At 59.0% G+C, this 260,266-nt stretch overlaps 95 protein-coding genes and 6 non-coding genes across 101 annotated transcripts; 58 read left to right on the forward strand and 43 right to left on the reverse strand.

Annotated features, from left to right (window-relative positions):
• Positions 1-406: 406 nt before the first annotated feature.
• On the reverse strand, positions 407-1,951 carry CYP6 (Peptidyl-prolyl cis-trans isomerase cyp6; the record flags this gene model as incomplete). The annotated part of the gene is made up of 1 exon (XM_028618352.1): positions 407-1,951. The coding sequence occupies one exon, from the start codon at positions 1,949-1,951 to the stop codon at positions 407-409; it is 1,545 nt and encodes a 514-aa protein (XP_028473308.1).
• Positions 1,952-2,215: 264 nt separating this feature from the next.
• Positions 2,216-3,847, forward strand: EHS24_002621 (uncharacterized protein; the record flags this gene model as incomplete). Its single annotated transcript, XM_028618353.1, has 4 exons — positions 2,216-2,224; positions 2,273-2,389; positions 2,551-2,819; positions 2,884-3,847. 4 exons carry the CDS (start codon positions 2,216-2,218, stop codon positions 3,845-3,847), a joined length of 1,359 nt encoding a protein of 452 aa, XP_028473309.1.
• A 408-nt stretch (positions 3,848-4,255) lies between these two features.
• EHS24_002622 (uncharacterized protein) lies at positions 4,256-5,941 on the reverse strand (the record flags this gene model as incomplete). The annotated part of the gene is made up of 1 exon (XM_028618354.1): positions 4,256-5,941. One exon carries the CDS (start codon positions 5,939-5,941, stop codon positions 4,256-4,258), a length of 1,686 nt encoding a protein of 561 aa, XP_028473310.1.
• Positions 5,942-6,184: 243 nt separating this feature from the next.
• Positions 6,185-8,048, forward strand: EHS24_002623 (uncharacterized protein; the record flags this gene model as incomplete). Its single annotated transcript, XM_028618355.1, has 5 exons — positions 6,185-6,327; positions 6,424-6,743; positions 6,804-6,877; positions 6,917-7,639; positions 7,803-8,048. The coding sequence occupies 5 exons, from the start codon at positions 6,185-6,187 to the stop codon at positions 8,046-8,048; spliced, it is 1,506 nt and encodes a 501-aa protein (XP_028473311.1).
• Positions 8,049-8,593: 545 nt separating this feature from the next.
• Positions 8,594-9,027, reverse strand: EHS24_002624 (uncharacterized protein; the record flags this gene model as incomplete). The annotated part of the gene is made up of 2 exons (XM_028618356.1): positions 8,594-8,732; positions 8,942-9,027. 2 exons carry the CDS (start codon positions 9,025-9,027, stop codon positions 8,594-8,596), a joined length of 225 nt encoding a protein of 74 aa, XP_028473312.1.
• Positions 9,028-9,480: 453 nt separating this feature from the next.
• EHS24_002625 (uncharacterized protein) lies at positions 9,481-10,451 on the forward strand (the record flags this gene model as incomplete). Its single annotated transcript, XM_028618357.1, has 3 exons — positions 9,481-9,729; positions 9,849-10,116; positions 10,180-10,451. The coding sequence occupies 3 exons, from the start codon at positions 9,481-9,483 to the stop codon at positions 10,449-10,451; spliced, it is 789 nt and encodes a 262-aa protein (XP_028473313.1).
• Positions 10,452-10,668: 217 nt separating this feature from the next.
• On the reverse strand, positions 10,669-11,251 carry EHS24_002626 (uncharacterized protein; the record flags this gene model as incomplete). The annotated part of the gene is made up of 3 exons (XM_028618358.1): positions 10,669-10,736; positions 10,789-10,867; positions 10,916-11,251. The coding sequence occupies 3 exons, from the start codon at positions 11,249-11,251 to the stop codon at positions 10,669-10,671; spliced, it is 483 nt and encodes a 160-aa protein (XP_028473314.1).
• Positions 11,252-11,410: 159 nt separating this feature from the next.
• On the forward strand, positions 11,411-12,137 carry EHS24_002627 (uncharacterized protein; the record flags this gene model as incomplete). The annotated part of the gene is made up of 3 exons (XM_028618359.1): positions 11,411-11,656; positions 11,717-11,792; positions 11,962-12,137. The coding sequence occupies 3 exons, from the start codon at positions 11,411-11,413 to the stop codon at positions 12,135-12,137; spliced, it is 498 nt and encodes a 165-aa protein (XP_028473315.1).
• Positions 12,138-12,614: 477 nt separating this feature from the next.
• Positions 12,615-14,233, forward strand: ERG24 (erg24, C-14 sterol reductase; the record flags this gene model as incomplete). Its single annotated transcript, XM_028618360.1, has 4 exons — positions 12,615-13,026; positions 13,125-13,342; positions 13,409-14,143; positions 14,195-14,233. 4 exons carry the CDS (start codon positions 12,615-12,617, stop codon positions 14,231-14,233), a joined length of 1,404 nt encoding a protein of 467 aa, XP_028473316.1.
• Positions 14,234-14,397: 164 nt separating this feature from the next.
• Positions 14,398-16,392, reverse strand: DOM34 (Translation factor pelota; the record flags this gene model as incomplete). Its single annotated transcript, XM_028618361.1, has 7 exons — positions 14,398-14,821; positions 14,917-15,107; positions 15,147-15,254; positions 15,303-15,526; positions 15,635-15,836; positions 15,895-16,068; positions 16,354-16,392. The coding sequence occupies 7 exons, from the start codon at positions 16,390-16,392 to the stop codon at positions 14,398-14,400; spliced, it is 1,362 nt and encodes a 453-aa protein (XP_028473317.1).
• Positions 16,393-16,797: 405 nt separating this feature from the next.
• On the reverse strand, positions 16,798-17,900 carry EHS24_002630 (uncharacterized protein; the record flags this gene model as incomplete). The annotated part of the gene is made up of 5 exons (XM_028618362.1): positions 16,798-17,088; positions 17,141-17,446; positions 17,499-17,633; positions 17,684-17,709; positions 17,825-17,900. 5 exons carry the CDS (start codon positions 17,898-17,900, stop codon positions 16,798-16,800), a joined length of 834 nt encoding a protein of 277 aa, XP_028473318.1.
• Positions 17,901-19,020: 1,120 nt separating this feature from the next.
• Positions 19,021-20,170, forward strand: RPS3 (40S ribosomal protein S3; the record flags this gene model as incomplete). Its single annotated transcript, XM_028618363.1, has 3 exons — positions 19,021-19,100; positions 19,267-19,641; positions 19,870-20,170. 3 exons carry the CDS (start codon positions 19,021-19,023, stop codon positions 20,168-20,170), a joined length of 756 nt encoding a protein of 251 aa, XP_028473319.1.
• Positions 20,171-21,154: 984 nt separating this feature from the next.
• On the forward strand, positions 21,155-23,899 carry EHS24_002632 (uncharacterized protein; the record flags this gene model as incomplete). Its single annotated transcript, XM_028618364.1, has 3 exons — positions 21,155-21,258; positions 21,317-21,436; positions 22,003-23,899. The coding sequence occupies 3 exons, from the start codon at positions 21,155-21,157 to the stop codon at positions 23,897-23,899; spliced, it is 2,121 nt and encodes a 706-aa protein (XP_028473320.1).
• A 29-nt stretch (positions 23,900-23,928) lies between these two features.
• EHS24_002633 (uncharacterized protein) lies at positions 23,929-24,986 on the forward strand (the record flags this gene model as incomplete). The annotated part of the gene is made up of 4 exons (XM_028618365.1): positions 23,929-23,965; positions 24,019-24,387; positions 24,441-24,588; positions 24,644-24,986. The coding sequence occupies 4 exons, from the start codon at positions 23,929-23,931 to the stop codon at positions 24,984-24,986; spliced, it is 897 nt and encodes a 298-aa protein (XP_028473321.1).
• Positions 24,987-27,111: 2,125 nt separating this feature from the next.
• EHS24_002634 (uncharacterized protein) lies at positions 27,112-28,037 on the forward strand (the record flags this gene model as incomplete). Its single annotated transcript, XM_028618366.1, has 6 exons — positions 27,112-27,220; positions 27,266-27,344; positions 27,388-27,402; positions 27,441-27,517; positions 27,556-27,608; positions 27,663-28,037. 6 exons carry the CDS (start codon positions 27,112-27,114, stop codon positions 28,035-28,037), a joined length of 708 nt encoding a protein of 235 aa, XP_028473322.1.
• Positions 28,038-28,236: 199 nt separating this feature from the next.
• On the reverse strand, positions 28,237-29,713 carry EHS24_002635 (uncharacterized protein; the record flags this gene model as incomplete). The annotated part of the gene is made up of 6 exons (XM_028618367.1): positions 28,237-28,435; positions 28,560-28,822; positions 28,882-29,020; positions 29,100-29,306; positions 29,389-29,584; positions 29,647-29,713. The coding sequence occupies 6 exons, from the start codon at positions 29,711-29,713 to the stop codon at positions 28,237-28,239; spliced, it is 1,071 nt and encodes a 356-aa protein (XP_028473323.1).
• A 747-nt stretch (positions 29,714-30,460) lies between these two features.
• On the reverse strand, positions 30,461-32,561 carry EHS24_002636 (uncharacterized protein; the record flags this gene model as incomplete). Its single annotated transcript, XM_028618368.1, has 3 exons — positions 30,461-31,360; positions 31,402-31,828; positions 32,167-32,561. 3 exons carry the CDS (start codon positions 32,559-32,561, stop codon positions 30,461-30,463), a joined length of 1,722 nt encoding a protein of 573 aa, XP_028473324.1.
• Positions 32,562-36,273: 3,712 nt separating this feature from the next.
• EHS24_002637 (uncharacterized protein) lies at positions 36,274-37,980 on the reverse strand (the record flags this gene model as incomplete). Its single annotated transcript, XM_028618369.1, has 4 exons — positions 36,274-36,303; positions 36,358-36,723; positions 36,836-36,944; positions 36,995-37,980. The coding sequence occupies 4 exons, from the start codon at positions 37,978-37,980 to the stop codon at positions 36,274-36,276; spliced, it is 1,491 nt and encodes a 496-aa protein (XP_028473325.1).
• Positions 37,981-39,072: 1,092 nt separating this feature from the next.
• On the forward strand, positions 39,073-40,763 carry SEC14 (S14 cytosolic factor; the record flags this gene model as incomplete). The annotated part of the gene is made up of 6 exons (XM_028618370.1): positions 39,073-39,081; positions 39,204-39,247; positions 39,306-39,398; positions 39,463-39,693; positions 40,099-40,391; positions 40,435-40,763. The coding sequence occupies 6 exons, from the start codon at positions 39,073-39,075 to the stop codon at positions 40,761-40,763; spliced, it is 999 nt and encodes a 332-aa protein (XP_028473326.1).
• Positions 40,764-42,060: 1,297 nt separating this feature from the next.
• On the reverse strand, positions 42,061-44,029 carry EHS24_002639 (uncharacterized protein; the record flags this gene model as incomplete). Its single annotated transcript, XM_028618371.1, has 5 exons — positions 42,061-42,438; positions 42,493-42,573; positions 42,754-43,594; positions 43,648-43,686; positions 43,734-44,029. The coding sequence occupies 5 exons, from the start codon at positions 44,027-44,029 to the stop codon at positions 42,061-42,063; spliced, it is 1,635 nt and encodes a 544-aa protein (XP_028473327.1).
• Positions 44,030-47,581: 3,552 nt separating this feature from the next.
• ZPR1 (nucleolar zinc-finger protein) lies at positions 47,582-50,988 on the forward strand (the record flags this gene model as incomplete). Its single annotated transcript, XM_028618372.1, has 4 exons — positions 47,582-47,722; positions 48,132-48,562; positions 49,169-49,239; positions 49,445-50,988. 4 exons carry the CDS (start codon positions 47,582-47,584, stop codon positions 50,986-50,988), a joined length of 2,187 nt encoding a protein of 728 aa, XP_028473328.1.
• A 2,046-nt stretch (positions 50,989-53,034) lies between these two features.
• EHS24_002641 (uncharacterized protein) lies at positions 53,035-54,792 on the forward strand (the record flags this gene model as incomplete). Its single annotated transcript, XM_028618373.1, has 3 exons — positions 53,035-53,131; positions 53,181-53,262; positions 53,319-54,792. The coding sequence occupies 3 exons, from the start codon at positions 53,035-53,037 to the stop codon at positions 54,790-54,792; spliced, it is 1,653 nt and encodes a 550-aa protein (XP_028473329.1).
• Positions 54,793-55,125: 333 nt separating this feature from the next.
• On the forward strand, positions 55,126-55,224 carry EHS24_002642. The gene has a single exon. It is a non-coding gene; the product is annotated as a tRNA-Gly (tRNA).
• A 1,620-nt stretch (positions 55,225-56,844) lies between these two features.
• Positions 56,845-57,583, forward strand: EHS24_002643 (uncharacterized protein; the record flags this gene model as incomplete). Its single annotated transcript, XM_028618374.1, has 2 exons — positions 56,845-56,914; positions 56,952-57,583. The coding sequence occupies 2 exons, from the start codon at positions 56,845-56,847 to the stop codon at positions 57,581-57,583; spliced, it is 702 nt and encodes a 233-aa protein (XP_028473330.1).
• A 1,989-nt stretch (positions 57,584-59,572) lies between these two features.
• EHS24_002644 (uncharacterized protein) lies at positions 59,573-60,332 on the forward strand (the record flags this gene model as incomplete). The annotated part of the gene is made up of 2 exons (XM_028618375.1): positions 59,573-59,593; positions 59,634-60,332. 2 exons carry the CDS (start codon positions 59,573-59,575, stop codon positions 60,330-60,332), a joined length of 720 nt encoding a protein of 239 aa, XP_028473331.1.
• Positions 60,333-61,069: 737 nt separating this feature from the next.
• EHS24_002645 (uncharacterized protein) lies at positions 61,070-62,707 on the forward strand (the record flags this gene model as incomplete). Its single annotated transcript, XM_028618376.1, has 6 exons — positions 61,070-61,277; positions 61,316-61,388; positions 61,427-61,563; positions 61,605-61,805; positions 61,847-62,425; positions 62,469-62,707. 6 exons carry the CDS (start codon positions 61,070-61,072, stop codon positions 62,705-62,707), a joined length of 1,437 nt encoding a protein of 478 aa, XP_028473332.1.
• Positions 62,708-63,208: 501 nt separating this feature from the next.
• On the forward strand, positions 63,209-64,393 carry EHS24_002646 (uncharacterized protein; the record flags this gene model as incomplete). Its single annotated transcript, XM_028618377.1, has 6 exons — positions 63,209-63,236; positions 63,277-63,459; positions 63,512-63,757; positions 63,802-64,134; positions 64,193-64,305; positions 64,349-64,393. The coding sequence occupies 6 exons, from the start codon at positions 63,209-63,211 to the stop codon at positions 64,391-64,393; spliced, it is 948 nt and encodes a 315-aa protein (XP_028473333.1).
• A 321-nt stretch (positions 64,394-64,714) lies between these two features.
• EHS24_002647 (uncharacterized protein) lies at positions 64,715-66,245 on the reverse strand (the record flags this gene model as incomplete). Its single annotated transcript, XM_028618378.1, has 3 exons — positions 64,715-65,789; positions 65,840-66,031; positions 66,115-66,245. The coding sequence occupies 3 exons, from the start codon at positions 66,243-66,245 to the stop codon at positions 64,715-64,717; spliced, it is 1,398 nt and encodes a 465-aa protein (XP_028473334.1).
• Positions 66,246-67,174: 929 nt separating this feature from the next.
• EHS24_002648 (uncharacterized protein) lies at positions 67,175-69,952 on the reverse strand (the record flags this gene model as incomplete). The annotated part of the gene is made up of 5 exons (XM_028618379.1): positions 67,175-68,399; positions 68,591-68,729; positions 68,779-69,161; positions 69,198-69,796; positions 69,854-69,952. 5 exons carry the CDS (start codon positions 69,950-69,952, stop codon positions 67,175-67,177), a joined length of 2,445 nt encoding a protein of 814 aa, XP_028473335.1.
• A 616-nt stretch (positions 69,953-70,568) lies between these two features.
• EHS24_002649 (uncharacterized protein) lies at positions 70,569-72,719 on the forward strand (the record flags this gene model as incomplete). The annotated part of the gene is made up of 8 exons (XM_028618380.1): positions 70,569-70,674; positions 70,710-70,752; positions 70,786-70,841; positions 70,932-71,432; positions 71,579-71,725; positions 71,761-71,876; positions 71,941-72,110; positions 72,182-72,719. 8 exons carry the CDS (start codon positions 70,569-70,571, stop codon positions 72,717-72,719), a joined length of 1,677 nt encoding a protein of 558 aa, XP_028473336.1.
• A 604-nt stretch (positions 72,720-73,323) lies between these two features.
• On the reverse strand, positions 73,324-73,800 carry EHS24_002650 (uncharacterized protein; the record flags this gene model as incomplete). Its single annotated transcript, XM_028618381.1, has 1 exon — positions 73,324-73,800. The coding sequence occupies one exon, from the start codon at positions 73,798-73,800 to the stop codon at positions 73,324-73,326; it is 477 nt and encodes a 158-aa protein (XP_028473337.1).
• A 708-nt stretch (positions 73,801-74,508) lies between these two features.
• On the reverse strand, positions 74,509-76,143 carry EHS24_002651 (uncharacterized protein; the record flags this gene model as incomplete). Its single annotated transcript, XM_028618382.1, has 7 exons — positions 74,509-74,740; positions 74,789-74,973; positions 75,011-75,239; positions 75,292-75,646; positions 75,687-75,787; positions 75,813-75,949; positions 75,985-76,143. 7 exons carry the CDS (start codon positions 76,141-76,143, stop codon positions 74,509-74,511), a joined length of 1,398 nt encoding a protein of 465 aa, XP_028473338.1.
• A 450-nt stretch (positions 76,144-76,593) lies between these two features.
• On the forward strand, positions 76,594-78,425 carry EHS24_002652 (uncharacterized protein; the record flags this gene model as incomplete). The annotated part of the gene is made up of 5 exons (XM_028618383.1): positions 76,594-76,629; positions 76,687-77,116; positions 77,159-77,514; positions 77,553-78,066; positions 78,229-78,425. The coding sequence occupies 5 exons, from the start codon at positions 76,594-76,596 to the stop codon at positions 78,423-78,425; spliced, it is 1,533 nt and encodes a 510-aa protein (XP_028473339.1).
• Positions 78,426-79,351: 926 nt separating this feature from the next.
• EHS24_002653 (uncharacterized protein) lies at positions 79,352-80,332 on the forward strand (the record flags this gene model as incomplete). The annotated part of the gene is made up of 1 exon (XM_028618384.1): positions 79,352-80,332. The coding sequence occupies one exon, from the start codon at positions 79,352-79,354 to the stop codon at positions 80,330-80,332; it is 981 nt and encodes a 326-aa protein (XP_028473340.1).
• Positions 80,333-80,758: 426 nt separating this feature from the next.
• Positions 80,759-80,855, forward strand: EHS24_002654. The gene has a single exon. It is a non-coding gene; the product is annotated as a tRNA-Glu (tRNA).
• A 280-nt stretch (positions 80,856-81,135) lies between these two features.
• On the reverse strand, positions 81,136-82,097 carry EHS24_002655 (uncharacterized protein; the record flags this gene model as incomplete). Its single annotated transcript, XM_028618385.1, has 5 exons — positions 81,136-81,497; positions 81,541-81,585; positions 81,624-81,810; positions 81,867-81,937; positions 81,989-82,097. 5 exons carry the CDS (start codon positions 82,095-82,097, stop codon positions 81,136-81,138), a joined length of 774 nt encoding a protein of 257 aa, XP_028473341.1.
• A 431-nt stretch (positions 82,098-82,528) lies between these two features.
• EHS24_002656 (uncharacterized protein) lies at positions 82,529-84,310 on the forward strand (the record flags this gene model as incomplete). The annotated part of the gene is made up of 3 exons (XM_028618386.1): positions 82,529-82,804; positions 82,851-83,637; positions 83,676-84,310. The coding sequence occupies 3 exons, from the start codon at positions 82,529-82,531 to the stop codon at positions 84,308-84,310; spliced, it is 1,698 nt and encodes a 565-aa protein (XP_028473342.1).
• Positions 84,311-84,840: 530 nt separating this feature from the next.
• Positions 84,841-87,404, forward strand: EHS24_002657 (uncharacterized protein; the record flags this gene model as incomplete). Its single annotated transcript, XM_028618387.1, has 4 exons — positions 84,841-85,658; positions 85,712-86,021; positions 86,068-86,331; positions 86,370-87,404. 4 exons carry the CDS (start codon positions 84,841-84,843, stop codon positions 87,402-87,404), a joined length of 2,427 nt encoding a protein of 808 aa, XP_028473343.1.
• Positions 87,405-87,773: 369 nt separating this feature from the next.
• Positions 87,774-89,018, reverse strand: EHS24_002658 (uncharacterized protein; the record flags this gene model as incomplete). The annotated part of the gene is made up of 1 exon (XM_028618388.1): positions 87,774-89,018. The coding sequence occupies one exon, from the start codon at positions 89,016-89,018 to the stop codon at positions 87,774-87,776; it is 1,245 nt and encodes a 414-aa protein (XP_028473344.1).
• Positions 89,019-89,359: 341 nt separating this feature from the next.
• On the forward strand, positions 89,360-90,046 carry EHS24_002659 (uncharacterized protein; the record flags this gene model as incomplete). Its single annotated transcript, XM_028618389.1, has 1 exon — positions 89,360-90,046. The coding sequence occupies one exon, from the start codon at positions 89,360-89,362 to the stop codon at positions 90,044-90,046; it is 687 nt and encodes a 228-aa protein (XP_028473345.1).
• Positions 90,047-90,533: 487 nt separating this feature from the next.
• EHS24_002660 (uncharacterized protein) lies at positions 90,534-92,111 on the reverse strand (the record flags this gene model as incomplete). Its single annotated transcript, XM_028618390.1, has 4 exons — positions 90,534-90,829; positions 90,882-91,708; positions 91,746-91,785; positions 91,838-92,111. The coding sequence occupies 4 exons, from the start codon at positions 92,109-92,111 to the stop codon at positions 90,534-90,536; spliced, it is 1,437 nt and encodes a 478-aa protein (XP_028473346.1).
• Positions 92,112-93,316: 1,205 nt separating this feature from the next.
• EHS24_002661 (uncharacterized protein) lies at positions 93,317-94,853 on the forward strand (the record flags this gene model as incomplete). Its single annotated transcript, XM_028618391.1, has 9 exons — positions 93,317-93,435; positions 93,549-93,601; positions 93,673-93,784; positions 93,830-93,929; positions 93,982-94,002; positions 94,049-94,071; positions 94,118-94,472; positions 94,511-94,600; positions 94,707-94,853. 9 exons carry the CDS (start codon positions 93,317-93,319, stop codon positions 94,851-94,853), a joined length of 1,020 nt encoding a protein of 339 aa, XP_028473347.1.
• Positions 94,854-95,526: 673 nt separating this feature from the next.
• EHS24_002662 (uncharacterized protein) lies at positions 95,527-97,677 on the forward strand (the record flags this gene model as incomplete). Its single annotated transcript, XM_028618392.1, has 6 exons — positions 95,527-95,595; positions 95,799-95,924; positions 96,076-96,394; positions 96,479-96,774; positions 96,826-97,081; positions 97,130-97,677. The coding sequence occupies 6 exons, from the start codon at positions 95,527-95,529 to the stop codon at positions 97,675-97,677; spliced, it is 1,614 nt and encodes a 537-aa protein (XP_028473348.1).
• An 88-nt stretch (positions 97,678-97,765) lies between these two features.
• On the reverse strand, positions 97,766-99,182 carry EHS24_002663 (uncharacterized protein; the record flags this gene model as incomplete). Its single annotated transcript, XM_028618393.1, has 6 exons — positions 97,766-97,914; positions 97,965-98,142; positions 98,202-98,302; positions 98,369-98,615; positions 98,819-98,993; positions 99,133-99,182. The coding sequence occupies 6 exons, from the start codon at positions 99,180-99,182 to the stop codon at positions 97,766-97,768; spliced, it is 900 nt and encodes a 299-aa protein (XP_028473349.1).
• Positions 99,183-99,836: 654 nt separating this feature from the next.
• On the reverse strand, positions 99,837-100,877 carry EHS24_002664 (uncharacterized protein; the record flags this gene model as incomplete). Its single annotated transcript, XM_028618394.1, has 1 exon — positions 99,837-100,877. One exon carries the CDS (start codon positions 100,875-100,877, stop codon positions 99,837-99,839), a length of 1,041 nt encoding a protein of 346 aa, XP_028473350.1.
• A 280-nt stretch (positions 100,878-101,157) lies between these two features.
• Positions 101,158-102,336, forward strand: EHS24_002665 (uncharacterized protein; the record flags this gene model as incomplete). The annotated part of the gene is made up of 7 exons (XM_028618395.1): positions 101,158-101,176; positions 101,214-101,251; positions 101,293-101,356; positions 101,416-101,490; positions 101,564-101,615; positions 102,027-102,176; positions 102,261-102,336. 7 exons carry the CDS (start codon positions 101,158-101,160, stop codon positions 102,334-102,336), a joined length of 474 nt encoding a protein of 157 aa, XP_028473351.1.
• Positions 102,337-102,395: 59 nt separating this feature from the next.
• Positions 102,396-103,821, reverse strand: EHS24_002666 (uncharacterized protein; the record flags this gene model as incomplete). The annotated part of the gene is made up of 3 exons (XM_028618396.1): positions 102,396-102,589; positions 102,631-103,562; positions 103,628-103,821. 3 exons carry the CDS (start codon positions 103,819-103,821, stop codon positions 102,396-102,398), a joined length of 1,320 nt encoding a protein of 439 aa, XP_028473352.1.
• A 310-nt stretch (positions 103,822-104,131) lies between these two features.
• CCT6 (T-complex protein 1 subunit zeta) lies at positions 104,132-106,071 on the forward strand (the record flags this gene model as incomplete). Its single annotated transcript, XM_028618397.1, has 6 exons — positions 104,132-104,203; positions 104,263-104,305; positions 104,352-104,410; positions 104,448-104,483; positions 104,535-105,510; positions 105,590-106,071. 6 exons carry the CDS (start codon positions 104,132-104,134, stop codon positions 106,069-106,071), a joined length of 1,668 nt encoding a protein of 555 aa, XP_028473353.1.
• Positions 106,072-106,378: 307 nt separating this feature from the next.
• On the reverse strand, positions 106,379-107,443 carry EHS24_002668 (uncharacterized protein; the record flags this gene model as incomplete). Its single annotated transcript, XM_028618398.1, has 3 exons — positions 106,379-106,498; positions 106,542-107,041; positions 107,101-107,443. The coding sequence occupies 3 exons, from the start codon at positions 107,441-107,443 to the stop codon at positions 106,379-106,381; spliced, it is 963 nt and encodes a 320-aa protein (XP_028473354.1).
• A 932-nt stretch (positions 107,444-108,375) lies between these two features.
• On the reverse strand, positions 108,376-110,309 carry PCK1 (Protein kinase C-like 1; the record flags this gene model as incomplete). The annotated part of the gene is made up of 2 exons (XM_028618399.1): positions 108,376-109,926; positions 110,208-110,309. 2 exons carry the CDS (start codon positions 110,307-110,309, stop codon positions 108,376-108,378), a joined length of 1,653 nt encoding a protein of 550 aa, XP_028473355.1.
• Positions 110,310-112,884: 2,575 nt separating this feature from the next.
• Positions 112,885-115,191, reverse strand: EHS24_002670 (uncharacterized protein; the record flags this gene model as incomplete). Its single annotated transcript, XM_028618400.1, has 4 exons — positions 112,885-113,201; positions 113,242-113,875; positions 113,925-115,111; positions 115,152-115,191. 4 exons carry the CDS (start codon positions 115,189-115,191, stop codon positions 112,885-112,887), a joined length of 2,178 nt encoding a protein of 725 aa, XP_028473356.1.
• Positions 115,192-115,746: 555 nt separating this feature from the next.
• On the forward strand, positions 115,747-116,776 carry EHS24_002671 (uncharacterized protein; the record flags this gene model as incomplete). The annotated part of the gene is made up of 6 exons (XM_028618401.1): positions 115,747-115,763; positions 115,840-115,963; positions 116,006-116,140; positions 116,198-116,577; positions 116,617-116,710; positions 116,762-116,776. The coding sequence occupies 6 exons, from the start codon at positions 115,747-115,749 to the stop codon at positions 116,774-116,776; spliced, it is 765 nt and encodes a 254-aa protein (XP_028473357.1).
• A 304-nt stretch (positions 116,777-117,080) lies between these two features.
• On the forward strand, positions 117,081-118,525 carry LAP1 (Leucine aminopeptidase 1; the record flags this gene model as incomplete). Its single annotated transcript, XM_028618402.1, has 4 exons — positions 117,081-117,295; positions 117,348-117,407; positions 117,465-117,526; positions 117,660-118,525. 4 exons carry the CDS (start codon positions 117,081-117,083, stop codon positions 118,523-118,525), a joined length of 1,203 nt encoding a protein of 400 aa, XP_028473358.1.
• Positions 118,526-119,433: 908 nt separating this feature from the next.
• EHS24_002673 (uncharacterized protein) lies at positions 119,434-121,259 on the forward strand (the record flags this gene model as incomplete). The annotated part of the gene is made up of 8 exons (XM_028618403.1): positions 119,434-119,596; positions 119,682-119,776; positions 119,916-120,021; positions 120,074-120,175; positions 120,219-120,469; positions 120,542-120,784; positions 120,834-120,961; positions 121,010-121,259. 8 exons carry the CDS (start codon positions 119,434-119,436, stop codon positions 121,257-121,259), a joined length of 1,338 nt encoding a protein of 445 aa, XP_028473359.1.
• A 9,651-nt stretch (positions 121,260-130,910) lies between these two features.
• Positions 130,911-132,573, forward strand: EHS24_002674 (uncharacterized protein; the record flags this gene model as incomplete). Its single annotated transcript, XM_028618404.1, has 2 exons — positions 130,911-131,360; positions 131,413-132,573. 2 exons carry the CDS (start codon positions 130,911-130,913, stop codon positions 132,571-132,573), a joined length of 1,611 nt encoding a protein of 536 aa, XP_028473360.1.
• Positions 132,574-136,231: 3,658 nt separating this feature from the next.
• Positions 136,232-138,165, reverse strand: EHS24_002675 (uncharacterized protein; the record flags this gene model as incomplete). The annotated part of the gene is made up of 16 exons (XM_028618405.1): positions 136,232-136,276; positions 136,332-136,471; positions 136,526-136,833; positions 136,890-136,954; positions 136,992-137,009; positions 137,050-137,103; positions 137,143-137,213; positions 137,271-137,344; positions 137,395-137,465; positions 137,505-137,600; positions 137,649-137,663; positions 137,707-137,754; positions 137,870-137,900; positions 137,947-137,955; positions 138,003-138,028; positions 138,133-138,165. The coding sequence occupies 16 exons, from the start codon at positions 138,163-138,165 to the stop codon at positions 136,232-136,234; spliced, it is 1,104 nt and encodes a 367-aa protein (XP_028473361.1).
• Positions 138,166-138,676: 511 nt separating this feature from the next.
• Positions 138,677-139,426, forward strand: EHS24_002676 (uncharacterized protein; the record flags this gene model as incomplete). The annotated part of the gene is made up of 4 exons (XM_028618406.1): positions 138,677-138,935; positions 138,974-139,174; positions 139,218-139,318; positions 139,355-139,426. 4 exons carry the CDS (start codon positions 138,677-138,679, stop codon positions 139,424-139,426), a joined length of 633 nt encoding a protein of 210 aa, XP_028473362.1.
• Positions 139,427-140,242: 816 nt separating this feature from the next.
• Positions 140,243-140,575, reverse strand: EHS24_002677 (uncharacterized protein; the record flags this gene model as incomplete). Its single annotated transcript, XM_028618407.1, has 3 exons — positions 140,243-140,356; positions 140,407-140,458; positions 140,532-140,575. The coding sequence occupies 3 exons, from the start codon at positions 140,573-140,575 to the stop codon at positions 140,243-140,245; spliced, it is 210 nt and encodes a 69-aa protein (XP_028473363.1).
• Positions 140,576-140,851: 276 nt separating this feature from the next.
• On the forward strand, positions 140,852-141,148 carry EHS24_002678 (uncharacterized protein; the record flags this gene model as incomplete). Its single annotated transcript, XM_028618408.1, has 1 exon — positions 140,852-141,148. One exon carries the CDS (start codon positions 140,852-140,854, stop codon positions 141,146-141,148), a length of 297 nt encoding a protein of 98 aa, XP_028473364.1.
• Positions 141,149-141,383: 235 nt separating this feature from the next.
• EHS24_002679 (uncharacterized protein) lies at positions 141,384-141,947 on the forward strand (the record flags this gene model as incomplete). The annotated part of the gene is made up of 1 exon (XM_028618409.1): positions 141,384-141,947. One exon carries the CDS (start codon positions 141,384-141,386, stop codon positions 141,945-141,947), a length of 564 nt encoding a protein of 187 aa, XP_028473365.1.
• Positions 141,948-143,513: 1,566 nt separating this feature from the next.
• EHS24_002680 (uncharacterized protein) lies at positions 143,514-144,423 on the reverse strand (the record flags this gene model as incomplete). Its single annotated transcript, XM_028618410.1, has 4 exons — positions 143,514-143,581; positions 143,622-143,816; positions 143,856-144,025; positions 144,074-144,423. 4 exons carry the CDS (start codon positions 144,421-144,423, stop codon positions 143,514-143,516), a joined length of 783 nt encoding a protein of 260 aa, XP_028473366.1.
• Positions 144,424-144,753: 330 nt separating this feature from the next.
• Positions 144,754-147,628, forward strand: EHS24_002681 (uncharacterized protein; the record flags this gene model as incomplete). The annotated part of the gene is made up of 3 exons (XM_028618411.1): positions 144,754-144,816; positions 144,869-145,152; positions 145,216-147,628. 3 exons carry the CDS (start codon positions 144,754-144,756, stop codon positions 147,626-147,628), a joined length of 2,760 nt encoding a protein of 919 aa, XP_028473367.1.
• A 2,452-nt stretch (positions 147,629-150,080) lies between these two features.
• Positions 150,081-152,014, forward strand: EHS24_002682 (uncharacterized protein; the record flags this gene model as incomplete). The annotated part of the gene is made up of 6 exons (XM_028618412.1): positions 150,081-150,087; positions 150,194-150,220; positions 150,356-150,377; positions 150,500-150,582; positions 150,646-150,708; positions 150,771-152,014. 6 exons carry the CDS (start codon positions 150,081-150,083, stop codon positions 152,012-152,014), a joined length of 1,446 nt encoding a protein of 481 aa, XP_028473368.1.
• A 281-nt stretch (positions 152,015-152,295) lies between these two features.
• Positions 152,296-152,920, reverse strand: EHS24_002683 (uncharacterized protein; the record flags this gene model as incomplete). The annotated part of the gene is made up of 2 exons (XM_028618413.1): positions 152,296-152,634; positions 152,726-152,920. The coding sequence occupies 2 exons, from the start codon at positions 152,918-152,920 to the stop codon at positions 152,296-152,298; spliced, it is 534 nt and encodes a 177-aa protein (XP_028473369.1).
• Positions 152,921-153,096: 176 nt separating this feature from the next.
• On the forward strand, positions 153,097-156,439 carry TEL2 (telomere binding protein; the record flags this gene model as incomplete). The annotated part of the gene is made up of 4 exons (XM_028618414.1): positions 153,097-154,270; positions 154,308-154,391; positions 154,432-155,413; positions 155,452-156,439. 4 exons carry the CDS (start codon positions 153,097-153,099, stop codon positions 156,437-156,439), a joined length of 3,228 nt encoding a protein of 1,075 aa, XP_028473370.1.
• A 473-nt stretch (positions 156,440-156,912) lies between these two features.
• Positions 156,913-156,996, reverse strand: EHS24_002685. Its single transcript has one exon. It is a non-coding gene; the product is annotated as a tRNA-Asn (tRNA).
• Positions 156,997-157,033: 37 nt separating this feature from the next.
• Positions 157,034-157,137, reverse strand: EHS24_002686. The gene has a single exon. It is a non-coding gene; the product is annotated as a tRNA-Phe (tRNA).
• A 15,216-nt stretch (positions 157,138-172,353) lies between these two features.
• EHS24_002687 (uncharacterized protein) lies at positions 172,354-175,504 on the reverse strand (the record flags this gene model as incomplete). The annotated part of the gene is made up of 3 exons (XM_028618415.1): positions 172,354-172,392; positions 172,444-174,100; positions 174,144-175,504. 3 exons carry the CDS (start codon positions 175,502-175,504, stop codon positions 172,354-172,356), a joined length of 3,057 nt encoding a protein of 1,018 aa, XP_028473371.1.
• Positions 175,505-177,102: 1,598 nt separating this feature from the next.
• Positions 177,103-177,181, forward strand: EHS24_002688. The gene has a single exon. It is a non-coding gene; the product is annotated as a tRNA-Asp (tRNA).
• Positions 177,182-177,612: 431 nt separating this feature from the next.
• Positions 177,613-185,470, forward strand: GCN1 (translational activator of GCN4; the record flags this gene model as incomplete). The annotated part of the gene is made up of 3 exons (XM_028618416.1): positions 177,613-177,922; positions 177,970-178,217; positions 178,280-185,470. 3 exons carry the CDS (start codon positions 177,613-177,615, stop codon positions 185,468-185,470), a joined length of 7,749 nt encoding a protein of 2,582 aa, XP_028473372.1.
• Positions 185,471-185,884: 414 nt separating this feature from the next.
• On the forward strand, positions 185,885-187,170 carry EHS24_002690 (uncharacterized protein; the record flags this gene model as incomplete). The annotated part of the gene is made up of 5 exons (XM_028618417.1): positions 185,885-185,925; positions 185,974-186,221; positions 186,263-186,364; positions 186,407-186,761; positions 186,864-187,170. The coding sequence occupies 5 exons, from the start codon at positions 185,885-185,887 to the stop codon at positions 187,168-187,170; spliced, it is 1,053 nt and encodes a 350-aa protein (XP_028473373.1).
• Positions 187,171-188,203: 1,033 nt separating this feature from the next.
• On the reverse strand, positions 188,204-189,141 carry EHS24_002691 (uncharacterized protein; the record flags this gene model as incomplete). Its single annotated transcript, XM_028618418.1, has 2 exons — positions 188,204-188,882; positions 189,011-189,141. 2 exons carry the CDS (start codon positions 189,139-189,141, stop codon positions 188,204-188,206), a joined length of 810 nt encoding a protein of 269 aa, XP_028473374.1.
• Positions 189,142-191,365: 2,224 nt separating this feature from the next.
• Positions 191,366-191,931, forward strand: RPB11 (DNA-directed RNA polymerase II core subunit; the record flags this gene model as incomplete). The annotated part of the gene is made up of 2 exons (XM_028618419.1): positions 191,366-191,520; positions 191,586-191,931. 2 exons carry the CDS (start codon positions 191,366-191,368, stop codon positions 191,929-191,931), a joined length of 501 nt encoding a protein of 166 aa, XP_028473375.1.
• Positions 191,932-192,232: 301 nt separating this feature from the next.
• Positions 192,233-194,314, reverse strand: EHS24_002693 (uncharacterized protein; the record flags this gene model as incomplete). Its single annotated transcript, XM_028618420.1, has 4 exons — positions 192,233-192,423; positions 192,486-193,087; positions 193,144-193,535; positions 193,586-194,314. The coding sequence occupies 4 exons, from the start codon at positions 194,312-194,314 to the stop codon at positions 192,233-192,235; spliced, it is 1,914 nt and encodes a 637-aa protein (XP_028473376.1).
• A 1,142-nt stretch (positions 194,315-195,456) lies between these two features.
• EHS24_002694 (uncharacterized protein) lies at positions 195,457-196,566 on the forward strand (the record flags this gene model as incomplete). The annotated part of the gene is made up of 2 exons (XM_028618421.1): positions 195,457-196,091; positions 196,467-196,566. The coding sequence occupies 2 exons, from the start codon at positions 195,457-195,459 to the stop codon at positions 196,564-196,566; spliced, it is 735 nt and encodes a 244-aa protein (XP_028473377.1).
• A 123-nt stretch (positions 196,567-196,689) lies between these two features.
• Positions 196,690-197,872, forward strand: EHS24_002695 (uncharacterized protein; the record flags this gene model as incomplete). Its single annotated transcript, XM_028618422.1, has 5 exons — positions 196,690-196,847; positions 196,898-196,971; positions 197,017-197,174; positions 197,223-197,523; positions 197,577-197,872. 5 exons carry the CDS (start codon positions 196,690-196,692, stop codon positions 197,870-197,872), a joined length of 987 nt encoding a protein of 328 aa, XP_028473378.1.
• A 102-nt stretch (positions 197,873-197,974) lies between these two features.
• EHS24_002696 (uncharacterized protein) lies at positions 197,975-199,819 on the reverse strand (the record flags this gene model as incomplete). Its single annotated transcript, XM_028618423.1, has 4 exons — positions 197,975-199,069; positions 199,122-199,295; positions 199,334-199,446; positions 199,486-199,819. 4 exons carry the CDS (start codon positions 199,817-199,819, stop codon positions 197,975-197,977), a joined length of 1,716 nt encoding a protein of 571 aa, XP_028473379.1.
• A 504-nt stretch (positions 199,820-200,323) lies between these two features.
• YPT52 (GTP-binding protein of the rab/ypt) lies at positions 200,324-201,240 on the forward strand (the record flags this gene model as incomplete). The annotated part of the gene is made up of 7 exons (XM_028618424.1): positions 200,324-200,360; positions 200,406-200,446; positions 200,490-200,515; positions 200,561-200,574; positions 200,691-200,771; positions 200,807-201,103; positions 201,146-201,240. The coding sequence occupies 7 exons, from the start codon at positions 200,324-200,326 to the stop codon at positions 201,238-201,240; spliced, it is 591 nt and encodes a 196-aa protein (XP_028473380.1).
• A 264-nt stretch (positions 201,241-201,504) lies between these two features.
• EHS24_002698 (uncharacterized protein) lies at positions 201,505-202,399 on the forward strand (the record flags this gene model as incomplete). Its single annotated transcript, XM_028618425.1, has 3 exons — positions 201,505-201,768; positions 201,831-201,974; positions 202,022-202,399. 3 exons carry the CDS (start codon positions 201,505-201,507, stop codon positions 202,397-202,399), a joined length of 786 nt encoding a protein of 261 aa, XP_028473381.1.
• A 141-nt stretch (positions 202,400-202,540) lies between these two features.
• Positions 202,541-203,170, reverse strand: EHS24_002699 (uncharacterized protein; the record flags this gene model as incomplete). Its single annotated transcript, XM_028618426.1, has 1 exon — positions 202,541-203,170. The coding sequence occupies one exon, from the start codon at positions 203,168-203,170 to the stop codon at positions 202,541-202,543; it is 630 nt and encodes a 209-aa protein (XP_028473382.1).
• Positions 203,171-203,246: 76 nt separating this feature from the next.
• Positions 203,247-205,345, reverse strand: EHS24_002700 (uncharacterized protein; the record flags this gene model as incomplete). Its single annotated transcript, XM_028618427.1, has 3 exons — positions 203,247-204,427; positions 204,492-204,710; positions 204,826-205,345. The coding sequence occupies 3 exons, from the start codon at positions 205,343-205,345 to the stop codon at positions 203,247-203,249; spliced, it is 1,920 nt and encodes a 639-aa protein (XP_028473383.1).
• Positions 205,346-206,086: 741 nt separating this feature from the next.
• On the forward strand, positions 206,087-207,279 carry EHS24_002701 (uncharacterized protein; the record flags this gene model as incomplete). Its single annotated transcript, XM_028618428.1, has 4 exons — positions 206,087-206,448; positions 206,497-206,530; positions 206,625-206,936; positions 207,067-207,279. 4 exons carry the CDS (start codon positions 206,087-206,089, stop codon positions 207,277-207,279), a joined length of 921 nt encoding a protein of 306 aa, XP_028473384.1.
• A 421-nt stretch (positions 207,280-207,700) lies between these two features.
• EHS24_002702 (uncharacterized protein) lies at positions 207,701-210,189 on the forward strand (the record flags this gene model as incomplete). Its single annotated transcript, XM_028618429.1, has 3 exons — positions 207,701-207,825; positions 207,889-208,022; positions 208,079-210,189. 3 exons carry the CDS (start codon positions 207,701-207,703, stop codon positions 210,187-210,189), a joined length of 2,370 nt encoding a protein of 789 aa, XP_028473385.1.
• Positions 210,190-210,690: 501 nt separating this feature from the next.
• EHS24_002703 (uncharacterized protein) lies at positions 210,691-212,117 on the reverse strand (the record flags this gene model as incomplete). Its single annotated transcript, XM_028618430.1, has 5 exons — positions 210,691-211,458; positions 211,621-211,721; positions 211,816-211,861; positions 211,912-211,961; positions 212,081-212,117. 5 exons carry the CDS (start codon positions 212,115-212,117, stop codon positions 210,691-210,693), a joined length of 1,002 nt encoding a protein of 333 aa, XP_028473386.1.
• Positions 212,118-212,666: 549 nt separating this feature from the next.
• EHS24_002704 (uncharacterized protein) lies at positions 212,667-215,303 on the reverse strand (the record flags this gene model as incomplete). The annotated part of the gene is made up of 5 exons (XM_028618431.1): positions 212,667-214,685; positions 214,725-214,777; positions 214,833-214,942; positions 214,997-215,121; positions 215,169-215,303. The coding sequence occupies 5 exons, from the start codon at positions 215,301-215,303 to the stop codon at positions 212,667-212,669; spliced, it is 2,442 nt and encodes an 813-aa protein (XP_028473387.1).
• Positions 215,304-219,306: 4,003 nt separating this feature from the next.
• RPL20 (60S ribosomal protein L20) lies at positions 219,307-219,881 on the reverse strand (the record flags this gene model as incomplete). Its single annotated transcript, XM_028618432.1, has 2 exons — positions 219,307-219,636; positions 219,693-219,881. The coding sequence occupies 2 exons, from the start codon at positions 219,879-219,881 to the stop codon at positions 219,307-219,309; spliced, it is 519 nt and encodes a 172-aa protein (XP_028473388.1).
• A 2,113-nt stretch (positions 219,882-221,994) lies between these two features.
• On the forward strand, positions 221,995-224,896 carry EHS24_002706 (uncharacterized protein; the record flags this gene model as incomplete). The annotated part of the gene is made up of 6 exons (XM_028618433.1): positions 221,995-222,184; positions 222,246-222,375; positions 222,450-223,251; positions 223,316-224,107; positions 224,158-224,662; positions 224,715-224,896. 6 exons carry the CDS (start codon positions 221,995-221,997, stop codon positions 224,894-224,896), a joined length of 2,601 nt encoding a protein of 866 aa, XP_028473389.1.
• Positions 224,897-225,169: 273 nt separating this feature from the next.
• Positions 225,170-226,809, forward strand: EHS24_002707 (uncharacterized protein; the record flags this gene model as incomplete). Its single annotated transcript, XM_028618434.1, has 4 exons — positions 225,170-225,291; positions 225,342-226,215; positions 226,267-226,715; positions 226,764-226,809. The coding sequence occupies 4 exons, from the start codon at positions 225,170-225,172 to the stop codon at positions 226,807-226,809; spliced, it is 1,491 nt and encodes a 496-aa protein (XP_028473390.1).
• A 139-nt stretch (positions 226,810-226,948) lies between these two features.
• EHS24_002708 (uncharacterized protein) lies at positions 226,949-230,179 on the reverse strand (the record flags this gene model as incomplete). The annotated part of the gene is made up of 5 exons (XM_028618435.1): positions 226,949-227,078; positions 227,145-228,610; positions 228,649-228,764; positions 228,806-229,929; positions 229,986-230,179. The coding sequence occupies 5 exons, from the start codon at positions 230,177-230,179 to the stop codon at positions 226,949-226,951; spliced, it is 3,030 nt and encodes a 1,009-aa protein (XP_028473391.1).
• Positions 230,180-231,342: 1,163 nt separating this feature from the next.
• On the forward strand, positions 231,343-233,457 carry EHS24_002709 (uncharacterized protein; the record flags this gene model as incomplete). Its single annotated transcript, XM_028618436.1, has 5 exons — positions 231,343-231,443; positions 231,490-232,087; positions 232,136-232,597; positions 232,635-232,934; positions 232,972-233,457. 5 exons carry the CDS (start codon positions 231,343-231,345, stop codon positions 233,455-233,457), a joined length of 1,947 nt encoding a protein of 648 aa, XP_028473392.1.
• A 5,095-nt stretch (positions 233,458-238,552) lies between these two features.
• On the forward strand, positions 238,553-242,350 carry EHS24_002710 (uncharacterized protein; the record flags this gene model as incomplete). The annotated part of the gene is made up of 3 exons (XM_028618437.1): positions 238,553-238,977; positions 239,028-239,257; positions 239,307-242,350. 3 exons carry the CDS (start codon positions 238,553-238,555, stop codon positions 242,348-242,350), a joined length of 3,699 nt encoding a protein of 1,232 aa, XP_028473393.1.
• A 1,036-nt stretch (positions 242,351-243,386) lies between these two features.
• Positions 243,387-245,055, forward strand: EHS24_002711 (uncharacterized protein; the record flags this gene model as incomplete). Its single annotated transcript, XM_028618438.1, has 5 exons — positions 243,387-243,612; positions 243,796-244,002; positions 244,180-244,305; positions 244,617-244,711; positions 244,762-245,055. The coding sequence occupies 5 exons, from the start codon at positions 243,387-243,389 to the stop codon at positions 245,053-245,055; spliced, it is 948 nt and encodes a 315-aa protein (XP_028473394.1).
• Positions 245,056-245,919: 864 nt separating this feature from the next.
• On the reverse strand, positions 245,920-247,339 carry EHS24_002712 (uncharacterized protein; the record flags this gene model as incomplete). The annotated part of the gene is made up of 6 exons (XM_028618439.1): positions 245,920-246,172; positions 246,276-246,736; positions 246,783-246,803; positions 246,851-246,986; positions 247,077-247,160; positions 247,275-247,339. 6 exons carry the CDS (start codon positions 247,337-247,339, stop codon positions 245,920-245,922), a joined length of 1,020 nt encoding a protein of 339 aa, XP_028473395.1.
• Positions 247,340-247,891: 552 nt separating this feature from the next.
• Positions 247,892-249,526, forward strand: YOS9 (Protein OS-9; the record flags this gene model as incomplete). The annotated part of the gene is made up of 2 exons (XM_028618440.1): positions 247,892-248,400; positions 248,461-249,526. 2 exons carry the CDS (start codon positions 247,892-247,894, stop codon positions 249,524-249,526), a joined length of 1,575 nt encoding a protein of 524 aa, XP_028473396.1.
• Positions 249,527-249,848: 322 nt separating this feature from the next.
• EMG1 (18S rRNA pseudouridine methyltransferase) lies at positions 249,849-251,160 on the reverse strand (the record flags this gene model as incomplete). Its single annotated transcript, XM_028618441.1, has 3 exons — positions 249,849-250,183; positions 250,271-250,571; positions 250,753-251,160. The coding sequence occupies 3 exons, from the start codon at positions 251,158-251,160 to the stop codon at positions 249,849-249,851; spliced, it is 1,044 nt and encodes a 347-aa protein (XP_028473397.1).
• A 1,340-nt stretch (positions 251,161-252,500) lies between these two features.
• EHS24_002715 (uncharacterized protein) lies at positions 252,501-253,806 on the reverse strand (the record flags this gene model as incomplete). The annotated part of the gene is made up of 2 exons (XM_028618442.1): positions 252,501-253,477; positions 253,689-253,806. The coding sequence occupies 2 exons, from the start codon at positions 253,804-253,806 to the stop codon at positions 252,501-252,503; spliced, it is 1,095 nt and encodes a 364-aa protein (XP_028473398.1).
• A 346-nt stretch (positions 253,807-254,152) lies between these two features.
• MRPL33 (39S ribosomal protein L33, mitochondrial) lies at positions 254,153-254,412 on the forward strand (the record flags this gene model as incomplete). Its single annotated transcript, XM_028618443.1, has 3 exons — positions 254,153-254,175; positions 254,214-254,320; positions 254,372-254,412. 3 exons carry the CDS (start codon positions 254,153-254,155, stop codon positions 254,410-254,412), a joined length of 171 nt encoding a protein of 56 aa, XP_028473399.1.
• A 71-nt stretch (positions 254,413-254,483) lies between these two features.
• Positions 254,484-255,175, reverse strand: EHS24_002717 (uncharacterized protein; the record flags this gene model as incomplete). The annotated part of the gene is made up of 2 exons (XM_028618444.1): positions 254,484-254,672; positions 254,711-255,175. 2 exons carry the CDS (start codon positions 255,173-255,175, stop codon positions 254,484-254,486), a joined length of 654 nt encoding a protein of 217 aa, XP_028473400.1.
• A 105-nt stretch (positions 255,176-255,280) lies between these two features.
• On the forward strand, positions 255,281-255,775 carry EHS24_002718 (uncharacterized protein; the record flags this gene model as incomplete). Its single annotated transcript, XM_028618445.1, has 1 exon — positions 255,281-255,775. The coding sequence occupies one exon, from the start codon at positions 255,281-255,283 to the stop codon at positions 255,773-255,775; it is 495 nt and encodes a 164-aa protein (XP_028473401.1).
• A 104-nt stretch (positions 255,776-255,879) lies between these two features.
• EHS24_002719 (uncharacterized protein) lies at positions 255,880-257,266 on the forward strand (the record flags this gene model as incomplete). Its single annotated transcript, XM_028618446.1, has 3 exons — positions 255,880-256,932; positions 256,980-257,068; positions 257,125-257,266. 3 exons carry the CDS (start codon positions 255,880-255,882, stop codon positions 257,264-257,266), a joined length of 1,284 nt encoding a protein of 427 aa, XP_028473402.1.
• An 807-nt stretch (positions 257,267-258,073) lies between these two features.
• Positions 258,074-258,145, forward strand: EHS24_002720. The gene has a single exon. It is a non-coding gene; the product is annotated as a tRNA-Gly (tRNA).
• Positions 258,146-260,266: the final 2,121 nt, after the last annotated feature.

Consider the following 260,266-nt stretch of genomic DNA (forward strand, 5'->3'; position numbering starts at 1 on the left):
GGCCAGAGGTACACCGTGACGAACCTCTTCTGTCACAACACAACGAGTCCGGCACTCCACCGCCTGAACTCCGGCAGTGACACCGGCTGCGACCCCGGTACCTCTGCTGCAACCGTCGGGAGCCGCGTGCACGCGTTGTGGCGGCCGATGTAGTGGCCGAAGGTGTCAGCAAAGGGTCAACATGAGCCAAGACCGCCATCGGCCGCCATGTACTACAACACACTGTGCCGTATCCTGGTGGACAGGGCAGTCGGACATCGGCCAATCCTCTGCGCGCCGGGAATCCCGTCACTCAGTTCCGGACCAGCACACACCGAGATGTTAACGCCGGCTGTTGACGGTCAGTCAGGTCAAAGGTCCAGGCCATTGCATTGCTACAGATTTTGTAATGTATGTAAGTACTTCTCTATCGGTCCCTACGGTAGTCCCTGTCGCGATCACGCCTGTCATCGCGACGGTCGTCTCGGCGCCTGTCGTCCCTCTCGCGGTCTCGTCTGTCATCCCTCCTGTCGTCCCTCCTGTCATCACGACGAGGCTCGCGGTCCCTGTCCCTGTCCCTCCTGTCGCGGTCATCGCGTCCACCTGACCGGCGACGGTCCTCGTCCCGGTCGTCCCTCTCACGTCGTTCGCTGCGGCGGTCCCTGTCGTCGCGCTTGTATCGGTCGTCGTCACGGCGTCCACTGTCGCGTTCTGGTCTCCTCTCCTCGCGGTCTCGGGGGCTTCGGCTGCGCCTGCGCGGCTCGCCATAGCCCTCGGGCAGGTCACGGCCCGCACGCGCACCATAGCCCGAGTCGCGCGTCGGTGGTGGCCCGCGATCGCTGAACCCGCCGCGTCCACCGCCACCGCGTCCTCCTCGCGCACCACCCCTTCCCCCTCTCCCGCCGCCGCCGCCAAAGCCCGCACGCGCTGCCGAGCCCATCTTGGCGACCGACTGGGAAAAATCAACCCAGATACGCCGGTCGTCCACGAGGACGTTTTGCATTTTAAAGTATGCCTGCTCTGCCGATTCCTGCAGGTCAAACTCGATGAACGCGTACTGCAGCGAGTCGCCCGTCTTCTTGTCGCGCACAATCTCGCAGCTGAGGATCTTGCCAAAGCGCGAAAAGATCAGTTCGAGGTCGTCGTCCTGCGTGATGGGGTTGAGCTTGCACACGAACAGGATGTTCTCGGGCGGGCGCACAGCCGCAAAGGGCAGGTCACCAATCATCTCCAGCGTGAGCGCCGAGCTGTTGGCGGCCGTCAGGCGGCGCTGCTCCTCGGCCTCCTCCTCGGCCAGCTGGGCGAATGCGTCCTCGTCGTCGCCGATGCGGACCACATCGCCGCCAGCGTCAGGGGGGCGGATAGGCGAGGGGGGAGGCGACAGGACGATCCTGTTGTCCGGGTCTGGGAAGGGATCCTCCAGCACCTCGACGTGACGGATACGAATGTCCTGCAGTGGCCGGCCCTCCTTGTCGAGGTACGCCTCGTTGATCTTGTCGAGCGTGTCGAGTCCCTCAATCACGTGGCCAAAGACCGCATGCTTGCCGTCCAAATAGTCGATATTGTCTGCGAGCGTGATGAAGAATTGCGAACCGCAGCCCGCCGGGTCGGTCGGCGCGACCGCCATCGACACGGTGCCCTTGGCGACGTGCTTGAGCTTGTTGGTGATCTCTGGCGCAAAGTAGCGCGGAACAGGCGGTCCCACTGGGTCCTTGTTGTAGAGGTACGAGTCGAGAGACTCGCCACCCGTTCCAGTCGCCGTTGGGTCGCCTGTCTGCGCGATAAAGTCCTTGGACACTGGAGAGTTGGCTTTGTTGCACGAGGACAATCGTAACTCACCATTGAAGAATGCGTTCAAGCCGTAATACTTGATCTTGCAGAGCTTGAGAAAGTTTTCGCAGGTGCGCGGACACTTGTCAACCTCGAGGTCTATGACGAGGTCCCCGAGGGACGTCTCGAGCATGACGGACATGCTGGCGAGAGTGTTTGAGATGAATGGAGATGACGTTCGAACGAGGTGGAATGTCAATAACAAATGAGACGCTCTCGGCCTCGGCCATAGGCGCGGGAACAATAATAGGCGCGTCACCTCAACATTCTCTCTCGCCACCAAGCGTCGCATCAATGTGGGCCCATGGATGACACTTAAAGCCTGCACACCGTCGGCCAAGGTTGCAGTCTCTTCCTCCAACATCTAGTACAAACCACACCCCCGTTCTCTCCCACAACCCCCGCAATGTCCGAGGTACGTTGCAGCTTTGTATCTCGTACATGGCAAGCTGACAAGAACCAGTACCAGCGCCTCAAAGCGCGGGCACTCGAGCTGCAGCGGGAGAAGGAGTATGAGCTTAAGCGCGAGCTGGCAAGGAAGGCCGAGAAGGAGCAAAAGGCGGCCAAGGAGGAGGCAGAGGTGGGTTTACACTGCACGAGACCGATGGGGGTTGCGAGACGGTGTATGGGTGCGAGAACCAGAGCAACCACGGCGTAACCTCCGGGGTCCTCATCTACATCTCCCTTCATCAGTCTCCACTCCACAAAAGGGCTGTGTGTCGTGTGCTAACATTTGCACAGCGCAGGAAGCGTGTCGAGGAGTTGACCCGCGAGGCGCGGCGTAAAGAGCTCATGGCTGCGAACGCTGCTCTGGCGAACAACAAGAGCAGCCAGTCCAAGGCGGCCAACGATGGTTACGACCCCTTTGCAGAGGACGCAGTGGCGGGTCCATCCAAGGTGGGTAGGGTGGCGCTTTCGGGCCCTGCACCATTCCCCCAGGCCAAGTCTAGAAAGCTCACCAGTGACATAGCCTCCGCCTCGCTCGACACCCAAGACGTCTACCAAGCTGAGTAACGGCACGACCAACACGAGTAACGGTGCGCGCGCGTCGAGCTCGGGCTCGGGCTCGACCAGTCGAGCGGGCGGCAGGGACTCGTCGGCAGGTGGACGTGGACGCAAGCCCTCCCCACCGGTACTTGGGAGGAAGGAGAAGGCGGCGCTCAAGCTCCAGCGCGCGAGCAAGTCGTCCAAGGCTAGCGTAGAGGACTCGCTGTTCTCGGTCCGCGCCCTCGTGGACGGCTTCGACAGTCGTCCAGGCTCGGGAGCCGGGTCGGGCGCCTCATCTCCACGTCGCGCTCCAACGTCTCGCTCGTCGGCCCCGATCGCACCTCGTTCTGGAGCGGCAGCCAAGATGATTGCCGCTGGTGCCGGCTCGAAATCCAAGTCGCTGGCGCAGATGAAGAAGTCTGTCAACGTCGGCGAGTTGCGCGCGCTCTGCCCCGACCGCAACTCGCGCGACAGGCGTACCCTCGACGAGATCCAGCGTGATATCAAGCTGCGTAATGCCAAACCTGGTTCCACAGGCTCTGGCGCATCCACACCCCGTGACCGTGAGCGCGACCGCGATCGCGATCGTGATCGTATTCCTGCATCCAGGCCGGCCGGCCGCCCCTCCGACCGCGATGTCCGCGACCCCCGCGACCGCATCGCCGACCGCGAGCGCGAGCGCCGCCGCCGCCAGCCGTCGTCGTCCGACTCGGATTCCGACTCGGACGACTCGCGCCGCGGCCCACCACGCAAGCGGAACCGGGGCGGATCCTCTGGTGACTCGCAGTTTGGCGAGCCGTCGCGGTCGGCCGTGTCGGCCATGATCCAGGACATGTTCAACCGCGGCCGCGCGCACGCCCACCGCCCGGCGCCCAGGGACGACTATGACAGCGGAAGCGACATGGAGGCTGGCTTGAGTGATGTCGAGGCCGAGGAGAAGCGTGCGCTGGCCATTGCCCGCCGCGAAGACCTCGAGGCCGAGAAGGAGGAGAACATGCGCAAGGAGGCAAAGGAGAGGGCCAAGCGCGACAGGGAGCGCAAGGGGCGTTGAGACGGGGTGTGTTTTTTTCTTTTCTCAGAGATAAACGTTTCTGTTTGTTGTATACCTCCCACCATCCATGCATGTTTCCGTGTCATGTCAAGAACAGCGGGTCGTTGAGAGCGTTTGGTCGGTGTGGAGGTGGACCATCGTCGTCACTGACGTCACGGGCAAATGACTTTGCTCGCACGACCACTGGCTCAGAACACTGAGAGCGGTTGGCAGATACGTGCCGCGTTCTCGGCTGGCTCCGCAATGGTGCCGGCATGAATGCGTCGTCGGTGGTATCGCTGCACAGGCGACATTCTGTGCTGCATGCCATGGGCGCTCGTCTCCAATGTTCAGCATTGATCACATGCGCCCATTGGTAACGCATCCACATCCCAACATCATTTCCATATTATGTTTGCGATATGCGCTCTACAGCTCCATGACCATGCCAATATCCGCCACCACAAACGATCCTTTGCCACCGACCTCATCCCAGTCGGCACTGACGCCATGCTCCCTCCTCGCACGTCCAAACTCTACACGCGTCGCGCGTGCCTCGGCGGCATCGCAAAACGTTCCCCAGTGGATGCCGACGGACCGCTGCGCGCCGACGGTCGCGTGGATGGCCAGACTGTCCGCGGGGGAACAGTGCAAGCTGGACGTGAGGGTGTACTGGTCGAGCGAGAGGGAGAGGAGGGAGCGGAGGAACGGGAGACTGCTGCCTGTGGACAGGGGCAGGAACGCGAGTGAGAATGGCGAGTATTTCTGCGCGATTTCCTGGAACGCGGGGCACACGGCTGTAGCGTCGTTGTCGGGTGCAGTCGCGTACCGATATCCCGTGTCGCCGCCAAAGAACACTTTGAAGTCGGTCCAGCCCAGCATGCCCGGCCTGAGGGCGTCGGCCTCGCGACCGGGCCCAACGACACCGACACACCAGCTGCCCCACAGGGAGCACATGTGGTCAAAGATTCCACGGCCGGAGCGGTGCTGTGCTGGCGTGAATGCCACTTTGAGAGTGAGGGCAGCGGTCGGGTCGACGGTCGGGGTCGTCTCGGGGGGATAGGTCGACAGGGGCTCGTTGACGGGCGGGGTCCGGTTCACAGAGGGAAAAGTGACGAGGGCCTCGTGCCACCAGTCGAGCTCTGTGATGCGCGAGTCTGGGATCCCGCTTGTCCGGAACCAGTTTCCCAGCCCGATCGGGACGACAAAGTGCACAGTGGCAGCGTGGAAGGCCCACAGGTCCAAGATTGTGTTATAGTCGAGGTGGTCATAGTGGTCATGGCTGATCAAACACAGGTGGATGGGCGGGAGCTCGTCAACGGAACATGGTGGGTCGAGGTGGCGAGCTGGGCCGACCAGTTGGCTGGGGGAGCACCGGTAGCTGAAAATGGGATCGAACAGAACGCCACACAAGGGTGCAGTGGAACTGGTGCTCGCCGAGTCGTTCCATGGAATCTGCACGAGCGCACCGGCATGTCCGAGCCACGTCACGGCTCCCCTTTCGCCGCTGCGCGGCCACTGTGGACGCTGCACCTGGATCGGTGGTTCGCGCCAATCGTCCGTGTCGTCCTGGGTCATGATACGGCTGAACGCTGGCCGGACGTATCCCTTCACGTCGTTGAGGTACGGGTGTTGGAGAGGAAACTCGGGCTCGTCGTCCATCGCAGCTGTCTCGTCGTCGTATTCGTCTGCATCCTCGTCTGCATCCTCGTCGGCGGCATCGTCGGGGTCGTCGGGGGTGAGCCACGACTTCCTTCGCTGCGACAATGGGCGTTCCGGACGACCATTACCGATGCCGGTACCGGCTTCCGGATCTGGGTTGTCGCGGAAGCCGCCTGCTGCACGTCGTATTGATGGAGCATGGAGCGAGGCGGCGCGGGACCCGGGTCTAGACGGGGTCGGCGTCGGCAGCTGTGGAGTGGCAATCGCTGCTCCCTTTTGGTACGCGAGCCAGGCGTCTGACAGCGTTGCAAAGCGGTACGACGGCCATGGGTTGTGGAACTTTGTCGGAGTGGCATTGTCCGGTCCGAGTGTAATGTTTGCCGACGACACGCCATGGTGGGCGTTGACCAAGTCTGGCGATGGTGGGAGCGCGGACACGATGGGCGGAGGCATGGTCAGTGGAGACAAGTGGTGAGTAGTAGATAGAATGTATGTGGCCGAACGAGCTCATCACCACCATCAACGACGTCACTGTTGCTGTGGTGTTTACCATATCTTATTCCGTCCCCCCCTTCACCTGCACGCGGTTGCCCAGGGGGCCTTGTTGTGTGTGTGACGTCTGTTGAGCGCGCGCGTTCCACTTCGTCTCTCCGTCTCTCCATTCATCTCCACCATCCAACCACCCCTCCTCTCGCCATGTCGTCGCCGGCGCGTAGGGACGGCCGCCGTGTCGCTGCCACCCCGCGCCGTCAACCGGCAAGACGCGTCCGCACCCCGCAACCACCAAACTCGGACTTTGTCGAGTTTCTCCACTCGCTGCTCGACATTGCATTCACACCGTGAGTCCCTCGTCGCGCGCGGCCTCGTTCCTAGACGCGTCGTCCCACATATATACATATACATATCCCTCTTCCAAACGCTAAAACTTGCCTCAGAATCACATACCCTCTTCGCCTTATCCGCGACATTCTCACGTCCCCGCTTACCATCTCGGTCGTCCTCAAGGCCGTCCTCGTAGTGGTCCTTGTCGTCTCGTCTGCGGTATTCTCCTTCCTCGCCGTCGGCGCATTCTGGTGGTCATGGGGCACAGGCGGAAACGTCGAAGTGGAAGGATGGCTCGTGTACGGCTCGCGCACGCATCGTACACCGCATGCGCTGCTGGCTCTCCCGCTGGACCGGTTCCAGGAGGACTTGCCGTACGACGTGCAAGTGGAGCTCGAGCTGGTACGACCCAACCGGGATTCCGACGACATGGGTACGTCTGCATGTTTACAGCTGAGACCCGCTGTGTCTGGTTTAGCTGACTTGGGTGCAGGCAACTTTATGGTCACGCTCGAGCTCCGCAGCCACCGGTCCCCGGAGACGGTTATCATCCGCGCGTCTCAGCCGGTGGGTACTTTTGGTGATCCTTGCTTGCTAACTGTTCAGTCCCTGCCACCGCCACCTCTTCCGCCCAGCGTCGTGTACGTGCCATCGTTGCCAACGCGCCTTATTCCTCCATGCCTGTTGCCTTGGCCTTTCCGTGGGCTCTGCCCTTCGCGACTGCTGGGATACTCGGGGGTCCCCACGGCCAAGATCAAGGAGCGCCGGCGTAAGGGTACCCTTGCCTCCCCCGCGCGGGGTAACGAGGTGGTGCTTTTGACCAAAGAACTTGTCGAAGGCGCCACTGTTTTGCCAGGACGGGGCGACCACACTGTTGGAGCGGCGTTTGTCAGTATCGGCCGTGAAGACGAGGACATGGGCAGCAGGTTCTACCACGAGGTCAAGACGACTGGGTGGGTCGTGGTCCGCTTCATCCCGCACCCGACTGGGATCCGTTGGCTCCTCACCTCCAACCCTATCCCACCTCTGATCCTCCTCCCGCCTCTCTCGCTCACCCTTACCATTTCGTCGGCGCTCATTGGCTTCATTATCATTTCATGGTTTGGCCGCTCGAGTGCTGCCAAGAAGAATGCTTCGACCAAACACGGCAAGGGCAAAGCATCCCCTTCGCCCAAGGTGTCGCCTTCCCACTCGGCACGCGATTCTCCCCGCCGTACAAGCTTTACCGAGTCGGATCGGGAAAAGTACGCTCACCACGCGAGAGCATGGGCCGATCTCGAGGACCGGCACGACGAAGGATCAGTTCGGGTCGTCAGTCCCACACGAGTGGTGAGTTTTCAGACACATAGAGCCCCGTCCTGTCCAGAGAGTTTCGGTTTCAAAAGTGCAGAGTTTACTCTACATAGTGGAACGACTGGATAGACGAGATAGGAGATGACGGGTGGGAAACAAGTTCCAGTTCCTAACACTTCATCTCCCCGCCAACCTACAGCACGCAATCGATACTCCCGACCATCCCTTCTCGCCGACCGCCTCCTCAGTCTCCGCCTCGGCTTCGGGCGATGGAGATACCTTTTCCACAGCCTCGGTGTCTGTGTCCAATTCTGTTGCTGGCGAGACGGCTACGGACTCTGGCTCGGCGACGGGAACGGGGACCCATGAGACGGGGGAGGGAAGCGCCACGGAGACGGAGACCGGGGACGAAACGGAGAGCTGGGAGAGTGGAATTGAGCACTAGTTGAGCCGACGCCTAGTGCGCCGAGTGCGCCGAGGCGAGGCAAAGCCCGCTGCGCCACGACCCACTGCGTGTATGTTGGAGGGAAGAGAGACGGCACGATGTCAATGTGGAAGGGGGAGGATGTTTCTTGGCCACTTTCCTGACATGACCCTACGACAAATGTTGAATAGAGAGCCATACGACAGATGAACATGAGACGGTTGTATCCAGATATAGGATACATAGATAGACAGAGACGAGAATAAATGAGTCTTGCTCGTATGTGGTGGTGGTGGTATCGGGTGGCGTACAACAACCCAAAAAAAAGTACGAGTGTGTTCATAGAGAAAAGGCAGACGGCTGTATCGGGCCGTGCGAGGTGTGTTCGCGCGCGCGCGTGTGTGTGTGTCTGCTGGCTCCAGGAGCCAAAACGGCAGGAGTGGGAGGATCGTTTATCGTGGTGTTGGGGTTCGTAAATGCTCGTCGTAGGAGGTGGCATCCAGCGACAGTCGAGGATCATCCCTAAACCGGGCTGACTCGCCCTAACGGGGCAAACGGAATCCTGCCTAGTCATCGAGCTGGCGGCGGAAGTAGCTGCTCGACACGGCGAAGCCGCACATGAACGAAAACACCGTCTCGCCGACACCGAGGTAGGTGTCGAGGAACGAACGGATGGACGAGTCCTTGACCTTGCCGGTGTAGACGCTGAGGAAAAGGTGTGTTAGCTGAGCACTGGCTGCGGCAGCGTTGAAGGCAGGTGTGTATCCGTATCCAAAGACAAGTGGGTAGACATTGGGAGTGTGCTACACCCAGCGATGCGATCTCGGCAAGCTAGCGCTCGAGATGGACCAGCACGGGCGGCGGCAACCACCACCCACTGCAAGAATACACACAACCGCCCGCGCACGACTCACGCGTATCCGGTCGAACGCTTGATGCCCGCCAAGATGGTAGCGACGGCGACGAGGTCGATGGCGAGGCGTGTCAGGCGGCCAAACATGTTGCTCTGGCTGGGTTGACAGGTGGGTGCAGATATGGGTGATGGTGAGACACGAGAAGATGGATGCGGAATAGATCGCCTGAGCGCTGCCGGTGGGATTACGCGGCGGGCGGTGATATTACAATTGTTATTTCTATGGGTTGTAATAACTGGGGCGGGAGATTAGGAGAGAGAAGCTAAGTGGACCTGGGTTGGTCGGTTGACAATGACACTTGTGCACAGCGCGCAAGTGCCATGCAAGTGCCCTGGTCCATGCACGCGAACCCGCCGCAGCATATGGGTTTACTTTGACATACAACGACTGCTGGACAGGGAGACCTCGTGCTGTATACGACGTTTTGTTGACAAGAGTCGGGCGGCGGCAGCAGATAACAGCCAACAGGCATCGTCTGAAATTCGGGTGTCACCTGTCATCTCCATCTCCCCGTTCACCTTCACACCACCGACCAACAAATGGTAGACGCCGGCGCCGTGGCGGCCCCACCACCCCCACCATCACCGTCCGCGGTGTGGACAGCGACGGGCGACAACGCAGACGACCCCAAGCCATGGTACGAGCACGTGCCCAAGAACATGCTCGTCTTTGCCGGCAACGCTGCCGTGGTCGGCTTCTTTGTTGGCGCCCGTCGAGGTGCCAGGAATGCCCAGACCAGGTATTTGGCTGAGAATGCGCATCGCCAGCCGACGACCGTCAAGGGATGGGTGAGTGCGCGAGCGAGCGAGCGAGCGAGCAAGGAGTGTACCGGCCTTGCAGACCACACCGCGTCGTCGCTCGTTCCCTGCTTCCACCTGCCAACTGGGACCTGCTCACACTCCTCCAGTACTTCTACCACAAGACCCGCAACTACCGTATCCTGTGGGGCGGCATGCGCGAGGGGTCTCGATACTCGCTCCGCCTGTCTTCTGCCGTGGCCCTGTTCGTTGCTGCCGACGAAGGGTTTGCCTACGCCCGCGAACACCTCAACCCGAACTCGATGAAGACGGGGTACCCGCCCTCCCACGAGCGGTGGGGATGGAGGCAGGGTCCCGTGCATGTCGAGGATGGAGCTGTTGCAGGAGCAACTCTTGCTACGGTGCTCAGTCTGTGGTGTGAGTGTAAAAGGAAGCGTTGCGGAGGCCGCGAGGTTGGACAGCAGAGCTGACACTGCACAGACCGACTGCCCAACCCGGTCCTCATCCGCGCCGTCATCCTCGGTCTGGGCGGTGGTGCCGCCACAAGCGGTCTGTTAATGCTCAGCGACAAGTTTGGCGTTCAGCGCGACGAGGAGAAGAAGGCCGCAGAGGCCAGGAAGGCCGAGGAAGAGGCTGCGGCACTCGCGAGGGGCGACGACCCATCAGCAACAGAGACAACAACAGACGACGAGAACCTGTCCTGGATTGACCGCATAGAAGCATGGATCCAGGAAAAGAGCAAGAAGGCATAGAGAGACGAGCCATAGTATTTCATATGTACATGCATGCGGGCGGTGCGACGGGTACAGGTTGCCGCTGGGGATGGGATGGGTGAGGGCCGGGAATGTACAGCGAATGGGTCCTCTACTTGGTCTCGGGGGGGGGGGGGGGTCTTGGCTCTTGAGTCGATCCTGGGATCATGGAGAGCGGTCGTAATACGTTGACGGTGGACGCTGTCGACGTTGACGCTCACCCCTTGGTTGGAGGGGCGGGGGCAGGACGAGGGGCGGCGACGGGCATGAACACATCGCCGATTTCTGTCCATTAGCTGGGCCACGACAACTATGCAGTGAGTCTTCAGCTACTCACCGACGTTCCAGCGTTCAACAATGTCAGACTCGTACAGCTGATCCTTGTTCTTGCGCGAGGGCTTTGGGGTCGCCTTGGCCTGGTCGTCAGCGGGATGTTGCTGGTCGCTGACATGCGCGCGACTCACGGGAGTAGCACCAGGGACGACGTTGAGAGCTTCCTCCTCCTCGTCAACCTCGACCTCCGTGTCCGAGCTCTGGGGCGAGCCGCCCTCGCCCATACCGAGGTCGCCGACTTCAGCGTCGTCAAAGCCGATAGGCGAGGCTGGGCCACTGCTCGCCGATCCGCTCGAGTTGCCACCTGGACCCGCGGGAGGTGTGGGGTTCTCACCCGCGACCGAGGTCGCGCTGGTGATGGTGTCGACGTCCATGCGTGCGTCGGTGGGGGAGGCCGGGGGAGGTGGGGAAGCGAGTGGCCTTGTGGGGGTGTTGGCGTTGGAGGACGGCGGGGTGAGCGTCACCATGTGGTTCGAATGGGTTACTGGGTGAATGACGAACGACACAACCGGGGAGAAGGCAGAATGTGGAGGTTGATGATGGCCATCGAGTGACGGTGTTTTGAGAGAGCCACCCACGCGTCCTTGTTCTGTCGTCCATCATCCGTCCTGTCCACCTCAAACACCATGTCTGGCGACCTCGAACCCACCACGCAGGTGTACTACACCCACCTCCCGGCCCCCTTCCCCGCGTCTCCCGCATTCAACTTCCAGCTCACACGCATGAAGGACACGCTCTTCGTCTGGGTCGGCACAGGTGCTCCCGGCAGCGATGACGCAGATGACGACGGGCCAGACGGTCCTCAGGCAAGGGAAGAGGGCGAAGGCAACCGCCTTGCCAGCGAGTGGGCTGTCGCTATGCCAAGTGCTGGAGTAAGTACGGCGAGAGAGAAAAGACAGCTGCCTCATGTTGTTCCAGCAGCTGACTCGCAGAACATCCCGGCGACGGCCACCCCGATCTTTCGCTCTGGCGCGACGGACACGGCGCTGCCTATGGCGCAGAGGCTAGGTGAGTACTCCACATGTGGGCTCGTGAGATAGACGGACGGCTAGGCTACGGTTGTTGCTGGAGACGTCGCCGCTGTCGCTGGCGACAGGGGTTTCATGAGCCCCGTCTCCTCGTACTCCTTTGCAGCTCTCCACATGGTCATGACGTACCCACTGACACATCTGTCCAGCCAAGCGCTTCCCCCCAAACCAGATCCACCTGTCCCTCTCCCTCCCGTCAAACCTCACTGCCCCAGCGGGACCCAGCCTCGACCCATACGCGAGCAAGGCGCTGTTGGCCATGGAGAAGAAGCTTGGCGTGTGGCTCGCCGAGGTGCTCGCTGCCGAGGCCGCGGGGAAGCAGTAGTGAACGACGTCCCACATGCGTGTCCATTAGACGCAGATGAATGGGTAGACGTGTACTGCGGTGCACGGAAAGCACGAGACGGAGAAGCGTCGTGCCATGTTGGCGAGCGGAGACGGAGACACGAGTCCCACCAGAGCGGGACAGCAACAGCAGAGCGATACCATGCATGATGACATATCCCATCTCGTACGAGCCTTTGTGGGCAAGCAACGGTTTCCCGCCCGCGACCTTGTGCATGCTGCCTGTTATGGACTTGGTGTCATTCGCCGGCGGTTAACGTCAAGGACGGCCAGTTCGTGTCGCCGTCGTCGTCGCCGTACGCCGTGGTGGTACGATGGGCGGCGACTGTCTCCTGAACTGTTCAGTGAAACCCACAAATAACAATCGTCACCAGTTGTTTCCGTCTTGTTTCAACCCCATCTCCCCGTTTCTTCCTCCCCACCTCCTCCCCCTCTCGTCAAGAGTCAGTGAGCCACCATGTCTTCCGCAGACAAGGGCGAAGTCACCACGACCATCACGGCGACGACGCACGTCACCCTCCCTCCCAGGTCCAACGCCGAGCTCAACCCGAAATCCAAGGCCACCGAATTCTTTGGTCCCATCGGCACCGCCGCCGTCACTTTCGGCACTCCCTTTACTGCCTACGCCTTGTTCTACACCTGCAATGAGGTGACCGGATGTGCTCCTTCGGGCGCTGCTGGGTGGCAGACCATGTTTGACAATCTCGCGCACTGGCCCACTGTCGCCGGCCAGTGGTGGGACTGGACCGCCGCGGGCGTCTACCTTGCGTGGTACACTTGGGTCGTTGTCTGCTGGGCCGTCCTGCCTGGAGAGTGGGTGGAGGGTAACCTCCTCCGCGACGGCTCGCGCAAGAAGTACAAGATGAACGGTGAGTCACCTCACGAAAAATCAGTGCGAACACGCACGTCGCGCGTTTGCTTTTTTGATTTCAGCTCGCCTGTTCGTCTTGAGCTGACGTTGGTTCAGGTCTCTGGGCTCTCATCCTCACCCTTGGTGTCGTTGCCGGTGTCCTTGCCAACCCCGGTGGCATCGACCGCTTTACCTGGGTGTACGAGCACTGGGTGCCCCTCCTCTCTGCCTCGCTCGTCATGGCGACCGCCCAGGCTCTCTGGGTCTACGTCTGGAGCTTCAAGTCGGGCGAGCTGCTCGCTCTCGGCGGCAACTCGGGTGTCTTCATTTATGACGTGAGTAGAGATGATCAGCTGTCTCATCACCCACTAGCTGCGCCCGGTCCTGTACTCACATTCCAGTTCTTCCTCGGCCGCCCTCTGAACCCCACGTTCCCGGGCTTCCCCAACTTTGACATCAAGACGTTCAACGAAGTCCGCCCGGGAATCATTGGCTGGGTTGTGCTCAACATTTCGTGCGCTTGCGCCCAGTACAAGAAGCACGGCTACGTCTCGGACAGCATGTGGTCGGTCCTCGCCTTTGAGATATATTATGCGTTCGACTGCCTCCTCACCGAGCCTGTCATTCTCAACCAGATGGACATTACCACGGACGGTTTCGGCTTCATGCTCTCGTTTGGCGACCTCACTTGGCTCCCCTTCACATACGGCCTCCAGGCGCGTTACCTCGTCTTCTCGCCCGTCCACCTCGGCCCATACTTTACCGCTGCCGTCGTCGCCCTCGAGGTGATTGGCCTGTACATTTTCCGCGTGTCCAACAACGAAAAGTCCGACTTCCGCAACGGCAAGAACCCCAAGAACCTGACCTACATGGAGACCCAGCGCGGTACCCGTCTCCTCACCTCGGGCTGGTGGGGTCGTTCCCGCCACCCCAACTACCTCGGTGACTGGATCATGGCCTGGGCTTGGTGCCTGCCCACGGGCTTCAAGAGCCCCGTTCCTTACTTCTACGTCGTCTACTTTGCCGTCCTCCTTGTCCACCGCCAGATGCGCGACGACGAGGCGTGCAAGGAGAAGTATGGCAAGGACTGGGACAAGTACTGCAAGCTTGTTCCTTACAAGATCATTCCCTACGTCGTGAGTTGAAGCGTCTGGGACAAACGTAGCTGACACATCAGTACTAATCAGATTATCCCCCTCCGAATCTCGCGTGATAGCCTGTCGTAGTAGATTGTGGCCGTAGATGGACGCTCTAGGAGAATGTAGCCTGTCAAGCAGAATGTAACCTGTCAAAAGGTAGTGGCTCTCGCTAACCAGATTTCGCACATGTCAAGCTCATCCCAATAACGACAATACTCTCTCTCTCCCTCTCTAACAGCACACTCGTCGCCTTATGGCCTGGGCGTGCCCCTCTGCGAACTCCTGGGAGTGCTCGCTGGCGTGCCCTTACTCGACCCCGTCCCCTTGAGCGCGGCAAGCGCGGCCGCCTCGGCCGCCAGCCTCTCCTTCTCTTCGCGCTCCTCCATCTCGACAATCTCAATGTCCAAGGGATACGTCAAGATGGCCGCGATTCCCGTCAGCAAGTTGAGCTGCACACCGCTCTCGTGCATGGACGAGAAGATGATGGCCTCGCCACCGCGCGTGCGCACGTCGTCCACCATTTGCACGTAACGGTTGCGCGTCTCGGGGTCGGCGGCGCGGAACAGGTCGTCCGAGATGAGCAGCGTGCCCACCGCGCCGCGGTCGACGGCGAGGGCGACGTGGTCGGGGCCGTACCATGCGCGCAGCTCGTCGGTGGCAAGCATCTTGTGGAACCTGGACATGTCAGCGAGATGCCGGGGCCACTGGGGCACAGGCAGGCAGCTAGGGCAGGTGCAAACCTAAGCTGCCTCGAGAGAGGTAAAACCCACTTGTCAAGCGCGACACCCTCGCGCGCAAACTTGGCACCTTGCAGCATCTTGGTGACGGTCGGGTCCCGCAGCGCCTCGACGAGCGAGTGGACGTGCGGGGTATTGCTGTGCACTTTGATCCACTTGGTCCTCGACGCCAGCAGAGGCTTGTTGCTGGACAAGGTCGCCTGTTGGAAAATGTAATCATACAGCTGAATCGTTAGCTCTGGCCTCTGCGCTTCAAAGCTCACCGTATCCTTTGTGAATCCAGGCGACGCAATGACGATCGCGCGCAGCTGGTCAAAGGGTATCAAGCGGAGGATGGCGGCATACACCGTCGAGAGGAAGTTGGCCATGGCCTGCAAATGTTAGTCCTGGGCGAGCAATGTCCAGAGCTTCCCACCCACCTTGTCAAACGCGCTCGTACCGCTCCGCTTCCTCGGTACGGGCACCTCGATACGCTGCCTCACCACCGTCATGTGCTCTGACAGCAAGCAGATGGCGGCGGTACCTTCTCCACAGACAACGGCGCCAATCTCCGCTCCGCGACCCTCGCGCGTGCTCTCGGCGATACGCTCGAGGGCGATGCTGTCCCAGCCCGAGGTCTTGGTGAGGCGGAACTTCTTGCCACCTGAATCGTTAGTAGTCTGAGACCACGAACATGGCACGTAGGTGATGCTCAAAGTGAAGAGGCCACCTACGCTGTCTCCTGTCCGAGACCACAGTAACAGCTACTCACGTTCAAGCTCCAAAGTGTGGAATGCGCCAACGCGCACATAATCGTTGGCCTCGGTGACCTGGCCCGTGATGCTCATGACGGCGCGGGCCTCGCTCTTGTCGCCGTTCGTCTCTGTCGACGCCGCAGCCGAGAACATGGTCTGCAGTGTCAGATTTCGGGTTGGAGGAGCAATCTGACGAGCTCGCGGGTATGGGCTGCCGCGCTACAGTCGCCAAAGGCTACAGCCGTCCCTTCGCACAGAGCCCATTCACGCAACTCACCCGCTTGACGTTAATCGTCAACTTGAGCTGCACTCGGAAGCTCGACGTCGTTCCTGTACTGCTGGTGGTGTGGACTTTGCGGTCCGTCATGGCCTGCACCTCGTCTCCCTCGGAGATGAGGTTGTAGACGTGCCACATGTCCTCTTCGTCTTCGGGAACGAGGTCAACAGAACCCTGCGGGGCGTCAGTGCGGCTCGGAGAACAATGAGGGTGGGAGGGAGAGAGAAGCGGCGCGATGAGACGTTGCGGGTTGGTGACAGCATTCGAGCAGCACAAGTCTATCTATACCGTGCTTTTGTGGTGAATGGCCTGGGTGGCGACCGCGCGGGGTGAGATACGTCTCACCCCGCGCGGTCGCCAGGCGATAGACCAGGTTTGAAACGATGGAGGGAAGCGTCGAACTGGTATGGTTCTTGTTTGCCACCCAAGGACCCCAGCTTTATAGGGAAAGAAACCCACCGAACCGTCCTTCTCGATATGCTTGCCGACGAGTCTCATGGCGAGCAGTTGGTGAGAGGGGATAAATGGCGGTGATGTGGAGTGAAAGGAATGAGTGAGAGAACGAGGAACCCGCTGCGCGAGACTTTTGCTGTGGAGGACCATGACGTACCGGAGCCAATTGGAGGCGCGGGGAAACGCGGGGCGGTAGATGGTCGTTGGGTGGCAACGAACACAACCATGTCAAGTGGCAAACCGAGATATGGCATTAGACGGCGGGCCACAGATGGCAAGAGCATGCAGAAGTGAGTGAGTGCTGCGGCTAAAGTATGGATATGCTTAAGCCTGTGCTAAAGGAGCAAACGTAGACGGTCCAAGACGCGACACGCGACATGACACTTTCAACTGCCTGGTCTTCACCACAATTCCCCAGTACTCCCAGCATGCGTGCAGATATGCATCTAATTATTCCCAGTTGAAGTCGTCATCATCACTCTTCCGTCCTTCCCTGGCCTTGGCCTTGCCGTGGCCACTGCCGTTACCGCTGGCGCTGCCGTTGGCCTCGTCGGTAAGACGGGCGACCTCTGCCTCGGCATTGGCGAGCTCGCGGTCGTCGTCGTCTGCCGACGAGACAACGGTCGTGTTGCGCACACCACCGGTCGAGGAGCCGTTGGCGTGGGTGGTATACGACAGAGTGTGGTACGTCGACGAGCGGAGGTGGGCCGCATACGAGTAGAGGATGGTCATGAAGTAGACCTGTGGGTCGAGTTAGGAACGCAGCCCCCTCTCTATGACAATGAGAACTCACCTTCAAGAGGAATCCAAAGATGATGAGACCCAGGGCATAGCCCTTCTCGTCACTCCAGATCTGCTGGGCGAGCTGAGCCTGGATCTCGTCGACCTTTTGGCCCTCGGTGCCGCTCAGAGGTGTGATCTCGCCGCGGGACGCTGCGAGCTCCACAATGTCCTTTTGAGCCTGCGAGTTGAGGATACGCTTGCCGTCGTGTGCCTCCACAAACCAGTAGTGGTAGTAGAACAGGTAGTGGAACACACTCTGGATGACGTGGTCGGCCGTGTACAGGTGCGCGACAAGGAGTGTCTTGTGTGCGGTTTCCTAAAAAAGGTCAGTCAGCCTCCCCCTTTCAAACAAGGTAGGGTTAACTTACACTCTTGATGACACCGAGGGCCCAGAGGAACGCAAACAAGGTGACGACAGAGTACGCGTAGAACAGGAACTGCACAAAGGTTCCGCCGACAAGGACAGTGATGAGGCCGTAGACACCTGCGACCTTGTTGATGAGCTGCACGCGTCAGTACAGCTGGTCCTGTGGATTAAATGAGTTCTACGTACACCGAATAGGAGAACAATCTCGCAGCCTGTGATCACACTGTCAGTTCTCAACGTCCAAACGCGCGGCGGGCGCCAAGGCCAGAAACGTGGTCCTTGGGCTGACACGCTCCACGCTGCCCGTCCCGTACAGTGCAAACTTACCGAGCTTGATGTCGAGGATGCCCATAAAGGAGCCGAACAGGGCTCCGGGCTGGACCCGGCGCAAGTTCAGCCGCATGTTGACAAGGTGTGGGTGTTGGAAGTGGTGCGGAGGGGGTGGAGACGTTGCAACAGACACTAACCGGGGTGAACGGATCGCAGAGTGCGCGCCAACAAGTGCGTGTCGTGCCTGGCGCGTGCCGGCGGCCGTGGGAGAGTGGCGGCCGAGGATGGTGTTTCATGCATCGATTGGTGAATGGGTCTTGTACGGCAGCTTTCAACCATAGAAGACTACAAGGAGGGAGAGGACCGGGTGACCGGGGAATCACAGCACTTGTGCATAGAAGTGAGTCTCTGTTGTAATGCCTCTGCACAATGGTCCTGGTCGCCATGGAGTGGCTTAGGAATGGCCCTTCGACGGCAGTGGAGCACGCCCTCCTGAGCTGCATCCGCATCTGCATACGCATCTCAGTGTGAGGCTGAGAATCTGGTCGGCTAGCCAGAACATTGTTAACGTCGCCGGGAGACGCCCATTTATGGCCACTTGAATCAGTATGAGTCAGTAGATCTCGCTTCAGCGCTGTTTGCCACACAGTAGGGAAACCACCGTGAGAAAGTTCACCTATAACCACCCACCATACCAACGCTCGTCCACACAACCCATCGTGGGTGGGTCACTGGGGCAGCAGTGTATATGCATTGGCTCCACGGTGCTGGTGTAGTGCAGCTGCCGACTTGGCATTACTGTGGCCACATACGACTCGAGCTCGGAGCCGGCCACTGGGCCACTGGGCCACACGGGACCGGAGCAACCAAAGCGAGTGCCACATTTGTGCGCCCCACCTGCCACACACTGCAGAAAGCATCGTCGGGCGCAGCTTTTCACTCTCGTCGCATTGCATTGCATCGCTCGTTTGTACATCTCCCCACTCCTCCCACTCCTTCCATCGTCCTCCATCCACACGCAACTACAACAACAACAACCACCATCTCAGGAACTCAGGTGCGTCCACCAACCACGTGGCATTTGTGCCACACGCCGGCGGCGTTTTGGGTGCCAAATTTCCGCGGCGTAGTTTCGCTGCGAACTGGCAGGAGCCACTGGCTGCCCCCGCTCGTGCTGCCCTCGCTGCCTGCCCGGTGCGCTGCTTCTCCCTCTGAAACTTACTGAACAGTTCTCTTCTCAACCAGCAACAAAAATGGCCTCCACCACCCAGATCTCGAAGAAGAGGAAGTTCATCGCCGACGGTGTTTTCCAGGCCGAGCTCGGCGAGTTCTTGTGCGTTTTTCAACGAGCGCGGTAGCACGTCTGGTCGTCGAGAACGGCCCAACCTCGAAAGTCGACCTCGAAACGGGTCGAAACGACTTGCAGACGTGCTATCGCGACGGCGCGCAGAGGAGGCCCTTTGCGCGCGAGAGAGAGAGCCCAGCTGACTTTTCTACAGCACTCGTGAGCTCGCTGAGGAGGGCTACTCCGGCTGTGAGGTCCGTGTCACCCACGCCCGCACCGAGATCATCATCCGTGCCACCCACACCCAGGAGGTCCTCGGCCACCAGGGCCGCCGCATCCGCGAGCTCAAGGCTCTCGTTGAGAAGCGTTTCAAGTTCCCCGAGAACTCGCTCGAGCTCTACGCCGAGAAGGTCCAGTACCGCGGTCTTTCGGCCGTCGCCCAGGCCGAGTCGCTCCGCTACAAGCTCCTCGGTGGTCTTGCCATGCGCCGCGCCTGCTACGGTGTCCTCCGTTACGTTATGGAGTCGGGCGCCAAGGGTTGCGAGGTTGTCGTCTCGGGCAAGCTCCGTGCTGCTCGTGCCAAGTCGATGTGAGTGAACAAGCATGGGAGACGCTGGGCTGTGAGATTTGGTGGCGGCGGAATCAAAAAATGATCGGCGTGCCACTTCCACTTCCTACGACCTCTTCGTCTAATTCTGTCTTCCTTGTCGTCGATGGGCTCCTCCCACGATGGCAAATGGACCTAGACGGAGATGGGAGGCCTCCTAGCGTCGACCAAGATGCGGTTTGTGCGCCAGTTTGCTGACTTTGTTTCCAGGAAGTTCTGCGACGGTTTCATGATCCACTCGGGTCAGCCCAACGTCGACTTCGTCGACTACGCCGTTCGTCACGTTCTCCTTCGCCAGGGTGTCCTCGGCATTAAGGTGAAGATCATGCGTCCCTCGGACGTTGAGGGCAAGATGGGCCCCGCCCACTCGCTCCCCGACGCCGTCACCCTCATCGAGCCCAAGCCCGAGGCCCCCGTCGAGATCCGCTCGGAGCACAAGGACGTCCCCGTCGCCGCCGCTGTTGCCCCTGCCGCTCCCGCTGCCGAGGCTCCCGTCGTCGCCGCCGAGTAAATATTACTCTAGGCACTTGCACATTATGTATAGGGATGGAGATTGTGCACATTCTCCGGATACGAGTTACCGTTGTCTTGGACTGACGATTGCCTGCCCTCTAACCTGCGCCAGGCTGTCTGCAGACGTCTATGTTCCCTTGGGCCATCGCAGTGCCATACATGAGCGGCTCTGCCATTGTCTACACGATTGGCTACTGGCATTGTCTCCCAAGTGCTACACAATGGCTGCACTTGCAGCGATGTTCCTCCATCCCACTTGAGGGACGCCACTTGGGGCGTAGCCAGCAGCTTCCCCCGACTCCTCGACTGCGTCCCCATTGTCGTCCTCCTCCTCAACCCCCTCTCGTTGTCGTTATCCTCTTCATTCTTGTTGTCCTCGCTCTCACCCACCGGTCATCCCGCCCGGCAGAGGCGGGAGCAACAGCTGAAGGAAGAGGTTGCGGTCGCGGTTGGGGCGCTCTAGTGCTCGGTGCACTGTCAGATCCACACCCTCGCAGCAGCACGAGCCGAAGAAGTCGCCACCGAGGTGAGGCTGGCGAAGGGCGGAAGGCCGGGGGGAGGGAAACCACAAAAGAGCCGGCCAGGATGGCCAGTAGTTGGCAGTTGGCAGCCAGTCAGCTGCCACGCCCAGCTGCCACGCCTAGCCGCAGGAGAGGTCCCTGCGCCCCAAAATGCAGATCATTTTTCACGTTTTTTCCCACGTTTTCCATCTGCAGCTATCTGGCTACGTTCTCACAGCGAGGCCATGGGAACTGGCCAAACTGCTGTACACGAACTATGCAGCAGCTGAGCATGGTGGGAGTTGGAAAGGAGGGATCGGAGGGAGGTCAATCCGCTGGGCCTCGTGTCGTTGCCTTCCCCAGCACATACTGCGCCCCGTGGCCCGTGGGGCTGTTGGAACGGGGCGGTATAAGACGCTTCTGGTGCATTTGCCACTCCCTCATCTCTCTCTCTCTTTCACACCAAACACCAAGCACGTCACATGCTTTCACCACCACCCACAACACCCTCTTCACTCGCACCAGCACTCTACCTGATGCTCCTCGTCAATAACACCACTTACAAAGAGACGCTGGGTGACCTTCAGTGAGTTGGGGTATTTGGGTATGAGTCGACTTGTTTGCAAAGCTCACCTATGGTACAGCCAGCGCCTCCCCGCCACCACCACCACCATTTCCAGCTTCCTCCCCGCTCCCTCTCAGACTGCACACCGTCCCCTTCTCATCACCTCGTCTCAAGTACTGCTCGTGACTGCTGCCTACAGGTGAGCGTCTGTTCTCTCTCGTCCAAGCACCTTCACCTCTCCTTTCCCTCCCCTACTGTTACACGGTCCTTTGCTTCTTTGCTTCCTTGCTTCCGTGCTTGCTTGCTTCTTTCCTTCCTTCCGTCCATGCATCCATCCATCCATCTTTCCTTCCTTTTCCGTCCCTTCCTTCCTTCCTTCCTTCCCTCCTTCCCTCCTTCCTTCCCTCCCTCCCTCCCTCCCTCCCTCCATCCTTCCCTTCTCTCCTTCCCTTCCCACAACAACGCCCTTTGAATAAGGGGTATGCAGCAGCAGCAGTGCTGTTTGCATGGGTTACCGATCGCCAATGTGGTCGCATCCGCGTCTGCACCACGTTGCGGCACTTGTGGCAGCTTTGGTGACATGAATCGCTGTCTCACGGTTGCGGACGGCGGTGTGTGGCAGTTTGGGTCACTTTGGTCCTCAAAAGTCAATTGTTCCCGATGCTGCAGCACGGCTCCCACCCTCGGTGGCGTTGAACGGGTGGGCGGAAGACGGTGGCCCTGCACACTGGTGGCGATTGTTGAGACCGAGCTGACATTTGGTAGCATGCCACGCCGTTACGAGGACCCGGACGGGGATTCGATGGATGAGAGGAGCCCGTCGCCGTCGGCGCCCGCCTGGGAAGTCAGCTTCGGCGACGACCCTGCCATCCGTCGTGAAACGGCCCACAAGCAGGGAATTGCCAGCGCACTTGAGCGTCTGCGCAAGAAGACGGCTGCTCGTGCTGCCACCGCCTCGACTGCCGCCTCCACTACGGCGTCAGTTCATGCTCCCGCTCCCCCAACCATTGCCAACAAGGACCAACAGAGCGAGAATGATGACGACGACGACGACGTGTTCTATGACTCGTCCGAGAACTCGGCCATCGCCGCCCGCCCTACGCCCAAGTTTGTGAGGCGCAAGCAGCGTCCCTCGGAGAAGCGCCGCTTTGTCCACTCTTCGTCCGAGTCGGACAGTGAGCAGCCCGAGGCCGTCAAGCAGAACGCCGTGCGCGCCTTGGCCAAGTCGGCCGCCCGCTCCGCCAAGTCCAGCAGGCCTGCCGCGAAGCGTTCGAGGCTGTCGTCGGTGCCCGGTACGCAAGGTGCCACAGCCAGCTCCGCCATTGCTGTCGACGACGACGACGAGGAGTTTCACGACTCTGTGGAGGAGCTCGCGCAAGAGACCGACACCGACGAGCATGTCGCCGACGCGTCCTCCATCCCCTCCTTAAGCTCTCAGCGCCGCGCAGCTCGTAACCGCCAGTCGCGTGCTGTGATTGAGTCGCTTCCTCAGCGAGCTCGCGAGCAGGCGGCCCGGACCGCTGATGTCGCCGACGCCGACCTGCCGCCCATCTCTGACGGCGACCGTGATAACTCTGTCAAGGATTTTGTCAGCGCCGCACTTGAGAACGGAGGAGTCGTCGACGACCACGCCAAGACCGATATCGCTGCCTGGGCGGGTGCCACCGTGACACCATCCCCCAAGACCTTTATCCCTTGGACCTCGACTGCCTCACCTCCGTCGCCCGCTCGTTCCAATGCCCCACGCTCTGCTCTCGGCCCTTCTCCTGATTCTGCTACTTCTGGTTCCACCTCTCACTCGTCTCAGCCTCTTAACCCTCGCCCCGTCTCCACCGCTTCTTCTCCTGGCTCAGCCGCGCACTCGCCTGCGCCTCCTCAGCCTCGCCTCGTCTCCCCCGCTCGGCCACCCAACAATGACCAGTCCTCACGCACCTTCGCGTCGGGCTCCGTCCGCGTCGAGACCCCTTCTGGCGGTGAGATGCACCACAAGGTGGTGTGGACCAATGGTCGCCAGACCTTGTGCCAGAAGTTCCTCACCGCCGAGGTCGCTGTCGAGTGGGCCGAGACGCTCGAGGACAGCATCCAGTCCTTGGGCGCTTCCGATGTCTCAGACGTCTGGAACACCTTCCGCGCCTGTGTCGAGCACGACCTGCTCGAGTCGGCCAAGAAGGAGTTCGCCAAGGAGAAGGAAGAGAGGGCATTCTGGCTGTTTCTTGAGGAGAGCGCTCTGGCCGCCGCCAAGTGCAACGGCACCTGCGCCGCTCACTACTGCGTCGGCGAGAAGCACGCGCTGTACTCGGCGACCAAGGCGACCAACGAGGACCCCTTCGGCGACCGTGCGGTCAAGTGCACGGACATGACCAGTCGTCTTCTCTGCGTAACCTGCGACGTCAGTCGCTGGATTGCGCTGGAGGTGCAGAACGACCGTTGGGAGGAGTCGATGAAAGGGATCATGAAGCGTGACGAGGCGCGCAGGTTGGCGTTTGGCAGCAAGACGCCGACTTTGACCGAGAGCCAGGCAGGCCGCCTGAGTCCCACTTCCGGCATGAACGTTCTGCCCAAGCAATCGCCCCTCGCCGAGGACGACCTCTTCTCTCGGATCTCCAACTTCCTCGACGGCGACGCTCCGCCTCTCGCCCCACCGACTCGTGGGGCGGCTTGAAGACGTCGATGGCCGAGCGCGTCGGGCAGATGGCGGAGTACAGTGGCTCGGGCTACCGTGACCCTCGTGAGTGAAAGGAGGGGACAGTGAGGGATTGCAGATGCTGACAAAGTCTGCAGGCGCCAGCGAGCGGTATAAGGAGCTCATCGGAGAATCGAGGAGCAACCTCCTGTCAACCTACGAGGAGCACTGGTTGAAGACCAAGAAGCGCAGCGAGAGGGAGACCGCTCTCCTCGTCGACATCGCAACCCGTTCCGCCGCAGGTCCTTCCTCCAGCAGTGTCAACAACTCGACCGACGCCGCCACCGACTGTGCAGCTCGTGTCAAGGCTGTACAGCACAAGTACACCTTGACACAGCTGAGCATGATCTGTGTGCGCAATGGCTTGACGTCAAACGACGGCAACCATTTTACGCTGCATTATGCTCAGGGCATTGTCCGCAACGACCTCGACCTCGTCGACCACTCCTTCGGCGACGACAGTGTCCGTGAGTTGACGACAGGAGACAGGCTGGTACAGAGGCAGACATTGACGCCACAGTGCCGAGCGAGGACGATGCCGAGGTCCAGCGCCTTCTCAAGCTCAGCGAGAAGGCCCTGCAGGTCGATTGCGTGCGGCTCATCGTGTCATACAAGACGGCACGCGTCAGCGGCAAAAGGATGCTCTGTCGTCGTCTGGTCACAGCCAGGTGAGTAACAGTGGCCTTCACCCTAAAAGTGTGAACTCAGCTAACGATCCCACAGAACGGCGAAATCCAAGAGGACTGGGCGGGCCGCAAGCAGGTCACGCGCCGCCTCTGAGCCGTCATGCACGCTCAACCCGGTCATTCCAAAGCTCTCCGTCTCCACTTTCATCATTGTCTCGATCATGTCTCAGCAGCGTCTCCTCGTCCCAGGTGGGGTCTCACGACTCTGGCCGCAGCAGCCTCCATCACAACAACCAAACCAACCACCGTTACCATGTCCCAGCAATGTCTCCTCGACCTGCTTGCGACAGTCCAGATGGGGTCTTTCGAGTCTGCCTGTGACAACCAACCATGACCCAAAAATCTCCAACTCAAAACACCGAACGTGCAAGAACGCCTAGCCACCGAACCATCACATGTTTTGCCTCACAGCACATGAGCCTCAATTTGTGTAGCAGTATGATTGGATGTACAAAGTGTATGTGTGGTTGCGGTTATAGGGATGTGGCGAATAGCCCTCATGCATGTGCAGGCATCCTTGTAGTGGTCCACATGCTGCCACATTTCGGCCCGTTCTCAATCACCAGTACGGTTGGAGGGCCACTGTCTTCAGGATATTCAATGCCACATGTGGCCTTGTTAGACCATGCTTTATCGCCAGTGTGCACTTTCACCCCCACAAGCAGTTTGACGCATAGCAGCTGCTGTACGTCCTTCTATAAACGCCTCCCTCAGCGACGCCGTGGTCCTGAGCGTCATGCAGTCGCCGTTTTCTTGTGTGGCCTGTTCCTATTTACAGAGTGGTCGGCATATATCCATCGTCGACGAAGCTACACGCATGTATGTATTTTCCATCACTAGGTGCAGTGCGTCCAGACTAAACCCTCCGTGTAGTATGACAGAGCGGCACCGTGTTGCGTGCAGCACATGGTGCAGTGATCGGTGAGCGGGTCGGGTGTCCGAGGCCGCGTACGGCGGAGCGGTGGACGGACACCGCTCCGCTTCAATACCAGACTACAAGTCGGGGGCGTACAGAACGGCGCAGCTAACATGCAACTCGCACTACATCGCTGGCTCGAAAGCAGAGATACAAGATACATGTTCTGCTGGGGGGGTTGTACGGATACGACCGTGTTCACGGCTGAGACCCATCCTGCGCACAGCCAGCGAAAGTGGCGGAACCACGTTACGCCGTACCTCCGCTGCGCGCCGCTGCATGTGACCCGTCATTTCCCAGCACGCCACAACCCTAATCCGCCATTTTTATTGACGCGGATGTAGACAGCCGCCCAGACGAGAAACACAACAGGCTGAAGCCGGAGGCGTGCAGGTCCGTACATTGTGTTTCTCGCTCGTCGGCGGCGTGTTTCTGTTCCGCTCCACCCGCTGTACCAAAGAGTGCCATCGTGAAGTCTCCTCTTATGACGCTCTGGCACACAACACAACTAACCAAGGCCTCATGGAACACGAGGGACGCAATGAACGTTGGCAGACTGGCCGTACGCGCATCCAGCACACCATCTTGCACGCCCAAGGACAGGTCGTCGAGATACACACCATGAACGAGATTTTCAGATCTCGCTTAGGCAGTGTGTTTCTCTGCTCGTAGCACGTTTTCTTCTGCCGAGCGGCTTAAAATGGCACAGACTTACGACCAAGGTCGTTGTCGGCCACGGCCGCGGGGTTGGTGGAGCCGAGATATGACGAAAGTTGAAGATCTCGGTTCCGGCATGTCCTTTGAGTGGCGACTGGTTCTTGGCCGTGGCCCACAGGTTTCAAGTGGAGGTAATGGGGTTTTTGAGGTGGAGGTGGTGAAATAGCGGTGAAGTTGCGCAGCCGCCAAGCATGAGATGGTAATGAACCCAGGGTGGTCATGAGCGGCAAGATGGTTCTAGGCGCGAACGTGTGTGTTCCCAGCAGAGCCATTCCCAGTGGGCAAGTGAGACACCGAACGAAGCGGGAGAGGTGGTTGTTGGGCGCTGTTGTGTTGTGTTTGTTGTTGGGCGCTGGCGTTGTTCCCATGGACCGTTGACAGTGGCCCAGAGAGGGGTAGGCATAGTGAAGCGTCGAGCAAAGTCACCCGCGATGTTATGCATCCCACGCGCCCGTCTACACGTACTGAGCGCGAAGCAGAGAGGCACAAAAGCGAACATTACGCATGACGGCATCAGACCTTTTCCCAGTCACCTCCACCTCCACCCAGCGCCTGCGTAGTTTTCTGTCCACGATCTTGTCTTTGCGCCAAGCAACTGCTGCGCAATGCCCAGTGCATCGCCATCACGCCCACACTCGATAACGACCCCTCTGCACACTCTTATACCCAGCATCTCGCGACTATAGAGCCTCCCACTTCCCTCGTCGACACACATCTGCGTCATGGTGTCCTGGTCCTGTGTTGTGGCTGTGGCGACCAGCCTCCTCGTCGTGCAGTCTGTCGCCGCCCAAACAACTACAAACAACAACACCCCGCCGCCCAACACCACTGCGACAGATCCGTGGTGGCCGCAGTACCCCGATGGGAGGAGTATGAACGACTACATGCTGAACGAGAGTGCAACCGACAACGACCTCTCGGGAAACAGCGACGTGGCGCAGTGGATTATCGCGGCGTCCAACGCGTGGCGCGCGCAGTTCGGTAAGCAACCGCGGATGTAATGTCCCATGTCGCTCACTTCTGTAGGCTCTCAGCCGGTGACCTGGAACGAGACTGCAGCGAGGATTGCGCAGAACCACACCAACACTTGTCTCTGGGAGCATTGGTGAGTTGCGAACGCCAGCTTGATTGGGCTAACTCTATTCCAGGGGAAACGATAACCTGTACGAAATGATATCGCTGGCAGCACTGACGTACCCAGTGCCTCACAGTCAGGCTCCGACGCCAGCATGCGCTTCGGCGTCCGCAGCATGATCGAGATGTGGGCCGACGAGTGGAGTATGTGTGCTGCCCACAGCCCTCGCTGACACGCGCAGCCTACTATCCGTTTGCGCACCCAGAGGAGCAGGCGTACTCGCACTTTACCGCTGTACGTGCCACTCCCCACCACTTGACAGTACATACTGACCCACCGCTTCTACAGATGACGTGGAACGCAAGCAACACCGTCGGGTGCGGGTGGAACATCAACTGCTCCAACAACACCGCCTTCCCCAGCCTGACATACTTTGTGTGCAACTACTGGCCCGGAGGCAACATTGTCTCCAGCCCGCCCGGCATCTACTTTGCTGCCAACATTCACAACTTTACGGGATGGCCAGTGAACGCGGCCGAGTCGAGCTCGATCGCGAGCTTGACGGCTGAGGCTGCGCCAACGTTCCAGACTGGACAAGGTGTCACTCGCACGTATACGGCGACGGCCAGCCCGACGGCGACTCAACGCAGCGCGGGTGGTGCGCTCGTGACACCTGGTGCTGCTCTTCTCGTGCTACTGGCCGTCCAGGTGGCGATGGTCTGAGGTCGTAGGCAGTGTGTATCGATTGTACCTTGTAGCCAGCCAGCTTGAATTCTCGTCAAGGTTCCATCTCGTTAGTTCCCAAAGTCCCATCTCGTAGATCCAAAGCATACATGATCTTGGTGCCGCTGTGACATACACGCGTGCCACTTTCTCTCGACTAAAACTTCTAACCGTCCCTCACCGCACCCTACTCTCCACCCTACTTGGACGCCTGGAGCTCGGCCTTGAAGTCGCCCACGGCATTGGCAAAGCCCGTCTTGGCGTCGTCGACCTCAAAGCCCTGCTTCTGCTCGGCCGTGTTGTCGTACGAGCCGGCCCAGGTCTCACAGATGGCAATGACTGCCGGGTCCTTCTTGTACGACACGAGCTTGAGGGCTTCTGGGCCGGCGTGCTGGACACTGCGGATGTAAGCAATGGACCGACCCCAAGGTCGCTGGCAGAGCAGGTGGAAGGGAAGGAGGCAGCAAAGTGACAAAAACATCTGCGCCCGTCGCACCACCAAAACACTGTCCTGTGACTCACAGAGCATCGATAATCTGACGCGTAGTCACGGTGATGCCGGGAATGTTGACACTCCTGCTACCGATACCATACTTGAAGTTTTCCTCGGGCATGCACAGGCCCCAGACAATGTTGCGGAACACCGTCTTGGCGCGCGAGAGGTAGACCTTCATGTCGTCGAGGATGGGGTCCTCGGGTCCCGAGGCGATGGGGCACACGCTCTCGATACCCTGGAGGGGTTCACGGATGAGGCCTGAGATGAACGACGAGGCGGCGGAGGAGGGCTGGAGGAGGAGGAGGGTACGAGTTAGCTTGGTGCACAGCTGAGCGTGGTCTAACTCACAGCACCGGTACGGATGGCGACCGTGGGGAGACGGAGGGAACGGGTGTCGAGGTATCCCTTGCGGCCATAGTCGAATGCGTAGAACTCGCCAATGGTCTTCTGGACACCGTAAGACGAACCGGGGATGATGGGAGTGTCGCTGCGTGTGTCAGTGCAGCTCAATGGCGACGGGTGTGTGAGGACTGGCCAACACCAGGCACACCATCGACATGACTCACGCAGGAATAACGTGGTCCTCAGGACGCGCCTTGGGCCCACCGTACACGGCCAGACTGGAGATAAAGACGTAGACCATCTTCTTGCCCTGCGGCTTCCACACGGCGTCGCTGTGCGCGTGGGCCGCCTTGATGAGCGCAATGTGGCTGTCGACGTTGACAGCCCAGCCAAGCTCAAAGTCGGCCTCGGCGCCACCCGACATGATGCCGCTGCGCAACGTCAGCAGCGTCCAAACGGGTCAGTAGGCCATCCAAGCAGCACCCACTGGGCCTTTTTCTCTTCTCGACTCACTGGAGAGCAATCACACCACCAATCTTCTCGCCGTCAAACAGCTCCTTGAGCGCCTCGGGCTTGCCCAGGTCGGCCTTGACGACACGCAGACGCGGGTCGTCCGTAAAGCGCGGGGGCTCGACCACGTCCGTGGTGATGATACGGAGCTTGGGGTACAGCTCAAGCATGAGCTTGGTGACTTCACGGCCGACGAAGCCTGCGCACAAGTGTCGTCAGAGTACGTTCTCAGGGCACTGGGCGGGAGGAGGAGGGACATACCGCCGGCGCCGGTGAGGAGCACCGTCTCGACATGGGCAGGGAGCTTGAGCGCGTCGTAGGTAGGCATCGTTGAGGTAGGGGTTCAAGGAGGTCAGTGAGAGCGGATGAGAAGGGAGTAAGAGGCAACTGTCCGCGTTTGCATCGTGGTCCTATGTAGCAAGCACTGGTGGGCGGTGGTTGCCGTGCTGAGCCGACAACCCGTTGAGCCGAGCCGGAAGTAAGGGTTTTGCGGACCACCGGCCCGGGGGAACCAGCATGCCGCAACGAGCCGTGATAGCCAACGATGGGCAGAATAGCCAACAATCACGCTGGCGGACCATTGTTGGCTATTACGGAGCTTAGTGTTGGCTATGGAGGGCTGTCGATAGGATATGTTGGGTGGGACTGTTGGCTATAGGGCTTGTTCAGTGCGACGTGCCAAGTGGAGACGTGCTCGGCAATCTCCGAGGGGCTTGCGCGGGTGAGCATGGCGGGCTTTCAACAGTTGGTGCGCTCTTCTCTCAGGTCACAGTTCACCAGTTGAGAGTGAGCACATCGGCTTCCACCTGGGGGCATATTACCGATCTGTCAGGCGAGTTGTTGGCTTGGTGAAGCTGTGAGCAGTACACGCATTGCAGATGGGCGTTGGTCATTATCCATCGTGTATAAAGTGGGGTACGAACTGGGGACGCTGTCTGTATCTACGAGTAGCTGGGGCCACAGAAAATAATAAAATGGAAATGGCGCTGATAGGGAGCCTTCTAGCTCACCACATGGCCCACAGCAAGACATGGTTGGGGGGGGGGAGGGGAATGAGCGGGCACTGTTGGATTTCTTAAGTGCACGCGATGATGGAGCTGGTGCCGGGGTAGTACCAGAACGAGATGGCGATGATGAGGTAGAGGAGAACGAGGACGACACCCTCCATCCAGTTTGCGCGGCCGTCGGCGAGGGTCTGGTTGACGACGATGACGGAGAAGAAGAGGACAAGCGACTCGAAGGGGTCGAACAGGAGGGTCATGGGCTTGCCAATCCACCAGGCAATGAGCTCGACAAAGGGGATGCAGAACAGGGCGACCTGGATGGACGAGCCGACAGCGACCGAGACGGAGAGGTCGAGCTTGTCCTTGACCGAGACGGAGACGGCGGTGAAATGCTCGGCGGCGTTGCCGACAATGGGGAGAAGGACCAGACCGACCCACTCGGCGGACAGGGAAGGGTTGGACTCGACCATACCGTTGATCGAGTCGACGAGGAACTCGGCCGTGACACCAACGAGAACGGCAACAACGACGAGGGTAATGATGGTGACGGGCAAGTTGAGCTGGGGAACCTCCTCTTCCTCCTCTTCCTCTTCCTCGCCGTTGTTCGACTGGTTGTTGGAAACGTTTTCGCCGTCGGCAACAAGGTCCTTGGGCTCGGCGTTTGACTCGACGGCGCTCTCCTCGTCCACGCTGTCGTTGCGGTGGCGAATGTTACGGACCTTGTCCCTGACGTTGTCCTTGACACGGCTGGGCATGTTGCGAATGTTGTCGCTGTAGCGGACCGAAGTGGACACGTCGTCGTCATCGTAAAGGTGGGCGTGCGACCACATCTGGAAGACGAGGAAGCACAGGTAGAGGAAGAGGAGAATGACGGCGACACCGTGGCTCATCGACAAAAGGTCACGGGCTTCCTCGGCCTCAGTAAGGTCCTTGGAAGTGTTGTCGCTGCCGATAGCAAAGTGGAAGGCAGACTGGAGGACGTTAGCTGAAGTACGGTTCTGATCTAGCTTACGGGAATGAGGACGGCAACGACCGAGATGAGCAGGAGCGACGAGTTGAGCTGAGCAGCGGTCGACTTCATGGTCTGCTCGGAAAACTTGAAACCGCCAGCAATGAAGCAGCAGCCGAGAACGAGAAGGAGGTTGGAAAGAATCGAGCCAATAAGCGAAGACTGCACAACGGCAATCTCACACTTGACAAGGGCAATAATGGCGACAATCAGCTCGACGACGTTGCCGAGGGTGGCGTTGATGAGACCACCAATGGTCTGGCCGACACGCATCGAGATTTCCTCGGTAGCGAAGCCAAGGAGGCCCGCAAGAGGCATGATGGAAATGAACGTCATGATGAACACGACAGTGTCCGAGATCGAGGAGTTGCCGTTGGCCTTGACAAAGTGCAGGGCCCAGCCCACGGGGATGAAGACGAGGAGAATGTTACTGCAGCGTCAACGGACATTCTGGGAGTTGCGGGTGGGGGGGAAGCTGCTCGGGTGGTGAAATGTGATGGTGGCACCGGTCACTAGCTTCACTTTGGCTGCGGGTGCCAAACAAGCCCAGCTCGTAAGCGAACGCTAGCGCGGACGCACCAACCTCCTCGACTTGGTCGAGAACTGTACGCCCTCACAAACACACCCCGAGTCCGGGAGGACAGATCGACCCAACACAGTCTCGGACGCCGACAAAACAATTGCGGCCTCGTCGACGCGCATGAAACAAACACACCAGTCCAGGGTCCCAGTGCCGCTCCACCACCACACAAAAGTCATACTACTCACAACCACGAGTTGAAGAACACAGTCCTGATACTCGACAGCCAGCCGGGGGCCTTGCCCACAGGCTTCTCGGGGGTGAAGAGACCGGTAGTCATACGCTTGAGGAGGGGCGCGTTGGGGTCGACAGAGTGCTTGGAGCGGGACCGATTTGAGCGGTCGGTGTTACGACGCGACGCAGCGGCCACGACACCGTCGCCAGACGCTCCTTGCTCAATGGTCACGCCGCGTGCGGCGGGGGCACGGCGGCGCACACCATCAATGCCCGATGCACCGGCGGTGGAGGTGGAAGTGTCGGCGGCGAGGCCCTCAGCGGTGGTGAAGCTGTCGTGACCGAGGGACGGGGAGGGGGCGGGGATGTGGAACGAGTCTGGCTCGGCGGTGTAAGGCGTGGACGCCATGGCCGCGATGTATGGAGGGTGGTGAGGAGGGGTGAAGGGGGGGAACAATAGAAGAGTGTGTTGAAGGTGTGAACGAGTGTGTGGAGAGGCCAAGAGACTGGGGAGACGGTAATAGAAAAAAGTGATTGACGCCAAGAAACCAGAGCACAAAGAGGCTCACACCACCCAGTCACAAAACACAGCCTGGGTGCGCAGCTCTCAGCCAAACAGCGGCCCCCCATGCACATAGACACCGTTCCGTCTGGCGCTACTTGGGGCCGTCCTTCCCGTGTCCGTTGTGTGCGGTTCATACAGCTTACAGCCCGCATGCCGTGTTGGGTGCGGTGCCGGAGCGATGAAACTCGCGTCTATTGATCGAAGGGCTTGGCACCGTGTCCGACTGCCTGCAACTCCCCAGGCCGGATGCATAAGGGCCAGACCGTCCAGACGTCCAGACCCCGTTCAGAACGTGTCACGTTGCCTGCCAAGCCACTGCAGACCGTTCTGTTTGCTATTTGGGACCCACCCCAAGCCAGGCGCCTGATGACGCCGTGTCCCTTGACCTCATTACAAAGTTTATAATGGAATTGGAGAACGTATTACAAGTTTCTGATGCAAATGTAATGAATTTTGTAAAGCACAGGTCAGCCTCCCCTAGAGAGGCACTGATGTTGCTCCGGCTGCCCTGTAATAACGACAAGGGTGTGTCGTCACAGCTGCGCACAACGCGTCACGCTCCAAAAATTATGGCTCCACAACTTTTGCAATGACGCTCGCTCGCCCCACAACCTGTTGATGCTGTGCCGATCCTAGCCGACAAACCACCAAATGTGGCGGCAAAGGCAGTAGTGAGTTTTCGTCAGAGAGAGCCTTGTGGCGGACCAGTCCACTGATCCACTGATCCACCGATATATCACTGACCCAGGCCACTGCTTTGTGCTGCGCAGACCCGCGTGAATGAAACGGCCACGCACTGTCTGCCAGAGCACGGATCTTCAAACCACCCGATTAACCGAGTGCCGATGTCGCGATGTCAATACTCTGCAACGTGGCAAAAGTCATCATACGCGCATACCCATTGCGCAGCTCTATAGCGTGCAGCTGTCAGAGGACACAATGCAGGTTGACCCGGTGGTAGAGCAGGACGGCTAGCAGTGGTAGTCGAGGTTACACTGTTGTAGTACTAGTTGAGAGAATGTCTATTGTTGTAGACAGGAGATGATACAGTCGCTAGAGAACCACGGATACAGTTACTCTGACTATGTATACCGTTCTCTAGCTCGTGTATACAGGTGGAACCCGTTTAGGTTTGGCCCGAACCTCCCTGGTTGGGTTCAGATGACAGCTTGTTATGTGGACAATCCCCAGTCCTCACGCTCATGAAGACGGCCGGTAAAGCCGTGGCAATAAACCGGACAGCTGCATGGTCTTGTACACCCCTCCTCCTTAGCGCAAGGGCCGTCTCCTGCCTCCTGCCTCCTGCATGCTGCAGCTTTCTTCCGGCAGGCCACGGCTGCGCCATTGCCCGTTTGCACATTTGTGGCGCCCATCACGCCCAGCAAGGAAATTAGGCAACAAGTAGTACATAGTGGCTACGGTGTGCGCGCGGATCCTTTCACCGGCGCCTCCAGCCCTCGTCCTTACGAGGTACAAACACGAGGAGACCGGAGGCTTGCACGCGAGGAACTGGGGGTGGTGGTGGCAGCTACGCCAGATCGATGGCGGACAGCCATGCCGTCCCATGGCACACCCAGTGGCGGTTTGGCTTGCGGGGGAATGGAAAACCCAAAGTGGCGAAAGGCCAACCCGGGGTTTGTGTGGCATGTTGGCGTATATCCTGGCACGGGGGGTATGTCACCTAGGCACCAGTCGGAAATCGGCGGTGGGTTTGGGTGAAAGGATCGGCGATGTCGTTGTTGGTGTTGTACACTCATTCTCATCAGCGTCTCGTGGGCATCTTCGGTGGGTGGCAAACATGTTGTGTTTTTCGTCTGACGTGTTCATCAGTGGATGCCGTCAAGTGTGCTGATGGGTAGTACCCAAGGACCACACACGACAATGTATGCAAGCGCCAGATGATCCCGAGAGATACTGCCTCGCGTCCACCACGTCCTCGCTCACTGCTCCCCCTTCATCCTCAAGCGCCTCCCTACCGCCCAACCTTGGACCGCCTGCCTTCCCAAAACTGCCCAAATGCGTGCACCCCACCACAACGCACACTTTCCCTCTCCCAACCTCACTCTCTACCGCCCTCTTGCCTCAACCATCCCAACTACACACCCCCACCCCGCTCCCCGCTACGTTCCTTCGTATCCCTCGTGTCCCCGAACAACCATAACCCAACCCCCAACCCCCGACATGCGAAGCAAAGCCATCAAAAAGAGGCTTCTGATCTCCCTCTGAAACATCTTCCCACGCCGCAGCAATTCACCACAACGCTTCTCCTTCGGACAACGGAGATTGTCACCTTTTCCTCGGGTAGGTGATGCGGTCCGCACAGTGCTCCGTCCGATGCACTGCCTGTCCGTCCGAAACAGAAAGCAGAAAAGAAACTCTGGGATCTCGGGATGCGCGGCTTGGGAATTGGGAATGGGCGTGGGCGTGTGCCTCTCAGGCCGTAGTGCATGCGTGGTCTGGGCATGGTCTGGGCACCCACCGTGTGGGTGTGCATGCCGTGAAGCTGCCGCGCTCTGCTCCAAAGGCTGCTCCACGACAGCACCCTCTCTGCCCCTCCTTTCTCGTCGGCCACAACACCCTCCTTTCGCCCGAACTGCGCTGTGCTTGCTGTGTGCTTCTCAGCGCCCCGCAAGAACCCACCTCTCCACTCTGCACAAGCGACGAGAGACATGGATCGGACGAGACGACGCGGCCACGAACCTTTTGTCGTCTGAGTGGCAGGAGGAGGAGAAGAGGAGGATGAGGCTGGCTGAGAGTGTGAGACATTCTAGACCGCGGACACGGACAACGTTACACACCCACACGCCCCCTTGACAGATCCAAACCATCGGCTGTGTGCTTTGTGCTTTGTGCTTCTGGCGAGAAGACGCGGGCCACAGCGATGGACCCCGTCCGGGGGTCCCTCCCTACGCCGAGATGCCCTTCTCGAGGTCGCCACGTTGTTGCTAACCGCCCACTGTGACGAGCAGACCGTCCACCCCGTCCACCCGTCCATGGCCTCTCCGGGTTGTTCCGAGTCTGCCATGCTTACAGCCATGCTCATTGCCTCGCAGCCTCACAGCCTCGCAGCCTCACAGCCTCGACTGGGTGGACAGCTGACGTAAGAGTCTGGCAACATTGATGACCGTGGGAGTTGATCAGTGATCACTGTGGCGACGGTGATGTGGCTAAAACCCAATCTCGTCTGCATCTCACCCATTCGTTGTCTCCGAGGCGCCCAGTCTGATCGCCGCCGAGGCAGTCTACCAGCGGCTGGCGCGGGGTGGGGTGAGGTGAGGTGATGCAGTGAGAAGGTGATGGTGCCCGGACGAGGACGGCGAGGCCGGGACACACGGCGTTGATGTTGACGCCTCTGATCGCATCAGACCGCCGTTGATGAGGACCTCGTTTGTTGGAGCGGTGGCTGCAGTCACACACAAAACTGGTCAGTTCCATCGCGCATGGTAAAAAGGGGGGCATGGTGATCCATCTCTCGAGGTATATCGCAATGTCATAAGGAATAGCTGCGTTCGTTATCGACAGGCTCGCGAGCCGTCTTAGACGTCGGGCCGGGGTACTAGCTCGGGGCATCCATGACGATGTCCATCTGTGGCGGGAAATGTCAGCTACGGACAACAAGGGGGCCCAGAGCTGCACTCACGTAGGTGTTGTAATCCATAGTGGCGCGACCCGTGTTGTTGGGGTCGAACCGGCGGAACGCCTCGGTATAGTGCTTGACCGAGACGCAGGCCATGAGGAAACGGTCAAACGAGATACCCAGTCCGCGCTCCTCGCCGGCCTTGGGCGGGGGCGCAAACCGCTTCTCGAGCTTGCGCACCATCTCGGCAGGCAGGTTGAACCCGAACCCCTCGAGCGCGGCGTGCAGCTCGCGCCGGTCAATCAGGCCCGAGTTGTCCTGGTCGAACCGGCGGAAAATGTCGTGCCAGTCCTGGATGTAGCGGTACAGGCCCTCAAACTCCAAAAAGTTGATCGAGCCAGAGCGGTCAGAGTCAAAGATGTTCATGAGCTGTGAAAAAGAAAGGCGCGTCAGCGCGTCAGATTCAGATTGAAATGAAACGGCAAGAAGGGGGGGGGAGGCACGAGGGGGAGGAGGGCTGGCGGAGGCAATAACAACTCACCATCTTGACACAGTCCTCGCGAGCCTCCACCGTCGCGTCCTTGTCGAGGAGGCGCTGGAGGTCCCACGAATTGAGCTGGCCCGTGCGCGACTGGTCAAACTGGTTGAACCTGGCGTTTGTCAGTAAACACATTGCGCGGTGGCCGACGCGTCGACTCACATGGCACGGAGCTCGTGGTCCTCTGCACGGGGAGCAGGAGGAGGGGGCGACTGGTATCCGCCTTGCTGCTGCTGCTGCTGGGGAGGAGGAGCCTGTTGCTGCTGCTGCTGAGGAGGAGGAGCCTGCTGCTGCTGGGGGTGCTGTTGAGGGTGCTGCGCAGGGCTGGGGGACTGGTAGCCGCGCTGCTGAGGAGGCGCGCCGCCCTGAGGGGCTTGCTGGCCCGAGTATCGCTGCTGCTGGCGGGGGTCTACCTGGCGCGGGTCAACACCGGGGGGTCCCTGCTGGTACTGCTGGGGAGGGGGCGACTGGTAGCCTTGAGGAGGAGCACCTTGCGAGTACGTGCGGGGAGGAGGCTGAGCGTACTGCTGGGGGTGGCCTTGCTGCTGTTGCTGCTGCTGAGGATGTCCACCCTGCTGAGGTGGCTGCTGGAATCCTTGAACGGGGGCACGCGAGTCGACGGGCGAGCGACCATCCTGGCCTACACTCGCCTGCCTTGGAGGCGGGCGCGCGTACTGCTGCTGGGGGTGCTGTTGGGGATGCTGTTGGGGGTGGCCTTGGGGAGGAGGCTGCTGGTACTGCTGGGGGTGTTGCTGATACTGCTGCTGCTGGGGAGGGGGCTGGCCGTAGCCTGGGGCGGCGTTGGGGGGTGGGCGCTGCATTGGCTGCTGTTGCCTAGGAGGCTGCTGCTGCTGCTGTGCTGCCCACTGCTGTTGGGCCGGGGGAGCGGGGTTGGCGGCGCGATGCTCTTCCTCTGCCTGCTGCGCAGCCTTGGCCTCGTCCTCTGCACGCTTCTTTGCGTAGCGCTCCTCGTAGCGGCGGCGTGCCTCGTCGCTGGCGCTTCCGTACGGGCTCGGTGTTGCCATGAACTCGCCTCGGGGGATGGGATTCTTTTGGCTGGGTGGTTGCGGTGCAGAGTTGTCGCGCATGGCACGGTCTCCAATGGCAAAAGGCGAGTCGCCGGCGGATGGGCGTCCGAGGTAGGCCATGGCGTATTGACGACGCGGGGCGGACGGGGTTGTGGTCTGGGTGCGGTGGGTGCGGGGGCTATACAAGCTATACAGCGAGTGGCGGTCCGAGAACTGCGAGGGAAGGCGCGCTGTAAAAGGGCAGTCCGCGGGGGGCGGCGTTCACCTGGCGTGCACAATACAGTGCTAGGGCGAGCCGGGCGGTGGGGGTGAGGGGGGTGCAGACGTGGACACTCAAACAGGCGCGCGCGCGTGAATATATGGTCGTGGTAGGAATAGCTATATATGTGCGCAGCAAGAGCGAAAGCGGGGTGGGGTTTGGGGCTGCGGTTGAGGTGGGGGGTTTGCTGGAGATGAGGATAGTCAAGAGGAGAGATGGTTGCCAAGAGGTGACAACGAGGCATCTACACAATCGCTCTCTCATGGGTTTGCCGGTCGGTGGTCTGCCCGGTCGGTCTCTCTGGGTGGCGTGCGCGGCCGGCGGCGTCCTACGGAGGAGAGGGTGGGGAAAACAGCCGGCTCACCCCTTAACAAGCTAACAAGCATGCGTGGGTGCGCGCCAGGCTCTGGCAGACACTCGCTGTCGCCGCACTGCCAGGCAAAAGTCCCACCTGCGCGACCTGATTCTGCTACAAGGGACGCGTACCGCGTCCTGCGCGTCAGAGGGAGAGAGGGGGTGTGGGTTTGAAGATTGTGAGACAGAGCAACAGGGCCACCCACATGCGCGCACGCCTTGCTGACACGCCTACCGCCTGCTCCTAAATGGATTAGGGTTTGGGTAATTGGGTAATTGGGCGTGTAATAGCCCTCCAGACCCCATTTCAATAGGGGAATTGTTACAGGAGCTTTTGCAACAAAACCTAATGGCCCGGGGGAGGGGGCGGTGGCTGCGGCGGGTGTGTGAGGGCTGGCGCGGCGTGACGTGACACTCAACCCCATCTCTGCCAACGCGCTGGAGGCCATACGGTGGAGAAGAGAGATATCTCTCACTTTCCTCTTTCAACCACACACCCATTGACCGACCGTTCTCTTTCAGTGTCCATAACCCCCCCATCTCTCACCCTCGCTCTAGCAACCCCACCCTCTTTACCCCCTAACACACTCAACCCCACAATGGCTGCCGTACGTACTCTCTCTCTCTCTTTCCTGCGCTCCCCGCCACCGCTCTGGACCCCGACGTCACCCTTTGCGTTGCCGCTCCACACGTTTAAACACACTTTTGTGCAGACCACTGACTTGTACAGGCTGCCCCTCCCAGGGACTTCCTCTCCGGCCACCCCGGCCACCTGTACGTCCTCTCCAAGGTGCCAGGCATGCTCTATGCCTGCTGCATTGCATCCACCCAGTCTGCACCGTGCTAACCACCGCCTTCTTCGCCGCTGCCTTGTTCAACTCGCGCTCCCGTCTGTCCCACCTGTCTGCGCCTACGACTTTGATACGTTGACCCACACGACCTGTCCTGTGACACATCTCCTGCTTCGCTTTTGCTCGACACATGTGCAGCGACGAGGCTCAGACCGCTGCTCTCGCCCAGTTCCGCGAGGAGCTGACCGCCGCCGGTCTGATCCCCGCCGACCTCGCCGCCGCCAAGGAGACTGTCGGCTACGACCGTTTCGACGACACCACCCTCCTCCGCTTCCTCCGTGCCCGCAAGTTTGACCTCCCCAAGGCCACGCTCATGTGGGAGGCCAACGAGAAGTGGCGCAAGGAGTTTGGCACCGATGAGATTGCCAAGTGAGTCCCGTCCTGACACCGCTCTGTGCGCCGAGAAGGATAAGAAGAGAGCGTGATCGTACGGTGTGACAGGCGCGAGTGGAGAACATGCCTTCTGTCGGGCCATGTACACCACGATGCGTTCTCGGGAGCCCGCTGTTCTCGGCCCACGCGTCGCTGTCCAGACGTGAGAGTTGCCGGTCATGAGCGCACGTGCATGGCTTCCTTGTACACCTCGCGCAGACGCGGTGGACATACCCCAGCTCGTATGTGCTATCGTGTACTGCGATCACAGCTGGGGACAGTTTGTCGCTCGTGCTTGCCCATTTTTTTCGCGTCACTCGTTACTCGCGTGCCCAGACGTGGCTGGCATTGCCGACGACACACACTCCCTCACTACCTGGGGGCATATTGTTGACGCCACAGGAACGGCTTCGACTACGCTGAGGCTGCTGGTGTCGACAAGTACTACCCCCAGTTCTACCACAAGATCGACCGTGAGGGCCGCCCCGTCTACATTGAGCAGCTCGGCAAGCTCGACATTACCGCCCTCTACAAGCTCACCACCCAGGAGCGCCAGCTCAAGCACCTCGTCGACGGTTACGAGAAGTTCCTCTCGCAGCGTCTCCCCGCTTGCTCCGAGCAGACCGGCACCCTCGTCGAGACCTCGTGCACCATCCTTGACCTGTACAACGCCGGTATCTCGACCTTCTACAAGGGTGGGTTTCCTTACTGGCTGACACAGTGCTAACCCAACACCAGTCAAGGACTATGTCTCGGCCGCGTCCACCATTGGCCAGAACTACTACCCCGAGACCATGGGCCACATGTTCATCATCAACGCTCCTTACCTCTTCGCCACCGTCTGGTCGCTCATCAAGCCCTGGCTCGACGAGGCTACCCAGAAGAAGATCCACATCCTCGGCAAAAACTACAAGGAGGAGCTCACCAAGTACATCCCCGCCGAGAACCTGCCCAAGAACCTCGGCGGCACCTGTCAGTGCGTCGGCGGCTGCTCCCTCTCCAACGCCGGCCCCTGGCACGTCGTCGCCCAGGCTCCCGAGGGCGACGCAACCCCCACCACTGCCTAAGCCAGTGTAGGGTTGTGTGGGGAATGGCGGGCGCATGGCGTTCTTACCTTACCTCTCCTCTTCCTTCTTTTTCTTCTTCTCTTTTCACTCTCTGCCTCTTCGAGATCTTAGCACACCGTACAGCATGCGACCGCCGTGTAATGCGTGGAAAACACCACACTCGAGCGACCGACGAGGGACATGTCGAAGAATACAGACAGGCGGACAATCAAATGCGAGGGCCGGGCGGGATGGCGGGATGGTGGGATGGAGGGACAGTGTGCGGGGATCAGGCAAGACAAGACACACCAAGCGGCGCTTGAGACCTTTGTTTATTCACGTATAGAGATGAGATTGTGTGTTTGGTATCTGTGCACAGAGAGAGAGAGAGGGAGAGAGAAAGGTCGGTATCGCGATAAACAGGGATCGCGGTCCTGGCCTGTGGACGTAGACTTGCGGCACGCGCAGCATGTGTACTGTACTGTACTGTGTGGTGAGGTTCGAGTCGGTACAATGCTCGACGCCCGGACCCACACTGCTCGATCTGGTATCGGAGGGCGGCGGCGCCACCCCCGCGTCCTGGGTCAAACCCATGCCCCCCCCCCCCCCCCCCCCCCAATGGCCCATGACGCCTCGCGTGGCAGGGTACGGTTGACCGGTTGACCGGTGACCGTCTGCCTCGCGGCTGGGGACATGTCGACCTCGACTCCGACCCTCCCGGCGATGCAGCTCTGTAGCTCTGCAGATGGCGTGCAGTAACTCTCAAGCCCGTCCTCGGGGTGAGGCCGTGCCCGGCGGACCACGTCCGTGGATCAGTGGATCAGTGGAGACTGCGTACCGCTGTACCATGTATGCTCTGCACCGCGGGCGTGTACAATCAAAGTTCATGACGGACAGGGGGGCGGCCAATGCCGGACTATAGACAAAAGTACAGCACGACAAGATAAAGTGTGGGGGTGGGGTGGGCGCGTGGACATTGTATGGTGACGGATGGGGCGGGGCGTTGGGGAGGGGACTTCTAATGGTGTTGTTTTTTCTGGGATTTTTCGGGTCGCCGTCTCTCTCTCTCTCGCTCTCTCTCTCTCGTTGGCAGTGCGTCGTCCTCGTGGCGTGTCGCTTCCTCCTCGTGCGCTCTCTCTCTCCCCTCTATACCCTTCTACGCTCCTCTACGATCCTCTCCTCTCCTCGTTGGTATCGCCGCGTCGGGTATGTGTTCGCAGGGTATCTGGTGTGTGTGTGTGTGAGGGAGTGTTGGCGTGGTGGTGGTGGTGGTGGTGGTGGTGGTGTGGCTCGTATGTACTGGCCGTACTGGACGGGTCTAGGGCGTCCAGTCGCCATCATCGTCGCGGCTCTTCTTCCGGCCGTACGGCTCGGCACGGGACGAGGGCCGGCGGTGGCGGTTGGGTCCCGAGCCGATGTTGGGCGAGGGGAGGAGACCGCGACCAGAGCCAGAACCAGAGCCAGAGCCGTGCGAATTCCAGAGCGCGCCGACGGGCTGGACAGCGCCAAAGATGGGGACGACGCTGGGCTTCCTGTTGTTGCCGGCCTTGGACGGGGCGGCGTTCTTGCCCTTGGTGACCTGGCCAGGCTCGCGGACGGCCAGCTCGGCGAGCGTAAAGCACGCACGGTGGTCGTTCGACTTGGGCGGACGCTGGCGGTGGTGCGTGCGCTGGTAGATACCACACTTATTGCAGAGCTGGAGAGCGGGGGTTAGCATCGTCGCCCAGTGGCGAGCCTAAACCACACTTACAATGTGCTTGTCATCCATGGACCGGCGCCAGGTGTTGCCACCGGGCTGATCGGTGCGGCAGTCGGCACAGATGCGAATGTCCTGTGGTATCCAGTCAGCTTTTTTTGGGTTTCCGGAAGAACGCCACGAAGAAGCCACACAGCCACACAGCGCTCTCGGCGACGCAGGCTTCGCGCCGGGGGGGGGGGGCACTACGCTTCGGCAGCGCCGTGGCGCGGATGATCGCGTGTGGGTGTGTGGCACCATGATAGCCAAACTCACATAGTCGGTGGGCGGGGGGTCTGCGTGGTCGATAAACCGCCACTTGCCAACACAAGCACCGGCGACGGCGTAGAAGGGCTCGTTTTCGTCCTCGGGAACAACAAACGTGGTGTTCATGCCCATGGACGACGGGACAGGCTTGGCACGGGGCTTGGCTGCGACGGGGGCCTTGGGGACGTATTGCCGGGGCTCGTGATGGGCGTACGACGGGGCATGCTGCATGACATGGCGACCCTCATCGGGAATGCCACCGGCCACAGACATGGGGCTGGTGTAGTGTCCCAGCATCGGCTGGTCCTCTTCGTCCGAATACTCGTCCCAGCGAGCGACGCCGCTGTGGTAGTCGATCGAGCCGGGCAGGTTGACGGGCGAGCTCCACGGCGACGGGTCATTGTTGACACTGTCGTCTGGCGTCATGAGCTGAGCGTTGATCCGCTCATATGCCTGGCAGTTGATGAGGCGGGGCGCGATCGTGTTCTGGAGCTTGGAGGTAATGTTGTTGTTTGTGTAGAGGAGCAGCGCAGGAGAAGGGAAAGCGTCGAGGTGGCGGGGTGGCGGCGGGGTACTCAAGTACGAGGCCACGGTGGAGGCCTGGCCGGGGTTGAGGGGCGGGAGAACGAGGTCGAGCTGGTCGGGGTGAGGACCACGGTAGGCCAAGCCCGGGTTAAGACTGCTACCCATGTCGCCCATGTTGCTGTAAGCGGCAGTGAATGCGCTGGGGTTGAAGGCCAGGCCGGTGTTGCTGGAGGAAGCCCCCTCAGCCTCTGCGAGGCCATCCGGCAACAAGTTAGTGTATGCGCGGGGCGAGGTGCGGAAAAGCGGCTTGTACTTGTTAGGAGGACTGTCGAGTCAGTGCCACATATCACAATTCTCGCGCGTTACAAATAAACTTACGTGTGCAGCAAGTCGCCAGCAACGATGTCGTTCTTGCTGCTAATAAAGTGTCAGTATTGACCGTCAGTTGGGAGTTCGCCACTCACAGGAAGGGGATGTTGAGACCAAGGCCAACACAGCCGGGGGTGGAGGGGGGGATGACGGTCGGGGTGGCAGGGATGACGGCGATGGCAGTCTCGTCCTGGAGCTGGGGGTCGAGCAACTGGTCGAAGCAGAGCTGAAGACCACCGCCGGCCTTGGACTCTTCGAGGCTGCGAACCACCGAGCTGACAAAAGCCTCGCGGATGGGGAGCTCGTTGTGGTTACCGTCCGGCGGGGTCGGGAGGGGGTTCGAGTCGGTTGTCATGGGCGATGCGCAGTTGGAGGTGATGATAAGATCCATGGCGAGTGTACTAACAGTTGTCAGTTCATGTGAAGATGGAATGGGGCGAAGCGATGTGGCGATGTGGTGGGTGCAACCCAAGAAAGAAGAAGGAGGACCCTCTTATGAACCCCCACTCCAGACCCCCCCCTTCCCCCGTCGGGCTTCCTCCCATTTGGGGTGAACCCGACATGGTGAGCGAGGAGGGCAGTCACGCGCAGCGGAGAAGGTATATGGTGATGAACCAAAAGGAAGCACACATTAACGTTGCCCCTCCTGCGCGAACACACGCGGCCAAGACTAGTCCGACAACTCTTCAGCCCGACGACACGCACGGACACTGCTGATGTTCATCTATCCGTCTCCGGCTCGGTGGCCGCCGCCATGGCGTCCAGTGGCCGCACCCAGTGGCCCAGTGGCGGCCAAGGCGGCAGCCATGCGGCGCCCGGCATAGTGCCTTGTTTGCTGCCGGAGATGGGCCCCAGAACGCCTCTGGCAGGCAATGTGAGGGTGGGGGGGACAATGGCAACCCACGCTGCACGCTGGACGGTGTGGGTCTGCGAGCAGGTACGGGGAGGGAGGTCATAGCGGTGGAGGGAGGGGAGATAGTCCCCGCATATGCAAGTGCGAGTGCGCCGGGTGGGAGACGGGTCTGGCACGGATCTGGTAGCAAACAACTCACTGTAAAGCGGGTGGCAATCTGGGTGAAGGGAGCGAGTGCGAGTGCGAGTGCGATACGAGGGCAGGGGTGCAGCGAGCGACTAGTACAGGCTGGGGGGTTGCAGATGGGCAGCCGTCTGATGGGATGGAAAAAGGACTCCTGTCACGTTGTGTGTGGACGTTCGGCGGCTTTGATCGACGAGTGGTGGGTTGTGTGTGTTTATCGGAATCAGAGTAGTGTTGCGGCCGTCGAGAGGGCGCAAGGAAGAGGGGGGTGGTGATGACGAGAAAGCAGCTTTGGAGTGTGCTGTGATGGTGGATGGAGGATGTGTGTTGTGTGGTTTGTTGGTTGCAGGATGTGAAGTATTGTATACTCTGGGCGAGGGGGGGGGGGGGCGGCCAGTCGGTGCTGAAAGTGATCAGCTCTTGAAGGCAGATTGTGGATTGTGGATTGTGTGTGTGTGCGTGGTAGTCACAATAGGGGAAGCGTACACGGAGTGTCTCGACCCACTTTGCACAACCCCTGCCAGCTGTGCCAGGAGGGTTTGAGCATGGACCTGGTACGCTATTGTCGCCTTGGATCTCGGAGGTTGGATGCACCACACGGGGGAGACACAGGAGAGGACGACACACACTTGGAGAGAGAGCCCCCCGCCATCAGTCAGATCAGTGATTAGAGAGAGGACCCGCCGCCACACAATGACACACAGACACACACACACACACACACACACACACACACACACACACGCCCCGCACCCCTGGATTGGACTCCTCCCTGGGTCATGTCTCCCCCCCCCCCCCCCCTCACTCGGCACAGTCAGTGCGCGGCCATCAATCAACGCCAAAACACCCACCGACACGCCCTCAGATCCGCTCAGACTCATAGATTCCCAAGCTCTCTCTCCTCTCTCGTGGGTGAAGGGAGGGCCTGAGGGGGCTGGGGGGCTGGGGCCCGCACATGCCAGGCGTTTAGGTTCGCGGCCAGAAGGGGCTCGGCGCTGCTCACTCTGCGCTGGGCCGCGGGAGGAGTAAGACACGGAGAAGAGGGGAGGAGGGGGGTGATGGACGCAGACCAGAACAGAAGCACGGCCACCCAGTATCAGAGGCAAGGTGCAAGGGGATGTGGGTGGGCCTCGTGCATCGTGACAGCAGTGTTTCCCATGCACAAACCAGTGTAGAGGTGGGGCAGCCAAGGCGGAGCAATGGCGCGCACCTGCACTCTCTCGTCCACCTCCTAGCCCTTAGCTCGGTGCACGGTCCCCCGACCTCGATCTCTAACCCACATTCCGAGGAACGGAGCGTGCTGCCTGCCCCAGTCGGCCCAGTCGCCGGCGGGCTACAAGAGAGAGAGAGAGCGACAGAGTGGCGGGCAGCTCGGCGGCTAGCTAGCGTCAAGAAGTGATGGGTGATTGCTCTGATCGGGAGCAACCGGGTGTCGCGAGTTGGTGTAAGAGGATGAGATAGAGATGAAGGAACAGATGGGGCAGAGGCATCACAGATCACGGATCAAAAGGACGACGGGAGAGGTTGGGGCATTCATGCTTAAAGTGGCCGAGGCAGGGGATCTGCGGCAGTATCAATCCTTACGTAATTAAACGTGTTATTACGTAATGACATGTTTTGTAAGTGTCTTTGTTGACATTCTGCGCTGTTTGGGGGTTCCAACCTTGACATGACATTCCTTCCTCGGCCCCTCGTCTTCCAGGTCTATTACCCACAGCGTATTGCGTAGTGATCATCACACTGCCATCACTGCCATCACTGGGGCGTTGGTGTCCAGAATACATTCCTGTCCCCATGCGATGTCTCCTCAACACCCCACAGCAGGCCAGCAGCAAGCCAGCCATGTGCGGATCAACGGTCTGGCATGAACCGCGAGTGTATGTAGATTGTTGTTAACGCCTGGTTATCCGTCAGTGCCGGGCCCCCTGCCGCTATGCGCATCTTACGCACCTGCTGTTGGTGCTCGCTCCTACTCCGTATTTGCCCGGGTCGTCGTGACTGACTTTGCCCTCATCTGCTACGCTCACCAGTCGATAACAAGACCATACCGCATAGCTCCCAATAGTGTTCAGAGACCAAGGCGAGGCGGTTCAATGCTGTGCCATCTGAGACGCTATCATCCTAACTGCCAACACCAACCTGCACGTCCCTTCATCGCCTCGTCTTCGCAAGACCTTCAATCAGTGGGATCAATGGGGCGATCAGCATATCAGCACCGGAACAGCATAACATAATCGACGGCCTATCGAAGCCGAGACCACCGTCCCGGCGGCCCGCGGTGATGGCCAACCATTGGAAGGCGGAGCGCTACAATGGCTCCTGGCACTATCTAGATGGACCCACAACACCGTGGGCGTGATCGACGGCCAACGACACTTTGCGGTCAAAGCCCAGTCATCCAGTGAGATACGGACGAAGTATTAAGTATTGAGAGCGGTATGTGTGGGGCACGCCAGACACATGAGCGACAAAGCTCAAGGTCAACTCACACGCCCTAGCCACTCCTAGCCACTGCAAACAACTCATGACGTCATGTGGCAGAAAACCCGACACCTAAACTCCGATCGTCTACTTCGGTGTTTGCGGGATTAGCGGCGTTTTGAGAGTCGGCCGCTGGGAGCCACAGTCCCTGGCGGTGGGTGTGCTGTGGCCTGGGCGCCGGACGGCGAGTCTGTCTGTGACCTAGTCGAGGCCGTCGTTGCAGCCTTCCCAACCCTCAACAAAAATCTCGTGCGTGCTGCCGACGACGACGACGACACCGAAAAGGCCCATTGCTGACGCAGCGTTCTCCATCGAATATCTCAACATCTCGCGTTTCCCCCGTTCTCCCTGCCTTCTTGTCTCCCCTCCAACGCTCGCAAACTCCCTCTCCCTCGAAACATCGAAATTCTCCACATTTAGGCCAAGATGAAGGACATCTCCTCGGTCGAGACCCTCGTTATCCCCGCCGACGTTACCGTCGCCATCAAGGCCCGCAAGGTCACCGTCACCGGTCCCCGCGGTACCCTCCAGAAGAACGTTGGCCACGTTCAGATGGACATCCAGATCGTGAGTCTGGCAAAACCGGCGCCAGACTGGAAGGAAAAAGGATTTTGGCATGGCACGCGCGGAAGCGTCTGGGAACAGAGACAGTGCACGGCAAGGGAGAGTCCGCGCAGAAGAGAGGAGGACCGGCTGTCGATGAGCAGAGAGAGAGAGAGAGAGTGCGGCGAGGAAGGGCCACCGAATATGGCACGCACAGGACCTGGAAAGTCTCGCCTGGAAACTTTCCAACGTTCATGCGTGTCTCACTCTGTTCCCGATCAACGCACGGCTCTCTCTCTCTGTTGTCCCTGGCTTTCTCTGCTCTCCCAAGAGCACGCCCAGACGAAGCCGCAGTAGTGCCATGCCGCCTGCCATCCAGTCGTGGTGTCCACCGCCAAAATCGAAATCGGGCAGAATGCTAACAATTCTCCAGGTCAAGACCGCCAAGGACAACAAGATCGTCTTCACCATCTGGCACGGTGGCCGCAAGCACGTTGCTTGCCTCCGCACCATCAAGTCGGCTGTCGAGAACATGATCACCGGTGTCACCCGCGGCTTCCTCTACAAGATGAAGCTCGTCTACGCGCATTTCCCCATCAACGCCATCCCCTCGGACAACGGCGAGTCGCTCCAGATCCGCAACTTCCTTGGCGAGAAGATCGTCCGCGAGTGCCCCATGCTTGAGGGCACCAAGGTCTCGCTCTCCGAGATCAAGGACGAGCTCATCCTCCAGGGCAACGACATTGAGAAGGTCTCGCAGTCGGCCGCCTCGATCACCGACAAGTGCCGCGTGAAGAACAAGGATATCCGCAAGTTCCTTGACGGTGTCTACATCTCGGAGCGCACCAACGTTGTCCAGGAGGAGTAGATTGATGGCGCATTGTGGCCTCGGGGATAGTGGCGCATGTACCAACTTCATTTGCACGGGACTTTTGAGAGGTGCATCATCATGTGGTGCAGCGGACGAAGAGGAATGTACTGACGACGGGTCGTGGGCGGAGGAAGAGGAAGAGGAAAGGAGAGCGCGGATACCGGGAGACAAGGAGCGCTGGCGTGTCTGCTAGGAGACCGAGTCGCCATTATCGAGAGCAGAGAGAACGACTGGGTAGCCCATAGTCGTTGCCAGTCACCGTCATGATGGGTCAGAGATCGGAGACACACTGTCAAAATTGCCCAGGCGCCAATCTGCCTCCGCGTACTACTGGATGGCCCTGCCACAGTCCCAATCGTGATATTTGTTGGACCTTGCTACGTGTCTGACCGCTGCGCCAGGCCCTGGGCAAGCACACGTACTGCAGATGCAGAAGCAGATGCAGAAGGTAGAGTCCCGCGACTCTCTCGTCAGCACCACCTGGGGCTCCCTTTGGTACACTCGTGCATGTGTCAGCAAAAATGGTTCCGTGCGGGTATCACTCGTGGGAGATTCCAGCGCATTCCTCCTGCTCGCACCGTTTGTTGCTTAAATTTCAGATCAAAGGACGTTGCAATTGTCGTTCTTCCCACCTGTTCTTGTATTATCACCACCAAAACGTACGGCAACAGTAAGTACCGCTCCCCAGACTCCACCCCACACCCGCCTCCACCCATCCCATCTCCCCCTTCTATGATGCTCAATGTAATTTGCGTTTGAAAGGCTTCGGCCGTGAAACCAAAACCTGCCTTTTCGTCTGAGATTCCAACCAACCCCATCCTTTTCATGATCCAAGCGCGCGTACACCGAGCTCTATAGCTAACAGTGACCCGCAGTGTCGTCAAATCCCGAACTTTTCCCGTCCCTTGGCGATGTTGCGGACCGCACCGACGCGTCCAACGGCGTTGAGGGCGAGGAGCTCACGGACATGCAGACCGTCGAGTCGCTGTGTATGCGCTGTCACGACCAGGGCACGACCCGCCTTCTCCTCACCACCATCCCTTACTTTAAGGAGATTATTGTCTCGTCATTCTACTGCGAGCACTGTGGCTTCCGCGACACTGAGATCCAGTCGGCTGGCGAGATCCAGCCCAAGGGCTGCACCTTTACCGTCCACATGCTCTCGCGCGAGGACCTCGGCCGCCAGCTCGTGAAGTCGAACTGGGCGACCGTCACCATCCCCGAGTTCCAGCTCACCATCCCTCCTGGCCGTGGCCAGCTGACGACTGTCGAGGGCCTCATCCGCGACACGGTCCGTGACCTCGCCATTGAGCAGCCCGTTCGCCGCATTGTCGACCCCGAGACTGCTGCCAAGATTGACGCGCTCCTCAAGCCCCTCCGCGACATTCTCGACATTGACGAGAGCGACGAGGATGGAGCTGCCGGCCGCGACGGCGACACCGAGGTCATGGTCGAGCAGGACCGCGACACCGGACGCCCCTTTGTCCCCTTCTCCATCCAGGTCGACGACCCTTCAGGCAACTCGTACCTCGCCTTCAAGGAGTCGCCTGCCGACCCCCAGTGGAACCTCCGCGCGTACAACCGTACCAACGAGCAGAACGTCAAGCTCGGCCTTGTCGCCGAGGGTGCCGAGACCACCGAGGCGGAGAAGCTCGAGTCGGCCGCCGCTGCCACCGACGCCATGCACCGCGCTCGCGCCGTCAAGCCCGAGGACGGCTCGACTGTCCCCGAGGAGGTCTTCTCGTTCCCCTCTACCTGCATGTCGTGCGGTCACGAGCAGGAGACTCTTATGAAGCCCATCAACATTCCTTACTTCAAGGACGTCATCATCATGTCGACCAACTGTTACGCATGTGGTTACCGTGACGTCGAGGTCAAGTCGGGCGGCAAGATCTCCGAGAAGGGCAAGCGCATCACCCTCAAGGTCGAGGCCGGTGACGAGGACGCTCTCTCGCGTGACATGCTCAAGTCGGACACTTGCGGTCTTGAGATTCCCGAGATTGACCTCGCCCTCCAGCCGGGCACCCTGGGCGGTCGCTTCACCACCCTCGAGGGTATCCTCAACGAGATTTACGACGAGCTCTCCACCAAGGTCTTCCGCACTGGTGACTCGGCCACTGCCGGTGTCGGCCAGATTGGCCGCGAGGACCCCGAGGCCCGCGGCTTCGCCGACTTCCTCCAGGGCCTCAAGGACGTCATGGCCGTCAAGCGTGACTTCACCTTGATCCTCGACGACCCCGTCGCCAACTCGTACCTCCAGAACCTCAACGCTCCCGAGCCCGACCCGGACATGGAGATTGACGAGTACGAGCGCACCAAGGAGCAGAACGACGACCTCGGTATCTCGGACATGGTCCTCGAGGGCTACAACGAGGAGGCCGAGGGTGCCCCCACCGCCCTGGAGGCGAAGACCGAGTAGACACATTGCGCTACCGAGTAGACCATCACTTGCTACCGAGTAGAGACACACACCTTGCTGCTATATAGACGCACAGGCAGTAAAGTATAATGTAGAGTCGCACCAACATGTGTAGATGTTGTACCAATGCATCTTGAAACCAGCACCACCCAAAAGTTACGTTGCAGTGAGCCGGTGCAGAGAAGAGAGTCCAGTTACGGGAGGCGGGGAGGCGAACTGGGAAAGATATCTCCATTGGTTGTTGCTTCCCCTGCTTACCCATCTTGTTCCACCGCTTCCTCTGGCACGCAAACCCGCCTCCGTCACCTGCCAACCCGCGACTTGTGTCAGGGCACAGCAGCTGAGAATGTGGGAACGTTGAATAGAGCCCCATTGTCTCCCCGCAGCCCATCGCCATCTCCGATGCGAGCGGCAGAGCCCATACACTGCACCCTGCAGTGATCGCCACGAACGGCAATCTACATGTTATCAGTAGTAGATGGTTCTCTCTCCTAGTCCATTTTGGAGGTCGTGTGGCCGGGCATGTTTAAAAAGTCAAGACACATGGGTGGTGAGAAAGAACCGCCGAAGGAAAGAGAAGAAAAAGAAGAAGAAAAAGCATCAGCACCGGCACCGAACAACCAATTTAAATCACCATGTTTTTGGGACTGCGCTGCTCACAAGTCTAGATATACCGCACTCAGTCTTAAAATACTCGGACAGCCTCGGGGATCTGTACACGGCACTGCGTCCCTGTAACAGGTCCCAATCCAGAAGGTGTGACCGTGAGCTTGGAAGGTATCGACCGCCGACACCCTTCGAGTTGTACCTTGCAGCAACAAAGCCTTGGATAATCGAATGGTCTTTGATGCTCTCCCCAAACCCTCTTCGGTCGGGCACGTATCAGTGCAAGAACAATGCCACCATGTCGCGAGCGCTTGGACTTTGCGGATATCAGAGGCAGGTACATAGAGGTCTACGTCGGCACTGTGCCAAGTGGACGCCTCGCACAACGTTGTGAACATGTGGCGGTGAGACAACAGAGTGACCGATACGTTTTTTGAAAACGAACGGAAATTGCCGTCGACATCACTGGCTTTCCGGTACGCCGGCCAGTCTGACGATAGGCACTACTGTCGCTTCGCAGACGCCGTTCAGAGCCATACCCGCCCGCCATGGCGTTGACCACTGTCTGACTCTGTCCATGTGTCCCAGTGTAGTGTACTGCAGCCGAGGTGCCGCCACTTGCCGGCCAAAGCGACTGCGGTCGCTATATGTTAGCGAACCAGAACCGCGACAAAGGCTATTGCTGCGACTTAAGGTAACACGGCCGTCCGAGGCCAGTCGGGACTGGCTCTGCCTGCTTCACGCAGTCGCGCTTGGCTTGAAGCGTCGCCACCCTGTGCGGGCAACCGAGTTCCCAACCTCCATCCAGTGCACGGGTTTTTTCTTCTGTGTAGTGGCTTTTGATGATAAGGCCGATAAGCCTCGCGCCACCAAATTACTTTGTTGAGCCGCGAACCCATGTGGTCCACGGTGGCAGCCCGTCTGGGCGTCGTCTTCGGTGCTCCACAGTACCACAGTCAGGCTGCCGGTCCCGGTCCAGCCTTTACATCCCAGAATACTTTGGACGGTGCCGACCTGCCATTCGCCCATTGGTCTGATGGCTTATCGCATTAACCCGTCCACAGGGCGGCAAACATGAATCTCCGAGCCTGGCGGACCAATATGGGCCACGAGACCTCGGTCGTCTGGTCGATGAAATGCCGGAGGGCGCTCCGCGCCGCTCCCATACCGGTCTGCTTCCTGCTGGGATCAGACACGAAGAGAGTGAGTTAAGCCGGAACACTCCGATGGGAGAATGGACGCGGGGTTCGGCGCCAGATAGAGAGAGTGTCCCGGGAAAACGCTATCTGGTCTTGAGGCGACAAGGTCATGCCTCAGCAAGAGTGCCTGAGATAGACGGGCCGAAGATAGACGTATAAAGTACATTGACGGTGGTTGCAGTGGAGTTCCTCCATATCACTCCCACTGCACACCCCTCTCCACGCTGCAACTGCAAACATCATGTCGAAGAAGATCGGAAAGATGGCTAGTCGAGACTACTGGGTCCTCCCAAAGGAGGAGTCGTGTATCGCCCCCGAGAATGTCTGGTCTAACAAAGGTAAGTCGCGTGACAGCAAGCAAAGGCCACGGTGCTGACGCTGTCCCAGACATGGACCCCTCGCCTCCAGACTTTCGCGTCTGGACAAACTGGACCTTTGTGTCGTACTGGATTTCTGACCTCATCAACCCGTAAGTCATGGGCACACTCAGTTTTGTCCCAGGAGTCCGGAGCTGACACGCCACAGCGGTTCGTGGGCGACTGTCTCGTCCTTTGTCGCCCTTGGCTTGACCTGGTGGGAATCGTGTCTTGCGGTCTTTGTCGGATCGTGCTTTGTCGCTATCGTCATCACTGCCAACGGTTTCATCGGCGCCACGATCCACACTCCCTTTGCCGTCACCTCGCGTGCCACGTTCGGATACTGGGGCAGCAAGTTTGTGGTCTTGTCTCGCTGCGTTATCGCCTGTTTCTGGCTTTCGATCAACTCGTGGTCTGGCGGCCAGTTTGTTTCGCTCATGATTGAAGCCATCTGGCCCCAGTACAAGGACTTTGCCAACCACGTCCCGGTCTCGCAGGGCGCCACCTCGCAGGACTTCCTCTCGTTCTTCCTCTTCTGGCTGATCCAGTTCCCGTTCATCTTCATCCACCCTTCCAAGCTCAAGTGGGTTTTCAACGTCAAGGCTATCATCGTTCCCATCGTCGCCATCGGCACTGTCATTTGGGCGGTCAAGAAGGCTGGCTCGGGCGCAGCCGAGGCCCTTTCCAACCCGGTCGACCGCGTTGCGCCCGGCACAGCCCGTTTCGTCGCCTTCATGACCTCGGTCACTGCCACGTCGGGTACCTGGGCCACTCTGTCGCTCAACATTGGTGACTTCTCCCGTTACTGCAAGCGTCCCACTAGCGCCTGGACTCAGCTGTGGGCCTTCCCCCTGCTGTTTACTGTCATGTCGATCCTCTCCGCCATTACCGCTGCCTGCTGTCTTTCCGTGTACGGTGACGCGCTTTACCAGCCGTACGACGTCGTCGCAAAGTGGGGTACCTCGCACGTTGGTCGTTTCTGCATGTTTGTCGGTGCCCTCGCCTGGGCTCTCGGCAACGTCACCACCAACATCACCGCCAACTCCATCTCGGCCGCCAACGACATGTGCTCGCTTGCCCCCAAGTACCTCAACATTCGTCGTGGCCAGATGATCGCCATCACCATTGGCGTGTGGGGATTTGCCCCCTGGAAGGTCCTCAACTCGGCTGCCAACTTCCTCACGTTCATGAGCTCCTACTCGATTGTGCTGGCCCCCATTGCGGCTCTCATGGCGTTTGACTTCTTCGTCGTCAAGTCCAGGAAGATGGACATTTACGAGCTGTACAAGCCTCAGGGTATCTACCGCTACATCGGCGGCTGGAACTGGCGCTCGTATGCCGCCCTCTGCTGTGCCATCGCCCCCAACCTTCCCGGCATGGCCGCTGCCATCAACGCCAACCTGGACATTGGCAACATCAAGTACGTCTACATGGTCAGCAACATTGCCGGCGACGCCATTGCCCTGCTTGTGTACTACACCCTCAACAGGTTCTGGCCCGCCCACGAGACTCTCCTCGAGGTGCCGGTGCACGACCTGGTGGACAAGAGCGGTGGCATTGTTCACGAGAGCGGCAGTGAGGCGTATGACTCGGAGGAGAAGAAGGTCGAGGGTGTGCGCGTGGTGGAGACCAGCGAGTTTTAATCAAGGCGGGGTGTAAGGGACCCCGCCGTATTGTAATACGGATCATGCATAGGTCACGACTCTTTTCTACAGACCATGGAAGCACAGGTGAGGATTGACACAGTGTCTGCCAGGTATACTCGGCCACAAGTACATGCGGCATGGGTTTCCGGGTCAGCTTTCCTTCAGTTCTTCCTCTCCACCCATGGGTAAAGATGGTCTTGTGGAGAATCCAGCAATACATACAGATGAATAATACACGGGTACACGGGCAAGGCATGATGGCACAGACATAAAGCAGTCGCGGACACATCACACCGCTTTTGACCGCACTACAAACCCAATTTTCACCAAACATCCATCGTATAGGGGTTAGTATACATGCTTTCCATTGAATTCAACCATTTGAATACAATATCGCTTGGGACAGGGGTTCGAGTCCCCTTGGATGTATCCTTTTTGCCCTGTGGGCATCTCTATTGCATTTGCCGTCGTCTACATCTGCGTCGCGTTGATAGGTGGGCAGATGCAGAGATGCAGAGTAGTTTGGGGGACGGCAATTTGACGATTTTGGTTCCGGGCGAAATCGTCGCATGCCGTCGGCATATTAAATCGGGTGTATTGCATGTATTGGGACCTGATCTGCAAGGTGTTTGGGCGCTTCAGCGGATCAGTGGACCTCGCTCGGCGAGCGTAATGGAGTGGCATGTCGACCCGCCGGGAAGCTCTGCGCCGATGATGCGCACGTGCAAGAAGGACCTGGTAATGGCGCACTCCGCCGTTGACAAACAACCACGCTGTATGAGATGTCCAGCAGTGCAATTCAAACCTGGGACAACGATATGGACCGGAGTGAGAGTCGAGACCAATCGTTGGTGTGTTTCAAACCACCCCACACTCCCAAACCCAGCAAACCCGCCGGAATCTCAGGATGAGGGTTCGCTCCCTATCCAATAGTAGAAATGTCAGCTGCCCACACAGCTTCGGCAGTCTGAACCGCTCCCACACTCTCCCGTGTTTTCCGGGTGAGTAGTGCAACCTTTCAACAAGACAGTACAGCACTCGAAACGGTTTCTCAGACAACGATGTGTGGTATATCACTCGGTCGCTATGTTCTGTCTGCGGTGCTGCTGTCGTCCGTTGCTGTGACCGTGATATCGCCGTGACGATTGTGAGTGAGCGTGGAGCCACAGTCGCCGAGCGATCAAACGGCCGGCGCAGGTACCAACGAGCCAATCTCGATTATGAAGACACAGCAAGGCTTGTTCCACGCCAAGGCATGCCATGCAAGACGATGAACGTCCGCTGATCGGCCACTGATCCAGGCCACTCTGGGCTACCTCACTGCCGGGGATTTTATTATTTGCTGGGTGTCGGCGATGTTTTGGTGGCCAGCTCCACACCAGTAACCGCGGTTTTGACGGTAGACACCTTTCGGGGGAGGCACAGCAGTACAGCAGCCATTCGCACCTACGACAGTGCAGCCGAATTGATGTTCTGGACCTGTGCACCACCTTTCCGATTCTGTTTCACCTTTCGAAGGATCGCAAGCCTCACACCCTCGAGGTACCCGGCGGAGTTACCCGGGTTGGGATGACGACCAGCTGCCTGGCTGGCAACATTCGTTGGTGTTCTCAAACCACCCCTCTCCAGGCCCGTTGGCCGTTGGCCTGTTGCATGCATGCGGATATGCGGTGGTGGGGTTCCAGAGTTCCGGACTGTGCGGCATGTGCTTGGCACCGTTGCAAGTTCCTTACGGGGAAGCGGTGTGCGGCTCGTCAAAAGATGCCGTGGGTAATGCCCGTGATGGCGCTCAAATGCACCGCCCACCACTGCAAAGCGATGAAGCCAAGGGGAGCCTAGCAGTATGGCTTCTTTCCCACCCCGTCACTATCTGCCAAGCATGCATGTACATAAACCGCTGTCTGGTGCGACCACTTCCCATCCAGTCTCCCTCACAAGCATACTCTCACACCCATTGTGCACCCGCGTTTGCACGCCTGCGTTGACTTCTTGAGCACCGACCGCGCCGACCCCTGAGACCCACATAAGCGAAGACACTTCTCGCTCGACATGCCCGTCATTGTCCACATCGGCACCGCCTGCCTGCTGGCAGCTACCATCCTCCTGGTGCTGTGTACAAGTGAGTGTCACTCTTCGTATTCCCAGCTGACCTTCAGTCAGCACGCCCGTGATCCACACTCTCGGCTTCTTGAAAACCACAGTCTCGACCAATGGTCAGGACTTTGTGTCCTGGGTCGGAATGCTCGGTGTTTGCCAGGTCTCGCCCGAAACATCATGCACGTCTCCCAAGATTGGCTTTGCCATTTCCGCTATGATCAACCGCCTGGCATCTGGCACCAACGTCACGGACAAGTATGATGCCTTGACCAAGGCCATGATCATCCACCCCTTGGCAGCTCTGCTCTCCTTTATTGCATTCCTCATCTCGCTGTTCTCCAACCGCTTCGGCTTCGTCTTTGTCAACATCGCCTCGGGAATCGCCGGTCTCTTCACTTTCCTCGTCTTCCTCGTAGACGTTTTGATCTTCAGCTTTATCCGACTGGAGGTCAACAAGGTTTCCGGCGTGTCGGCATCATACGGCCCAGCCTTTGCCTTTGTAGTTGTCGCCTTCTTCTGCCTTGTCGTCGCCCAGTTCTTCTCCTTCTGGCAGTGCTGCTGCGGCCGCTCGCGCCGTGAGCGTCGCATGGATGAGGCCGAGAAGATGGGCTTCCTGGACCACCACCACAAGAAGACCAGCAAGAACGACTACCACAACCCGTACACCCAGATTTCGATCCACACCCACTAAGCCACTCGCCAGTGGTCGTTTGGACGCACTCTCTTTCATGTAGCGTCTGCAACATCGTATACCCCATCCCTGCATAGCACCATAGCCTTGAATGTACCAAATTTGTACCGTGACCACAGCTCGACAGCTCCCTATACAGGGTGAGACGCATGCACCACAAACGCGACTGGTGGACCGCTCACGAAGGGTGGACGGATGCAAATGCCTTGGACTGCCAATCTGTGGCACACTACCACTGGTACAACAGTTCGGGTTACACCAGCCAACAGGTCGCGCCCAATAATACCATGCCCATATTGGTTCTGCTGATTGGCGCAGCCTTGTCTGGGCGAGAACCTTTAGTTACCCGGAGTGCCGATTTAATCGGGTCACGAGAGGAGAGGGGTCGTCATTGCACGCCCGGGGGCGAGATCGTGAATGTGCGTGTGTTGCCACAGGAGCAGGAGTTGGAATGGCCAGGCGCACGGAAATTTGTCTATGTTTGTTCATTGTTCATGCCGTCGCACTCATTCACCAACAGGGCTATAGAGGCGGCATCCTCCGCTCAGCCCAGACTTTGGGCATGTCTGGACACACCGGTACAGGGGTTTCGGACCGGGATTGCAGCACAATGAAGGGAGCGAGCCGATGGCGATCTTCCGGTCCTTCATCCTGGATCCGAACCGACATTTAAGATTCCTGCTAGGCGTCAGTTCTGGACTACCGGTATCGTCATCCCATTCATGTTTACTTACTACTACTGCAGAAACTCCAGCTCGTGTCCCTACTGTCCCTACTTTGGGCAACCAGCAAGGGCAATCGTCCAGGGGCTCGAATGGAACAAACCTTGTCCAGCCAACCGCTCATTGCCGCTGCAGCTAACCTACCAAAACTTGCCACCCCGTGGTGACATGGTCCAGCCTTCTGCAATCGGCTTTGGAAAGAAAACGCCACCGAACCGGAAAGGATTGTGCACCTTGAGGGGGCAGGTACCCGCAGGATCTGAGGATGCGTGTTTGTGGAGGGGCGAGACTTGGGATATTGTAAATATTCTTCAAAATTATTGAAGAATGGAGGTGACTCAACAGTTTGGCACGTAGCCCCCCCCCCCCAATGTATGCGACCTCCGATGTCGACCAAACCCACTGCGCCACTGCCGCCTATCCTGCCATTTCTGCGGATGGGCCCGAGAAAGAGCTCCGCGGTTTAGTCTATGTGAATGCCACTAACACTGTATCCGAACTGTACACCCTGGACTACAGTCCACACGCGGAATATCCTTCTCCATGTGGCCCACATTCCTTCCTACTTTCAGGAGCACTCTGGCCCATGTGGTCTTAATCGAGAGCACAGCTCGATGAGAGGAGAGTATCAGCCCGGAACCCTGTCTGTTGTCAACTTCCAGACCTTATGCATCGCCCCGAACACTGTTAGGTTGTAGTCATCCCCTTAACATTCCCTGGACCATCAATTCAAACAACTCCTGTAGATCCCCGATGGCCGCGGATGTGTGATTCTCCATGCAGTCTCGGCCTGTTGCTTTCTGTGCTCACCTTCTTCCCCTCTGTTACCATGGGCGCCATGCACCAATCGCATGCACCAATCGTGCTAGTAACTGGAGGATTTGCTTACCATCTCCCCCAGTATGTTCAAGCAGGTGGACGGGCCCCTGGGCCCCCTGTGGCCTGTGGGGACAGTGCAAGCGCGGGTGATAAAAGCTGGATGGGTACGTTGACGTTGACAACCCAACCCCCCCCCCCCCCCCCCCCCCCCCCGCAACATTCAAGCCCGCAACTCCTAGTGTACACCCCCGTCGATATGCGTCTTGGTACCTCTTTAACTGCCTTGGTCGCGTTGGCATCCACCTCCGTGGTGCGGTCCTCTGGGTTGTTCGACACCGGCAGCATCAGCAGCTTTGATAAACATGTGGAAAGCCAGCTGGATCTGGCAGCACGTGCCACTGTTACAACCGGCTGCACCTGCTATTCCTTCCTCTACAGGAATTCGGCTATGTACAACAACCAGTACATCGTAGGTACATACAATGCCCTACAAACACTGACACATGTAGCCACTGCTGTTCGGATCTAGTACGACCAACCCCAAAGGCTGGTGCTGGCAGAATGGCGCCATGATAGCCTCGTTCCAGGCCAACGTCCAGGCCGCCATTTCGTCCAAGACCACAACAGCGTACACAAACGGATCGTGGGCCCTGCAAATGTGTGCCTACCAGTGCGGTTCCTCGTGTTCAACCGCTGCATCGTGCGCCAACTACATTGTCTCCCAGTTCACGACCACGATCTGGGGCACCGCTGGGGCCATCACAGCTTGTACCTACCCCTCGGCCAATTTTGTTCCAACCGACTGTTCCTGCGGCTTCACCTGCAACGCTGGATACACCAAGTGCGGAACCTCGTACTGCATCAACCCCGCCACGCAGACATGTTCATCTGGTGTTCCCAAACCTCTCAGGAAGCGTGATCTCCCCTTTGGCGGCCGGTGTTCGCATGGCATGACCGAATGCCCCACTCGCAACGGTGGATGGGAGTGCCTCGACACCTCGCGCGACCTCGAGGCATGTGGCGGTTGCCCGTATACCAGTGAAGGAGTCGACTGCAGCTCGATTCCAGGCGCCGATTCAGTGACGTGTGTTGAGGGCAAGTGCAAGGTCCGCTCGTGTGATCGCAGGCACTACCTCAACGGTACCGAATGCATCCTGAGGTTGAACGAGCAGCACCTTTTTGGTCGCCGGACAACGGTCCGTCGGTAGTCGCCAACATCGGCGTCTTGCGACTTGAACTCGGACACTAGACACTGTAGTATAATTAGCCATAGACACGCATCATCATGGACATCGTTTGCACCCCCAGCAATCAGCATCGACTCATGCATGCTCTCGGTATTTGGGCTGCGGAGCGGCTTTCGGCCTCTTTGCGTTGTTTGTCAGCGACTACGGTACAGGCCTGAGCGGGGGCTGTTTCTAACTACACTTGCCCACCATCGGCCGCTTTACTCCGCTACAAGCCGCTACAAACCGTTACAAACCGCTACAAACCCTCCTTTGTTCACGTGAATACAAGCCATTTACATCATTGCGGCCGCAAGACGGCGATGGACCGACGGCAAGTGCTCTGCATCGAGGGCAAAGGTCGGCATTGGAAGTGATCTACGCCTTGAACCAGCACTAACTCGGCCTTCACGACGCGTATTCTGAATACCCGACTACTCGTTACGAACTGCTCCACTCGAAGGAGTTGCGAGCAACAAAGAGTCTGAGTCAGCTCAGCCCGCCTGTTTCCGCTACATGACTCAAGACCTCGACAGTCTCCGACCTCCCCTCCACTACAACTGATCCATGCATTCGGCAGCGACAACTCATCTTCATCAGCACCCACCACCTTAGCAGCCTCGCCAAGCCCACTCATGGCGGACGTATCCGACCCAGGGCCAGGGGCCCACAAACACCCTCACCCTTACCACCACCACCACCACCACCATCATGATTCCATGAGCCCAACGCGCTCACGAACCTCGTTAGAGTCCGCACGCACTGGCATTGGCATCTCGGCGGAGCCGGATCCACCAGAGCCCGGCGATCTCGAGCGGCCGTTTACTGGCGTGCCCCTGGATGTTGGCCCGCCCCCAGACGGCGGCCGGGAGGCCTGGCTTTGCGTTGCGGGCACATTCCTACAGCTCTTCACTGTGTTTGGCCTCAGTGAGTGAGCAGCTCTGGGACCACATTCTGACTGGCAGTAACGAGCGCTGGTGTCTTGATCACATACTACAGCGAACATCAGCTCAAGCAGTATTCAAGATCGCAGATCGCGTTAGTCACCGTTGCGGCTGTGAACTGACGTCTTGCAGATGGATTTCGTCCATTCAGCCATTCATCGTGTTCGGATTTGCGCTATGGACTGGACGATACTTTGACATTCACGGCGCCCGTCGCCTGACCATTGCTGGTACCGTCATCGCGTTTGCTGCTGTCGTCGGCATTGCATGTGAGTTGAGATCGCACCGGCTTCCCCTCTGACCCTTGCAGTCTCCCAACAGTACTACGGCTTCTTCCTGTCTCACGCGGCATTTGCCTTCTCCGGCACTCTCATCTACGCACCAGCGACGGCCGTGGCTGGTCACTGGTTCCTCAGGCGCCGGAGCACCGCCGTGGGCATCATTGTTGGCGGATCGGGCCTAGGGGGCGTCATCTACCCCATCATGATCACCCAACTGGTTAAGAGACTATGTAAGCCACGCGCAGCTGGTGATGGGTGGCTGACGTCAAAGCCTTCCGGGACACCATGCTCATTGTTGCATGCTTCAACCTTGCACTCATGTTCCCGGCTTGCTTCTGGGTCAAGGCCCGCTTGCCCCCTCGTCATCCACCTCCGCTCAAGACTCTGAAGCGCCCATTGACTGAAGTCCGCTTCGTCTTCCTGGTCATTGGCACTGGCCTGTATGGATGTAACATCCTCACACCATACTTCAACGCTCAGGCCCTTGCCGTGTCCAACGACTGCTCACCGTCGATCACCAACTACGCCGTGGCCATCCTCCAGGCGGGTAGTTTCGTCGGGCGAGTGGTTGCTGGGATCATGGCCGACCGGTTCGGCGTATGGAACGTATTCGGGTGCATCCCGTTCCTCACGTCCATTACGATGTTCGCATTCTGGACGCCACCGAATGTGGGTGACGCACCAACCTTACTGGGCCTGCTCTTCTACGGAATCTTCTCCGGCGGATGGTTCACGGTCGCGGCTTCAGCCACGGCTGTCATTTCGCCCGTCACTGAGATCGGCATGCGCATTGGTATGATGTGGTCCAGCGTCGCTCTTCCTGGCTTAATTGGCCCAGTTATCAGTGGTGGTGAGTACCACATTTGCCTGTCATGCTTCATACTGACTTTCAGAACTCATCACGGTCGGAAATGCCAAGTTCACCTACGCTGGTATCTTTTGCGGGTTCACCTTCTTGCTCTCTGGTATCCTCACCATTGCGCCTCCATTGAAGAACTGGGTGCTGGAGCGTTGCGGTGTACGGCCTAAAGTCGAAGAGGAGTTGGACCCAGAGGCAACGCTGCCAACTGAGGGCCAGGTGGAAGCAAAGCACACGGACGTTAATATGGACGAGGTCAATCAGAAGCTCTAGCTATTCAACCTGTATGCATTATGTTCATTTTCATGTTTATCAGTGTGTGCTTTGAGAGAAGGGAATGTGCGGAAGTCTCTGGAGGATAAGACGTGAACGCCTAGAAAGCACCGAGGTGCTGTTGCGGTGATCGCCGGTCACAGCTGATTCACCACAGTCACTACACAACATGCAAAGAACACGACACAAGGAGCGTTCCTGCGGTGGAGGATGGTGGAGGGTGTGGAGGTATCTTTGTCATGCTTACTCAGTGTTCATGCACAAGCAATCAAGTGCTGTTGTCATGGAGAAGACAAAACGAAATGTTGGACGGAGTCGCCGTCGGATCCGCTAATCCGGAGACGCCGCTCGGGTTGTTGTTAGTCAGACGTCATTGCACACCCACTATTTAAAGTCACCGTTCGCAGCTTCTGGCTGCCCACCCATCTCCCCAGTTCCGCAGACTCGGCAACAACAACAACAACAACAACAACAACAACAACAACACCAACAGCAGCAATCATGAAGGTCCTTATCCTCGGTGCAAGTGGTGAGTTCTTTCTTACCTGGACATGAGCTGACAGAACCAGGTTTCATCGGTCGCGCAGCGGCCGACGCGTTCGTCCGTGCTGGACACATTGTCTGGGGCCAGACCCGCAGCCACGACTCTGCCAACGAGTTTGGTCTCCATGAGATCCTACCAGTCGTTTGTGACCCTCACACTGCTGAGGGTCAGAAAGTCTGGGGTGCGGTGGCCAAGGACGTCGACGTCCGTAAGTACAGCTGAGCTGAACCCGCATTGCCATCCACTGATCAACTCTCCAGTGCTCGACTGCCTTGCCTCTGGCGGCGCTGAGAAGGCCCTTGCCATCTTCCACACCTTCCTCTCGGCCATCTCTGGACGCCCTGAGGGCTCTCCCTTGCCTACCTACCTCTACACCAGTGGACACTACGTCATGGCTCGCGGTTACGGCGGACTGGAAGCATGGTCGGACGAGCGTCAGCCTGCCAACGCCCCTGTTAACAAGGGCACCATTTGGCGCTCGCAGATTGAAGTACCAGTCATGAAGAGTAAGTGGAGCGTAGCTGGACGTATCCTGGAACTCACTCCCCAGGTGACAAGGTCAACGGCGTAGTCATCCGCCCTACCTGCCTTTACGGCAAGGCAGGCTCGTACTTCGCCGCATACCACTTTGACGCCGCGTACGCTGCCGCGCAGCGCGGTGACAAGGAGTTTGAAAGCATCAGCTCGGACAGCGGCAAGATCTCGACCATTCACACCGATGACCTCGCCGATTTGTTTGTGCGCATTGCAGAGCTTGGTAGCGTATGCCGCGGCCAGGCCATTGTCGCATCCAACCCCAGCACCGACAACCTGAGGGATATCCTCGACGGCGTGGTGCGCGTGGCTGGACTCAAGGGATGGAAGCGCAAGGACACTGCGGACGGTGAGTTACCCATCTAGGCACAGGGTTGTGCGTGTCTTGCAGTGCTGACGCTGTGCAGCTTATGAGGTCGCCTGGATCAGCCCGCTCCTGAACAAGTCGTCTCTTGCCCACGCTCTTACTGGCTGGACGCCCAGGAAGATGTCGCTGTCGGACGGAATCGATGTGTACTGGGTGAGCAGTTGTGAAACACCCGACTGTGCCCGCTAACAAGCAGCACTCGTATGTCTCTACCAAGACTACTCGCAAGTCGAAGCTTTAGCGCAAGGATACCTGCCAATCACGCCCTATATCGTATCGACCCCCTGTTATTGATCTCTAGCCAATGTATCCCCTCCAGTCTACAGCAATACGTCCCTCGACAGATTCCCAGGGTAAATTGCAGTTATCCGTGTCTACGACCTACCGTGGTATCAGTCCCAGAAATGTTGCGACACCGTGACTGTGCACCGATACTGAATGCCTCTAGCTGATGCGCAAGCAGCTCAACACCACAGAACATTCTACAAGCGCTGACATCCACACAATACTGAACCTACAGACCGTATTTGATTTCCTTCCCCTTTCAACTCCTCAAGACTCCTCAAGACGCCGGGTGGAAGCCCGAGTTGTCGGCACATCCGAAAGGCTTGAGGAGATTACCCTTGTCGATATCGCCCTTGATCGCCATGGCAGAAGCCCACATTCCGGTTCCAATCGCAAAGAGTGAGAGGACAAAGATGAAAAAGTTCCACCCGTACATGAGCCTTCCCCTCATTGTGGGCTGTTCGTCTTTGCGACGAACCTCCCACATGTACATGAGACACTCGACAGTCATGGACAGGGGAGTGGCGAGGAAGGCACCAACAACCGACAGCAAGTTGTTGAACACTGGGATGGCCTCGGCGATGATGAATGAGATGGAGGCGTTGAAGGCAATGCACGAAAACCAGACGATGTAGTGGACCTTCGTGTTGTTGGCTAGGTGCTCCGAGTTGCGGAGGAAGCGCACCATAAGCAGCTTGGCCGGGATATGTGTGTTGAGCACGGCGCCGGCAATGAGTCCAGGGAGAGCGAAGCCGTAGCAGACCTTCTTGATCACCCCACCGGCTGAGCCGAGCGTAGGCGAGGAGAGGTACACTCCACAGTAGTGGTAGACGACAGCCGCGACGATGGTAAAGGTAGAAATGACAACGGCCTGGCACACCAGGAGGGACCGCGTGAACTGGCGAGGGTTTTTCATTTCCGCGACCACAGAGAAGAAGGCGGGGGCACCGGCGTATGAGAAGATAATAGCGGCAACTGCAGCACAGCAGTCGACGAAGGGCGCATCACCCCAAAGCTTGAGCTGCTTGTCCCAGGGACCGGTCTGAGGGGCGGCATACGGACGGTCGCGTTGAGACACCGCGATTGTGAGTGTAATGACCGAAGTCATGATTCCCATGACACCGACCCAGGTGATCCAGGAGATCCGGTCCAAGGTCTGGATCGAGGCGATGAGCATGACAGTAGCGGCACCGACTAGGGTGAAGAGCGCGGTACAGATGGCGTGGTCCGAGACGGCGTTGAGTGCAGTGGATATGGCCAAAAGACCAGCACCCGCGACAAAGACGAGATACAGCCAGTAGCCGACGAAGAGGATTTCGCGGCCGATTGGACCCCAAATCAACTGGCCAACACTGTGGTATGAGCATGCCGTTCGTGCAAGCTTTCCAGACGTTTCACATACTCGGCAAGGGTGTATACCTCGGGATGGGCGAGTTTGAAGGTGCCGACAATGTAATCCGTGTAGGTTGTCAAGATGCCCACTACAATGATGACGAGTACACCAGGTATGAGGCCTAGCACATCGAGGAACGAAGCCATAGACAGCACTCCGAGGCCGATCTGGATTTTGACCAGAACGACAGCAGTGCGGGCCCTGTATAGTTGTCAGATATTCGTTCATCTGAAATGTGGTCTACCCAATTTTGTGACAAATTACGACGAATATTATCCACTCACCAGCCAAGACCGCGGTAGTTGGGCCCCTTGCCGTCAATATCGCCCCAAACGGCATCGTGGACGGCCCCATCGGTGGTCACGACCTCGACGTCGACCTTGTCCTGCTTTTCATCGGCGTAGTAGGCCGACATGATAGATTGTTGATCTCGGAGCCTTTTGATCCACGGCGAGGCTCAGTTGAGGTATCGGAGACTTCAGACGGTAGGAATTTGTTGGTGAGCGTCCACTCTGCGTGATAATAGATCAATGGATGGAGCGAGAACGCGGCAGTGTTTGCTGTTGGCTGCTCTTATGTGCAACTGGGCATGCACTAGGTCCCCCCTCTTCCCCCACCTTGCGGCACTCGGCTCTCCAAAGTCGCCAAATGAAAGCAACGGCGACTCCGTGTGGGGTTCCTCATGATCCTGAGGCACCCCACTCCGTCCCTTTTCCTCACGAAGCAACAACCGCGTCCTGCCGCCATCTTCTGCGACGCTTGGTACCGCCATTAGGCCCTGGAAGACGGGGGTGACTCGGAACCTGACCGGCCTGCCCCTTATGCAGATGGAGATTGCGGCAGCGAGCAATGGGCGGGCGATAAGGCGAATGGCACGCGCCAAACCAAACTGAGACAGAAACGGCCATGCTAGGCGCGAACGGCCCGAAGGTCCGCCCGAAACGACGGAATGTATGCCGAAAACATTTGGCCTTGACGCGAAGGACGCGACCTCTATGCACTTGTACAAACATGTACGAACATCTACATGATTTATGACATACACGACCATCACATTAAGCTCATGGAAGGGTCGCAGGGTCAGAACACGGTGACAGTGCTATCTGTGCCCCGTGAACCCGGATAGCGTGGAGGTGTGATGCCGAGCGCTCCGCTAATCCGGATAACAGCCTGCGGTGAGCTTGTGGATAGGAACCAGGTAATAGGAATCAGACTAGTCCTCGGCGCCCCGCTTTTCCGAGGACGAAGAGTGGGCAAGTCCATCTCAAACCCTATTACGACGCTGGCACAGAGCGTAGGCTGTTGTCGTGTGAACCGCATGCATTAACGTGGCTCGCTACTATTTCAGGCTGTATCGGGAAAATCAAGCACAGCGCCACCAAGAAGGGTCGCGTACAGATTGGACGAGGTGATGGCGGCGTCCGAGTGGGCATCCCAGATACTCTGGAACAACATGTCCTGTTCGAGGTCGGCAGCGGGCATGTGGGACGTGAGATCCAGCTGCCACATGAAGCTGTCGGAGATTCCGGATGGCGCTTGGAGTGCGTGGCCCGGAAGTTGGTGGGCGCTTGGCATGTCACCAAAGTGGAGCCCCTCTCCTACAGTATCCATGGCGCTGGGGAACTGGCCATTCACCTGCAGAGTAGGTGGCGCACCATAACTGGAAGGTGTAGGCTGCGATTCTGCGGCCGAGGATGCGTGGCGGCGGAAAACGCCGGACGAGTCCGACTTGGGGCCGTGCCAGTGCTTTCCCAGTCGAGCGAGAAGCACCGCGAAACCCGCAAGGAAGTGTTCGTCATCGATCGCCGCCGCACTGAGTGCTGCAACTGTGCGTTCGAGCAAGCCAGCAACAGAGCTCTCACCATGCTCAACCACACCACTGGCAAGGGCCTGAATCAAGTCAGTACTAGAGGCACGGGAAAGGCTCACCTTATACAGGAACGTCGTGGCAAAGAGGATGTATTGGAAGATGCGCGAGGGGCAGTACCTCAAGTACTGGCGCTTTTGGAGAACGTTGAGGGCGATATCGATGATCGAACGAGCCGCATCGAGGGCACCAATCACCCATTTTCCTTCGACCATGTTGAGCAACGACGGTGTCTCCCATGCTGGGTCCTTGGCTGCGCGGCCGCGCCTCATGCGACCCTGTAGAGACCGCAGAGCGAGCGAATTGGCATACAGGACCATGTAATCGAACTCGAGTTGCAGGAGCGAGCCGCTAACAGTACCGGAGCTCAGTTTTGATTCACAACATTTGCTGCTGTAGTCCATATCGAGATGGAGGCTGCGCATAAACGACTCCCATGCACCCGTGCGGAGGAGAGTGTGGGTGAGTTCTTTACTCCAGTCTGCTGTCAGCTCAGGGAAGCAATCATAGAGCTCACAGAGATGCTGTTGAATACTGCACATAAGTTGCGCATTGCACGCAGGGGGGATGAGATCGGAACGCCAGGCATCGGTAGAGGCACCCTCGGGTGCGGCGCAGTTGACCTCTCGCGACAAAGACTCCCACCACGCGGTCGACTTATTGGGTTGCATCACGGCGTTTCTGCCAAGGCGAGTGGCAATGCTGAATTGTCAGCAGATGTCGCAGGTGCTGGAGAAGCTTGTGTGCCGTTGATAGAAGAAAGGGAGACAGTTGCAAATGTGAAGGCAGAAGGGAGGGCTTGATGATCGGCAGAGGCCAGTACGCCACCGAACCATGCCATGACGCTCTCCGAGCACGTCGTGAAATGTTACAGCCCATCGTCTTGAACTCACTGCTGCTCTGCATTGTAGCAGTAAATGTAACTCTTCAAGATTCTGTCTTGCTTCCAACCGTCAGGCGTATTGGCCACTGCTGGCAGTTGGAAGACGACCTCCTCCATGCCCAGTTCATGGGCGAGACGCACCGCCCACCCTATTACGTCAACGGCCAGATCTAAACGAGGTTGCCATGGGTTACTCACCAATGTTTCCCCAGCAGTATGCATCAAAGCGCAGGCTGGGTCTCAATAGACGAGCTTCTTCCGAGTCCGGCCCCGCACGTTGACGCTCGCGAAGGGGCAGCATCGGCCATTCGGAGAGGAGTAGGAGAGCCTCAACGGTGCTGACTGTCCTGAGCGTTGCGTCGCCATCGATCAGAGCCGCAAATTCGGAGCGCACCCATTTAGCAACCTCAACATGAATGGTGCTTGCCCGGGTTGGGTCAAGGACGTTGGAGTATCGGGATGCGATGACAATGATCGCACCCAGCAGCAGCGACTCGCTTCGCACCAAGGCATCAAGGTAGTCGGTTGCAAAGATCGCCGGGTGGAGCAGTGGGTAGAGGGGCGCCATGCGCAGCTCAAAGCTTCTAGGTCAGCGTGATTGAGCCATGATAACTCACAAGCAGAGAAGTGCGCCTCCTTCTTGCTCGGTAAGGTGGCCCTCTGCAATGGGTGACCAAGACAGCCACGGCGAGGCGTTGCCCTTGATCCCATCGGGGATCGGTTCACTGGGCGATCCATGATTCTCCTCATGGTTGCGATACCGGAGACTGCTGGCGCTTGCCAGGAGTTTGAGCGCATCGTTGGGGTTCTGGAGATTGGAGCTGACTAGGGCACTGCCTCCGTCGTCTCCACCACTGGATGGTGGAGTCTCCGCACGGCCGTGGTGATGAGCGTCCATGGCGGCGTCGTCGAAATGGTCGTCCCGAGGACTCGGTCCCTGATACTCGTTCCTAAAGGTCGATTTTGAGTGGGTCCTGGTAGGCTGCACTTCACCAGTGCTTGTCGTGATGACAGTCGGTCTGGTAGACGTTGCGGTGGTTGCGGAGCCCGATGCCAGCTCGTGTGGAAACGCGATCACGCCGTCGGCTCCAGGCAGGGAATACCGTACAACAGTGGGCATCGAGCGCACGCATTCGCGCTGCTCACGGATACAGCGGAGACAAGGCCCATTCCAGGGTCGATTGGGGTCTTCTCCAAAGTTGCACTTCAGCTTGCGCTTCGAACAGTCAGCAATAGGCCACCCACAGCACCGAAGGTACCGACGGTCACTCACCGAGCGACAAGGGTAGCAGGCGCGATAAGTGCGCTTGGGCTTTTTGCGAGGAGCCTCTTCGGCGCTCGATGACCTCTCTCGGACAGCCGCGGTCGACATGATGATAGGGATGCGATGGATGCCGAACGTGTTAAAGTGCAAGAGTTGACTGTTGATTGAGAGGAAGTTGTCAGGTATCTTTCGGCCCGCAACCGCACTTCGCCGCGATGAGCCGAGACTTAGCTCCAGGTTATATTTGGGGCTCCGGGCAATGGTCACGTGATGTCCGGATCGGACCTCGGTAATCATGCTCCACTTGGATCCTGTCGAGCCATATCCTATGTCCCTTCGTTTTCCTCGCTTCATTATCGGAGCCCCACCATAGCGCTCCTTTATTCAGGTACCTCACATACGATCGCTACCTCCCTCTGGAGACTCCAGACCCTATGCCAAGGCCAAGCCTTTGTATCCGAGCAACTACCAAGCTATCGGCCGAGTCTAACGCCTCGCTATCAGATTAAGATACTCCTTGGTCATTCGCCGACGCGATCTGTTTGGTCAGTCAGCCTGTGCACGCGGTGCGCTCGGCCGTCGCGATCAAAGAAAAAAAAGATCACGAACAATACCCGCAATGATCCGCAGCTGACCCGGCTAGCTGGCATGCCGTTCCACCCTCCCCCTTTGCCTATAAAAGTGACCTGCAGCTCGCCTCCCTCGACTCCCACTTATCGTCGCCATGGCAGCAATCCAACAAGAAGTGCGCACCGAGGAGAAGGAGAGGAGCGTCGAGGCGGTCAAGACGGAGGAGCAGCCTATTGGCGTCACGCGCATCGAGGCCATGTGTACGTATCCCCTCGAGTGCTGAGCTGATGACCAGATGGCCTCCTGCGTAAGGGCTGGTCCAAGTGGTTCCTCTGGGGGTGAGTCCACCGCACTACGGAGCTGATATCAAGAATGATTGGGCTCATGTGTGTCGTCAATGCGCTGCAGCAGTCGACTACCCTTGCTTGTGAGTCACAAAGTCTCAGAGTTGATCCGCAGTCAGATCGAATTCACACGTTGCCTGTCATCAACCATAGAACGACCCGGCTGACTTCAGACACGCCGTTCGCGACCTCGGCATACAAGAAGCACACGCTCGTAGCGACGATTGGTGTCATCTCCGCGGTCGTCGCGGCCGTGACTCAGCCCATCGTCGGCAAGATCTCGGACCTGGCATCGCGTCCCGCCGCGTTATGCTTCATCGTCGTGATGTACACGGTCGGGTACATTATTGTGGCTGCGAGCAAGCGCGTCTCAGACGTGGTCGTGGGACTTGCGCTCAACCAGTTCGGCCAGCTGGGTATCCGCCAGATGTGTATCCTGCTCGTTGCGGACATTACGCCCCTCGAGTGGCGCGGCGTCGGACAGGCACTCACCAGCGTCCCGTGGATCCTGTCCGCCTTCATCGCGGGTTACATTTCGCAGGGTATCAACGCGTACTCCCAGAGCGGGTGGCGCTGGGGCTACGGCATCTTCACGATTGTCGTACCCGTGTGCATTGCGCCGACAATCGCTTTCCTCTTCTGGGGCCAGTCCAAGGTCAAGGACCAAATTGACGGTGAGTATGACGTGCAGACGAGGAGTGGGGGATGGGGGACCTGGAGAGTCCCCGAGGCCATGGTGACCCGTCAAAGCACCTCGCCGACATGAGTCGTCAATGAGAGCCGACGCTACCTCTTCCATCGCTCCTGCGACTGACTGCAGCCAAACACGACCAGACCATCGGTGCGCGCGTCAAGGCATTCGTAACCCAGGTGGACATCATCGGCCTCCTCCTGATCGGTACCTCGTTTGCCTGCCTCCTCGCCCCCGGAACCCTGCGCACGACTGCCAAGGGCGGGTTCTCGAACCGTAAGAGACACCCCTACCTTCTAAACTAACAGTAGCCTCCCTGATCGCGCTGTACGCCGTTGGCGCTTTCCTCTTCTTCGTGTTCGGCGTGTGGGAGTACTTCTTCTCCAAGCACCCCCTCATGCCCCGCAAGCTCCTCAACCGCACCTATGTAAGTTCCCGGGGTTCCGGCCTTTCTGACTTTGCAGGTCTGCTGCATGATCCTCGACTTCCAGTACTACTTTACCCGCCGCCTGGGCGAGACGTACGACCTGTCGTGGATCTACATCATCAAGCCCGAGTGGAGCGACCGCAACTACACCTACTACGGCAACATTATGATCACGGGCCTGTGCATCTTTGCGCTTGTGGCCGGTGTGCTCATGCGCGTCACGCACGGCTACAAGTATGTGCAGCTTGGCGGCCTTGCCATCCGGTCAATGTGAGTGCAGGACCTGAAAACTTGCTAATGTTCAGTGGCCAGGGGATCCAGTACCTCGGTGCGAGCGGCAACCAGTCGGCAGGCACCCTCATTATTGGCCGCATCCTCATGTCCGTCGGTGGCGGAACGCTCTTCATCACGACGCAGGTCGCGGCGCAGGCATCGGTCGGGCACGCAGACATGGCCATGGCCATCGCGATTATTGGCCTGTGGACACAGCTCGGCGGCGGCGTCGGTGCGGCCATCTCCGGCGCCGTATGGAACGAGAACGTGCCGAAGAACTTGGAAAAGTATGTGGGCGACACATACAACGCGACGCAGCGTGCCGAGATCTTTGGCACGCTCCTCAAGGCGCGCAAGGCCGAGCCGCACGACCTCATCAACCAGGCATACACGGACGGTATCCGCCCACTGTACCTCGCCGCCCTCATCATTTCGCTCCTTGCGTTCATTCCCGCGCTCCTCACCCGTGAGATTTATCTCGGCAAGTCGCACAATGTCGTCGATGAGCGGGACATGAAGGACATGCAGGTTGAGGCGCTTCCCGAGCCGCGCAGGGAGGAGAAGGCGTGAGTGTAGGATATCACAGTGCGGGGAACTACTGTAAGAGTCAAAAAGGGATGCAAAAACGATGACGTTGTGGCGACTTCGCGCCTCTCTGTCAGATTGTCCGATAGAACTTTCGCACCATGTGCTCGACGCCAAAGTGGCGGCAGCGTGACGGTTGAAATCGACCCCGTGATCACTCGCTGTCGCAACGGTGGGCTAGAATGTGTTCACCCAACACAGTTCGCTTGCTGTTGATGCGAGACCTCGCGGTGCCATTATGCAAGTCATTGGAAGTAGTCGCTGTCAATTGATGCTCAGTGCTAAACTAAGGAAGCTGAACCCACTACTTGACAAGATGTTCCCCACATGACCTATCCATCTGCCTACAAACTCCTGCCAAGAGACATTACTTCCGAACTGAACTTTTCTCCTCGCCCGCTGACCAAGACCTATCAGAACCATGTGGTGAACAAACGTAGAGGCGCGGCAACGGGTATGAACTGACCCAAGAACTCCCAACGAGAACAACGTCCCATGGCGGCCATGATCGTTGCGGTCTGTTTCGTTAGTGCCGAGCCAAAGTCATTTCCGTCTCAGCCGGACTCCGCAACTCGCGACTAGGATCCACCTAGACACACTTGCAGTGCTTCTTAGTCGCACTGTCAAAGGCAGGCTCGCCAGCGAGGTGGACGGCAGTGTAGTAGATGCTCGCGGCGTCGTTGCACGCGTAGCGACGGGGGTCGTACCACTTGTACTTGTCCGTGCACGAGGCCTTCATGCACGTCTTGAACGTCGTGTCGCACGTGGCCTTGCTCTTCGAGCACGTCGAGTAGCACGTGTCGTGGGCATTGCAGCACGCGTGGAAGCTAAACTCGGGGACATTGATCGCCTTGGTGCCGCATCCGTTGGGGGTTGGGGCTACGCCGAGGGAGACGGCCGTCTGGCCCACCGGGCAGCGCTGGCCCAGAGGTGCCCCGCGCTCGTTGAGGGTAACGACGTCGCGCTCGTCCAGGGAAAGATCCTCGTTGCGGGCCACCATGTCCGAGGGCATGGCGTGGACGAGGCCGAGGAGGAGGACAGACACGGCGACGAAGTTGAAGCGCATGTTGTCAAGGACGTCCTAATAGAAAGGTTGTGCCGGCCACCGATGGAGATAGGAGAGTGTAGAGCTGCGGTAGTGGGAGTGGTTGAAGATGTTGCAGTAGTTGGGGAGAAATGTTGGCCAACAACGTGTCTTTATATGCGATGACATTCAGCACGCACATGTGATGTAGCTAGGGATCCTATCAGGCCGCACCTGAGCATAGTTCAATGGAGGCGTGCACAGTAGCAACGTAGAGCACATTGAGAGCTCGAGAGGCTAGCGTGAACGGTCCGGTCTTGTTTCCTTAGCGAACCCAAAATGAACATCCGCATGCAGAACGCTCCACCGCGTGCTGGCGTTACGCATCCTATGAATTCCATCACTACTAGCGTCCCTCCGCCGCAATTGAAGTGCGCGAGCATTGAACTAGCGTCGTCACGGGGGCAATGCCAGGTTGAGTGGGTCACTCGAGGTTTTGGTCGTTTCCGGACATCTCCCAAATCTGGATTATTACCCCCGATTTTTCTTTAATTTTCGTCGAGTCGGTTCCCCACTTGTGCAGCCTGGCTGCTTCCTGTGGACTCATGGGGCTCTCACAAATCATTCATAATTGATACCTTGACTTTCATTCTACAACCTCTGGGTTTTCCTTTTACAACCTCTGGGTTCTCGCTGTTCAAACCTTCGCTCTTCTGCTCCAAGGACGAGCCTTCATTCCCCTCCTCCCGACTACGAGCTGACCGAATTGGAGTTGTCGAGGCACGACCAAGGGCGCGCGCTCTCACTGCTGATGATGTCCATAACGGCACCGTATGTACCGCCTCCGCAAATTAGCAGGCCAGTTGCGAAGACAAACACGGCGAACGCTGCAGTTGCCTTGACCTTGAGAGTGCGTTCGCGGGGGTTGCCAAACCAATTGTCATGCAGCCACATGAGAGCAGTGGGGAGGACAGAGACGAAGCTGAACGAGGTTAGCCGGTGGTCTTGGGTAGTGCTGGACTAAACTCACGGACAGAGACTGGCGCCAATGAGACCCATGAGACTTGAGAAGATCGGGATACTGCTAGCGATGATGTACGCCACAATGGTGATGCTGATCGTGCAGCCAAACCATGTAATCCAATGGGTGGGGGTGCTGCGACTGAGATGTTCCGAGCCGCGCAAGAGACGAACAAACACGAATTTGGCGGGAAGCTATTGATCAGCCCTATGCAAGTGCTCAAATACTCACGTGAAGGTAGATGGTGAGGGTGACTACCAGGGCAGGGATAGCAAGCCCGTAACAGACCTTCTTCATGAGCGGGCCGGCGCTACCAAGGGCGGGGTATGCCACATACTGCCCGCAAAAGTGATATACGATGGACCCGATGATAATGTAGAAGCATGAGGTAGTACCTTGTGCCACGCACAAGGCTCGGGTATACATGCGCGGGTCACGCATCTCCGAGATCATACCAAAGCTGGGCTGTGTTAGTGGCAACTAGCAGGCTCCGATGGCCGAACGAGGCTCACAATGTCGGCGTGGCGGCGGACGCAAGCAAGAAAGAGGACACGGCGGACATGGCGGCAGGGAAAGTCGGGTCGCCGAAGGCCTTAGCATTCTTTTCCCAGGGCCCGACCTTAGGAGCGTCGGCCGGACGGTCCTGGATTCCAACAGCGACAGTCATGGTGATGATGGAAGCAGTAATTGAGGCAACCCCAATCCAGCCAAGGAATGTGATCTTGCCAAGGGTCCGGATGCTCCCGAAGCCCAGACCGACAACGGCCGCAACCGCAATAAACACGGCTGTACAGGTGCCGTGCATGGAGACGGCATTGAGGGAGGTGGAAATGCTGACCATTGCCATTCCGGTGCAGAAGATCATGTCTGTCATGTCAGAAACAAAATGCCGACGGGCGCCACTCACAGAGCATCCAAGCCACGTCGAGGCCAATCTCCCCGGCACGACCGAACATCACGCTTCCAGCGTCACCCATGGTGTACACTTCGGGGTGGTTTTCGCTTGAACTGGCCGAGGACGTAACCTGCCCACGTGACAATGATTTCAACGGCAATCAGCGCGAGGATGCCTGGAACAAAGCCGAGAGTTTGAAGCGAGTACGGGATTCCAAGAACACCGAGACCAATGGTGGCCTTGACCATTAAAACTGCGGTACCCAACCAACCGACCTATATGTTAGTTGGATGAACGCGAAATTGCATACATCACGGTAGTTGGGACCGTTCGCCTCAAGGTCACCAAACACGGGGTCGTGGAGGGCGGCGACCGCGACGACTGCGACGTTTGTTTCATGACCCATCGCCTTCTCGCTGTCCTTTTCGTTATCGTATGCGGAAAGAGGGTGGACGTCGATTGAAGACATGGTATGGGGAGGTAACTGGGTTGATACTGGTAGGTGGGGCAATTACAGAGGGTAGCACCTGGTGACTAGACCTGGGTGGATAAGTTGGAGAAGCCAGTGTGGCGCCTCTTGGGTGCACGCCCTCCAGGACTTTCCCCGAGTTATGTATGATGCAATGCAGCCCCATGACGGAGTTCATACCTCTGTCACTGATGCCATGCGGAGAAGGGCCACCCTTTGCCGAAGATAAGGTGGGCAGTGAAAGATAGACAATGTTGAGGCGTCGACAAGGGCATTGTCGGTTGAACGCCGAGCTTTACCGCTCGGCAACGTCCGCGTCGCCACCGGTGCCTATCGGCCAAACCGATTACAGCGGCGATATCTGGCTAAACCAGTTGCATATGTCGCGCTCCTGCATGTGCATAAGACTTATACATCGGGCCACCATCGACGGCATCCCATTGACACACCATGTCCTCCAAGCTGGCTCCTCCTCAGCGCGTTTTAGTAAGTCGGAAGAGTGAGGGGGGTTCGAAGACTTGGAAGTGAAGCTGACCATCGAAGATTGTAGGTGGCGGTGAGTTTGGCGCCACAACCGCTCTAGAACTCGCGAGGGGACCGTACAAAGGCCAGGCGCACCTCATCACCGTTCTTGACCGCTGCGCCACACCACCTGCGACCGATGCTGCGTCCTTCGACTACAACAAGGTCATCCGCCAAGAGTACAGTGACCCATTGTACGCCAAGCTCGCCCGTGACGCTATGGTGGGCTGGCGAGGCGAGTGGTCCCAGCACTACTACGAGAGTGGGGTTGTGGTGTCCGCGGCACGGGACTCGTCCGAGGCTGCCAATGTAGACAAGTCACTTGCTGTCACACGCCAGCCGGATATGAGGACACCGGGCAAGTCTGCGCGTGACCTCCCGGCTCGAAAGGACGTCGAGAACGTGTACCCTGCCGACGTCAAGCTGGGCACCTTTGCGGATGGTCGTGCTTGTGAGTGTGGCCCTGGTGGAGTGTGTGTACCTGACGCAACAGACTTCAACGAGGCTGGTGGCTGGGCAAACGCGCGAGGTGCCACGGAGGACGCAGTCGCCAAATGCCGCGCTGCGGGAGTACAGTTCCGCGCAGGTACTGCCAAGGAGCTCATTATTGACGAGCGCACCAATAAAGTCACTGGTGTGACCACTGCTGAGGCTGGTGACCGTCACATTGCCGACAAGGTTGTCCTGTGTATGGGAGCGTGGACGCCCACGCTCGTTCCTGAGCTCCAGGAACAGTGCCTTCCTACAGGCCAGGCTGTTGCGTTCATCCAACTCACGCCGGAGGAGTATGAGCGCTACAAGGCTGCACCCGCGACCTGGGTTGGTGATATCGGATTTTACATCTTCCCCGTGAGTTTCGAGGCCATGTTCGCTGAACTGACGGCTAGCCCACACCCTCCGGTCTGCTCAAGTTTGCCATCCACCAAAAGGGCTATCTGAGCCCGACAGACACTCTCCCTTCTGTCCCACGCACCCACCTCAGTCGTGGGTATGAGTTCCAGCGTATCCCAGACGATGCCGTTACGAAGCTCAAGGCTGGTCTCGCACGTGTATACCCCGAGTTTAGCGATAGGGTGTGGACCGGTACTCGTCTGTGCTGGTACAGCGACCGGCCCAGTGGTGACTTCCTGTTCGACTACCACCCCAAATACAACAATTCGCTCTTTGTGGCTGCAGGCTGCTCTGGCCATGCGTTCAGTAGGTGTTTCCAGTCTTTGATTGGGCTGATTGTCGTAGAATTCCTCCCCGTCATCGGAAACCTCATTGTCAAAGGCCTCAATGGCGAGCTGCCCAAAGAGTACGCCGACGTCTTCGCCTTCAACCACCGAGTCCCGTCTCGCGTCGATGACTCGCGCCTGTTCTCGCAGCATGTGGTCTTGAAGTCGACACCCATGAGAGAGAGTAAGCTTTAAGTCGCGATCGTCGGCAGATGCCATTGCGTGGCTGTCCATTTCGTGTGTGTGTTTGTGTATATGTGTTATATCAAGGCGGCGTTCCTAAGGAGTATGCACCGTTCAGGCTCTACTTGCTTCCAGCTGCGTGTGTAACCTGAACACGTCGCAGTCATCTCACCGCCGGGGCTCGACCTCATCTCCACTGCAGACATTACGTCAGAGTACGAGACAACTTGGTCAGCGTACTATCCATTCACAGCCATCGTATGGCAGCAACCGCTATCTCCTTGGGCAATCGCGGCGCTGCCAAAGGACGCGATACGGGACCAGGATAAGGCGACGACGACCTTTGATAGCCTTCGATAGCCTCGATAGCCACTGCCGGCGGGTTCCTGAGTTTTTCGCAGAGGCAAAATGTGCAGGCACCAAGTGGGTTTCCCAGTTGCTACGTTCCCTCCTTGCCCCACGCACCCCTTTGCCCCACGGCATCCCATACGATGGGGATCATCGGCGCGCTTGTTTATCTAGCGATGTCCTTTCGCTTGTGCACTATTCCCGTCTCCCCAAAGAGCTATTAGCAGTGTGAGAATGGGAACGGCCAGTGATGTCACTCCCCTCGGTTGCGTCGACGCGACGCGACGCGATCAACCCACACCCCCACGCCTCGTCCCAACCGAACAGGTGTGCGCATTGCCCGCAGCCAATACCCCGCCGGCCCATTGTTCGGTCCGAGAGGCACCCAAACGATCACGATCGCAATGCCGCACCCCATGCACACGTATACCGCGGTGCATGCGGCGAGCCAAGTAAAAGTAAGGGTCCCAAAATGCGCGCATGACACAGACTGCGCCATCGAGACGTGGGCCGCGGCGCGCGGGGTTGCGGGGGGGGGCATGTTGACTTTTTCAGCGGCGCTGCCCACGCGCACGGTGTGTCGTTGGGGTATTGTCGTGTGTGACGCTCTACCCCAGTGTGATGCCCAAAGGCCAAAGGGTGCGCATGTGCATGTCACCCATGTCACCGAGACGCGTCACTGCGAGAGAGGATTGGGGAAGGGGGATGGGAAGAGGGAGATGGTCGATGGGTCTGAGGAATGCACGTGTGCGCCGGGACGATGGCACAAAAACAAGAGCCAGAAAGCCAGAAACAATAGCCGCCACCGCTCCAGCCTTTTTCGAGTCGATCAACTCGCTCACCCATCAACGTCTCTCTTGAACTATTCCTACCTCTCATCCTCCAACACCAACCGCTGCGCCGCTGCATACACCTCCAACGGCAACCCATCGGGCCTGATGTCCAGTATTGGCACATTCGGCACCTCCATCAACAGCAATCAGGCCTTTTACCAGTTCCCGACCGTCACACTCGTTGTAGGGGCGACTGGCAAGGCCCAGCTCGTGCTCCGTACGAACACGTGCAACACTGAGCTTGTTGATCGCACGAGCAAGCAGGCCATCATGACCGACCTGAACACAAAGTACCCCTACACCGACATCAGTGACACCGCAAGCATGGCCGACATCAGCACTACAACCACCAACAACACTTCAAATACGTTTGGTGGTGCCTTGTCACGCCGCAGGAGCGGAGGCAGCGCCTTTGCCCCCTCGACCCCCGAGGACGAGCCCACACCGCTGCTGGTGGTAGCGCGCACTGTGGATGTTCACGCCACCCAGGCGCTCTCGCTCAAGGACATGGACATGAGTAACATCGACTACCTGCGCCGGTGGCAGTTTACGCCTCACATGGCCGCCGTCCCGTGCGTTGTCGACTTTGTGGACCTCTGCAAACCTTGGTCCACGGCCTCGACGTCTCTGGAGCATGGTGGGGCCAAGCACGTGGTTGTGCTTGCGTACGACCCTGCACGCCAGCTCAGGACCGACCCCATGCCGAGTACAAAGGAGACGGCCCGCGACGTCGTCGTCGTTATCGCAACGCCAAAGCCAACCACGACCTCGGACCTGGGTGGCAAGTTTATCCGCCTCGTCTCAGTCGCCACCAAGTTCCTGCCGACGCAAGGACGCTTCACCCTGGTTGGAATTGAGGCGTTTGTCAATGCCTGGTTCACGGTTCGCACGAGCGACGACCACGTCAAGGCCGTAGCCATGCTGCGCAAGATTGCCATGGGCAGCCTCGTCTCGGCCTTCCGTACCCTCCATGGCGACCCGGACCTGATGGACGAGGAGGCCGAGGCATACATTGACATCCTCACGCATGACGAGTACCGTGCATGCATGGGAGACGAAGTGTATGAGAATGAGACGGTTGAGTGAGAAAGACGAATCAGCAAACTGTGCCCGCTGCTTCCTGGACGTTGTACCCATTAGAAGACCTTCAACCTTTACCTTTATAACCAACCGACCCACAACACCGCTCTGTAGTTCCCTAGACAATCAAAATGTGATACATATATGCCAGTAGATGCTTAAGTCGAGGCAGAGCTGCTGCCAAGTTGGTTGTGGCAAGACGCTTCGCAGGTCTTCATCACCACTGATCCCTGACATTTGCCAAAAACGAACCTGAAGTAGCCGCCCTTTCCCTCCTCTCCCATCTGTACACTGCTCGTTCTTTGAGTCAAGACATGTGTGGGGTATCTCTCCTACACCCTGAGGGTAGCATGTAGGCATTTACTCGTGAATAAACACAAAATCTGCGGCCACGACACGCCGCGTGAGCACGTCGGGAACGTTGATATCGTTTCTTCGCTAGTATATCGGTTAGTATAACCGCCTCTCAATAGGGAGCTTCCTAATAGGAACATCGCGGTAGAGCAGGGTTCAACTCCCTGGCGGAGAAGATGCATCCTCGTGAGAGGTTGTCCACCTTTTGCTGTCGGTGTCAGTTGAGCACGTGGTTGGGGTGGAGTGGGTTAAGTGGTGAGATCTGCCTTCCGAGGTTTCGGGTTGCATGCGACGCCTACACTTGAAACCCCATATTCTCCGAAGATGACGGAGATGTAGATTGACGTGCCCGTCTGTATCCAAGACGAAGACGTGTTCGTCAAAAGGCCATGTCCGTCGAGCATCCGCCACACCCAAGCCAGTTGTGATCCTTTTCGTGTACCATGTCAATGCCATTACCCCTCACGATCCACCAGCTCCCGTACAGCTTTCAACTTGTCCCCGTCGAGCCGCCACTCCTCACCGCTCCCGAACCCGAGCACTTTGCCAATGGCAACGGCACTGGCGTCGGGAGGTGGTATGATCCCGCTCGCGCTGAGATGTGCTTCTTGCAACAGTGGTGCTCGATTACGCAGTTCTGCCAACGACATGGCGTTGATGCCTGAAGCGGGCAGGATGGTAAGCGGGAAGGATGACGAGGAGGATTGCAAGTGTCGTGTTAGGGCGTCGAGCTCGGCCGCTCCTTCGAGCGCGGTAAGGGCGTGGCCGGACGTGAGGATACGTGTGATGCCTGGGATTGAGGCGAGTGTGTCGCAAGCTGCGTACTGGTCAGAATAACATGCAAATGGACTTGTACCCACCCCGTTGCCACGATGGTGTGACGTCAAACGCGCGATGGAAGGTCACTGTTGTTAGAGCCGTTTCAACACGGTGTCCAACTCACCTTCCATTCCTTCTGCAGCCTTACACAGCTGTGTAGTGACAGCAGTATCCACCTCACCCTCCACCGTGAGACACCCAAACACCACCCCAACGGCACCAGCCTCCCTCGCGGCCTGAATGTCGAGCAGCATGACCTCGACCTCTGCCGGGGTGTAGACGAAGGACCCGGGACGTGGGCGAACCATCACCTGAACGTCGGCGTCAGAATAACCGACCCACACGCAGCACTGTAAGGGAACCCTACCATGAGCCCAATGTGTGGTTGGTCAGCACGCAGTGCCCGCACCAGGCCCATACTGGGCGTCAGCCCGCCGCCTGGTCGTCAGCAAGGGGGGCCCGCCAGACGGAATTGGGGCAATGCCTCACCAGCTAAAAGACTTGCGCAGACCTCGAAGCGGTCCCCGGGGCCGAGGTACGGTCCGGCGGTGCGTGCCGACTCAAGCGAGTCGATGCAGATTTCGAGTGGGAACGGCATGCCAGAGTTAGTGAAGTGGGCGGAGATGAGAAGTGAGTGGAGGGATGTTTGGTTGGTTGGTTAGCGTTTGGGTTGGACGGGGTCGGCTTTTGCTGGCAAACGAGAAGGACCATGCAGCTTGACGTCGCTGCTCTGTGCAGTGTACACACCATCCGATAGCTCTCTGTGTGACCATCTATCTCCCCACGGCCCATATGCATACGTCCGTCCCCCACACCCACAACAACAGACGTCGTTCACAGCTCTCCTCTGGCAACGGCCTTGCGGGGCCCAGCCATCTCACCCGCCTCACTTGTCCGCCGCTCACCGCCCTGCCGCCGCCCAATATGTATTTCAACGGCAATAGGATCCCACTCTCGCATTACTGAATCCGTGGGCCCCCTCTTTCATCTTCCAACAACACCCACACCAAAAGACCTCCACTGCCCACCATGTTCCCGACAAGAGTGATGCTCAAGAAGGCGATGAAGTTGAAGCCTCAGAAGGTCCAAGCATCAGACTACATCGGCCGCGGTGGTGCCGTCAGGACTGTCCCCCTCGTCCGCATCCCGAGCGAAGCTCGCATCTTCCCCTATGGAGCAGCCGATGTCAAGGATGAGACCAAGGCGCTCCTTCGCTTTCCCAAGGGTGGTATGGTGGTGAATGACGGTGGTAGCGAGGGATGGGCCATTGTTGGTGATGCCGAGGGAAGGAAGCTTGCCGTTGAGGTGCGTAACAACATTTATCATGTTCTTCATTCACTGACCTGCGCAGACTATTCTTGGTCGCCATCGTATCACCCCCAGCACGCCTCCTCCAGGCCCACTTCCCGTCGCCCAACAAGAAGCCCCCATGAGGTCGATTGATCCGGAAACCTGGAAACCCGTTGTGTATCTGGCCTTTGCCAAGCCGTCAGCGACCGGCGAGTTCATCGACTACACGGCGCGCTACGGTCACTTGGAGGAAGGCGACAGCAATACTTTGCGACACACCTTGATGTCGGCCTACCCACCTAGCGAGGCAGCAGGAAACAACGTCTTCCGCGCTCTCAATAAGATGAACCTCTCCCACCTTATCGACATTCCCGCCGTCGCGCTGAGCAGTGGCCAGACGCGTCGCGCGCGTATCGCAGAGGCCCTCGTGGCCATGCCCAGCATGATCGTGCTCGAGGACCCCATGGCTGGCCTGGACCCCGCAAGCCGCGAGCTTGTGACCGACACTCTCGGCGATGTCAATGCCACTCAGGACGAGGCCCGCATCGTTCTCGTCCTCCGTGACAAGGGCGATGAGACCCTCAATGCCGAGTGGATTACACATGTGTGCGAGGTCAATGACGGAACCGTGTGGGTTGGTACTAGGAATGAGTGGCTCGACCGCAAGTCCCGCCAGCCTATAAATCACGACGACAAGAGGCCAGAGGGCAACACATCGACGAATGCAGCGCCCATCGTGCGTCTCCAGAACGTCTCGGTGGCGTACGGCGAAGGGGAGCGTCCGATCATCAAGAATGTCGACTGGACGATTCGTCCCGGAGACCGCTGGCACCTCCAGGGATCTAACGGTGAGCTGAAAGTTTCTCGACAAGCTGCTGACATCCAGGCTCCGGCAAGACTACCCTCCTGTCGGTCCTCCTCGGCCACCACCCGCAGTCGTACTCGCTCCCCGTCTCGGCTCTCAACCTCTTCTCGCAGCCCCGTCGCACGATCGCGACCCCGGTCCTGAGGCAGCTCATGGGCCACCTCTCGCCGGAGATCTTTGCCGCCTTCCCGCGTAACATGGGTCTCTCGGCCGCCCAGGCCATCGGCTCGGGCTACGAGGGTGTTTTCTCGCGCCGCAACCTCGCCCCAGAGCAAAAGGAGCGTATCCTGTACCTCATTGGCTACTTTTCCGAGTTCCTCTCGTCGTCCAAGCAGCACATCACCGACGAGGCAGCGCTCAAGGAGCTCGCCAACAGGGAGTTTGCACACTACACCAAGCCCCAGCAGGCTCTGCTGATCTTCCTCCGCGCGGTCGTCGCGCGCAACCCCTTCCTGGTTCTCGATGAGCCCACCCAGGGCATGGACGAGAACATTTGGAAGAAGTGCACCGAGTTCCTGTCCGAGGAGTGGTCGCAGATGCGTGCCGAGGGCAAGGAGCAGGCCGTGGTGTGCGTGAGCCACTACGAGGACGAGGTGCCATGGAAGCACGGCAAGGTTATCCGCCTCACCGACGGTGTTTCCGAGGTGATCGAGTAACCGCCCACATCCCCCACCTGCAGCTATCATCATCCTCTGCACCCACACGCACCTACACCTACGCACATCACTTTGCCATTTTGCGTTTGCTACGTCTGGCACTTCTATGCATTGTATCCACTCTCTAACCTGTTGTGCCCCTTGTTCTCAATGGCCTGCCTTCCATCTGAAAGGGGTGACTGGTGCCGTGCGCGGAAGGTGTGGCGCAAAAACAGCGGATGAATGGTGGAGACGGGATCGATCCCTCTCGAACGTCAGAGCCCCCTTTTGATGGCGCCGCAGTCACCTTGTTGACGCGGCACGGTTTGCAGCACAGGGAGAGCGCTTGCATGCGTGCATGCATGTGTGCATTTGACTGGCCGCTGTTCGGAGGACACTGGGGGGTGCACTGCAGTGGTTCATAGCTCGTCGTCAATGACGCAAGGTTTAAGCGCCGGGAGCAGAAAGGGCCATGAATATGAAGCAGCTAGTGATCCACCCATCTCTAACCCCATCTCATGTCTCTTCCTCACTCTTCTCCGTCGCCGACAATGTCCGCGTCGGCAGACCCATCAAGCGTAGAAGACGACTCGGGGGACATTGCCCTCTCCCTCCCACGATCGACATCGGACCGCGCCCTCTCCGACGCCATTGTCCAACACAGCTTGGCTCACTCCACCCGCTCCTCCTCGAGCGTCGCACGACCCGCCCACCCCTCGACCGTCACGCCGACACCACGGGCAAGGAGGGATGTGACCGCCCCGGCATCCAGTACACCATTAGCGAGGAGGTTGTGGAACGACGCCGCCGTTGCCAATGGCTACGCCGCACCTCAGGCATCCCCACCCCGATCGGCAAGCGCATCCAGTCGTTGGCCGGATCTGTCGGTTGATGCTGGCCCTAGCAGGCCATACTCCGCTGCTGCCAACCCATGGCGTCCACCATCTCCCTCTCCCTCCCCCTCACCGACGCCGACACCAGTGAACGAGTCACCGCAGTCAATGATCCCAACTATTGGTGTCAACGGCCCGAGTTCGGGTGCCGGTGACTCGCCCACCATTGCCGCAAGGCGGCAGATCACGCGCTCACACTCGTTGAATGTGCGCATCCCAAGCGTTGATCTGACCCAGCGGTCTGCGACATCTGTGGTCTCGGCAACGTCTTCGCAACCACCGCTGGGCCTGCCGGCGAGCAATACCCACTTGGCACCGTCGCCGCGCCCTCCACCTCTAGTGGACGGCGAGACGGCAAACAAGATGTCGCGATGGGTCAAGGAGCTCGTGGTCTGCAACTTTGACCTGGAGCGAGGGCCTGTCATTGAGCGCCGTGCCGTCGGGAGGCGATGGGGCCCAGGAGAAAAAGAGAACGTGTAAGAGTCTGCTGTGTGGCGTGAAACAGAGACCACTAGCTGACAATCGACAGCGCTTTCTCCTCCTTCCCAGACACATCGCTGTTCACGGAGGGCTCTATCCAGTTCAGCTTCAAGATCCGTCATGTGCCTCCCGACCCAAAGTCGCTGGCATACCCAGAGCCCCCCTCGCCCTTACCCGCCAGGGCAGACGAGGCAGTGCTCGCCAACAGCGCAAAGCCCCATCATGCGCGCAAGTCGAGCGTACACCGCGACAAGGCGGCAGAGTACCGCGCTTGGGACGAGCGAGGCCGCGAGTGGCTGTACGGGTTTGTGTGGTTCCAACAGAGGCGCGACCGTGGCATTGCACGCGGGTTCATGCAGGTGAGTGTATAATTCGGACCTAGCACACAGTTTGCTGACGATACAGAAATCTGTTGTGATCCTCACGCACCTCCCATTCCCTGCGCTATTCTCTGCCGTGCTTGCGCGCATTGCCCCAAGCTTCTTCAAGTACGGATACAGTGCGCTCGAGGTTGCGTGCCATGGCATTGCGTCATGGCCTGACCCCTGCCCCGACGCCCTGCTTGAGCTGCCGCTCCTCTCAGAGGTGCTTACCGTCAAGCTGCCCGATTCGACGGACAACCCGCAAGTGGCTGTCGGTGCCACAAAGCTCCGCGGCGAGCCAGAGCCCGTGAGTTCAAGAATACATCTCAAACTGACTGCCATTAGACCCTTGCGTCGTTGCCCCCTTCCACGCCCCTCCGCGCGTTCGCGACGTTCCTCCCGTCCCTCTGGTCCATTTGGGAGTGCCTAGTGCTAGCTGAGCCCGTCCTCGTCATTGCGCCAGACCCGCGCACCTGCTCGGAGATTGTCTGGTGGCTGCGCGAGATGGTGCGGCCTATCCCCCTTGCCGGTGACTTCCGGCCATACCTCCACATCCACGACCACGACTTTTCGCTGCTCGTCAACTCGAACAAGCCTCAGGCCGGTGTCGTGGTGGGCGTGACCAACCCGTTCTTCCGCAACGCGGCGAGTCACTGGCCCAATGTCATCGCGGTGCCGAGCGGGCGTGCCAAGCCGCGCACCCAAAACCAGCCAAAGGCGGATGCGCCAGAGGGTTTCTTGACAAAGAGGAACCGGAGTGTCCAGAAGGATCGCGCGTTGTTGAAGCGCCTCGAGGCCCTCGTAGCTGAGGGCAAGCTGGACGACCCGGAAGGCAACGAGGCGCTCCGCATGCACTTCCAGCAACTCACGGAACGCATGCTCGTCCCGCTCAACCGATACTTTCAGACTCTTGTCCCGCCACGGTCGCCAGCCATGTCTGCTTCCTCGTCGAGCATGCACATGCCCGTTTCGACCAGCGGCTCCAGCACGCCCAACCTCCCTCCCCCACCCGCCCTGTCATTGTCAACGCTCAAACCCTTCTCCCACCCAGCGTTCCTCACCCACCTGCGTACGCGCGGTCCCAACCCATTACTCTTCAAGGCGAAAGGCCTAACGGGGAAATCGCGCGTCGAGAATGACTTTTACGCCGCATTCTGTAAAAGTGGCTGCTTTGCAGGCTGGCTATCTGCCCGCGTCGAGAGTCTCGGTATTGCCGTGGCGAGCAACACGCTCGCAGCGACCGACACGGCAACCCAGGCCAGCAGACCGAACAGCAGCCACTGGCCTCAAGTTCAGTCGGACATGGGACTCGGTCTCGATGTCGACGACCGATTCAGCGCCAGTACCCGCTCTAGCACGGATGTTTCCGCTTCATCGTGACAGATCGAACAGAGTGCCAGCGGGCGATCCGCAGCAGATCTAAGAGATACTGCGCGCGCAGACTGCTGCACCTGACGATCCCTTTCGCAGCATCGGTCGCGAGCCAGCCTTGGCGCGCTGGCTACATGCAATCCGACACACCCTTAGACGCGCTCTTGAACCCACCTTTTTTTTTTCTTGTGTCATCTACTACACTACCACACCCACCAGCATTGTTGTACGGAGAGTCACACCGAGCATTTTCTCATGGCACTGCCCTACCACCATACATCTTCCTACCAACTTCTACATCTTCTTCCTTTCTACCCATGCAAATGCGATAATGCCATGAAACGCGCCACGCGTTGTATATGTTGATTGACTGATTGCTCACCACGCATTGAGCGTGGCAGCAATGCGCTTCCTCTCCTCCCTCTCTCGCCTCTCCTTCTCAGCCCATTTCACTTTTGGCTTTTTGCCCACCGCTTCGCCGGGCTTGTTGGGTTTCACGCCCCGTGCTCTCCGCTGGGCACTGGCAATCTCCGCGGCTGTATGGGTGACTTTCTTCTCGGCGCGCGAGCGGCCCAGGCCCAGACGGTCGAGCTTGAGGGCCGTGGCGATGGGGGCGGTGCGTCCCGGACCGCGGGGTGCGTTGTCGTCGTCATCGTCGTCGTCGGAGACTGGGATGGAGATGGCACCGGAGGGCGAGTCAGAGTCCGAGTCGGTATCCCCCGTGAGGTCTATCGGCGTCGCCGAGCCAGATCCACTCGAGTTGGGTGGCGACCGAGGGCGAGGACGAGTCGGTGTCTCGTCCCGTTCGCGCTTCACTTCCGCTTCCCTCTCTTCCCATCCCTCTGGCCGTCCCAGGCCACCGCCGCCCCATCCAAGGGCTTCAAGGCGGGTGTATCCCACGTTGTCGGGACCCAGGGCGTATCGGACTCGAGGGGCTGGTGCTACCTTGGGGTTTGCAGTGTCAATGTTACCCAGCATCGAGCCGATGGAGGACGGTGTGGAGGGGCGGGAAGTTGGTGTTGACGAGGAAGCAGAGGCGCTGTTGGCCAGGGCTCGTCGGATGAACCATTCAGATCTGGGGACACGCAGTGGCGCAGGTGTTTGAGTTGTTGATGAGGTTGTCGTAACAATTGTGCTGGCCGTGGGTTGTGGTGGTGAAGGCACAGTCGGCGCCGTTATTGGCTTGACCTCGGTTTTGGACTTGCCAGCCGACAAGGAGCGATACCAATCCGCCACGCCACCAGCCTCCTGCCTCTCCCCCTCATCTTTCTTCTCCACCTCGCCCGCGTCGACATCAACGCCAAACCCGTCCAGCACACTGCGTCCCAGCTCGTCGTACGTCTGAGTAGCAGGCACGAATACTGGAGGTCCACGCCTGCCGCCATGGCCAGAAGGATTTGTGTGCCAGTCCTTCCAGAGGGACCACGAGTCGCGGCCCTGCGTAAGCCGAGGAGGAGGTGGTCGAGACGGGCCAGCGGAGGCGTTGGTGTTCACCGAGTAAGGAGTGGGATACTCGCCGTCGTCTGCGTCATAAGGAGCAGGCTGTGGACGCGACGGGCCTGCACGGATGACTACTGCTTCTGGGAAGAAGCCGATGCCTGTGCGGCGCGGACCGTCGTCCATCTTGAGATGATGGGGTGTTGTATGAGAGAGCGATTCGATGTCAGTTGGGTGGCGACTCATGTGGACCACCAGGACGGTGGGTGGCGGGATCAAATAGGCACCCACCCATTTGAACCTCCACCGGATGAGATCACTTTGGCTTGGTCCCCCAATGTTGTTGACACACCACTTCTCTCCATTCCTTCTTTCTTCATCACTCTGACCCCCCCTCAACAATGGGCGGCGTCATATCTATCCCTTGCCTGCCTGCAAAGCGTCGACGGCCATCTCCAACTTCCACCGTCCTCACCCTCTCCCCTGGCCACTCCGTCATCTCCCATCCTATGCCACTGCGGCCCACTATGGCAGGCCCAGGCGGTCGAGGCAGCGGGCTGGGACGCACTTCGAGCCACGCCTCAAGTCTGCAGCGATTCAGCGGCGAGACGAAGCGATACAGTGGCCAGTACGACGAGTACAAGATGTTCGAGCTCGGCAGTGACTACACCCACAGCGGACGCACGTCGGGGCTCGGGTTGACCTTGGGCAACACTTCCGACAGTGCCACCACCAGGTGCCATAACCGCCTGTCCTACATCGACAGTCCTAGCAAGCGGCGCTCTAGACAACTCGACGTTTTGCACGAGTACGATGAAGACGACGACCCATTCGCGGCGACAGCGGGCTCTCGCGCTACTGGTCGCTCCCACAAGAATCGCGACAAACGGTCTACCCAAGGGACCAGGCCCAGGCGGCGCAGCAGCGTACGCTCGAACCACTCGGGCCGTTCTGTGGGTTCGGGTTCGGGTTCAGATACCAGTGCATCGGCCTCGCTTTCAAAGAGGCTCAAGCACCGTCGCCTAGCCTCATATCGCGCATTCACGTCGACAGTCAAGAGTCTACCGAGCAAAGACCCCCGCCACACTCCTCACCACCGTCGATCAACATTGCGCAAAGTTCGCCGAGTCGACGGCTGGGACCTGATACGCTCTGGCGATGTCGCCGGCTGGGACGTGAGTTGTGACGCTGGGTGCAACCGCACGCAGGTGTAACATTGCATGGCGTGTATCCCCGTTCCCCCATGAACGTGGGTGTTGTGCAACCTCATGTCGAGCGCAACCAAGTACGACGCCCGCGACCAGCCTCAAGCGTTACTACCACCAACCACCCTGTTTCCAGGCCTAACCCCTTGTTCGTCAGACAACCCTGTTGCCATCTTCTTCCTATCGCACATCTTGAACGTTATGCTTCTATCCCCGAAAAATTGCATCTTGCACCCTTCCAGCAAACCCCCCATGTCGGACCAAACAGCCAGCCGGTCCTTTGTTCTTGGCAACAAACCAATCCCTTTACGACATCACACCCTGTTCCATCTCCTTCACGACCCTTTAACACACCCATCCCGTTGTCATCACCCCCACTATCGTCTTCCTACATTCATTGTGCAGTTGTAATGCATTGGACAGTGTACAGTACGCCCCTGTGGCCCATACTGTCACCACCCCTAGATCTATCTTTGTCTAACTCTGTGTATCGCTTCTAATAACCCAACACCTTCTTACGCATCTTGAGCGCATTGGCCCTCATCTCTCTCGTCTCTTCGGTCGACTGCGGCCAGCCACCAGGCTTTCCACCGCCATCAACCCCTCCTTCGCCAATAGCCAACAACCATGCGTCCTGGTTATCAAACTCGGCGGGACACCCGACAGTCTTGTCGTTGGGCTTGTCCGTCGCGCGGCGCAGCGGGGGTAGCGGCGGGATACGGTCGTGGGTGTAGGAGAAGGCGATGAGGCGCGCCGATGCTTCGCCAAGGGGGAACGGGTTGACAGCATAGTCTGCGCAAATGTCAGCAATCAGGAGCGGCGAGTTTTGAGGGGCCAAGCTCACGGAGACCGATGAATGCCAGCGTCGGGTCCGGCTCGTAGAAGGTATCGCTCGTGTTCAAGTTGCGGATATCCTGTCCTCCAGCCCTTGGTAGGCCATTGCTCGCGGTAGCCAGCGCTGTTGTGACGGGATACTTGTCCCATGGAGCTTTATTGTCTGGGAAGAACGGGTACGAGTACAGGTATCCCGTGGCGAAGACCAGCGTGTCCACGTCGGAAAGCGTCGTGCCGTCCTCGAGATGCAGGCTTGTTCCATCGTCCCCAACACTCAGAATCTCATGCACGACGTTGATACGCTTGGCCCAGGCAAAATCGTCGTCCCACACTGTATCCCCGGGCTTCAGGCCGCGTACACTGTGATAGATGGTGCGTTTGGGGTTGGCGGGGTGATCCTCGTCGTCGATGGCGAGCTCGCGCGCAATGTCTGATCCACTCGCGCGGCTGCCCACCACGACAACATTCTTGCCACGCTGAGAGACCGGATTGCGCCACCAGCGAGAGTGGAGCAGCTGGCCCTTCCATCCATCCAGCCCGGGGATGGGCGGGAGGAACGGCTCATTGTAGTGGCCATTGGAGATGACGACGTGGGAGACCTTCTCGCTCGACTGGATGGTCGTGCCGTCCTGCTTGCGGTGTTCCGTCTCAACCGTCCATTTCTCAGCTGGATCTGTGGTCCCGCTAGTGTGGTATACGCCGGTAACGCGCGTGTTGAAGGATATGTGCGAGCTGAGGTTGTCGTCCTGGGCGTATTCCTGGAGGTATGTCGCGATTTGGGCGTGGGTGGGGAAGATGGGTGTGTCCTTGGGGAAGGGAGTGTTGCGGTAGTTCATGCTGGATGGTCAGCTTTCGAATCCACTGCCTAGCTCACATCTTGTTGGGCAAGTTGGTCCTCAACTTGTCATACATGGCTTTCAGTCAGCTCCTATAGTGCCTTGCCTAGCAGCTGATCGTCGCACTCACCACTCGGTCCATTTGCGCCGGGGTTCTCAACCTCGTTCTGAGCTCTCACCACCGGTGGCCCACTCTCACGCCACTCGACGTGCATCGTCCCGGGTTCCGACTCATAGTTCCACACTCCGCCAGCGCGGTCGCGCCCTTCATAAGCCGAAATCTTGTTGGCGGGAACGCCCGCGACGAGCAATTGGCGAAGGGCGACAAGACCAGACGGTCCGCCGGCACCGACGATGGCGATACGGGTGAGTGGAGGTAGGGGGACAGCGGGGGATAGAGTCATGCTGGGTATGGATTGTGGGTTGGAGGCGACAGTGTGCAGGACGAAGTGCAATGCAATGTCAGCAACGCAACGAAGCGGTCGAGGGGAACAGATGGTGCGATGAGCACGAGATCGGAATCCCACACAGGGGCCGCGGACATTGCCGACTCCTTATCAGTCTATGCTTACGTAATGATTGCTTGGGAGACCCTCGCTTTTCGGTTTCAAATGGAGCGGCCGCCAGTTGGTAAATCTAACTGTATAACTGGAATCTTGACGTGCACTAAATACCCCTTGATCCCCTTTTGATAGAAAATTGAAATTGACCCGGCAGAAACACACTACCGGACATAGAGCACAACTGCAACAGCACTCTATGTGTTTCTTGGTCTGGCACAACACAACTTTAGCCTAATGGCCCTCCTAATTATATTTTCTAATTGCTTTGTGATCGGATCTCTTGGAACTCCACTTCGTGTCTACTGATCGCGACTAAGCGGTGCCGACCGAGGCATGGAGAGAGAGCAACAGCAGTAACAGCGGTACAGCGGTACAGTGGGCAGCTGGGCAACGTGTCCATTGCGCACCAATGCACCAACGTTCATACCGAAAAGGCAAGCTGCGCAGGTCGCATCCTGTTCTATCTACAGCACTCGACCGCCGGCCCGGGACACCGATTGCCGACGCCAAGGCGTTCATAGCTCCACCTCGGCCACGACCTTCTGTATACCCAAGCAGCAACAGGCGGGGACGGAATGCAAAGCGAAGGAGACAGACGAAAAGCGCAGGAGCTTGAGAGATTGGGGAATGAGGAATTTGAGCGTGGCCTGTCTTGGCTCGGCGCGTTGTCCACGATCCATGATCCAGTGACCCATTTGTTGTTGTTCGGGAGTTGCGCCTGCGGTGGTAGAACGGAGGCCGGGAGGCCAACACCGTCGGGCAATGTGCCTTTTGTCGACAACCCGGGCCCCCCAATGCAGCCCTTCTGCTCCTCTCGGCGAACCCCCCGTGCACAGTCGGGGCTGGCGATGCATGTGTAGAAAGGAGCACGACGAGAGGGAGCTGGGTGGACGGACGGGCTTGGCCGGGGGTGACCGACGGCGGACCGACCTCGTGTCTCCTTTTAATGTACCCCGGACTCTGCTGGTCCCTCTTCTTCTTCTTGTCTTTCTCCACACCACACGCTTGCCACCCACTCCACCCCATAGACATAAGACTCATCCACCATGCCAGACGCGTCCGTCCCCGACACCGCTCCCACTCCCAAGCCCCCTGCTATTCGTACCCTCAAGGACATTGAGTGCTGGGGGCACCGCGGCGCCTCCGCCTTCCTCCCCGAAAATACGTGAGGCCGGACTGCCCCCCTTCTACCCCCCCCTTCACGAGCGAGAGCATGCGCGGGCAGCAGCTATCTAGAGTGCTCGCGCGCTCCGCACCGAACGACACCTGACGCTTCAGGCTGGCCAGTTTCCAAGCGGCCATCAAGGAGGGCGCCGAGGGCATTGAGAGTGGTACGCAACTTCGTGGCGACGCGACTGCACGTGGTCGACATGTCACCGGAGCGCTGACGTTTCAACCACAGACGTCCATATCACGTCCGACGGCGTGATTCTCATGTTCCACGACCCGACTCTGGACCGCACCACCACGGGTACTGGTGCGATCCACACGCAGCCGTGGAAGGGCGTCATCGAGTGGGTCCCATGTCACCCGCTCCGCAGCAGCCGCTGACAAGGAAGGGATGTGCGCACCGTCAAGGAGCCCGTTCAGCCCATCCCCCGCTTTGACGAGCTGATTGACCTCCTCATGCTCCCCGAGAACCAGCATGTCATTCTCAACGTGAGTGGCCCTTCAGAGAGACGGCTTATCCCAGATCGACTGCAAGATTCAGAACAACCCCGAGGAGATGTTCGTGAGTAACGGGACCGAGGTTACGCTCCACAGCTAACACATATCAGCCCGAGATGGCCCGTATCATTGCGTGAGTTGGACGTGGAGTGCAACGCCCGGGCCACATCTTACAGCAGGTCGCATGAGAACTGGGAGACGGTTCTTGCTCCTCGTCTGATCCTCGGTCTGTGGCACCCGATCTTCATTCGCCCCGCATTCAAGTACCTCCCCAAGCTCCGTCGCTACCACATTGGCATCTCGCCCTCGCTCGCCCGCAAGTACTTCTGGGACGCGTGCGAGGGCTTCTCGATCGCCTTTGCGATGCTCATCGGCTCGGACGGCCAGGCCTTCATTCGTGACTGCCGTGCCGCAGGCAAGGAGGTTTGTGTCTGGACAGTCAACGACCCCAACGAGATGCGTACTGCTATCGGCTGGGGTGTCAAGGCCGTCCTCACCGACAAGGTCGCTGCGTTTGTTTCACTCAAGCGCGAGGTGAGTTACGGGACCTACAGCGGGGCTAACTCTGCTAGATCCTTGCCGACGAGTCCAAGCTTGCCATCCCGGGCCTGTCGGGCTACCTCTTCCCGTGGTCCAACTGGAAGTACTACTCGGCCACCCATGTATGCGCAGGCCTCCTCGTGAACCGTTTCCTTCGCTCACACGGATCTCTAACTGTTCCTTCTTTGATCGACGACTCATCATCATTGGATCTCGAACCACCTGCAGTTGTGGCTGGAGCGCACGCAGCTTGATGTTCTCCGCACTCTCTGCTTCCAACCGGGCCCACTCGTCACGTCCGACATCTCCGAGTACGCAACCGCCAACGACAACGACGACCTCAAGGCTGCCCCGGCCGCTGTGGCCGCGGCTTAATATCGCGACCAGCCCTCGCACTCCTCGACTTACGAGGATGTACCACCAAACACTATATCAACCTCGCCACCAAGGACCATTTCTGTAGACAGGTCTTCTGCCTTTCTGTGAACGACGTGCTAGTTAGCCGTAGATTTTTCCAAGGCCATAGCACCATCACCCTCCCACCTTTCCTATCCCGTCCGTCCACATCGCTCCCCCTCCCATTTTATCCGTAGATTTCGCACCCTTCACGGCACGTCGTAGCCCAACCTTGTGCATGCACTTTGCGCGCCTAGTGAAGCAGCATTGGATGTGCGTCGTCGCTGTTTCCAACAGTCGATGCCAGTGGCACTGCGGCGGCTACACAGGGTCGTCGGGGCGCCGGCCGCGCACTAGTCCAGCAATTGGGGTATCTGCAATTCACAGTAGACCGTAGCTGCACGACTGGGACCGACTCCGCCATCTATGCGCTGCCAGTGGACGGCGACGAAATGGACGCGAAGGGGAGGCGGGGGTTCGGCGTCCGTCTGCGGCACCAACGAGCGGAGGCCGGCGTGCCGACCGCGGATCTTTGGATCTTTGGCTGGGGCAACATGACACAAGATGAGATCATTCAGAAACGCGCGCCGGGTGAGATTATTTCGAACCGCACTCCATTCCGCCTTGTCCTTTTCCACCCACTCCACTCACCATGCCCAAGGCTGATATCGACTACTCGCTCTACCTCGTCACCGGCCGCGAGCTGCTGCCTGAGGGCAAGGTGCGTGCTTTTCCGCGTAACCCAGCTGCTATGTCACCCTCCTGGCCACAGCTAGGCAACAACGCTGTATATCCTCATCTCCAATCACAACTTCCTTCCCACACTCCACAATGAGTGCTCGGGATTGTGCGGGAGACCACTGAGCAGTGACCACCCCCCGCCTTCTTTCCGCTGTCCATAAGCCCACTGACACTCCCCCGCAGGACTACTACGAGTCGCTGGAAGAGTCTCTCCAAGGAGGCGTGACTGTCGTCCAGGTCCGCGAGAAGGACATCGACACTGGAGAGTTTGTCGAGATCGCGCGCAGGACAAAGGAGATTACGGACAAGGTGAGTTACTTGTTGTTTGTGAGGTGTCAGGGCGACATGGACGCAGCTGTGTTGTTGCATCTTGTCCCGCTACCTTCACGCGTCCCTCGCCGTCTCCTCGACATCAAGCGACACGGCAAGACTGGGCTTGGATCTGTCGCTGATTCCTCAGTACAACGTCCCTCTCCTCATCAACGACCGTATCGATGTCTACCTTGCCGTCCGCTGCGCGGGCATCCACATTGGCCAGAGCGACATGCCTCTCGCTCAGGCGCGCGCCCTGGCCGGTGACGACGCTGTGATCGGTATCTCGGTCGGAAACATCGACGAGGCACAGGCTGCTATTGCTGGACACGCCGACTATGTCGGTGTCGGCGCAGTGTGGCCTACGGGAAGCAAGGACGTGACCAAGAAGGTCAAGCTCGGCCCAGATGGTGTTGGTCGTGTGCTCGACGTGTTGGCCGAGTCAAAGACCCCGGCGGTGGCCATCGGTGAGTAGGAGACAGAACGAGCACCGCGGGTAGGACTAGCTGACAAGTATTCGTCTCACCCGATTCGATGTGCACCCATTCCAGGCGGTATCCACGCTCCCAACGTCCCCTTCCTCCTGCACGGCTCGATCTCGCCCAACGCGCGCAACTCGCTGGACGGCATTGCCGTCATCTCTGCGGTTGTGGCTTCCAAAACCCCGCGTGAGGCCGCTGCCAACCTGCGTAACATTGTCGACAGCTTCAAGCGCGTGCGGCGTAGCGCGCCTGCCGCTCCTGCGTTCGTCCTCGAAAGCTCGCCCGTTCGCTCGACCGAGGCGCTCGTCTCTGGCGTGGCAGCGCTCATGGAGGTGATTCAGCGCGAGGTCCCGCTTGTGCACCAGGTGAGTGGAGCTTTCATGTTTTGTGTTTTCAGCTCTGACACTCTTTTACAGATCACCAACAACGTTGTCATCAACGACAGTGCCAATGCCACCCTGGCCATTGGTGCTTCCCCCATCATGGCCACCAACCCTCGCGACGTCGCCGATCTGTCCCCTGCGATTGGCGCGCTCCTCGTCAACTTTGGTACCATCACAGACAAGGAGGGCATGCTCGTCGCCGGCCGCCAGGCCAACGTCAACCGCAAGCCGCTCGTGTACGACCCCGTGGCTGTTGGTGCTACTTCCTTCAGGAGGGAGACTTCGAAGGGTGGGTCAGATGGATGTTTGCGTGATGGGTAATCTGACAATGATACAGAGCTGCTCGCGCACTGGCAACCGACCGTCATCAAGGGCAACGCCGCTGAGATTGGCGCCCTTGCGCAGCTCACCGAGGTCGAGTCCCGCGGCGTCGACAGTGTCGGCAAGGGCTTTGCCGACCCGGCCAACGTCGTGCGCACCTTGGCACGCAAGCGTGCCGCCATTGTCGTCCTGACCGGAGAGGAAGACTACCTGTCCGACGGCGACGTCGTCCTGCGTACGTCCAACGGCCATGCGCTGCTGGGCAAGATTACAGGTTCGGGCTGCATGACCGGAACGCTTGTGGCCTCGTTCTGTGCTGCTGCTCGCTTGCACCACCTTGCCGGCGGCAAGGGCAGTGTCTTTGAGAACGACTCGCAGCTCGTGCAGGGCGACATGCTGCTGGGCGCACTTGCCGGCGTGCTCGTGTTCAACTGCGCCGCCGAGCGTGCTGCTGAGCGCGACGACGTCCGTGGTCCTGGCACCTTTAGGGCTGCGCTCATTGACGAGCTGGCAAACATGCCTGCCGCGGACCTCGTCAAGCGCGCAAAGGTCGAGATTCTGTAGATGGGCGGTAAAGAAGGTAATTGTAGCAGGGATAGAGCGAATGCATCCTAGGTAGTGAAGGAAATGCGTGTACAGGAGGGGGATTGGCTCAAGCGTAAAGACGCTGGAAGGGCATCTCGGACGTGGGCTGCAGCCAGTTCTTGGCATCATACTCTGCCCCGCCCTCAATCATGTGGAAAGTGTAAATCATTCGCGTCTTGGTTGACGGGTTTGGCGGAGAACGGTGCATGACGCTGCCTGCAAACGGAACGTCAGTTGAGCGCAAGAAGACACCGGGAACAACTCACCGTGAATCAGGACGAGCGCTCCAGGACCAACCGGCGCCTCTTTCCACCCGTCCAGCTCGTCCCATTTCTCTTCGTTCGGCTCGACGCCGGGAACGGTCTCGAATGTCGTGCCCCCTGCAGAGGCGCGGACGAAGCGCGAGCTGATACGGACCTTCTTGTGCGAGCCCGGGAGGAACGACTGCGGGTGTGTGAGCGAGTTTCTTGGTTACGAGACGATATTCCTAGCCATCCACTCACCAGACACCCATTCTCAGGCGTGCACGCCTCAAGCGCAATCCAACATCCCACAGCAGTAGGTGGGTCCGTGTAAAGGAACGTCGAGTCGTTATGACACGGCACTGGGCTAGGTGAGTATCGCAAATCACGTCACCTAGGCGCCTCCTCTTCAAACCGCTGCAACCCACCAGAACCGCCAATCTTTGGCTGCTTGCAAATAACCATACTTTGCAACACCCTTGGATCCTTCTTGCCCATGTCTTGAGCCACCTGCTTGATCCGGGGGTCCTCAAACGTGTATTTGTGGAACACGGGATCGAGCACAGCGAGGGCGTGACCTATCTTGTTGACGGAGCGTTCGCGCGGGACCACGAGAGAGGCGGGAGTTGTGGGAGTTGCGCGCGAGACGGCCGAGGGTTCGAGAAAGTATCGGATCTGACGGTGTGAGTGAGGACAGTCCACCTCAGTGCGTAGGGCTTGGAAGGGGAGGAGGACATGTGGCCAAGTGGGGAAGTTTGAGTGAGCGTCGCTGGCTTTCAGGTAGCCTCGGCCCAGCAACCGTACTGAACTCTCTTCCGCCCGCTCCTCCATTGCCCCTCCTACCCCCACCCACCAGCGAACGCGCTCGGCGCACTCACCTTATCGCCCGAGCCGAGGAAATACTCATCGCCGATATGACCCTCCTTGTCCTCATCAGTACGGAACGTTGTGAGCGGATGCCCCTCGAGGTCAAACTCATTGAGGAGCTTGTGGACGCGGTCGAGCATCTCGGTGGTCTCCGCGGGGGAGAAGAAACCCTCAAGGACGAGGTATCTGAAAGGTGTGAACAGCGATATCAGTGAGGGTGGAGGTGTCCATGGACGGCCAACGAGGGCGAGGCGGGATAGGTATGGATGGAGGTACGAGTCTGTATCAGCGCCGAGTCACTCGCGTCATGATGTTCTGGACATACCCGTCGTCCTCCCATTGCTGGAGCTGCTCGGCTGTGAGTACCGGTGCCATGGTGGTGAATGAGGGTGAGTGGACAATGGAGAGAGGCGTGTGTTCTTTTCTGGCCGGATCATGTGGCATTTGGTTCTCCTGAGCCATGACGATGATACGCGGATATAGCCGATGACAGCTCGCCTTCCAGTCCAGTCGCGTCGGTTTGTCAAGTCGCACTCTAGCTGCTCGTTTTTGCAACAGTAGCACTTATCACGGCCCTAGAAACATGCACGAAGGTGGATCTCCTACCCAACAAGTCTTCATAAGGAAGACTGCGAGGAAAGGTACCCTGGTATCTCGATACACAGGCACGTGAACATGACATACGAGGCCATACGAGTCGGTCACGCTCAAATCCAGTATGAGGTGACACATTGGCGCGAATTATACAGCCAGCACAGACCAGAGAACGAAGGAGGGTGAGCATGTGAGGGGGAGGGAGGGTGGTAAAGCTACAACATGGTGGTACAGGGCGCCGAGCGCAGGCGCGCTGGTGCCACTGGCGACGGGAGACGGTTCGTTTCGCGATTGGTTGCAATCGGTCGGGCTTGAAGCGGTCAAAGGTCAATCGCGCTGAGAGCCAGCGTGGCGAAAGGCAGAGACGACGGAGAGAGGGCCACGGCTCGCTTTGACGGAGAACGTGGCCGTGGTGAAAACGAGAAATGAGAGAGCCTACCCGAGGCCCCACATCCCGCTGCCGTTCTTCTCCGCCGCGCGCTGCGCGTTCTGTGCGAGGAGCTTTGCGAGGCCCGATTTTTTGGTCTTGCGCTTCTTGGCCGGGGGTGCTCCGCCGCCAGGAGGGATCGAGACGGGCGGGGCGGTACCGCCAGATGTCGGGGGAGGTACAACTGGGGGGTTCGGGTATGTCGGCGTCGAGGGGTGCGATGTGGGAATGTGCTGCAACGACGGCGTGCGCGACAACGCGTTGGGACCCGGGGAGGCCACGGGGGACCCGGCCGGGCTACCGTTGGACGACGGAGCTGCGCTCGAAGCAGGAGTCGTCGAGGTCGCCTCGGGTTCTTCGTTCTTGACCTCGGCCGCCAGAGAGGACTGCCTCCTGGTACGCGCGACAGAGCGAGCGGGTGGGAAACGCGCAGGCTGGGGCTGGGGACGACGGAACTTTGAACCACACGCGGTGCAGCGTGGCGACTTGCGGCGACGCTGAGGGGGCATCGCAGGCGGGGTGTTGCAGCCGTTTGCCATGGCGGCCAAAGTGCGGTGTAACTCGCGCTCGAGCTCGTCGGCGGGAGACGCATCCTCGCCCTCTGCGTCAAGGTCCGCGTCCATCGACAAGTTCTTGAGCTCGCCGTTGATACTGCGCTTGCGCGAAGTAGTCGTGGAGGAGGGTGTCGCACTGCCACTCTTGTCACGCAACTTGTAGGCACAAGCACCGCCAAAGCCCTCGCGCAACGCTCCGCAGCGGCCGCACCACAAGCTCCAAGCCATGCCTACAGTAGGCATAGTCGCGAGGAGGCGGACACGGGCGGCGCACAGGTGGTTAACTGCAGCCAGGGTCGTTGGGAGCAGCGACATGTCGAGCGCCGGCGCGAGGGGTGGGACGGACACGTCCGAGGGTGTCGCGCTGACAAAGCGGCCCATGTCGTGCGAGGACGGCATGGCGCCGAGAGGTGGTAAAGCCGACTGCCTACCCTTTGTAAGGGAAGGCGCCGAGTTTGCCGCGATGGCCGGCGGGGGAGCGCTGACCATCGTCATGATGGCGATGGGGATGGGGCGATGGAGGAAGGCGAGTGAAGAGGAGTGAGAATGGGTGGCAAAAAGGTGTGTGGACGGGAAGCGGGATCAAATGGTAAATGGGGGGACCGTGCAAGCGGGCTGTGTCGTGGCTCGGAGCGCGGGTGACTAGACCTGGATTTAAGGATGTCACGTGACCACCACCCAAGATTGGCGCGTGTTTCAGTGCCAAGGCCATGATATATGTGTCGCGACGAGGTTGCGTTGCTTGCGTTCCTTACATTCACTCATTCTCGTCAACATGCCCCCAGGCTGGCTTAGTGAGTTGGAACTGCCTGTGCTTATAGCTGACACCAGATCTCGATGCGACTCCCGAGGATGTCATGTTCGGAGGCGTGAGTGCTCTCGCTACAGCTCTGGAAACTGACAGGATCAGGAGAAGTCGGCTTGGCCGAGCCTCGAACTCACCAAGATGCAGCGCCTGATGGGCTTTGGCGCATGTACGTCTCTGCACCCGCAGGCCATTGCCTGACTTCGAGAAAGCTGACACTGGCGACAGGCTTCGTCGGCGGATTTGCTATCTCGCTCCTTGGAGCCATCTTGTTCTTGCTCGGACAAGGAGGCGCACTGGCAAGTGAGTATCTCGTCAAGCATGACGCGCAGCACGGGCGCTCGACGCAATGGTGTGCAATGAGCTAACGGGGCAGTTCTCTTTGCGCTGGGCGCCATCGTTTCCCTCGTCGGTACTGGTTTCCTCGTGTACGTTCTCTTCCCACTGCCCTTTCCCGTTGTTGTCTCAGCCTCTGTGGCCGGGAATTGCGGAGCCACGATCGCAGATCCAATTGTTGGCATGCTGTGCTCCCCACTGCGGAGAGTTCCAGCAAACACCACCGCCGCTGTCAACGCATCGCCTGTGGTGTTCCAGCGCGCCGGTCTAGTTGTCCGCAATGTGGGCCGCAACAACGACGGTGGTGTGGTGTGGTACACAGGGTGGAAGCACAGGCCCCTTCGGTCTGCCGTCGGCCCATTACTTGGCAACGCCGCTGGACAGTCCGATGGCCCAGAATACCTAGTATTCGGGCATGAGGCGCCCTGGCCGCTCTCCAAAGGTTCACTTGGGCTCGTCTCTCATCACACTTGAGTTCCTCCGGCAATGCTGACATGACCCAGCGGTTTTGCCACACAATGGAAGATGATGTGGAAGCCTGTGCGACTTGTTGCCACAATTATCATGTTCGCGGCTATTGTCCTTACGTTCGTCTCCGCGTTCGTCCTGCCTGCAGTCCTGTGCATCATCTTCGTCATTATTCAGTACCTCGCGTGAGTCCTCCCACCACAGCTGTGTGGCTGCGGATTGTTGTTGTTGTTGTTGCTGTTGTGATTGTGGCTGACTACCAACCGCAGTATGGCGTGGTACTCGCTCTCGTACATCCCATACGCCCGCACGGGTGTCAAGAACCTCGCGTCTGGTCTCTGGTAGACGTAGGCTCCGTGCGGCTTGGTACTGCAGGAGGGTGCATGTATGAATACACTACTATATCACTTGCCAACGTCCCACTCGCGGACGCCACCCTTGCGCGTATACTCCATGTCCATGACGGTCTTCTCGGCTTCCGTCAAAATGCTCTTCAGCTGCTCGGCGTAGCTCTTCTCCTTGTTTCTGCCTTCGTCGCGGAACCTCTTCTCGGGTTCGGGAGAGAGCGAAAGTCCAGGCGATTGGCGGCGACGCTTGACTGTCAGCTTCCAAGCACAGTGTCGCAGCTCACCTTCTTACCGCGCTCCTTGAGCACGGCCAGCATGTTGTCCCATCCCACGTCGACCACAGGTCCTTCCTTGGGGACGGCACCAACGTCCATACGCGGGTCATAGTCGGACTGGAAGTACTTGTCCATTCGCGAGATTGATGGAGCTTGGGGCTCGCGAGGTGGGGACGGTGGCCTTCCAGGTGGAGGAGGTGGTGGTGTCGGAGAACGGCGGCGGCTGGGACGTTCTTTGTCTCGCCTTCGGCGTCGTCGGTCGGCATCGTCGTCGTCGTCGTGATCTTGCCGCCTCCTGCCCTTGTCCTTGCCGTTACGGGTCTCGTCTCGCTCACGCCGGCTCTCTCGTCTCTCGTCGTCCGAGTCGTACCGCTTCGATGAGCGGCGCTTGTCTCGGTCGTCGTCGGAATCGTATCGGCGTGATCGGCGCTTGTCATATCTGTCGTCCTCGGAGTCCGAGGCGCGCCGCCTCCGTCGGTGATCATCCGAGTCGTCTCTGCGCCTCCGTTCACGGTCTTGGTCGCGCCGGCTATCACGAGCAGGAGAGCGCTCGCGAGGACGAGAAGGGGAAAGATCACGGTCATGTGGCCGCATACTCTCTCGCCTCTCGTCTTGGCGGCGGTCATCGTACTTTGACCTCTCCTTGCCAACGTGTTCGCGGTCTCGATCCCGGTCGCGCTCACGCTCCTTGGCCTTATCGCTGCGTCGCCCAGAGTCACGGCCCATACTCGCGAGCGCACCCCCAAACAGGCGGCTTGCACCGCTAGACCCGCCTGCTCCGCGCGACCTTTCGCCGCGTGTCGAGTCCCTTGCTGGGCCAGTACGCACCGAACGAGCGTCGCGGGCATCCTGAGCCTGTTGGGCTAACAGGGCCTGGTTGTGTCCGTCAACATTTCGAATGACGCTGGCGAGAAAGCGTTTGTTGGGTTTGGGCTTGTCCGGGTCAGGCCTTAAAATTAGTCAACTGCGTACAGTAATCTTTACAGAAAGAGGTAGGCAGGTACAGATACTCACGAGTCACGACTACTAGAGCCTCCCGAGCCGAGGTACGCACCGAGACCAAGTTCTTGCCACTTGACGTCGTTGGCCTTTGCCTCGGCTGCGAGGACGCGGGCAACGTGTGCGTCGAGGTCGGCGTCGGAGATGTTTTCGGGAACCGATGCGGCGGCCCTTACCAGCTTGTTGACGACGCTGTTGAGGGACGCCATTGCTGGTGATAGTGGTCGTTGTTGGTTGTTCAGAATGACATTGGGAGGAGTGGACCTTGCCTCCACCATCCGTCAGACCAGGGCGGGACCAAATATACACGAATTTGATTCCGGGCACTTGCGCGCCCATCCACGCGTTGACGATGAGCAAAGTGCGCGCGAGGGAGACACCTTCTGCAACATTCCAGCGGTCATTCTCCACATCTCCCACAGCTCTCCTCTCGCAGCCTCGACCACTTAGCTAGACAAGGAAGCACACACAGCTCTTATCAACCCATCACACCTTCCGCCAGCGAGCGACAAATCCAAAATGTCCTCCCTCGAGCTCATCAACCCGCGCGCCGAGAGCGTTCGCCGCACCCAGGCCCTCCAGGTCAACACTGTACGTGTCCCTTGGCGTGTAGCGACTTTGGACTTGTGAGGGATAGTACTAACAGGCAGGCTGGTGCTGTCGGTCTTGCCGGTGTCGTCAAGAGCAACCTCGGTGAGTTGTCCGCCTCCCACTGAGGGCAGTGGAAACTGACGTCCAGGCCCTCGCGGTACCATTAAGATGCTTGTCGACGGTTCGGGCCAGATCAAGATGACCAAGGTGCGTCAGTGGGATGGGTGTTTAGCTGACAGTGCAGGACGGCAAGGTCCTCCTCTCGGAGATGCAGATCCAGGTGAGTTGTGATCCACTCCAGTCTCGATGACGGATGTAGCTGACATTTCAGAACCCTACCGCCGCCATGATTGCCCGGACTGCTGTCGCCCAGGACGAGCAGGTCGGTGACGGCACCACCTCGGTTGTCCTCCTTGTCGGCGAGCTTCTCAAGCAGGCCGACCGCTACATCTCCGAGGGCGTCCACCCTCGCGTCATTGGCGAGGGCTTTGACCTTGCCAAGAAGGAGGCTCTTTCGTTCCTCGACTCATTCAAGCAGACTCCCGTCCTTGACCGTGCCAACCTCATCCAGGTCGGCCTTACTTCGCTCTCGACCAAGCTCCACGCCAAGCTTGCCCAGAAGCTCGCCGCTGACTGTGTCGACGCCGTCCTTGCCATCCAGCCCCCCGTGCCCGCCGCGGATGCCACTGGCGCCGCCGCCTACCGCGAGCCCATTGACCTGCACATGATCGAGATTATGAAGATGCAGCACCGCACCGACACCGACACCCAGCTCGTCAAGGGTCTCGTCATGGACCACGGTGCCCGCCACCCCGACATGCCCAAGCGTGTCGAGAACGCCTACGTCCTTACCCTGAACGTCTCGCTCGAGTACGAGAAGACCGAGGTCAACTCTGGCTTCTTCTACTCGTCGGCTGACCAGCGTGAAAAGCTCGTCGAGTCGGAGCGCAGGTTTCTGGACGAGAAGCTCAAGAAGATTGTGGAGCTGAAGAATGCCGTTTGCGACGTTGCCCTCGGCTCGGACGAGAAGCCCAAGGGCTTTGTCATTATCAACCAGAAGGGTATCGACCCCATGTCGCTCGACGTCCTTGCCAAGAACGGCATCCTCGCCCTTCGTCGTGCCAAGAGGAGAAACATGGAGCGCTTGCAGCTGGCGTGCGGCGGTGTTGCGCAGAACTCGGTCGACGACCTCACCCCGGACGTTCTCGGTTGGGCCGGTCTTGTGTACGAGCACACTCTCGGCGAGGAGAAGTACACCTTTGTTGAGGACGTCAAGGAGCCCAAGAGTGTCACCATGCTCATCAAGGGTGAGTGTTGGCAGTGCAGCTGCTTGCGGTTTTGTTTCGAGCTGCACCCCACGTCACATGTGGCTGACAACATATACAGGCCCCAACGCCCACACCATGGCTCAGATCCAGGACGCGCTCCGTGACGGCTTCCGCGCAGTCAAGAACGCTATTGAGGACAAGTGTGTTATTCCCGGTGCTGGCGCCTTTGAGATTGCCTGCTCGCAGCACCTGCAGACCGCGCTCAAGGCCACTGCCAAGGGCCGCGTGAAGCTCGGTGTGCTGGCGTTCGCCGAGGCGCTCCTCATCATCCCGAAGACTCTGGCGGCCAACGGCGGCTTTGACGTGCAGGACGCCATTGTCGGCCTGCAGCAGGAGGCCGAGGAGACCGACGACCCCGTCGGCCTCGACCTGCGTTCCGGCGAGCCCATGAACCCCATCACCGAGGGTGTCTGGGACAACTACCGCGTCAAGAGGCAGATGCTCCACTCTTGCTCGGTCATTGCCGTCAACCTCCTCGGCACCGACGAGATCCTCCGCGCCGGCAGGTCATCGTTGAAGCCGGACGCCAACGGCATGTAAGCTACTACTTCTTACCTTTTAAAAAGACACGGAGGGGACGACGTAGATATCTGATACTGGTTTGCGGCATCGGCGGTGTATGCATTGGACGTGATATTTGGAGTGGCAGTCAAAAGTGCACGCTAGCACGGCACGAGCTTTCATTACATCCGTCAGACGACAATGGTCACCTGTCAGTTGACGCTCTGGCCGTGCTGTCTCGAGCCTCGTACACACCGCAAAGCAGGGGAACAGACCCGGTTGAGGCTCCATGACATTACAGTGCTAATACAATTCGACCAGTCTCCACCATTGCCCGTCCGCTCCACTACGCCTTATTGGCATGCTCGCGCTTGAAGCGTTCAAGGAAAGCCCTGAAGTCCTCCACGTCTGGGAGGACCTTCTTGGTGGCCTCCAGGTTGATATCGTAACCTTTCGCGTCATAAAACTGGAGGTCAGTAACAACATCATACATGCCAACGACCACGCACCTTTGTGAGCTTGTTGGCGTGCGGGTCCGACCACAGGCCAATGGTCGCCACGAGACCCCAGGTCTCGGTTGGAGGTCCGCCCATGACGTCCTTGTAGATCTCGACGACCTCGGACATGCTCAGTGCGTCGCCAGCGAGGTAGATTGATGTATTGGCATACGTCTCGGGCTCGTGCAGCGCCTTGGCGCCAGCACGCCCGATGTCGCGCGTGGAGATCATGGCGAGCTTGGCGTCGGGCCGCTTGTGAAACGTCTTGCGCAGCAGAATGGTGCGGTACGCTTTGAGCGTGAAGCGCTGGTCGGGCAGCCAGTTGTCCATAAAGTCTGTGTCTGCGAGCATGGTCCATTTCATGCCGGCGTCGTTGGCTTTGAGGTGGCGCTCGACAGCGCGCTTCGTGTCGAGGCCGTCATGGCCCAGCGTGACCGTCTCGTCGTGCGAGACTGACGCGTAGATGAAGTGCTTGACGCCCCACTCGGCTGCGGCGTCCACGATCCTCTTGCCTTCGCGGCCCGTCAGAAACAAAACAGAACAGAACAGAACCACCCCCATAGACACGTACCCTGCTCCTCGTCCTCCTTCTCAGAGACATAGCCCTGCACGTCAAAGACGCCGTGGATCTGGCCCATGAGGACACCCGTCGCCTCGAACGCCATGAGCGGGACGTCCATGTAGTTTTCGCAGTACACGGCCTTGACGCCCGGGACAGACGATACGTTGACGGGGCCCTTGGAGCGCGTCAACACGTGGATGGTGTAGTGTGGCGCCGCTGGGTCGGTGTTGTATGCACCCAGCGCACGGACAAAGGCCGAGCCTTGCTGGCCAGTACCGCCAAACACGACGACATGCTTGGTGGCGAGACCCGTAATGAGGGGGTTCATGACGGTGTCGGTGGCAGTCGTCATGGTGTGTGAGATTGTGTTGTGGGAATGTTATTGTCTTTCGGAATGGGCGGTATCGTCCAGGCCAAGCCGTGCTTATATCTGATATAGCTTCGGATCCGATATGGTGTCTGAGCCCGGTGGCCGGTGGCCGTTGTCGTCGAACACAATCAGCGAAATGCCAATGTCTAGACGCTGACGGATGTGTTTGCCTTGGCACGTTCTTGGGACATGACGTTGACGTAGGCAGAATCATAAATGCAAGAGCAACAACTGGCCTGGCCATTCCTGCTCCGCGCTCAAGCAGGCGAGATTCAGGCGACTGTCGTCAACCAACGCCGTCGGTCATCTGCTCGTGGAATCGTCGCGAAACGGCGTTAGTATGCGTTGGTGGCAGGCTCGTGGCCGTGGCCGTCTGGCATCATCTGGCACCTTGTGTTCTCCGGTGAGGAGATAACCAGCACCAAAGAACACGCATGGAGCATGTGCAACCGGGGACCAACAGGACAACCCCACACTACTGTACACTGTTCGGCGACCCTTTCCGTGTTCCACCCACGCTGTGGCGGCCGGTGTGGCGCAGGGCGGGGGATCGACAATGACAACCCAAAACCCCCTCCAGTCCTAATGGCGCCGCAGCGGATGGTTCCGGGATCGAGGTGCACGATGCTTCGGGAGACATTAACACATGGTGGCAGCAAACGGACATTGTGTTATGTCATGCTTGTAGTGGATTACCATAGAAGGATTGTTATCGACGGCGAGGGCGTCCGAACCCGGTAGCACGGTAAATCGTATCCGGGGCTCGCCAAAAGTCGAAGAGAGGAAGAACAATAATCAGTACCATGTGCTGCTGTGCTGCCAAGTGCACCAGAGTAATTTTGTGTGAAACCTTCCAGGCAATGATATCATGTCAACAATACAATACAATGCTGCTACTACTGTCCTTGCACATTTTAGAGGAGGGGGCCGGCGGCCTTGATCTCGGGTCCAACGTCCGACTCGTACTTGGTGAACGCCTTCTGGAACATGCCACCGAGCTTCTCAATCTCAGCCTGGAAGCCGGCCTTGTCGGCCCAGGCCTGGGCAGGGTCGAGGATCTCGGAGGGGACACCGGCGAGGGCCTTGGGGATGGCAAGGTTGAAGATGGGGAAGTTGGTGTACTCGGCCTTGGCGAGCGAGCCATCGTGGATGGCGTCGACAATGGCACGGGTGTACTTGAGGGGGCAGCGGCGGCCGGTACCGAACTTGCCGCCGGTCCAGCCGGTGTTGATGAGCCAGCAGTTGACCTTGTTCTTGTCCATGCGCTCGGCGAGCATCTTGGCGTAGCGGCCGGGGTGGAGGACAATGAAGGGCTGACCGTAGCAGGTCGAGAAGGTGGGCGAGGGCTCGACAATGCCGTCCTCGGTACCGGGGGTCTTGGAGGTGTAACCGGCAATGAAGTGGTACTGAGCCTGCTCCGAGGTGAGGCGCGAGACGGGCGGGAGGACACCGAAAGCGTCGCAGCAGAGCATGATGATGTTCGAGGGCTGGACCGATGCGATGCAGGGGATCTTGGCGTTGGGGATGTAGTCGATGGGGTAGGCGCAGCGAGTGTTCTCGGTGATCGAGACATCGTCGTAGTCGGGAACGCGGTCGGCGGGGTTGTAGACGACGTTCTCGAGGATCGAGCCGAAGCGGATAGCGCCGAAGATCTCGGGCTCCTTCTCAGCCGAGAGGTTGATGCACTTGGCGTAGCAACCGCCCTCAATGTTGAAGACACCAGTGTCCGACCAGACGTGCTCGTCGTCACCGATCAGGAGACGGTTGGGGTCGGCCGAGAGGGTGGTCTTGCCGGTACCCGAGAGACCGAAGAAGAGGGTAACGTCACCCGACTCGCCGTCGGCAGACTTGGCCTGGTTGGCCGACGAGTGGAGCGAGAGCTGGCCAAACTTGACGGGCTGGAGGTAGTGCATGACCGAGAAGATACCCTTCTTCATCTCGCCGGCGTACTCGGTACCCAGGATGACCATCTCCATGCGCTTGAAGTTGATCTCAACCGAGGTGGTCGAGGTCATGCCAGTGGTGAAACGGTTGGCAGGGAACTGGCCAGCGTTGTAGATGATAAAGTCGGGCTCGCCAAAGTTGGCAAGCTCCTCGGCGGTGGGACGGATGAGCATGTTGTGCATGAAGAGAGCGTGGTAGGCGCGCGAGGCGATGACGCGGACCTTGATGCGGTACTTGGGGTCCCAGCCGGCAAAGCCGTCAAAGACGTAGACGTTCTCGCGGGTGTTGAGGTAGTCGATGGCACGCTCGCGGTTGATCTCGAAGGTGTGCTCGTCCATCTTGATGTTGACGGGGCCCCACCAGATGTCGTCCTTGGACGAGTCCTCGTAGACAATACGCTTGTCCTTGGGCGAGCGACCAGTCTTCTTACCCGAGAAGTTGATCAGAGCACCCGACGACGAGATGACGGCGCCCTCGTTGGAGATGGCGTCCTCGTAGAGGGAGGCAATGGGAGCATTGCGCTGGGAACAGTGGTCAGCTGAGAACTCGAGAGATTTGTGTCTCGCAGCAAGTTGCGCCCCTCTCCGGCCGGAGCACCGGAGCACTTCGCACTCGGTGGTGGTCTGTGAGAGTCGGGTTGTCGACCACGGCCTGGGTGTCGTGCGAGCAGACTGCGCCAGCGACAAAATAATCGCAGGACACAGAGCAAGCTCGCAGCCACTCCAGGTTCCAAGCCACCGACAGCCACCAAGTGCGCGGCCCCGGACTGGGGGATGGGCAGGTGCCCGTGCAGACTACTCACCTTGATGTGGATACGGTCCAGGTCGAAGCCGGCCTGCGAGAAGTACTTGAGCGACTTGCCAAGGAACTGGTTGTCGGCCTCGTGGTGGGCAGTGGGAGCCATGGTGGAAGATGCGGTGGGGGGTTCTAGTGGGTGGGACAGATGCAGTGGGGAGGAGTGTGAATGCTGAGAGGGAGAGGTGAGCGGATGAACTGGAAGAGAGAGTGGGTGGGGGCTGTTATAAGAGCACGGGGGAGAGCGGGGGGGGCTATTTGAGAGCGTCATGGAGCGCGAGAATGCCGCGCTTGAGACGAGTGACGCGGAGAGCCCGTGACCACTGTTCTCGGCCTGGGACATGGGTGCGCTCTGGCCCGTCTGTCCCGCGCTGTGGGGGGGACAAGGCCGCCTGCCCGTCCAGACCCGAGAAGGCGTGCACCTGGTGTCTGCAATAGACTGAAAGCGGCTGGCATGCGGTACGGCACGAGGTTGTGCCCGCGCCCACCACGCACACACACAGCAGGTGACAATTGGAACTTGGAGACACACGATCTGCAATATCCAAATGCTCCTCTCGGTGCCAAGCGCTGTTGCCGGCCGGCTGCAAGATTGCCGGCCTCCGGTGTATTATGTGTGTGTGTGTGGCAATAACCTTTTCCCCGCCGGTGGCAGTCATGATCGTCGAGCTCGTACTTACCTAGCTCGGTGGCAGTCGGAGTGGTCGGGGGAGGACTGGAGAACTGTGGAAGGAGGTGGGAGAGAGGTGTTGGGGGGTGATGTTCAATGCATAGGTGGTGGTGCTGCTGTCCTTATATGTAACCAGGTCTGTCGGTATCGACACCCGCACACGACCCCCCCGTGTGTTTCCGAGATTGCCCGGGATGCGTGCTGGTGGAGATCCGGCCCTCCATGGAGACATTCAGGCCCTCAGGACGCGGCTCGACGGGCTCCCATGTACCCATGGCGATGCGAGAGACGCCGCTTTAGACGCCATCGTGCACATGCGAGACGGCAAAAAGGATCGACCAGCCGCGTCCACCGCCATTCAACACGGCACGAGGAGCCCCGGGGCCAGCTGACCGGCCAAATGCCACTGTACAGTCGTCGGATTTCTTCGGAGCGTCGTCTTGTCATTGCCAACGCGTCGGAGTCGTCCCCCGATATCGCCGCGCCCACCGTACGTACAGTGCCACAGCCCTCCCCACAGCCCTCTGCCAGCCGTCGCCAGCCCACCCCGCAGCCAGGACAGTGCGACCTCCATGGCACATCATGTGGAGCTCCGTTTGCCACCCTCTGCGATCGTGTCCCTACCAGCGGTGCACACTCATGCAAAGCACACTCTCCCTTGCTACTGATTGCGTGCAGTGAGCACAGTATGCCAGGAAGTGTGGCAAGAGCTTGCACACAGCTGCTGCCTCCTTCTACACGCTGCTCGCAACCAGGGCTCGTTTCTCTCATGACACGCCGTCGGGCTCTGGCCGGCGTGCCGCGTATTGTCGCTCCATACACAGCTCTTCGAAAATACATTGTCTGCGTCGCGTACTTGCTGCCGAGTGCTGGGCGCCCGCATGTCATGACCGGGGGATTCGATACCAGGTAATGGTCCCCCCGGTGACTACTGTGTGCTCATCCCCTGTGTCCCCCTCTGCTCTGCTGCCCAGTCACCAGCCATCAAGAGGTCAGATCACGGTATCAGCGCCTGCACCCACACCCTGCACACCCTGGCTCTGGCGGCGTCGCGGCCCACAGTCTTCCCGGTGGTATACGGCTTGCGACGGCGCTCACTTTGCCGTTCGAAATTCATCGTTCAAGATTATTCGAAAATCGCCGTTTCATTACTCGAAATGCCCGGATAGCAGGGCAAACCATCGAATTATCGAAATGAGGAACATGTTAAACAGGCAGCTCTCGGGACAGACCGGGAAACACCAGCACGCGCGCGTACTGTACAGTACTGTGCATGTACACGCTCGCACGCTCGCCACGCTGTTGTGGCCTGGCCCAGTTCCATACAGCACCTTCTGCGGCTTTCTACTCTACGAGGCGGGTGCAGCCGGTCGGTGGCGGCCAGCCGCGTCAGGCCGGCAGCGCACAACGCACAGTACGCCATCGCAGGCGAGATTGTCAGGCCATGACTCATACAGTACATGCCAGCTGGACGCGCTCATGCACCAAGTCCCGACCTCCACCCGGGATATCATCTCCCCGGCCCACCGCGTCGGCTCGCAGTTCCGGATGGACACACGCTAAAAGAAAAGTACGGGACCACGGATACGACTGATACGGATTCGCGTGTCGTCTTCCTTCCATTCCCCCCCACTCCGCGGCGTGTCCGGTCTGTTCCGTATGCATTGCTCACCATGGTTCGCATGGTGCGAATACACGGCGGCGACCTTGAACGGGACCGCCGTTGCCGGTCATGCCGCGATCGCTATCTGGCGATATGACGGATCGGGTGACGCCGAGTCTAGTTGGTCATTTTTCTCTTTACTTGCCTTTTACCAAACGACCTGCACATGACCGTGTGATGCTCTCAAGCGACTCCTTGCCACCCAGTCAGAGCAGGTCGTCACCTACTGGTAAACTCATGGGTCGCATGGTCACGCCTGACTAGTCATGTGCCACACACGCGCTCACCCATCGTGCCACATACCAGGCGTGGCTACACATTTACATCAACATGCTCCACTACTACTAATGCTCACACGACTGACGCGAACATGTTCTCCACCGCACGGCCCACATCTCCCAGGCTCTGCGGGTCGGAGGCCTCTGCACCGGGTACGACTGCACCCATGTCACCGCCATCCACCATACCACCAGCGGCCGCCGCAAGCTCGTGCTCGTCGTACGGGTTGCCAAACTTGGCAGACTTGCGCTTGCGCTTGGCACCGTTGGGCGAGTCGTAGCCCGCGGTTGACGTGCGCGCCGACGCCTTGCGCTTCTTGACGCTCTTGCCGTCTCCCCACAGCTCGGGCGGACGGATGATGCCAAACTTGGTGTGGTACAGCCCACACGCTGGATGTTAGCTGCATGGCCTCGCCGATGTTCAACTCACCGTTGCACACTTTGTGGTCTTCGCCACCGAGCGAAAGCTTGCGCCAGACACTGGTCTGGGTGCGTCCGCAAATGTCACAGCTGCCAGGGGGACCACGCTTCAGGCGGGAGAGAATGTTGGGCGTCTCGGAGATTGCCTGCGCGACAGTTTCCTCTGCCTGTGCGGCCGCCGCCAGTGTTGACTCGAGCTGCTCGTGCGCGTGGGCGGCATCGGTGGGAGACTGGGGGAGGAAGGCGGCAAATGACGACGAGTCGAGGGGGATTTGGCCATCGCCCCTGCCATCGGCGGCCTCGGTCAGGTGGCTCAACAGGTAGTCGTCGTGGGCGTGGGCGTGGGCAGCCTGGGAGCTGGCCCCAACATCGATCTCGGTGCTGGGGCCGGCTTCGATAACGGCTTCTTGTGCAAGGATTTCATGCGCGAGACCGCTCTTGCGTGTTGAGCGAACTGGCCGAGCAGTGGGTGTCTCGGAGAACATGGAGCCGTCTCCGCCCGGCGTCGAGGGCGACGGGTAAACATTGGAGTAGACATACTTGACGGCAGGAAGCCCGCCGTGCTTGGGAGGACGGCCGCGGCGGCGACGGGCAGTCGCGGGCGATGAGAAGGGAGTCACGAGTGGGTTGGCAGTAAAGTCGCCCTGAGCAACGTTAGCACATCCTAATATTGTTGGCCATCGTTCAACTTACCCCTGGTACGCTCATGAGGGTCGTGATCTGCGCACGGAGCGCTCTCAGGACCATGGAGACTTGGTCTCGCTCACGCTCGCCACCGTCCATGCCGAGGGCACGGAGGTCTTCAGCCAGCGCCTTGACCTTGTCGCTTTCTTCAGTGTGCGCATCGCGCATGCGCGACACCACCTCGCGGAGAACCGAGGCTTCGGACTCGAGTTTTGTGATCTCGCCCTGCATCTCGTCGTCGCGCGCCCGAACCGTCGCATCATCAGCACCAATGATGCCCTCGGGAAGGGTGGATGAAAGCGGCTGGTCGCCGTCGGTAGCGTTGTCGTACACTGGCAGTCCACGAAGACGAAGCATTTCGCGCTCGACATGCGCAATGGCTGCCTTGGTCTGGGCAAGGTCGTCGCGCAGGAGCTTTTCGGTTTCATTGTTGATAGCGAGAGCGATGGCCGACGTTGTTGCGCCTAGGGATGGCATGGGCACCACGGAAGATTGACGCGCGCGATTGTCCTCTAGCACATCACCGAGAACAGCGTCGTGAGGAGCAGCGTCACTTCCCTCGCCCGCCGCGACAGCCGCGAGCTCGCCGAGACGACCACTGGCCTCGGCCTCCTTGAACAGGCTCTCGACGCCGCGCATCCAGTTGGCGGCCTCGCCGTCGGCGTCACCATCGAGGCCAGCGCCCAGGGCATCTTCAATGCCTCCCGTACCGCCAGCTCCAGAAAGGAGGGCAGCGAGAATGTTTCTGGAATGCGAGTCCTGTTGCGCCTGGGTGTGTTCGGCGGCAGCCACAGCCGCTGCAGCAGCAGCCTCGACTGCCGCGACGGTCGTTTCCGTGAGGGCGTGATCCACTCCCATAGTGTTGGAAACGGCGCCGGCCTGTGAGCCTCCATCGTCGCGCTCGCGTCCCTCGAGGCGCGCCACCTCGTTCTTGAGGCGGAGGTTCTCGTCGCCGAGCGCCTGGACAGCCATTTCAAGCGCGACAATCTTCTCCTGCTGACGTCCACGCGATCGCTCAGCTGCCAGGCGGTTCGCTTCTCTGCGTCGTGAATCGGCATTGGAGCCTGGGGTCGAGCTGTTGCGCGCCTTGCGTTGTCGTGCAACTGGTGTCTCGGGCGGTGGTGCCATCACGTCGGCAAGGGGCGCCACAGACACATCTGGCACTGGTACGGCCGACACAGCATCCTCGAGTGGCTCTGTTTGTCAGTCTTGTACATGTTGGATAAGAGAGCGTACCGAGAACGTGTGACAGCGTCGTGTCCAGAGTGGGGTCCATGGATGCAGCGAAAGTGGTGGGATGACACTGGTGGGGGAGCGGGTATCAGTGGTGTGTTTGTTTTCAACGGTGGGCGGCGAAAACCTACAGCTGGGTGGGTCGTCCGAGGGAGTGGGAGGTGTCCCCTTGAGCTGCAAGACGTTGCAGACCTTTGTCGACGAGCGGCTGAGGTGATGCCTGGGGTGGATGGGTTGGTTTGTTGTGGGTCCCTCGGCCTTCACGCGTAGAGACTGTAAACAACGACGGGTGTGGACAATGAGTCATAATTGGGGAGAGGAGCTGGAGGGAGGTTGTCAAACTCGGCGCGGAAGCAAAATGGGAAAACATACTAGTGGAGTGTGGCGGCGCGCCTACAACTGGCACGCCTGCCACGTTATTGTTGTGTTCCCGGTTCCGCGTTCATCGCTAGACGTGTTGTCTTGCTGCAGGCTGCATCACTCCATCGCCCACACTCCCATCATCCACCACTCCATCACACTAGTGTAGCTTGTCCTGTAAAGCTACAGCTCCAAAAGGTCGCCTCAAACCCAAACGACCACATACCTCGTCTCCACAATGGCTGAAGCCAAGCTGTTAGTGCCAGGCCAGATGGCGCGCGCTTTTGACGCGTCGTGAAAAGCACAAGGCGTAAACTAACGAGCCACACAGCCAAAAGCTCAAGGTCACCGAGCTCAAGGACCTTCTCGTCAAGCACCGTTTGCCCCAGACCGGAAAGAAGGATGACCTCGTGAAGCGTCTTCTGGACGCCGGTGTCACCGGCGACGACGAGCTTGTGGGTTAAAGCGTGGTCGTGGGACATGAACTGACATGCCAGGTTGACATCCCTGATGATGAGCCGCCTGTGGCCGCCCCAGTCGTCGATGCTGCTCCTGGTGCCGCACCTGTGGCAGAAGCTCCAGCAAGTGTTCCCGTCGCTGCTCCTGTTGTCGCTGCGCCGGCCCCTACTGAGGTAAGCTGCCAGTCAACGGACTCAACCCAAGCTTGCGATCCGCTAACTAACCTTCAGTCTGCCGCCGCGCCTGCCGACCCTACCGAGCCCGCACCAGAGGCCGATGTCGAGATCGAGCTCACTGAGGAGCAAAAGAAACAGAAGGCGCGTGCCGAGCGCTTCGGTATGCCTTGGAACCCTCCCAAGGCCAAGCCAGCCAAGGCCGCTGCTGCCCCCGTTGCTTCCACCCCGGCCGCGCCCGCTGCTGCCCCTGCCGACAAGGCCAAGAAGGAGAAGCCCAGTGCCATCGACCGCACCGCACCCCTTGGCGAGAGCGACGAGATTCTTGCTCGCCGCGCGGCCAAGTTTGGCCTGCCTGAGAAAAAGGCGCCTGCTGCCCCAGTTGAGAAGGTGGTGGCCGCCGCCAAGGTTGAAGAGAAGAAGGAGGAGCTCACTCCGTAAGCTTTAACCATCTTGGCTGTCAGCTGACAAAGCAGTGAAAAGGCCGCCGAGCTGGCCGCTGAGGAGGAGAAGAAGAGGAAACGCGCAGAGAAGTTTGGCATCAAGCCCGCAGAGAACGGCGATGCTCCCGTGAGTTGTTGGGTGCTCGCGCCACATGTAGCTGACAAGCAGGATGCGAAGAAGGCCAAGGTCTAGGTGAGTATGGTTTGTCTGTAGCCAGCAGTGATTCGTATGGGTAGATGCATGTGCCAGAAGTGATCAATGTGTGCGTCATTGGAATGCCACAGTGTGCAACCGTTGACTCATTAAATGGCCTGTCGGGCCAGCCATCGATCCCTGGATGTTAAGGTTGGCCCCATGCGGGCACTCGGGCCATTGGTCTCCGGGTGGCGCGCGCACAATCAGACCCGTTCTGGCCGTTCTCGCTTCCCGGTTCCCACCTTGACCTTCCTTCACATCCATCGTCCTTCTTACTACTTCACATCACACTCCATCCACCATGCATTTCGCCACGCTCCTTACCCTCCCTCTCCTCGCAGCTGCCGTCCCCACCTCACCATTCATGGTGCAGGGCAACGGCGGGGCCGGCCAGGCTGTGTTTGCCGGCCGCCCCGGTTCGGGCTCCGCAGCTTCGGCCGCCCTTGGCGGCTTTGAGGTTGATATCGACCTCCAAGAGCTGCGTCTCGTCCAGTTTGCCGAGAACGATCCCCCTGTGTGAGTAGCAACCCAGTGATGCTGGGCCGAGAATGGTCACTGACTCTTGAAGCTGGATTACCGAGTTGGAGAAGATTGAGGCCAAGGCCGCCGGCCGTCGGTTCATGGACATGTGAGTCGTCTGACCCGACGAATCCATCCCCAACTTGGATGCTGATGAGCACCGTAGTACTGAGACCCGGACTCTTGGTGTGTCGAGCTTCCTCGCACCCGCCTCTGCTACCAAGTACAGTGAGTATCAGCGACCCCCGAGACGATGGGCTGCGATAAGTGCTTGTGGTGCAGCCCTCTCCCCGCAGAGCAACGCACGGCCCGCGCACTTCCTTCCGTTGGACCCTGTATCACATGGCTGACGACCACCCAGAATACCCCAAGCCTGGCAAGCAGGCCGACCAGATCAAGGCCATCACCAAGACGCTGAGCGTTGAGAAGATGAAGACCTTCCTGACCAAGTTTTCGGGCTTCCGTACCCGCTACTACCGTTCCGACACTGGTCGCGAGTCGCAGAGGTTCCTCCTTGCGACCCTCCAGGAGATTGCCGTCGGCACCAACGTCGAGTTTACCGAGTTTACGCACTCTTGGGGTCAGAACTCGATCATTGCGCGCTTCCCCGGCGTCGCGGACGGCCCCGTCACCATTGTCGGTGCCCACCAGGACTCGACCAACATGTGGCCTTTCCTCCCGGCCCCTGGTGCCGATGACGATGGCTCGGGAACCACTTCGTCCCTCGAGGCATTCCGCGCTCTTGTCCATGCCAACTTCACCCCTCCCAACCCTGTCGAGTTCCACTACTTTTCGGCAGAGGAAGGTGGTCTCCTTGGATCGCAGGCCGTTGCCAAGGCCTACGAGGAGAAGGGTGTCAAGGTCCGTGCCATGCTCCAGATGGACATGACCGCCTGGGTCAAGAAGGACACTGTCGAGAGTGTCGGTGTCATCCAGGACTATGTTGACCCGGCCCTCACCGACTTTGTCGAGGCCTGCGTGACCGAGTACCTCGCCATCCCTCCCGTCAAGACCCAGTGTGGCTACTCGTGCTCGGACCACGCCTCGTTCACCAAGGCTGGCTACCAGTCGGCCTTTGCCATTGAGAGCACGTTTGAGGACTCGAACAAGAACATTCACTCGTCCCAGGACACCATCGACCACCCCGAGTTTTCGTTTACCCACATGCGCGAGTTCTCCAAGCTCGCCATTGCATTTGCCGTCGAGCTCAGCGCCGCCAAGGATTAAAGGAGTATGATAGTAGTAGCCTGTCTGAGCGCCGGCTCGCTCGCCCTCCTTGCATCGGAGAAGGACCACACAACATAGCCACAAACCCCCCACCCACCCAACACAAACACAAACACACACACACACCTCCACGCGCGGCCACGCGAACACTTCCTTGTTTTCTTTTGTACTGCCTCGAAGCAGCCCCTTTTCAACCCCAACCCCACATTTAGTTGCACAATGCCATACAGTCAATCACACACCATACCGTAGTGAAGATATGTAACTCAGAAGATCTTGAAACTGGTGGTGCGCGTGAGTTTGAATGTCAAGTAGGCAACAGGCCAACAGGAATGTCTGTGGGGGTGTAAGGTTTAAAGCTGGAGGGCCATGCCAATTCGGTGGAGCCTGAGCTATCTTTGTTGTTGACTGTGAGGTTGTTGACTGTGAGCTGGCGGAGGCACGGAGGCACATCCTCCGACCTCTCGGAATTGCACCGGCGGCCCGCACGCGATCTAGCGATGGCATGCAGGCGCGCTTTGTCGGTTATTCTACAGCAGGGTATACATATTGCTACACGCAGAAGACAGACACACATGCATGCATGCGCGCGCGTTGGGTTGCGAGTGATTTGTGGGTGGTGGTTTGCTGTGGCGCCCCCCGCATCCAGGAGCGCACAGGGCAGCTGGACACTCTTTTGGACGTTTTGAAAGCCTTTTTGAGCCAAACCGCCCAAGACTTTGATCGCTAAGTAAAGAAATCGAGAGTCCACCCTGAAAGGTCGAGACGCTCCGTTTGTGCGGGCGGGGCCGATCACCATCCAGGCTGGCAGGATCCTGCTCGTTCAAACAACGCGACCTTCTTTCTTTCTCTCTTTCTCTCTTGTCCGTGTCCTTTCTTCCTCTAACCCTCGACAGAACGCAGCAGCCATGCTCGTCTCCACTCTGCTCCCCACGCTCGTTACCCTCCTTTCTTTCGCCCTCCCCGCCGCCGCCAGCTCCCACTCTGGCCGCGTCGGACACGCCAGGCATGCCAACGTCGACAAGCGCGGCGTCAGCTTCAGCGCTCCCCACTACAGCTTGTACCTTGATGGTGCGTGTCCTTGCTCGCCGCATACTAGCCGGAGCAGCAGCTTGGAAAATGGAAAAGACGGGCACATGAGCTGACAGAGTTGCAGACACCATCTCGTACTCGAGCTGGCCCGCCGCCTCCACCGTGACGCCGTACAACCGCGTCCTTCTCGCCTTCTGGCAGACTAACGGTGCCCAGGCAGTGAGTATCGCCTGTCACTGAGGACGAGGACTGGCATGCTTCTTCTTTGGTGCCTTGCAGTGGTGCAATGTTCAGACCATGCCTCTCTCTCCCCTTCGCTTTCCATCGGGATCCTGGTTCCGAGAGCTAACTGTCGCAGTCGGCTGGTTCGTGGTCTGGTTTCACCGACACCCAGCGCTCGGCTATCCTCACCGACTACCACAACGCTGGTATCGCTGTCATGGTCTCGGCCTTTGGCGACGATGGTGGGTCGATTGCGTTCACATTGGTCTTTCCCATTGCTAACGCGAACACCAGACCTCGTGATCACCAACCAGAAGGACCCCGTCACCACTGCCCAGAACCTCGCTACGTTCGTCAAGACCTACAGCCTTGACGGTGTCGACATTGACATGGAGGGTGAGCTGGCGAAAAGTGTTATGACACCAAGCTGACATGTCAGACTTCACCCCTCTCGAGAACAACCAGACCTACGCCCTCAGCTGGCTCACTTCGTTCCACAACGAGCTCCGCAGCCAGCTCGCGTCGGGCACCTACGCCATCTCGTCGACCCCTACCGCTTGGATGTACGGCTCGGTCTTTGGCAGCGCTTCCTCCGTCTACTGCCAGCTGAACGGTGCTGTCGGCAGCACCATTGACTGGTACAACTTCCAGTTCTACAACGGCCAGTCGGGCACTTGGGACACTTGCGAGGTGAGTTGGCTTTGCCAGTGGCGATGCCTCTGGCAGGACAGCCTCCTCTAACGTCAACTAACACGGGAACAGCACGTCATGTGGTCGTCGACCAACACCGCGTTCCTCTCGCTCCAGGAGATCTCGAACGAGTGCTCCATCCCCATGTCCAAGATCACCGTCGGCCAGCTCTGGGACTCTTCTGACCTTGCTACCGCCGTCCCCGCCGAGGTCGTCACCGGCACCGAGCTCGGCACCTGCCTCGCTCAGGCCAAGTCGCAGATTTCGTACCCCGAGACTGGTGTTATGGTCTGGGCCGCCCACATGGACAACTGGGTATGTCCTCCAACTTTGGTTTGGGCACTTGGCTGACTGACACCTTTAGTCTGGCGCCATCACCTACCTTACGGAGGCCATCGCCGCCATGGGCTCGACCACTGTCGCCACGTCGGCCGCCTCGTCGGGTGCTTCGGCTTCGACTGGCAGCGCCGCCACCGTGGCTGGAACCGCAGCGTCCGTTGCCTCTGGGTCGGCTAGCGTCGGCACAACTGACCTTACCAGTGCTTCTGGCGCAACTGTCGCCTCGTCGACCGACAGTGTTACGTCCGCTGGCGCCTCCGTCTCGGGCGCCTCGGCCTCTGGCGCTTCGGCTGGCTCGTCGGCCGGATCGTCGGGTTCGACCAAGGGCTCGACCACTGGCGCCGCCTCGGCTGCCAACGCCTCGTCGTCCACCTCCACGTCGGGTGCCCTCCGCACTCTCCCCGCCGGCCTGGCTGTCGCTGGTGCCGTCGTCGTTGCCATGGTCCTCTAATCGCGCGTCGGTTAGAGGGAGGTCGCATTATTCCAACCCCCTTCACCTCACAGACAGTTTCCTGTCCCCCACCTGGATCAGCGCCACGTTGTTGCGCGCGTCTGCACATTCATTCTACCTTCTTTCTTTCATCATCCCGTACACGTACCACACATCCCTATGAACTCTAGGTCACACTTCACGCAGCCTGGTAGATATTGAAGTTGGTGTGTGGCGTGTGGCATTGTTACAGACCCGCTGGTGCTCGGCCGTTATGTCCGCCGGAGTCCGACAGCAGCAGTGGAGGCCGCAGCTACAAATCTGTTGAGTAGACGTATATGGTAGGCCGGACCTCGTTGATCTGTCGACACATCTATCGGCGGAACGGATAACCAAACGACACACGGGACTCAGTCTGCCACAGGCTGCTGCTGTCGGCAGATCTACAGAGGTCTTCATGTGATTCAAGTGGCTGCGCCAACAATCCACTCCCTGACGACATTGTCATGTCGTCTCCCCACGCCAATCCACGGGGAAGGTCGCCTCCCCTCCTTCCTCATTCCCGTGACGCTGATAATATCGGCGGCGGCAGCAGAGACGTGCCTCCAGACGTTTTTCACTTTGAAGGCCCGCCCTATGTCACCCAACGCAGGGGTGATGGCAAATTCGGGTGCCGTTGTGCAAGTGATTTAGAAATACATTGGCAGAGTGAGAACAAACAGTCGTTGGTCACCAACGGCATTGATTTCGTGAAGGCCGTCGGATGATGATATAAGCCAAAGTAAGGCCCCCACGAAAGGTACGCATCGGAACTGGTGTCTGAACCTGGTGTGCATTCTTTGAGGTGACAAAGTCGTCGGGAGTCCGGACCTGCCAGTCTTACCGTGGGTGCAGCAGAACGAGCAATGTCAGAATAATCTTGTGCAAAGAACGCAGACGGAACACGAGACGTCGCACTCCCCTCCTTCGCCACGAACATTCATTTACCGTCCCAATAACAATGAATTTCCTGCCCCCGCCCTCCGCCGTCCCGCTGCCGTCGTCGCCCGCTCCGTTGGATTTCCACGAAGAGGTCTCGTGAGCTGATGCAACGACTGGCGGGACATCCCAGATGCTTAAAAACATGCCCGGAAGCTCCATGTCAGTGATCCATGTCAGTGCTCTGACTAGCATAGTGGTATTGCGCCAGACAGTAAAGGTTATGTCTACCCCTGCCTTCCCATTGGAAGAAATCATCCGTGAACCTCCGGAGGTTAAGCTCCGACGTTCGGTCGTTTCCAGACCCATTTTACTCGTTCCATTTTGGCCATGCAGAGGCCATAGACACGTAGCCCCTTCGAATCAGGGTTCCGAGACCACAAGCAGCGTTGCGAGAGCAACTAGAAGTTCTGTCTTTGCTTGGTTGGAGAGGGAAGAAGAGAGTTCCGTGGGAGAAGGACGACTCGACGATGGATGTCCAAGACAATTATCCGCCACTTCCGTCCCCTCTTTTTTTTTTTTTTTTTTTCCGAATGCACAACCTCTATGGTCTGTCTACCAGGCCTCAAGTGCACTCGCGGTGTCTGGACGTTGCTAACATCCTGAGAGCACACGAAAGACGACTGGCGTCTGAGATCTGAATCAGTTCCTCAGATCCACGTACGTGTGCACCTAGGTTTGTGGCATGCCGGTGAATAACCCCCACTGACCCCCACTGTTCGGCACCCTCGCATGCCACGATCACCCACGCGGACGTCGCCCAGTGCGGTATGCAAGTCGCTGTGGTACGTGTATTGCCCGACCGCAGCTCAGAGATCTCAGTCCGTCGGAATCACGACGGAGCAACGAGGAAGGGAGCCTACGGATGCCGCAAAAGTGCCACTGATGGAGGTTCCGTGTGGCACACACACGTCCCATGCACCCAGCAACGGTCCCTGCAACCAGCAACGAAGCGCTTCTACTAGTCTGCGTCTGCCCATGAGATCTGTCACCGGGATCCCTACAGTGGGGATGGCAGGAGCGGTGCCCGATGTTATTTGTAGTCTTGCCCACCACTCGCCCACCACTCGCCAGATCTTGCACTACCCGCAGACTTTGTCCGCAATGACTTTCACCAGCGCCGATACCCGAAGCCTGGTGTTTCCCGGTACTGTGCATGTGCGCGTTTATTTGGCCCGCTATGTGGCATCTTATGTCTCGGCTGCTTTGCAAGTCTCTCCGAAGATAGGGGTCTGGGAGATCGGAAAATTCAGTTTAAACCCGGCCAAAAATGTCTGAGCTGCCTATGGCATTCCACAGTCTCATATGATTGCTGGTGCGTCCGCCTCGCATTTTAGTCTGCTGCGATACCTGAAGACATACCCACGGACTGGCACTTTCAGCTGCAAAGCAAGTTGCACGGGGTTTCTGGGAGTAAGACAGCCCAGCGGAGGTGTGTGCCAGAGATGCGTCACGCGCCACAAACCACACAGCTTTCCATCGGCGCATTGGCGGGGGAGTTAATTATTGTCACAAGGGGGAGGCTGCGGTAGGAACCGGTCCGGAAAGTGGCGGAGATCCCGACCCACCGTCACTGTCTGTGCTACAATCATGCTGCGGAGAAGGGGGGCGGCACCCGCGTGTGGCACAGGATCCGTGGCAGTACGGTCTCCAACAGCCAATGGACGCGCCTGCCATTACACTCCTCGGCCGACTTTGTGCCCTTGTCTGTGGCACAGGAACTGTGGCAGCACGGCCTCCAACGACCAATAGTCCCGACCGTGTGCCACATCGGCCGACCTCTAGCCCCAGGTCAACAACCTTACACGGCACTGTGCGCGATGTCGCAGCATACCTCGGAGCCAAGGCGTGACAAGATCAGCTGTTCGTCGATCCATGGGCATATATCACATAGCAACGTTCTCGTGGATCGACCCATGAGCTCGTGGTCCGTGCACGAGCGACCGTCCAAGTTACACCGCGCCTGCAACCGACCAGCACCGCAGCCACCCGGTCACGCCACAGGCAGACCTGGAAACTTGGAGTCCCCAGCCAGCAGGCAGCAACCACAGAGTTCCCGAGATCCGATCTTTTTTTGTTTGTTTTTCGGGCATCACATGCGAAACCTAAACGCTGTATACCTGATTCCACCTGATTCCCCACTTTTCAACCTGACGCTAGCCGGTGTTAGGAAACAATCTGATACGCGCCACACAGGCAGGAGTTTGGAGGGAACGTCGCGTATCCCTATTGGGAACCACATGTTCCGCATGGGCACCCACCAACTGCGGGTCCGTCGGGTCCTGGTCCGCTCTCACTCAGGTCGCTGCCCTCACCGCCGAACCTGACCCTCTGCATCCCTGCCCACAAAAGAAGCGAAAGTCCGGGCGACCGGTGTGTCTATCCGGGGGAGTGTACGGACTGGAAAACGTAGACCGGCCGCACGCACATTACGCGGCCATTGGTCAGCATAGTCACCCTCCCGTAGTCCTCAGAGGGACGACCCTACAACATAACATCTGTGTGGTCCTGCTCGTGGTTCGGCCCTTACCGCGCCGGCGTTCTGACTGCCAAACATTGCGTGAGCCCAACCGCGGAGTGCTCGGATGTCTCAGATGAGCGGTCCTTGTTGGCCTTGACGGCCCTCGCACGGGGAGAGGGCTCGGGACAAACGCGCCGGGGAATGCGTGGCGGTGGGCTCCGCTTTAGCATTCCCCGGCGAGTGAGCAACTCTAGCCTGTGGCAAGATGTCTCGAAGCATATCCCACGAACACAGCAGGGCTACAGCGAAATGACAGCAGTGTGCCATCCTGCGATCATGCAAGGGTGGGCGGGCTCGTGGGTGCAGGGATCCCGGGGTTCTGCGCCATGCTGCGGGCCGAGGTGTCCATGCGTGTTCTGTCTCGCTTGTTTGGGTATGAGTAAGGGCACGGAGGCGGTGCCACAGCCGCCCCGGGTGGTGGTGGTATTTTTCATCGGCACGGTTAATTTCTGTCTTCTGTGTGTCTCTCATCCAACGCGTGGACGAGAGTCACCTGTCCGGTGCATGTGGCCAGTGCGTAGCTTGCCAGTAAGAGCCCAGAGTGCCTGTTCAGCCCAGGCGAAGATTCTCGAGCCGCAAACCGTTACCATGTGGCTTGAGCGTGCTGCTGTGTCCTGCGCCACATCTTGTGGCACCCGCACTGACGTGCGATTGTTCTACCGGAATCAGGCAAATGCAGATGTGGGATTGGGCAATGGCCAGCGGCAGGCGTCGTCGCGGCCCGGTAGAAGGGACTCGTTGTTCTTGAGGGAGAATGAGAAAGGGCAGAATGCTCGGAGGCAGCTCTTTCTGGGAAGGGTGGCGCTGGGCAGGCGCGAGCCCGGTCGCAGGAGGCTTGTGGCTGACCGAAATGGCCACGCAAGCATGTTTGTATTTTTTTTATTCTCAACTCCACGGTGCCAGTCAGTAGGAGTGGTCAGGATGGCATGCGCGGTTAAGGGCGATCAAAATGAGAACCTTAGACAGGCGTTAGGATGTGGACTGCGGAGAGGCTGAAACTAGATGATAAACGAAGGCCGTGGCAGAAAGGATACAGTGTGGCTCCGTAAGGTGAGCAAAGGGCCGATAACAGGGAGCGACACCCGAGATTAAAGCACAGTAGTTGCATTACTGTTTGCTTGGAATAATGAACGAGCCCTCCCCACCTGACCTGGGATGCGGATGCCACTGGGTTGAGCGGGCCGCTCTCTTGGATGTCCGCAAGCGGAATGGATGGGGCGAAGAAGACAACACACTCCCAAAGGGATTTGGTAAACCGCCTTAGAGGGAGTTGGAGAAGGTCCTTGCGAGAGCGGTTCAAGCGCCTGTGCCATCGGCAGGCTCGGTATGGCGATGTCTGATACCAGGAGTCCGATACCCACCAGGCCCTGCCGGAGTTGTGTGGCAGTCTGGTCTTTGACCAGCCTCAACCTCCGAGCACCGTGCGTTGAACCGTTTGTTTTGTACTGTCGGAAGGAAGCACGACGGGTGCCTGCGCCGGATCACCGTTCGTTGCTTTCGGACGTGGTCGCTGCGCTTCTGGGTCTGCATTGTCAACAGGGACAGGCGTAGGTATACTCGCCGGAGGAAGGTTATGGGTTTGGCTCGAAGCGGTACTCCTTGACATGTCATTTTGGACCCGGCATTATTGGCGCACGCCGCAGATTGCCATGTCGCAGCGCAGCGCGCGCGCGCGCGCAATTTGTTGGTCATGCGCACTCCAATGGTACGCCGTCCCCCGTCCCTGTGCGCACCGACGAGCACCACATGGTCTGGCACGCCAACAGAGCCGAGAGGAACGACAGCCATGGTAGTGCCATTCAGCAGTTTCATGCCAGTCACACTCTCGCATTACTACTGCTTTTGGTATCTCCATACAATAACTAAATCGATGTTTGCGAGCTGGTGCGTGCTCCCCAGTCAGGGGTGGGATATCTCAGACCAGACGAGCGGGACAACTGGACGCCCCACCTCGGCCCGAGGGTGCTCTGCCAGTCAGACGGTTCGTCAGTGTCGTTGAAAGCTGGCAAGTGCGAAATGATCTGGTGTGTTCTTTCTCTCGTTTGGGCGCGGGTTTTGGAGGGGATGCCATAGCCGCCATCGGGGAAAGGGTGGGGACCGGGACGGTGAGGGGTGCGTGGACCTGTCTGGCAAGAAGCTTAACCCGTCCCACTGCGCCGAATCTGTTCCTGGGAATAAGTGTTGGGGCCGCTTTGCAGCGGCGCAGCGGACAGATGCCCATCCGCGTACTCTCGCGTTCTCGTCACCTGTTAGGCGCCCCCTTCGGCTCCATGGTGTGTCTGTGTGCCGAACTTGATCGACAGTGTTCATGAGATGATACGCTTGGGTTTTGAGTCCCGCGTGTCCAGTAGCATCATTCACGAACATCGCCGCAAACGCGCAAAAGAAGAAACGAGAGAGAGTGCGGCCAGGCCACCAGTGTCAAGCCAGATGCTTGTCCCGGAGTGGCTCGAACGATGGGCGCGACTTGTCTGGGCCTTGAACGCGTGCGACGTCCAAATATCTTCCGACCTCATGTGGACACGAAACACAAACACATGTGGTAAAAAGCCGTGGTGGTTGACACTGCAGCTACTCAAGAGGGGTCTTGGTAGCTTTGCCGCGGAATAAGGGGAGCTGAGCGACGGAGAAGCAAGATAAACTAAGACCGACATATCAGCCGGCCATTTCGGGAGACGACAGAGGAAGGTTTAAGAGGTCATGAGCACACCCTCCTCTCGCTCTCCCTCCCTCAATTCCGTGATCTTCCTCGTTCCGAGACACAAGGCTATTAGAGACGATATTCCGTCCCAACATTTGGGACTAGTGCGTGTCACGTTCTAGCGTGGCCCCATGGCCCGACGACTCCTCTGTCTTGCCGTCCGCCCGTTCAAATGTTCCTGCTTTGTTGATTCAGTTGAGTTTGGCGCTCTCTCCGGCGTCGGCCTGTGGGCTATGACGCTCCGTTGCAGTCGTACTGGAATCTATTACTCCAATCGCCGAAGCTTTGATCTGAACTGTACTGCGAAACATCCGCGCAATGCCCAATTGGTGTAGGGCTCGGCGCCGCGGGTTAGACGACAGGGCGGCGTGGTCGGAGCGCCACTGGGCCATTACCGGAAAGTGCGGCGCTGCAGTGTGGCGGCTCTGCGCTCTTGCCCTGTGATCGTTTGCGAAGCGACCCAGGAGGCCAGGAGGGCCATGTTTTGGGATCACAGCGCAGGGCGAGCAGAGTGGAGGTCAGAGAAAGAGAGAGAGAGAGAGTGCCTCTGTGCGTGGCAGTCTCGTGTTGCGCATGAGCATTTTTCGCGCCAGGTGGCGCAGTACTTTGATCCATGCCCGGCAGGACGCGCTCGCGACAATGGTGGCTTCCCTGCCTACCATATATGTCAGAAAAGTAGGATTCGCCTGCCGTTGCCGTTATGATTACACGTTGTTGTTACATTCCGGCGCCGTGCTTTTGTTTTTTACCCCGTACCGGGATCCATGCCGTTGCCACTGCCGTACACAGGACGGGGGTCCCGGGGGGAAGCCATACGGCCGTGCCATGTACCAAACTGGTGGTATGCACCCCTCTGCATTGCCCACTAACTCCTCGGCAACTGGCATGGTGCTGTGCTGCGGCAACGCTCAGTAGGCAGCTCTGTCGGTCTGGGCAAAGACGACTTTTCCCGCCAGAACAGCGCTCCAACGCCTCCAAAGCGATGAGTCACCCTCATGCAGCTCCAACAACCATCTACCAATAGGGGACAGTTGAGGGGGCTGAGGGTTACTTCCTTTCCTTCCTTTATGATATGCCGAGAGATTAAGGCGAAGAGCAACCGGCGCTCCTATGACGCAGACACCCCTTACCCAGAGTTGCGGTAAGAGTTATATCATGTTGGGCAACGACCCAACCGACCACGCGACTCCGGTGACGGGGCCATGGAGAGATAGGGGTCCCAGGACGCCAGGAGAATAGCAGAAAACGGGTTGTTTGTATCAGGACCCCGACGACTACCTCAATGGTCAGCTCAGGCCTGTCCGAAGTCGAGAACGATTCCACACCGGATGAACAAGCCAGCATACCCTGCCGATGTATCCTGCATACGTGTTTGGCAGTTGGCTATCCTTGAGCCGCGTCAACGCCAACCCGTGTACGCGTACGCCAAGGCCGGTAGGCAAGTGTTCGGGTACAGCCTTTCCCTTCTTCATGCCGTACTGCCATGCGGCTGTTTACAGCTTTAGTAGAGACCTGCTTTTGGTTTTGCTTGCGTGGTTGTTAGTTTATGCGGTATCGGCATCGGGACAGAGTGCGGGCTCGGCGGTTGCGGGCGGTTGTGCGCGGCGAAACACCCGCGCACAACCCGCGTGTGGACCCAAGCGCTGGAACATCACCGCCAAAAAGATTAAGCGACGAGGTGACAGACGGGGCCTGGGTGTGGTCAAACAAACTCGTGTACGAGACGGCGAAGAAGGATGCTGGGAATGCGCCATCTGGGCCTGGGTGTGGTCAAACAAACTCGTGTACGAGACGGCGAAGAAGGATGCTGGGAATGCGCCATCTGGGCCTGTTTGCCTGTTTGCGCTGGGCAGAGCGGGCCGTCTGTTTCCTGCTGCCTGGCCCCTCCGCACGCAGCCGCACGCCTCCGCGGCCTCGTGATTCCGTTTCCCTGGAGGCAGCCGGGGCATGTATCGAGCGCATGGCGGCTGCATGGCGGCGCCTGGCATCGCGGCGGGCGGCGGCGGCGGCGGAGCTGGTCCGGACTGGGGCCTTGTGTGAGCGCGCGAGAGGGAGAGAGAGAGAGCCTGCGACGAGACAAAGGTGAGGTGAGTGTTCGGGCTCTCGTCTCGGCCTGTCGGGTTTCTTGGGACCTTGTTCCCGCATCCTTGCTTTCTCTGCGCGCGCCTGTGCTGGCTGCCTGCCCGTGTCCCCCTCTCTGGCCCCTCCCAGGTCCAGGACCTGTGGCGTGCGTCCAGGGGCAGCCCTCGTTATGGGTGGGGTGGGGCCGAAGGAACTGCGAGAGACAGAGAGAGAGAGAGAGAGCGCGCGCGCGCGGACGCGCGCGGTGAGACTGAACCATCACGAGGTACGACGGGAGGAACGACAAGCGCAAAACATGCCTCTCTCTGCCATGTCTGCCTCTCTCCTCCCTTGGCCTCCCTCAGCGCAGACGCACAGAGGGGCCCGATTTCTGCATCCCTGCAGGCTGGCTGGAGCTGGCTGGATCATCAGATCCCCGTAGAACCGACGCGACACCTGCTGCTGCTGCTGCATGCAGAGGGGCAGGATAAACGGTGGGCGGAGGAAAAGGGACGGACCCATGGATGGCGTACGCCGCGGTGAGTTGCTCGCTCTGTGCTGGTGCTGGTGCTGGCGCTGGTGCTGGTGCTGCTGGTGCTTGCTGCTGGTGTTGGTGCTGGTGTGCTCTGGCTGGCGGGGCTGGAGGCAAGCAGCAGAGGACGAGACGAGGGATTGAGGGACGAGGCATGGCGCATGGACGACGGACGACGGACGGATGGGATTAAGCACAGGCGTCTGGAAAGATGCGTACAATATTCACAACTCTGCTCTGTTCTCTCATCGCCATCTGTCCCCGGCCGCCCATCACCACTCTTGGCGTCACACACATCTCCATTCATCCAACCCACACCCACCCACCCCTCACCTCACACTTTTTCGGACCCACCGGTCACTTTGTCTTTTGGCTTTACTCGGACCGCAACCGGTCGTCGTCATCACGTTCCATTCCTCAACCCCAACACCTTTGCTCGTTTCCTCGGCAGCGTTTGCCAACGGTCCGTCCGACAAGCACATCGCCCAGCGCCAGCCTGCAAAGCTGCATCATCCCCACTCACCTTCACACATACACTCCTCTTAGCTCCCCCAGCCCCCGCCGCCGCCGCCGCCCCGTCCCCGCCGACACACACACACGACTGTGCCCATTGCACGCACATCCTCAGGCCCCGCATACCCGTCACGCCGAGGTATCCAGCCCGCCGCCGTCATAAACGTGAATCCAGCCGCGCCGCCGACCGCAGAGTGACGGCTGGAGGGTACCGCGGTCGACTTTGGCAGTGACAAGTCTTCATTTGGGCCCACAGAGCACAGAAGCAAAACCACACCCACTCGCCCATCAACGAGCACACAAGCGCACCTGCGCGCGGCACTCTTATCGTGCCACCCCTTTCCCCCCGCCGACGCCGTTGCCGTCATGCACCGCCAGCGTCCTTCTAGTGGATCAGGCTTCGACGGCCCCGGCGCGCGTACCATCCTCGGCGAACCAGGTCCGTCGTCTGCTGCCGCCCAGTCGTCGCAGTCCCCCGGCATGTCTGACCCGCCTTCCCCGGCAGGCAGACATGGCCGCGGAGGTCACCTCGCACACGACAGCAGAGGCGGACACTACCCTCCTCCTCACGGCGGCTACTCTCACCGACCACCCTCGTCCCACCACTCTCATCCCTATGCGTCTGCGGACCGGGCTGGCCCCCCTTCGTTGGCCAGTGCACCGATCGCGCCTCCCGTAATCAAGCGCGTCGGCGGCAAAGCCAATGTCTCGAGCGCCTGTGGACCGTGCAAGCGTGCACACCTGGCTTGTGACGTTGCCCGTCCCTGCAAGCGCTGCGTGAACATGGGCAAGGAGGACCAGTGCGAAGATGTTCCAGTAAGTGTTCCCTCTGGACTGCAGCGGCACGGTGCTGATCACCATTTCTCAGCACAAGAAGCGCGGACGACCCAAAGTCAACAAGCCGCCCACGTCCGAGCCATACCCTACACGCCCGTCGCGACCTTCAGATGATGGCTCCAAGTGGAAGCCTGCCCCACCTCCATACGAAGCTGGATACGGGCAGATGACGTCCAGTCCTCAGCAGATTCCCCTGGGTGCGCTCACTTCGCGCCTGCCGTCTCCGCCACGATCGGCGTCTCTTGGCAGTGTGGTTGGCATGACCTCGCTTGACACAACGGCGTCGTACACGATGCCGACACCCATGGCGGCTTCTTCCCTTCCACCCCCGCCGACTCCAGATCTATTTACGCTCTTTTGCACGACCGACCTCAAGATTCTCCGTGTTACGTCTGCGAGCCACCCTCTCACTGGCTACCACCCGCACGAGTTTGTTAACCTAAACCTGCTCGACTGGATTCACCAAAACGACCGTCAGCTCATCGACATGGAACGCTCTCGTCTCGTCGCCGTCCCTTACCTTTCTGGCCAGCTCCAGTCAAGTCGCGAGACTCACGCTGCCGTCATGACCTGCACTGAGCACGAGCTCCTGTCGCCAGCAAGCGGAATGCGTGAGCCTTACCCAAACCAGAACGTTCGCATCCTCCGCTCCGACAATTCATGGGCCCTGTTCAATGTGCGCATACACCTAGGTGGCGGTCTGGGTGGCTCGTTATGGGAACCCAACACGCTGGGCAAGATTTATCTGGTCGTGTCGTGCCTCCTCATTTCCAACCATGACGTCCCCGCGGACGTCGTTGCGCGTCGCCCTCCTCTGCCCCCCACCCCGGTGACGCCTCTGGCACCGCCGCCTGCGCACGCCCTCCCATCGTTTTCTTCTATCGCTGCAGCCGCCGACGCTCCTAGTCGTCCTGACAGTGGCTACCGCCCTGGTTCTGCCACCCACTACCGACAGCCTGGTCCTTCTTCTTCATACCCCGGCTCGCGTCGTTCAACAACTCCTCCTCACCCACAAGGGGCATACCCTCGCTCATATGCTTCATACCCACCCCCACCAAGCTCCCCGTATTACCCCGCCCAGCATGGCCAGTACGACCCCCGCCGTGAGGCCGACTGGCGCCGACAGGCTCCCCCTCCTCCTCCCCCAGGCCAAGCGCAACAAGATTATACCCGTCGCGCTTGGGAGCTGTAATAATACCCCCTCTCCTTCTCCTTACCCCTCTTTACCCCTTTGGCATGAGCCCCTATCGGTACCTATGATATAGTGAATGCAGTTTCCTGCACTAATGCGTCCCTTGCGCGTCTGTACGGAGGTGATCGTGGACACGGATCACAGACGACCCAACCACATATGCTGACCTCGACCCAACCCTCGGGAGCGAGCAAAGGGCTAGACTTGAGCTCTGCCCACTGTATGGGCTCGCCAACGACCGCCAAAAAAAAAAGCGGTCCGTCCGCCCGTCCGCAGCTGCAATGCATATAAATATTCCGCTCTTTGCCAGCCCAGCCGAGAGCTGCAAACCTCCCGATCTGTCGATCCGCGTTCCCCGCGCCCGTGACCAGCAACAAGGTTGCACTAGTTCGATGCCGGGACATGAGAGCACGGGCCCGAGGGTGGCCGTTAGTCTCGTACCCACGCGCGCGTTTGAGCCGAAAAATTCGCGGCAACGAGGCGCCGCCGATCATGGATGGGCTGATTTCATTTTTGACTTTTATTTTATATTTTATTTCGCTTGGGCATCTTTGGTTTGCGTTTGTGAGGGGGACCAGGTTCTATTATAACCAACCAATACACGCAGGCGCCCAGTACAGCGACGATCGAAAGGAACAGTTTTTGGCTAGAAGGGCTCCGCGGATTGCTGGGCTTGGGGTCATTTAAAAAGAAGGAGCTTGCCGACACCTAACTAAATCTTGTCGACTTGCACCAAGTTTAGGAGTAATCACCGCCAGATTGGGTTGAAACCCCCTTTCCGTTCATCATACGGAGTAGACAACTGATGCAGAGTGAGAAGGAGGCAAAGGAGCCGAGGGGCAAAGCCTTTCCGGGCGTGTATGCACGGTACTGCAGATGCGTGTCGTGGGCGTCGACGCCTGCTGCGGAGTGTTTTTGGGCTGTGAGCCAAAACGTGCGTGCCATCTCTCCGTCGCCCTGTGCCATGCTAGTGGTGTAACTGGTTACATATAGGTTCCTGTCAGTGTGACAGGTCGACCGATTTGTTTGGAGAGACGTCGTCATAGCCCGCGTTATTGCACCGGTAGTATGTAGCTCGGTTGTCATCGAGTTGGGGCGCTGCTACGACGTACTGGAGCCGCTCCAATGCCTAGGGTTTTTCTTATTCTGTCCTTTGCGTCCACATGGGAGTACAGTGCAGGAGACAACACTGTCTGCTACGACTCCACAGTGGTATCCTGGGATACGGCTGTGCTCACTGGATTTCAAACAAGCACCGTGAGGCCCGTCGCTGATCGCTGGCCGGCTAATCGCTTATAGCTTAGCACCATTTTGGACTGCGGTCCCGCACATTCTCGGTTCACGGTTTCATGAAAGTGTGGCACCGGCGTTGCTCGCATCCCTGACACCATTTGGTGAGACCTTGGTACCCATCCTCTACAGTATCTGAGAAGTGAGCACAGCACCGCGGGGTGGGAATCAGGACACCTCCCGCCTCAGTCAGCGACGATCCTTTCCCTTGCACAGTACAACCTTATGTCAAGGGGGCTTTCTCGGACGAGACGATCGTGTGGGCAAGAGCAAGATACGGCTAGGAAGGACTGAGCCTTACCAACCGTGAAGGAAAGTCAAGGCAGGGGAAGCTGGGAACCGAACATGTCTGTCTCTGTTGCGTGTGTATTCCGCAGACGACGCTCTCGCAAAGCCACTGACGAACATGCTGGTGAAAGGTGAACTCCCAGCTACAGAATGAACTTAGGACTCATCCGCTCCGAGGGTCCGAGGAGTGCTCCGACGATCGGGACCGCAACAAACAGCGGGGCCGAGTCCTGATGTGGCGTTTATGTTACCGGTCTCTGCTACACGACACGCAATGAGATGATCCTAGATACTAACCGCTTACGATCGTCTTCCGAGGCTCCGCGTGGCGGAGCAACGATCGTTCAGAACTCGTATCACTCCGGCAGAGATCGGAGCAGCATGGCTGTCACCCTGGCCTGGACATAGGTACCTCCCTGTCCTCGTCGCAACGTCGCCGATCGCGCAAACACAGGACAGACCCATGTCCTAGCTTTGTGTGAACATGCCAGGCGCTGGCGAGATGGTTGTATGCATTTCTCAGCTGCGGAACTCGCTCTGCAGCTGCGGTGTGGCATAACTCGTTAGCGCCAAAGTTCCTGGGGAAAGCTGGATTGAGAGGACAGCGGAGGTGACGTCGAGAGGAATTGAGACCGCGGCCATGGCGAGGAACCCAGCTGGAATGTATTAGGCGCAGTTGGTGGGCAAAGTCTTACCTGTCCTCCGCCGGCAGTTTATGCGACGTTCTCGCGTCCCACGAAGTTCTCCATCACCGCCACGTCACATACCAAGCGCCGGATCTGGTTGTACCCACCGTAGCAGGAGTACACAAGCCCAGACGGTCTGGGTCAAGGCTGCGATGGGTGAACCCGTGGAAAGCGGCTGTGACATGGTGCGGATTGTCGGGCTGCCACACGATCTGCTCGTGCCGTCGGGAAGCAGTGTTAATTTGAGGTGGTTACGAGGAAGACACACAGAGGTGGGCTTTGTGGCAGTAAAACACCACACCCGCATGATCAATTCATGTCTCCAACCTCCCTGTCAACAGCAAACGGCTGCTCCCCCTACTCAGTGACAAGCAAGGCTGATTGCGGGAATCACCCGCAGACCCCGGCATAGAAGAAGACCTATTTCAACTCCAAGCCCACCAAGCGAGTGTGGGGCCGCATGCACACCCCAACAAAATCACCCCATCTTCCCGCCTTGTAAGAGCAATCGCACAATCGACAACGCCACAGACAGAGCGAGGGGGTTGTGGCCATGGTAGGTTCCCGGCAGGGCGAGGCACGGTCAACTGCCGCCTGCGCGCGACGACCGTTGCCGCCTGGCCTTTGAGCTCGTTGGCGAGATGTCGTAAGGGACCGGGGGGGATAAGATGAAAGAGTAGGCACTGCTCGACTCGATCTGCGTCCGCCGATCCGCCCTCCTTCCAAGTATTTCCCATATTCCTTCCCAGCGCCCAGCGCCGTTCCCCGCCCCTCGTACTCTCAGCAAACGGTGCTATTCGGTACCGCCGACATCATGGGAACTCCCCGAAACGATAAACTACGCGCGGCGAGTGACTCGTTCCTTCCGCACTGTCGGAACGGGCCTGTGACGGGTTGGCCTCGCCTACGTGAAGAAAGGCCTTGAAAACAGCAGGCTTGAATCACCACCTCGAGGTTTGTTCATATTCCCTATGCAGTCTAATAAGCTAGTCCAGTAGTGTACCAAGTGTGGTGTTGCCCTGTCCATTCTTTCCCGCTCAATCTGCATGGGCTCTACGCATATCGGCCCGCCCGTGCCTGCGGCACCTGAACGTGAACTTGACAAACAAGTCTATGGCGGTACCTTCGGGACCCCATACCTGTGAGATCTGGAGTTTTGTGGCACGCACGCACGACGCCGGGAACAGACCAGGAGATGGGCTTGGGAGAGCAGAGAAAGCAAGGCGGGAAGAGTACAGAACGAGAAACCAACTGCATCCGCGCACTGGCAAACTACGACAATACCCAACCCTTCTCTGCACATACGGCAGAGGTTCCACGACGCTAACAAACACGGGACGCAATGTCTCGCACTATATCTGAAGCAAGCGTCGCACTGCTTGCCATGGTACATCTTAGATTGCCTGGGCACTGCCTGCAAGAACGTCCTGGACATCCTCCTGGGTAATTGTCAGTTGCCGTCGCGCCTTGCTCGCCATTATCATTGGTTCTCACCCGCTCGGCCTCGGCCTTGAACTTGGCGACCTCCTCCTTGAGCTTTTCGTTCTCGTCGGGAGTGCGAGCGACACCGGCGTGCTGCTCGCTGCTGTCCTTTAGCCTGTGCACGGCCATCATACCAAGCACAGCGCGACGGACTGTGGACCGGGTGTTAGCCAATGAGGTTTAAATGTCCCGCAAGAACTACTTACAAGTCTTCTTCGCGTCGAAGGCCTTCTTGACGTTCGGCAGCAGGTTGACCTCGCCCGCGGGAATCTCGGTCGCCTGGACGGTCGTAGCAGTGGCGGCCTGGAGCCAGGGGTGCTGCAGGAGCTGAGCCGCGGTCGGGCGGTTGGTGGGGTCAATGGTGAGGCATGCGCGCACAAAGTCCTTGGCCGTCTCCGACACGTCCTTCCAGAACTCGGCGGGGGCGAACTTGTAGTCGCCGTTGCAGATGGCCTGCATCTCCTCGTACTGCGAGTCGCGGTCGAAGGGGGTGTAGCCACAAAGAAGGAAGTAGCTGGAGGCACAGGTTTAGCACGTGGGCTAACGGCTCGTCCGAGGTGCGACGCTTACGTGATGACACCAATGGCCCAAATGTCCACAGGCTTGCCGTGGCCCGACTTCTTGAAGATCTCAGGCTGAGAGGTTAGATCCGACCATCGTTGCTCAACTCACGGCCATGTAACCGGGGGTCTGTAAAGAGTCAGCGCCAGCACAACCAAGCGGTACTCACGCCACAGGTTGTGGTAAGGATCGAGAAGTTCTCCTCGTCGAGCACCTTTGACAGCTGCCTGTCAGCTCAATGCGCAAATCAGTCACGGCTCACGCCAAAGTCAGCAAGCATGAGGTCGGCATCCTCAGCCTTGGACTTGAAGAGAATGTTCTCGGGTTTCAAGTCTAATTTTGATGTCAGTCACATGTAAATAGCTCTCTACCACACAACAAATGACGTACCACGGTGCACAATGCCCTGGTCGTGGAGGTATTGAACGGCGTCGACAATGGTGCGGACAATGTTGGCCGCGTCCCTTGTACGTCAGTATAACCTGTCCGCGCAGGCCGGGATTGTCCTCCTCACTTCTCGTAGTACGATCCACGGGCGCAGATGCGGTCAAAGAGCTCGCCACCAGTGCACAGGTCGAAGACGAGCTGGTCAACGTCAGTACTGATTCAGACCTAGGGACTTACGTAGAGGTTGTGGCTCGTCTCGAAGAAATCATGGAGCTGAACAATGTTGCGGTGCCCAGCCGAGACCTTCTTGAGAATGTTGATTTCATTGCGGACCTAGATGATCAGCGATGCGGGTCATCTCTGGCACATGCCAATACTAACCATGTGCTCGCGGCCCTGCCCATTAGCGCTCCGTCTCTGAAATCCAATTCAAACTCACGGTAAGGAACTTCTTGTTGAGGACCTTGCACGCATAGTACTGGCCAGTCTGTGGGCGATCAACATCTGTGCTGTGCTAGCTCCCTCCTAGCAATGCGCCAAGACAAAGGAGGTGTCACGGACGCCCTTCCGCGATTCTCGGAAAGGCCATCCGAACGACTGACCTTGATGTGGACGCATTCCTTGACGACGGCGCTGCCTCGTCAGTCCGCTGCGCGTAATATGTTAACAGTCGACCTACTAAGTGCCGCTGGAGATGTTAGCAAGTGCGTGCGGGGTTGTGGGTGGCATGCTCACCTGCCAAGGGTCTTGCCAGTCTTGTACTATATGGTGCGTCAGCATTCCCTTCTGAGTGAGCGAACCTTGCTTGCTTCCTCCCAGCTCGCTCCGTTTCTTTCCCTCTTGTGTCAATAGCCGATGAACGCACCTGGCAGGGGACGGTGACGGGTTGCTTGGACATGGTGGTGTGGGAGAGAAGATGGACAGAGGCTGGAGATCAGGTGGGAAGGGGATGTGTGACGCGTATGTCAGAAGCCTGCACTACCGAGTGGACGGCGGGGTGAAAGAAGGTGGCGGGTGGCTGCGCCGAGCGGGCGTTTGATGAAGTGGGGAGATTTGGGAGAGGTGCCGGTGGTAAGGAGCTGTGTGCGGCCGCCGATGCTGATGGTGAGAGGATGAATGGGCGATAGTGAAGACTCGACAAAGGGGATGCTGTGCGAGAGACCAACGCGGCAACTTGGTGCAACTCCACCCCACGCCCACTGCCCCGTGCTGCATGCACGGCTGATCTGCCCGCCCCCGCTTGTCCACGCCCCCTCCGTCATGGCGACAGCCGCCCTGGAGTTTTGTATCGACCGTGGGAAATCTTGAGTGGCGGAGGGTGCACGCCTATTGTCAACAACGTCAACATGCAACATGCAACATTCATTCAACAACAACAACCTTGTCCATCCTCCATCTCAATCTCGACCATGCAGAACGAGCTCTTACCCCGCATCATAGTCGAACGAGAAGCCGACTGGATACGCGTCCAAGGCAACTCTGACGCAGCACTTCAATCCGCCCTCGAGGCCCGTCTCTCCGCCTTGCCAGGAGGCAGCAAGGGTGATGCTGCCCGTCGTGTCCGCCCTGCGCTCGAGGAACGTCTCAAGGCGCTGCAGGCGCGCATGTGGGAGATGGCCAAGCCCAACCTTCGCGTGAATGGTTTCAATTATGAAGACTTTGTGGAGAGTGAGTCCACACAAGGACGCCCAAGAGCTCATGCCCAGCAACCGAACCCTTTGACGAGCATCTCGACCGCGATATCTGGTCTGTCAACACCGAGCGTGTCAACTGGGAGACCAAGGTGGTGGAACGTCGACGCGTAAAAGCCGGAGAAGTCGCGAATCTGTTGGACGACCTCGAACTGCGACGCGACGCAGCGACGTGGGCGCCTTCCGCGGAAGATCTGGAGCAAGAGAAGTCGACAGGTATGTGACGACTCTATCTCCCGTGCACGTCTGACCACTGCAGCACGACCAATCCGCCCAGAAGATGTGCCCCCACCACCCCGCCATGCAGAAGTACTGGAGACTTGGGGCAAGACTGTCGCCAATTTTTCGAATTTGGCCACTGTGAGTTGTTAGAACCAGAGTGAACGCTCATGCCAGATTGCGCCTGAACAACTCGCCCGCGCCGAGCGCGTGCAGGCGGTACAGGAAGAGATTGCGCGCCTTCCTTAATAGAGTCTATGCTATTGGCAAGAGGAAGGGAGACCAGTGCGAGGTTGTACTAGTTAGGACAGTGTATGTCAGCCTGTACATCAGGTCCGTGGACCCAGTTGAAAGTGTGCAAACATCGAGCTCTTTGGCATTTGTCAGTCCACAATTCGCAGGAATCCTTGCGGTTGTCTCGTCTACTCCCAGCAGCCTAACCAGTGGACTGCCATATGAGCCTCTATCTCGGTCCATCCTGCAGGAGGCCAGGATGATGCGAGCGATTGACTCTGCCACTTCGTCGCATTCACCTTCCGTCCTTGTCTTCCTCCGCCCTCGTCTTCCCTCGCCGCCTTCCCTCAACCTGTCTGTTGCACCTTCCTCATCTTACAAGTGTTCCTACCTAGTGCAGCACTTTAGCCAAACATCCTTGTCATGACATGCTGCCCTCGTCAATAGTTCAGGACAGTCGCAAGGCTAGAACCTGTTGACGTCCGCGAAGCCATGCCCGGAGGAGCTCCACCACATCAGTACGTTAGACTGCAACCCACAAGCCCAAGATAGACAGATAGAATACACTTTGGGTGTCTACGTTGTTACTATCCACTACACCGGCTGTGCGGACTGCGGCGTAGCAGAAAGGCGGGGTATACTGCCGCAGTCGGCGGTGTCGATGTTGTGGGTTTCGGTTGGGGAGGTGCGGGGTCCGTGGCCAGCGAGCAGGAACTCGGACTCAAAGTCTACGCCAACGAGTTTGAGAGAAGAAAGCCGAGTCGAGGTAGCTGTAGGCTGAATGGGCGCCATAGCCTACGCGGGCTACTGCAGACCGAGCTCGCCGGGAGCTTAGTCCTGCATGCGCTTGCCGTTGACGGCGACAAAGTGATAGACCACGATGAGGACCATGGCCGCGACGCCGAGGCCGTTCGAAATGTCGGTGAGCGTGCCGTCCGAGATCATCTGCGTGGAGCGTCAGCAGTCATGTCTCAACCTCGACGTCCACGTATCACACAATAGAACGAGATGGTAGGTCGGAGTAAGGGCAGCTTAACCGGGTGGCTGCTGGGCAGTTGTAGTTCTCCAGCGACCGAGGATTCACTGTATACTTCCTAGGGTTGGCCTCGACGACACTTACCTCTGCTGTTGTTGCTCAACCGATGGAGTGGGCGTTGTCGTCATGTGGATCCATGGACAGTTGACCGACACGTCGAACGCGCTGCGTACGAGGTGGCAAGCAGAATGTTCCCCCCACTTAAGCCAACCGCCGGCCGATGCCTCTGCCTGCCATGACGCGCCGTACGCGACCTGTCTGTCTGTCTTCCTCAACATCGCCATCCTGATACCTAAACAAACACTCCTTCACGCGTATAATCATCTCGAGCCCTGCCCCAGCACCTCTCCACGCCCAACATACGTCTTTCCGCCCTCCTTCTCGCGCTCCCTCTCGCCCTCGCGATGCCCCCCGAGCTCATCCCGGGCCACGCGTATCTGCGTGTGTCGTCCGCCACCGCACCCGACACCCTCACTGGTGCTCTTTCATCGAGTGTGGACGGCTCAACGGTGCAGCTCACGTACCGCGGACAAGTGGGCGAGCTTGCCGACGAGCACATTTACGAAGTGACCAACAGTGGCAAGGCCATCGATCCCAGTTTGCTGGACGCTGGTGTTGTGAACGCGGTCAAGAGCGTGCCGGGTGTCAAGGAGGTGGAGGTTCTCGTGCACAAGCAACGTGCACGCCGCGACGAGTTTTAGAAGGATACAATCTAGGCCGAATATCGTGCGTGAAGCATCTCAAAGACTGGGCGCGTGCTTGGCAGAGGCTTTCTTGAGACCGATGGGCGAGGTTCCAGGCGTTAGACGCCTATTGTGTCATCGTCATTGTTGGGCAACGCCTCGTGTCGGACCGGACCGCCTCCATCATTTTGTCGACTATTAATCGCCACCTGACAACCTCGTCGACTGCGTATTCACCCCACCCATCACTCCAATGACTGTCACCTCAACCCCAACCATCATACCCACGTTGTCCGTCGATGTCTCGCCGGGCGTCACTGCACAACCGTCCGTCCCCACCGACACCGACTCCAACCACCTTGCCGCCCTCGCCGCCGGCACGTCTCGTCCCATCACCCCAGCGTCCCCAGACCCCCTCCTCGGTCGCGGACACACATACCTTACCGTCACAACGCATGTATGCGACCACGAGCACGAGGCTGCCACCTGCCCCACCGAATCAAACATTATCCGCTCTCTTTCCCACCGCCTCCAGCATAATCGCCACCCTTCTCTCAAGACCGAGGTGCGGCACGGCCACACAGTAGTGCATGCTGTCAACGACGCGCTCGCAACTGCGTTCCCGCATATAAACGTCAAGCTCCACGCAGACCTGAATTTCGGAGACCACCACCACCCCTCGCTCGTCGAGGCGCTCGAGGTCACGCGGGACGGCGACGCTATCGACTGCGAGGGCGAGTGGTGGTGGGAGAACGGCCGCCAGGTGGTGCAGGTGATCAAGGACGTGCACGGCGTGGTAGGCGTGCGGCAGGTGTAGGTTGTAGACTATGGATCGCGCTACTTATTCTGTCCGTCGCATGTGTGTGCTGACTCCCACTGACCACTGACGTAGCCTCCTTGGTCGGCCAGGGATCTAAGACGGTGGGAACTAACAAGTGTATTTTGTCTCATGGCACTTGACACAGCTCCATTACAATTGTTACAATGACGTTTGCAGCTGCCGAAACCACACGCTCGACGAAGACTACGTCAGCGTCCGCCAAAGTCCAACCCCCCAACCAAGTTCTACCAAATCCCACCCTCGAACAAGTACACCTGTCAACAATCGCCGAAACGTCTTCTTGTAATTGCCGGGCGCCGCACCGGGCCACAGCACGACCATACCGGGGGCCGGGGGCGGCCTCGACGCCGGCAGGGAGTGGCTCTTGCACCTCGTCTTGGCATAGCTTTGTACGGGACGAGGGCCGCGAGGATACCACGCCATACGTTGGCGGCAGACTCGGTGTCCGCGGTCGGTCCTGTGGCAGCTGCGCACAGGTCAAACAATCAACGACACGACAGCGATCCAGCGAGTCACGAGGAATGGGCAGGAACAATGGCGGTGTGTTCGGTGGGCGCTGGCGTATGGGGGGCCCCTATGTCACGCGCACCTTTTTGTTGTGGCCATTGATCAATACCCAGTGCCATCGCTTATCGACTTTGCCTATGCCGGAGGCGCGGCGCGGTGCAGCACTGCGGCGCGGCAGGAGCGCCACCGCCACCCTTCCTCGTGCTGGCAGCCTCCTCCGCAGACGGTGACAAGTGGGGGCTGGTCGCACTGTCCCTACACCGTCAGTTGGAGACATTGCATGCGTACGATCAATACTGCGGTAAGGAAGAGGCTGTGCGTTTATGGAGGGCGGTGGGTGTGGATACAGAACGGCGTTTCTGTGGCGGTTGTCGTAGGCGGGATCCACTCAGCAATACGTACCGGGGGGCAAGGCATAGACGTACCCATGTCGAAGCTGCTGGTCGAGAGGAGAGCCCGACCGCGGACAAAGGGTAGTATATGAGGTGTACGGCCACTTTATGCAGATGGGTATGCGGGATTGAGAGCCGAGACCCATCCCAGGCTGTAGGTACGGTAGGTGTGGCAGAATGAAGGTGTGGCACCGAGGAAGGCGCACATTGTTCGCTTGTATGTCTTCCCCTTACTTGCTGCAATACCTACCGTCCATGCGGAGCAGATGTGTCCTACGGTGTCCTGATCCATGTATGTATCCATCCAAGGACGGAGTGGTGTTCCAGACCAGACTGGTGCGACCTGGGCCTTTACAGCGGGAGAATGGAGCGGTCAGAGTGTTGACCGCCCACAGGGGGTCGCCAGAGCTGTGGCATCAAAGTAAGATCCAAAACGCAGTGAGTGAGGAGAATGCGTCAGAAACGCGTCTGTGTTTCCAAGACGTGGTGGTTAGCACTTCTGTCTTGAGGCTATGCACTAAACCACACAGGTCAGAGCAGGAAAGGTGACACAGGTTTCGGATGCTGCTGCAACCCAGAGACAGTCATAACATACAACCAAGATAAGTCATCATTGGGGTGGCTCCACTCGTCGAGGCTGCCACTACGTCTTGAACACAATGATGAGGAGCAACAGCACGAAAATGAGCACGATAATTGTAATGGTGCTCCCTGCATGGGTCAGCTTGTTCTGAGAACCGGCCCCACCCACCATATTGCTTGGCATTGTCGGCAACGTGGTCGAGCCGCCTCCGCGCAGAGTTCAAACGGGCAGCCGTGCGGTCCATGGCTGCGTCCGTGTCCTCGAGCAGCTCGTGGTGGATATCGAGCTCATCGCCAATCTGCACAGAGAGGTGACTTTGCCTGTTGATCGAATGGGACAAGAGGGTGAGGCGCTCGTCCTGGTCTGTAATTGTTAGCCGCTGAGCCGGCGTGCGATAGCTACCATTCATCATGAGCTGCTGCTGCTCAATAATCTCATGCGGCGGGGCATCGTCCTCCTCGTCGTAATCCTTGAACGGCCGGATAGGTTCGGGTGCAGCAGGTGTTGGCGGCTCGACCGTCACGTCTGGCACGTGGATATCCTCGTCGGCCTCTGGTGCGGGGCTGGGTGCGCTGTGGACAATTAGACGGGAGTCGCCATTCCAGTAGGCGTGGACTTACCGCTTCTCGCGTACCAAGGCCTTTGCGCGGCCCCTCCCATCCTCGTCTGCCTGGAGCATCTCCACCAGCCGGTCGTAGCGCGCCGTCAACTCGTCGAGCTGCAGCGCATCGGATGCACGGCGCTTGCCTGTCCGCGGTGCCTTGCCGCCCACAGACAGGCCGTTGTTCTCCAACGCAGCTTCGTCTTCGGCCTTGGCGAGGTCGTTCCGCACACCTGTGAGCGTGCGCACGAGCGACGTCGTCGCCGAGGGAGAAGGGACGAGACCGAGCGTGAGGACGCGAGAGCGTTCGAGGAGCTGGGCTTGTGCCGATGTGAGGCGGTTTGAGATCGAGGCCAGCGCGACGGACATGCTTGCCAATGTTCCTTTAGTCCAACAACTGTGCTGTGCTTGTGCTGGATCTCAAGAGCGAAAGGGTGCGGGATGGAGAGGTTTGTTAATGTTGATGCGATGGGGCGGACAGGAGGAGAGTCGACACCACATGCTCACCATGACGAGTGAGCTTGGGCGGGGTCTAATCTCACCGCGAAGCGAGGGGCCTGAGTGGCAACGGAAGTATTTCCACGTGGAGAATTTCAGAGGATCAAGAGGATTTCCAGTCTGCAGGTGGATACAGAGGCTGCATGCAACTACGCCGTGCATACACTCCAACACCCACAACAACAACAACACCCCACCACCATGGGCAAGCCATCACAAAAGGCGCTCGGAAAGCGCAAGGCGCCATCGGCTCCGTCCGGAAGTGTGAGCGGGCATTCATGTGAAGAGGGACACCTTTGACTGACTTGCGTTCCAGGCTCCCAAGAAGACCAAGGGCGGCGGCAAGCCCAAGTCTGGCAAGGGCGGCGACGACAAGCCAGCGGCTCCGGAGCGCGAAGTTGGCCCTACGGGAAAGCCCAAGCGCCCCGCGGACCAGCCAAAGAAGATCAAGCTGCGCGACAAGAAGGTGCTCCCCGTACCCCGTACCGACTTTGACGACCTGAGCGACGATGAGCTCATGGACATGGACCTGGGAGAGGACGAGGACCTGGTCGGTGCTACCGGCTTCCTTAAGAGCCTTGACTCGAGGTCGCTCTCGAGGTGGGTTTCAGCTTGATTTTGCTTTCGCGGCGCGAAAGAGCTGGTTAGCTGACAGTGATACAGGACGGTCAAGGAGTCGAAGCGTATCCATGACCTCGAGAAGACGCGCGAGCAGATGCCGACCAAGTCCAAGAAGAAGGAGCCCGTGGTCGAGGTCTCTGACCTGTCCGACTACGACTTTGACTCGGAGGTGGACTTTTCGGACGAGGACCTGAGTAAGGCTGGCAGCGACGACGACGACGACGACGACGACGACCTGTCGGGATCGGACCTTGGTGGCTCCGACTTTGGCTCCATCTCCGACACGGACGACGAAGACCAGGACGAGCGCAATGCACTCTACGACGATCTGTCTGACGATGACGACGACAGCGAGGACGACGCACCGAAGCAGCGCAAGAAGAAGGCCGCAGAGGAGGAGGCCGAGTACGAGACTACTGGTCGCGCCCGCTGGACTGCGGCTGAGAAGGCTGAGGAGGACGACACTGTCGAGGTTGGCCGACTGCCAATCAAGCTTCCGACTGGTGAGGTCCAGCTTGTCGAGGGCTCCACGCGCGTGCAGCTTCCCGCAAGCAAGAAGCCCAAGAAGCCTGTGGTCGAGAGCGACAGCGAGGAGGAGAGCGAGGCCGAGTCCGAGGCCAGCGACACTGGCGCCGAGGCCGTGGCAATGGCTTCCCAGCCTGGCCGTTTCGGCCGCATGGGTATCGCTGAGATTGTCGCCGCCAAGGGCTGGAAGAATGCGCGCCGTCTCGAGGCCGCCAAGGAGCAGCTCGCCGGCATCGGTGCCGAAATCCTTGCCGGCGGCGAGCTCGTGGACATTTCCCCCGTCCTCACTCGTCTGAGCACGTACGCCCTCCCCACTGTCCCTAACCCGGAAGCCGACACTGAGGGAGCCGCCGCCAACCTGCCTGTTCCCAACTCGATCCGCGCCATGGCCCTTCTCTCGCAGCTCGCCGTCTTCAAGGACCTGGCTCCCGGATACCGTATCCGTCAGCTGACCGCTGCCGAGGAAGCCGAAAAGGTTCGTGACGAGGTGCGCCGTATGCGTGAGGGAGAGAAGATGCTCGTCCGCAACTACAAGGCGTACCTCAAGAGCCTCGAGACGCACGTCAAGCACAAGACTCCACTCATGAGCGTTGCGCTCAAGTGTATGTGCGAGCTGCTGTCTTCCATCCCCCACTTCAACTTCTCCGAGAACATTATGGGCGTGCTCGTGGGCCGTATCGGTAGGAAGGGATGGGACGGTGACTCTGAGGTTATCCTCAACACCTTTGTCGCCGTCTTCCGCCAGGACGTTTCGGCCACGTACTCGCAAGCGCTTGTGCGCCTCATCGCCCGTATGATCAAGGAGCGCAAGTTCCAGGTCAACTCGAACGTCCTCTCGTGTCTCCTGCACCTGCGCCTGCGCACCGAGCTCGGCCAGATGCGCGATGGCAAGAACAAGCGTGGCCGCGGCGGCCGCGACGGTGGTTCCAAGGACGAGAAGAAGTTCAAGTCGGATGTCCGCAAGCAGTGGCAGACGAAGAATGCGCGCAAAAAGGAAAAGGAAATGAAGGAGATCCAAAAGGAGATGGACGAGGCGTCGGCCGAGGTCGACATTGAGGAACGCGAGGTTGTCCAGACCGAGACGCTCAAGAACCTCTTCGTGCTCTACTTTTCAATCCTCAAGTGGGACGGCCGCTCCCCCTTGCTCGCTCCTGCGCTCGAGGGTATCTCGCATTTCGCGCACATGATCAACATTGACTTTTTCCGGGACTTGCTCGTGGTGCTCCGCCGCATCATTGCCGACCGCACACAGGAAGACGCCGAGGATGGCGAGAACGACGGTGGCGCGAGCGTGCGTATCCGCATGCTGGGCATTGTCACCGCCTTTGACCTGCTGTCTGGCCAAGGTGAGGCCCTCAACATTGACCTGGGAGACTTTGTCACCGAGCTCTTTGGCCTTCTCCGCCCTCTGGCAGTGGACACTGGTGTCGAGGACCTGCCCAACCTCACCGCCGCGACCGCCGCCGCTGCCGCTCGCCAGTACCGCGCCGGCACGAAGCGCGCGTCCGCCGACCGCCCGCCGGCGCACACCTTGTCGACTGCTGCCCTGTTGTTCCGCTGCCTCGAGTCCGTCTTCTTCCCTCGCATGTTCGCCGGCGCCGCCAGCGCCCCGCCCCTGCGTGCTGCGGCCTTTGCCAAGCGCCTGTGCGAGTGTGCGCTCACGTTTCCGCCGCACACGTCGCGCGAGTGTCTCGCCTTTGTGCGCCGCCTGGCGTCCCGCGAGACCAAGCTTGCCAACTTGCTCGACACGGAGGAACGCATGTTTGACGGCGTGTACCGCCCCGACATGGACGACCCGCAGCTCACCAACCCGTACACGACGTCGCTGTACGAGCTGGACCCGCTCGCCGAGCGCCACTGGGACAACAAGGTCCGTGCAGAGGCCAAGCGCCTCCGTGACGCCAACTTCACCAACGCGGCCATGTCGTGAGTGGGGGTGAGTTTTTTTACGCCGGTTGCGCCACGAAACACACACACCACCACCACCCACCCCTGGGTACCCTGGTGGTGGTCCGCAAGTAAGACCCATGCTGCGGGCTTGTGTGTAGAGTGGGTGGGTGGGGTGAGGTGAGGTGAGGTGAGGTGCATAGGGTGCTGCGATCGATGTAGGCTCCGACCAACTGTGCGTCTGCGCGCGCACGGCCGGTGGCAGTGTTATAGAGCGGTAGAGACCAGCGAGCGAGAGCGAGGAGCGACGGAGCGAGGGCATTTCGGGACTTGGAAGAGGTGGATAAGGGAACTGCCCACTGGCCACTGGGGTCCCGACCAAACATTGATCATCATTTTTCATGTCATGCATGAATGTATTCCTGGAACACGTCTTGCTGCAACGGGCAGAGCAGCGCAGTAGCACGCGGCCCTGCTTGGCGGGGGCATGAGATATGCGGGCTGGGTGCTCTGGGTGCAGCTTGCGATCTTGTGCATGCTTGGCGACTGCGATATATTTGGGTTGACGGGCCATTGGATGCCACTGCCGCGTGTGGCGCCGCAGGGCCGCGGTGTCGCGGCGCGACGCGACTGGTCGAGACCGCCGTAGGGCCGTTCGGGGCGTTTTTGTTATTTATTTTTTTATTGCATGCTTTGCCTATCGTTTTCTTGCAGGGCGGGATGTGTTAAAGTCAGAGGATCAGAGGGTCAGAGGATGTGGTGGGAGACGCGGGATGCATGGATGGGGTGTATTGAAAGAGGAGCTGTTGTTGTGAATGGGTGGGAACAAAACAACGAATCTAGCAACGACGTCAACGGGTCTATTGATCTATTGGGAGGGAGATCTGCAGGGGCTCTGAAATCAACAAAATGGTATTTTTGTGTTTGAAAGACACAAACACACCCAGGCAATGACGTATTCAAAGCGCCAAGCCAACAGGTAGATGGGGGAGGGGGTCCGTTTGAGTTTTTTTCTTCTTCTTTCTGGGCTAGCTGGGCTTGAGGTTGTGCTGGGCGCTCGGCAGGCAACAAGCACATGGCGGTCCCTCGTCTTGCACGTCGGCACTGGCGCACTGGCGGCCCGCGACGGGCGGGGGGGCCTGGGAGAGGATATGGGCAAAACAACCAGTGTTGCCGGGAGCAAAAGTGGGTGTGTTGTGTGTTGCAGGGGGACGCGAGAGGCGGCACACCACTAGGCCACTAAGGGACCACAACAAGGGGAAGATTGCTGTGCACCGCAAAAACTTGCACATGTTTGTGCATTTGTGCGTGTTTGGGTGTGTCGCACCCACGGAGGGAGCCCCTGAAGCCTGAAGAGTGCACAACAGCCCCCGCACGCGCAGTAAAACGCAGTCAGGCAGGCAGGCATGCATGCAGCTCTGGCCACGCAGCTGGCAGGAGAATGAGAGAGAGGAGGAGATCGAGGAGAAGCACGTCGGGGATTGACACACCCAGGATCCCAGGAGAGAACGTCCCTCTCTCCCGTATACGCCGCCGGGAGGGCTAGGCCTTGAACGGTGCGCGTGTGCAGGTGCAGACGTTGGGTGTGTTTGGCACCCCACCCTTCTCCTTTGCGCCGCCCTGCTCTCTGCCCTGCAAGGCGCGCCAGCGCGTTCTGTAACACAAGAGACGGTACACATGCATACAGGTTCACTGAAATGGCCCTCGAGCTGCATCAACAAGTGCATGGTGGCTAAGGCAAGGTGCAAGCTAGAACGCAAGAGGCAGCTTGAATTCGCTATTTGCTGTGTGGGACAATCCAACCCACGCTGTTGCCAGCTCCTCCCGGTCAACAACAACCCTCCCCCGTCTTCCCCACTTTGACTACGTGTGCAAGAGAAGCAGCAAACGGCGCATCATTCCACGCTAAACCTGGCACACACACTCACCCCCCCCCCCCCCCCCCCCGGCGTACACACCCAACGCAGCAGCCACAAGCGGCCCATACAATTCCGCCAGCCAGGCCGGGTTTGCGTGTTTTGGGACCTTTCGATCGCCCGGCCGCGCGGGGGTATCCTGCCCTCTCTGCCTGAACGTTTGGGCTGCCGTGTCTCTGGTCGGTCTCGCTCTCCCTCTCTGCCGCCTGCCCCCGGTTTGAACCCATTGAACGACCCAGCCCAGCGCTGCGCAGTCACACACCTCCCACCCCTTTCTGCCAACTGGGAACACCCACCATCCTTGCAACTCTCTCCGCATCTTTCATTTTCATACAACCCCTCTCCTTCTCCCACCACCACCACCCACCTCCTCCTCACCTCCTCCTTCTCCTCCTCTCGGCACTGCGCCTCATACCCGACCCCTTCCTCCCCTCCGCCCTCGCTCCGCTGCTCCTCCATAAGCAGTGTTGAGCAACCACTTGGCCGTGACCACTCGGGCATCCCCCCTTCGCTCTTGCCTTCGCCTCCCTACCCCCCAACCCTAGCGCGCTACGGCGCGTGTCCGGCAGCTCGCCCACCATGCTTTGTGCGTTTCTCACCACCATGGCGTCCACCTCAGTGCACTCGCGCACGCCGTGCTCCCCATCGGTTCCGCTCCATGGCATAGCATCGTCGCTGACACTGCCTCTCAGATCTCACCGCGGACAAGTTTCCAGTGTGTGAGTACTTTCGTCACCCATAAACCGCGGCGCCCACCGCCCCCCGTTAGCGTTTACGCCTTCCGTCCCCCCCTCTTCCCCCCCATCCACCTTCGCACTCGTTTACTCTTCGTGTTCGCTGCTAACATGCACTAGTCGTGCCATTTGGAGTTATTGGGTACGTGCGAGAATACTGCTTGGGCCATGGTCGCCGTCGGTTGCCTTCTTGGCGCAGTCGCGTTGCCATGGTGCAAAACCACACTGCTCCTCTACCGCGACGACTGAACGCTGACGAGACAGCTTTTACCGATACCTCTGGTACATTATCCGTTTGATTGCCCGCTTCGTTTACCGCCCTATCCCCTTGCCTGAGACCCCTACCTGTGCGTATGGCTCGCGTGCATACGTGAAACCACCAGACACGAGAAACTGACCAATGCACACAGACCGCGCCGACGAGGATGTCACTATTATCGTGCCCACCATCGACGCCGGAGAGGAGTTCCGCGGTACGTGTCAGCAGCGCTTTGCGCAACACAACATTGGTACATTGGACTGACATTGGTCGCAGAGGCCGCCTTCTCGTGGCTCGTCGGCAACCCCAAGGAGATTATCATTGTCACCGAGGAGAAGATGAAGGGCCCTCTCCAGGAGCTCGCCAACAGTGTCGACCCCTCGCGTATCCGCATTCTCACCGTTCCTTTTGCAAACAAGCGTCTCCAGATGGCCCACGGCATTCGCAACACTACCACGGACATTATCGTGTTTGCCGACGACGACGCCATATGGCCCCCTCTTCTTCTGCCTTACGTTCTCGCGTGCTTTGAGGACCAGCAGGTCGGTGGCGTCGGTACCTCGCAGCGTGTCAAGCCTTGCGGCCCTCGCATGACCGTCTGGGAGATTCTCGCCGCATTCCGTCTCACTATCCGTAACATTGAGATTTCGTCGTCGACCCACATTGACGGTGGTATCCCCTGTCTCTCGGGCCGTACTGCTGCCTACCGCACTGTCATTCTCAAGGACCCCGACTTCCTCCACGGCTTCACCAACGACCTCTGGCTCGGCAAGTACCACCTCAACTCGGGTGACGACAAGTTCCTTACCCGTTGGATGGTTTCGCACGGCTGGAACACGTACGTTCAGGTCTGCCACGAGGCCGAGCTGCTCTCGACCATGAAGCCCAACTGGCGTTTCCTCAAGCAGGTTCTCCGTTGGACGCGTAACACGTGGCGTTCAGACTTCCGTTCCGTGTTCACTGAGCGTTACGTCTGGACCAAGCACCCTTACGTCTGCTACACCATGATTGACAAGTTTATCAACCCCCTCACCCTTCTGGTGGGCCCATGTCTCGTCGCCTACCTCATTGCCAAGTCGACAAAGAACGTCGAGGACGGCGGTTACCACCTTCCCGCTTGGAACATTATCGTGTCCTACATCGTCTGGCTCATGTGCACGCGTACCCTCAAGCTCCTCCCCCACCTTTGGCAACGCCCCCAGGACATTCTCTACGTTCCTTGCTTCATCGCTTTCGGCTACTACTTTGCCATCATGAAGCTCTACGCTCTTTTCACCCTTCACAAGACTGGATGGGGTACCCGTTCTGGTATCGCTGACCCTGCTACCGCTACTGCTGCCCAGGAGAAGGCCGCCGCTGCCGAGAGCGCGGCCGCTGGCGGTGCCGCCTACCCGCAGCACCAGGGCTTCAGTCCAAGCAACCCGTACGACAACCAATACTCGACTCAGTACCAGGAGCAGCAGCCATACACCGACGCTGCTCAGTCGTACGACGTCGAAATGGCTCAGCGCCGCCAGTAAAGTTGCGCACCGCCGCCACCGCCGCCGCTGCCGCGAACTCTGCACGACCACACCCACGCATAGACGGGCCCGGAGGCCGGGCCCACGCTCCCCCAGTACCACGTCCCATAGCTCTCTTAACACATTGACGCGCATGCACGGACTTTTGATGAGGCTCGCAATGTGCCAAAATACCACCCACCCACCGACAAGCCGCAGGATGGACAATCCCCCTTCCCACTATCTAGTATTATACATGTCTACTACAATGCAGAAAACTTCCCTGCCTATTCAAACACTCCCTACTGCGGTCCAGGCCAGGCAGCCACCAGGTCCATGACGCCGCCAAAGCGCTCCCTCTCAGCCTCGGCATCGACCTCATCGTCGCCGGGGCTACGCTTGAGCGCGAGACCGACGATGACCGGCCGGCGGGGCGCGCTGGCGAGCTGGAGCGACCACCACACGAGCGTGGCGATCTGCGAGACGTACACGTCATGCAGGGTCGGGTCTGGCGCCGAGCCGAGGAGCGCAGTGAGCGCAATGCTCGCTGGAGGAGGGGGCAGGGCCGAGAGTGCCGTGGGCTGCGAGGCCGCGGTTGGCGGCGCGAGGAGCGGGTGGACGGCGGGGAGGGTGGCTTGTGTCTGAGAAAGAAACAAGGTCAGCGCACTGATTGCAAAAGTGAAGAAGACGCCGTCGACAGCTTTCCTCTCACTCCCCACTCGTCCGACTTACCAGGCATCCAACCTTGCCATTCTGGCTCACGGAGACGAACACGCGGTCGACAAACGTCTGTATGAGGAGCTCGGTCTCGACGCCGGCCACCTCGCGACGGACGCGGAAGGAGGGGACTGGAGGTGCCGGCGCGACGCTGGAGGGTCCAGGAGGCGGAAGGGGAGCCTCGAACGCTTCTTCGAGGAGGGAAGACATGGTGTGAATGATCGTGATGATGGTGCAAGGAAGGCAAGGAAGGTTGTCGAATATGGCACACACCGTCATCTGTTGTTGGGCGATTTGGTTCCGCCTTCCTCCGCCAACTAAGTGCAGGTGGAGGTTGACCCACAAATGATGCAACTGACCTCTAACCCATCGAACGCAACACACCAATGGAGGACCCAGCGTCCGCGCTCCGCAGTCTGCGCGATGCGCTCAAGGCGGGTATCCAGGACGTGGACGACTTTACATTCCGCCTCTCGTCCACGCTCGACGTGCTCGGCCTTGCCCCACCTGGAGGCGCGTCCATTGTCGTTGCTGTCTCGCCTTCCTTCGGCGCCAAGGACACGGCAGCCGTCACCCGCTACCTGCCTGCCGTCCAGCAAGCACTGGTAGGTGCCGTACCGACCTTCCTTCCAGCTCTGGATACGCGCGGTCATGCCCTCCTCGACGCTTTCTTTGCGCCCCAGCCGCGCGCGGCCCCGCTCGAGAACACCGTTGCGCTCGCCGCATACCTCTCCCTCAGCGCCATGCTCGCTCCCAACCCGCCCACACCGCTGGCAGTGCCCGCGCGCGAGTTTGTGCTTGACACTCTTTTGCGCTTGACAAACCTATACAGCGTTGACGCGCTGTATACCGCCGTGTTCGGTCGCAGCGGGGACAGGACCAAAGGGAAGGGCATTGACTCGGCCCTTTCGCTCATGTGGGACGACGCGGTGCGTTCCGCTTGCAGCGTGCCAGCCAAGGTGGCCAACGCAGTGGGGCGGTGGAAGGACAAGGACGCAAGCAAGCTCGAGGTCCCATCTGCCCTCGTGCCGCGGGCATACTTTGACCGCTTGTCGGCTCGCATCGAGGGCTTGACCTACACCGTCGCTCAGAACGGTGACGACCCGGCCCCGCTCCGCCTGTTACTGGAGAAACTCGTCACACTGGGACTCTTAACCCCCACCCCAGAACCCAGTCCAGCTCCAGCTCTCCTCCCGGGGTTCCTCCCGCGCACACTTGAACACCTCCACCCGCCAGCCCTTGCACAACCTTACCCGGACGCGTTCTTCCCGTCGCTCCTCCTCCCACTCGCGCCGGCGGCCTTGACAGCGTTTGCGGCCGGTTTCCTCACATATATCCCGTATCACTTGACGCCTCCGTCCCTCGAAATCCGCCCAGAAGAGCGTGTCCGCCGCGCAGCGACGGTCCTCGCCCAGCTCCTTGGCCCGCCGGTCGTGGGAGGCGAGGCGTGGACAGCGGTACTTTCCGCCCTGCTCAAGAAGGGCGGCGGAGGGAGGGAGGAGATCCAGAATGCCCAGAGGCGAATGGTGGTGGCCTGGGTTGGGACGGGCGGTGCGCCAGGTGAGTTAAGAATCCTAGGTTCAGCTGACAACGGCAGCCGCAAAAGCGTTGATAGACGCCGTGATGGACGCGTGGGGCGACCCCAAGCACATCCGGTTCGGGTCGTACTCGCACCAGTTTAGTGAGCTTTTCCGACATGTCTTTGTTAAGCTGACGGCCAGACCTCACACACACGCTCGTCCTCTCGCTCTCCCTTCTGCCGCCCATGGACCCGCACCTCGTCGCGGTTTCTCACCGCGGCCGCTTCCTCCACGCCGTCCAGGCATACCTCTCGCACCCAGACGGCAAAATTCGTCGCCTGGGCATGCTCGTCGCTGAGATTATCAGCGAACTCACACTCATTGAGGACGGAGATGGCGATACGGGACCCAGCCCCGACGACGAGATGGACGACCTCAAAGCGGCGCTCGAGGTTGACGACGAGACGGGCGAGCCAACGTTCAAGGCCCCAAAGCCGCCACGTGGGTCCAAGAGGCTCAAGTTTGGGGGTATGTGGGACGGTACTGGGGACGGTAGGGAGGAGTGCCGTTTGCTCAGGCTGTGTGTTGGCTTGCAGGACGGCAACGCTATTCTCTCGCCTGACTCCGGAGGCAAGGCGTGGATGTTGGGTTGGGAAGTGGACAAGGTTGTCCCCGAGCCTGCCCCAGCGACCGCAGCGTCAAACCCGCCACAGCCTGCACGAGCCGAGCGCGGCCGTAAACCGCGCCGCTCAAAGCCTCAGCCCAAGGTCGTCATGCTGGACGATGACCAGCTCGCGGACCCGCTGCAGGGCTACGAATCTGCGCGGTCGTCATCTCGCTCGCCGTCACCCACACCAGAGTTTTTAGCCGAAATCACCGCCGACCCGTCCTTGGCTGTCGATGCCGCAAAGAAGCGCAAGCTCAAGCGGCCAGTGTACGTCCGCCAGCTCGCCGAGCTGCTGCGCGAAAAGGACAAGCCCGACAGCATCGAGATGGCACTCCAGTGGGGCGAGGGTCTCGTCCGTGCCAAACGCAACTTTGGAGGCGAGGTGACCGAGAACGCCGTGGCCGTAGCTGCCGCTGCCATTGGGCTCGCCGACCCGTTCAAGCTTGACAAGTTTGAGGAGCGCCGCCAGGGGCTGCTCACTGCGCTGGTTGCGTGCTCGCCACGCAACGTACCACCGTGGGTTGTGTACGCCTGGACTTGTGGCTAACCCTCAGATACCTCGCCGAGCAGTACTTCTCTGCGAGCTACTCGCTCCTCCAAAAGTCCGTCATGCTTACGGCCATTTCCATGGGCGCGCGCGAGCTTGCTGGCCTCTACGTCCCAGACGCACCACGGGCGAACCGCGCCATTGATTTCCCCACCAAGACTCTCCCGCCGGCTTTACACGCCCGCTACGTCGCTCCCGAGGACACACCCATCGGGGGCCAGCTCGAGGAAGCGGTCGCGGGCATGCGCAACCTCCTCCTGTCAAAGGGCGCCAAACAGGGCGAGGACACTGTTCCCGAACTTGGCCGCGAGCGCCGGCTTCGCGTCGGCGTCAACAAGCGGCGCAAGGTGCCCGACGGCGTCGTCGAAGTGGACAGCATGGACGCGTCGTCGCAGCAGCCTCCCGTCGAGCCGTACACCGCCGTCGCGGCAGAGTACTTTATTCTCCCGCTCGTAAATCGTTTCTGGGACTACTTCCAGGAGGCGAGCGTGCGCGAGTCGCGTGCCATTGGCCTCGGCGCACGCTATCGCGGCGCAGGCACCGGTCTCGTGCTCTCCCCGCCAGCGCTGGAAAAGTTCCTCTTGACACTGGCGTTGCTCGTCCACGCGGCCCGCCACGCACCTACGTTCCTCGCCGTCGTGGTGCCCACCACCCTCGAGCTGGCCGTCACCGTCGGCGCGCGCCACCCCGCCGCGCCAGACGCGCCAGAGTCGGAGGGCAACGACGCACACGTCGTCGCCGCCGCCCTCGACCTTGCACTGGCGGGACTCGACGCCGCTGTCGACCTCGACAAGGGCCGGACACTTGCGGTCGATGCGCCCCAGCTCGTTCTCGCCACGGGCGAATGGGCCAGTGCGGTGTTTAGCGCCGAGAGTGGCGGCGGCAAGGTGGCCGGCGGCGCGGCCGGCAGGAAGGAAGGCAGGGTGCGTGCGGCTTCGGCGGGCGTGCTGGTCAAAGTGGCGGAGATTGGAGAGAAGTGGGGCGCGCCGAGGTAGAGCTGTAGTTGCATGTACTGTCTATATGTATCCTTGGAGTCAAAGACGTTACCGCTGAGAGGTCTTGGAAGACAGGCTATCGTTATGAGGGTTTTGGGGGGTTGGATCTTGACGTAACGAAGTGACAATGCTGTGGCTCGTTCTGACTTTTGGCGATTTAACCTTATTTTCCCCTCCAGCTCATCCTCCGACGTCCATGCAGGTGTTACCAGCCCCAAAGCGTCCTTAAACAGTAGCCCAGTATCAGTAGACCGTCTTGCCGGTCGCTGCCATGCATACCTATTAGCCAACCCACGAGACGATGCTCCCAAATAGTGGCACCGCACGCCGCCCCATGCCACCCCGCCGCCCTTATCTTCCGACCATCGTCCAGCGCCAACCACAGCTCCAACCGACCTCAAAACACGTCCATGATGTAGAGGAGACGCAGACGTATCTCCCAGAGGTCTTCAGATGGCCCCGGGAGCAAAAATCTACCCCACACGGGCTCGAACCGTGGACCTCGGAGTTTGTTACAGGTAACAGCTCCACGCGCTAGCCAACTGAGCCATAGGGTACGCATGTGCACTCCTTCTTGCGAAGAGAGCGCGGGTTTGGAGCCAGGGTGGATCGAACACCCGACCTAGCGATGTCTTTCACAAGGAAAGGCTGAATGACTGAACTTCAGTCGCTCGCTCTCCCAGCTGAGCTATGTCTCCATTGATGTTTTGGTTAAAATTGGGTAGGTGAAAAGGTTAGCTTCAGTATGAGTAGATGTTGGGATTTGATGCCGTTTAGCGCCCGAGACCGATGGTCTTAAGCTGGCAGTTTGTCTTTCAGAAGAGGATGGGGATGCATAGACGTCTACAGAGCTGCTTATATGCACACAGAAGGGAGGCCCGAGCACTACAGAGAAGCATGAGGACAATGAAGAAGCAGAAAGAGCAGCATTGGTGCGGTACCCTCGTTCTCCGGTCAGCTCGGTGCCACACTGCAGTGGCGCAAGTGGTTACGTAATCTCAACACTCCCCTCATCTCTATCCTCGAGAAACATCTTACACGTCGTGGTGCTCGTCCTTGGGCTCAGAGACCATGTTGACAGCGTTGGTCGGGTTCTTGAGACCTAGGGAGGCAGTGTGCCGAGCATGGAGGGGACCAGGTAGAGCCTTGGTGAGGCAGTCGGCGTGCTGGTCACTGGTGCGGACGTACTCGAGGGTGATCTTCCCTCTGTCGACTTGCTCGCGCACGAAGTGGTGGCGGACGTCGATGTGTTTGGACAAGGGGAAGTTCACGGGACGCTCTGCAATCGTTATGGCAGCTTGGTTGTCGACGAGGATGCGGACAGGCTCGACAATGGTGTCGTCGGCGATACCAAGTTGAAGAAGAAGCTGACGGAGCCAAATTATCTCTTTGGTGACCTCGGCGATGGCGACGTACTCTGCGGCAGTTGTCGAGGTGGCTACGCTCCCCTGGCGGCGTGCGGCCCATGATATGGAGGAGCCGTAGAGGAGGACGGAGAAACCTGTGGTCGAACGGCGAGTCTCGAGGTCGCCGGCGAAATCGGCGTCGACGAAGGCCATGAGTCGGTTGTCGATGGCACCGCCGAGCTCGAGATACGCGTTCTTGGTGTGATGCGCGTGGGCAAGCATGCGCCGGGCAAGTTCGAGAGCCTTGGGAGCGGGGGAACGAAGGACTTGCGAGAGGACGGAAGCTGAGAAGGATAGATCGAGGCGAGTCGACATGGCGAGCCAAAGTGCCTTGCCTACAAGCTCGCGGTAAACGCGGTGATCGTGCGCGTTGATAACCGTGTCGTCGTCGGCAAGTAGGTCCTTGAGCTCCCCTGAGGCTGGCAGAGGGGCTGTCTTGCCTGTGCGGACGGACTCTAGGTCATACTGGGCTGCGATCTGCTCGATGTAGGCGGTTGACGAAAGACGAATGGTCTTTGTGGCTCTGTCGCGGTCGATACGGATGGACAGCATCTGGCTAGGCTCACCCAAGTCGGTCAGGGCCCAGAACTTGGCGAGAGCGGTCACAACGGTGTTGGCCTGAGCCTTGGTACGGCTGACAATAAGGATATCGTCGACATACGCAAGGAGAAGGATGGGGCCGAGCTTGGTGGGCTTTGTATGGAGGCCCCATTCGCTAGCGCAGCGTTTGAACCCGATGGAGCGTAGCGCCTTGTCGAGCTCGAGCCACCATGCACGTCCGGACTGCTTGAGTCCATACAGGGCTTTGTTGAGACGGAGGGTGTTGCCGTGCTTGACCTCGACACCCGGAGGTGGGGCAAGATAGATTTCCTCAGAGAGGGGACCATTAAGATAGGCTCCCTTGACGTCTATCTGTCGGAGCTCAAGGTCGTGGGTGGCGGCATGCGCGAGGAGAATGCGGAGACTGGCGAGACGGGAGACAGGGGCAAAGGTATCCTCGAAGTCAACACCGGGTACCTGCGAGAAACCGCGCGCGACGAGACGAGCTTTGAATTTGGCGATAGAGCCATCGGCTTTGGTCTTGCGCTTGAATACCCACTTGGCAGTGATGGGTACTCGGCCGCGGGGCAGCTCAGAGCCAGTCCATGTCCCTTTGCCATTGAGGTTATCGAGTTCGGCTTGCATGGCCTCAATCCACGATTGGCGGTCAGGGCCGCCGAGAGCTTCCTTGACGGTGACGGGGTCACCGAGAACGATGGCTTCGGCTGCAAGAGAGGCAAGATAAGCCGTCTCGCCATCTTGCGCGAGTGCAGAGGCTGCAGGAAGGGCTTCGTCATCGTCGGAGTCGTCGAGACCGTTGAGAGTAGCAGGGGCGCTAGTCGATGTGGCGGTGACGTCATCGTCGCTCTCGCGAGCGTCTATGTTGGTCTCGATGTCCTCAATGGTGGCGAAGGGCTGTATTTTGTTGCCTTCCTTGCCATCCTTGACTTCAAACACGTCGTACACATTGGCAACGCGCTTGTTGTCGAAGAGGACAGTCCACCCTGGCAGTTCTAACGAGGTGGAAAGGATTCTGGCTGGTACCGACCGTGGACGCGATAGCGTCGGGATGCTTGTTTCTGCTGGTCTGCGAACAAAGACACGTGCTCCGAATGGAATGAACCGCTCGAGGTGCGGCTTGCGTCCACTGTAGCGCTCATAGACAGTGATCTTGTCATCGAACATGGTCGTCATGTTGAGCAGGCGGTTGACATACCATGTGGCGTGGTCCCAGTAGTCGTGGGAGAGCTTTGTGTCTTCAAGGAGCGTACGGACCATCTCGGAGACGGTGCGGTTGTGACGCTCAGCCACGCCGTTGAGGGCTTGGTCATCTACAGGAGCCAGCTGATGCTTAATGCCCTGCGCACGACACCATTGAGCCAACTCGCCGGACTTGAATTCGCCTCCTCGGTCTGAGTGTATGACAGTGACCTTGACGTCGGCCTGTCGCTCGAGGGCTGCGATTTCAGTCTTGATACGAGCCGTGGCGTCGGATTTGTTGGTGAGGGGGATCGCAAGGCGGTATCCAATGAAGTCGGACACAAACGCTAGCCAATACAGATGGCGTTTCGTGGTCGGGTGTGACATGGATTTGATGTCCACGTGCACGTACTCGCGTGTGGCTGAGTTGCCGCGATCCGAGGGACCCCTTCGAGGAAGGTTGGCAGTCTTGTGGGCGAGACAGGGCTCGCAGTTGGCCATGGTGAAAGGGTCGTCCTTGACTTCGTCGAAGGTGACGTCAGGGATCAAGCCATTGTGGATGGCGCGGAGGAGCGCTGGCTTGCCTAGGTGGCCATAGCGGAGGTGCAGGTGATGGAGCGGAGTGCGCGGTGCGCGGTCCGAGGCTGCGAAGTGCCCATGGTCGGCGAGGACGAGCGCGACGCCGAGATGACCACCGAGGTAGGAGTTGGAGAGCGGAATGACGTCATCGCCCTTGGTCATGGTATCGTGGGTGACCTTCCAACCGTCCTGGGTGAGCGCGGAGGCCGAGAGCATGTTGTCTGTGGTGTCTGCCGAGTAGAGCACGTTCTCGACGGTGTGAGGGTGCTGGTCCTTATTAAGGAACACAATATTGCCCACCTCGGAGACAGAGATGCTATACTTGGTGCCCGCCAGCTGGATCTTGATGGGCTTGGCGACCTTCTTGACGTCGACGAGGAGGTTTCGGTTGCCTACAATGTGATGTGTGGCACCACTGTCCACAAGGAAGGTCGTAGTCATGGTTGGCGATGGGGAAGGGGAGTCTACAGGAACTACAGACGCAGAATAGTATCCATCGGCAACTACTATGGAAGCGGCGACCTTTGGTCCGGTGCGACAATCCTCGGTCCTGTGGCTCGTCGCGTTAGGATGGTTGACGCAGACGAGATTGGGCTTGTTGCCCGAGGTCTGGGAGTTGTTAGTCCTGCCCTTGCCGCGCTGGCGGCTACGCTGTTGCGTGTTGTTGGACTTCTTGTCGAGGTTGAGTTTGGCAGCGGTAGCGGCGGACGCTCCGTTGCTGGCGATCGTTTCGCGTTCCTCAGTGGCCCGGAGGCTCTCGACAAAGGTGGCGTATACAGCCGTGAACCTGGACCAGGTTTTGAGGGGCTCGGAAGCCCACTGCGAGCGGAGCATGACAGAATACTCAGTCGGAATCGCAGTTAACAGGTTGGCGACTTTGTCGTTGTCGCTGAGCCTGATGTTCAGGCGAACGAGGGCCGCGTAGATGCGGACGTACTCCATGTAGAACTTGTCAGTCTCGTCGGCGGTAGATCCGCGCTTGAGATAGAGTCCATGGAGCTCTCGCTGCAAGAGAGCAACCTTCTCAGGATTGTCGGTACGGAAACGTGACTCGACGGCGAGGTAGATGTGACGGGCCGTAGGCAGCGTCTCATAGTCGATAGAGAGGTCGTCATGAATGGTGAGGAGGAGCACGGTGCGTGCAAGACGCTCCAGACGGGCCCAACGGTTCCAGCGTGTGAACATGTCTTCGTTCAGAACAACTTCATCTCCAGCTTCATCGATTGCTTCAGCAATTTCAGCCGGAAGCGCATCGTCGCCAAGAGCAGTGGCCATGAGGTCGTGGAGAGCCTCACGGTCAATGTCTTGCCCCGTGGGAGCTTCGACACCCGCAATGTAGTCTGTCTCGAACGCGAGCAGGTTCTCAAGCGGAAGCTGGTTGTCACGAGCTCGGTACGGGTCGAGGACGAAGCCCTTGACATGGGCGAGGATGCCCTTGCCTAGACAGTACGTGCGTATAGCTTTGTCCCATCGTTCGAAGTTGTCGGTGGAGGTGAGGACCGGGACATTGTCCTTGAGGTCGGACCAGGAAGGGAACGAAGATTCGTTGCGAGCCATGTTGGATATGAGGTAGTAGATGGAGTAGGTATGTGGCGGACCACCGTGGGAGAGTGGAGGTGTGTGCCCCTTCGGAAAGGTGGCAGCAAGCTTTAACCTCGATGTGTAGCGATGCTACAACAAGCAGCGGACTGCTATGCCTCGGAAGGCGGTTGTGGGATCCTCGAGTGAAGGTTCTGGTACAGTTGAGACCGTTGGTCTCAAAGGTATCGTGGGTAGAAGCCTTTGACTCTTAATCTGTTGGGATTTGATGCCGTTTAGCGCCCGAGACCGATGGTCTTAAGCTGGCAGTTTGTCTTTCAGAAGAGGATGGGGATGCATAGACGTCTACAGAGCTGCTTATATGCACACAGAAGGGAGGCCCGAGCACTACAGAGAAGCATGAGGACAATGAAGAAGCAGAAAGAGCAGCATTGGTGCGGTACCCTCGTTCTCCGGTCAGCTCGGTGCCACACTGCAGTGGCGCAAGTGGTTACGTAATCTCAACACTCCCCTCATCTCTATCCTCGAGAAACATCTTACACGTCGTGGTGCTCGTCCTTGGGCTCAGAGACCATGTTGACAGCGTTGGTCGGGTTCTTGAGACCTAGGGAGGCAGTGTGCCGAGCATGGAGGGGACCAGGTAGAGCCTTGGTGAGGCAGTCGGCGTGCTGGTCACTGGTGCGGACGTACTCGAGGGTGATCTTCCCTCTGTCGACTTGCTCGCGCACGAAGTGGTGGCGGACGTCGATGTGTTTGGACAAGGGGAAGTTCACGGGACGCTCTGCAATCGTTATGGCAGCTTGGTTGTCGACGAGGATGCGGACAGGCTCGACAATGGTGTCGTCGGCGATACCAAGTTGAAGAAGAAGCTGACGGAGCCAAATTATCTCTTTGGTGACCTCGGCGATGGCGACGTACTCTGCGGCAGTTGTCGAGGTGGCTACGCTCCCCTGGCGGCGTGCGGCCCATGATATGGAGGAGCCGTAGAGGAGGACGGAGAAACCTGTGGTCGAACGGCGAGTCTCGAGGTCGCCGGCGAAATCGGCGTCGACGAAGGCCATGAGTCGGTTGTCGATGGCACCGCCGAGCTCGAGATACGCGTTCTTGGTGTGATGCGCGTGGGCAAGCATGCGCCGGGCAAGTTCGAGAGCCTTGGGAGCGGGGGAACGAAGGACTTGCGAGAGGACGGAAGCTGAGAAGGATAGATCGAGGCGAGTCGACATGGCGAGCCAAAGTGCCTTGCCTACAAGCTCGCGGTAAACGCGGTGATCGTGCGCGTTGATAACCGTGTCGTCGTCGGCAAGTAGGTCCTTGAGCTCCCCTGAGGCTGGCAGAGGGGCTGTCTTGCCTGTGCGGACGGACTCTAGGTCATACTGGGCTGCGATCTGCTCGATGTAGGCGGTTGACGAAAGACGAATGGTCTTTGTGGCTCTGTCGCGGTCGATACGGATGGACAGCATCTGGCTAGGCTCACCCAAGTCGGTCAGGGCCCAGAACTTGGCGAGAGCGGTCACAACGGTGTTGGCCTGAGCCTTGGTACGGCTGACAATAAGGATATCGTCGACATACGCAAGGAGAAGGATGGGGCCGAGCTTGGTGGGCTTTGTATGGAGGCCCCATTCGCTAGCGCAGCGTTTGAACCCGATGGAGCGTAGCGCCTTGTCGAGCTCGAGCCACCATGCACGTCCGGACTGCTTGAGTCCATACAGGGCTTTGTTGAGACGGAGGGTGTTGCCGTGCTTGACCTCGACACCCGGAGGTGGGGCAAGATAGATTTCCTCAGAGAGGGGACCATTAAGATAGGCTCCCTTGACGTCTATCTGTCGGAGCTCAAGGTCGTGGGTGGCGGCATGCGCGAGGAGAATGCGGAGACTGGCGAGACGGGAGACAGGGGCAAAGGTATCCTCGAAGTCAACACCGGGTACCTGCGAGAAACCGCGCGCGACGAGACGAGCTTTGAATTTGGCGATAGAGCCATCGGCTTTGGTCTTGCGCTTGAATACCCACTTGGCAGTGATGGGTACTCGGCCGCGGGGCAGCTCAGAGCCAGTCCATGTCCCTTTGCCATTGAGGTTATCGAGTTCGGCTTGCATGGCCTCAATCCACGATTGGCGGTCAGGGCCGCCGAGAGCTTCCTTGACGGTGACGGGGTCACCGAGAACGATGGCTTCGGCTGCAAGAGAGGCAAGATAAGCCGTCTCGCCATCTTGCGCGAGTGCAGAGGCTGCAGGAAGGGCTTCGTCATCGTCGGAGTCGTCGAGACCGTTGAGAGTAGCAGGGCGCTAGTCGATGTGGCGGTGACGTCATCGTCGCTCTCGCGAGCGTCTATGTTGGTCTCGATGTCCTCAATGGTGGCGAAGGGCTGTATTTTGTTGCCTTCCTTGCCATCCTTGACTTCAAACACGTCGTACACATTGGCAACGCGCTTGTTGTCGAAGAGGACAGTCCACCCTGGCAGTTCTAACGAGGTGGAAAGGATTCTGGCTGGTACCGACCGTGGACGCGATAGCGTCGGGATGCTTGTTTCCGCTGGTCTGCGAACAAAGACACGTGCTCCGAATGGAATGAACCGCTCGAGGTGCGGCTTGCGTCCACTGTAGCGCTCATAGACAGTGATCTTGTCATCGAACATGGTCGTCATGTTGAGCAGGCGGTTGACATACCATGTGGCGTGGTCCCAGTAGTCGTGGGAGAGCTTTGTGTCTTCAAGGAGCGTACGGACCATCTCGGAGACGGTGCGGTTGTGACGCTCAGCCACGCCGTTGAGGGCTTGGTCATCTACAGGAGCCAGCTGATGCTTAATGCCCTGCGCACGACACCATTGAGCCAACTCGCCGGACTTGAATTCGCCTCCTCGGTCTGAGTGTATGACAGTGACCTTGACGTCGGCCTGTCGCTCGAGGGCTGCGATTTCAGTCTTGATACGAGCCGTGGCGTCGGATTTGTTGGTGAGGGGGATCGCAAGGCGGTATCCAATGAAGTCGGACACAAACGCTAGCCAATACAGATGGCGTTTCGTGGTCGGGTGTGACATGGATTTGATGTCCACGTGCACGTACTCGCGTGTGGCTGAGTTGCCGCGATCCGAGGGACCCCTTCGAGGAAGGTTGGCAGTCTTGTGGGCGAGACAGGGCTCGCAGTTGGCCATGGTGAAAGGGTCGTCCTTGACTTCGTCGAAGGTGACGTCAGGGATCAAGCCATTGTGGATGGCGCGGAGGAGCGCTGGCTTGCCTAGGTGGCCATAGCGGAGGTGCAGGTGATGGAGCGGAGTGCGCGGTGCGCGGTCCGAGGCTGCGAAGTGCCCATGGTCGGCGAGGACGAGCGCGACGCCGAGATGACCACCGAGGTAGGAGTTGGAGAGCGGAATGACGTCATCGCCCTTGGTCATGGTATCGTGGGTGACCTTCCAACCGTCCTGGGTGAGCGCGGAGGCCGAGAGCATGTTGTCTGTGGTGTCTGCCGAGTAGAGCACGTTCTCGACGGTGTGAGGGTGCTGGTCCTTATTAAGGAACACAATATTGCCCACCTCGGAGACAGAGATGCTATACTTGGTGCCCGCCAGCTGGATCTTGATGGGCTTGGCGACCTTCTTGACGTCGACGAGGAGGTTTCGGTTGCCTACAATGTGATGTGTGGCACCACTGTCCACAAGGAAGGTCGTAGTCATGGTTGGCGATGGGGAAGGGGAGTCTACAGGAACTACAGACGCAGAATAGTATCCATCGGCAACTACTATGGAAGCGGCGACCTTTGGTCCGGTGCGACAATCCTCGGTCCTGTGGCTCGTCGCGTTAGGATGGTTGACGCAGACGAGATTGGGCTTGTTGCCCGAGGTCTGGGAGTTGTTAGTCCTGCCCTTGCCGCGCTGGCGGCTACGCTGTTGCGTGTTGTTGGACTTCTTGTCGAGGTTGAGTTTGGCAGCGGTAGCGGCGGACGCTCCGTTGCTGGCGATCGTTTCGCGTTCCTCAGTGGCCCGGAGGCTCTCGACAAAGGTGGCGTATACAGCCGTGAACCTGGACCAGGTTTTGAGGGGCTCGGAAGCCCACTGCGAGCGGAGCATGACAGAATACTCAGTCGGAATCGCAGTTAACAGGTTGGCGACTTTGTCGTTGTCGCTGAGCCTGATGTTCAGGCGAACGAGGGCCGCGTAGATGCGGACGTACTCCATGTAGAACTTGTCAGTCTCGTCGGCGGTAGATCCGCGCTTGAGATAGAGTCCATGGAGCTCTCGCTGCAAGAGAGCAACCTTCTCAGGATTGTCGGTACGGAAACGTGACTCGACGGCGAGGTAGATGTGACGGGCCGTAGGCAGCGTCTCATAGTCGATAGAGAGGTCGTCATGAATGGTGAGGAGGAGCACGGTGCGTGCAAGACGCTCCAGACGGGCCCAACGGTTCCAGCGTGTGAACATGTCTTCGTTCAGAACAACTTCATCTCCAGCTTCATCGATTGCTTCAGCAATTTCAGCCGGAAGCGCATCGTCGCCAAGAGCAGTGGCCATGAGGTCGTGGAGAGCCTCACGGTCAATGTCTTGCCCCGTGGGAGCTTCGACACCCGCAATGTAGTCTGTCTCGAACGCGAGCAGGTTCTCAAGCGGAAGCTGGTTGTCACGAGCTCGGTACGGGTCGAGGACGAAGCCCTTGACATGGGCGAGGATGCCCTTGCCTAGACAGTACGTGCGTATAGCTTTGTCCCATCGTTCGAAGTTGTCGGTGGAGGTGAGGACCGGGACATTGTCCTTGAGGTCGGACCAGGAAGGGAACGAAGATTCGTTGCGAGCCATGTTGGATATGAGGTAGTAGATGGAGTAGGTATGTGGCGGACCACCGTGGGAGAGTGGAGGTGTGTGCCCCTTCGGAAAGGTGGCAGCAAGCTTTAACCTCGATGTGTAGCGATGCTACAACAAGCAGCGGACTGCTATGCCTCGGAAGGCGGTTGTGGGATCCTCGAGTGAAGGTTCTGGTACAGTTGAGACCGTTGGTCTCAAAGGTATCGTGGGTAGAAGCCTTTGACTCTTAATCTGTTGGGATTTGATGCCGTTTAGCGCCCGAGACCGATGGTCTTAAGCTGGCAGTTTGTCTTTCAGAAGAGGATGGGGATGCATAGACGTCTACAGAGCTGCTTATATGCACACAGAAGGGAGGCCCGAGCACTACAGAGAAGCATGAGGACAATGAAGAAGCAGAAAGAGCAGCATTGGTGCGGTACCCTCGTTCTCCGGTCAGCTCGGTGCCACACTGCAGTGGCGCAAGTGGTTACGTAATCTCAACACTCCCCTCATCTCTATCCTCGAGAAACATCTTACACGTCGTGGTGCTCGTCCTTGGGCTCAGAGACCATGTTGACAGCGTTGGTCGGGTTCTTGAGACCTAGGGAGGCAGTGTGCCGAGCATGGAGGGGACCAGGTAGAGCCTTGGTGAGGCAGTCGGCGTGCTGGTCACTGGTGCGGACGTACTCGAGGGTGATCTTCCCTCTGTCGACTTGCTCGCGCACGAAGTGGTGGCGGACGTCGATGTGTTTGGACAAGGGGAAGTTCACGGGACGCTCTGCAATCGTTATGGCAGCTTGGTTGTCGACGAGGATGCGGACAGGCTCGACAATGGTGTCGTCGGCGATACCAAGTTGAAGAAGAAGCTGACGGAGCCAAATTATCTCTTTGGTGACCTCGGCGATGGCGACGTACTCTGCGGCAGTTGTCGAGGTGGCTACGCTCCCCTGGCGGCGTGCGGCCCATGATATGGAGGAGCCGTAGAGGAGGACGGAGAAACCTGTGGTCGAACGGCGAGTCTCGAGGTCGCCGGCGAAATCGGCGTCGACGAAGGCCATGAGTCGGTTGTCGATGGCACCGCCGAGCTCGAGATACGCGTTCTTGGTGTGATGCGCGTGGGCAAGCATGCGCCGGGCAAGTTCGAGAGCCTTGGGAGCGGGGGAACGAAGGACTTGCGAGAGGACGGAAGCTGAGAAGGATAGATCGAGGCGAGTCGACATGGCGAGCCAAAGTGCCTTGCCTACAAGCTCGCGGTAAACGCGGTGATCGTGCGCGTTGATAACCGTGTCGTCGTCGGCAAGTAGGTCCTTGAGCTCCCCTGAGGCTGGCAGAGGGGCTGTCTTGCCTGTGCGGACGGACTCTAGGTCATACTGGGCTGCGATCTGCTCGATGTAGGCGGTTGACGAAAGACGAATGGTCTTTGTGGCTCTGTCGCGGTCGATACGGATGGACAGCATCTGGCTAGGCTCACCCAAGTCGGTCAGGGCCCAGAACTTGGCGAGAGCGGTCACAACGGTGTTGGCCTGAGCCTTGGTACGGCTGACAATAAGGATATCGTCGACATACGCAAGGAGAAGGATGGGGCCGAGCTTGGTGGGCTTTGTATGGAGGCCCCATTCGCTAGCGCAGCGTTTGAACCCGATGGAGCGTAGCGCCTTGTCGAGCTCGAGCCACCATGCACGTCCGGACTGCTTGAGTCCATACAGGGCTTTGTTGAGACGGAGGGTGTTGCCGTGCTTGACCTCGACACCCGGAGGTGGGGCAAGATAGATTTCCTCAGAGAGGGGACCATTAAGATAGGCTCCCTTGACGTCTATCTGTCGGAGCTCAAGGTCGTGGGTGGCGGCATGCGCGAGGAGAATGCGGAGACTGGCGAGACGGGAGACAGGGGCAAAGGTATCCTCGAAGTCAACACCGGGTACCTGCGAGAAACCGCGCGCGACGAGACGAGCTTTGAATTTGGCGATAGAGCCATCGGCTTTGGTCTTGCGCTTGAATACCCACTTGGCAGTGATGGGTACTCGGCCGCGGGGCAGCTCAGAGCCAGTCCATGTCCCTTTGCCATTGAGGTTATCGAGTTCGGCTTGCATGGCCTCAATCCACGATTGGCGGTCAGGGCCGCCGAGAGCTTCCTTGACGGTGACGGGGTCACCGAGAACGATGGCTTCGGCTGCAAGAGAGGCAAGATAAGCCGTCTCGCCATCTTGCGCGAGTGCAGAGGCTGCAGGAAGGGCTTCGTCATCGTCGGAGTCGTCGAGACCGTTGAGAGTAGCAGGGGCGCTAGTCGATGTGGCGGTGACGTCATCGTCGCTCTCGCGAGCGTCTATGTTGGTCTCGATGTCCTCAATGGTGGCGAAGGGCTGTATTTTGTTGCCTTCCTTGCCATCCTTGACTTCAAACACGTCGTACACATTGGCAACGCGCTTGTTGTCGAAGAGGACAGTCCACCCTGGCAGTTCTAACGAGGTGGAAAGGATTCTGGCTGGTACCGACCGTGGACGCGATAGCGTCGGGATGCTTGTTTCCGCTGGTCTGCGAACAAAGACACGTGCTCCGAATGGAATGAACCGCTCGAGGTGCGGCTTGCGTCCACTGTAGCGCTCATAGACAGTGATCTTGTCATCGAACATGGTCGTCATGTTGAGCAGGCGGTTGACATACCATGTGGCGTGGTCCCAGTAGTCGTGGGAGAGCTTTGTGTCTTCAAGGAGCGTACGGACCATCTCGGAGACGGTGCGGTTGTGACGCTCAGCCACGCCGTTGAGGGCTTGGTCATCTACAGGAGCCAGCTGATGCTTAATGCCCTGCGCACGACACCATTGAGCCAACTCGCCGGACTTGAATTCGCCTCCTCGGTCTGAGTGTATGACAGTGACCTTGACGTCGGCCTGTCGCTCGAGGGCTGCGATTTCAGTCTTGATACGAGCCGTGGCGTCGGATTTGTTGGTGAGGGGGATCGCAAGGCGGTATCCAATGAAGTCGGACACAAACGCTAGCCAATACAGATGGCGTTTCGTGGTCGGGTGTGACATGGATTTGATGTCCACGTGCACGTACTCGCGTGTGGCTGAGTTGCCGCGATCCGAGGGACCCCTTCGAGGAAGGTTGGCAGTCTTGTGGGCGAGACAGGGCTCGCAGTTGGCCATGGTGAAAGGGTCGTCCTTGACTTCGTCGAAGGTGACGTCAGGGATCAAGCCATTGTGGATGGCGCGGAGGAGCGCTGGCTTGCCTAGGTGGCCATAGCGGAGGTGCAGGTGATGGAGCGGAGTGCGCGGTGCGCGGTCCGAGGCTGCGAAGTGCCCATGGTCGGCGAGGACGAGCGCGACGCCGAGATGACCACCGAGGTAGGAGTTGGAGAGCGGAATGACGTCATCGCCCTTGGTCATGGTATCGTGGGTGACCTTCCAACCGTCCTGGGTGAGCGCGGAGGCCGAGAGCATGTTGTCTGTGGTGTCTGCCGAGTAGAGCACGTTCTCGACGGTGTGAGGGTGCTGGTCCTTATTAAGGAACACAATATTGCCCACCTCGGAGACAGAGATGCTATACTTGGTGCCCGCCAGCTGGATCTTGATGGGCTTGGCGACCTTCTTGACGTCGACGAGGAGGTTTCGGTTGCCTACAATGTGATGTGTGGCACCACTGTCCACAAGGAAGGTCGTAGTCATGGTTGGCGATGGGGAAGGGGAGTCTACAGGAACTACAGACGCAGAATAGTATCCATCGGCAACTACTATGGAAGCGGCGACCTTTGGTCCGGTGCGACAATCCTCGGTCCTGTGGCTCGTCGCGTTAGGATGGTTGACGCAGACGAGATTGGGCTTGTTGCCCGAGGTCTGGGAGTTGTTAGTCCTGCCCTTGCCGCGCTGGCGGCTACGCTGTTGCGTGTTGTTGGACTTCTTGTCGAGGTTGAGTTTGGCAGCGGTAGCGGCGGACGCTCCGTTGCTGGCGATCGTTTCGCGTTCCTCAGTGGCCCGGAGGCTCTCGACAAAGGTGGCGTATACAGCCGTGAACCTGGACCAGGTTTTGAGGGGCTCGGAAGCCCACTGCGAGCGGAGCATGACAGAATACTCAGTCGGAATCGCAGTTAACAGGTTGGCGACTTTGTCGTTGTCGCTGAGCCTGATGTTCAGGCGAACGAGGGCCGCGTAGATGCGGACGTACTCCATGTAGAACTTGTCAGTCTCGTCGGCGGTAGATCCGCGCTTGAGATAGAGTCCATGGAGCTCTCGCTGCAAGAGAGCAACCTTCTCAGGATTGTCGGTACGGAAACGTGACTCGACGGCGAGGTAGATGTGACGGGCCGTAGGCAGCGTCTCATAGTCGATAGAGAGGTCGTCATGAATGGTGAGGAGGAGCACGGTGCGTGCAAGACGCTCCAGACGGGCCCAACGGTTCCAGCGTGTGAACATGTCTTCGTTCAGAACAACTTCATCTCCAGCTTCATCGATTGCTTCAGCAATTTCAGCCGGAAGCGCATCGTCGCCAAGAGCAGTGGCCATGAGGTCGTGGAGAGCCTCACGGTCAATGTCTTGCCCCGTGGGAGCTTCGACACCCGCAATGTAGTCTGTCTCGAACGCGAGCAGGTTCTCAAGCGGAAGCTGGTTGTCACGAGCTCGGTACGGGTCGAGGACGAAGCCCTTGACATGGGCGAGGATGCCCTTGCCTAGACAGTACGTGCGTATAGCTTTGTCCCATCGTTCGAAGTTGTCGGTGGAGGTGAGGACCGGGACATTGTCCTTGAGGTCGGACCAGGAAGGGAACGAAGATTCGTTGCGAGCCATGTTGGATATGAGGTAGTAGATGGAGTAGGTATGTGGCGGACCACCGTGGGAGAGTGGAGGTGTGTGCCCCTTCGGAAAGGTGGCAGCAAGCTTTAACCTCGATGTGTAGCGATGCTACAACAAGCAGCGGACTGCTATGCCTCGGAAGGCGGTTGTGGGATCCTCGAGTGAAGGTTCTGGTACAGTTGAGACCGTTGGTCTCAAAGGTATCGTGGGTAGAAGCCTTTGACTCTTAATCTGTTGGGATTTGATGCCGTTTAGCGCCCGAGACCGATGGTCTTAAGCTGGCAGTTTGTCTTTCAGAAGAGGATGGGGATGCATAGACGTCTACAGAGCTGCTTATATGCACACAGAAGGGAGGCCCGAGCACTACAGAGAAGCATGAGGACAATGAAGAAGCAGAAAGAGCAGCATTGGTGCGGTACCCTCGTTCTCCGGTCAGCTCGGTGCCACACTGCAGTGGCGCAAGTGGTTACGTAATCTCAACAAGTAGAAGCGAGCTTCAAGCGGTTGGGAGCGTCTGGGCGAGATGGGGAGGGCCCTGGAAATCCGGCGGGGTGCGGTATGGAGCTTGGAGAGGTGCGAAGGGCGTGTGTGTGTGTGGCAAAGGGTGGCAGCCAGGTCACACTCCAGCGTGATTGTGACTGCAAACTCGAGTCCTGTACAAAAGATGAAACCTGCAAAGATTGCAAACTCTTAGTGTCTCTGGGCCACTGCACGCTCTCCCACCCTTGTGTTCGGCGCGGCTCCTCACTCTTGACGTTGGGGGTTGGAACTGTGGGGAGCTGTATGGTTATGTGGCCAGTCGAGGATGTGAGTAGTTGTAACAGGTTGAACAGGCTGACATCCGGGAGGAGCACAGTTACGGCGATACGTTGCGGCAATGCTCTCTCTCCCACGCCACAGCCGCGACAACAGCCCAGCGAGGTCCAGGCAGGGCACATTATACATATTGCGCAAAGACACGGCATGCGTTGTTGGGTTCTTTGGAGTTTTCAATGCAAGAGCAAGACAGAGGGGTTCTCAAAGGGAGTATGTCTGAAAAGAAGGTGTGCGTATTCTGTAGGGACAGGTGTCGTTACAGGCAATAATCTCGATTGCTCAGTCGGAGGGGTCAGACAGTTCCGACGTAGAGTCGTCCTGCGTTGGTCAGCTTTCAACTCTCAACATTGTGGCCATGACTCTACTCACCTGGCCAAAGAAAGCAAACGCCTTGGTCTTCTTCTTGCCCTCCCCCAGCTGTGAGCCAGGAGCAGGCGAGTTGCCGCGAGACAGGCGGTGCGTGCTATGCCTCGAGCGGCTGCGTGAGCGACCTTGGCGCGGTGTCCTCGCTCCCAGGCCCAATGGACCGCTGTCACTGCGTCCGCCGCGCGACTCGGCCTCACTGGCGCTTGGAGCGAGCGTAGCGTCCGACTCGCATCGCGTCACCAGGCTTGAAGGGATTCCTGAGCCGGTAGACGAGTCGGACACAGGCTCGATTTCGTTGCCACTCGAGTCAAGATAGTCGCCGGTCAGGCTCTCGCGGACCTCGCGCACCTCCGAGGCGAGATGGTGCAGTGGGGGTCGCTCAATGTCGATTTCCTCTGGGAGGGGCGACATGTCGCCGTCGGCGTCTGAGCGCGGTGAAGGAGGGTCCGAGCCGAGGTTGGCCTGACGGAGCTGACTCTCAACACTGGCCAGCCTCTCCAGGAGGTGACGCTGGCTGAGCGGCGGAGGGGCATAGTATCCCGAGGCAAAGCGGTCGGGAGACTGGACGCCGCTCGGCTGCGAGTCTATAACATCCATGGCAATAAGACTTCGGAGTTTGCGGGACGGGACTGGCGCAGTGCCAGCGTTGGTTCCTTGCGGTGAAGGCGTCATCTCGCCTCCAGATCGGTCGTCAATGTCAAACTCGTCCTCGGAGCTCTCGTCACTTTCGCTACTGTCGCTGCCCTCGTCACGGCCACTTGTCGCGTCGCCATTGGCGCGGTCGTGGTGGGGTTTGGCGGGCTCCTCGTCCTCTTCGACGACGACAAACGACTTTTGACGTTCGCGCTCGTTCCAACGCAAGGTACGAGAGATTGACTTGAACCAGTCGGTGGACTGCTTGTCGGCACACACGGTTGGGAACGGGTACTTGGACGCCGTGATTTTGATGTGGTCGCCCTGCTTGAGCTCCACACGACCACGGCCGTCAAACGACGCCCATGCAGTGGAACGAGAGTTGTAGGGGACACAGATACGCAGCTCCATGCTGTCTGGGAGGAGCATGGGGCGGAACGAGAGGGTGTGAGGACAGATAGGAGTGAGAAGGAGGGCGGGGATCTGGGGGTGCACGAGCGAGCCGCCGGCAGAGAGCGAATAGGCTGTCGATCCAGTCGGGGTAGACACGGTGAGACCGTCGGCCTGGACGGTGGTGAGGTGGTGGTCGTCGCCAAAGATTTCAAGCAGTGAGACGAACGGCGACGGTCCGCGGTCCACAACGAGGTCGTTGAGGACCTCAAACTGCTCGACCGGTCGAGTGGAAAAGCACATGATTTCCTTATCCTTGCCACCAGTCTGTTGGTCGGGAGGACTAAGAGGCGAGCGACCCTCCAGCGCTTCCCACCCGTCCTTGTCTACCTGACGGACAAGGATTTCACCTCCAGGTCGACGAATCGCCTTGCGCTTGCCGTGCTTCTTGACCACGAGCATTTCCTCGGGAGCCATTGCGCGGTACACGGTACACGTAAATCGCATGCGGAGGTTGACGCGGATGCCCTCCTCGATGACACGGTCCATCGTTTGGCTGTAGTCCTTAAAGTCAAAGTTGGTAAGGAAACCAAGTGAGCCCAGAGCGAACGGGAGCACAGGGGGGACAATCTTTTGGCTAAAACGGCGTCAGTTGCAATTCACTCCACGATTCAACTCACAAGAGCCACGACGTGAATAACACGGTACCGTCACCACCAAGAGTGACCACAAAGTCGAACAGCTGGGGCGAGTTGGAACACATGTCTGCGGTCCAGTACCTCAGCTGGCCTTCGTCACGGCGGCGGCCAGTAGAATCCTTGTCCTTGTCTGGCTGGGACACGGCTGACCACGACGAGGCCATGGTGGAGATGCTTGTGGTGCTTGCCGATGTTGAGCTTGAGCGCCTGCGCGCCATCGGCTCAAAGAGCTGGGGGTGGTCACGCTGAATACCCTCGGCGTCGAACCGCTTGGAGGTGCGCAGTTGAGCGTCGACGTAAACGACCATGCCGCGGCGCGGCGGGCGTTCGGGGCGGTCACTCGAGCTGCCGCGCAGGTCGCTCGTCGAGCTCGCAGCCGTCGAGGGTGGGCCGGTTGGGCTTTTGAGCATGAGGTACAACGCAAGCTCGCGAGTGAGCTTGATGAGACGGTTATCACGAGCCTTCGTCACAATGAGGACGTGCTGGATACGCGAGTGCACCTTTGTGCGGCCAAGCTCCTTGCTAACCTCGCGCACTCCCTGTGCCGTTGCGGCCAGCTGCTTGGTTAGCGAGCTAGGAGCATCGTCGTCGTCGTCGTCATCGTCGTCATCGTCCATTGCACTGTCCAATGTGCGGGTGTCGACAAAGCTGCTCTTATCGCTCTCATATCCATCCGCGAGAGGGGATGTCATACCAGCGCGCGGTGGGCGTCTGTCCTTTGCCTTGTCGAGTTCAGGGCGATGCTCAGTGGGCGTCATGCTCAACGGCACACGGCGAGCGGAGCGGGCAGGTACAGGCTCGGCATGTGGACGCTCCCAGTCAGCACGCACGCGCTCGCGGTTCTTGCGGTGGTGCGGAAGGAGGTGCTCGCTTTTGCCTCGCAGCCAGTCCTGGAGCGAGCCATGCTTGTCAAGTCCAGAGTGGATAAAGCAAGGTGGTGGGGCAGAGTTGTCGTCGGCAATGTGGACATGCTTCTTCTTCAGGTGGTGGTCGGCGGCGCCCGGGTGTGTGTGCACTAATCCTGTGCTCGACACTGTCACTCTTGGGGCCATGATAATAGACGCCTCTGGCGGGCTAATGCCAGTCGATGCGCCGCCAGCAACCTGCGAGAGTGGGGAGGGTGGAGCCGGTCCGCGCATGAGGGAGTTGCCGTGGGAAGAGATGCGGTTGGTGAGGGATAAGGCTGGGCGGGCACTGGCGATACCTGCACCGGGGGGAGCGGGGCGGCTGTTGTAGTAGGGGGGTTGGGATGAGGAGGATGGGGGAGATGTTGAGACAATGCTGTCGAGGTGTGAGTCGATGTCTGAGACCTGCTGTGGGTGCTTTCGGATCTGCGCCGCCATTTCGGGCGGCGAGTATTGCCGTGTGGTGCCGCGGGACCTCTTGTTTGTCGGGTGGGGGCGGATCGACGTGCCAAGACGACGAGCTCTGCGCTTGGGGAGAGCTGGGCGCTGGTCTGTTGGAGTGTGAGACTATATAGATAGCCCGATGGTATGCGTGTGTGACTCTTCAATGAGTGTGTAGAGCTGAGAAATCGCTAGCAAACGTCGAGTGTGTGGGCGGTGACGTGCCCCAACAAACCGGAACCGGGGTCGGCCGATGGAGGTGGAGAGGTGGAGTAATGTGACCAAGCAAGCACGTTTCAGGCAACGGGCTTTCAGGATGGGTCGATGGGTGGGATAAAGTGAAGTGTCTATGGCTCGGTGCGTTGTTCGTTATGCCATGCATACACCGAGTTGTGCTCCAGGAATGCCGCAAAGGACTTTGGCTGTTGCCAGCGCTCGTCGGCCCGCCCGCGCCGCCTCCGGAGCCATTGAGCCATTAGAGGAGGGTCGCCGTCGGTCAGTTTCCGGAACAGCTTCCGAGCTTCCCGATTGTCATGCACGTTTAAGATTAAAGACAATACAACTAATACAACTGTACAACAGCCTGGCAGTCCCAAAACAGCGGCTAATCCATCGTCGCCGGGCAAGCATGCAACTTTTGCTGACCTTCAACACGTCCCTCGTAATGCATTCTTCTGGCTGCTAAGAAGGGCGCTCGAGGTGGATATTGCTCACCGGCTGTGCGCCACTGGCAGAGGGAGGTACAGTATCAGGGGACGATATTCCACCTGGCTACATCCTCCCAAAGTCCTTGCGACCTCCGATCTCTCCAAGTCTGAATGCTGGCTAACGGAGCTCGTTGTCGGGAATGGTTCAGCTCGATCAGCTCACTCGCGGCCTCGTGCCCGAAGGACTTTTAGCGCTTAGCATATCTACTCGCAGAGTCAACGTTCCGGCCGACAGGACACCCATGGAGATTTCTTCTCCATGCCCACTGATGTTCCAACGCGTCCCAACGCGTCCCGAATGTCAGGTCGACCGAAAAGCGACGTCATCAGCCGTCTCAGTCCATGTGGCCATGTGGGCCATCGCCTTCTCCGTCTCAACAAAGCAACACGACACACAGCAGCACGTCAGACGCCGCAGTCTCTCCACAGTACCACAGTGTGCTTTCCGGCAAACAGAATGGTATCATCATCTCACAATTCCCAGGTTACCTTGAATTTCACCAGAGCAGACATGGCCAACCAATCCGCCACACAACGTATCTCGAGGGCCTGTGTCCCTCATCTTCCGAGGACCACGTGTCACCATGCAAGATCCGTATCTGGAATGTATGCTTCACTCCCCATGAGAACCACCCTCGTCCTGTTCGTGGTGGAGGTGGAGTGGACAGTGGGGACAAAGGGTAGTGGCGAAATTCCTGACAGAGGGTGAGGATGTTTCCGCCGCCAACCACAACCCTTATTCGTCCGCCCTGCACTTTGACTGGCACTCAAGCACACGCTTACAGGCGACCTTGTGCTATCCTTTGCGCATTGCGTTGCTGCAGGGCTCTCAATCGCTCGAAAACGGCCTCGGCGCGCGCTCACATCAGCCAAGAACAGAACATCAAGTTCTTTATCGTATAACGGTTAGTATGCTCGCTTGTCATGCAGCTCGCGGGAGATCGGAGTTCGATTCTCCGTCAGGAAGCTTCCTTTTTGGATTCCGGAGGTGTCTGCATGTCATTGAGGTGCGATGGTTGCTTGGAAGAGAAGCAGACGAAATGTTGAAGTGGTGGTCGATGTTGATGCAGATGTCTGAGACGGAATCAAATTCAAGGCACACTGTTTGAGCATTACGTAACCTTAAACCTAGTCGTGGCAAATGGTCCCGCGGTGGCATCTCGGATCCGTTCTGACGTTCGCGAGAAGGTGGATGGAAATCTCAAGCAAAGATCGAACGCTGGCACCACCCCTTCCATCGTCCTCACTCCCTCCCTCCACACCCATCAAAACGAGGCGCTTCTAAACGATCACAGAGCGCCTCCCACCTACATTCTTATTCCCCTCTTATCCCCCGTTGTCGACACCGACACCATTCCCTCTTCCAAACCGTTCAAGAAGCTTCAGGCCCAGGACGGAATGTCGTCCAAGGCCAAGGTTGGCTCCTGGCTCGGCGATGGCGCTGGCGCGGCCAAGAAGGACGCCAACGAGAGCGACTCGGAGTCGTCCGCTGCGTCGGTCGTGAGCGATATTGAGGAGCCGCCCAAGGCGAACGAGGTCGACGAGCTCGATGACGACGACGATGAGCTTCAGACCCCGGACGAGAGCTCACGCGAGCTCAACATTGACTGGGAGGTCGTGCTTCCCAAGGTGCGCCCGGCGCTTCTCGACCGCAGTGGAAAGAGGAGGGAACAGTTTGCTGCCCGCTTCCTCTATGTTACCGACGAGGGTACGTTGTTTGTTATTGTACATCAAAACAAAGCTGACGTCCCCAAGCTCCGGCTCCGGCTCAGGTCCCTGCTCTTCTTCCTCCCCTCCTCCAGTCATTGATCGCCATGAGCGACCTCAAGGCTATCGAGCTCACGAGCAACGTTCTTATGGCGCTTGTGGCGCGTGACGAGAGGCAACAGTCTGCGCTCAAGCTCGGCGACAAGCTTGTCAAGTGGGGTGTCGCCGAGGTGGAGAAGGCCGCCGCTGCACCCAAGTCGACTACATCGCTTGCCATTGTGCCCCAGCTCATCCTCGTCTCGTCTCTCATCTCGACCCTGTACGAGTCGCGCGGTGACGCTTTCCTCGCTACCCCCAGTTTGAGGCTCTCATTCTTGCCCTTGCGGCTGTGACCGATGCCGTGGAGGTGCGCTCAGCCACCACTCGTGCGGCCCGCGCTCTTCGCATTCGCCACAAGGTCAACATTCGTGTGTGGCGCGTTATCCGCCAGCTCAAGTTCCACCTTTCGGCCGTCATTACCATCCTTGCCACTAAGGGTACCCACCCTGTTCGCGCCGCAGTCCTGCTCGGCCACGTCGTTGGTGTGGCTCTCCGTGTCCGCATGAACAAGGGCAAGCCCGAGGGCCGTGCTGTCATCGAGGCCGAGAAGGAGGTTATCACCACCTACTACTCGACCAACATCCTTTCGACAAAGGTCGCTCTCCCCCCACACGTCCCTCTCGCACTCCAGGAGTTCCTCGCCAACTTTGTGACCGAGGATGTTCTCGTCGGCAAGCTCATCCCTACCGCCGAGCGCATGCTCCTCCGCTCGCCTGAGATTGCTCTCACCCTCACGGCTGACCTGATCGACTCGTGCAAGGTCGACATTTCGTCCATCATCCCCGCAAAGCTGGTGCCTGCCGTCCTGTCGGCATCCAAGTCGTCTAACGCCGAGACTCGCGCCAAGTCGATTCTCCTGCTCAAGGCTATCGTCCGCAAGACTTCTTCTCCCGAGGCTCTTGCGAAGCTTGCGACAGAGCTTCTTGCCCTCCCCAAGACCGGCAAGACTGCCAGTGCCGAGCAGCGTGTTGCCCTGTACACCATGGTTTCGGCCCTCCCTGAGGCTGCAGCGTCGGTCGTTGTTGACACTCTTCCTCCTATGGTTGCCAAGGAGGCCAACGAGGCTGCACTCAACGCCCTCGCTGCTGCCCTCGGTAACCATCTCGCCGCCGTCCTCGTTTCGGACAAGGCCGTTGCCGCTGCTTCTGCCACCGCCCTCGCCAAGGAGCTTGCCTCGACCAAGCTCCCCACTCGTCGCGCTGTCTCCAACTCAGTCGGTACCGCTGTCTGGTCGGTCTACACCAACAAGGCTACGTTTTCTGCCGAAGGAGAGAAGCTCGTGGCCTCGTTTGCCCCTGCGCTTGAGAACAACCTCAAGACCGCCGCCGCTAACCCTCCCGCCAACTCCGCTGGCTTCCTCGAGGGTTACGTTGCGGTTGCTCTTGCCCTTGGCCCTCTCAAGTCGGTGGCAGGTGCGGCCAAGCTGGCGTCCAGTCCCGCGCTCGAGTCGGTCCTCACCGTCACCCCCAAGCCGTCGTTCATCCTCAACCACATGGCCTACACCAAGCTCACCACCGCAGAGGATGAGATGTGGCTGCTGCACGCCTTGAGCGTGTTGGTGGAGAACAACGCCGAACTTGGCCCCGAGGCGGTCCGCGTTGCCATTGGTCTCGGTCTTATCCACCTTGCATTTGAGTCCAAGCACTCGCAGGTGCGCCGTGAGACTTTCTCGACCGTCACCAAGCTCTCCAAGGTTCAGCCTCGTCTCACGGCCCAGGTTGTCCGGGAGTCGCTCTCCGTCTGGCTTGGTTTGCAGGACGGGCTGCGTATTGCTGCCCGTGCCAAGCGCCAGGTTGGTGAGGAGGACGAGGGTCACGTCTCGCGCTCGCGTGAGATTGGCCGTCTCCTCTTGGCCGCGGTTACCCCTTCGGACAAGGCCGATAAAGCCACGCTCGAGGACATTGCCGCCGACTTTGTTGTGCTCGCTCACCACCCCGAGATTGGCGAGGAGTCGTCGGTCTCGTGGATCACGATTGTTCAGCACCTTGGTCTGGACCCTGCCCGCCTCGTCCAGATCCATCACCAGGTCATCCTCAAGAAGCTGTGGGAGTCTGCCTCTGCTCCCCCCAAGGACTCGCGCTTCGCGGAGGCCGCCTACCGTGCTATTGCCACTCTCGCATTCCTGGACCCCGTTGAGTTTGTTGCCGATGTCCTCGCCAAGGCCAAGAGCGACCTCGACCCCGCCGCCCTCGAGTTTATCGGTCTTGAGGAGCGCGGTATCTGGGCCACTCCCGCCGACCAGCTCTACGTCGATGTCCTTACCCCCAAGAAGGAGGGCGAGAACAAGAACCGCAAGAACTATGCGGACGAAAAGTGGGAGCAGGAGGTTCGCGACGAGCTTGCCAAGAAGAAGGCCACTACCATTGCCAAGAACCTGTCCAAACAGGACAAGGCTCTTGTGGCGGCTCAGCAGGCCAAGGAGGCCGACATTCGCGCCCAGATTGCCAATGTCCAGGCTCGCCTTCGCCGCGGCCTCGAGCTTGTCGCTGCTCTTGCCGACTCGCACGTCTCCGCCGTCGAGAACCAGCTCGACACCCTTGCCAACCTCCTCCTTCAGAGTGTGTTCGGTCCTGGTGCGTTCCTTGTCGACAGCCGCTCGTTTGATGTCTTCATCAAGCTCAGCTCACTCGCCAACGACCGTCTTGGCGAGTACCGCCGTATGGTTGCCGCTGCTCTCCTGCGCAGCTACAACGCTCCCTTCATCCCCGAGGACTACCTTCACGAGGAGGTGGGCGACCTTGTCACTCGTATCATGCACGAGGTCAACTTTGTTGCCTCGAGCTCGCCCCTCGACCCCGTCACGTTCACTCTTGTGAGCATGCTCAACAAGCAGATCGTCAACCTCGGCGGCATTGGCTCCGACTCGGCTCAGAGCGAGCAGGCTCAGGAGCAGCTCACCCTCGTTGTTGCCATTATCAGTGCCTGCGTCGGCGAGTTTGAGAACGACCAGTACCCTCGCCTGTCGACGGTCCGCGACCTCATCCAGATCATTGGCGGCCACTCGCGCCTGGCCAAGGACGGCTCGGCTGCCCTTGTGGACCTCGGTGCCGCCATTCGCGACGTTGCTACCCCCGACGAGATCAGCGAGATGATTGCTGGCACTCTATCTGCCGAGTCCAACGTGCGCAACTCCGCTCTCCAGGCCCTCCAGCCCGTCGACCTTACCGAGCTCAACTACTCGGAGGAGCTTTTCATTGCCACCCACGACAATGACGAGACCAACGCTGCCCTCGCCGAGCACCTCTGGGAGGACAATGGTCTCGATGTTCCCGAGACTTACCTCGACTCGCTCATCCGCTACCTTGCCCACTCGAGCGCTGCTGTCCGTGCCGGTGCTTCGGCAGCCCTTGCCGATGCTGCCGAGCAGTTCCCCTCGCAGCTGGAGCCCACTATTGTCGGTCTCCAGGAGCTCTATGTCGAGAAGGCCAAGCTCCTGCAGCCCGAGTACGACCGCTTCGGTATGGTCATTCCCGAGACTGTCGACCGCCCTGACCCTTGGGAGTCGCGTTCCGCCATTGCCTCGACTCTCCAGAAGCTCGCGTCGCTCATTCCGGACTCGCTGGTCCAGACCATTCTCGACTTCCTGATCAAGCGCGAGGCCCTTGGTGACCGCAACGAGGAGGTTCGCCGTAGTATGCTCAACGCGGCCATTGCCCTTGTTGAGATCCACGGTGCCAAGGAGATTACCGGTCTCATGGCCATGTTTGAAGGCCACCTTACTGCCCCCTCGACGTCGCAGACTTCCGATTACGTCAAGGAGGCTGTTGTCATTCTCTTTGGTCGTCTTGCCGGCCACCTCGATGCCTCGGACGAGCGTGTCCCCAAGGTCGTTGACCGTCTCATCGAGGCCCTCAACACCCCCTCGGAACTCGTCCAGTCGGCGGTCGCCGACTGTCTCCCGGCGCTCGTGTCCGGTATGGGCGAGGAGGAGGTCGAGTACCTTGTTGACCGCCTCTTCTCGACTCTCACCACTGGCAAAAAGTACGCTGCCCGTCGCGGTGCCGCTTACGGTATTGCTGGTATTGTCAAGGGCCGTGGTCTTCGCTCGCTCAAGGAGTACGACCTCATGGACAAGCTCACCGAGGCTGCCGAGGACAAGGGCTCGTTTGAGAGCCGTGAAGGCGCCTGTCTCGCGTTCGAGACCCTTACCACCACCCTCGGCAAGGTGTTTGAGCCTTACATCGTCGCGGTCATCCCCCTCATGCTTACCCTCTTCGGTGATACCAACAACTACGTCCGTGAGGCCACGCAGTATGCCGCCAAGGTTATCATGTCCAAGATCTCGGGTCACTGTGTCAAGCTCATCCTCCCCACCCTCCTCGGCGGTCTGGACGAGAAGCAGTGGCGTACCAAGAAGGGCTCCATTGAGCTTCTTGGCTCCATGGCCTTCTGTGCGCCCCGTCAGCTCTCGCTCTCGCTCCCCACCATCATTCCCCACCTTACCGACGTTATCAACGACTCTCACGCCCAGGTCAAGTCGGCTGCCAACAAGTCCCTCAAGGGCTTCGGCGAGGTCCTCAACAACCCCGAGGTCAAGGCTATCCAGAGCAAGCTCATGAAGGCTCTTGCGGACCCTACCGCCAACATTACCAGCGCTCTGTCCGCTCTTCTCAAGACCACCTTCGAGCACTACCTCGACGCTCCGTCGCTCGCGCTCGTCATGCCCATCATCGACCGTGGTCTCCGCCAGCGTTCGTCCGAGACCAAGCGCAAGTCGGTCCAGATTGTCGGTAACATGGCATCGCTCACCGAGGCTCGCGACCTTGTCCCCTACCTCCACGAGCTCATGCCCCTCATCCACGAGGTCCTTGTTGACCCCGTGCCCGAGGCGCGTGCCACCGCCGCCAAGTCGCTCGGTACCCTTGTTGAGCGTCTCGGTGAGACCAACTTCCCCGACCTCGTCGACCAGCTTCTCCAGACTCTTCGTTCGGACACGTCGGGTGTCGACCGTCAAGGTGCCGCCCAGGGCCTGTCCGAGGTTCTCTCGGGTCTTGGTATGGAGCGCCTTGAGGGTCTCCTCCCCGAGGTTATCACCAACACTGCCAGCCCGCGCCCCTACGTGCGTGAAGGTTTCATTTCGCTCCTCATTTATCTCCCCGCCACTTTCGGTCACCGTTTCGCGCCCCACCTTGCGCGTATCATTCCGCCCATCCTCAACGGTCTTGCGGACGACTCGGAGTTCGTGCGCGAGGCGTCGATGCGTGCCGGTAAGATGATCATCTCCAACTACTCGGCCAAGGCTGTCGACCTCCTCTTGCCCGAGCTCGAGAAGGGTATGCTCGACTCGTCGTGGCGTATCCGCCAGTCGTCCATTTCGCTTACTGGCGAGCTTCTCTACCGTGTCACTGGTATCAGCGGCAAGGTCGAGCTCGAGGAGGACGACACCGCTCGTGGTGCCGAGCTTGCCCGCAAGGCGCTTCTGGACACTCTCGGTGCCGAGCGTCGCGACCGTGTCCTCGCCACTCTTTACATTGTCCGCCAGGACACTGTCAGCGTCGTTCGCCAGGCGTCCATCCACATCTGGAAGGCGCTCGTCCAGAACACTCCCCGCACCACCCGCGAGATCCTGCCTGTTCTCATGCAGCTCCTCGTCCAGCTCCTCGGATCTACCCACATGGACCAGCAGGAGACCGCTTCGCGCACTATCGGCGAGCTCTGTCGCAAGAACGGCGAGCGCATTGTTGGCGAGATTGTTCCCATCCTCCGCACCGCCATTACCTCAAACGATGCTCGTACCAAGGAGGGCGCTTGTCTTGCCTTTTCGGATGTCATGGAGGCTGCCTCCAAGGACGCCATCGAGGCCCACGAGGACGTTATCATCTCGTCGATCCGCGACGCCCTCGTCGACGAGGAGGCCGGAGTCCGTGCCGCCGCTGCCCGCACTTTCGACTCGATGCAGCACTACCTCGGTGGCAAGGCTGTCGACCAGACCATTCCCACTCTGCTCGCCGCCATGGCCCAGCCCGGAGAGAGCTCGGAGACTGCCCTCTCTGCCCTTCGCGAGGTCATGGCTGTCCGCGCCAACACCGTGTTCCCCAAGGTTCTCAAGGACCTCACCAAGCAGCCCATCAGCGCGTTCAACGCCCGTGCCATGGGTTCGCTCATCCGCGTTTCCGGCTCGGCCCTCAACCGTCGTGTCGACGAGATCCTCAGCGCTCTCGTGCAGACCCTCGAAGGCAGCCCCGACGAGGAGACCAAGGACGCCCTCGACGAGGCCCTCGAGGCCCTCTGCGAGACTCTGGAGGACCTGGACGGTGTCAACGCCTTTGAGATGAAGCTCCTCGAGTGGGCCAAGGACAACAACCCCCAGCGTCGTGCCACTGCCTGTACCATCTTTGGCATGTTCTGCCAGCTGTCCGAGGCCGACACCGAGGACTACAACGTCAACTGGGTCCGTACCCTCATTGGCCTCTTTGCCGACCCCGTCGAGGAGGTTGTCACTGCCGCCTGGGAGGCGCTCGACCACTTTGTCAAGACCATTGACAAGGAGGACCTCCAGACCCTTGTTGTGCCCGTCAAGAACGCCATTGAGGCTACCGGTGTTGCCGGTATCCACGTGGCCGGTTTCTCGCGCCCCAAGGGTGTGCAGTCGATTGTGCCCATCCTGCTTGCCGGTGTTCTCAGCGGTACCCAGGAGCAGCGCCAGGAGGCTTCGAACGGTATTGCCGACCTGGTCCAGCGTACCTCGGAGGCGGCCATCAAGCCGTACATTATCCAGCTCACTGGTCCCCTTATCCGTGTCATCTCTGGCCAGTCCATCTCCCCGACGATCAAGGGTGCCATCCTCAACACCCTCACCGTTCTCCTCGAGGAGGTGCCCCAGCTTGTTCGCCCCTTCCACCCCCAGCTTACGCGCACGTTTGTCAAGTCGGCGTCGGACCCTGCGGCCCTCTCGGTCCGCAAGAAGGCCGCCGCCGGTCTCGGCGAGCTCATGAAGCACCAGCCCCGTGTGGACCCCCTCATCACCGAGCTGATCGGCGGTGTCCGCAGCGCCGAGCGCGAGGTCGCACCCTCGGTTCTCGAGGCCCTCGGTGCCGTCTGCTCGTCGGCCGGTGCCAACATCGGTGCCGCTGCCAAGACCTCCATCGTCGAGCTCGTCGAGGAGGCCTTCATGGCCGGCGAGGTCGAGGCGTACAACGTGGCCGCTGCATCCGTCGTTGCCGGCCTGGCCCAGCACGACGCCGAGGCGATCCGCCCCATCGCCGACACGTTCCTCGCGGCCCCCACCCCGCCCGCCGCGCTTGTGAGCCAGTGTATCCGCGCTGTGCTCGAGACTGCCCCCGAGGCATTCTACGCGCTCGACTGCGTCGAGGACATTGTGCGTAAAGTGCAGACGTCGGTGGGATCGGACGTGGGTGTCATTGCCCGCCCGGCGCGCGATGCCAGGGAACTGCTCCGTTCCACGCCTCCGTACGATAAGGACCCGCAGGTGGGCGCGTTGCTGAAGTAGTTGTGTCATGCATTCATAGATCATTGGGCTGAGTGCGATGTGGTGGTGTCGAGTGGGATGAACATAAGGTTGGTGGCTTTGGAGTCGATCCACAGTGCAACCCTGCCGCAGCATGGCTCTCACACCCTTTGCAGGAGTCAGAGCCAAGCCACTGGTGATCTCCTTCTGCTAACCTACATTTAAGCATGCATGCTTATCGGCCTGACAAGGGCAATGGTCGCAGCAAAGCATGAGCTCGAGACAACAGCAACCATTTTGCCACATTGGGAAACGCCGCAAACCTCCGATTCTGGGAAGTCAGTCGCGTGGTTGCTTGTTTACGCTCTGGTGGCAACAACAAGATCACAACAATATCAAAGCGACGTTTCAACCGCTATTCCTACCGCAACCATGTCGCGATTATCAACATCCAGCATGCCCTCGCCACACGAGGCGCTCTACAAGTCGGCTCAGGAGTGCGTCTGCCTGACTCACCTTCATACCAGCCGCTAACCACCGCCCAGCTTTACCACGTCTACCTCGAGCCAAACACACCTCGAGGCCCACCGCGAACGCTTCCGCGCGCGCCTCGTGTCCTCGAGCATTGCAGACGGCAACCCCTTGGCCGTGCCGTATGAAAAGGACCAGCAGAAGATCTACTTTCGTAACCTGAAATTCAAGTATCTCGAGCAGGAGGCCAAGCGGTCGTTCCTGTTCAGCATCACGGGCGACGAGCCACAGCGGGTCATGCCGGGCGAGAATGAGGAGCTTGGTGGGTGCAGATGGCTTCAAGTATAAAGCTAACCTCGGCAGAGGCCGAGAACAAGGTCAAAAAGGCAAAGCTAAAGCATGTCAAGGACGAGATTGAGGGGATGCGGTCCGAGGCGATTGCGCTGGCCAAGACCAACGCAGAGTGTGAGCTCAACGGTACCACATAGCATGATAGCTGACGACCAGACCACGCCAAGAACGCCGCTGCCGCGTCCGAGGCGACGCTCCTGTCGCGCCAGATCAGGGACATGGAGCTGGAGCTGGCCCGCATCAAGGCTGCACACCCCGAGGAAACGCGCATGACCGTCGACGAGGCCAACGACCGCCTGGACGCGCAGACCGAGGAGCTCGAGCGCCTCACCTCCGAGATTACCGCTGCGGGACCGCGGGGCGACCAGCTGCGGAGCGTGGTGGCGGAGCGGAGCAAGAAGGTCCTCGCGCTCGCGCGCGACAGGGAGGTTCACGAGGCCCGGGCCGAGGATGTGCGTCGGAGTAGGGAGAAGGGCGGCAGCGGTGTGCGCGTGCACGAGATGAGCTTGTGGTGAGTTGTGGGGATTGAGCGTCATCGCAGCTGGGATGTCCGGATTGGCACCAGCTGCGTTTTCTGCAAGTCTAGAACCATACACCGCTGACACACCAACAGGTACGAATCCACCCTCAATGCGTACCGCAACCTCATGGGCATCCGGTCCGCGCGCGTCGTGTCCCCGTCCCAGCTTGTGCTCGAGTACGACACCACGCTCCCCGGCAGCCCCAACGGTGTGGCCCAGCTCACGCTCCTGTTTGACGCCCAGCAGCGCCTCATCGACGCCGTGCTCACGGGTGCCGGTGCCGGCGAAGTCGATGGCGAGGCCGAGCCCGACATTCGCGAGGCGTGCGCGACCGCCGTGGACCGTAATGACGCTGCGGGGCTGATTGCCGACGTCCTCGTTCGCCTCCGGCCCCTGTAGTCTGCTCCCTTTCCTTACCGTAGGTTGTGCTCTTGTAATGTACCATGTGTTGTGCAGGCCCGACGCAGTTGCGCGGTCCACGAGTTTGGTGTGGCTTGCGCTTGATAGACACTGGAATGGCGAGTGGGCCTGGAGGCCTGGACGGCGGTGGACGGTTGAAACAACAAAGGTACAGTGCCGAGAAATGGGGTCCTTGACGTCGGCCGTTCTTCATACCGACCAAAGAGGGAACCATAGTCTATTCGATTTAAAGGTGGCCAAGGCCCAACCCCTGGGGCCCTAATGTCTCACGCAACCTCGTCTGTTCTGTGACTTCTGTGGCCTGCGTGCCACCCTACCGACGGTGACGTAGGATCGACGACAGGCAGACATCTCGAGAGATAAGAAGACAGCCAGGTCGGTTACCCCAGAGGCCAGGAGCCCCAGAGCAGAGGCGTGTAATGTAAGTCGCAGCAAGTGTGCGTCATTGAGTACACGGTGTCATCGTGTTCATCGCCAGGATACTATGGGTTCTCTCGCTAGATTTTGCGGAGGGGAGGGTGGTTTGTGGGGCCCGGCGGGCCCGGCCCTATCTATATAACGATACAGGTAGGGGGTGTGATACGTAAAGAATGTGGGAGGAGATAAAGAAGAAAGATGGGAGGGAGGAGGGGGGGGAGAGAGTTTGGAGAGAAGAAAAAGTAGGCCTGGCGAAAAGCCATTGATGAGGGAGGTCGGACAGCCGCGCACCGCGTCGGCAAGTTTGTGTTGGGATGTGGTGTGGTGGGTGGGTGTTGTGGCGGTACATTATAAACCAGATAATGGTACAGGCGAACTGGCCGAAAAATAAAAGACGGCGGCGCCCGCCACAAAAATAAAAGAAAAATGGGTGGGGTGGTTGTTGGGGAGGTATCTAAACAAAGAAAGGTGATTCTGGATGCCCGGGGTGTTGTAGTGATAAACAAGATGAAAAGGAAACTGGAAAAGAAAAATGTCCAAGGAGAAAACCCGAAACCGTCTAAAGAGCTAACACGTCGTTGCAAGTGGTGTTGTCTTACAACGACGCGCCAACAACAACGATGCGGCCCAGGAGGGAAACGAGGTTGTTGAGGGAAGCGAGGCCGCTGTTGTCGGACGACGAGTCCGTGGTGACAGTGTCAGGGAGGATGGTCGAGGTTGCGTTGGCAATCACGACACCAGTCGACGCAGTCATGTTGGCAGTGGCGGTGATGGTAGCGTTGGTAGCGTTGAGACCGGCAGTAGAGGTAACGGCAGGCAGGGTAGAGTTCGAAGTGGTGAGGTCGGTGGAGACGGGAGCCGACGACGACGTCTCGGTGGAGGTAGGAGCGACCGTCGTGGACTGGCTAGTAGAGGTAGGGGTGTCCGAGGTGGTGGGCGCCACGTAGGTCGAGGTGGGGGTCTCCTGCGTGGTCGACGAGGTCGAGGGGGCCACGTACTGGGACGTCGACGAGGACGACGAGGTGGTGGCGTCGCCACCGCTGTTGCTGCTGCCGAAGTCCCAGGTCATCTGGAAAGTGCCCACAGACTCGTCCGCAAACTCCTTGAAGAGCGCGGGCGACATGTCGAGGCTTCCGTAGGCGCAGCCGGGGCACATGTCGACAATGGTGGCACCGACGCTCTTGCCGTTGTAGGTGATGGTGATGCCCTGGTTGCAGTAACCACCCGAGCCGTACTGAGCGGCGTTGAGGGCGACAATGTAGTCCGAGTCCGAGCTGGAGGGAGCGTCAGCGGCTGGGTTGCGAATGTGGGAGGTTGGCACAGGCCAATGACCCTGGCACATGGTGCGTTTCGGGCGAGCGCCTCGTTGTCTTGGCGGGTGCCAGTTTGGAGCAACACTTACTTGGTGCCACCGCAGGCGCCGAGGCCGACAGCGAAGAAGGTAGCCTTTCCGGAGAACGAGCGCTTGCCGATGGGGAGGGCGCAAGCGACCTGGAGAAGGAAGGCGGCCAAGAGGTAGATGTAGGCGAACATTTTTGGTAAAGGAAGGATTGTGTTTCAAGGAAGGGAGTGATCTGTTTTCTGTCAGGTTCCTGATGTTCCGGCTGCGGTATAGGCTGCTGCTACTGACAAAGAATGACTGTACTGTTCAAGTACGAGGGCGAGGGGCGAGATGTGGGATCAGGGAGAGAGTCAAGTGACCGAGCACTTTGGTTGTTGTTGCGTGTGTGGGGGGTGGTTCTCTTCGGCTGGCGAGGAGAGAGCGAGTGTGTGTCTTGGTTGACAGGGAGGGAGTGTGGGGGGGGTGAAGTGTTTCTTCGTTTAAAGGAATGGAAAGGTGTGCACTCTTCTAGAGAATGTACGAGGGTCGCTGGTTTGCGAAGTGTGGGGTTGGACAGAGGCCGTAAGGAGGGAGGAAGAGGCCGAGGAGGAGGACAAGGCCAAAAAATCGGGGGTGCTGGAGAATGGATGGGAGGGATGTTGTTGAAAGAAGGCCCATCAACCATCTCGTGGGTGGTTGGGTCGTTGGTCGTCTGCTGCTCAGGGAAAACAGGGGGCCGCGCCGTCCCTTGCGCGCGCGCCAGGGTGAGAGCACGCGGCCATGCCCAGAGCGCGCCAACGGCGCGAGCGGCGCGTCCACACACAAACGACGTTGTGGCCCCCTGGCTGGGGAACGGGCCTGGTCGCCTGTTGTCCCTGAACCCGCACGGAAGCGGGCGGCACCCCAGCCTGGGGCGTCTCTGCCGCGGCCAGAGCCGCGACCGTGTTGCCGATCCTGCCGGCTGCCACACACAGCGCCGCCTTGTGTCCCTGGTTTCCATGGTCTGCAGAGTGTCCGCCCGTCCCTCCCCCCCGTCTTAAGATTAAAAAAAAAACCTGCAAGGCACCCCAAACCCAACCCTCCCACTCAACGTCCTCTGGCCTCTCGCCGGCAGCCCAGCCTGGTCGGCCATTCAGCACCAGGGGCGCGCCAGCAAGGAACTGGGGGAGTGGGCCAACCGACAAGACTTTCCACAACTGGATCCTGTTTTCAAGGGGACCGCCGGCATGAGAACAACCCGGCGCCGGCGCTTGGAATTCGGGGCTCGTATGGAATCACGGATCTTGGGCCGTAGGGCGTGGGCTGTGCTCTGCCGCTCTGGGAAACTGTTGATAAAAACAACAGCCATAAAAGAGGCCAGCCGGACAGCAGACGGCAGACGGCAATGAGGTGGGTGGCTTTCGGAGAGGTGGTCGCCGTGTATTCGTGGTGGAACATGCGACCCGAGAAATATGCGTCATGCCGCAACCTCCCCAACTGGTCGATGTGTCCATGCTGTGTCCAAGGACAGCAAGTGGGCGCTGCCACATCGTCGGCGTGGGCCGTCTCAATGGCCAGTGGCTGGACAACGGTAACGGACACACCCTGGCTGCAGGCTGTGTGACGCCTTGTCAATCGGAAAAGGACTGCTGGACAGGTCAAAGCCCTCGGTAAGCTTGACGCCTTCCGTCTGGGCCCCGACACACATAAGCTGCCCACAGTGCATACCAAGGGTGCACCGGCTTGTCGCATGGGGTTTGTGAATTGTGAATGCTCCACACATGCCACACACCTTTGCGCATGGATCCTTGACCAGCAATCTTGCCACGATCCTTTGGATCTTTGGAAGCGTTGCCACAGGCCACAGGAAAGGTGGCACTGACAGATGCGCCCGTCACCAAGCTCCACGCTCAAAACGCTCGTGTTGCACTGGTGTACGGTTGTAACAACACACGCATGCACGCAACGTCATGCATCGCACCGCTCGACCTGGTTGCTGTCATGCATGTCTCAACTCAACAACGGCACGGTGTACGGTGGCTACAGAGGCATAAGGGCATTTGATGGCCGCCAATAGGCCGGCCGTTAGGCAATTACTTAATTGGGGGGCCTAATAACTATGACGTGTTTTTAACCAAGTATCATGCGCCACCGACACCAGAGTTGGTTACTCTTGTGTTTCTTGAGAGGAACCATCTCGACCTCCACAACCACCTCCAAGTGAGTATCACGGTCCTGCCTTCTCCCTCTTGCGCCTCCTCCAGGCAGCAAACAATGACAGCAAACAATGGTTATACCCACAATCCGTCATCTGGCAATCCACAGAACAGACGCTGCCTAGAACCAGCGCTTTCCTGTTCACATGACGCGTTGTCTGTTCCGTCACCTTCCATCATGACTGTCATGTATCAAAGAGCTGACGCCAACAACAGACGGCAGCTAAGCCTCTAACCGACCATGTCGGGCCGTATCAACCAGCCCAACCGCGTCGAGACGTGGCTGCTCCAGGACGGCGAGAAGCGTCTCAGCCTTACCGAGGACCCCAAGGTCCCCAATGCCGCGACCGTCGTCGTCCGCGCGCAGGACCACACGCTGGGCAACATGCTGAGGGCGTGAGTAGCTTTACGCATATCTCGCGACTAGGCACCGTTTTATTCGTTCTCTAACAGCCCCACAGCCAGCTCCTGCTCGACCCCACCGTTCTCTTCGCAGGCTACAAGCTCCCGCACCCTCTCGAGAACGTCATTACGATCAAGATCCAGACCGACGAGCGCTCCAACCCGGCCGACGCGCTCAAGCGCGCGTGCCAGCTCCTCATCACCCAGACCCTGTCCGTCAAGAAGCAGTTCCTCGACCAGGCCCGTAACATTGAGATGGGCATGGGTCCCGAGGCCGCCGCCATGCCTGGCGCCGCGTCCCAGACCGGCCCCGGCGGCTTTGACCCGTACGGCGACGGATTCGGCGGCGGCGGTACCGTCGTCGGCGGAGCTGTGCGCGATAGCGGTGACGTGTACGACTTTTAAGAGGGAGTGTGACGCTAGAGTTTGTTGTATGCATAACGCGTTCAAGCAGAAGAATGGCAGTGCGCTGGGGAGAGGGAACGGAGACTCCCAAGCATGTGTGATCTCCATCAGATCTCCATCAGTGATCAGTGTGCTCTAGGTATGCCACCCACGCCATGCCGTTGCCAACGTGCTGCGTAAAAAGATCTACAGTCGTTACTATGTCCGTGGGTACCTTCCCTGTACACTCCTCTACTGGCTCTATCCTCACACCTCGTCCCCCCTCTACTCCTCTTTTTCCTCTTTCTTCATTCTAGGATATCTAGACAATCGCAAACAGCTTGCGCGTACGGTACACGCGCGCACAAATAATGAGACCCATGCTGCAGGCGAGCATACTTGCTCCAAAGGCAATCGCGTGCGGGAACCGCTTGAGCTGTTCCTCGGTACTGCCAGCGCCAACAATGGCGCCAAAGATGGGCGGGCCGCAGAGCTGGGCAAAGGATTGCACCACTGGGGTGTGGGTCAGCACAGCTGCACTGTGGTTCAACAGGACATGCGAAAAGAAAACCCACTGAGAGCCTGTCCGATCAATGTACCGGCGATACGCGGGTCCGTGGCCGCCGCCGTCACCATGGGACCTTGGAGGGACACGGGTGCGCCGCTGAGGAAGCCGTACAGGACGCAGAGGGCGATGAGCGCCGGCGCCGACTTCATGCCCAGCCACGCAAACATGAGGATCACCATGCCGAGCTGGCCGATAATCGCCACATTGAAGGTGCCCACCATGTCGGCCATGAGGCCCGCAAAGACGCGGCCAAAGCCCGACGCGCCGTTGGTGATCATCAGGAGATACGGTGCGAGCGTGCCCAACCCCACGAGCTTGCCGTATGTGCCGATAAATGTCAAAAAGCTGAAAAAGCCAAACACAAAGCAGGGGAAGCTGAACGCGACGAAGGCGTAGGCCGGGTTTTTAAACTCGTCAAAGTGGAAAAAGGATCCTGGTGGGTTGGGGGGAAGGCGGGTACGGATGAGAAACGTCGCCGCGGTGCCGAGGATGGCGACGAGGAGCGCAATGAGGCGGCACGTCCACCCAAAGCCGATTTTCTCGGGCAGGTTGGCCACGATGACGGGCCAGATGATTGCTCCGGCACTCGAGCCCATCATGAGGATGCCGCTGATTATGTGTATCAGCGAAACGATTTCTATTAAACGCGGTCACTGTAAACCCACAATGCGAGGCCGCGCTTGAGGAAGAACCACTGCCCGACCGCACCCATGGGCACGACGAAGAGCAAATCCATGCCCAGACTGATCAGAGTCGCGTGACACAGGAAGATCTGGTAGTACTTGGTACACAGGCTGAGCATGCAAAAGCCCAGCACAAGGGAGAATGTACCGGACGCAAGCAGCTTTCGGCAGCCATACCGGTCGAACAGGGGGCCCGTGAAGAGACACAAGGCGAAACAGATGGCCGCCTGGGCGGACCCAATCCACGCAATCTGTGACGAAGTGAAATCTGACAACAGGTGGTCCTTGTAGTATGACTGGAACGCACCGACCGAGGCGGCAAGACCGAACGCGCACACGGCCGCACACACGCCTCCGCAGAGCACAAGCCACGCCTGGGACTGTGTCAGCGAGCTCGAGGCGCTCCGCAGCAGTTGGTACTCACCTCGATTCCGCCATCAGGGTACACAACCTCGTCGCCGTCGTCCAGGATCTGCACCGCGACGAGCGCCTCCTCGCCCACACTGTCCCTCTCGTCCTTTTCGTCCTTTTCGTCGATACCCTCCGTGAACGCACTGACGGTGCGGGCAAGGCTGGCCAGTGTCGTGACCGTTCCGGCACGTGCACGCGCTCGGCGTTCTGTCCTCGTTTCCACGCGCGACAGGCCAGGCAGGTTGACGAGCGAGGCGGCATCGGCAAACGTGTGGTTGGAGACGTTACTGACGCGCGAGGCCGTGAGGGCCAACGGCCCACCGGCGGTCCCGTCCTTGAAGTGGCCTGCGAGACCGTGGTTCGCCCCGTTGGGAGGGTAGATGGGTGCAGTGGTGGGCAGCTCGCCGCCCAGCGTCACCACTGCGCCGGTGCCGGCGCCAGCAGAGAACGCGCGCGGCCGACTACGCAGCCGGCCCGGTCCCGAGTGGCCAGAGGTGAACGACGACGTGCGCGCCGTCTTCTTCCTGCCCCCGCCGCCGCCGCCGATATCGGGTAGGGGAGCGAGCTCGTGCTGGCCGTGTTCGTGCTCGTCGTGCAACTCGCCGCTCGAATCGCTCATCTCCGCAGGCTTATCGCCCGCCACTGCCTCGTCCTTCTTGTCCTCGTCGTCAGAGTCTGTGTCGTACTCGAGGGATTTCCTCGATGTCGGCGTGTTCACCCGTGTGTCGCCAGGTGAGGTCATCGTGGGCGGTGGTTGGAGAGCGATTGGGGGTTTGTGGGCGGATACAAGGTATGCTTGCACCTGGAGTAATCGGGTAGTGGAGCGGCAATTGACGGATAGACGAAAATTAATTCGGTGAAATACCAGCACGCGTTCAGCAGCAACTCAGCGTTGGGATATATTGAGATGCTGATGATGAGCAGTTAGTTGGATGGTGAATGCAACGATGGTGTCGTGGACGCGTCATACACAATGCCTGCCAGCCCCAATCGCTAGCCGCAGATTTACACTCTACGCGCGTGTGAGAAAGGATGCCGGTGTCGCTCAGATACGGCATGCCATCATCCGGTCATGACCGCCGACCAGCTCGCCCGCCCCGCCGCACGTTCGGAGTGGCCGGTGCTCGGACCGGACCTAACGCGGTGAATTACCATCGCAGCTGGCCGGTTCGCGATGACGGGCGCCAAGACATTTGAACTAGTTGACTTTGGGTCGCAAGCAGCTGTGGCAGATGGTGCACACATGGCTCCGTGAGTGCATGCTGACATGCACATGGCCTGTGGCATGTGGCCTGTATGCGCAAGACAGAGCTTGGTCAGAAAGCCCGTCTGCTGCCCTTTGCGTTGATTGCCGACTGGAGGTGGCCAACCAATGAGCGATGTCAGTACCTGCGATATCAATCCACCGCCCTGGAGTGTATCATCGGTCAATCTGATGGTCCTCTGTGTTGTTGTGAGCTAAGCACGGGTGGGGTTGTCGCCGAGACTAGTTCAGTGGCATCAGTAGCGCGCGCGGTATTCATGAAAAGCAATTCCCAAGCTTGACATGTCGACACTACGTTGTATGCCCACGGCCAACCGCCCCTCCTTTGGCAATCGAATTCGGCCATCTCTGGATCTCTGTAGCTGTCGATCCGTGGGGCCTACGTTTGATCGCCTGTACGGACGGCGTCTGCTGCCCAAAGGGGAACGTCACGTAGAGCATGTCAAGAAGCCTTGTGCACAGAGGGCGCATCAGAAGCATCTCGCAGCGCCGATCCGTCGTTACATCCCCCTCGTGTGCGTGCCGATCCCTCCAGCAGGTGACCAGGTGTGACTGGACTTGGACCTTCCCTCCAACTTTCTTGAACGCCAGCGTCAATTTGCTCTTCCACACTCACCAACATGCGCGACACTCCTAATCGCAAGGCAGCAAACGGGACGCATCCAGTACCCAGGACCCCCAGGTCGAGCAAGTCCAACGGCACAAAGGCGGACGGCAGCACGTCCAAGGCCAACAGCGTCCCAGCCGCATTGGCCATCACCAGCGAGAAGAGCAAGACAAACACGCTGCCTGCTACACCCCGTGCAAAAAGGAAGGTCACCTTTGTGGACAAGGCTTCACCACCGCTCCCATCCAATACCCCAGCCAAACGCCGCAAGCGGAGCGACGCAGTCTTGGACGGCAGCACCCCCCTCCCCGGCCTCCTTCCCGTCAAGCCTCGTGCTGCAGCTCGGACCAAAACGCAGACTCGACCTCAAGGCTCTCCAGGTGCGCCCCTCCGACCTCCAGCAGTCATCATCCCGCGCGAAGTGAAGCGTTCTCCCGACCTCTCATACTTCCTGCCATCCCCCTGGTGGTTCGACCAGCCTTCAATGCAGCTTCCACTCCTCCGCCTGGCACCTGCCCAACACGAAGAAGACGACGAAGACGACGCCGACGACGCCGACGGCATTCCAGCGAGCCCGAGCTCAAGTTCGACTCCATACCCCTCTCGAGAGTCGACACCATTAACACCTTCGTCTCCTGGATCCGAGGTGTTTGTGCCGGAGGGGTGGCCTGTCAACCTCGTCAGAAGTCGGAGCAGGAAGGGGCATGGTGGATGGCCATGAGTGGACGAGACTCCAACCGCAGCTGCTCGGCGCCGCTGTCAGAGATGGGGTATAAGACTTGAGTGTGCAGCTTCTTGTCGAGGTTATGTGGTAGCCTGTGACACCTATGACACCTATGACAGCCATCCTTTCACCGCATTACCCACCTTTTGCGGTGTGGTAGAGCTCATCGTCGCGCCGGCTGTAGACCGCTGAAAGGCGCACTGCACACCGCTCCGGTTGGCGACCGGTCTTCTAGTCATGCATGTGTATAATTATAAGTCCTCCTTACAGCTGACATGACCACTACCGACCTGTTCCAGTCCAAGACCAATCACTGAGAATAACACCTACGCGTGGACACCGGGACCCAACATGCCCAACAAGGTTCGCAACCGCCACAGCGTGGTACATCCGGCATGAAACATGGAGGTGACCTTCCATCCAGTCGGCCATATCCGAGTAATTTCCGCCAACTGCCCACTCCTCCATCCCACCATCCACATGATCCTCCCCCTCCCGTTGCTGCTATCAGCACTCCTCGCCATGCCGTCTCGCGCAGCTGCAGTGAGTGCCACTGCTGGCACACCCAAGGTCCTCGTGTACACCGCGACGGCCGGATACCGACATGACTCCATCCCAACGGCCATCCAAGTGCTCGGGGACCACGCATCCGACTATGGTGTGGACTTTGTCTTCAGCGAGTGAGCCTACCCCACATCCCTACACAGAGCGCACAGGCTAACCGGTCAAGAAACGCATCCCTCTTTGTCGACGACACCCTCAGCGGATTCGACGGAGTCATGTTTGTCTCCAACTCGGACGAAGGTATGATTGCGCAGCAGCGCCAAGACAACTACTGACAGAGCACAGTCCTCGACAACACGCAACAAGGCGCCCTCCAACGCTTCTTCCAAAACGGCGGCGTCTACACGGGCGTCCACGCGGCCTCAGCATGCCTCTTCAACGACACAACCTACCTCCAGGCCGTCGGCGCGCTGTTCGACTACCACCCAGAGATCCAGCAAGCAGTAAGTCTAGTGACGTCACGATCCCAGAACGCGCTCTAACGTGTTAAGACATTCGAGAGACTCAACACGACCCACCCGGCCACCGCACCCGTCCCAGACAAGTGGACGTTTGAGGAGGAAGTCTACTACTTTCGCTCGGACCCGCGCAGCGTGGGCGCGACGGTCCTCATGACCGTGGACGAATCAAGCTACGTGAACAATGGCACCAGTACGGGCAGTTACCCGTCCATGGACGACCCTCACCCCATTGCGTGGTACATCGAGTCGCCCGAGAGCGCACTGCCGCTCGCGGACGGTGCGCCAAAGGCCGGCAGGTCGTTCTACACGTCCTTGGGCCACCTGAATTCTAGTGAGCAACGCGGCACACAAGACAAGAACAAGACGAATGCTGACATTACTCAGCGTGGGAGAACAGCACATTCATCGAGCACGTCTTTGGCGGCCTGACGTGGGCGCTGGATGGCGCGTCGACCAAGGCCTACGGCGTGGGTCTGGTCGGCAACGCCAACGGAACAGTGTCGAACAGTACAAACACGACGGTGTCGGCGAGCACGGCGCCAGTGAGTTCCGGCGCCTCTGCAACCACAAGTGCTGGAGCCGAGGCGAGCACCACCGCCGCAAAGAGTTCGTCTGCGGGCAGGACCTTGGCAGCCGCTGGCGGAGTCCTTGGTGCTGCTGCCCTTGCCGCAATTATATAATGGTATGGGGATGCATGAAATGTATCTACGTGGGTGAAAGGTGGCTTCACATGATATGCTGAAGCATGTTGTCGGGAGAATGATGCGAGTGGAAACTTTGGTCTACCTCTGGAGCTTTGCGAGGAGACCTCCCACATCAGCATTCCTTGGGTCATAGCCTTCGTCCTGCGGAGGAGGTCGAGACTGAGGTTGGCCTTGGGGGCTGAGCATGGCAAGGACTTGAGTGGGCAGCTTTGATGGGGGTGTCGGGGGCGGGGGTAGCGGGGCGAGGGAGGATGGGGGTGGCGGGGGAGGGCTGGAGAAGGGAGGAGGCGGTTGAACGGGTGCATTTTGAGGTTGGCTGTAGGCATTCTGCGAAGCGAATGGCGGGTAGGCTGGACCAGATGGGTAGGCTGGACCAGGTGGGTAGGATGGACCAGGCGGGTAGGATGGACCAGGTGGGTATGAGGGACCAGGTGGGTATGAGGGACCAGGTGGGTAGGAGGGACCAGGTGGGTAGGATGGACCAGGTGGGTAGGATGGACCAGGTGCGTAAGATGCTGAGGGTGGGCGGACGTCGCGCGACTGAGGAGGGTAGCCAGAACCACTTGGCGGGTAGGACGACGAAGGAGCCTGTTGGTTTGACGGAGCCGGAGCTGGACCCGACGCGGCCACATTGGCCAACGACGCGAGCAAATCCTGCACCTGGCGAGCCTTATCAATGCGACCATCGGCGGGAGGTTGACCAGCAGCGGCTGGGGGCGCCTCACTGTACCTGGACGGACCGTTGTAGCGTCCCGGCAAACGGTCGCGGTCATTGACAGGTGGTCCATCATAACGCCGGACGGGACGATTGACCGCCGCCGTGACCTGCGAGATGGCGTCCGCTGTGACAGGGTCGGGGTTGACAACATCTCCAGCGTCCCAGACAAAGTCGACATTGAGAACCCCATCCATGAAACGACGGCCCTGCTCGCGCCGGCAAAAGTCGCGGGCCGCTCGAGAGTCATAAAACTCGACAACACGCCGATCGTCGCGACCGTGAGGGCGAATCGATTTGATAGCGCCATACTTTTCGGCAGCTTGACCCAGCTCGGCCTCGTCGACCTCACGCTTGGGCGCAGGGCGAACGGTGACGATAAGAGAACCTTGATTCTTTGATTCGTCGCATGGTCCGTCGCGGTCGTGCTCTTTCGGTAGACTGTACTTCACCTCGATCTGAAAGAAAGAAAAATCAGTCAAGTGCACCCCAAACGACAATAACACTCACTGCTCGGCCATACGACTTGTACCCGACCATACCGCGGCGAGCAGCCTCGGAAGCGCGGACGTCGTAAAACGTGCAAAAGATCATGCCACGGCTGGGCATGTTGTTGTCAAACCATTCCTTGATCTCGCCGTAGACCGCAAACTGTTCACGCAGGTCCTGTGACTTTGTCTCATACTGCTATGTCAGTGGAACCCAACACTCCCAAAACACACGGCAATGTTTCTGATAAACAAGGTCCTTGAGACACGTTCACGAGCCAGACGTTCAATGCGCTCTTTTTGAGTGGGTGCGTCACGGATGGGAACTGGGAGGGGAATTTTGCGATCTGTAGTGTAAGACGAGAGCCACACATGGCTCGGCTCACTGTAATCACGCCCTTGTTCAGGCTCACGGTGTTCTGGGCCACGACCAACGACTGGTCCAGCGGGATAATCTGAACCACGGCCATACGGCATAAAACGACCCCTAGGTGCTCCACGGCCAGCAAACCCGCCACGAATGGGCGCAGCCTCAAAGTCACGCTGACGCTGACCATAGTCTCCAGCATTGTCAAAGGGGGGTGGGCGGAACTGACCAACTGGACGTCCCGGAGGTGAACGGTCCATCCCGCCGCTCGCGTGGCCCGGAGGACCGCCACGGGGAGGCCCAGCCTGGTAGTCTCTTGCAGGGAAGGGTGGTCTAGGAGGCCCGAAACTCATGATATGACTGATCCCACGACTGAGACTGATGTATTGACTGAAGGAAGACGCTTGAGCTTAGCTGACGCGGGCGAGAGGATCGGCGAGATGGCACGCAGAGGGGAAGGCGGAAAAGATCCAAGTGCGTGCGTGCGTTGTTATGCGAGTCTGACCGACGGATCTGCCAGATAGAAACGGTAGCACAAGGCTTTGGTGGACGTTGTCGAATAACGTGAGAGATGGGGAGAAAAGAGAGAGAGAGAGACTGAGAGACTGAGCAAAGAAGGATTGCTCGTCCTTAAACGAAGGGGCGAAAGGACGCACCCTGTGGGTCTCTGTGGTGGAGGGGCTCCCGACGGAATCAAATGTCAACCTTCGGCCGGCCGTTTCAAACGAATGGTAACCCTTAATTGACCCATTAGTAGTGGCATTAACACTGGTTGTTAATCGGCCCGGCTCACTCGGATACACATGGGCTGGTCACCGCCTTCTTGTCGCCACCCACTATCCCTCAATTCACAAACCATGCCTCGCACAGCTGCTTTCAAGCTTGTCCTCCTCGGTACGCTCATCCCAAGCCCTTGTTATCCCTCTCTGACGCCCCCAGGCGAGTCGGCCGTCGGAAAGAGTTCCCTAGTGTTGAGATTCGTGCGTGGAGCGAGGCCCGTGTGTGATACTGACCTCCCGTCAGGTTCGTGACGAGTTCTCCGACTTTAGGTGGGTCCTTTTTCTGCAGCAAAGTTTTGCATACTGACTGGCAAGGGAGTCCACTATTGGTATGCAGAACCCCGTGTTGCTTGACCCGCGCTGACCTCGACCTCGTCACCCCTTGACTGTGTGTCCATCAGGCGGTGAGTTCCCCTGCCCTCCGTCAACGTCCGCTAACGACTAGCCGCATTCTTGACCCAGACCGTTCCCCTCGACGAGTCGACTAACATCAAGTTTGAGATCTGGGACACTGCTGGCCAGGAGCGTGAGTCTAGCACCCATCTCAAAGTTGACCCCCAGGCTACAAGTCGCTGGCTCCCATCTACTTCCGCAATGCCAACGCCGCCGTGATCGTGTACGACATTACCCAGCCCCCAGAGACGTCCTTCGAAAAGGCAAAGTCCTGGGTCCGCGAGCTCCAGCGCCAGGCCGACCCCTCTATTGTGATCATGCTCGTTGGCAACAAGGCCGACCTCACATCCCAGCGCAAGACCCCTCGGGCACTGGGCGAACAGTTTGCTCAGGAAGAGGGTCTCCTGTTCACCGAGGCGTCCGCCAAGAGCGGTGATGGCGTTGAAGCCATGTTCATGGAGATTGGTGAGCACCCCCGAACCAACCCGACTGCACTAACGGTCGCAGCCAAGAAGCTCCCCCTTGCCACCCCTAAACAGACCACCGCCCAGGGAGTCAAGGTTGCCAAGAGCGAGGAGACGCCCCGCGCCTGCACATGCTAGATGCTTTGTCCCACAGCTAGGCCGTAGACTTTCCTCCACACCTTCTATAATTATGATAGTTGACGCGTGTATGTGCAACTGAACCATTGCGGGATGGCGGGACTGGGCAGAGTGGTCTCGTGATGAAACGTGCTGGGCGTGGGCCGGTCGCGTTTCATGCCGATCGGGCATTGCGCCAACTTGCCGCGTTCCCCCCCAGGCAGCACTCATCGTGTCTTCCTATCTCTCACATCTCCTCTCTATCATGGCCATTTGACCATAACCATGGTCGCGGTGCTCACCTCACCGGGTGGCGCGAATCTCGACGCGTCCCTCACCCGTCTACACCCCGCCTCAACCTCGACATGCATCGCCGCCCACGCCCCCCTGACTGCCTTCGCCAACGCCTTCATCGCATTGCCACCAGAGCTCCGCACTCATATCCTCCTCTTTCTCTCACCAGACGACCTCGGTGTGCTCTCACGCGTCGTAGAGCCCCTAGAAGGTATTGAGCGCGACCACTTTCTCTGGACAACGTGGATAAGTCAAGTGCGTCCCTGTCAACAACAATGTCAACGTCATCGCTTATCGCCCGTATTGACATTTCCCAGACCGCACCATCCCGCGTCGGGCACGCGCTCTTCTCACCCCTCAGTCTACGCCCGGACCCCACTGAACTTGTACGACGAGGTACCCTTCGGGGCGTTGCCGTTGTATCGGGTGTGCGTGCCGGAGGGTACTGGGCGAGTCCATCGGTGGGTCCATGGTCATTCTTCCTAGCCCGTGACACTGACACGTTCAGGCCGTCCGTCTGTCTCGCGCCCACGATACGATCTCACGCGTCACCCTCCGCCGCAGCCTGTCTACCGCTCTCGCTGCGCGTCCATCCCGTCTCGCGCTGGTCGCGAAAGGTATCCTCCCGCCGTCGGCTGGACGCGCCGAGGCGTCCATTTGTGCCCGTGCGTTCGCACTTGACCGCCAGCGCGCGCGCGACGAGGCGCGCCGCGCCCTCCGCGCTTCCGGAGTGGGATCGCGTAATGTCCCCGACCGCCTCGAGTCAAGTCCCGGCTGGCATGATGCCGGGCGCGCCGAGCGTGTGGTTTTGGCGCTGTGTCCTGGGATTCGTCAGAAGAGGCGGTTCTTTGAGAACCTCGGCGCTGTACAGCAACGTTTTGTTTGATGATCGTACAGTTTGTGTTGTGTGTATCCTACTCGATGTATGTCTGTGAAGTACATGCATGCCCTGTTACAGACACAGACCCCTCAGCGTCCTTGTCAAGAACGAGTTCAAGGGCCGCGGTCTGGACTGGGACTACTGACACTAATAATACGCTTGAACCGTCCCCGTTTCCCAGGCTTTCTGAACTTCGTATGGTTCAATGAAGAAATACCGCACCTTTGCCACAATCTCCCTTATTCTCACTTTTCGCTTTTCTCTCGAACCAATCGCCGTCCGCAGCTGATGAAGAGCTACTTGAAGTTGTGCCTCCCTTCTTTCCGTCGCTTGGTGGGGGGAAAGATACCTGAAAAGACCGAAAATTTGAGTCGACCAGTCGTGTTGGATCGTCAAAGTCTTTTCCCCAGAAGAATGGAGGATTCTGATGAGCTGTGGCTGATGAACCAGACGTGCAGTCGTCTCCACGATAGTGTACCACAGTTTTGTATCGTCTGGGTGGAACTCATGGCCATGCCTGCGTATCTCGGCGAGCAGTGCAGGTCCGGGATCATAGGATTTGTCTTTGTTTAAGCGGTCCCTAGGCTGGGTTACGTTGTTGGCGACGGTCGGTTTAAGGAAGGCTGGCGCCCTAAACTCAGGCGAAAGAGATCCTTCTACAGACTCCACGCCCATCTTGTGACACAAGAGGAGCAGTACGTTTGCGGCGGTGTCTTTGTAAAGTGTGATGTCGTCTGCTGTTGGTCGGCATGGTTCTCTAAAAGCGGCAGGGACCATGAGGGGATCAATTCTGAATCACTAGGAGGGGATAGAATGTTGAGGTACGGGATTTGACGTTTGTCGGCGGCTTGGATCACATGACTGTTGATATCACTTGGGTTACAGCCCCGCGAAGGGAGCTCTGTCTCTGCTTGTATCTGGCAGTTGCCCTGTTAAACAGAGCAGAAGTGATTGAATTGGCCAACGTTGTCGCCGAATCGCCAACCCCAGACGCAGGTATAAATGCTGCACCAGCTGAAACGCCTCCACTGACGATGGCAACCACAGAGGCCCAGGCCGCCTCCTTGTTGCTGTCGTGTTTCGTGGTATCCTCCAGGATGTCGGATACTGTGCTGATGACCGCTGCGTAAATAGTTCCCATTCGAATTGCACATAGCTCAATGTTATCGGTCTGGTGATAAGGCGCAATATGTGCAGATTCGTCCGGTAAGAACATGTCGATTAGCTGATGATAGCGAGTTCGCTTATGAATGTCGTTTAGAGTCGATTGTTCACGAATAAAGGAGACCAGTAGATCGTGATAAGGCTGTATGGCCTCCAACCCCCACTTGGTACTATCTGGCTTGTAGTAGTCCCCGATATGTGGCCCATTTGCCAGCAAACGGCGAATGACGAAGGAACCAACAATTGGGAAAAGGCGATGGGTGCGAATATCCGACGCCACATTCGCGCGGGCAACTTCCGAGCCGAAGATGTATTCACACATGTCGATATCGTGGCGAATGCAGGCAACCAGAAAGAGAGCCGTATGGGCATGTACCTCTATATTGGTCCAGCGCCTCAACGCTCTTTCGCTGGAGTTGCTGCCCCTGATAGAGGTCGGAGTGTAGCGTAGATGAATGTGCCTGAAGTTCACGTCCGTATGGGACAGGTTTTTAACCAATGCCGATTTCACCTCGTCTAATAGACCAGAGTGGATTTCGAAAAGAGGAACCGGCCGACTAGTTATGGACCTTTGTTCAGATCTGAATGCTTTATTGGTGAATGCCGGTTCGGAGGTTGACTCGGTCGTCAAAAAATCCCATAAGTCGTCGCTTCGGTAGACAATAGGGTGAGCGACAATTTCGAGATACTCTCCGCGAGCACCAGAAATGCTCAAGTCGTTTCTCAGGCCTAGGTACCTCTCATCCTCCGTCAAAGGCCAACCTTCAGCCGTCTCCCATGACGTTGAGTAGGGCACCGCCGAGGCTCGTTTGCGAGAAGCCTTCGATACCAAGTGTCGTATACCACTTGGGGTGCTCTGGACAATGTTTGCTGCCCGGATCAGCGCGGCGGTATAATGTCAAGGACCAGCCATCCAAGTGTAGAGTTGACTCACACTCAAGTATGCATGGACCAGGACTGTCCCAGGCAGACGACGGAGGACGTATATTTGGGCGCGTTCGAGGATACATCTCCCCAGGGGTTTCGTTCTTGTCAAGGGACCACACTGCGAAACGCTCTGGATCTATATCAGGGAACTCCAGCCCAAGCATCATTCTCGACACGATACTCCCATTCAACTTGCCGGTACCGTCTGACGAGACGGAACTGTCGACTGAGTCGGAACTGTCGACCTAGTCGGAACTGTCTGACGAGGAAAATGTGGGGGCGGGCAGTGCCGGGAGTACTGGGACGGGTTAGGCAGACAGCGAGGAGGCAGGAGAACTGACTTTGAGGGTTCGGAGAGGACAGCTGAAAGGCGGGGGTGGCATCTCGGGAGCCTCCAACGATGTCGGGAGCTGCCGGTAAACTCGTCAAGTGTTGAAGAGTGGCTTGCACTGGCACGAAAGTCGATGGAGGCATGCCACCACTGGCCTTTATAGCGGCAATAGCCACCGCGGCTGCAGCTGAAGCAGCAGAGGAAGCCGCTGTTGCCGCTTGAGCTGCGGCCTCAGCAGCCGCAACTGCCGCAACAGCCTCGGCGGCAATGGCAAGGGACGAGGTCGCGGGTGATACTGCTACGTTCGAGCCAGTGCCAATCCGGACAGACGGGTGCAGGTTAATTGTGGAAGGCGATTCAACAGGGATTGCGGACTTCAAGAGGTCTGGTGAAGGAGCTAAGACGGGGACGGCAACTGATGGACCGGAGGGGAGGCGGGCGTCATTGGACGGCAGGACAGTAGGTAGGGATGCGCTTCGGGGCCGTTCCTGCACACCATGAGCTCGTTCATACCGTTGACTATTGTCCATGTCGAAGTCGTTCACCAAGTTTGGTCTAAGAGCAGAGTGTCAGTGTATGACGTTCTCAGGAAGCGAGAAACCGTGACTTACCGGTATGGATGATTGTGAGCTTGAAAGCAGCCGACATCCCACGGCAATGACTCTTATGGTGGGAGACTGAGAAGCGAGGTATGTGCGGCGGCTGACGCCGTCTCGCGACGACAAAGAAGACGCTGAGAGGGGAACGCCTCCGGAACGGACCAAGTATATCATCAGTCAGGCGAGCGGAGGCAAGCGGCGTCCACAGAGGCGACAGTTGGCCACTGTCCTTCTCCGTTGAGCGGTCTGGACCCACAGGGTGCCACCGCCCCACGCCACCGCCCACACGGAGCAGAATAGGCGTTCCAAAGATGTTACTTGGTCATATAAATATTTAGTCAGCGCCAGCAGCGTGACGGCCTCAGTGTTGCGTCTTGTCGCGTCTGGAAGGAGTTCAAATGGGCAAAACAACTCTCAAGAAACAGAGACAGTTTTGCCACCCCCCGCTTTCGCCACAACCGCAGGGGGACGGAATTTGCTTCCGCAACGCCTATGACGCGCCCATGGTGGAATTGGTGGTCGCGTTTCAACAACTCAACATTACCAAACAGTCACCGATCACTGACTGACAGTATCCGACAAACCATGGCCTCTTCCATGGCAGCAGCACTGCCACCTACTGCGGCTATACCTCCCAAATATAGCTTGCAGGAGGGACGACACGGTACGACCATGCGGATTGGACAGTGGTCGATTGCGTCCACGAAGCGCTCGATTCTGAACGGTGCCGAGATCGAGGCTGCCGAGAAGGCTCTGAGCCTGCCTCTGCCCGAGATGACGTTTGGGAACAACAGCCTTGTGCTCACATTCGAACCAAGCGGGTTTGGGTCTCGTGCCAGCATACCAGTCACAAGCGCTGGCCCGGATAGCTCGGCGAGTACAAGTGCGCCTGATTCTTCCGTGGCGGCCGACTCGCAAATACGCCTGGCGTTCGACACGCTCACTGCGCTCGGTCAAGTGGCGACGGGGGAGGGTTGGGAAGATCGTGTTGGCGGCGGAGTGCTGGTGTCAATGGCTGAAAAGTGGAGCAAACGGTGAGGAAACTTCGTGTGAGTGACCGCTGATGGAAGGTCGGCTACGAGCGTTCTCTCCGATATCCCTCTGAGCACCAAGCCTGTGCGTCCACATGACTGGACATACTCGACGTGCTATGCTGGACATACATTGGGCTCAAGTGTAAGTCGACTTGATCTTTGTGCGTTGACCCCAGACCTTCCGCCCATCCGAGACACACGAGATTCCACTCGCCCTGTTGGCTCGGCAGGATCCTGTGCTCGACCGGATCTTGTTCTACGACGACGTTGCTCTCTTCGAGGACGAGCTGCACGACAACGGCGAGAGTATCCTGAACGCCCGTATCCGCGTCATGCCACACTCGTTCTTCATCCTCTCTCGACTCTTTGTTCGCGTCGACAATGTTCTCTTCCGCATCTACGACGTGCGCGTGTACCACGAGTTTGGCAGCAACGAAATTATTCGCGAGTGCTCTGGACTGGAAGCCGACTATGATGAGGTCAAGCTGGTGAGTGGAATGGAGTAGAGCTTTGGCTTCGGGTTGTTTCGGCCGCACTCCCACTGCTACCTATTTTGGTGCAGGAGGGAACCGAAGGGACCACATTTATTCTCCAGTGCTGACGTTTCAGCGGCTGCAGAAGCAGACGGACCTTTCCCCCCTCGACGATGCCAACTTTGTCTACCAGGCGTTGGGCAAGATTACCGCTGCAAAGGCGGACCAGGAGCCTTCGACCCCATCAAAACGCGGCAAGCCATGGCCCGGACTGGGACGTCGCGTGGAGGTTCTTACGCTGCCTGGCGAGGTGTCTGTCGAAAGTGCGAGCAAGGGGATCGAGCAGATGGCGCTGTAGATATATGTACGCCGATGTATATGGGCTCTTTGGGGTTCCATGGCAGTGATCGGAGAACCCGGTGCTGGTTGGATGCTGCGCGGTGGCAAAGAATGCCCCGCTTTATGATACCACGCCAAACGTCCTCTGTGTACAAATCTCCAACACATTCCGAGTCTCCCTTGAGTCCTTGGGGGCCTGTGGGCACTACATGTGGGCTCGGCACACTGTATGTTCGTCTGTAGACCGCACACCTTATCTTATCCTCGGAAATGCCGTGTTAATAGTCTATTTGAAAATGTTTTCTAATGACCGTTTAAGAAACTTAGTCAGTAAAGGCGCGGATCTCCGGATCCGAGCCGGCTGATCTCTTTAGTTTGACGATTCGGATCGTCATCTCATTCTGCAAAGTTGCTTTCTCGTTTCATCCCTCGTTCACGCCATGGGAGTCCGCGGCCTCCAATCCTTTCTAAAGGAGAACCGCCAGTCCCTCTGCAACACTGTAATCCTCTCGCGTGATGGCGCCGAGCAACGTCCGCCTGTTCCCGTTGTTGTGGATGCCTGGGGGTGAGTTTGCTTCAACTTCGTCGAACTTTTGCCACTCAGAACGGCGAGCTGACGCGTCGGCAGCATCATCTACCAGCTCTACCTTGACTCGCTGCCTTGGACTTCTGGCGGAGAATACCTTCGATTCTACCGCTTGACACGGCGACTCATCAAAGCATGGCGCAGCGTCGGGCTGGAGCCGATGTTCGTCTTTGACGGTGAGCTCCTTTTTATTTCAGCAAGCGATAAGGTGCCCTGCTGATGCGCTGGCAAGGTGCGGCACCTCCAGAGAAGCACGCAACACTCCTGGAACGCATGCAAGGGCAGGTTTCGACCTCGCGCATGTTTTACACCATCTCGGCGCAAACTCGGTCAGCACCCTCGTTCTCCCGTGGCAACACCATCCTGCCCCCATTCACGATGCCTGCCTTTGCGCGTGCCCTCAGCTCTCTGGACGTTTCAGCACGCTTTGTCGCGCGTGGAGAAGCAGACGGCATGTGTGTGGTTGTTGCCGACCAACTAGGCGGCTACGTCCTGGGCAAGGACACCGACTTTATCATCCTGTCGTCGGCGGCCAGCGGCAACATGAAGGGATACGTTCCGCTCGACATGGTCGAGTGGATCGAGGGCGAGCGCTCTGAGGGTCGCGCAGATGGTGGCAGCTTTATGACTGTCACTGCCAAGAAGCAGCAGGCGCGCATGTCCCGCCTCCTTCCGCCCAAGAACTACCGTAACCCGACTCTGGTACTCTACACCTACAACGCGCCATCGCTCTGCCGGCGTCTCCGCTTGCCCGCTAACATGCTCCCCCTTCTCTCCTCGCTCGTCGGTAACGACTACACCCCAACCTCGGCTGCCGACCTGTTCTTTTCCGGCGGGGCCAAGCCAGCCGAACGCATTGAGAAGGTTGCTCGCATTCTGAGAGAACAGCTCGCTCGCCCGCTCGCCCACAGCGACGTGACGGACCTCGTCCGCCGAGTCGTGCGCAAGCTCTGCACCAGGCCATACGTCGACGATCACGAGGTTGATGAGCTTGTCGACGCTGTCATCGAGGCGACTATCCAATACGTCCTCCCTCAGACAGGCGAGTGCTGCTCGATCTATCCGTTCTGCGGCGAGGGCGGGTGCCAGACCAACCTCAGCCGCCTATCCACTCCACTCGCTACACCACCGTCACCCCCTGAGGGGGTCGCGGCGTACGCCGCTGCCCAGCGTCGTGGCTTGTTGCATAACATCACGCACGCCTTCCTCTATCCCGACCGCCTGTACCTTTGGTCCGTTCTCGAAGACCCGTCTGGACCATGCTCGCGTGCGTCCTCATCAGCAACGATTGCCCGACAGGCCGCCTACTCAATCGCAGACGAGGCGCTGGGTGGTCTTTCGTTCCCAGAACCAACCATCGACGAGCTCGAGGTCCTCCAGCAGGACAAGGATGTTTGCAAGCTGCTCGGCGTGGCTAGCGGAGACAAGGGTGACGCTGAAGAGAATGATTCCCAGGAGCAAAGACCATCAACCCCAGATGAAGCCGACTTAGCCGCCGCTTTCGAGCCTCCCCAGCCGAGTCACAGCGTTACAGAGTACCTCCGGCAAGGCTCGTCCAGTCGCATCGCATCGCGTACCCTTGATCTTCCCACCCCCCTCACAAATGACCCGCCAACCTGTCTCCGTCCTGTCACGGACCGCTTGAAAACGTACCTCCTGCACCTCGGTTCAGACATCCCCGAGATCCACGCCCTGCCACTCCGCCTCCAGCCTCTTGCCGCCGCCACTCGTATGTGTATCGTTGAGGCAGCCGAAAACGACACCACCGGTTCACGAAGGTGGCGCAAGGACGAGCTCGAGGCCGTTCTCCGCGCCGGTATTGGCTGCTTGGAAGGCTGGGATCTCATCGCCAACGCGGATGACGAGGAGACTACCGAGGATGGCGAGCTCGAGGAGTCCTACCCCCTCCTGACCAACCGCAATGCCGAGATCGTGGCCCAGCTCTCATCAGCGCTCGCTGACGCGTCATTCCTTGCCCAATCTCTCCTCCTCACACCCGACTCGGACACGGACAACAAGGACAATCTCACCCACCTCACCCCTTACGCCTTGTTCAGTGGCTCAGCCCTGCACTTCCTCCTTTCGGGCCAAGACCCTCCGGTTTCTACGGGGTGGAGGTGGTCGGCGGCGTACCGTAACAAGTACCGCGACACATTGGCGGCCGTCCTCGCCGACCTGCCTGCCGACGTGCTCGGCTTTGCGCGTGCACACGGGCCCAAATCACCCAAGGCCGAGTCGCCCCAGCAGCGTCGCAAGGGCAGTAAAAAGGCCAACGGTCACAGTGCCAATGGGTCTGCCTCGTCGGGGGGCAGGTTTGACTTGTTGATGAGCGAGAAGCTTTAAAGGCGTGCGTGCATTCGACGGCCTACAGGGTGCGTGCTGGAAAGGTACCACTGCTGGTTCCAGCGGGTGGGAAACGACCGGCGGTGCTTGCCACTTTTTGGAGCAACAATTCCTCCTGTCGTTCCTTGCTCCATGCTCCCACGTGATCAGTTCATGCATCTTTTGAAGTGCTGGGCCCACAGTCCAACGGAAGCACAGCCTTCGTCATCGTCATCGAGGTCGAGCCATGTCATGTTTCGCCGTACGGCAACGACAGTTCCTATTTTCTGCCATTTCACCGCTGGACAATGCGCAGCAACAGCGGTGCAAAGAGTGCCCCAGCTTCGCCACCATCTTCTCACCGTCACCATCACCACATGTGCTTCTTTTGCTACTCGTTTGGATGGCACGGTCTGTGTGCATACATTGGGGTATGGTGTACATGAGGGTATCGAGCATGTATCAGGTCTGCTGTGACTGCTGGCTGCTGCGCTGCCTCCTTCTCGAGCTCCGCCCAACCAACTAGTGGGTCTGCGGAGTGTACGCGTGAGGGGCGGTTGCGCTGTCGTGAGCGTACTCCTGGTTGCCGTAGTGAACATGACCTGGTCCAGTAGCAGCGGCGTTGCCGTCCACGTAACCGGCGCCAGGAGCGTTGAATGTGTACTGGTCCGGGTGCTGCTGGTTGGGGTTGTAGTCGTCAAACTGGCCGGCATCGGCACGCCCATCAGAGTATCCACGCTGGTGGTTGTAGTAGGCGCCTCCAGACTCTGGGCCGGGCTCGTGGCGGCCACTCTCATACGACGGACGGTGGTCCCAGGCGTCACCGCCGTGGCTTGGGCGAGGGGCAGCGCCGCCGTACATGGAGTTGGTGAACATGACCGAGTCCGGGTTGTAGCGGCGCGACTGGAGAATCGACATGGTGAACGCCTCGGGGTTCTCAGAGTAGACCGAGTGATAGAGCTTGTGGTCAGACACCTGGGCAACACCGTAGCCGCGCGAGGTCCAGACAAAGTAAGTCTGCGTCACAAAGAGAATGACCCAGAGACCTCCCATAAAGCCAATGTCGGCCCAGGCGAAAGCCATGCAAAGCATCTTGGACTCCTCAGTGAGGGTCTGCTCAGCAGCCGTGGTAGTAGTGTTGGTGGGCGAGAAGAAATCGGTCTGGCAATTGGACACAGCCTTGTTGTGGTTCACTGCCGAAATGACAATAATGATGGCTGCAACGATGAGTGCAGCAGCGGTCAGGATCGCGTTGACCAGCGAGTAGACGCGGAACGTGGTGGTCTTCTCCTGCACAAGGTGTTAGCATGGCACGGTCATGAAAGTGTCGAGGGCAGTTGCGAATAGAGGGCGGCGGTGCAGTGGCTGCGGTGTAGAATCTAGATCCATGATGGCAGCCACTGCGCACTCCACTTCTTATTCCCGCGCCGCAGGCCCAGAGTCATTACTCACGCGGAAGACACCAAAGAAGCCGATGGGCTGTGCGACCACGCCGACAAAGCATATGGCAGCAAGGACATATGTCAACACACTCGGCGCCTCGGCACCAGTCACTGGTCCGTCAGCTTGCGTGTTTTGGATTGTTGGGTCTTCTTCACACGCGCCCAGGAGAGGGGAACGGTGTCGAAGGCGGGCAGGTCAACGTACCACTCGGTGCAACCAAACACAGAACACCCGTGGCCATGGCCACTGCCTGTAGAAAAGAGTCAGCAGGCGGACAGAAAGACCCGTGCTGTCACGTACAATCTGCTCGAGGAGGATGGCATAGATTCCTGCGTTGACCAGGGGGATGGCTGTGGAGCAAGTTAGCGCGCGTGTACACGAGGAGGCGGGACCGTGTACAACCTCCCTCCGTGTGCGACTGCACAAGAGCACGCATCGAGGTCGGTCTTGTGGCCTTATGGCGACTCACCGCAGCAACAATACCGGGGGTCGATGAGGTTGGGCATTGCTTCGGGTGGTGGTGGTTGACGCGGTCCGTCGCGCGGTACAGATGAAGGGGGGATGGGAGACAGGATGCCGAGTGGGAAGAGGGCGGAAGAGGAGCCTGTCCTTTTCGCCAAGTGGGTGGTGTTAAAGTGGGGAGGGGTGTGAGGAGGGGTGGTGTACAACGAGAGGATGGATGGATGGAGATGAGCAAATGGACGCGACGAGAGCACCGCCGGAATGAAGGGCTCCTCTCCCTCTTCTCCCACAGAGGGCTCCGAAAGGGCGGTGCACTGTAGTCGCCAAGCGCGGTGACCACGCGAGGAACACGTGGCCACTGCAGTGCAACCATGCAACGGCCGCCACGCCCCGCACGCCTAGCTGACTGCGGGCCTGCGGGATGCAGTGGCACGAGTGCACAAGCATGGCACAGCTGAAGCGCTCCAGTCTCTCACATTTTCTGCTTTGGTGGCACAAAAGTGTCCATGCATACAATCCCAGCAGTGGGCAATAACGGTAGGTAATACAGGGGGGGTTGGATACTATATGCACACAAGCTCCTTCAACTCAACTCACACAGCGTCCTTGAGTTCTTTTGTCTCCGCGCTATCACTGCTGCCACTGTCACTCCCTCGCAGCCTCAACGCGGCTTCCATCTGCTTGGTGTCCAGCCGCTGCATGATTGAGGTCTCCGGGTCGGCAAAGCTGACCGTCGGGGACGCACCCTCGCGACGCGACGCGGTTTGCTTGTTGGCGCTCATGGGGCTGGTGGGACGCGAACGGCCACTCAAGCCGCTGATCCCGCCACGGACAGCGTTGCCGAGCGCAGAACCACCACCAGTGGCACCCTGCGATCCGCGCGACGTGCGTGGCGAAAAGGTGCCCTTGCGCACCCTCCGGCGCACGACACGCTTGGTGTGGTACTCGATGACGCCGTAGATGACGCCGTCGAGGATACCCTGGCCAAACATTGTCCAGCGCGAAATGGCGCGCAGCTCGGGTGGGGGAGAGCCCACAAAGTCGTAAATGATTCGAATGGTCGACACCGAGAATAACAAGACATAGCCCAGAGGAAACCAGAGCATGAGGAGAGACGCCTTACGGTTGAGGTACGAGGCCATCGACTCGGCGACATACTCGTCACCCTCGCTAGCCTGGGTCTGCTGAACTTGGAAGGGGTCGTTGGCGGTACTGGGTGGCTCCTCCTTGAGCATACGGGCGAGGTCCCAGGTGTCCTCGTCGTCATCATCATCATCGCCATCGAGACCCTTCTCGACATCTCGCGCCAGATACATGGCCGGCGTCTCAACCCGAGGCAGTTCGGCAATGTTACCGGCAATCGAGCCACCGGGGTTGGATAGGAATGACGCTGTCCCAGTTGTAGTAGTTGGAAGGACCATGTTAGACGGCATGGCAATCTTGGAAGCGCGGCGGAAGGGGATGGTGCCATCTGGGATGGAGCCTCTCCGTTGCTCCATACTGAAGTCCTCGTAAAGCCCAATGACGGGAACGGGATTACGAGTAACTGCAGGGGGTGGCTTGGTCACCTCGGCGACGTCGTCAGACGAAAACGAACTGCCATCCTCATTGGGGGAGCTCTTTGGGCCATGGGTGCCTGGCACTTCGCTGTGATTCTTCATGGCCCGAGGCGGTGAGTTGGAGGGAGAGGGGAAATAGGTGGTGGTGGGCGACAATGACTGGTGGTCAAATGTGCTGCGGGTCGGTGACACCTTGTCTTCGAAGAGCGTTGCGGTGGGCGATGTGAGTCCCTTGTCAAAGCTCGCCTTGACGGGGGAAGCAAAGGGGGAGGTATCGGTACCTGGAACGCGCGTTACCTGGCTTGAATGCATTGACGTGGTGGACGCATGCTTGTGCTGCCTGCCAAAGCCACTCCAGTCGCGCCACATGCTGTCACGCTGGTGAATTGGGTCCGCCTCTTGACCCCCGTATCGTTGTCCGTCTACCTGGAACACGGGAAGCTCGACATGTTCCCACGGTGGGGCATCGCTGGGAATATGGCGTTTGACCGTACGATGTGACTTTTGGTGAGTGGCAGCTGGTCGCCGTGGCGTCGGCACCTCAATCACGCGTGTCTGTGGAACCTCTGGTGCCTCCTCTTCTGACGACGAGTTGCCACCAGAAGACATGAGTGCACTGTCTTTGCCAATCCGGTGACCGTTCTTGTCGATAATCACAGTGTTGTGGCCACCGTGGCCAAACAAGCCGCCGCCGCCTTCCGCCCTACGACGCGATCGGCGTGAGCTGCCAAACCAAGAGCTCTTGAGCTTGGAGTAGGAGGATGAGCCGACGGGGGTGTCGGTGTAACCAGTGCGGATCTTGTCTGGGCGGCGGAGGAAGACGTACAGCTTGCCGTACAGGATGGCAATGACGAGGAAGACGATAGCGCGTGGGAGGAATTGGATAAGCTCGGCGAAGAGACCAGCGTCGTTCATGTAGTAGCAGATGCCACCCGAAGGTCCGTATCCGTACAGGATGTAGCCCGCGACGGAGACGGCAAAGGAGATGAGCCACACGGCAAGCCACGACCAGTACCAGTACTTTTCGATCCAGGAGGTAAGACTGTGCAATGGCTGACGTCAGCTTCGTGGCGCCTGGCGATAAAAACTCACGTGAACGAGGATCATGAACGTGCTGCCAGCCAGAGCCAGCGTCCACAGGTGTTCTAGTCTGTCAGCCAAAACCCAACATGCAGCCACACACAGCTTCCTTGAACTCACGCGAAAAGATGACGGCCACCATCGACACTCCAAGCCCGTCACATTCTGGCGTGTCCAGGACCAGTGGCTTGCCATCCAACGTCAATGCGCACCCGATGATACCAACGATCCTGTGGCCGTTAGTGCGTCCACACTTCAAATGTTCAGAACACGGGCTGACTCACCCCATGATGAGGTCGCTGAGAACGAGTGACTGGACGAGCCGCATACGCGTGGTGGCCGACTTGCCCCTCCAGTCGTTGTACTGGATCATGCCCATGATGAACAGCGAGCCGATGATCGTCAAGGCCTGTCACACGTCAGCACAACATTTGGTATGGCTGCGGTTACACTCACGAGAATCGCCGTGTCACCAGCCAGCACCCATGTGTCGTCGTCCACTGACGACGTCTCGGACGCAATGTGGTACATGTGCGCAATGTAGTCACTGCCTTCGAGGGCAATGCCATATTCTGGTGGTGATGGTGCCATGGTGGATGAGCTGGCTCGCGGCCTACGTCTCGAGCCCACCGGGCTCCTGTAGTCGAAGATAGACGGTAGTCTTGTGAATGGAGCAGTGAACGACAAAAGTTGGAGGGTTCGGGTTTGCCGTAGCACGTTGATGTACCCGACAGCGTGCTCTAGGCGATGCTTTCGAAGCGCTTTGCTGAACAACTAATGTCAAGGCAAGACTAGAGTTAGGTATGAGGTGATGGTGAAGGCCAAATCAGACGTACTTCTAAGCAACGAACTGCTGTCGTCGTCTCAAGTCTGTCTGGGATATTCTGCCAGTTCTTCCCCCGAGTGTACCGGGTACCAGAAGTGCTTGCTACCTAGGGAGAGGACAGCCGCGTTCGTTCATCTTGTCCGAGATTTGTTGTTTCGGGACTGCGCGGCGTCGCCACATCAGGATCCTGGCAAAGGGAGTTGATGAAGACCCTGTCCCCAAAGTGCAAGCTGTGTATCCACCCACATCTCTCCTCGCGCTCTGGGTACCAGCAGATTCCTGTTCTGGATCCTGATGCATCCCCAGGGTGTGTGGAGACGAGATGGGGCGGACGTGTCCAGGGTTATGTTGCTGTGAGCTGGAAATTGCAGAGCGGAACAGACGTCACTTCAAGACTTTGGGGCTTTGGGGCCGATGAGAAGGACGAAAAGGGTGACGTTCCGATTGCCCTGGATTGCCGGATTGCATTCATGGAAAGAAGAGCGCGACGACGCCACATTGCGTCTAACTGAAGCGCCTCTGCATCACACTCGGGCTCGCAGCATGTCGGCAAAGCCGGCCGTGGCCGGCATGTTTCTTCGCGCCTGCTCGCGCAGCAGCTCGGCAGCGTGGCACCGAGCTGTACCAATGCTATATGTGCAGGGGACGCAGGCGCACGGAGAGGCGCATAGCGCGGGTCGGCTCATCTAAATCACCATCTACCCCCATCCACCGGCCACCTGTTCCATAAGACCAGGTGGGCGTACCCCTTGTTAAGAATTGGAGGGACACTTTCCGCGTTGCCCACCCAATATGGCGCCCATCCGAAGGCCATCAACCAGCTAAACGCTGGCTTAGCGAACCCCGCTCTCCCTGTGTACTTGCAAGTGTCACCGAGCTATCAAGAGAAGTAAGATGTCAGCAAGGCGTCTGGCATAGACGGCCACGACTATCGCCATCCAAAGTGTCTCTAACAATGCCAACCAGGCTGACTTTTTGCTGTTGGCTCGCTGCCGATATCCAGTTTCGTAGGACCATGCACATGTACTGTAGGGATTGACTGGGGCTCACCACCGAAGGGCCTTGATTTATGACACACACCTACGCGCACACAAAGTACATAGGTCACGGCGAGCGTTTACATCGGGAACTCGTGGCTTTTCGATCCCATTCAGTGGCCGACACCGATTGATGGTCGTCCCGTGTGTCGCCTCCTGGATCTGGTCTTCAACGGCTTCGCCAAGACCTCGGAGCGTTGTGCCTTGGCCGGGGTGCACGGTACATCTCACGGTGCCGCAACGAAGGTCCACCACTGTTCAATCGATCCTCGGTTTAACAGCCTGGTAGGGGTCTTACAGAGAAAACAATTGCGTTGCAAGCCTGCGACCTGGTTGTCCATATTTTACCGGGCCAGAGAACCTTGTGCTGCTATGGTGCACACCTCATGGTGCACACCTCGGTGTGTGCGGTGCTCGCTGCGTATTGCAATCGGCACGGCGCGGTGCGACAAAGGGTAGGAGATTGCTCAACCCTTTTCGCTGGGACTTTTTCCTGAATCCAGTCTCCTGGACACCGCTGCTGGTATAAGGGCAGCCTGCAGCCTGTTTCTGCCGTTCCGTCTCTCCATGTCTCACAACGTCACATCGCTGTCCTTGCAACGACGCAACAGCGTGGTGGTATCGCCGCGTGTGATGCGCCGCACAGTCAAACTGCCTCGGAACTTCAGACCAAGATGCAAGCGACGTGTGCATCTCATATCCGCGCGATCCGCGCTTTGATCTGAGACTAGCGTCCGAGTGGCGACCTGAGTGTCGCGCAGCTTTGTCTGGGGGCCTCCTGCATTGCCATGTAGGCGCTGCAATAGTGTTCGCCCTGGCTGGAAACTGCATGGCCATGTCGAGCGCTACCTGTGCAGCACATGGGCATATTCGTAGTGGCCAAGGCCCAGCACCTGTCAAGGCGAACAGAATATTAGATACCACTCAACGTCAAGTCCCTAGATGCACTGCATGGATCTCTGCAGCCTTTTTTTTTCTAGGGCGAAGTACACTTTCCCCCCTAACTCCTTATTCTGTATGCTGGCCCCTACTCTTTTGCGGCCACAGTAGGAATAGATCATTCCAAGTGGGTTGGGCGAGTGTTGACGTCAGCATTGCTGGTGAACCTTTCGTTGTGGCCAACAACACTTGAATCGTCCGCGTGCTATAAGCACAGAAAACAATCGCGGTATGCTCAGCCGTCTCAAAATGAGTGCCCTCTACAATACCCTTGGCTGCCCAGAATTCAAAAGGCTAAACACTTCAAAGCAAGGTGCCATCACCGAGCTCATGACACTGGGCCCTGCGGCCGAACATTCTCCCCAAAAAACAACACGGCCCTTGTCCCTCTGGCCTGTGGGCGTCACTAGCTATAGCAACAGTTCCGGGAACCGGTTCCGATTCATCGTGACAAGCATGGCGCCTAGGTGGCGTACGCCAGAATGCGATCGGCCTCGTAGCTCGTAGCTCGTAGCTCGTAGCTCGTAGTGAAAGCGAGGAGTATGGCGACGTTCCGTGCATCCGTGGCCGGCCGCCGAGCAGCTACAATTCCGCACGCAGCCATCGACGGCATGTACTCTGTCATGTTTGTCATTCATGGATATCAGTGAGCGGCTCCGGGTGTGGCCGTTACGTTCGACGCGTCGGCCCTACACAGGGGAGGCATGTGGATATCAGCTGAATGTCGACGGGTGAAGTGTGTGTGTGGCGCTTGGCCACTCTTGACCTGCTTTGGTCGGCCCTTGGGACCGCTGTGGTTAATTATGGTCAGGTGGTGATAGCCCTGGATACCACTTGGGCCCGCGTCGTTGCAAACGCAGTGGGCACCCCAACACCATCGACAAGTAGTGAGTACTTTCAATTAGTGGACGCCTTGTAGGGTCAACGAGGAATTCACGAGTTGACAATGTGAACTTCGGGCTGAAGGCCGTCGGCACCTGCCGACGAAAGTGACAAACGTATAAAGGTATGCTGCGTCCACCCGCACATCCAACAATCCGGTGTGTGTTGTGAAGGGAAGGCGAGTGACCGGCATTAGGTGCTGTGATTGGCAGGTTCGTAGCTGAGATTGCATAACATGAAGCTGCTGTCATGCCATGTCAAGAGCTGACGGAGCAACGTGTTCCCCTGTGCCAGTCACCACAGCTGGCAGTGAATGGTGGTTCACGGCACAGTCAGTGCATTCATGAAGGTCCCATGATCCGAACTGCCTCCATGGTCCATGAACAGTGTTTGCACAGAACATATCACACACTAACAGCGTCTGTGGACAGGCCACCACATTGAGTCAACTCCACGGTTCGCCACTCCAGCGTTTACCTCGAACGACGGAAGCAATTTGGACAGTTTCGACTCCCAAGGCTGATTTTCGGAACGCCCCAAGTCTCACCACCGGCCACCGGTCTAGTCCGTCACCGTGCGTCGCCTCTGGTCTGGGGACAGCATGATAGACAGACAGCTACTACCCAACTGTAGCGCGCTGTCGGCGACATGCACAGATGCGTAGGACGCGCTGCGCGACGCGCAGTGCCCCCGAACTCTGCATTGTCGCAACCCAGAGCCTCTCATGCCTTTCACTGTTGAGCCGCTTGCCCTCTGTCCCTCCCATTCCGTGTCCATCCAGCTCTCCCTCCTCAGAAGCCCGAAAACGTCAGTTGCGAGTCCGTAGACTGGTCTTGTTCCAATAATGCACACAGGTTCATCTCCAAGACCCCGTACCGAGGGTCCCAACCTGCCAACAGTACATGTCCGCTTAGGCCCAGGTGGAGGGGCGGTTGGCGGCGAACCAAGCCTTCGACTTGGTGCGGCGGTGGGGAAGGGGGAACTTGAGTCCGGGCTCGAGGAGCTGCTTGATGTAGGGCCTGCGGACGTCCTCCTTCTTCTCGATCTCGGCGACGCGGAGGATCTGGACGCTCCTGAAGCGGGCACGGTGACGGGCAGCCATGTCCTGGTACATGGCCTCAACGGCCTCGGCGCGCGAGAGGGCGCGGAACTCCTTGACCATGTTGTGGGTGCCCGAACGCGAGTCGTAACGGAGCCAGATGGCGAAGTTCTTCACCTTGAGGGGCTTCTTCTCGTGGATCTAAACACAAAGTCAGTTGCATGTCCCAAGGGTTGTTGGGTTGTCGGTGTACGCACGATGTTGAGGGCAACGATCTCACCCGAGGCCTTCTTGACCTTCTTGAGCTGGCGGAGGTAGTACCAGAAGCGCGACTTGGCGACAACGTCGTTGGGCGCGAAGATGCGCATGCGGTAGAGCTTCGGCTCGGGCTCCGCCTCGGTGGGGAGCTTGCGGCCCACAACGGAGTACTCGGTGAAACGGCCCATCCTGAATAAAGCGTTAGCAAGTGTGGTGTGGAGAGTCGTAAAAGTCGGGATGCAAAACGACAAGGCCCCAATTTCCAGCAATCGCACACAACTTTGGCGGCAAAAGGCAATAATTTCGGCGGCTTTGGCAGGGCGTCGAAGACGGGTTTCGAGGTGCAGACTCCGAGGCCTCCTCGGCGTGGGGGAGCGTTCGCGTACACACAAGATGCACGCAAACCTCGTAGACCCCGCCTCAACGAGAGCTCTACGGTCTCATCATGGCGCAGACATTGCCCCAGTTTATCTTTCCTCGCCCGCGCAATTCTCTCGAGACGCCGCCCGTTGCCCGTGCCGGTACCGATGTCGAGCCAGATGCCGTGCGCGCGCGTGTGTGTGATTGCTGTCGTGGAGTGCCGTTGGTCGTACTCACTCGTCTGAGTTTTTGAGGGATGAAGGAAAGGTGTTCAGTGACGATTCGACAAGCACCAGTAGCAGCAGCACCACAGCAGCCAGGCAGGCGGGTCCCAAGCTGCAGCCATCGAACCTGCGTTCGACTGGGACCCAAAACGCCGAAAATCCCGGGAGAAAATATGGAAAAGGGGAATTAAAATTTATCGCCGATAATCCCTCGAGGCTGGCTTTAGGACCCGGTCCCAATCGCCGTTATTCGTTCTCGCGGCCTTGCGTAATGATTGTGTGGCTTTGTTAAAAGGATAAAGTATGTGAGGGCTGATTAGGAAGCGGCCTATGATCTTATGAGTTGGCCGTTTTATTATTAAGTTGCGTGTTCTAATCCACTGGTCGTAGCATATCCGTGAGCGACGGATTGTCCTCGTAGCTTGGGCAACAACGTCCTTCTGCTCTCCAGCTGATTTGCCCCGCGGGGCACCTCCGCGACATCAATGGTAGGACAGACCAAAAGTTGCCTCGTATAACACAGTCTTGAAGCTCGCTGTGCGGGCCCGTTGGGCCTTCTGCGCAATTTCGCGGAGGTACACCGCGGGTGACGACCCAACTTGACCATTGATTTCAGTGCCACTAGGTCGGGGAGATGCTGCTGCCAGGAGGGCTATGGGCAAGACACGAGTGCAGTGTACAGTACGGCTCACCACATTCCATGCCTATCAATCACCAACATGGATTGAGGGCCGGTGCCGTGATACACCTGTCGATACGTCTCCGTTCTCGCCGTCGCAAATCGTAACATGCACATTCTGAGAAGGCCATACACGTGCCTCTCCCATCGTAATCCTGGTGTTCGATGCAGACGCATACACACACCATTGGCACAACATGGCGCACAGCACGGTTTCAGAGGTCGACGTGTGAAACAACTACCAACCTTGTCCACCCCCCACGGCGCATGCCTGTCCATGGATACGCTGGCTCAGCGATCCTGGGGCAAGCCATGCCAACGTGCTCAACCCCGGGGTCACCGCAACAAGGCTGTCACGTACAGCATGGCCCATACCGCGCTTGGTTCCGGCTGGACATTAATCGACGTGCTGGAGGTATTGGTAGGATGAAGCTTCTTGGCACAGGTTGTCTGGACTGGCAAGGAATAGACATTGAACATGTGCAGGTGGTCAGAGCTGTGGTACTGTGTTACTGCGGTGGTGTGGTGGCCGTCCACCACGGCCATGAGTCCGTTTGACGTCATTGGAGTCACAAACAAACAACCCCTCTCCTTACGGAGTAACTTCAATACTTACGTAATGCCCACACGTGACAGGAACGAGCGCGCGTCCAGAGCCAGGCTCTCTCTCGGCATGCCGCACGCTGAGGCCCGCACCTGCCACTGGCCCACACGCTCCGGGCGGGTGTGACTGCGGTGGCGAGACGAGAACGGCGGTGTGTGCGTGCAGCCTTCGATGTGACAAGTCAAACCCTTTCCTTGGTCAACAACAAACATTTCACTCCTTCTGTCTCGTACCAAGACAACAATTGTCCTTTCCTCACCCCCCATCACTCGGTCCCCTTAATCATTGTTCTCCTTATTCCCGCTCCGTCATATCCATCACACAGCCGCCATCAACATCACGACACACGACGCTACAATTCGGCACGCTCTACAACCCTTTCCCCACTCGGTCTCAACTCTGCACAGACTCTTGTGTTTGACCATCTTGCCATCATGGTAGGTCTCACCCTCCCCATCCAGAACAGCTACCAACCAGTCTCCTTGTCGCCACCTCTGCCCGCTCCAATGTCATCCAAACAGGCATCCGAGCTCCCCGAGAAGCTCACAGAGGCCCAATTCCAGCCCATCATTGACGAAATGATAGGCAGTGCTGGGTCTGTTCTCTCACAACACCTTCCTGGCCGTAAGTTTTCAGGAATCCTTCGACGTCACCCAATCTGACCAGCCCCCCCCCCCCCTCACAGTCCTCGACACGTATGAACGTACCCACAGCGACGTTATTCTGGATGCAGCAGACCACGAGACTCTGCGCAAGTTGTGCGAGCAGCACACTGATCTCGAGCTCGGACCACAGGAGTTGTTGCACTTCCTGACGTGAGTCTTTTGCAGCGAGGCGGGCGAGGCTGCGGCGCCGCCGTCATGAACACACCCCTGACGTCCCCACGCAGTACCATCCCAAAGCACACATCCCGTCCAGTCTCCCCATCAGTCGACCCACCGACGCCATCTATCAGCAGCACGCTGTCATCCCCCTCCGACTCACGACCCCGCCGGCGCCATTCCGACCGCATCAAGTCGCCTTCCGATTCGTCTTCGTCGTCTTCGTCGGAGGATGATGCAACCCGGCAGAGGAAAAGGGCGTCGAAGAAGGTACCAAACTCAGCGCCCGCAGGTGGCTCCACGCAAACATCCCGCCCCTTCCCTGCCGACACCTATGCCCTACCGGCCGCGCTCCCCTCAAGCGCCGATGGGCCGCGAGCACCAGCTGTTCCTCGGAGGATGAAGACTGTCTCCGAGTCGTCAGTTCGTGAGGACTCGCCCTTTTCGACGCGCATGCGAACCGCCATGGTCCCGCCCAGCGCCTATGGAAACATTGGTTTTTCCCGACCGCCACCTGCTGGTCACTGGCGTCGGTCCAGCCGCGACTTTAGCGGGCACAGCGCCGACGAGCCAATGACGAGCCCCGAGGACAGCACTGCCAAGTTGTTCAGCAGGAGCCTAAGCTCGTCGTCCATCTCGTTCTCGTCTCCTCCTCGTAACAGGACAGGACGCGATTCTCCCTCCTCGCCGTCCGTTGACAACACGTCATTTCACAATGCCAAGTCGCCACCCACGGACCTCGAAACGGACAATTCCTTGACGGACATTCGGACCGAGGAGCCCGAAGACTTCGATCTCGACAGCATTGGTGTCGCAGATGACTCGATGCTTCTTGTTCCAGCGGACACCGAACGCCTTGCCAAGCTAACAGTGAGTTTAACCTACGTTCTCCTGTGTGTGTGTGTGTTTGGATGGTGACTGACCCCTCTTCTAGACCGCGTCGTCCGCGTCCCTTCGCTCCTCTCATGACAAGCTCCGGGAACTTCAGAAGCAGAACACCGAGCTCCAGCGTAAGCTCCAGGAGTCTCGCAAGGGTATGGATGTCGCTGGGGCCGAGAACGATCGCATGGTCCTGGACCTGCAGCTCAAGCTCGACGAGACTGAGCAGGAGCTGGCCCTCCGCAAGAAAGATGACCATGATCGCCGGAGCAAGGAACGTTCCCAAGCCCTGGCGATGGCGGCTCTGGAAGCTGAGGTTGAAGGCCTTAAGCGTACCCTTGAGCACACCCGCTCGGCCCACGCCAACATCCAGAAGATGTACTCGTCCCAGTGTGAAGAATCCCAGCGCCTCCGTGACGTCATGCGCAACAAAGAGGACGAGATCCGCGAGCTTGAAGAGCTGGCCAACACGCACCAGATGGAGGAAGACAAGTACGCTCATGAGGTCCGGCAATTCGAGGCCGAAATTGAGCGGCTCCAACAGGACCTGCGAGGCGCTCAGAGGGCGGAGAACATCCTCGAGACGCAAAAGCAAGAGAACATGCAGCTCAAGGAGACCATCGACCGTATGCGCTTCGAGATGGAGGAGATGCGCACCCTCCCCAGCCTCTCGGTTGGCGGCACCCAGAGCTTGACGCCTTCCATCCCCCCGACCCTCACTCGCAACCTTGGCGCTGAGATCAGCCGCCGTATGGGTCCCGAGGACGACCACGAGCTTGGACCAGATGCCGGTGAGGCCCCGATGCGGGAGCGTGTGATTGAGACTGTTATCACTCGCACGACCGTGGTGAGTAACTTGCGTGGAACGGGACAAGGTGTACATGTGTTGACTTGCAGATCAACGGTGGCCACACGACCACGTCCGACTCGTCGACCATTGTCAACCGCGATGTGGAGTATGTGGATGCGTCCATTGGAACAGACCCACTTCCCGAGGCAGTCATTGAGGAGGCCGAGGCTGGTCCCTCCAATGACAGCAGCCGTGACGACATTCCTCCCCACTCACCCCCGGCGTACACTGCCAACCCCGAGCCGATCAACGAGAAGGAAGTCCTTGATCGCGCACACCCCCGCGAGCACTCTGGCCCGGCATACTTTGACGACGACGACTCTTACGACTTCCTCGCCCACAAGCTTGGCCTCAAGTGCAAGGTGTACGAGGAGGAGATTAGCATGCGACGCTCCGAGCGCCAGAAGCAGGTGGCCGCTGGGCTCGCTCCGCCCCCCAACCCGAACCAGATCCGCCGCAAGAGGTCTCAGACCTATTCTGGCGTCCCTACCGACGAACAGCGTGGCACACGCATTGGTGGATGGGCCGTGTGGACCTGCGCGGCATTCGCTAGTGAGTCCCTCTTGAAGTTGTGTTGCGAGTTGGCACTAACGCAATGCTACAGTCGGTATGGCGGTCGGCACAGGCATCATGAGCGGCGGACCAGCCGGCGTGAACCCGCGTGACGCCCAGCTGTTCACGCACATGAACACGATTGCTGTGGCCGCGGGTGTCGGAGAGGGCTTCTTCCCCAACGCGGTCGCTGGCGCACTTGACCAAGGAGCGCGTCTGTTCGTGCCGACGTAATGCGGACGGACCCGTTGTACCCCATCTCCCACACGATCATCCACGAGCCACACACACGATCTCTAGCTTTTATTTTCCTTTTTATCTTAACGAAACCCTTCATTTGTTTGTAATGCCATTAGTAACAACTCCATTACATCTATTTCTAATGACAAGTCACGTGCCTGTCCAAATGCTTCCGCGAGATCACTCATGAAGGGGCGCGACGCGCCTGTCAACAGTCGCGTCGCGAGTTTGGTGATTGGACCTTCCATATCCCATACATAACACACCATGTTCAGGCCAACAACACGACCTAGCGCGACCGCGTCGAGCTCCCTCGACGTCAAGTTGCACAAGCGCCAGACAGTCAGCTCGGCGTCGTCGAGCGGTCGCTACCCGTACCGCCTAAACTTGTGAGGAGCATCCTGTGTCTGCCGCGACCCACCACCCACTGACATCCTAGCTACGACCGCCCTCCATCTCTGGACATTACCCTCGACGAGTTTGAGACATGCGCGATCGACCGTCTCCGTATCCTTTCTCACCTCGAGGCCTTGTCCCACCGCAACCTCCCACCTGCCCAGTTATCCACCGCCATCGCCACCTACACCAAGCAGCACCTGCCCCTGAGCGCCAACACGGCCCGCACGGCCAACCTCGACGATGAAAGGCGTCGCGATGAGATTGGCCACTGGGTCCTCCGCCTTGCGTTTTCGCGCTCGCCAGAGCTGCGTGCCCGTTTCGTGCGCGCCGAGACCATGCTGTTCCGTCACCGGTTTGAGACGGACGATGCGTCGGAGCGTGCGGCGTTCTTGCGTCACCTCGCCCTGGACTGGGCTGTTGTCGGCGAAGACGAGCGCTCAGCGTACGAATCTCAGCTGCGCAAGTGCATGCCATGGGCTCGTCCAGAGCAGTTTGCTGCTGAGAGCTGGTTCAAGGTGTCGTGGACGGCGGTTCCGGACCTCGTGGCGAAGCGCCGCGTCTTTGTCAAGCAGGGCATGGCGTACGTCCCGCAGAGCATGCAGATCAGTCTGGTACTCCAGGCGTTCGACACACGCCTCACCCGCGCGCTCGAGGTTACCGCCAAGAACTTGCCCCGCCTGGATGAGGACGAGCGTCTCGGTCCCGTCATCGACCACCTCGCGGCGAGCTTCCTGGCTGGCGTTGGCGCCGGCGAATACGCTCCCACAGACTCCACTGCTGCCGTCACCGCCGAGATGGTCGACGATGTCGCGCGAAAGCACTTCCCTCCCTGCATGCTCAACCTCTATGAACGCCTCAAGCGCGATCACCACCTCAAACACTTTGGCCGTTTGCAGCTGGGACTGTTCTTGAAGGTGGGTGTTTAGCTGCAGTGACCTGCGCCCGTCAAGCTAACTCTCTCCAAGGGTATTGGACTTCCTCTCGAGGAGGCTGTTGTCTTCTGGCGGCGAATGTACGGCTCCACGATGACGGACGACAAGTTCAACAAGGAGTACAGGTACAACATTCGCCACTCGTACGGCCAAGAAGGTCGTAGGGCAAACTACCCCCCAAAGAGCTGCACCCAGATCCTTACCTCGAACCAGCCCGGCACACAGGACAGCCACGGCTGCCCGTTCCGCCACTTCTCGCCCGAAAACTTGCAGTCCTTCCTGCTGTCGACCTACCCGCAGCTCGAGCGTGGGTCTCCTGATATGCGTGATATCATGGACAGTGTCAAGAGCAGCCATTACCATGTGGCGTGTACGAGGGTGTTTGAGATTACCCACAACGTCAAGCGCGGCGAGGGACTGGGGAACAGCGAGAGTGTCAGCCACCCCAACAAGTGGACGGACAGGAGTCGCGAGCTTGAGAAGTGAGTACAGGTGGCCGGGCTGAAACACCGGTAGCTGACATCTCCCAGGGAGAAGCTTGCCATCCTCAATGGCGAGGATGTCAAGATGGAGTGATAGACGACGAGGACGACGAGCCAATGGTGACACCTGTAGAGCGTGTATCGGTCACGACCACGCTGGCAAGGAGCTCGGTTTTTGTGTAGTGTACTTGTTTTCTAGTGCAAGGTGTACATGCATCGTGTACTGTGAGGAGCTACAAGATAGCGCCAAATGCGTGCCTCCGCTTGCTTTCCTTTCCTTTCCTTTCCTCCTCGCCACTGCCTTCTTCCTTTGCACCCTTCCGCTCTAACGGATGAAGGGTGAAGTCTTCTGAAACTCTTGTACTGTACACATCGTTTATTTATTGGGTTCTTGTTCCTTACGCGTCATAGACGACGCGCGCTCCGCACCAGGCGAAACGGTAGTTGCCCTGGTACCAGTTACGGAACGACTCGCGACGCGCAATCTGCGGGACGGTCGCGTACGATCCACCCAGGACGACAAAGTGCTTTCCGTCGTAAAAGTCGGCGCTGTAGCCCGGGTACAGCTCGGACGGGATGAAGCCGTCAAAGGGCGCAAACTTGGTCGACGTCCACTCCCACACGCCGCCGTTGTGGCCGTGGACGACGATGCCGGCGTTGTCCGTGTGCGTCGGCATGGGCGGGACGGGGTGCCAGTGCTTGAAGGCAGTGTTGGAGGTGAGGCCGGCGGGGCGGGGACCGGCCGGGTGAACCCAGAGCGCACGGAGCTCGGGCTCGGTCGGGAGACGGCCGCCGCGGAAAGTGGCATATGCAACGAGTTCGTCACGCGAGGCCATGAGCGGCCACGAGCCGGCAACGGAGAAGGGGACGGGACCGTACAGGCTGCGCACGGCCCACTTGCCGTCCTTACCGAGGACCCAGGACGCAGGAGCAGCCGCGGCCGTGAGCCCATTGAGGGCATTGGTAGTCGCGAGGAAGGCATAGTATTCGGCGTTGGTGACGGGGAGCGCTTCGGCGTTGAAAGCCTCGACCTTGACAGCGTGGCGGCCGTGCTCGTTGTCCCAGCCAAACTCGTGGTCTGCGACAATGCCCTTGTCATCTGCCTCGAGGTCGTCGTGGCCGAGGAATACCGTCGTGACCGGGACCTTGAGGATGCCGGCGTTGCCCTGTGTGGCAGCACGCTTGGAGGCGTCCGCCCAGTGGCTCGCCAAGACGTCCCACTGAGGCATCTCGGTCGGGGCGACTGTCAGCGGCGACTGGATGAGCATGTAGAGCAGGGTCTCGGCATGCATGGCCTCGTGCTCGAACGCCATGAACAGACCACGGGCAGTGCGACGGCCAACGGGCTTGCCGGCGTCGATGTCGTCGTACATGCGGCGGACGCGGGCGCGCACGGCGTCGCGGAAGGTCAGGATCTGGGAGAGGATGGGCCAGTCCTCCTCGCACGAGGGAACCTCGGAGTGGGCGTGGATCTTGTTCGGGTCATCGACGTCCGGGTCAATACCACGCTCGAAAATGTCCTTGAAGTACACCGGCTCGGTGTGGGTGCCGTCCGTGATGCGCGAGAGGAAGATGTCGAGGAAAGTCGGGATGTGGCCGAGGTAAAACAGACAAATATGGCGCAGGTCGATGGGCTTCTGGTGAAGCATCTCAGTGGGGATCATCTCGAGGGTAATGTGGTCCCAGAGCTTCCACATGCCCTGCCACTCGTCCCACGTCGGTACAGCCGACGGCCAGCGAGTAGCGACAGTGGTGTCCTCGGGCGCACCCTTGCTGAAGCGAACATCGGGGCGCTCGAGGAGCCAAAGGCGGTACTCGGAGTTGGGCGCCTTCCACGAATCAATGACGGAGAGATCGGCCTCATCGAACATCTCGAGGGCCTCACCGACAGAGTACTGATGGGTTAGTACGCCAAAACGCGTGCGAAACCCACCTTGTAGCTCCACTCAATGTTAAGGAGCTCATCCTTCTCGAGCGTGACGTCAGTGCCACTGTTGGGCAGGTGGATCGTCTGCGCCCGTTTCGCACGGAAGTAGCTTTCGTGGCGGCCTGTTTCGAGTCAGTTACTGGTGGGATCTGTTGCAACTCACCAAGGACTTCGTTGTAGCGGCCAATAAACTCGACGCCATCATCGGGAGCGAGCCTAAGCTCAGTGCGAGCGACGTCCCAGCCGTGCTCTTCGAACGCGCGCGTGTGGCCTGCCGGGTCGTTGTAAGCCACCTCAACCTTGAGCTTGCCCTCGGGCCCAGGGGCTGGGCGACCATCGAGGCCAAGAAGAATGGTGTCACCCTGGCGGAGTGGGAGCGAGCGAAGGAACGGGGCGGCCTGGGCGCGCTCAAAGTTGCCGAGCGAGGAGCCAAGGAACATGAAATGAAGCGGGCGAGAGGGCATCGTGGTGTCCTCGCTGACAGCCTTGGATGGCACGATGGGTGTTACCTTGGGACTCCACTTGGATCCGCCCAGAGAGGTGCCAAGCTCCGGTACGTCGCCATCAACGACTTGGGTCTGGTCACCAGCAAGCTCGGCGAGTGTGAGGGCGGGTGTGGCAAGGTGAGTCGAGTCGGGCGAATCGGGGGTCTCGAGGGACAAGGAGTCGAGGCCACTGAGATGGGTACTCGTCGGCGTAGAGGGCATCGAGGACATGCCGTCCTCGAGATTCGAGAGGCCACCGTTACGGACCAGCTCGAGACCTGCTGTATAGTCTCCATGCAGACCAACACATGCGACGCGGCCAGCGAGGTTGTCACCATAAGTCTCGTCCATCTGGCCGAGAACACGGTCGAGCTCAGGCCTGCTGAGGTCCAACGCGTGGTAGGTGATCGGGGCGGTGCTGGAGTCGGATGCTTTGCCAGGGATTGTGTCTGCAAGTGCAGAAAGAAGATGAGCCGTCTTGCGGAGGGCACCAGCGCCTAGCTCGACAATGTCCCAGCCCGTCGTCTGCCTCCCCGAACCAAGGCCCTCCTCGCCGTTCACCCCCTCGTTCCACTTGCCCACATCGGCGTCGCCCCAGCGCGCTGGCTTCCAAGGCTTGACAGGGGGGTAGTATGGCGCGTCATGGTTCTTGGGCGAATCGTTAGTGCGGAGAGCTGCGGCGCCACTGGGGCCAGGGAACCCCATCGCACGGGCAATCTCGTGGCCATGTGTCTTGATCAGATTAAGCTCGTCCTCGAATAGGTAGTACTCGGGAGCGTTCGAGGTGATGCGGTCGTACAGCCTGGAGAGGGTAAGAAGTTGCGAGCAAGAGGAGGTGGATGATGTAACAGAACGTACCGAAGGCCAGCTTCATCGTAGAGCACCACAGTAGGGACCGAGCGTTTGTAAGCCCACTGGCTGTCCTCGGGCGTGTCACCGGGAACGGTTGGGGTGCTAGTGCCCAGGAGGCCGTGCTCAACCTGATCGCGCAACGACTCTGGTTCACCGTTGGTAGCGATAGGTGGTAGGGTGTAGATAATACTGGATGACATGGCTGGTAGAGAGGGAGAAACGGTACGTGAGGGAGGGGGTTGGAGGGAGTGTTGTGGGAGAGCCGACCGCTTGTGGTGGGTTTATGTATTGGACACCCCGAGTCGATACGGCGACGAAGGCCAGGGATATCGCGCCCAACACACGTCAACTCATGTCAACTCTAAGCGGCGCGGGCGGAACACAAGAGTGGCTCTGCGGTTGAGCTGCTGAGCTGCTGACACAGCAGCGCCTCACAACCCCCCGGGGGTCCGCGGACATGACGTAGGTGACACGCTTTGGCTCCCACGTTCGTGTTTTCGGGGGGTGCGCGCGCCTTCTCTCTACGATAGGAAGCGGTGATCGTATGTCTCGTATGACTTTGGGCGTGGGACAGGTGGCCGGGGTGAGCGCGCCCCGGGAGATGTGAAGATGAGGAGGGGCGTCATCAGAGTGGGACAAGGACAAGATGGTGTGGTTGGATATGCAACTTGGCAGGGACAATCGGCGGCGCGGGGGGCGGTTTGCACACCACCAAAAGTGATCACGCCATCACCCATTATCTTATCGACCCCACACCTCCCCGCATCCATGTTGCCTCCTGTTGGCGACCCCGTCTCGAGACCATCCTGTCTGGCTTCCTCAAGAGGCTGCAGTCAGAGAAAGAAAAGAAAAACAAGACGTCTGCAAAGAATCGGGATGGTTGTCAGCGGCGATCTGAATTGGGTGGCGATGGCCCACTCGAAGATCCGGCCGCAGCGATTATGCGGGAGTCTGTACCCCAGTAACGGCGTAACATTTTGTGTTGCAACGAGCGCTCCTCGGAATCGGAGACGCCCCTCTGTATGAGTTTCGAGGTCCTAAGATGCACCTCCCGATGCACATTGCGTACAACAGACTCTGTTTGCACTCGGCCACTTGACACGTCTTCATTAGGAACGTATTAGGATAGTCCTCAAATGCGAGATTGATTCCGCGTGTAATGTTGTTGGTTCCGTTTACGTAAGATGATGTGGGAGTGACTTTGTTGGGTTGCGAGTGATCGGACACAAGTAAGTACCATCGCCAGCTATCCAGCAACTCACATCTCCACCTTCCTTCCTGCAACTTGCTCCTGCATTCGCTCCACATGGGTGTCACACGCAACCTGTAACAGTATCCCACATCAATAGACGTACCCTACATCATGCGCTTCGGCATCCCCGATCCCGACGACGAGGACTATGTCGTCGACCTCGACCTGTCCTACTCCAGCGACGAGTCTGACCATGTTCCCGACTTCAACCGGTAAGGGAGCGCGCCCTATGAATGTACATGGCCTCTAACGTAGCAGTCGGCGATACTCCAAGCTCGGCGAGAGCATTCGCGACATGCTGGCCCTGTCCGACTCGTCTGGCGATGAAGAGAGTGAGGACGAAGTACTCGACCTTATCGGCGGCAGCTACCTTGTTGCTTCCAGCAAGTCCTGGCGCTCGCCCCAGAAGGGCAAGGGCAAGGCCCGCGCCGAACCTCCACGTTCTGAGAGGTCACGGTCTGCCTCGTTGAATACCTCAAACACCAAAGCGCTCAGCGGATCGACATCCAAGTCTCTCCATGCGTCGACTTCAAAGCGTGCCGGTCCTAGTTGGAGGCGTTGGGAACCATCTATGCGCGAGCTCCTGCGCGAGGAGCCCAACGAATACAACGACTGGGTCAAGGACACCGAGGCCGAGGCCTGGCGTGACGGTCACCGTGTAGCTGGCGAGCGCCGGGCACGACTGCGACAGATCGAGGACAATGTCCGCGCCGAGATCCAGGCCGCTCAGAAGGGAAAGCGGCAGACCGAGGTCGACGAGCTGCAACGATTTATGGCTGGCCTGAGCGTTCAGCAGAGGAAGGAGGAGGAGGACACGACAAAGCGCTTTGCCGAGCGCGAGGCCAAGCTCTGGGCCGTACGTACAGGACCGCAACAGTTTGAAACTCAACGCTGACCGTTTCAGGACGTTGACGCCGCGATCAAGGATGCGGAACGTCGAGTGGCCGAGGATCAGGCAGCCCGCGCGGCCGAGGCGCTGAAGTTGAAGCAGGAGGAGGAGGCGCGCATCGCAGCGGCTGAGAAGGAGGCACTCGCTCGCAAGGCTGAGGCGGAGCGTGCGGCCAAGGAGAAGGCCGACAAGGAGGCCTCCGACAAGGCTGAGCGTGAAAAGTCCGAAGCTGCTGCCAAGGCGCAGGAGGAGGCAGCTAAGGCTGAGGAGGACAAGCGCCTTGCGGCCCAGGCCGAGGGCTCACGCAACATCACCGAGTGGGAGAACTGGGTCAAAGTGCAGAAGCGCATGAAGGTTGAGGTCATCGAGCCGGTCAAGGCCAACCGCGACGTCCGCAGCGGCCTGCGTATGAGCATGCGTCTCATCACCCGTGGCCTCGGCCAGGTTGTCAACACCAAGCAAGACATTCTCCGCGTCGTAAGTCAACTACGAATCGACATTCACTAACTCGCAGACCAACGAGATTGAGAAGATTCTCGTTTCCCAGCTTCCATCTCCTCCGTCTGCATCCCAGCCCGTCACCTTCGAGGGCCAGATCCCGCCGGCATACGGCTACATTGTCTCGCACCTCTCCAAGGCCCTCATCAGGCAGGCCGAGAGCGAGGTCAGTGCCAAGCCCGACGCTGCCTTCCCCCTCGCCCGCATCGTTCTCGGCCTCATCCTCCGTGGTCACACCGCCGTTGCGACCATCTTCTTTGCACGTCTCGTCAAGAAGTGCCCATGGGTCGTACCACACTACCCTGCTCGCACCACAGTGAGTTGCCAGATTGTGTTCGCTAACTAACGTCCAGAATCAATCACGCGAGGAGTACGAAAAGTCGACGGGTCGTGGATCCGACGAGTCGATCGCAGACTACATCGCCCGTATGGCCGGCATCTCCACCCTGTACTTTGCAGTGGTGCAGACCTCGCTGTCGTCCATTGTCCAGACGCTGCCCGCCAAACCTACGCCACAACAACTCGCTACCCTCGTGCCAGCTCCCTTCCGCCTGCCAGCCGCATGGACGTGGTTGGCCGCCATGCAGCGTGCACCCCTTCCAGGCCTGCCACCCAGCGCCCACCTTTATGCCGTTGCGATCGACACGGTCGGCCACGCGCTCCTCGCCGTCGTCCACCCCAAGCAGCTGGACAAGCTCCTCATGTCCATCAAGTCGGGTCTCGAGGGCGGCAATATTCCAGGCGACAGCCCGGCGGCCAAGGTGCGCCTCGAACTGCTCCTTGACGGTTGGCAGAAGAAGCACACTCTCAGCCCTCCCAAACACCGCGACTGGGAATAGATGCGACTCCGCACCGCAGACATGCAGCACAGCCTATGTAACCGTGTATCCGTGCAATACGAGCGTGGCGCCAGGCGTTTGAGGTAGAGCCTTCATGGTGATAGAGACCACCCAGCCGTCGCTGGCTGATGGTCGGTCAGAGAGTGGCAGGGTGCATGTGGAAGATGTATCATGTAAATCGATCCAACGCATCTGATGGGGGTTTCTGGGACCGTCTCGTCCTGACATACCTGTACTGCAAAGGTCCGTTGTTGCAGACTTGGACAGGTTTGGCACGTGAAAACGCGTCGTCGCGTTTTCTGTTGTTTCAGTTTGGGCGGACCGGCACAAAACCCTTTCCTCGATCACAAAAAGGGAAGTTGTCAAAATGAGTGAGGCAGGAGTTTGGGATGCTTGCGGAGATGTGCTGGACCCCCACAGTGCCAGGCGGTGGGCATGGTAACACGTCGAATACGAACGCAGAACGCAGCCCGATACCTGCGCTAAGTGTCTCGTTGTCGTCAGGAGGAGATGACCACTGGCGGCCCGTTCACCCCCACCGGGCCGAGGAATCATGTGGCTGGGTATACTGCGTCTACTGCGTTCCGTTTTGGAGTGACAGTTCCTGTGCACTGGCACACCCCATACTCTCCACCCTTTCACATCCAGCCTTCACTACTGTGGTCAACTGCGCGCACCCGCATGGGTGGTCGGGTGGGAGGGCATGGCTGAATGGTGTCCGCCGCAGCGCGCAGCGCTCTCGTTGCGGTGGCTTCGGCCAGATATAGCTTCAGAGTCGATAAGCACATTCCGTGTTGCTTGAAGCTCGCAGACCTCAGATCTCTGATCGCATCCTACAGAAAGACTAGATACATGTACGAGGGTCACTAACATAAACGGGGGCAACTACACGTTCGGCGTCCATGCATAATGTCAGCGTCAACGGGGGGCATATTGATTTTAGCCCAAAAGTGGCCAGTGGCAGCTGGTGGCAGGACGTCTGCAGCCCGTGTATAGCGGACATGCCCCCACACCGCGTCTACCTCGCGCGCAGAATTAGTCATCTTCTGTACTGAACCTCTTCCGCTGGAACCACCACTGAATGCGTTCTCGAGCCGGGACAGTACACGCGTCGAGAACGCATTCAGTGGCGGTTCCAGCGGAAAAGTCGAACAATGACCGGCAAACTATATTTGTGGGGAAACAGATGCTACATCCGCGTACATTATTGCTAAGGTCTTCTCTCTCTCTGAGGTCATATGCATATGACACTCCAAAGAGCGTCCGTCTTCCCTGTATAGCCTGGGACACCGTGGTGGCCTGTACATGCTCCAAGGAGTGCACAGCCGAAAGCTGTCCGTCGGTGTCCCCGTCGACGAGCCTTCGGTACTCCCGTGAGCACAGCCCGTTTAATGACCAGGTGTCCCCTCACGACTGTATCTTCACTACTGGTATAAGAATGCAGCCCTGTGATACCTATGATACCGTGATACGAGGGCTGTGGTGCTGTCCCTTTGGCGTCGTTGGTCGCTGGTTGCATGTTGCTGAATTTAATAGTAACATTCACCTGTGAATGATACGTGGCATACTTGGAGCCGGGTGTCGTCCTCCGCTGACCCCGATTCCCAGCAGCGTACACTGATCACTGATGCCATAGGTTTCAACCGAGCCGTGTACACGCCTGTGAAATTGAGCTGGAATGACTGTTCCTGTGCCAGAGGAAGAGTCACAAGAGAGATATTACCAGTTGCTGTTCCCGTGGCACCGCTGCTGCTGTCGCTCTGCCAACTTACCGCGTGACACGTCCCGTATGACATGCCATTGAATGCTGGAGGGTGTGAAGCGTCAAGAATATGGCCTGGGAAAAATAAGACACGGCTCCTATCAAACGCCTTGCTTTGTCTTGTCGTCCTGGTCAACTCTGCGCATCGCCAATGCTGTGAGCAGATGGTATTGGCAGTGTCGTGATACCCCCCTTTCCCGCCGGCCTCTGCATTGCCATCACTGCAACCGCGTCCTCACTCCCGCCTCGTACAGCATTGGGAACTGCAATGATAACCATGGCACGAGTACTGTACCTTGGAAGGTACGCATGTCCCACACACCAAGTAATTTGGACCTGCACGACAACGGCACCGCGATATCGAGATACGAAAGGCCCGCCGAGAGATCCGTTAGCTGTGCCATCAATGTGCCGAGATTGAAGTCCAAGGCATGCCCCAGATTCCAGCGCGGGCAACGTCAACTGAGCCGATGCCGAGAAGGTGCGAGTACCAACTTGTGAACGTACACGCAACAGTCTGGGCGGGGCCCATTTCACCCAGTGTCGCCGGCACCGTGACTGGTGCCAGTCCTCGTCGTGCCAGCGGTAGCCCGAAGCCTGCAACCCGCACGGAATTGATCGACTGAACTTGGGTAAGGCGACAAATATGGATCTAAGATTGGCGAAGAATGACCTTCGACCCATGTGAACGCGCGCGCATAGCTAGGCCAGAGCTGTGGAGTGGGGAATGTTCATCACGAGTCACTGTGAACCGAGAAGCGATACGAGAGCAGTGTAACGTTGGGTGGGAATGTGTGAACGGAGGCACTGAGCTACATTGTTCACGGAGCAACTGGCCAGCTGAGAGCAGGGTTCCGAGCAACTTTACAGTGCTAGTCACTAGGCTACAGGCGCTTAAGAATGGGGACCGTCACTCGAACCTTGGTTACGCGGTGGGGACACGAGAAAAGCAGGCTGCGGTGCATGGCAATCATTGTTAGGATGGCTTAAATCGCAACTTGTCTAGCACACATGTACCGCTCCACGACCTTGTTGGTGTAGTTATTTCAAGCACCACAATGGCTGTGACCAAGAACTCTCACGCCTTGTCGCAGCCGTCCTGAAGGTCGCCGCCACTCATGACTCACGCGGTGTTCACCGGCCCTGTAAAGTTGAGCGCATGGGTGGAAGGAGCGAATTCCGATAGCAGTCCCTGGCGAAGGGATATCGCTCAAGGCTTGTGTTGCCATACGAGGCAACCCGGTTCTCGGACTCTTGACACTCTGCGGCGGAGCAGGTGGACCACCAGCCAGCCAGCCAGCAAGCAGCAGATATAGGACGCGTTGCATCGAGGCACCACACTGCCGTCATTTTTTGCCCCTGGCAACCCCCGCAATCCGAACTGCACCTCCTTCAGTCTTTTTATCCTGGAGGGCAATGGATGCGTTTTCCTGATCTCCTGGCTCCTGAGGCCGTGCATGGGTGCCAAACGCCGCATGTGGTCCCCACGCCGTGCGTGGGCCCACCAGCGAAGCTTCATCTCTGAGCCGCCAGGAAGCACTTCACCCAGTTTAACGGCGAGCCAGGAGGCCAGGAGGTTTCCCAGTTGTGTGGCAGCGCTTCAGTCCTGGTGCCGCTGTTCTGGCACCAGCATCCGGGCCGTGTACGAGTAGACTCTCTCAAGTGTGATCCCCCCAAATGATGCAAGAGAGCAACACATGGCTTTGCGGGCCGAGCCTGCGAGCGTTGTCGTCGTGACGAGACCGTTACAGTGCTGCAAGCGAAGGTAGGGGAACAAAGCGAGTCGTCGTCGTGATACAAACGAGTGCATTCTTCAACCCACCCTTCTTGAATGGCCAGATCCGCACCCTATGCATGCATTAGTAGTGTAGCGTCGGACAGGCCGAGAGAGGTACCAAGGGGAACGTTACTTTGTACAGTATGTGTTCCAAGGCTGACGAGATTGCGAACTACCGATGACTGAAGCGAGCTGCCAGCTGCCACAGGTTGTCCGTACGTTCTGACAAAGGGTCAAGATGACGCTGCCCAGTGAGGGTGAATGTCTCCGAAGCCTTCTGGTGGCCTGCGCTACGGGGGAGCTGTGGGACGGTGAGAGGAACCCTTGGTCGAACGTTTGTTGATGTTGTGGCATCGTGGTCTTGTCCTGTCACTATATTCTGGGGTATTGTTGATGCCCGTCGTGTCGCCGCGTTCAGTCGCGTAGGCCGTGTCTTGGTGGGAGCCAAGGGCTCTCCGCCAAGGTTGCGTGTCTAGGGGCCAGTCATGCCAGTCAGTCCCAGTTCAGGCAGGAGTGGACGGACGCTGCTTGCAGGGAAGAAGGAAAAAAAAGTTTACGGCCTGACGCCACTGAATGTAAGCCTCCATTTAACCATTTGCTTTTTGCGCGACCGGCGCGATGGGCTTGGCACGCGTTGTTGACAGCCCCCACAAAGTACCTTTGTCGCGCGTGAGCGCGCCGTCTCAGCTCTCAGGCGTCTCTGCACGCAATCAAGGGGCCAACGAGCGAGCGGCCATCAAAATCCTGCTTGGGTGCTCATCAATGCATGAACGGTAGATAGCAAAGACAAGAATTATAACCTTGTATCTACCTCTACCTGTTCTCCATCTTCCCCACATCCTCATCCTCTTTCGTCTTCTGCGGTTCGGAACGACACTCTTCGATCATCTGGCTCGACCTTATCCACACTCCTTCAACCATTACTCTGCGCGCGCACCGTGTCATAGGCACACAGATCCAAGGATAGATCCAAGGATTCGGAACGCACGGTACAGAGACGAGATCTGACCCGCGACGCTGGCCGCTGGACGTGTCTCCGCTGCCTCTCTGCCTGTGCACTGCTGGTGCCACACATTGCACTTGCCAGCACTACCTCTACCTCTCTCTGTGCCACAGCTTGACGTCCCCAGTGGACGCGCGGGCTGATACAGCTTCCCCTCTCCCCCCACCCCCTTTTGCCCCTGTCTAGCTTGCGGCGGCCGTCGAGAGCTTGGGCGCAGAGGACGTGCGACAGGTCTCTCTGGGACCCAGCGTTACCTTGCAACTTGGGCCATTACAGAGTCTCTCTCTCTGTCCCGATTGGGCGGGCCAGTCGGTGAAACCAGGCGACACCAAGCTACTAGACGAGGCTGGCCAGGAAGCCGGCCCGCTGGACGGACGTGTGATTGAGCGGCTCTGCTGCTTCGCGTTTCATCGCCGGTGCGGGACAGGTCTGTTTGCGGGGCCACCTTGACGACGCGTGCCAACGTCGTCGTTGCCGTCGTCGTTGCTGCAGGCACATGACTACCCACGCTGCAAGTAGTGCAGCCGGACGGCGGGAGAGAAACAAGGGCGACATGCTGTCCAGAAGGGCATCTGCACCTGTTGCTGCTGCTACTGCTGGCGGCGGCAGCAGCAGTGGACCGACGTTGCACGCGACATGTGGTCGTGCCCTCCGACTGCCCCTGCCCCCACCTCAGGCATCCTGTCGACCTCGTTCTCCTGGCGCAACCCCTCGCGCCGCCGCCGCCTCCGCCGCTGTTGCTGCCGCCCAGCAATACCAAGGCATCTTCCAACGCAGCCAAGGCAAAGGCGCAGCAGAGACTGAGCCAAAGCTCAAGGGAGATGACGGCCAGGTCCAGGAGCAAAGACGCGAGAACCCGGACGAGGACAAGGACGACGGCCACGAACAACCAGTTGCCCAGCAGTTGCCTGTTCAGGACAAGAAGCGGACGCTCAAGCTCAAGGCCAACCATCGTCGCCAGTCATCCATCTCTTCTCCGTTAACATCGACACCATTCACCCCACCATCACGCCTTTCTTTGCCGGCAGCGCCGAAAACACTTTCTTTACCGTTTCCCACTTCTTCGTCCCAATCCGCACCGTGTACACCAGTTTCAACGCCAAAGACGGCCAGTCCCGAGACCCTCGCTCGGTCTATTTCCGTTTCCCTGCCCCGTCGTCCTCCGACAGCGAGCACCCCACCACGCATAGCGAGGGCCAGAAGCACCCAGAGTGCTTACCGCGGTCCCCGTCGCAGTCCGCTCCGCCAGACTTTTTCTGTAAGTTGGGCGCAAATGTGTGGAAAAGAAGGACCCCTCCCCAAAACAGGCGTGTGCCGCGGAGAGTTGTTGTTGACACTGTTGCAGGCCGGCTCTGAACCCTCCGACCCCATCGAAACACCAGCCGCCATGCCCAGCGCAGTGCATGGACGCAGCCTCTCTGTGTCTGAACTGGCATCCCCGCGCTTCCCACCGTTGGCAGCGCCTGCCCCCGCGCCCTCCAACGCCGTGGGATCGCCCTTGGTTTCCAGCTCGTCTACACAGAGCGTATTTGGCGAGTCGTCTGGGTCAAGCTCAGACAACAATACTCTCCGACCAATCCTCCGCCACCAGAAGAGCGCCGTACGCATATCCTCCCCGCTCCGGCAGCAGGTTGGGTACGAGGAAGAGCCAAAGACGCCCGTGGCTCGCCGTGGCCCCACTCCGCGCGTGGACTCGCCAGGCTTACCAGTTGCAGACACGGACGAGTGTGAGCTCCTTGCGCCACTAGAAGTTTCGGACGACGACGACACCACTAGGTCACTCCGCGGTCGAGCAGGTACCCGTGTGGCATGGGCACAGACTATCCACCACCCACCCCTTCCCCGGTCGCCGGCAAACGCTCGCGACTGCGAAGAGTTCGGCCAGCCCCGGGCTTCGCACGAGCGTAACCTGAGCGGCGGAGAGCGCCGTAGCATGTTCGACCGCCGCCAATCCATGATGAACGCTCCTGCGGCTGGAAAGTCGATGCGTCGCCAGCCGAGCATCAACTCTGTCCCAGGAAACAGGCCGTTCTCTGCTCCTGCTCCGGGTCTGTGGGGAGACGTCGCCGCCACCCCCGGCACTGCCACACCCTCGCTGCGATCGTCAATCTTCTCCTCCAGCGGTTCGACCTCTGGCGGCAGTGCTCGCGAAAGTATCCACGAAGTGCACCCTTCGACTGCGCTGCCAGGAGTGTGCGCGGTCGAGTTTGCGGACAAGCGCGCGCCCACTTTCTCGCGGTCCGGTCTGCGGCGCGCTGGCGTTGTCATGCCCGTCTCGGCCCGCCCAGCGAGCGTCGCCGTGACCGAGCAGCACTCAGCTCTGCGCTCCACAGGGCCATCACGACCTGAGAGCAAGCTCCTGGAGAGGAGCGAGAGCAAGAGCACCTTTAGCAGCATGAGCAGCATGATTGCTCGCAAACTCAGCAAACGATCGCGCTCGGTGCCGCTGCTTAGCAAGATCACCGAAGGCAAACACTCCCAGTCGCCTGCACGGGGAAGCACAATGCCAAACCCGGCGTGGCCAACAGCTCCTCCAGGTGCCACACCAGCTCCAATGACGAATATGAACAGCCTGGGCGCTCGGCCACCACCACCATCGTACTTGCAGTCTCAGTCGCTGCCGCCAGGTGCGATTCCAGTTCAGGCGACTATGCGTCCAGGCTTTTCTGGTCCTCCAGGCGCACCTGTCGGCCCCCCAGTTAGTTACACCCCGGTCTATGTGCTGCCTGGAGGTGCTGGGTTCGCGATCCCTCAAGGAGCACCCATCCCGCCTGGATTTGTCAGTGCCGTTCCTCCCAATGGTGTTCAGCCCAGAAGCTCCCCCGGTATGCAGCCTGTTGGCTACGGACCGGGCCCCGGATACCAACACACTCGTTCCAGCTCGTTGGGCCACCAGCCCATGGGGGTTGTCTACAGCAACCCCAGCACGCCTCCCATCCTCTCGCCACCTGGCACACCCCGGCGTGCCCACCCGTCGTCGCCTCAACAGGCCACCCGCCAGGCGTTGAGGCACTACCGGTCCAACCCCGGCATGCGCCCGGTCCCACTCGAGCCTCTCCCCGAGCTGGTCGTGCCGCACCCAAGTTCTCCGTCGCCGCCTCTGGAGGAATTCCAGGAGTTTGAGTATCAGCCTCCTCAGCGCCACTTTGCCCCTGTGGGGGGTTATGAGGGTGGCGGTCTCATCGCGTCCCCAGAACAGCTGTCGCCTATCGATCCACCCAGCCCCACACCGTCGTCGTTCCAGCTGGGTCGCAGTCAGGTCGCCGAGCTCACCGACCTCATGAAACGTCAGCAAGACGTCGACGTTACCGTTCCTTGCGCACCGGGGCTCCAGCCTCCTGCGATCGAGGCTCCGCGTCTTGCCAACCTAGACTTTGGTGCTTCGGCTGCTGCGCTCCTTGCCGAGTTTACGCTCCCAGACCTTCCTACGCCTACAGACAGCGTGGAGACGTATCCCGAGCCGCCGCCTACTCCCAAGGCCCTCGAGCAACCTCATAACCCTGCTGCTGGCTCGTCGACCATCTCATCGTCCTCGGTGGCATCGCGCTCGTCCCTCGCCGACTTTGGATGGTCTCCACCTCGCGCTCACCGCTCGCCAACTCGCCAGGGTCGCTCGGCGTCGGCGTGCTCGACCGAGGTGCTCGCCGCGCCGTCGGCTCAGAAGCTCAGTTACAGTGCTCCTCCGACTCCACTGCTGAGCACCACGCCACTCTTTGCCCCACAGCCCCGTGTCGAGTCCGAGCACGTTTCGCCGCGTACGTCCCCCGAGAAGGAGGACACCTCCATGCGCGAGGAAACGGACGCTGTGCCGGGAGGTCGCCCTTCGACGCTTGTGGCCTCCAACCTCTCGGCCCTCCTGGAACGCCAGCAGTCGGCCATTGCCCCGCCTCCGCGCGGCCAGTCGCTGATGGCTTCGTCCCTCGGCGCGACCTCTTCGCGTCCCGGTCCGGCGTTCACGGTCACCACAGCGACCCCCGTCTCATCGTCTCCCGGACACAACATGCGTTCACCCTCGACCATGTCCCTCGAGTCGGACACGAGCGTGCAGTCGACGACCTCGAGCCAGCGGTCCATCTCGTCGCTGACTAGCGCCTCGAGCGCTGCCAGCGTTGACATGCCGGACCCAATCGCCGAGGACGAGGACGACGACAACGACGACGCCTGTGCTGCTGCTGCTGTCGACAAGCTCTGCGCTGTCAGCAGCATCGAGTCGGGGGGCGCCGCTCCCATGACTGTCGCTCCCGTCCGCGACGGCGGCGAGACCAACTCGAACGTCATCATCAAGCGTGGGACCGTCACTCGCGTCAAGAGCGCTGTTGCCATGCGCATGCGCGTGTCGTCGTCGCCTTGAGCTCGGGGCCACCGTCGAACTGAGGCCTCACCCCCACACCACCGTCACACACATCCGTCGCACATCTCCCTCACCCACACCCCTTGCTCAGCTGCGCGGTGCGCCGGCTGGCCAAGGTAGAGAAGTAGAACTTCTGTCCCAGACTTGTATTGCCAAGGGACGTGCCATCCCGTCTCCCTTCTCCGAACATTGAACAATTGCACAGGTTTGCTTTTTCATCATGTATGCACGATACGTCGTTTTTTACTTGCACTTTGTCTTCCTTTTTCTGTTGCTTTCTTTTTCTGTAAACTCTAACAGCGAGGCGTGGGTCAGTGATCAGTGATAGCAGCAGTTATTAACCGAGATGGCGATATTGATTGGCGAGGTGTTGAGCGACCCGAACGGTCCGATTCCAGCGAGATGGAAGATTGGAAGAAGGTCAAAGTTGGTTGACGTTGACTGCAATGCAGTGGGGAACGTCGACACTGGGTACTCTGCGAGGCATCGGGAAACAGGCGTGGGTTGTCATGTGGGACCATGGACAACGGCAGACAACCTTGCCATACAGGAAGGATTCGCACAGGGTGGTGTGGAGCCCACTCGCGGCCACTCGTTTGGCTGGTGGCATTCGGCGGACCGTCGGCTGTGCGACCGACAGCCATCTGGAGTCCCCGCGTGCTCGTTGTTTCTCGGCCACGCATGTCCGGGGCCGGAAGCAGCGCGTTCCCGCACCCAGCCGTCTTGTATTGTGCGGCATCTTTCTGCAGTGCCAATTACCCGCGCGTACGGCTCTGGCGCTCTGGGGGGGAGCTTGTTCCTCGCCGGTCGGCCCGCCGGATCAGTCTTTGCCGCTCAAACAGCGTGTGCAGCGTCGTGCGTGCGTGCGGGGGGTGTGGGGCATCTTGGCGGCCGGCTCTCGGAAACGAGCAAAAGTGAGCCGAACGGCGTGTGTTTCCTCCATTCTTTGTCATTACTCTCTTTCTCGTTTCTAGAAAATACAGGCCAGCCATTGTCAGCCAGCAGCTCTAGACACATCCCTCTCTTCGCCACCACCATGTCCCTGCGTCTCGCCCTCCCCGCCCTCCGTGCTGTGCCACGCACAGCACCCAAGTCGTTCGCACCCAAGCAGTACCACTCGTTTTCGACCACCGCGACTGCCCGCACAGCCACCGTCGCGTCGGCAGGTGCTGGCGCCGTCCCCGCCATGACGGTTCGCCAGGCATCTAGCGGTGGCAGCCGTGCAGGACCTAGCTTTAGCCGCCGCTGGGGCACTCGTCTTGGTATGTACTGTGACAGCAGCATGTTTGTGTTTCCCGTGGAGGGCGACAAGCGCGGACGTGGGGGGTTGGTGACGTCGTCGTCAGAAGCCAACCACCCGTGATCGCCTGCCTGTTGGGCCGAACCCGGAAAGGAGCATCAAACATGCCCTCGAGTCCATGACGGCTTGCTGACATGTACCGCAGCGTTTGCTCTCGCTCTTCCCACCGCCTTCCTCGTGGGAGCACTCTACCCTCCTCAGCTCGTCCTCATCTTCAACCCCCGCTACTCCCCTCCCCCTCCGACCGCAGACAGCAAGCACGGAAAGTCGCTCATGGAGGAGACTGAGCGCGAGCTGCAGGAGCTGTTTGTTGTGGCCAAGATGCGCAACAAGGAGGAGTGGTACGAGACGCGTGAGTTCTTCCCCTCTGGCCTCTGGGGTTTCTGCTTGTTTGCTCGACCGGGCCGCGGGTGTGCCGCGGATGTAGGGAGCCTTTTTAACCACACATGCCCACACACACCATGTGTGAACATGCGGGACATCCCCTAGGACTTGCCGCCTTTATGAATGGGGATGCTGACAGTACCAGGCCCATACCAGCGCTTCGACCCCAACAAGATCCACAACAGCCTCACTGCCGGCTCGCTCCGTGGACCTGGCAAGCTTGCCGTCCCGCCCATCGCTTTCGCCAAGCACGACGAGACCCAAGCTCTCGGTGAGTAAAGTTTGCGCTGCTAAAGAGGGGTGAAGTAGAGGGCACGAAGGACAAAAGGCGGCAAAGAGATGGCGTCTGGTCCCTTCATGTCGGGGTACCTGGGCCGTGCACTTCTCTTTGCAACAATCACATGTCCCTAGGGCTCGTCGGTGGACGCTCGGAGTGGACTCTCGGGGCCGGGCGGAGTCGACCACAACCCAGCCCTTTCTATGGTTTCCCAAGCCTCCTGGCTGTCCCAAACCTCGAGCCCTTCTAGTCCACGCCGCTGCGCAGCGGAGAATGAGATATGAACAATGCTAACCTAAAAACAGTTGTCCTGCACCTTGGTCGCGCACTCTGTGGTCACGACGGTATCGTCCACGGTGGCCTCCTCGCCACTGTCTTTGACGAGACTCTTGCCCGCAATGTGAGTATGAAGGGGCTGCATTTATCGAGTACGGTACTAACACAATACAGGCGCTCATGAACATTCCCTCGCACATTGGTGTGACTGCCAACCTGAACATCAACTACCGCTCGCCCTGCATGGCCGACCAGTTTGTTGTTGTCCGCACCCAGCTCGAGCACAAGCAGGGCCGCAAGGTCAACGTGAGCGCCACCATGGAGACTCTGGACGGCGAGCGCATCGCCGAGGCCAGCGCCCTCTTCATCGAGCCCAAGTGGGCCCAGTTCCTGCAGTCCTCCGGTGTCACCGAGGCCCTCGGTGCTCCCTCGCCCAACTCCATTGCGGCCGAGGAGCACCAGGTGTGAAGAGGTGAAAGAAGCAAATAAACGACGACAATCCTTGCCGAGGCCGTTCTTAGTTGTAGAAACCACTAGTAACTAGTAACCACCACCAGCCCCCCACCACGGCCTCCGTCCCCCCCAGCCTCCAGATTCCGAGATTCCAGCGTAGCCATTTGTATTCCAAGGCGTAGATGCTGTAGATGCACTGCCTAGACCTCTACTTGTGACGAGCACTTGCACCAGTAGCAGACTGGCCAGCCTCCACCCATTTGCGACCTAAATTCACCCATTCTGACTTGCTCTTTCCTCCGCCTTACGCCCTCATGCCTGCCGTGTCGCCATTCCGGCCATGAATTCCCCATACCGCGCCTGCACAGATAGAATCTCGAGAGTACTACTCGGCTACTCAGCTCCCGGTGAAATGCCCCCCGCGAGCCGACATGGCCCTCCACTCTTTTACTGCTGACAATAGGCAAACTTGACGTGGGTGGCGGCCAGTCTTGTGCGGGGTTTGTCCGTCTCGTGTTTCCAGCGGTCGTTGCCGCCCTCCGTTCCTTTAGAGAGCAACGGAAGCGGTCCTGTGAGCCCCGCAACCTGCTTTGGTCGGAGATCGGGAGGTCGGGCCAACTCCTGCTGCATGTCGCCGCGACGTGAGTTGTGGCCCCGCAGGCAGCATTAGATGTGTGGTGATACCTTCGGTTCGGCTTGGCATAGGCACCTCTGAGAAATGCGGGGTAGTTGAGCGAAAGCCGAAATCCACTCTGCTCGGTCCAGTGCAGCCATAGCCGGCGAGAGTTTGGTCTCCCAAGGCAAGCATATCTCTCACTTGTGGGGGTACTAACTATTGACTATTGCATGGGAAACCCTGCGCGCCTGCGCCCGTGCGGTCTACAACTTGGCCTTGTCGCCTTCCTTGTCCACTTTATCATACTTGCCCACGCCCTCATAGGCTCCTGGGCTATTATCGTTGAGCCAGGCGTCCAGCATGCCACCCTTCTCCACTGCACGTCGCAGGGGACCGCCGTCTCCGCGTGTGATCTCGTGGCGGACGCGCTGGGCCATAGTCGGTTGACCGGGAGCGAATACCTGGAAGCTTGGCGGGTGTCCGAACCCAACTACCGCGGCGTGGATGAGGATGTTACTGGGAGGCTGTTAGGACAGCGTCTCTCTCCTGAGCACACAAGCCATCGAGCTAACGAACAAGCCCGCCCAATAGCTCTGGCTCGTGCACCCATTGTACTCACGAAGTCAGACCGTACACCGGTTTGACACCACCACCCTCCCTGCCAGTGAGGAAGCGGTGCATACGCACCACGCCGCCTCCCCACGCCACGTCGCGGTACTGGTAGTAGGCGACGCCCTCACGCCCACCAATACTGGGAGCGTCGGCACTGCCCACAACGGGGTCACTGGCATAGTCGGGTCGCATTGGCGGGGCCATGGTCGTCGGCATGGTGTCGGCTCCCCGCCGGACCTTCTCAGAGAAGCCAAAGTTCCAGCCTGGAATGTCCTGTGGCCTGTCGTACAGGAAGGCAGTCAATGGCATGCTGAAGAGGTACTCGACCTCGGCGGGGTTCAGGACAGGGTTGATACGCCGGTCAATGTTGAGGAAGACCACAGGTGTAACGATCAGCTGGTTGCCGGCGAGGAAGGGGTCCAGCATGCAGAGGCACCGCACGCGCTCTTTGTCGATGGGGAGACCAATCTGGCTGTCAGCTTGTCACCTTTACGTGAGATCAAACTACACATACCTCCTCATAGGCCTCGCGACGCTGCAGCGTTAGTACCCTGGCAGTCTATGATGACGTTCGCAACGCACCGCAGTACCCTCCTCGTCCTCATCGCCTTCTTCATATTTACCGCCGGGCAGGGCTGTGTCGTGGGCGTATGTTCGGAGCTCACCCGAGCGCGTAGAGAGGAGAACATATAGGTCGCCCTTGCGCCCGACAAACAGCCTGCACAGGCGTCAGTATGATGTCAGGTGTCAGTGGGGGCACGACCAGCAGTGGAACGCGTCGAGGCAAGCCGAAAGGAGGGCAACGTACACGATGGCCACGGCCGCCATGCGGCTCTTGGGTACGGGGTGCGGCAGCGGTGTGCGCTTGTACTCCATAAACCGGTACAGGCATCTGCGTGTGTCAGTGCTGGCTTCTCAACTGAGACGCGACAACGGGGCGGGCGGCTCGCGGTGATCGCCGGGATCTAGGCGGGTGGGCACCAGTGGAATGCAGACGTGTACACACTGGAGCGACTCAGGCTTGAGGGGCAGTACAAGACTCTCGATAGGATCGGGGTTGCGTGGTGTCATTGCGGGACGAGTATGGTGGCGAAGAGTGTTGTTGAACGTGCAGATGTCACCCAGGCGATGGGGTTGATGTCACTATTCAGTAGCCGGAGGGCCCGGCACACGGAGGAAGCCGACGTCTCGTCCACCGACCAAAACACGACGACGCAAACCGCCCGTCCACGCGTCCACAGCCACCGTGCGAAGTGTGAGACCTGTTCAGAGGGAGGGAGGGGTGGGCCACAATGATATGAGCCGCTCCCACTGGATGCATGATCCCACAAGCAAGATCTAGCCCCCTAAAACGATCGTCTGTCGGCCTATTCCTGGGCGAAGGAAGGCTCCGTCCATGCATGCAGTGAACCGGTACCCACCCCTATTACTTCTCAACATCCTAACCGCATTTAGGAGCACTTGTAATGGGTTTATGGACATGAAAGAGACCGAGAGAGCGCTTTGTTGTTGGCTCGTAATCTGCCACCGCGCCACCTCCACCTGGTTCGACAACTGACGTGTCTGACGACGCATCGACCGCGAACAGGTCGTTTCTGCCGTTGATCTATTCTCCACGCAACCATGTCGCATCTTGCCATCTACCTCCTGGCACTATCGGCACTGTCCCCGGCACTCTCCATCCGCTCTCCTGCGGCTGGACTGCAAGACCTGGCCGCTTTCCCCAAATATGAGGTGCAGTTCCTCAACGAGCTTCCTCTGGCGGCGAGTGACGCGGACCGCTGTCGCGCCGAGGGCATCGTGGTCGATGATGACTTTTTGGAGCTGCGTCCCCGATCGCCTGCGACTATTGATGGTTCAGAGGGAGAGGGAGAGCAAGGGTCTTCCACATCGCCGCCACCGAGGCCCAAGACGCTCGAGCTTGTGACCCTCCACTACACTCCGCCAGGGAGCGATGGCGGGGCGCACACGTACCTCTGCGCTATGCCTTCGACGAACACCACGGCAGAACAGTCCCAAACTGCGACACACCTGAAAGACGAGCCAGACCCGGATCCCGTGGCGAGCTGGCAGGCTCTGAAGCATCTCGACGGTCAATGCCTCTACGCCCGCCACACCTGGTTCACCTACGCGTGAGTTTGCAACCCACCCCTCTGGTTCACGTGCGAAGGTGTACTGACTGTGTTCTCTAGGTACTGCCATAACAACTACATTCGACAGTTCCGCGAGGCAGTTCACACGGTCCCGGCGCCGCCAGAGGGATACACGCCAAAGGAGGACCCAATGTTCGATGCATACACGCTCGGCCAGGCGCACCCGCAAAAGCGGAGCAAGGGCGCGCTCCCTCCCGGCCAGCGTCGGGGAGGTACCGTCGCCCAGCGTCAGGCTGCCCAAGCCCACGCTCAGGACCATGGACACGGGCACCACGACGACCTCGCCCCCGAACAGACTGTGACTCTGGGTGTCAGTCCCGCTAGCCGATACCTCGTCCAGCGGTGGACAGACGGCACGCGGTGCGACAAGACTGGCCGGCCCCGCGAGGTCGAGGTGCAGGTGCACTGCAGCATGACGAGCGGCGACGCGATCTACATGGTCAAGGAGATTGACATTTGCAAGTACGTCATGGTCATTCACAGCCCGCACCTGTGCTCTCTGCCCGGGTTCCGTCCCCAGACCGCCGACGACATTGTGCCCGCCCCCATCCGCTGTCGCGAGGTCGTGGACGACGACGAGTTTACGCGCTGGGAGACCGAGCCGCACGTTTTCGAGGACGAAGAAGCGCGTCTGCGCCTCCCCGACCGCCCAGCCGAAGTCAACGTTGAGGCGCTTGCCCAGCAGGCCCAAAGCCAGGCGCAGGCCGAGTCTGCTGGCAGGAAGCTCAACCTCGCCAATGGCGTGGTCGGCATGGAAAGCCTCGGCCTTGACCTCCAACGCAAGCTCGAGGAGATCATCAAGAACTCGTACAGCGGTGGCGATGTCAAGGACGATGAGGCGCATTACGGTGACGCCGGCGACGACGGGCACGTGGACCAAGTCTCGTTTGACGACGTTGCTGACATGGTCGTCCTCACGTTCGCCGAAGACGAGGCCGGCGAGATGCAGCCTGTCGAGGTTGACAGTGTGTTGCATGTATCCGGCGAGGAGAGGCGCGGGTTCCTGGAGAAACTGCAGGCTCTTATCGACAAGGAACTGAATGGCGATGACGGCGAGGACAAGGCAGTCCGCAACGAGGAGAAGGTGAACCATGATGAGTTGTAGATGGATGTCATTAGTCTGCTTCGTCTTACACTAATACCTCAATGAAGAACTGTCGCTCTCTCTCTCTCTCTCTCTCTCTCAACGTTGGTGACAGCTAGATGCATACACAGGGACATTTTACGAGGCAGGCGGTTGACGCGAGAAATGGACGAAAACTGGTACGATCACTTGGTGGATCGATCTCTCGAGACGGGGGGGTGGTTGGCGCGATGAGGCCATGGACTGTTGGGTAGGATACGATAGGGAAACACGGGCAATGGATAGAGAGGATAGGCTAGGTGGGCAAATAGTCGCAAGAGTCGGGTACGGTGGGTCGAGGGGTTTACACAATGTCCCACATCTCCTCCATGGCGCAGCAGAACTTGCCGCACGCAACCGAGGCCGACAGCGAATAGTCCGAGATGGAGATCTTCTGGTCGACGTACGCGTCGGCGAAGTTGTCCGCACCACGGGCCATGGCACCGACGAAAACGGCAACGCTGTGCGACTCGGGGAGGGTGGGGAGGAACTGGGACAGGCGAACGGTGGGGGCGTCACCGGACAGGGTGAGCTTGATGGTGTTGGTGGGGAAGTGGTCGGTAACTGGGTTCTTGATCACACGGAGGAGCTTTTCAGAGCCCTGAACACCGCGGATCGACAGCTTGTGCAGGAGCTGCACTGTGGACGAGTTAGTAGAGTTCGCCTGCAGCATACAGCAACCGAGACGACTACGCCACGCGGCTGCGTCCTTCATTCGTCACTTACCCATAAGACCCGAGAAACGCTTGAACGTGCGGGGTATCCTCACGCTGGGGTTGACCTCGATGAGCACGCCCTTGGCGGTGTGGATGTACACCTGCAGGAGACCGGCCTTGTTGAGGGGCGAGTCGAGGAGAGTAAGGAGACACTGGTGGGTGATATCGGGACGAGCGTCGGCAATGTCGCGTCCAGTCTTGGCCAGGATGCCCTGGTGGTCGTCACAGTTCAGGAGAGCATACTTGGCCTCCTTGCCCGAGCTGTTCTTGCCGCCGCTACCAGACGACACGCGGTATGCCTCGAGACAAGCCTGCGATGGTGGTTAGTAACCTGTGGTCGCTCGGCCGGGGTACGGGCGAGATTGGGGCGAACGTCCTGCCTTTCAGAGATGGTGGATGATGCACCACGCGGTGTCACAAGACCACCGCGGTCTCCAGCTTGGAATGCCTTGGCAGGGCGCGTGCCCCCGTCACTTCGGTCTTTCAACGTACCTGCGAAAGCACAACAATCAAACGACGACGGTTCTCCTTCTCCTCGCCCGACTTGGCCACTGTTGCGGCCTGGGGGACCATGTTGGCGGCGACTGCCTGGCGGCGGCTGTTGGGGAGGGGACGGGTGACGCGCGAGGCCGAGACAGCAGCACTGAGAGCAGCACGGGTCTCGGCAGAGAGCTCCTGGGCACCGCGAGTCTCTCCCGGACCCAGAGGAGCGGGGGCCGAGCTGGACGACGCTGCGACCGCGGGATCGTACTCCTCGTCCTTGACGGAGGGCTTGGTATCGGCACCGCGGGGCTGGAAGACGGGGGCCTCAGCGCTCATCTTGGATGACTTGTGGAGGTCGGATGTCGCGGGGTTGGAGGCGCGCCTCTTGGGAGGGCTGGAGGAGCGGTGGGAGGACATGGCTGGGGTGATAGTTGTGGAAGAGATGTCTTTGGTGAAAGTTCGAGTTGATGGTCATTCCACAAGATGCACTCAGGGACCGGACGAGTGACGGAATCAAAATAGTACGTTAAATTTCTGAAATCCTCCAACTCAAATCGGGAAGCAACAAAGAGTAAGGAAAAAAGCCATCGGTGCACACAGCATCACATAACCGGTACACGGGAATCCCGTTGGCGCCCGGGATGGGGCATAGTCAAGTGTGTATCATTTTATGTAGTCAGAGTTGAATTGAGCAACATACATGCTGCAGAGCAAGGCAACGTAAAATGGTAGTCTGCAGATGAGGCAGGGCGAGAGCAACATGGTACCGTGGCAACGGCCAGCGTACCAGCGTGTGACGCGGCCGGCACATCACCTATACCCCTTGTACACCCACCTCTTACGGTCCCGACGGTGTACTTATTGGTTCAGAGTCATTAGAGCCAAGCGTTGGCCTCAATGCGCCGGAATGAATACTGTACTGAGCTAGGACTCGTGTAATCCGTCTTCATATCTTCATCCAGGTCGCACCTAGTGTTCATCATGTCCTGGATCTTTGTATTTCGCCGTCAATTATGTCGTTCTCGAATGTCAGTTTGGAGGTCTACCTCCTCGATGTCGATCTGTAACAGAACTGTCAGCCTCCGCATGCTACACATGCCCTCCTTCCTGATACGCGGAGACCACGATATGTAAGGTTCCTCATTAGGGAATCGGTCAATGGGCGTACCATGAGCGACAGAAGCTCAGCGTGTAGAGCAAAGGCAGTGCACTGGCGTGTGTATGGGACAACTGGGTGGCTCCGGTAACAACCAATACAGATAAACACAGGCGTCGACAGGAAGGATACACAGGGCAAAGGGAGAATACGCAAGTCGATGCGGGCCGTAGGGTGAACATCGCCTGCCGCAAGGAATTGGTCGAACACAAGCTCAACCTCTGCCTGCGACCTTTTGCTACAAAGCCCACCCTCTCTCTCGTGGGCGACTGACACCAACGCGACTTCTCAAATCGAAGGTAGCACTGAGTTCTGTCGTCGCATCACGCCACATGCCACACCCTCAACCCTCTCGTCCCACCCAGGGCATTTCATCGCACGGAATCAAAATAATCCGTAAAAGCCCAAAATTCTGAGATTTCCTTGCACCCGGTCACGCAACGGACCAGCCTGCGCAGCGGCAGATCGACATCAGTAGTGGCACCCACAAAAGATCTCTAATTCTCTGTGTTCCGTGTGCGTGCAATATTAAAGGGCAGCAGCGTATGGAGGCTATGCATCCAACACCAATACAATCCCTGGATAAGATCCCAGACGACGCTTAAGCGGCGTGGAGGGTGGCAAGGAAGGCCTCGCCGGCCTTGCCGGTGGAAGCAGTCTTCTTGGTCTTGCCGGCGGCCTTGCGCTCCTGGCGGAGGAGCTCCTGGCGGCGGAGGGTCTTGGCGTAGGGGTTGAGGCGGAAGAGAACAGCCTTGTTGCGGAGGGGGTTCTTCTTCTGGGTGAAGGGGCGCTTCTGGGTGGGCTGGCCGGCGGGGCGGACAATCGACTGGATCTCGTCCGAGTTGATGAGACGGGTGACGTCGGTGTTCGAGATCTTGGCGGTGGGGAGGGTGAAGCCCGACTTGTTCTCGTAGATCGAGTCAAGCGACTTGATGGCGTCCTCAGTCCAGATGACGAAGCGGCCGACGTGACCACCGGGGGCGAGCTGGAGGAGGTTGAGGGCGTCAACGGGCGAGGTCTCGACACCGGGGATGTTCTTGAAGGCGCGAACGAGGCCCTCGTCCTTGCCGTAGACGACGAGGGGGCCGCGACGCTGGCGGTGGCGACGGTTGCGGAACTTGCCCTTGCCGGCGCGGATCTTGCGCGAGTTCGAGACCTTGACGACGTCGGCGTAAGCGGCGACGGTCTTGAGGAGCTCGACGGCGGCCTTGGTCTTGTTGATCGACTCAACCGACGACGAAAGGACGAGGGGGACCTCCTGGATCTGCTCGATGCGGTGGCCGCGAGCGAGGACGAGCGAGGGGACGGCCGAGGCGGCGAGAGCCGAGGCGACGGCGAAGCGACGCTGGTTCTGGTTCACCTTGACGTGCCACTTGCGCCAGGTCTTGGTGGGGGCGAACATGCGACCGCCACGGCACATGTTGCCGAAGGCAGCCTGGCCCGAGCGCTGGGTACCACCACCGCCGACACGGGGGATACGGGCGACGGCACGACCAGTGCCCCACGACTCAGCCGAGGTCTGGTGGCCGGCGTTCTCGGCGACGGCGTAAGCCTGGCGACGGTTCTTGGCGATCGACTCTGGAGGGGGTCGTCAGTCGTCTGCGCGCCATCGCAAAAGAAATTGTCCACAGGTTTCGCTGTCACAGAGCACTTTCGGCAGGTCCCTCTCCCAAATTTCCTGGACGGCGGCTCCAGCTCCCCTCGGCGCTGCTAAACAGCCCATTCTCCTCGCCTCCTGTGCTCTGCAATGCGCGACCTTTTTGCGTATGTGGGATTTGCGGCTACTCACTGTGGACCTGCTGGACGACGTCAATGCGGATGGGCGCAGTGAAGACGGCAGGGAGGGCGACGGAGCCCGAGGACTCGCCGGCGGCGGAGAAGATGGAGACAGTCGGGCGAGCGGCCATTTTGCTGAGAGAGTGTGAGTGACGAGAAGAAGGAGCTGGTCTCTCTCTGTCTACACTTACAAAAGCTGTGTTGAAGGCTGGGGGGGAAGAGGATGGTGAGCTCGTCGTAAAAGATCGACTGCACGCGCTGCACTGCCAGGCGGAGTGCACACCCAGGGCCTGGCGGGCAGGCTGCCTGCGCCCGCCAATTTCCCCAGCGGCATTATATTCCGGCAATTTGTGCCCCCATCGCCACGTGAGCGTGGCACTTCTGGTCACTGCCGTTTACGTAAGCCTCCGCCGGGCGATCTTGGACATGGTCGGCCGTCCATCTTTCTCCAACGACCACCACCGCAAGCAAGCAACGATGGCACCCAAGGCAAAGCAGAAGTAAGCACAGGGCCTGCGACATTTGAGCTAACAGACAGGCGCATTCTCGTGCGTCTCGTGTCGAGCGCCCTCACTGGTTTCTTCTACACCACCTCGCGCGCGCGTCTCGGCGACAAGATCTCGTTCATGAAGTACGACCCTGTCGGTACGTCCTCGTATGTTGTTGTTCGTCATGTTACTCACGCTTTCACTTCAGTCAAGAAGCACGTCCTCTTCGTCGAGCAAAAAATCAAGTAGTCTGCCACGCCAAGCAGGCGGATACCCTATGCATGTATACCCGACTCCCCAAACCACCCATTGTTTCTCTATCAAGGCCATCCGCGAACGAGAACGAGGACGTCACCCATGTTCATTTGTTCCCCCGCCGACGTCGCAAGGTCCAGGACGACGGCGGTGCGCGGCCCTGGTTTCTGCGAGATACAGAGGATGGAGATACCATCGCGCGCGAGCTTGGACTGGGGGACCAGTGTGTCGAACAGCTTGCCTCCCGGCATGACCTGGCGGGTTAGCTCGAGCAAGGCTGCCAAACACCTACGTCCGGGACCCATATGCGCTCTGCCTTGCGTGTGCCGAGTGCCGCTGCCGTTGTGGTTGGCGCGTACTTGCCAACTCCGCCCAGCCATGCGCGGACCTTGTCGCCCGTCTCGTCCACTGTCCACTCGACGGCGCGGCTCGTGTCTCGAGGGACTTTGGGGTCGAGGGGTTTTGCGAGGGAACGGAGCTTGACACAGTGGAGCTTGTGGTGTTTCTCGTCTGCGGGTGTTGGGGCTGGAACAGAGGAGGACGAGGGAATTGTTGCCGCTGTTGTCGCCTGAGCAGTTACTGGGGGGCGCGGAGGCGGAGATGCGGCCGCCGCCGACGACGAGACAGCGGCAGCAGCTGCAGCCCGTTCGGCAATCACAGAGGGCGGCAGACGTTCTGGGTCTGGAGCAGGTGCCACCCGTGTGCGGTCGATCTGCTCTGGCATCGCCAACCTCCGCTTGCCGGTAGCCGAAGGCATGGTGCGTGCCAGTACTTCTTGAGCGTGTTTCTGCCTCTCCAGGCCGGCGTCGCTGCGAACATTGTAGTCTCGTGGGGCGGTGCAGTCGTGCGAGTCTTGAGCTCGATGTCTGGGTTCCAGTCAGTGTTGTTCAGTTCCATGAGGTTTGTGTCCCAGGTGCAATTTGTTAGACGAACACCTGCTTCCTTCGGCTCACTTGATACAATACGCTTCCCCACACCCGGCGCACCGCACCTCCCTGGCAATGCCGGCCCCGCCCTCCACACCTGCTTCCAGACCGCCAACGCTCTCGATAGTCTCAGACGTGCACCCCTTCCGAGCACATTCTCCCTTTATGCGCGCTGGCAACAGTGTCCTGCTCGGTCCAGCGTCGTCGGTGGAGGCGTCAGCGCACCCGTGGCCGTGGACGTGGTCTTTACAGAACACATGGGCGCAATGGGGGCAGGTGAAGGGGAGGAAATCGACAAGAGAGCAAGTGTAGCACTTGCCACCGATGTCGAGGAGGGACATGGTCTGCCGAGAGAGCTGGAGGGTGGTGGTGTGTTGGGTGGTGTTTACAAGAGAAGCACATCTCGGCATGTCATCTACGACTGGCTCTGACGTAGAGCGGAAGCAAAACACACACACACATGACGGAAAGTGGAGGCAGTCCAGTCAACCACTTTCCTTGCATTCTCCCACTCATCCACATCCACCACATCGCCATGGCTGACGCTGAAGCGGACGCCGACTTTCTCGCTCTCAGCGCAAGGACGCAGCGTGCCGTCGACAAAGCGTTCAATAAAGGTCTTCGGTCAGCGGGTGGTCGGCAAAGCAAGCGGAGAAGACTCAACAACAACACTTCCAATGGCAAGACTCGATCAACACGGTCCACGGCAGCGGCGGCCGCAGTAACCCTCGAGGAGGAGGGAGGGGGAGGGTTCATCCCCGACGACGATGACGGAGGTGGCGGGTTCATCGTTGATGACGATGCGGGTGGATTCATCCCGGACGACGATAGGGGCGGTGGGGGCTTCCTCCCCGACGACGACGCCGGCGGCTTCCTTCCCGATGACGACGGGGGAGGCTTCATTGCCGACGACGATGACGATGGAGGCTTTATCCCAACCGACTCTGGCGGTCCTTCACGGGGATCCACACGCGCCACTCCTGCAACACCTGTCGCAACCAACTCGGACGAACGCATTCCCCTCCGGCTCGTGCCGTCCCTGCTCGGCGCGCTCGGTCTCCCTGCTGACGAGGACGTGCTGGCCGTCTTCCGTGCGAGTGCGTCCGGCTGGGACGGGAACGGGACTGAAGGAGAAGGAGAGGGTGCCGTTAGCAGGAGGGATTTCAGAGCTGTATGCGCTGCGTTGCTGCCCGAGGACGACGGACCAGGGCAGGGAGACGGAGGCGGAGAGGACGATGAAGATGTGGAGGAGGACCTCTCGTCGGATGACAATGACACGGATGCGTTCCGGCCCAGCGATGACGACGACGACGAACCGGAGGAAGATGACGATGGCGGCTACGGCGCCGGTCCTTCGACATCTACAGCCAAGCCCAAGCGCCGAACTCGCAGGACTGGCCTGGAAGCGGCCCCCGTTGCCAAGCTCTCAACGGCTCAGCGCGCACTGGCCCGCGAACTCTGGGACATGCTCAAGCCCCCCACCGCTGCCGCACCGGCTCCTGGATCTGGGCAAAGTAACTTTATCCTCTCAAGGGACGACGTCAAGCGGTGGGCGAGGGAGATGGGTGAAATGTGGTCGGACGAAGAGGTGAGCTGTCTGGACCAATTGCCATTGGAAGCTGACACGGTATGCAGATTACAGACATGGTGTCCCTCTTTTCCACTCAGAACGAGGGGCGAGGACTGTCATTCGATGATTTTGGAGCTGTGATGCTTCGAGCTGGGTTAGTGTAGGGTGGTTAATACACGTATGTTGTTTAGGATGTATTCTAGGTCATAGCCTGAGCAAAAGGGCTAGCAGCGGTGCCCGCACCGTAAGGCCCTCTGCACGCCGTTCATCTTGTAAAACGCTGAGGTCGACAATGTCCGTCAGCAAGGCTGTGGTCAGTGAGGACATGACAAAACGGCCCGTTAAACGGTAGCCCAATCTCCGCAGACTTGGTCCGCTGCAGATCCACTGTTGCTACCGCTTCATTACTGCGACGGCGCCACCTCGAAAGAAAGGCTGTGGCTGTGCCTTTGGTGTCGAGCACGTTCGGTACCTTTGGTACCTACCCACGCCAGAAAATCAGTCACGACCGAGCGCATCCAGTGCGCTCGGTCTCATGTCCGCGGTGAGCAGGCTCGTGTGGATGTGTTGTGGGTGTCTTGTGGGTGAGTAGTGGGTGTGGCGGCGCTGCCATGACGACTGTCCTTTGTGGCCCGTGCACCACTGTCGCAAGCCTCCAACCTCGTTGCTGGTGTATGCGCGTATGCCACTGTGAACCATGTGCAACCAACCCCCAAAACCCGCACAACTCGGCCAACCCCCGAATACCGCTAGGCTTGTCAATACGGTCTATACATGGCTCATCCGTTAAACCGGTAGTATGAACTGGCTCTCCAGAAGCACCACACTAACCCATGCCAAGCAAGACGCTTAGACGCGGTTTAGACGCGATTGCCACCACCACCGCCACACGATGGCACACGACCCGGCGTCCTGAATTCTCCTGAAAGGAAACGAGCAGAAGCACTAAAGGGTAACCCTTCCGACCGCCGTATCCGAGGCAGATTGGGAACGCCCCGCACTGTAGACGCGCACGCTGGAGGAATAGCCTCGGCAGTGGCAAAGTTGGGTTCTCAGTCAAAACACACACGGCGCGCACCCGTCGCGCACATCAATGTGGCAGTTTACCACCACCACCACCACCACCTTCTTCATGGCCATCACCATCCTTCTGTCAGCTACATCCATCGTATAAGGGTTAGTATACATGCTTTCCACGCTTGGGATAGGGGTTCGAGTCCCCTTGGATGTATAACTGGAGCTTGTTCAAGCAGCTTGCTGTTTGAAGAGGTGTACGGTCGGACACGAGAGTGTTCGCTTTTGCTGAAACCATCGGCTGAGCGGTATTGTTCCTGCGGCTCTCTCTTTGTTTTTCTTTTTTTTATAGCACGACACGCCCCATGCTTCTACCAGGCACTCCTAGAGGTGCTCTTCTGCCTCTGCTCAATCCGGACACTGACATGTCTGCTGCTTACTGTCCCCAGCTCACCGAGGTGCAGTGTGTGGGAACCGGGGGCTGTGAGTGGCTCGTGGATCGGCGCCGTTTTCGGACCATTTTTTATTATCGGTACAATGATTGTTATTGATCGGCGCCGACCAAAGCCATACTTCCACCTACGGGTTTTCACCAGACCACACCTGATTTCGGCAGTATGACGCGGCGGGCCGATGGTGCGGCCGGCGCATTTGTCGCCCACAATCTACTGTGCGTGCCTCCATGTACCTCGAGTGGACGACGGGAGCGTGGGTGGGTGGCATTGTTCGATGGTTGTCAGTAAATATGGCTCGCGCAGACACACAACATGTGCCAAGTTGGGCCTCTGGCCCACTGCCACGCGGGGAGCGGAGCTCGACGGGCTTGTTATGCGGACAAAAATGCGTGGCACCCTCTGCACATGTCTCATCCGCAACGTCATGTACATCCGTACCTCACTCAACCTGGAATGACCTGCAGCTTGGCGGGGGTGGCACTTGTTCGAGGAGAGCCAGTAAGCATCAGAACGATAGAGAGAGGGGGAGCCTACCAAGGGCCGTTCGGAGGGCGAGGGAGGAGCGAGACTCGAGGGAGTGTATGAGACGACAGAGAGTGCGCCATGGATGGGCGTTATTAACGAGATCAAGATAAGGAAACGACCGACGCATCAAACCTCATTTAAAACAAGATAATACATCAAATCACAACTCACCGCCACGTCCACTGCGCTTGTTCACGACTGGTGTAACCGCTGCGAGTATGCCACACTGCCGTCGACTTTGACTCCACGTGGATCTGGTCGTGAGAGCCGGAACGACACAGTCGCCGGTAACATACCTGACCCGGAAGGCGTGCCCCATGAGTTCTTCCCCTTGCTTCGTTTTTGAACTCTGCAGTACACCGGTAATAACAACATGTCGTCCTTTGGCTTGTCTAGTACATAGTTTAGCACTCTGTCAGCGGAGGCCGGGTGTGGCACTCGGCACATGTTTACCGACCAATTTACATAAAGCACCGGCTACACCTCTCGTCCTTGCCGCGCAGGGCCATGTCAGTGACCACTGTGAAACTGGCAGATCACACCGCCCTGCTCTGGCAGATCACACCGCCCAGCTCAGGCAGAACATGCGAGTGAGCAGCCTAGAATAAATATATCAGCGCCCAGCAACGCCTGCGACACTTTGGAAGACACACACGGAAAAAAAGATAGCGGGGCGGAGTGCGGCTTGGGCGCCTGTTGGGGGCAGTTCGGCAGACCGGCGGCAGGGGTCAAGAAAGGGGAGGAAGGACAAGGCAAAGGCACCCCCCCTCTCGCTCTCACCGAGGCGCTGCCGGGGCGCTTGTGGTGATGAGGCACTGCTGTACAGTACAATGCGAGCACCGGGTATGCCGTGGTGGCCCGGGACGCTCACCAAACGGTGCCGCACTCGTGTGTCCAGTTTACGGGCGGGTAGGCCGGCGGGCACGTCGGAGCAACGTGACGCCTCGGCTTGCGCCTTATGGATATACACCCTTAGCCGCAACGCCTCGTTGGACGCCCATTTGCCTTTACGCTGGGCACTTTCCGATTTGATCTGCGGCGCTTCGGTAAGCCTTTGTTTCTGGTTTCGTCTGGTGCGTGTTGTGTGCCGCCATGTATGTACACACTCGTGTGTGGCGGGACCCCCTCCGACACGGAAGTTGCGTAAACCGCCACCCTTGGAGAGAGGGGTGAACTTGTGCATTAGCGTGAGCCAATAGACGGGGGCTGAGCCGACTGCGCAGGTCGAGGTATGCAACGTTCTACGCACCCCAAAGCCTCCCACCGGCCACCGTTTGGGTCGCCTCCTGGGTGTCCTCGGCTGGCCCCGGAAACACATACATACCTCTCGAGGTATAGCCATGGCGCCACAGGCTGTC

This window comes from Apiotrichum porosum (genome assembly GCF_003942205.1).
Source record: "Apiotrichum porosum strain DSM 27194 chromosome Unknown scaffold_13, whole genome shotgun sequence".
Lineage (NCBI taxonomy): Eukaryota > Fungi > Basidiomycota > Tremellomycetes > Trichosporonales > Trichosporonaceae > Apiotrichum > Apiotrichum porosum.